This window comes from Patagioenas fasciata, chromosome 10 (genome assembly GCF_037038585.1).
Source record: "Patagioenas fasciata isolate bPatFas1 chromosome 10, bPatFas1.hap1, whole genome shotgun sequence".
NCBI lineage: Eukaryota > Metazoa > Chordata > Aves > Columbiformes > Columbidae > Patagioenas > Patagioenas fasciata.
In genome coordinates this window covers 1,563,654-1,830,569 of record NC_092529.1, presented here as the reverse complement: position 1 = coordinate 1,830,569, position 266,916 = coordinate 1,563,654, and the positions used below count along the sequence as shown (strand labels likewise).

At 42.0% G+C, this 266,916-nt stretch overlaps 9 protein-coding genes and 1 long non-coding RNA gene across 22 annotated transcripts; 7 read left to right on the top strand and 3 right to left on the bottom strand.

Moving 5' to 3' along the window:
* The first annotated feature begins 4,739 nt into the window (after nt 1-4,739).
* On the top strand, nt 4,740-23,086 carry DENND6A (DENN domain containing 6A). 2 transcript variants are annotated; one of them, XM_065845625.2, is made up of 20 exons: nt 4,741-5,137; nt 6,984-7,022; nt 7,117-7,159; nt 9,309-9,421; nt 10,411-10,491; nt 10,865-10,970; nt 11,310-11,389; nt 12,888-12,950; nt 13,594-13,649; nt 13,983-14,105; nt 14,280-14,375; nt 15,807-15,901; nt 16,542-16,607; nt 16,703-16,767; nt 17,357-17,446; nt 18,340-18,393; nt 18,474-18,583; nt 19,157-19,259; nt 20,671-20,745; nt 21,237-23,086. In XM_065845625.2, the coding sequence occupies exons 1-20, from the start codon at nt 4,955-4,957 to the stop codon at nt 21,366-21,368; spliced, it is 1,773 nt and encodes a 590-aa protein (XP_065701697.1). In that variant the 5' UTR covers nt 4,741-4,954; the 3' UTR covers nt 21,369-23,086. The 2 variants fall into 2 exon arrangements, with proteins under 2 accessions (XP_071669008.1, XP_065701697.1); XM_071812907.1 differs by lacking the exon at nt 16,542-16,607 and having other exon boundaries at nt 4,740-5,137.
* Nucleotides 23,087-24,841: 1,755 nt separating this feature from the next.
* ARF4 (ARF GTPase 4) lies at nt 24,842-33,989 on the top strand. 2 transcript variants are annotated; one of them, XM_071812906.1, is made up of 7 exons: nt 24,843-24,991; nt 25,059-25,187; nt 30,009-30,089; nt 30,549-30,658; nt 31,726-31,797; nt 32,160-32,285; nt 33,039-33,989. In XM_071812906.1, exons 2-7 carry the CDS (start codon nt 25,121-25,123, stop codon nt 33,123-33,125), a joined length of 543 nt encoding a protein of 180 aa, XP_071669007.1. In that variant the 5' UTR covers nt 24,843-24,991; nt 25,059-25,120; the 3' UTR covers nt 33,126-33,989. The 2 variants fall into 2 exon arrangements, with proteins under 2 accessions (XP_065701509.1, XP_071669007.1); XM_065845437.2 differs by having other exon boundaries at nt 24,842-25,187.
* Nucleotides 33,990-34,820: 831 nt separating this feature from the next.
* Nucleotides 34,821-39,239, bottom strand: PDE12 (phosphodiesterase 12). The gene is made up of 3 exons (XM_065845436.2): nt 37,978-39,239; nt 36,881-36,959; nt 34,821-36,164 (listed from the first exon to the last, which is right to left on the bottom strand). The coding sequence occupies exons 1-3, from the start codon at nt 39,229-39,231 to the stop codon at nt 35,722-35,724; spliced, it is 1,776 nt and encodes a 591-aa protein (XP_065701508.1). The 5' UTR covers nt 39,232-39,239; the 3' UTR covers nt 34,821-35,721.
* Nucleotides 39,240-42,120: 2,881 nt separating this feature from the next.
* On the top strand, nt 42,121-95,951 carry DNAH12 (dynein axonemal heavy chain 12). Its single transcript, XM_065845376.2, has 73 exons — nt 42,121-42,284; nt 43,254-43,344; nt 43,627-43,653; nt 43,888-44,077; nt 44,388-44,463; nt 45,353-45,511; nt 46,187-46,382; nt 47,553-47,741; nt 48,823-48,973; nt 49,088-49,179; nt 49,429-49,607; nt 50,181-50,316; nt 51,180-51,305; nt 51,753-51,887; nt 52,160-52,353; nt 53,005-53,242; nt 53,796-53,981; nt 54,938-55,138; nt 55,736-55,930; nt 56,143-56,264; nt 56,392-56,674; nt 57,286-57,405; nt 57,916-58,072; nt 58,289-58,461; nt 58,768-58,920; nt 59,338-59,577; nt 59,958-60,203; nt 60,486-60,605; nt 61,298-61,407; nt 63,181-63,364; nt 64,242-64,382; nt 64,907-64,990; nt 65,074-65,262; nt 65,564-65,683; nt 65,939-66,127; nt 66,799-66,950; nt 67,254-67,392; nt 67,480-67,646; nt 69,576-69,831; nt 70,599-70,898; nt 71,929-72,107; nt 73,619-73,811; nt 73,902-74,063; nt 74,921-75,115; nt 75,462-75,595; nt 75,921-76,083; nt 76,535-76,615; nt 77,117-77,293; nt 77,542-77,673; nt 78,871-78,960; nt 79,956-80,096; nt 80,241-80,482; nt 80,820-80,967; nt 81,317-81,462; nt 81,628-81,842; nt 82,594-82,786; nt 83,319-83,511; nt 84,452-84,624; nt 85,137-85,277; nt 86,063-86,221; nt 87,224-87,368; nt 88,076-88,226; nt 88,548-88,801; nt 89,242-89,382; nt 89,868-90,005; nt 90,820-91,053; nt 91,469-91,654; nt 92,117-92,220; nt 92,505-92,709; nt 92,902-93,039; nt 93,157-93,248; nt 93,574-93,641; nt 94,741-95,951. Exons 1-73 carry the CDS (start codon nt 42,121-42,123, stop codon nt 94,929-94,931), a joined length of 11,874 nt encoding a protein of 3,957 aa, XP_065701448.1. The 3' UTR covers nt 94,932-95,951.
* A 93-nt stretch (nt 95,952-96,044) lies between these two features.
* Nucleotides 96,045-105,337, top strand: ASB14 (ankyrin repeat and SOCS box containing 14). Of its 2 annotated transcripts, XM_065845355.2 has the most exons (11): nt 96,354-96,392; nt 96,809-96,848; nt 97,902-98,112; nt 98,628-98,683; nt 99,221-99,352; nt 99,449-99,607; nt 100,427-100,672; nt 101,046-101,217; nt 101,847-102,390; nt 103,184-103,337; nt 104,024-105,337. In XM_065845355.2, the coding sequence occupies exons 3-11, from the start codon at nt 97,985-97,987 to the stop codon at nt 104,215-104,217; spliced, it is 1,785 nt and encodes a 594-aa protein (XP_065701427.1). In that variant the 5' UTR covers nt 96,354-96,392; nt 96,809-96,848; nt 97,902-97,984; the 3' UTR covers nt 104,218-105,337. The 2 variants fall into 2 exon arrangements, with proteins under 2 accessions (XP_071669005.1, XP_065701427.1); XM_071812904.1 differs by lacking the exon at nt 96,809-96,848 and having other exon boundaries at nt 96,045-96,392.
* On the bottom strand, nt 105,113-127,813 carry APPL1 (adaptor protein, phosphotyrosine interacting with PH domain and leucine zipper 1). 3 transcript variants are annotated; one of them, XM_065845354.2, is made up of 22 exons: nt 127,660-127,813; nt 123,854-123,952; nt 123,183-123,242; nt 122,247-122,318; nt 121,394-121,481; nt 119,842-119,883; nt 118,977-119,035; nt 118,377-118,523; nt 117,496-117,578; nt 117,239-117,397; nt 115,822-116,010; nt 115,319-115,361; nt 114,660-114,716; nt 114,147-114,238; nt 113,392-113,574; nt 111,431-111,480; nt 110,916-111,090; nt 110,776-110,812; nt 110,281-110,427; nt 109,985-110,035; nt 109,546-109,635; nt 105,113-109,006 (listed from the first exon to the last, which is right to left on the bottom strand). In XM_065845354.2, exons 1-22 carry the CDS (start codon nt 127,711-127,713, stop codon nt 108,857-108,859), a joined length of 2,127 nt encoding a protein of 708 aa, XP_065701426.1. In that variant the 5' UTR covers nt 127,714-127,813; the 3' UTR covers nt 105,113-108,856. The 3 variants fall into 3 exon arrangements, with proteins under 3 accessions (XP_065701426.1, XP_071669003.1, XP_071669004.1); XM_071812902.1 differs by lacking the exon at nt 109,985-110,035; XM_071812903.1 differs by lacking the exons at nt 123,183-123,242; nt 123,854-123,952.
* Nucleotides 127,814-127,905: 92 nt separating this feature from the next.
* On the top strand, nt 127,906-134,998 carry HESX1 (HESX homeobox 1). Of its 2 annotated transcripts, XM_071812905.1 has the most exons (6): nt 127,906-128,110; nt 129,950-130,094; nt 132,962-133,044; nt 133,163-133,365; nt 133,677-133,778; nt 134,743-134,998. In XM_071812905.1, the coding sequence occupies exons 1-6, from the start codon at nt 127,915-127,917 to the stop codon at nt 134,839-134,841; spliced, it is 828 nt and encodes a 275-aa protein (XP_071669006.1). In that variant the 5' UTR covers nt 127,906-127,914; the 3' UTR covers nt 134,842-134,998. The 2 variants fall into 2 exon arrangements, with proteins under 2 accessions (XP_071669006.1, XP_065701961.1); XM_065845889.2 differs by lacking the exons at nt 127,906-128,110; nt 129,950-130,094 and having other exon boundaries at nt 130,101-133,044.
* On the top strand, nt 130,031-174,306 carry IL17RD (interleukin 17 receptor D). 2 transcript variants are annotated; one of them, XM_071812901.1, is made up of 13 exons: nt 130,031-130,094; nt 160,575-160,632; nt 161,479-161,604; nt 162,949-163,067; nt 163,570-163,690; nt 164,334-164,378; nt 164,464-164,615; nt 164,913-164,978; nt 165,512-165,566; nt 165,865-165,975; nt 167,499-167,683; nt 168,462-169,398; nt 170,854-174,306. In XM_071812901.1, the coding sequence occupies exons 4-13, from the start codon at nt 163,020-163,022 to the stop codon at nt 170,967-170,969; spliced, it is 1,836 nt and encodes a 611-aa protein (XP_071669002.1). In that variant the 5' UTR covers nt 130,031-130,094; nt 160,575-160,632; nt 161,479-161,604; nt 162,949-163,019; the 3' UTR covers nt 170,970-174,306. The 2 variants fall into 2 exon arrangements, with proteins under 2 accessions (XP_071669002.1, XP_065701959.1); XM_065845887.2 differs by lacking the exon at nt 130,031-130,094 and adding an exon at nt 144,503-144,659.
* Nucleotides 165,304-171,425, bottom strand: LOC139828748 (uncharacterized). The gene is made up of 4 exons (XR_011740646.1): nt 171,343-171,425; nt 170,534-170,682; nt 167,465-169,861; nt 165,304-166,205 (listed from the first exon to the last, which is right to left on the bottom strand). It is a non-coding gene; the product is annotated as an uncharacterized lncRNA (long non-coding RNA).
* A 5,022-nt stretch (nt 174,307-179,328) lies between the features above and the next one.
* ARHGEF3 (Rho guanine nucleotide exchange factor 3) lies at nt 179,329-263,336 on the top strand. Of its 6 annotated transcripts, XM_065845422.2 has the most exons (13): nt 179,329-179,471; nt 191,280-191,372; nt 205,578-205,644; nt 221,398-221,460; nt 250,870-250,977; nt 253,905-254,075; nt 256,285-256,347; nt 256,680-256,776; nt 256,878-256,954; nt 257,703-257,960; nt 258,928-259,098; nt 260,006-260,192; nt 261,106-263,336. In XM_065845422.2, exons 1-13 carry the CDS (start codon nt 179,437-179,439, stop codon nt 261,450-261,452), a joined length of 1,737 nt encoding a protein of 578 aa, XP_065701494.1. In that variant the 5' UTR covers nt 179,329-179,436; the 3' UTR covers nt 261,453-263,336. The 6 variants fall into 6 exon arrangements, with proteins under 6 accessions (XP_065701494.1, XP_065701496.1, XP_071669000.1 ...); XM_065845424.2 differs by lacking the exon at nt 205,578-205,644; XM_071812899.1 differs by lacking the exons at nt 179,329-179,471; nt 191,280-191,372; nt 205,578-205,644 and adding an exon at nt 208,681-208,770.
* The last annotated feature ends 3,580 nt before the right edge of the window (nt 263,337-266,916 follow it).

Below are 266,916 nucleotides of genomic sequence, written 5' to 3'. Positions count from 1 at the left end.
TCCCAGTGATCTGATGAAAAAAGTACAGCAAAGCCAGGCTGTAACATCTGTGTCGGAAGCAAAGAAATGAATTCCAAGCTGAGAGACAAGTCTGATTTTTGGAGACAAAAAAGGAAGACTAATGGGTGGAAGCTTTAGAACTATATGTCCATAATTTTCAATTCTCCTTACAGGAGAAAACCAAAAAAATGCCTGGCACACCACTTTGTGGCTTTCATCAGCTTGTTTATGAGATTATACTATATATATATATATTATAAATAGACTTATTTTTTTAATAAATGGAAATTTAGTATGGCTGTTGCTTATAGCACACAAGATGCCGTACGCAATCAAAAGTGGGAAGAAAAAGGCTGTAAAAAGAGGATGGAGAAAATGGGGAATAAATTTAAGTGCATCAGGAGAGAGTTGCAAAAGTAGAAATAATTGAGAACTCTTCGGAATCGCAAAAAGCGTAAAAAGTGTGAACAAAAGAGTACTACAGATGTTGGAATGAAAGGAATGTTTATGAGAGCATTTTTTATATTTTTGTATGCATGTTTAATGGAGAAAGTTGTTTCAAAGTAAAATTAAAGGTGAAGAAGAGCCATCACCACGTATAGAAGAACCATTACCACCAAAGAGAGTCAAGTAAAAAGAGATAAAGTGAGTGGTGGATGTATTTTTTCTGACATTCTCTAGGTATTTTTAAGTGTGATTCAAACAAATTTCATACTGTATTGTGTGGACAGTATATTTGTTCTACTGTGACCAGTAGAACGAGATAATACTCTCAGTGTCTGTGTCCTGTAAACTGTGAGCCACTGCCATAGTATGGGATCCTGAACCCTTCTCCGTCCCTGGGGAAATCCCATTTTGACAGTCCCACGGGGATGCAATGGTGTGTGCCAGCTGCCTTGCTAATTAATACTTTTTGGTGCTGCCAAATGGCTCGTGTAACAACAGAGTTCTACCAAATTTTCAGGGAGGGCATTAATCTGAGCCTGCCTTCTCTGCAGGAGTGCCAGTGTGCAGAGAAGTGAGACACTGTTAGTTATCTCTCAGGCTTTTTAACTCCTGTTTCAAATTGCTTCATGAGTTTAAAAGCTATCAGGTGCGGACTCATAGACTAAGTTAACGATAGAGAAAGAAGTTGCATTCTGAAATGAGGATACAATTATTGCATGGGTATTTTATGAGGTATCTGATGCCCACCAGGCAGTGTCCTTTTTAGAACAGGTGGATGAAGAGGGAGCAGAACAGGATGCTCAGCTGAACCAAGGAGGACATGTCTGCTCACGCTTCGTTTCTGTGAACCGCTGTTTGCCACACGCCCCGAGGCGGTGAGTTTTGGTAGCCGTGTAAGATAAGGGCAGCGAGATCCCTCTTCGGTGGCCATCCTTTTTCCAGGCAGGGAGTCGTAAAAATGGTGTTATAGCCATCATAGCTGAGGGCAGAACCAGCCACTCCATAGCCATCTTGGGTAAGGGAAATGGGAGGGAGGTGACTGTCACATTTGTCCCCTTAAGAGCTGGTGTCTATTTCAGGATGACACAGTGCAGCAGGAGTAGTTTCTGTGCATAGCTGCCCAACATCTTGATTTTGGCTCAAGTGTGTCAAAAGTGCAGGAGGGATTCTTCAGTCTTAATGACTTGATGAGAAATAAGATCTTTTGCTGAAGGAAGCCTGTTGTGAATTCTGAGTTAGCTGTCACTCACTAGAGAAGAAAAATACTGAGCATTGTTATAGGCAACTCAGTGCCAGGTTTCTGAGTATTGTGCAGTAATGATCCAAAGGGCTACCAAAACATTAATATACATCAGATTGAGATTGTCAGCGGGGAGGTGTGGTGGACCAGTTGCTTACTGAGAGATCCCAGTTCAAAGAGACTGTTATATTTGGAATGAATGAGGCACACTTTATAGCAGAACTTCAGTTTCTAGTATAAAAATTAAGATGCAAACTGATAATGAAAGCAGAATAAACAGGGAAGAAGAAAGCTGGAGATAAGTATAATGTAACGTGCATACTATTAGTACAGTAGCATACTAATATGTAACTAATTTTACATAGTGTTTCTTCATTTCTAATGAAATCAGGTAAGCTAGTATATCTGGCACTTTCCGTGCTTTATCATTTTAGTAGAACATAGTCATAATGTAACCAGCTCCTAGTTGCTTTTCTGTTAATATGAGTTTGACTTTTTGAAATGTTTGATGTTATCTGTGGCTGTTTGAAAAATAAGGAAAAGTGTTATAAAATAAATACGACATTTCTGGGTTTTGTGTGTTTGTTTTAAATAACTGTATTTATTAGACCAGGTCTAATTTTCAGATACAAATAAAGTATTGCTTTAAATTGAACTCTTGAGGCAGGGAGTAGAAAGAGGAAGGTGAGATGAGCACAGGGTATTTATCCAGTTCTTTGGTGTTATTCAGTGGTTGTGAACAGTCTGCACAGCCGCTCCCTACTGAAGCTGATGGAAATTGGCCAACCAGCAGCCAACACAACATTTGCTGCTACCTGATAGAAAACATCCTGCTGAGAGAGGCGGGATGGAACTGCAGAGATAGCAGCTGGAGGAGAGAGATAGGGGCTGGAAGAAAGCAAGATAGGCTCGAATGCTGAATGGTTTGGGCTCTTTAGAATCTGTCTGTCTCGCATAGGCCTATACTCATTTTTATTCCAGCAACTGACGTCACGGGATGCTTTTTCTGGAAGATACTCACGTCCAAACCCTGCTGCGTATTTGTATGAACAGATTGCTGTCTTTCTGCAAAATAAGACAGAGTTCATAGAGCTTTGTAAGGGCAAATTCCATATACAGAGCCCTACTATTTCCTGAGCCTGTATTGCAATTCGTAGTAGAACATTCTCAGTTAATAGATTCCCAACTTTCTAGTCTATATTTTGTCCTGATATGCTTCTTGAAGGAGGAAGCAAGCAGTCTCGGTTATTCTAAACATTACAATACTTAAAATACATGCAAAACCTTTTTCTTAAACAACTGACATCCTTTCTCAGCCAAGGAAGATCATCACATTTTACCAAATGTATTTGAATGGCTTGGTGAAAATCTTCCCGAATGAGTGCTTCCCAGTAATGAGGAAAATCTCCAGTAGATGAGAATCCTCTCTTTTTCAGTGTCTCTGTTCTCTAAACTTTCTCCTGCCAAAAGATTATTTCTGTTAAGCATCAAGTGGTATTAAGTTATTGGTTATTGTTTGTTTAACAAAATGAGCAGAGAATACCAGTCTTACTAAGTGCTTTATTGTTCTTGTTTTACTTCTATATATTTATACTTTTTATTCACATGAAAACTTACAAATAGAGGCCAGCAAAAACTAGAGGGGAATGCTTGACAATAATAGCTAACATTGTGATAGCAAGAATGTAAACAAGGGAAAGTATAGAAATATAAACAAGGAAAGGCTGCTAAGAAGCCATGTGATGATCCCTTTTGTTAAACCGAGTGATAAAAGCTTTTGGCCAGGCCCTGTTTCAGTTCTTAAATGGAAACAGCAAATTAAATACCACTGCAGAAACATTGCTCTGAGTTTAACCTAATGAAGCCAAGTGGTAGTCGTGTCTTATTTTGTACAGAACTTGTCTTTCTTGTACAGAACTCAGGAGTTAACGATTGGAAAAGTTTGAGTCTCACATGGCAAAATACCTGAATCACCAGCAGGAGCCTCCCAGTGCCGCTGCTCCCGTTGTGCTGTGTTACTCCCTACCTATCTGAGTTTATATCTAAAATGCACTTTGCCACTAGTGGGTTATGATAACCGAGGGCCGCTATATCTTATATTATTACAATGATAATTGTGTGTACTATAATTTTGTCTGTTGTATGTTTGTTCCTCCTTTGTCTAGGAAATCACTGTAAGGATCAAAGCGCACTTTAATTTCTGGCAGTTTGGTTTTGATAGACAAATGTTGTTAATGGGTCTTAGGGAACCAGTGCATCTAAGGAGTCGTAAATTTTTTATTAAATATGCATAGATGTGGCATCTTGGTTTTAATATTTGCAATTTCATTTCAGCCTGTATCTGCTGCCCTTGAAACCGGTGTGAATAAATTATAAGAATTCCAGGTTGTGGGGAGAGAAGGTGGCAATTTTTGTTTAATAAAGTAGCTATTTAGCCCTTTCAACTCCACAAAATGTTTCCTACTGAAATATAAATGGGACATTGACTGTGCTAAAACAATATTTGAAGGCTCTTGCATTATTAAATAAAGAGCTTGGCTTTTGGCTGAGGCCCTACAATGTTTTCAGAGATTTGGATGCTTTTGCTTGTATTATTCCAATTTCCTGTGCAGTGTAAAGTTGTCCAGCCAGCTGCCTGTGGGGTATTTCCATCCGACTCCTGACTGACGCTCAGTTTTGTGTAGGATGTGATATATTATTAGATATCCCTGTTAATTACCTAGCGGTAACCTTCTCCAGATGCTGCTTGCGGACCTGCCAAGCGGGGAAGGAACGCGGTGATTATTTACCGGCGGCCGCTCAACCAAGCTGCGCAAGCCCGTTGCTTGTTGGGAGCTCGGACGCGCTGCGCGCACACGCGGTTCTGGCGCGCACACGCGGTTCTGGCGCGCACACGCGGTTCTGGCGCGCACACGCGGTTCTGGCGCGCACACGCGGTTCTGGCGCGCACACGCGGTTCTTGAACAGGGGGGGCGCTCCGAGCGCGGCCCGCCCGCCCGTTCCCCTGCGGGCCGCGGGGGGGCGCTACCTGCCCCACAGCGGGGAGAGCTCCGCGCCAGCCTCTTCCCCCCCTCCCCCGGTAATGGTTTGGACTCTCCGGCTCGGGTCGCCCCCTCCGGTGCCCGCTTGGACTGTCCCGGTGCAGGCGGATCCCGGCCCCGAGGGAGCTCGGAGGAGGCGGCGCGCCGGCGGTCACGTGACTCCCCGCGGCGGGGCCGAGGCCGGAGCCGGCGCGGCGGGGCCGGGCGGTGCGGGGCCGGCAGCGCCATGTCGCTGCGGGAGCGGAGCCCGGGCGGAGCTGTCGAGGCCGGGGAGGACGCGGCGGCGGCGTTGGCGGAGCCGGATGATCCGGAGCGGTGTCTGTCGCTGCTGCCCTGGGACCGTTTCTCGGCCTGGCTGCACTGCGTGTGTGTGGTGGGCTTCGACCTGGAGCTGGGCCAGGCCGTGGAGGTGCGTGAGGCGGCGGCGGGGGCGGCGCGCACGCCTGGGTGCGCTTGCGGGCACGGTTCCCTGGGGGAGCGGGCGGTTCTGCGGCGGGGCCCCGCCGGAATCGGGCACTTCCTCTGGTGCCGGTGTTGCACAGCGGGGCGGTGTGAGGGGAGCGGGGCTGCGTGTGAGGGGAGCGGGGCTGCGTGTGAGGGGAGCGGGGCTGCGTGTGAGGGGAGCGGGGCTGCGTGTGAGGGCAGGGAGCGTGCCGGGGAGCGTGGGAGAGAGCGAGTGTGTCTGTGTGTGTGTGAGAGGGTGTGCGGTGAATCCTCCGCCAGCCCCGCTGTCGCCGAGCGTGAGGTGAGGTGAATTATTCTCGATAACTGCTCATTACATGGTTTGTCACCTCAGCGTGTCCCTGTGAACGGTTTTCATCTCGTGCCAAGATTTCTATGGAATACATCACCAGCTTGGTTTATATCCGAGTAGCGCTGATTTCCATGACATCTGCACATTAACGATCTTTAAAAGACTGTAATAGTAGTGTGAATGCAAGGAGTCTTCATAATTAACAGTGTTATACAGATCGCTCAGGTAATAGAAGTAAATTCTGAATGTCTGAAACATTTTCCTTGCACCATTAGATGAATGTGGGTCTGTGGGGATGCGCTGGTGACACTGCCCGAGTGTCAGGTGTTTAACTCAACAGGCACACAGCTGTGAAACGGCCCTGGGAACCCGCTGGGCTGAAAAATCAACTAGAAAGAACAATTATCGTTTGGATCAGTTTCACATCCTGTTTCACCATATTCACCATATGACCGTGCAGGGGAAAGTGTCTTTTTTCTTAAAGTGGTGTTAGCATCAATGTGTGGCAGACTGGCCTCAAATTTCACTAAACTAGGGATTGCAGTATTTAAAGTACATATTTGGTAGGCACTGTTGGCTGAAGCAGAAATGCAAATAAGAAACCAGCAAACTCTGCTAATTATCAAAGTTCTGTTTGCTCGATGTTACAAGGTGTTAGCAACAAAGACAATTTCTTCATAACCTGTTGACTTTAGCGTGTAATGTGCTCCGTGGCTGAAGGAAGCACGGAGTAGCCTCTGTTCTGTCTGCAAACAATTCTGTTAATGGTCCCATTAGTGTTATAGTTGAATGGATGCATGAAATGAAATTGAAAATGCCTCCATAACTAGAGCCTGTGTTAACTCAGTTATGATATGCAGGAAGAATAATTAGCTTTTGGTTTCAACTGGAACCCTAACAACAAGATTACTTAGCAGTACAGAATATTTAAAGAGAAGGAAATGCAAAGCAAGCTTTCTGTTGCTGCACACCCACACAAAAGGTGGTGGTTGATTTCCTTCTTGGAAACTCCTTGGACAGAAAGCGGCAGCTCCTTGTCCAACTCTGCGATTCCAGGAGAAAGTTCTGATACTGTATTTGAGAGGAAGAGTTCCCAACAAGTTACCCAAGTTATATTTCCTCCAATAACCACACTTGCCAAGTTAATTTTTATTCACCTAAAATTATGCTTTTGTGTTTTGTTTCCTGTTCAGCAAATTAGATAATTATTTCTGGGGGGAAATATAAAGTACATGGAGCAAACGTTTGGAAAGTAGGAAGTAGTGGTCTCTACTAATTCTACTTCTTTGTGTCTGCCTTGTAGTCTTGCCTTTTCTCTGTCAATTTTGTACTGTTAAAGGCAGCTTTAACACCTTGTGATGAGCAGAGACATAGCTCACCATTGAAAATAGCCTAAGGCTGGGCAGGTATTGGAAGGTTGTACCATAAAAATATGTACTACAAGCTTACTGCTTATACCCATCTTATTTTCAAATAAAGTAATTTTTTTTTTTTCCTGTAGGTAATATATCCTCCACATTCAAAACTCACAGATAAAGAGGTAAGTCATGGTTGCTGTGTAAGTATATAATTTGGTTTTGGTTTCGTAATTTCAGGAAGTGTAATGTCTCTCTTTTCTTCTCCCCATCCTTTAGAAAACCAATATCTGCTATTTGTCTTTTCCAGATTCTAATTCAGGTAAGTGCTTCCTTCACTCTGTACTTGTCTGTTGTTGAACAGTATAAATTAATGGGTTTAGATTAAATACATGAATTTCTTATTATTAAAATACAGAGAAGTTGCAAATAAGGTTAAATATAGAACTGTAACTGTATTGCAGTAAGGTCAGAGAACTCTATTTTATGGAAGTGAAATATCAGGAATGTGAATGTGCAGGACCTTTTAGATGACACACTTGCACATGTTTCAAAATATTTTGCAGTAAAAATGAACATCTTAATCTTGCTTTTAAACTAGACAGTGACATTGCCACTGTAGAGAGAAGTGTAGGCAAATTTGAATGGTTTAATGAAACAAATGGAAGGGATATGGGACCATCTTCTCATAGAGGAGTAAATCTATGTTTTCTAAATCCATAATAATGAAACTGACTCTTAAATTCAAAAGCATTTAGAAAGAACAGTTGTGAAGGGAAAAACCGGGCTGTCTTACATCTTTATTCCTGATGCTTTTGGTGCTGTGTGTGGTCCTGCTTACTAAATTATGTTTTAAACTAAATTTCTACTGTTCTCACGCCAAAGAGAAATTGGAGGCCTGTGGCTGGTGACTTGGATCACCTACAAAAAGATATGGCAGAAGTACAAACACTTCCTGTCACGTTTATTTCTTAATTACACAAAAGTGAAAAACTGTAGTAACAGTGTTGTCCCTGTAACTGCTCTTACTTGGTGCTTTTGATTGCAGAATAACCACTCTGGTGGGGGCGATGCAGCTATGTGCTTTTCATATGTGCATGAGCTTTCTCTGGCATAATTTTACAAAGTATCTTGGCTAATTTTTTCCTTTTGTCTTAATGTCGTGAAGGTATTTTCTCTGTTCTTGATATCCTGTATGTAAATAGAGGAAAAACTTCAGTTATTGGAAAAGGAGTTAACCGTATCTTCTTCTTATTCTCATCATTAATGGTTATAAATCTGCGCAACCTTCGAAAGGTGTATTGGAGGTACAAAATAATGCGTTAGGAACAAAGCCTGATTTTGTTTGCTTGTTTGTTTGTTTTCAAATATGACTTGGTAGTAAAAAGTTACTTTGGAGAGGATAGGTGTATGTAAGGAGGGTCTGCTTTTAGCAGGAACAAATCCCACCTTTCTCCTTTTGATAATGTCCCTCTTAAGAACCAGTAGGTTCTTGACCGTTCTTGGTGGGCTGAAGTTTCAAGTGATGTCATGGGATCACCTGCGTAAAACCTGCATTCTAGAAATTAGTATGTGATCTTCATCAGAGGCCATAATATAAAAAGAAAAGCTTTGTGTGGTGTGGCAGTGAAGGAAGCTGTTAGCTCGCTGCTGCATTTGTGGTCAGTCTTTCCTCAGATTTTGTGGCTCAAAAGATTAATTCAACTTTTTATTTTACAACTACCAGTAGGTATCATTCTGGGACTTGCAGAGAATGTAGGGGAGAACGGATTTAATCAGCTAATGGATCATGACACTTCTTGTGCTTTTACTCATACTTTTCTGCATGAATAGTTGAAGAAAGAATAGAAATTTACCAATATTTTTGAATTCTACATACCAGAAGAGCTTGTGAAATAAGAAGCCATCATATTGTGAATGATATTTCAATATATTAATGCTTAAGGGTAATTTACTTTTCGGTCTTCTGTGTATAGCTCTTACAATAGCAGCATTTATTTTTTCGTTTGGATGAAGGTAACTAGCAATGAAAACTTGGAGTGAATATTTAGTGCTGTGTCCTTGGCAGCTGCTGTGGCTTTTCTTGTTATGATTGGATCTGTATTGCTAAGCACTCACTTTAGTTACCTGTTTGAATTGGATGGTTATCCCATCATATAACATTTTGCTACTTTTGGTTTTGTCTTGGTGTGTTGTGGGTTTCCTGCTGCAATTCCAAGGGCTCTTGAGACTCAGACGTGAATGCTTTGAACACTCCGGTGTGTCTGTGGCTGAGAGAGAAGATGGAATTGAGCTTTTAAGTCTGGAGGACTTAATATATATTAATAAATGGTTGCAATAGCAGGGCACGATAGCAGTGGAAGACAAATGTACCCAAACTGTTTAACCTCTTTGGCTGTAGACAAGTCCTGATGTTGAACGAGGCACAAACTCAGCATTCTGCCTGCTGTTCCTCTCTTCCCCCTGTGTAGGTTGTCTTGGGGACACGCAGTTTTGTTTTAGATTTCGACGGTCTCCTGGGAGGAAGGTCTCATTGTGTTGTTTTCTGGACCAGCTGGACAGAGATCTGCCAGTTTACTTAAAGGTTGGAAATTAAAAAAGAAATGAAGCTAATTTGTTCTTTGGAATGTTAATTTATGGGTCTTCACTCTTAAATTTAGTGCTTGAAAAACAAAATCTCTGAAGTGGATGGCCTGAAAGACAAAGCATATGTTTTTTCTGACATGTAATTATCATCATAATTAACTAATAATTAGTTTCATTAACTATTCTTTAAGTTTTATTACTCTGGAGTTTGGACTGCATAACCAGACCTATTTTGTTACTGAATAGAAACCTGTAGATCAAATTGTAAAATCCATTACATTCCTGGAAATATGAAGTGGTTTATAACTTTAAAAAAGCCAAACCACTGTTGAGATGTCTCTGTCTGTTTCCACCCTTCATTTTTTGAAGATGGAGCAGTTTCCTGACAGAGGTAGCAGCCAAAAAGTCGTTCTCAGCGTGTCCTTATGGAACGTGGAGGCCTTGGCTGTGCTGCTGGGAGTCTGATCCTCAGACCCACTCAGATCCGTTTGTGTGGCAAATACTTGAACTCCTGGTGTTAGGAGGGATGAAGCTGATGGTTCATCTTTGGGATGTGGGAACATGCTTCCTTAATACTCCAAGAACCTTTCCTGAAATGGATACATTGAAAGAATAGGTTTTATCTTTGCAAGTCAGGACCTTAAGGTTTTTAACTGCTAAAATCTTTGTAATGCGACTTTACAAAATTATGAGTGTTGATTTATTCCTCAGGAAATTTAATTCTATTTGTGCTTTAATGGACTCTCAGGAGAATGTAGATATAAAAATAGCAAAGCCAGAAAGCACAGCTGTTTCCACACGCTGGTGTTTTCTCTTTGAAGTATTTATTAAAAAATTAATGCAATAAACAGAGTAATCCTTCTTATTTATTGTATCTAAGCAACTTTGGAGCTTGCAGGGAAATAGGCTTTTAAAATGCATATTGAATGCTTCTGAAAGAAGGGCACTATCAGGTTGTTGTATTGAATTTGCTCCTTTCTTTTGCAGAAAGATCCAGCGTATTATTACGGCTACGTGTATTTCAGACAAGTTCGAGACAAATCATTAAAAAGAGGTTATTTCCAGAAGGTAATCAGTTCTTTTAGGAAAATATTAATGAATTATTTTTCAGTGGCATCAGAGGAGCAGGAAGAGTATCTTCCTCTCTTAACTAAATAAATGGTTTATTTATAGTAAATTGGTCTGATTTTGTCTCAGCTATGCCAAGTTCCAGCTGCACTGTCAGAACAGAATTATTTTGTGTTAAAAACAGAAAATTGGGAACTCTGGGGAGCTGTTAGTTGTTTGATTACAGTTCCCTGCAGTCAAATGTGTGGTTGGCTCGCATGGGTGAGAAGAGGGAGGTGTGACTTTCTTTGAGGAGAACCAGCAGAACTGCGACAGAACACAGGGAAAGGATTCGCTTCCAATTGTGTTTTTGTTTTGTTGCTCTCTATTGCAGTCGCTGGTCCTCATCAGCAAGCTCCCTTACGTCCATCTCTTTCGCACCATGCTTAAGCAAATAGCACCAGAGTATTTTGAAAAAAGCGAAGCTTTCCTGGAAGCAGGTAGTGGTACTTTCATGTTGTTCTGGAAGAGCTCCTATAATATTGCACGCTGCTTTTGGAGAAATAACAAACAACACTGTCACATCCAGTTTGCATTTCTGTCTTCTTGTAGGGCAGAGGGTTGAAAGTTTAGCGAACTGGCTTGATTTATAGATCATTGTACAGACCTAATCTAATTCTGGATCCTCCGTGGGAGAGTTGAAGTTCCCTCCTAAAAACCCTCTCGGCATTTGCTGTGTGGTTCAGGACAAGCTGTTCAGAACAAGTTGCTGATGGCAATTTTTGGGTTAGAACATATATCAACTAGTTCTAAATTAGACTTTTTTTTTTTCGTTTTAGTTTGTAGCGATGTTGATCGTTGGCCATCACCGATTCCAGGGAAAATACTGCATTTGCCCATTATGGGTGTTATAATGAAGGTAAATACTTCGGCACTTATTTATCTCCGAGGGTGTCCTCTACTCCCTTTAGCATGTAGGTTCTCACTGCATTCTGCCTTGTTTTCAATGTGTGATGCTGTGAAGCAGGAATAGATGTGTGTTCTGCTCGGAGCGAAGGTCTGGGGAATCTTGATTAGGTTCCGTGGCTGGGGAGGATCTTTTATGGTGCAGAGGTTAATATATAATTCTTGTAGATATTAGAAAGAGGCGTTTCAGTGCAACTACTAATTGCACCGTCTGTATTACCCGTCTGGAATATGCATTGTAGGAGGCTTTAATGCTATTTATATTTGTCAAATCAAATATTAAGGTGAACACTTTAAAATACTGAGAATTAAGCTCTGGTCAAGCAAATTAAGTATATTGATTAAAATCATTCCCGTTCCTGATGTTTGACAAATAAAAATCCTTTTTGGCTCACACACCAATAATTAATTTCTTGGTCTGTTGATAATTTTCAGCAGAAAAGAAATATGTCTGAAGAATCTGTTAAACAAATTGTATCTAGGGCATGGGAGGGAGCTGCAGATGTTGAGCGGTGGCTGAGAACTGAGCCTCTGGGAGCCACAGCATCTTCAGAGGAAACGCAGCTAAATGGGTTTGGCGAATCCAGAGGTTACAGCTGGAATTCCATGCTCAGCAGATACTCTGGAGTTTATGACATAGACACGCGTGTGTCACCAGGGAGAGGAAGATGTTTCTGAAGCTGTTCCAAAAGCACGAATTTCATGAAGCAGTGTTCTGCATGACAGAGGAGAGTGATGAGTGTCAGATATGTCTTGTTTGGGTGTTGCCGCATTAATCTCATCAGGAATTCCTGTCCAGGAGAGTTGAAATTGTGTTCCTGAACTGAGTGAGGCCATAATTACCATCTGCAGTGGTATTGACCTTGTTTTTTTCACACTGTTTGGGCAGGCAGTTTTAGTTGTATATAAATCACATCAGTTTGTGCGCACCAGCTTCCAATGTGTTTAAATCTGTGGTACTGCAAGACTTACAGATGCAGACTGTGAGGCCAGAAAAGGATATTTATGTGGTTCAGTATATCTGGATTGTGCCTCGTACCCACCAGGATGTCTGATGTTTTAGGAGAGGATTTTTTCTAAAAGTAATTCTTTACGACCTTAAACCCCTGTAACCTTATTTCAGATCATTCCCTCCAACTTTTAAAGGTATTTTTATTGAAATTATTGTAATAGTTGTGACTAGTGTTATCAGCAGTCCTTTTAAACTGCAATATAACTTTCATTTTCTAATATCCAGTTTGCAGTGTGGCACTGCATAATATCACACATTGATCCCTGCAGCAATGATCTGTAATCTTCAGCTATGAATTCATTGTGATGTGTAAGTTAAGTGTCATACCGTAGTATATCCTCTTGCAATGTTACATCTTGTCTGTAAGGCAGCATTTTAAGTCTCTGCTGAATTCAATATAAGGAAAAAGAAATAAAAATGTTTCTTTTTTCTTTCAAAGTTACGGATTCCAACGTATCGTGACAAGCCTGGAACAACACCAATAGTCCAGAATATGCACCAGGTAGAGATGAGATACTTGTGTTGTATATAACCCCAAGTCAAAGCCGAATATCTGCCTTCATTCTTTTACTGTCAACTTCTTAATAAGAGATTGGTAGCAAGGCCTCATGCTTGGGTAGTAATGAAATCCACACTCTTTGAGACTGAGTGGAGGAATCTAAAGGTGGATCCTTCACAGCAAAGGTGTTTTGACCCAGTGACCCAAGCACTTGAGAAGAGGGGTTGGCTGACTAAGGTACAGAACTTGGACATCCTTTTAATGGGTGAAACTGTACCGAACTAGTTTTGGGGTGTTTTTTTGAGGATGAAGGCTGAATTAAAAATCTTTAGCCATAAAAGGTGGATATGAAAAAAAATCCTGTGCTTTGATGTGCTGGGCGGCTGTTGGTTAAAACAGCTTCAGTATTTCGTATCTGTTCTGGACTGAAAGTCACATACCCTGTAAGTGGGGCATGTGTTGGGGAAAACCCTGCTTTTAGCATTCAGAAAGAGTTACTTGTGGAGATAATGCAGAACATACTGCAGTAGTGGTAAATACTTAGGGTATATATCATCCACTGTCTGTAAGCATTTAAGGGAAACTTATTTCATTTAATACCCAGGTATTCTGATGACTAAAAACCAAGCATTGCGCTGTCTTTTAGGCAGATGCTCAGATCTCTATGGCTTTGCCGACTGTTCATGAAGTAGATCTTTTCAGGTAGGAGCTCGGACTGATTTATTCCTAGTTGTGAATTCCCACAAGTCGAAGATTTATGCCAATCCCTTAACACATATTCCATAGCTTGCAAGCTAACATTGGTGGGCATTGTTTTTAATGTTCTTTGTCTGCAAAGCTGGTTGAAAGCCAGTTCAGACAACATGCAGGCCGACATTGCAATAAATACACTGAACTATCAGTGCCATTAAGTGTGCCATTTTACAAGAGTATTTTCTATTTTTCAAATAAGTGTCCTGTTTATCCAGTTCTTAATCAAGTACGTCTTTATTCTGGTTATGTTAAGTGTATTAAAATACCTCCATGTGTTTGTAGGTGTTTCTGTCCAGTGTTCTTTCACATTCAGATGCTTTGGGAGCTGGTGCTGCTGGGAGAGCCGCTCGTCGTGATGGCACCGTCACCATCGGAATCTTCAGAGACCGTGTTGGCGCTTGTCAGGTATGCGTAGTGGGGCTTCCCAACCACCAGCCTGGTGGGTTGTTTTAGATTACAGCTGAGTGCAGCTTCATTTGATCTGAATGTAACAAAGCACAACAAATTTTAGATCAGCTTGTTTCTTCCGTGAGACTTTGCGCTGTACACATACGAGTTTACCCTCTGTTTACCTTGCAGTTGTATTTCACCATTAAAGTACTGCAGTGATTTCAGGCCGTACTTCACCATACACGACAGCGAATTCAAAGAGTACACGACTCGCACACAAGCCCCGTAAGTAAATCAGACTTTGTTGTGAAGGCGTCGCTCAAACCCGCTCGTAACCATAAATCTGTTTCGAGGTCCTGCTTAAGTATTCTGAACTTCTGTCATTAAAGAATTACATTTACACTGCTTATTTATAGGATTTATCTTACAGAGTGCAGTAATCGGCTGCTTTAAGTTTTCACTCCAGTTAGATAGGATAAAGAAGTTATGGAACAATGTCATAAATTAAACTACATTTCAGCTTCATAAGATACTTGTGTGCAGAATAAGTAAAACAGCAACTATGAAAGTAACAGTAAGTTTGGTTTTTCAGGAAGAGTTTGTATGTGCAACACCAGCTCTGTAGTAGCTCCTTGGAAGATTGTTCTTTGTTTTTCTTTTTAAGCAATTACTAAGGAAAGTGACTTCTAGAATTCAACATCCATACACCTGTTTTATAAAATGAGTCTTATCATTGTCCTAGGTGAGACAATAATGTTAAGAGTAAATATCACTGCACTAAATTTGTTAGAAAAATGTGGCAAATAATTCAGAAATTAAAACTATTTTGTGAAGAGTGTGAGCCCGCATAAACAATTCTACTTGAAGCTGCTCTAAGAACACACTTTTCTCCATTTTTTTTTTTTATTCCTACACTAATTTTGACAGCGTACACCTCTGATATTTCTTACTATATGTTATTTAAATGCAGCTTGACTTGGGAATGGAGCACATGTGTTAGATTCACTGACCTTTGTATTATTCTGAACAAATTCTTTGTAATGTCTGAACAGGCAGCGGTGGTTGCGTTGGGTTTGTTGTTTGTTTCATTGGGGTTTTTTCTGTATTTTCCCTCTCAATGGAAGTATCGCCAGAGATGGAGCAGTGGAAAAACATACAAACACAGGCACTACGTTTCAGATTGTTTTCCATGGGAATGGTAATTTAGTTTCTAAAAATAATTCCAGGAAGAATTTGATTAAACTTTAGTAACCCATGTTTGAAAGCTACATCTGCTCCTCTGTGGCAAAATAACAAGGTTGTTCAGAATGTATGTTAGCATTTGAAATAGAGCTGGAATTGCTCTATTCTCTTATAGAAAACAAACCAAGTAGATCACGGAGTCTTGCTATCGTATCACCAGTAGCAGTGAGAGAAGATTCCTGGTGTTAATACCCTGTTCTCACTGCAAACAGGCAGAATTTAGCCAACAGGCTGAGCAGGTGTCACCTTCATCTCCACTCCTGTTTGGGCTGTAAGATACATCTGTCTTGCTATTATATTTTCTAAAGCTTACAAATTTTGATAAACATACTGTGCTCTTAAGTGCAACTTAAAATGTAACTCTTAAATACAAAAGAAAGGTAATTTCAAGTTAGGAATTAAAGCTGACTTTTTGTATTCATTAAGACAGAAGCTCTTACTGTCATATTTTAATTATTGTCATTATTTTTCTAGACCATCTGTCATTCTAGGGGTGACAAATCCTTTTTTTGCTAAAACACTTCAGCACTGGCCTCACATTATCCGAATCGGAGATATTAAACTGCCAGGTAAAGTACAAATCCCTTCTACAACCCTGTGAGACAAGGTCTAACTCTGAGCTTATTTATTTAGAAATGGCTGTAATGTAGTTCAATTAATTTAGTTTAATACTAACCGAATCCTTTAGTTACCAAATCCATTTTCTTATGACACTTAATCCATGGCTGTTTATTGTATACAACTTTTATTTTGGCCGAGGTACTAAGGATTTGTTCCTGAAAGCATTTACCCTAAGGGGAACAAAGGAAGATGCAGTAACATTTGAAATTGATGACATGGTCATTCACTGCTCAGGAGTCAGTATTTTACTTTGGCTGCTTTGACTCAGAAGCTCATCCTTGTGGTGGTGGTGCTTTTGTTGTTTTGTGGTTTTCTGTTTGGTTGGGAGGGTTGTTCGTTTTTCTTTCCAACAAGGAACCCCTCGTATAAAGTGAAAAGCCTGTATGTTGTCATTCACACGTTTACTGGATGTTTCTGGATATGTACTTGGATGCTTGTTGGTGTTTCTAATGTTTCTGACAGTATTAGATATTCTTTTAAATGCAATTATCTGTTTGTGAAAATCAGTGCGATGTGTAGTAGCACATCAGCTGTGCCATCCAGTCATAGAGAAGGAGATTTCAAAGGTGGCTTTAAATGTCTCGGCAGGTGAAGTTCCAAAGCAGGTGAAAGTGAAAAAACTGAAGAACCTAAAAACTTTGGACTCCAAACCTGGTAATAAGCTGCTTCAGAGTTAAACTCCCAGTATTTCAATTTTAGAAAGCATACCCCATTTTTTCTTTTGGCTATGTGCTGCTTTTTTTCCTTAGGCGTTTACACATCTTACAAGCCATACTTGAACAAAGATGAAGAGATCGTCAAACAGTTACAGAAGGTAACACTGCAAACCTCTTCTTAAAGGAAACGTTGTGTACTGTTGTACAGTCTTTTCATTCGAGGCTGAGCTCTGTCTGCATAACTGGAATTAAACTGGATTCCAGTTCCTCTGCCCCAGTTCTGAACCAAATAGACAGGGCTGCTGCCTTGTTAGCAGTTTCGATAGCACCAGGATCGCCAGAACTCCAGAAGGTAGCATCATAATTCAGAGAATCGAAGTGATCAATCAGTTCATGTGTTTTGGGTTTTCCACCCTCTGCCATCCCCCTCCAGTCTCTTTGGTCTAGAAATCTCATGCAGGAGCAGTGTAAGAAACAGAACTTCCAAACTTGGTTTATAGAAATTTTTCTTGCCTTGAATTTCTTTACATGGAAACTAAAAAAATTGGCAATTCAAGGAGTGAGTATGTGTGCAAGAGGACTTGATACTATTGCTTTCCTTCATGGTTCGTGGCAGGGGGTGCTGTGTGTAAGCATATGGCAAATGAATACAAGAACACTGGAATAAATGTTCTTAAAAAACCCTCACAACTGCTTACATATTTTGGGGTAACAGGCCTACTGTGATAGTTTATTTCTTTTTCTAAGGGTGTCCAACAGAAGCGTCCTACAGAAGCACAGAGCGTGATTCTTCGACGGTACTTTTTGGAATTGACGGAAAGTTTCATTATTCCATTAGTGAGTTCTTTTTCTAGTGGATCTTTTACATATGTAATGTGGAGTAGCTTGTTTGGCGTTAGCCTGACCAAATAAGTGCAGTAAATCTCCAGTAACTAACAGTCTGGGCCTGGTGTCAGCACTGAGTGCAGTGCTGTTCAACATCTTCATTAGTGATCTGGCTGATGGGGCAGAGTGGATCCTGAGCAGATTTACTGATGGTACAAAACTGGGGGGAGCGGCTGACACCCCACAGGGTCATGCTGCTGTTTGGAGGGACCTCAACAGGCTGGAGAAGCGGTCTGAGAGGAACCTCACACCATCAGCAAAGTGCTGAGTCCTGCACCTGGGGAGGAATGAGCCTGAGCAGCAGAATACTACTTGAATTACTTTTTGTGGATGCCCTGAGCTATTCATCATTTTAGAGCATGCGTGACCAGATCCGGTTTCTGTCTGCAGGAACTAGGATGTCCGTAGACGCTTGTTTGTCCTGGGATGTTAATGATTACAGGAGTTTTTCCTTAAAATTTTCCTTCTCTCCTGTTCTTTTGTGACAGGGTGGGCATGTAGGGTGACTCTAAAACCCTTCCCTTCGGGCTGTCACCAAAGAGATTATTTACTAGTGGCTGGAGTTCAGGATATATGTATATTCCATGTATACGTTTGCTTCCTGTCCTCCTCCCCTCATGTCCTCCTTGAATCTTGCTGATGTAAAGTTCTGTAGTTGGGAAGTACAAATGCTATTAAATAAGCTCCTTCTAGTGCTGTCATTTGGTGAGTATGTGTGACCCCACCCTGTACCAACAGTTAGAAGAGAAAAAGCTGTGGTCACAAGTGATAAGTAAACATATACGTGGATTGTATATCTTTAATACCAGTTATGCAATCAACTCTTGTTTTTTCCCTTTCTCTAGGAGCGGTATGTGGCAAGCCTGATGCCGTTGCAAAAATGCATATCACCATGGAAGGTCAGGAAATATAGTTTTAATTAGCTGGAAACTGGTGATTAGAGAAGTTATGGTGTGCTAATGATTTTTTCCTCTCACAGAGCCCCCCCCAGCTCAGGCAGTTCAGCCAAGATGACTTCATGAAGACACTGGAAAAAGCAGGACCACAGCTCACGTCAGGTTTAAAAGGAGACTGGATAGGACTTTACAGGTCATTTCCTTCATCAGCATAGAAAACTAACTTACGTCCTTGAAGACAAATCACTAATACAAATGCTCCTTTCCTGATCAAACTTATTATTGATTTGAGTAAGACTGACTTTTAGAATATATGCTTTAATAGGCCTTGGTAGTGCTTATTATGCTTTACTCACTCAAAACTGTTCTCTGTGTGCTGTTAATGGTTTTCATAAGATACGAGTAACAGCACAGATCTCTGTATACACCAGTAGTATTTCTGGTTTTACTTCCGGTTCTAACTTGATTCCTCTTTCCTAACACAGAGATAAAAATGAGGATATTTCAAATTGAGCCTTGTTTTTTTCCTGACAAAAATCTTAACCTTTATTGTCTTTTGGACTCTCTTCTTTTGGTTGTTTTCTCAATCCTTGTCTTGTCAATAGAAGCACCTGTTATGCTTCACTTTAGAATATTACTTTTTTTTTTTTTAAAGGGTCCTAATATCTTCTCGACTGTCAAACATAGTTACTTTACATTTGATGTCGTGGAAAGCAGTGTTATCAAAGTTGGAATTAAAATGGGTTTTGCTGTGGTGTTTTGCCAGGCACTTTTTGAAATCGCCCAACTTTGATGGTTGGTTTAGGAGCCGGCAGAAGGAAATGACACAGAAGTTGGAGGCCCTTCATTTGGAAGCGCTCTGTAATGAGGTTAGAAAAACGCCTGCTTACGATTATCTTTATTATCTTGTGAATAAAACCATCTTCTCCCTCAGATCAGTTTTCCTCCTGCCGTTTTCATCGTCAAAATGTTAGGTTCAACCAATTATGTCAAGTCTGATCTAGCAAAACATGAATTTGTTAACCAAGTACAAGCTAAAACTAACATAGCAAAAGAGAACAATACGAAATGCAGTTCCCTCTTTTATAGAAACCATCATCATTTGTAAAATGTTTCCTTAGTCCTTGTTGTATATTTTGAAATTTAATTCCCCCTCGATAAAGTAGTTTTTCCTCTTATTTGGTAATGTTATTTCATTCAGTTCCAACACATTTTTAGTTGTGATACGGTTTGTAGCTTTGAAGATACAAACTCAGTACCATAGGAAATGGGCAACTCGTTAGCTGCGGATAGTAAATAAGCCTATGACTGGCCTGGAGCAATTGGAGAGGTGAAATCTGATAACAAAATGCCACAGAAATGATCTGACGTCGTAAGATCTATACTTAAGAAGCTGAAGCGGATATTGGTATAATTTGAGTTGGAACAACTGATAAAGCAAGGTGTTGCAAGAGGGGAAGAGATTGTGCAGCCGAAGAGGGAACAGGAAGAACAAAAAATAAGTCAACACCAGAGCTTTAAAAGAAACAAATTGCACCAGTTCCTTTTAAAAAGCCATGGATTTATGCCTTGTCAGTACGTTGTAGGAACCCAAACATTGTTCAAATAGAGCAGCCCAGGAACTTGCAGGGCAATAGAACAGCCAGGTCAGTTAGATCGCGTAGAATCTATTTGACTGTATTTGACATTAAGTTATTGTAAAGAAGAGCGATTGTGTCACAGATTTATTGCTGGCTCTGCTCCTTATTAGCTTTTTCTTTTGATCCAAGTGGTAACATCTTTATGTACATGAGCAAATGTCTTTAATTAGATGGATAGTAAAGGGGTAGGGGAAGAGAAGTTGCATAAGAAAATTCACATAATGAGTATATTTGACTAGTTAGCAACTCCAGGGTCTCCTTCCATGCCCCAGAAACAAGAAGTGCTGCCTGGCACTATGTTAATATTTCACTGTGCTGGCGGATCTGACCTGCCGAACACTGACTGCCGTTTTGCATTGTAGATGCTGCTTTTGAAACAAAGCCAGTTTGGGACGATTTTTCTTTGTATTGTGTTTGTGTTCTGGTCTCTTGTTTTGCTAAATCTTGGGCAAACATGCAAATAAAATACATTTTGCAGTTTGCAATAGAGACAACACATAAGTGAATGAGTTTAGTAAATGGCGTGAGAATAAGGAAAAGGAGGAGACCCATTGTGAACAGTAGGTGTAAATCAATACCACTTCTGAAGGTTATACATGTTACCATAAATTTTTCAGTGCTTAATTTTTGATTCTTTTAGAACTTGGTGTTCTGGAGTCAGAAGCATAGTGAAGTAGAAACAGTGGATCTCGTCTTAAAGTTAAAGAACAAACTGGTAAGTAACTGAGTTGTATGTGCCTCAAATTTGCTTAACTAGAAGAGTATTATAGAGTCATGTTTACAGGTACTTAAATGAACATATTCTTTATGGTCTAGGTAGCTCAGGGATGCAGTCAGTCAGGTTTTTAAAACAAAATCAGTTCATTTCAGCTGTGACGGAAGGGTTACTGAGCTGCTTCAGCGATGTTGGAAGCATTGCACTGACCTTGCTCTTTAAAACTAGTTGAAACTTTGTGACTGATGCGAGTGGGAGCAAGGCTGGATCCTCGGAGGAGCAGGAAAACAAATTCTCTTGTGATTTCTGGAAGCCCAAAGCAGCGTTAGGTCATGCTGTTGTGTGGTTGTTGAGGAAAACTGCTGTTGTCCAAACTCCTAGTCAGTTGACAAATAAGGCATTAATTTTCCAGGTTCGCTAACGTGTCACTTTGGTGTGTCGTAAGGTAAACTTGCGTTTAGCAGGACTCGTGTTCCATTGTACTATTGCAGTTGCAGGCTGACAGAGAACAGCTTCCCGTGAAAAGCGACACCCTGAAGAAGCTGCGGGCGCACATCAATGATATCATACTGGCACTTCCCGATGACTTACAGGACATCTTGCTCAAAACCGGCACAACGTGATTTCTGCTGGGCTTTTTTGTGCAGAGAACAGAAGGTAAATATCGTTTCACAGAAGACAGTGGCTATACCACCTTCAGAACGCAGCTCGGCATTGTATATCAACACTACAGGTGGACTGTCCCAATAGTATAGCCCGCTATACTATTTTCACTGTTTTTTCCACTGAAATACCAATGCAACTAAAGGAATTCCTGTGTCTAATCATGTTGGAAATAAGTGCTCTTAAAGAAAAACCTGTGGGCAGTGAAGCTGTTCCACAGCGTAGGACCACGGTGCAGTGCTGGCATTGCAGAGTTTCCCAATTGGTGCTGCTGTTCTCAATCCTGATAACTCAGGGGTAGCAATATTGATCAGTACTGGCCTGGCCGTGTAGTATCTGATTGCTTTATTTCAGTTTTTCTTTTAGCTTTCATCTAGTGATAGGCCCAACTGGCATTTTATGTGACTTGGTCAGAATACATTAGAGTCGAGGTATTTTACTGGTAAATCATTGCTTCCAAAAAACTGTTTCAGGGACAGCTGAAATAATCAGATCGGTTCTTAACTTTCTTCCTTTTGCCTTCTTAACATCTTTCCAAACCCACGTTCATTTAGCATCTCTAAAGAAGAGAAGGCAGCTGACAAAAATTTCCTCAAGTCTCCTCCATTGAATGTCAGTTGATTAGGGTGCTCTTGCTCCACATGCCTTAAATATAAAGTACTTGTGTACTAAGCGGTGGGTTTAAACTGCTGACATTCGGGATTTAAAGTGATCAGTAGTGTAAATGTAAGTATGCAGTGTTTGCCACAGGAAACACACACAGTGGTGTTCTAGTACAGCTTTTAAAATCAGTGATCTCAATAGAAGTAGCTGATAAACCATCTGTTTCAGTTGGAGATCGTCGTGGCCAGCTCCTGTTAGCAATTTTTTCTGTGTTGGAGGAGGTGATGGGGCTGGAGGGAGAAGGTGCTGCCTTCAGCTGGAAAAAAGCCTATGGAAAGGTCAAACTGCTGCAAGAAACGATTGTAGCATGAAATTATTCTCAGTATATGCATATTCTCAGACACGCAGAGAGTAATTTCCTCTTGCATATTAAGCAAGAAGAATGTGTTGTTTATCTTCTTGAACAAGTTTCGGTGGTATATATTAATAAGAACTCAGCTGCTCCATGTGCAGTGTTGTTCTGCGACCAGTTTCAAGTAGAATAAACTGACTGCTATGGTGTGCACACCGCATACACTTCTACATGACAAGCGGATCACGGTTATAAAAAAAATCCTGCTTTTAAGTGCTTGGATAGAATTTTTTAAAACTTATGACATAATCCTGCTCTAAGAATATGCTTTTGTATGATAAGTATTTCATACCCTCTTTCTAAAATCGTCTTATTTAGATATCAAGTGTCAGAACGGTATTTTTAAGAAAATATGTATTTTAATACTGTGATGGTTTGTATGCAATTACTTGTGACCAAACGTTTAATGTATCTATTATGTTACTCAAACTACACCACTTCAGCATTAATTTCTAACTTGCAAATTCTTTTGCACAGCCCGACAAATAGCATTTCTAATCCAGACATTAATAAGTGGCCATTCTTATAGTAAATTATCTTAACTATTTAACCTGGAGCACTGTGTAGTTTCTTGGAACCATGTAAACTGGTAACAACTACGATAACTATCACTTGACTGCAAATATGTATTTTTGTAAAAGAAAATAAACGGTTTGATTTTTATTTTTGTATTTGGAAGTTATTTGTCCCGGATGATGGGTGTGATTTGTTTCTGTGTTTTCCCCCCTCTCTGGCTTCTGAGCAAAATGTGTCCAGTGTTCCGTCTGCTCCTGTGCACACCCGAGAGGCCCCGCAGAAACACAGCGGTGGGAAGCAGCCTGCAAGCAGAGCTCAGTTTAATAGAGCTGGGTTTAGTTTAAATCCCTGAAAAACAACATGCTTAAGCAGAATTAGAACCTCGTTCAAAAGAAAGGCAAAAAAGCTGTAGAGTTGTTTGCTGTCTTCAGTGACTTGTAATGCTTTTAGTAATGGTTCAAAAGGACCGTCACCTACAACTCGAGATCTGGGCAGAATGTGGGCAGTGACACACAGCAGCGTTTCCCCAGGGCAGGTTTCTGCTCCTCCCGTCTCCCTGCAGTGTCTACACTGAGTGTGCAGATCTTGACCAGGGGTGCTCCAGCTGTAGTGCTGCAGCAGGGGAATTGCATCAGCTGCAGGAAGTCATTGCCAGCTTGGTGAGCTGGAATTTTCCCCCATTTTTTCGGTTTTAGTTTCATTTCTAACTCAATGTGCTTAAAATACAGATAAAGAGCTTGTACCAACCCTCATTCATCTCAGGCTGGACAGCTAAAGGGCAATGCAAAAAACTACTCGTTTCAGTAACTTTGTCTCAGTCTTCATCTAACTTGAAAAAAAATGAAATACATATATATGTAAGTACACACACGTTGTTTGGACCAGGACGGGAAAAAGTCCTGAAGGGATGGAGAGAATACCTGGATGATTGAAAGGGTCCAAGAAGAGAAGTAGCAGCTGTTCAGTAAAAACCAGCTGAAGATACAGGGCCTCAGTTGGGTGATCAGAAGTTAAGACGGGCTCAAGCAGGCGGGGGATACCTCCCTTGAAAATCTGAGGGCTTTTGGCTGAGCCAGGGGGTCCTTGGGCCAGAGAGCTTGGCCGCTTCGGTGTTCAATGCAGCTCCTCTTGCGTTGTCCCAATTTAATTATTACCCTGCTATAGGATTTTTGCAGTAGCTGAGAAAGAAGCTGTTCCAGCTGGTTATGAAATCAAACACACCTCTCAAAAAATGGCACATTTCTGATAAACCATGGATTCTTTGGGTTTTATTTCTGGGTTGTTTCCCTGTATCTGCTGCTTCCTGGCCCAGAGCCTGAGTGGGTTCTGGTGCCAAGATCCCGGGATTGGTGTCCATGGTGCAGCCCTGGGACTCTGCGGAGCGTCCAGGTCATAGAAACAGCGTTAAGAAACAGATCCAGCAGTCATCAGTGCTCAGTGACAGAGTTTTGCAGGGTTTGGTTTGGTTTTTGAATGACATGGCTCTGTTGCTACTTGGTATTTGTTTTGACCTGAACCCCCCCATTTCTCTGTCTCGTTCTCAAGCGTCCTTCGGCCCTTGGAGAGAAGAGCGTGCTGGCTGTCGCGCCTCAGCCTGCGCACCGCGGGCGGTGAGGTGAATTCCCGGGGCCGGGGCCCGGCGGTGGGGCCGCGCCGCTGGGCCCCGGCCTGAGGAGCGGCTCGGCCCGGCGGACTACACTTCCCGGCATGCCGCGCTCCGCCTCGCCCGGGGCGGCCGGAAGTCACTGCGAGGCCGGATGTCCACCCGCAACTACACCCCCCATCATGCACCAGCGGCAGCCGCCCGGCCGAGCGGGGCGCGGGGTGGGCGCGGTGCCTGCTGGGAGTTGTAGTCCCTGCCGCCGTTGGGCGCTCGGGCCGTGCGGCGGAGGGCGGTGCCGCCGCCGGGGGATGTGGCGAGCGTGACGTGATTCTGTCCGCGTTGGAGCCGGGCGGCCGGGGCGAGCGTGACGTGGCAGAGAACGAGCGAGCGAGGTTTCCCGGTCACGCAGCAGCAGCTCCGCCGTCCTTGCTGCCGCCTGCGCCTCATAAGTCGGCGCCGCCGGGCGAACGCCGCAGCTCGGCCGCCTCGTCGCTCGCGGAGGGATCCGCCGCGCAGCCCGGCGCTCGCCGCACTCCTCCCGCTGCCTGCGCCGCCGCCCAGCGCCCGCCGGAGCCGCCATGGGCCTCACCATCTCCTCGCTCTTCTCACGCCTCTTCGGCAAGAAGCAAATGCGCATCCTCATGGGTAAGGGGCGAGCGCGGCGCGCAGCCGCCGCTCCCCGGAGCTTGGCGGCCGCGGCCGTTTGGCCCAGCCCGGCCGGGCCCGCCCGCTCCCTCACGGATGCGGTGGGGGAGGGGAGGCCGCGGGCTCCGAGCAGGGGAGGTTTGTCCCGTCCTGGGGTGTGGGGGTCGGGACACCCCTGTGTCCCCTCCCTCAGGGCTTGCGGGGCCGTTGGGAAGTGAAGGAGCGGCGGGGAAGGGGTGGGATGGCGGTGTGTCCGCCCTTCCTTCTCCGCCGGCCGCTCGGTTCCTTGTCCCCCGGCCGCGCTGCTGGGGCCGCGGCCGCGCTGGGCAGTGGGGGGCAGAACCCCCGGAGCGGCCCCTTCCCCCGGCACCTGCGTTTCCGCTCGCGTTGGGCCGGAGCACAACGTAGAACAAAGATGGAACTGCGGGAGGTGCCGCCGGGGCCGAGCGGGGCGGCCACTGCTCGGGTTCGCGCCCCGGCCGCCCCGGCACCAGAGCTGTCCCCACAGAACGGGACAAAGCCGGGTGTGTTCAACACCGAGAGCTGAAGAAACTGCCCTATAATGGCCGATTTTCGGTAACTACGGTGTCTGTGTCTCTTGTGAAAGGGCGTTTCGGTATAGCGTCTGTGCACTTGAATTCTCCCGAACTTCATGCGCAAAACCATGAAACCATTTAGGCTGGTTTGTTTTTTTTTTTTTTTTCCAGTGCTTACTTAGTTTTACTATTTGTCCATAATTGTTCATTTATAATTAGGTTGCAGTTCTCTTGACATGGACTGTGTTAAAATTTGAAGCCAGTGGCTCTTGAAGATTCTCACTGCAAGATTACAGTTTGGAAGGTCAAAGCCAGTACACCCTGCATTCTGTATTTCCTCCCCCGCTTCAGCTCTTCTGCCCACCCCACAAGCTTTGTGCACAAACAGATCTTAACCCCCTAGTTTTTCTCAAATTCTATTACCAAAGTGTCTGGAACTTGATTCATGGCCATTGACTGAAGTGGTTTGTGCTAAGAAATTACATGAAGTGCTCATTTTGGTGTAGCTGGCAATGAAGCTGGGCCCTGACCATGGAACTGGGCACAATGCTGATCCTTAACGCTGCCTGGGTGTGCACAGCAGGCACAGTAATGCAGCTTTTTAAATTATAATGTTCCATGTTCTCCATACGTTTTGTGATGACAGGATTCCTTATTGTATGCACGGTGATTTTTATTGGATCTTGTCTGTTTGAAATTAGAGACGCTTTATCCATTTCAAAATAATGTGAGTAATTTTTGTCTTCGAGACAGCTTAGTACATGTGTTGGTTTCAAGGAGGTGATTTGACTGTCTCACCTACAGCCGGACTCTTCATATGACTCGAAATGAATGAAGTAAAGTCCTCAGATGAGCTTGATTGTAGGATGAGACAGTGTCTGTGTGAGAGAGATGGTATAAAGGTAAAAGTGAAGAAATACAAACCTGTAGTAAATTAGGATTTGTTAATTTTATTACTTTAAGCTGGCTTTTGATTGTAACATGAATGTCATAAATCAATCACGTACAGTAGAAGCTTCTTCCCCTCTCCTTCTCTGAATATGGGAAATATTCATTTTGGAAGCAGCAACACACTATTCTATAGTAAATCTTGGAAATCTCAATCTGACAACCAAAATCTCTTGGTGTTGGTGTGGGTTCCGTTTTAGAAGTCAGTTCGCAATTTTTCTGCATCTATGGTTTAAATGCAGCTCTGTGCTGTGATAGCTAAGGCAGCTTAATAATCAGCTGGTGAATGAGGAAGGTGATGTGGTCACAGGGTGGTGTTCCCAGGGCCAGGTGAGCTGTGATCTGGAGATCAAGAAGCACCTGACAGGCTGCAAATAAAACATTGTGAGGAGTGCAGGGCTGGGAGCCACGCTGCTTGTGACAGCAACACAAAGCCTGGGAGATGGTTTTTCTCCAGCTACAGGAAGAGGATGTTTGACTCAGTTTAAAGATAAATGGTTGCAAGTGCTTCTTATTTGTACTTTGTTACCTGAATGCTTGGTGGTACCGCTGCTGTCATACCCTACATGGGGATTCTTGCTCCTCAGCCCTGTCAGTGGGCAGTAATGCAGCGGGATCAGAGTGAAATGTGGAACTGGAAATTTACGTTATTTGGGGGTTTAAGACTTAGGTTTTAATCTTGATTGTTAAGTCAGCTTCAGCTTTCTGGCATGGAAGTAGCTCATAGATTGACATTTAGTGTTCCAGTGCAAATGTGAATGTGTGTTTACTCTTGGGCTACTAAAAGCAATAGTTACACTTCCTAACAGCTCAAAAGATTAAATCTGATTTGGTGCTCTAGAATTTCTTGTTCTAAAAAGGGCGGCACATGGCGAATTGGTGTAAGAAGAATGAATAGAGGCTGTGCTCTTGATGACTATTGCTTGTTGGGACTTCATAAGATTTACAGTTTGGCTAAAAGAGGCCGTTTTTGAAAAGAGGGTGATGTTACTTTGCAGAAATTGCCTCCCCTTGGTTAAAGCCGCTGTCCCAGGTGTGCAGCCAGCAGGAGCAAACCTGTCTGCAGAGCTCACCTGCCGCGGTGCAAAGTCCAGCAGCTCGGGTAGATCTGCGGATAAGAGCGGATTGGAGCACATGCGGTCCCCGGGCGGTGTTTGCACAGCTAACGCCGCCTCCTGCCAACCCGGCGCGGTGGCCGCGGCTCCTGGCGCGGAGCGGGGAGCTGGGCGGTCAGCGCTTCGACTGGGGAAGAGCTGACAATTCTTGAGTAGTTTGTAATTTCTTAACCCTGAGTCATATCTTCAAATGGTTCTCGATGCCATGTGTGTATTCTTTGAAATGAGATTAGGTTTTTTTTTTTGTCTTATCTATATCTTTAGTATAACCCCTAAATACACTACACTTATGTAGATGATACCGTTTCTTTTTGGTTGCTAATTTTAACAAATCCTGTCAGGGTTTGTTCTCCTGATAACTGTTTGGGGGCTTTTGGGGGTGGAAGAAGAGTTTGTATGTAGAGCTTTAATTGGTGGTTTGCTAAACGATCTTAATGTTCATTTACTGGAAAACCATCACATATAATGCACGTATGCGATACATGTTTTCCTGTGAAGATGTAGGCGTCCTACCAATGATAACTGAGCTGTGTGAGAATAGCGTTCGACTTCAAGCCTTGTGCTATGAAAAACATTGGTTTTCAGTATCGGTAGTGTATTTGAGGTTTTCAGAGTTCGCATAAAGCGTTTTCTAAGGCTTCCTGACACATTAGTGCCCTGGGGAAAGGCTCACGTTGACAGGTTTCATGGCTTGCAAGCTCTTGTGAAACTTCTGCTGCATCCTGTATATTTTTGGTTCATGCTTGTGTGTCATTCTAAGAGAGACCAACAGAATAGCAAACTCAAAACTCTGACATTTTAATTTGAGCGTTTGGGGAGTTTACCACCTCTCAAGGAGCTTCAGTTTTGATGGCAGCTTTTGTTTTTCCCCTCTGCTTCCATGTCATTAACAATTAGAAAAACTTGTTAACACGCAGTGGCAATAGCAAGGAAGCTGCGTTGGCCTGTGTAATCCTGTTCACAGCATCAGAATGTAGGACAATTACAGATAGGGGTTTTTAACTAGTTTGCTGTAACAGCAGTTTGTCTTGAGAAGGAGCGTTTTGTTAAGAGTTGGGTTTCGTTCTGAATAAGCAGGTAATTTTGAATTCCATTTCATTGCAATGCTGAGGAAACAGTTCTGTTATTAACAGTCAAGTCATCAAACCACTTGAAGCTTAATATATTGCGGTCACCAAGTACGAAATTAACTCAGAGCCTTTAAGAATGTTATCAAACAAGGATAACATCTGTTTTCTTGTGCAAGTGTTATTTAATTATTTGAGTTTTTTATTTTTGTTTGGGCAAAGTTTTATTTACTATTTTAAGTTTTGCAAATAGCAGTGCTGTTTATTTAGGGGATTATGTGCTAGCATTGGATTCTAACATAGAGAATTCTGTTCTTAGTTGCCCTTACGTGTTCTGAAATACTCACCAATAAGCAATTGCACAAGCAGGTGTAGGGAACTACGGTGTGTGCCTGTGATGTTAGTGATGCCTCTCAAAAATGTCTCTGAGGCTCCAGTTTGTGGTGGGTTGTTTTGTTTGGGTCTTTTTTTTAAGGGTTACATGTTTACCGTGTAGCTTACACTGCAAACCAGCAAGCTTGAGGTTTGTTGGAGAAACACAAGAGCAAATTTTGGTGCAGAAGGTCTGTAAAGTGGAGGCTCCTGAAGAAAGTGTCCTAGTGGAACTCCATGAATCGAGCGATATCCTGAAGAAGAGTTACAGCCCTTGGAGTATATACCTGGAGGGACAACAGGAGTGTCCTAACATCTGTGTCTATGTCAGTGCAACATAAATGTTTTGGCAAAGGGACAAGGGGCTGGAATGAGGGAGACTGAAGTGATTTCCGTGGTAAAGCCAACTCCTGTAGGTTCGGTTGCGTGTGAAACCGCCCATAGCTGAACACTGAGCGAGCGAGACCTTCCCCAGCGTGGGTGCCGCGTAACGAACTGCGTGCTGCTGTTGCTGGACATTTAAAACCATCCTGCCTGAGAAGAGACTGTCAGAGTGAATGAGGAAACTTAGGTAACACAAGTGCTAATTGCATATTCTCTCTTAAGTGCTGGGTAGAGGAGATGGGGAGAAACAAAGTAGAATATCAACAATGATTGAAGAGTGTTTGAAAAGTGTTCTGCTCAGAAAAACACCATGTATGTAAAATGGCATATTTCTGTATTTTTCAATGCAATGGTTGTAGTTCATATTGTGAACTAAATCAAGTTTTCTGTTTATTCTAGTTGGTTTGGATGCTGCTGGCAAGACAACTATTCTTTATAAACTGAAACTAGGAGAAATTGTCACCACAATTCCTACTATTGGTAAGATGACAAGTTCCGATATCTTATTTCTTGTTACTCTGAATTTGTGTTGTAGAGTCGGGCTTGTAGAGAGTGTAGGGATTTGTGTCTTTGCTGTTAGTGTAGGAATCAAGGCAAACGTGGTGTTTCTGGTTCTGCCCCAACAAAACTGCATCAGAGCAGAATCCCGTTCTGACCGTGGCCGATAGCTCGGGGTACAGGACTCATTAAGTACCAGTACTTCCCCCATGCACCACGTGGATCAAAGTCTTGCTGAACCAAAGGTGGATTTTATTGGTTAATTTATTATTTCTTTCCCTTAGTCAGTTTTCTTCTTAATCTGGCAATTCAGTTCTCGTAAGCCATTTCATATAAATATGGGAGAAATACAACTTAGGAAGTAACTGTATTTAAGATATTAGAATTACATTTTAACACTAGCGTTAACTATTTCTAACTGCCTATTTTTTTTTCTTTTAGGTTTTAATGTGGAAACAGTAGAATATAAAAACATTTGTTTCACAGTTTGGGATGTTGGTGGTCAAGATAAAATCAGACCTCTTTGGAGGCATTATTTCCAGAACACGCAGGTAAGAGCTCTGAGATGGTAACCATTGAAGGCCTGTTTTCTAGAGTCTTGTTATACGCAGAAGGTTGTTTTCTGTCCCTTCGTGTCAGAAAGGCTCCTCACTTCTGCAAGGAATACGCAGCTTTTATTGTAGGTGAAGCTGGTCTGTCACCCTGAAGGGGTCGGGTCTGGTCCTGTGCCTGGCGAGGCTGGAGGGCTGGGGATCCTGGGGGTGCTGTAACGTGCCAGAGCCCCTGCTTGGTTCGGGAGGAACTCACCGAATGTGCCCTATCTGTGCTTTGATCTGTTTGAACTGGCACTGGCTTATACGTAAGAAATGTTGTGGGCTAAGCACCCTTCTGCATATTCTTTTTTTCTAATCAGCCTCAAAATCTACAGCTTCACTGTGCTATATCAGGGTATTTAGCACGATGAGTATCTAAAAATGTCAAGATCTTGTTACTGATTGATTAGAAAGCGTTGGCTTCATATTGATGGGACCGCTGTCATTTTTGGTGACAAATGCGATTCTTTTAGTTGGCAAGTAGTGAGGTGTGTTGCTTATCAGTATCAGGAAACTTTGGGACTGGATTTTATTCTGTGTTGAGTATAGAATTGTTTCCAAGAACCTTCTGTGTAGCGTAATGGATGCGATTGGCGCAGAAAACCAGAGCTCTGGATTGACAAAAGGAGCTGGCAAAGTACGGTTGTGAACAGAGTAATACTGAATTTCAGTTCCTTTTTCAGCCCTATTACAAAATATTTTTAAAAGATGCTTCTGTTTTCCTGAATGATAAAATGTAAGGTTTTCAGACCAAAACTACTGGTGTCTTGTCTTTTTTAATTGCAAACTGAGTCATGCACTGATCTATAGACTGACATTTTTTTAAATTTAGAAGGTCTAGCTTTATTTTGCAGTTTAAACCTATTATGTAGTTGTTCAGACAAACATCTTGCATTACCTAAACAGTAATTTCTGGCAAATTTGCTTATGTAAGAGGGGGGACAGTCACAATATTCAGAGTTTATTTTTTTGAATTAATACTGTATGTTTCCATTGTTATTTTAAAACTGCTTATCTTCTTACAGGGCCTCATTTTTGTGGTAGACAGCAATGACAGAGAGAGAATCCAGGAAGCCGCAGAAGAGCTGCAGAAAATGGTAAATATCAATACCTTGTGACATGGGATTGTTACACTTGGTCGTGGTTTTGGTAATATTCTGGTAATTCTGCGTCACATAGTGCGGAGTTGTGACTGCAACTCTGTAGAGCTTTAGCTCAGAACCACAGACGTATCAGAATGTTCCGTCATAAAACATAAAGTCAAATGCAGCAGATTAAGAAAGAACATCTTACTTCAAGGAGATGTTCTGTCGGGTACTCGTTGGATTTCAGTAAGTACTTACTAATGACTTCAGGAACAAGAATGAGTGTTTATAACCCTTAAATCAGTGTTTAGCTTGTTGAAGCAACTGAAGTACTTAAGTGGGCTGATTTAATAACGTGAGGCTTTTTTCTGTAGCTCCAGGAGGATGAGCTGCGAGATGCGGTGCTGCTGCTGTTTGCCAACAAGCAGGACCTGCCCAATGCCATGGCAATCAGTGAAATGACAGATAAACTAGGGCTTCAGTCTCTGCGTAACAGAACTGTAAGTGCTAAACCTCCGGGGTCCTGAACTCTCATCTGCCTTAACTATATATCATAAACATACTACTCATCGTAAAGGGAAGTTTTCACCTCTTTCTGTAGAAAGATGCGTGGTCCTGCTATTAAACTCCATAGTATGTAGTTTAAGGTCCTTGTTCAAGGTAAGTGATTTAGAAGTATAATCCAATGTGTGCAGCTGTTGCAGATGTTTCGTCTCTGACCTTTTCCTGGAAAAATACAGATATTCCAGGCTGTCACTGGATACAGCTCTCAGACATGTTTGTCGAGCTATGTGGTGGGCTTTCCGTGGGGATGCTTCACAGAAACCGTCCGTCATTCTCTAATACTCACTTCATGTCTGTATGTCGATGCACTAAGGTTATATCTCTGCAGGGTGTTTTACAAGTACGTTAATTGAGATAGTTCCATTTCCTCAAGAGCAGTCTTTCAAAAACAAGAAGCTATTGTTCGGCTTATAAACCAAATGCAAGTTCTGTATTTGTCTCTGGATGCGTTAAACAGTGTCCTGGCATTTGTGGGCCAACACCAAGCGTTTAGGTTGTGTCTGAATCCCACCTACTGATACATACTTTCCGAAACTTGTATCATCTGTTCAATATTGACTGTACTTCCAGTGCAAAGCAGTGTTTGAAGAACACTATTAGAGTGTGTGCAGGTGTCACCTACTGTGATAACATAGCTTGCACTCTTGTCAGTTTTTAAGTGTAATGTTGTGTGTGTTCTGCGTTGACAGTGGTACGTCCAGGCTACCTGTGCTACGCAAGGAACTGGTCTGTACGAGGGACTCGACTGGCTGTCAAACGAGCTCTCGAAACGTTAACTCCAACTGGATGACTCTCACCAGGGACATGTTTGATATAAGTGGTCTAGGCTTGTTACAACAAAATTAGTTTGCATCTTGGTTATTACAGTATCTGGAACTGGTATTTGGGCAGGATCTTACAGCGTTTCAACTTATTTTGTTGCCAATTATTGTTTACCGAGCTACATGTTGCAAAGGTAGCAATATGCTTGGGTAAAAATCTCCTTAACTTGGAAAAAGTGTATCTTCTGATTTTATTCCCTCATTAGCCTAAATGCCTGAATATAGTTATTGTGACATCTTTCCGATCTGTTTTGAATACTCTTTTGAGCCCAAATAAATTAATGTTTTAAATTTTTTTCTCCCCGCTACTTTTAGTTTACTGACGCCCTGTTTCATTCCTCAGACAGTCTGCTGATCTAACAAATGTAGCATTCCGTATGTATTTATTTCTCTCCCTTGCCAAAAAGAATTCCTAGTACTGCTTGTTCCAGCCGAGGACATGCTCTAAAACACTATACAGATCTACTGCACTGAGGAACAGTTCATTAAACCTTGGGTTCTACCGGCCCAACTTGCCTTTGTGTGAATTGGATTTGATGGGTAGAATAGTTCTGTGCTGGTTGCGAAGAGCTCATGTTGAGGTTGTTTTTAATATTCAGCAGATTGTCTTCCTTTATATTGTATCTCTTTTTTATGTTGCATGTTGCTTTTTGGTATCAGCCTGACTATTTTTGCCCAGTGTATAATAGTTCTGCTGAAGTTTTACTGTTTGTTGGTGAACATATCTTCATAAAGAAATTTTGGAAAATTCATCAAACTCAATGGATTAGTTTCTTCATAACCCACTTGGAATTATTCCTAATAAAATGATAAAATGTATAGTTCTGTGTATGCTCTTCTTGATTCCTGAAGTAGTTGAACCTGCAGGTTAATCACTTATTCTTTCTCGCTCTACTGAGCTTTCCTGCAGCTCGAATGTGAACATCAATCTCAGATTTTCTCTTGTTCAGGACTATGTATTCAGGACGTGGAAGGTGGGCAACCAAGTTGTTGATGGTACAGTAGAGCAGCTGTCCCCAACACTTGGAGAGTTCTGTAGGTGTCTCTTGAAGCTGTAACTCTAGAATTCCTTTTTAAGGTGTCCAGATATGGAAAAAACAGTTACAAAAAGTGTAATAAACCAAATCCGAACTGCCTGGAAAGCATGCATGTCTGCCTCATGCTTGTATCTGCACTAGAAACCAGCCTGGGTTCTGGCAGGGGAATCACCAGTCCTGGTGGTGGCTAGAACAGGATTACAAGGGTGATAGTCACCCCAAAAATCAGTTCTATGCGACTGGTACTGTCTACTGCCATGTTTCTGCTCCTTACACCTCTGTAGTATAAAAGACTGATATTAATGTGGTTTTGAGACTGCTACTACTAGGTGTTTTAAAGTGTTTTTCTGCTGCATGGGTGCACGTATGGCTCAATCTTCCAACTGAAATGTTCTATTAATGTCTTTAGGAACCCAAAGCATGATTTCATTGCACAGTCCAGCAGGTACCACAGCAAGAGCCGCGACCAACAACCCTCAGCTAAAGAAAGTGACTCCCTGGTTTCAGTAGAAAACAGAGTGGGGTGAGTGCAGGTGAGTGGTTGTGCAGGTGTAGGGTTCACAGCTCCCATCAGCCTGGGTGGACTAGCTTTGCCATGACAGACACCAGTAACTAGAAAAGACACACCCCTGGAAAGGGAACTTTATTAGGTGAAAGAGGGAGATCTGCTGAAATGGTTTTCAAATGCTGTTTAACATGGACCAATGATGCAGTGAAAGAAGCTTGTTAAATGGCCCAAGCCTTCCAACCATTCAGTAGTGGTACAGATAAAACACATTTCCCCACACCCAAATGATCTCTTAGAAAATAAGGAAGCTGAGGCTATTTCTAGAAGGAAAAAAATGTGAGTAAAAGCAGTAGTAAAAATTTGGGCCTTTGTGTGCAGTAGAGGAACAAAATAGAACAATTGTGGTAGAGGTCTGTAAGTCACTTGAGTTTCTTTTTAAAGAGGCAGGCACAGAGAGCCAATGCGCCACACTGCTCTGGATCTCCCTGCAAACAGTCACTGACAGGTAACGAGCATCTTCTCAGAAGGCAGCAGGTACAAGTACATTGTTCAGCCCACTTACTAAAAAGTAATGGTGAACATGACCATTTCTGGACTTAATTTTAAGAATTGTCAGGACAGTAATGACAATGAGGTTGAATCAACTAAATGCATTTGTTTTCAGGTTCTGAATTGAATAGGGTTTAGTTTGTACACTCATAGAAATCAGATTAAATTAATCTCTTTTAACAAATCTTAATTCTTTAAAAACACCAATAAAAAGGTATATGATAATCCAATTTTCAAACCCCCTGTCTTAAATATATTTTTCTTATATAGGATATAAAAAGGGAAGGGAAAAGTCATGCAAATATTCTGAGCAGTGTGATAATACTCAGTAGAACCATTAAACACATGAACTTTTCAGTAGTCATTCTGACTTCCCTTTTGGTAGCATATGAGCCAGGGTGTACCCCCAGTTCAATTCCATTTGAAAAACCTCTAAAAGCACCACGCAAGACCTCATTTATTTCCACTTCAAGTCACACACTAGCGCTATATGATCAGAAGGATGTGAAACACTTGGCAAAGCCTGATGTGTTGTGACTTCTTCATGACTGGGCAGCGGAATGACCTGTTCAACCTCCAGAGCGGTTCTGTCGATGAAAATGTAGTCCAGGCACCCATGGAACCCCCCCACGTAGTTTGTGTAGGCGGGCTCCCCGCAGGCGCTGAGCAGCTGGAAGGGGTGGCGCAGGGCCATGTTGCACCGCTCGTCCTCCCCGCTGGAGACCCAGTCCTCGTGGTCCTCGGCGACGTGGCCGCTGCTGATGAAGCTGTACGTTCCCGACCATGGGGTGCTGTTGAAGTCTCCGCAGAATATGATGGGAATGCTGGGATACAAGTCGCACGCTACGTGCCTGATGTGAGACAAGGCTACAGCGATTTGGATGAGACGGATGTTCCCACCTACGAACATAAAAACCTGTTAAACGCTTCACAGTAGCACTGGAGAAACTTTCCAAGTTGCTCCTTCCCTGCATAGCTCTGAAACAGTGATCTCATTACAAGGTTTCTGTGCACTAGATTTTAGAATAGTTTTCATAAATAAAGAAGTCTTTGAAGTTTGTGACTATGTAAGTTTTAGAGCGGCAATGTTTTAATTTAAACACACGTGCAAGGACTCTGAACCGCAAACATCACAGCAGCTTTCCATTGGGGGGACCATCATAACAGTGCTCCTAAAAGGCACAGAACCAAACCAAGACTTAGTTTAAGAGAGGAGAATCTCTTCTAAAAGCTCCTGTAGCCCGATGTGGTTGCTGTTCTGGCAATACCCCAGTGTCAGTCCTTCAGATACAGCAGACGGGGAAGCCATGAGCGCACACAAAGCCAGCTCTGTTTTACCATCTGCTCTGTGTGCAAATTGTGTGTAACGTGACTTTTTTTCAGCTGTATTTTACTGATTTCCAGGCAGACCAGAACAATCTGACTCTAAAGGAAAATGAAGAAATAAACAATCGGACTCAGCAGCCTGATTTGATGCATCTAGATGAGATGCAAGGCAGGAAACCCTGTGTTCCAGAAGAGAAGGTTACAGCTGCAAAAGAATGGGGGGAAATCTGTTCTCCCCAGGAAGGACAAAAACCTTTACAAACCTGCATACAGGAACATGACAAAATTACCTTTTGGGTGCCAGTAGAGATGGGTATTGGCTACACAAATCTTCCTGGAAGGATCGGTTGTAGACTGAAGAACTGAAACCTTCAAGAGAAAAGTGACCTTTGATAAGCCTTAAAGGAAGAGGTTATATATTTTTTAAAATGCTTATGCCTTTATAACAATCCAGCTCCAGGAACTGACACTTTTAACTGATAAACAGTACAGCTCCTAATTCAAATCTATTTATCTGGTCTGAGTATCAAGCCAGTAAATATATATCTAACATTATCAATACATCCAGGTATTTGACAAACATTCTTTTTGTTAATAAGCACCTGGTTTGGCCATATTCTTTCCTTCAATCCATATTTTTTCATAGGATGTTCCTAATGCTGTACCATTCTTAACTACTTTTATTTTCTATTCTCCCACCTCTGCAACAGAATTGGAGCTGTATCTCTGGTTTCAGCAAGCAAACCAGCATTGCCTAGTCGTTACATTGAACGCAAATCCAGAGGTGATTTCAGTTATGAAGGGCAGCTCGTTAGTCCTACTCAGTCTATGAGCAGGAAACTCACCAATGAGCGTCTCTGAAATTCCTGACACACATTTAAATCTTACACATTTACACAGACCCACTGGTATCAATAAGCTCACAAACACATGCAACCTTATTTCTCTCCCTACTGTCACTTTATGAAGTGGCATCATTAAGGCAAGCGAAAATAACTTAATCTCATTTACAACTGATTTACAAGATTTAGGTTTTATCAAATACATATTCCGACACACGAGAGTAAGGAAGGAGCGAAAAGCTTGGCAGCCAACACCACCAACCATAAATCAAAATGTGGCCCAGAACCTCAACAGAGGTTCATCTTAAAGAGAATAATTTTGCCTTTTTTACCAAATTTTGCTAATTCCATACACCCAGTTCTGAAAAGTCTCAATATCTTGTTCTTGGTCCTAAACTGCTGTTCTGCTCTATTCATTACCCTGGCCAACAGAGCAGGTATCACTGTTACTTATGTTTGATGCTCAGCAAACCCAGCATGGCTGCACCTGCCCGCGGGAAGCGCGAGGGGAAGGAAAGATGCAGAATGCGCGTAGGAGCCGGTACCTGCAGCACAGATGATCTCTGCAGCACCTTCTCCTGCACCAGGGGGTACTTGGCCAGCCTGTCGCACAACTCCTTGTGCAGCGGGTCCGAGAGCAGCGCGTCGCTGAACGCTATGTCGTGCTGGCTAAGGAGGCTGAATTTGGCCCTGCGGTAGAAAGTGGCCAGGCCTTCGTGCTGCTTCTCCTTGATCCTGAACAGCCCTTCGAGACCAAAAGCATCCAGGGCCGGAGCCAAGCTGTCCACGAACACAGACTTATCCACCTCTTGCAGGCAGATGAGGTCGGCGTTGTAACCCGCCAGCTCCTTCTTGAGGAGGTTCTGCCGGTAGTCGAGCTCCAGGGCGTACGGGGCGCAGTAGGGGTAGAGCACGGTGCGGGAGAACTCGGTCTGGGCGTAGGTGTCGGCCAGGATGTTGTAAGAGACGGCGCGGACGGCGCGGTCCCCGCAGACCTTGCCGGTGTAGAGGTGTCGGGGGTCGAAGGTGCAGGCGCCGGGCCCGGCCTCCACGGGCCCGCTGCTCTCCACCTCGCAGGGCGGCCCGTAGCGCTGCGCCCCGTCCCCGGGCGTGCAGCGCAGCTTCAGCCGCAGCCCCACCAGCGCGTTGGACGGCGTGAAAACGCGCTCGGCGGCCGCCGCCTCCACCCAGCCCGGCCCGGCCTCGCTCTCCGCCGCCTCCCCGCCGGGCCCGGGCCGCCGCTCGCGGTACCAGCGGAACAGGCAGTGCTCCGGGGCGGCGAACTCGGCGCTCACCTTGGGGCACACGGGGAAGCCGGCGAGCAGAGAGCGCGGCAGCTGCAGCTCGGTGAGCGCGGGTGGGTTGCGCTCCACGCGGTACCGCGCGTCCCCGATGTGCAGCACCGAGCCGTCCTGCCAGGCCGCCGCGTTCGGCACCTCCGCGCCCACCGCCGCCCCGTCCCGGGAGAACAGCCGCACGTCCGGCAGCGCCGCGGCCTCCCCCGCCGGGCCGCCCTCCGCCCGCGCCTTCTTGCTCTTCTTGGCCGCCTTGGTAGGGCCCTTGGCGGCGTTGGTGGCGATGCGGGCCAGAGCCCGGCCCAGCGGCTCCGCCTGGTCCCGCTGCATGTGCTTGGCGCTGCCGTCGGGGAGCACGAACCGCAGGCTCAGCTTGGGCTCAGAGGGCACGCAGCGCACCACGGCCCGCTCCATAGCGCCGGCGGGCGGGCGATCCCCGCCGGCCGGGGAGGCGGCGGCCGAGCCGCGGAGCCTCCGGAGGGCGGAGCAGAGCCGCTGCCACATGGGGCCGGCGCCCGGGTCCCGCTTCCGAGAGGCGCGACCGGAAGTGACGAGACGCGCCGGCTCCTCGCGGGGGTGGGTGGAGCTACGCCCCCAACCGGCGCTGCTCGCGCGGCGCCGCCAACGGTCGCCGCTCGCGCTCGGTCCGTTGGCGGCGGCGCGCGGGAGCGTTGTCTCCTCAGCGCGGCTGAGGTGGTGCCGCCGCCGCTTTGCTCTCGCTCTCTCTCCTGTGTTTTTGACCCATTTCTCAGCGATAAACCCGCCCGCACGGGGCGAGACCGGTTGGAGAAACAGCGGGGTTTGTTCCCTCAGCAGCGAAACCCATCTCCTCAGGAAAGCTTTCACATCCCCTGGCAGACGGCTGTCGGAAGGGGGGTTGGTGCCCCACATAACGCGCGGATGGGTGCAAGCTGCTTAGGGATTAATATCTCGATACTAAACGTTTAGAGTTTGGTTTTGTTTTTCCTTTTCTGAGAAAGCGTTCTGTATTGGAACTTCAAACCGAATGGTCCTGGGCTGCTGAAATGTCTTAAGGAGGTGCCCAAAACTTCCTAAACCGTGTCTAAAACTCCCCGCAGCTGCTCTTGCAGTCTCTACTGGGAGCTCTGCCCACACAGATATAAAATTAGGATTTCAAAGTGTCTTTGTCAAATGTGGGCAAGTGGGTAGTAAATCTCAGGAATTGCTTAGAATTTCCATTTATAGTTTTACAAAGCGTAGAAGCTTAGCAACAGCAAACTGACGCGGGAGGCTGTTGTGATTTCTCCAGCATTCTTGCCGTCATCTGGAACAAGAAGGTTTTTATCCGCTGCGTGCGGGCAGAACGCTGGAGCAAAGAGACTTAGTGACCTGCTGAGGTTGTACTGAGCCCTCGGGCAGACTAGGAAAATAAAGGTAAGATTTTTCCAAGTATTTTTATCACGAGTATATTAATGATCTGGATAGTGCAAACACCCTTTCTGTATAGGCTGAGCGTTCTATTTTGGCAGGTGCACCTTGTTAACAGTCGGGGGCTCGGCCGGCACAGCTCCCTTTCAAGGGCAGTGCGGTGCTTTATCTTCAGTGGAGATGTTTGTCCTGCAGGCTGGAGAGGTGATTAAAGCTTTGCCCGTGAAATTAGTGCCTTGATGGACAAGTACCTGGGAGCCGGGAAGGGCCGTGGGGGCGCCCGCGGGTGCGAAGAGCGCTCGGGGTTGGTGGTTCGAGCCCCGCGGGTGCTGCGGTGGCCTTGGGGTGTCTGTGGCGTTTGAGACGGCGCTATGGCGGGGGAACACCGAGGAGCCCCACTTCGCCGAGCCCACTCGGCTCCGTGGCAACCGCGTTGTTGTGCGGAGCCGCCTCGGCGCCGCCGGGACCGCGGCACCGGGAGAGGTGAGGGCGGCGCGGGTCTCGGTGGGGCTGGGGCGGCCGCAGGGGCCGAGCCTGCGGTTGCCCCCACACCGGGAGGCTGTCAGACCGGCTCGGCTCTCCTTAGATAATTTTTCTTTTGATGCCTCCACCACCACCCGTTTTAATTCATTTCTAGGACATGCCGCTAATTTATGAAGTAGCTTTGCCTTCCTGTTCCTCTCTGAGAACCTGTTGAATGGCAGTTGCGAGTTTGTGCGTCGCGTTTCCAGGGCAACCCTACCGTGAACCCTTTGGGATAGCCATACATAGCCGTAGGCAAGACTTAATCTGCTGTAGAAAGATAGTGGTTTAGTGAACCTAAGTGCAGTCATATCACAGGGTTTTTTCTTTATTTTCCTTCCTTCCTTTTTGTTTGTTTGGTTTGGTTTAGTTTTTTGGATTTTGTTTTCTGTCTTTCGGTAATTTTCAAACTTTGGTTGCCAAGTATCTTTGACTATAGTTACCCAATTAGCTGCTCCACATCTCCATCCCCCCCCCCGAACCAAGATTTCTGCGTCAAACCCACACCTGTCACCACTTTCCTGTTACGCAGCCCAACTACCCACAAGCATGGTGGCAACCAAACTTCCCATCTGCTTTGCTTGAATCCCATATCCGCCCCACCAAATTACAAACCTTTTCACTGGGAATCTGCATCCGCAAGCCAAGGTTAGGCACATCCACTTAGCCACATTAAAACCTTGCTTGCCTTCATCATTTTAGTAATCTCAGGCTTTGTTCAGCTTAGCTTTGCTAAGCCTATGCAGTCCTTGGCATACAGTAAGTGAATATTATCTAGAGAACCCAGAGTTTCTGCAGCATAGAAAAGTGCTTGGTATTTACAGAGGCACGCATTCCGGTAGCTCAGATAAACACAGGCAGTTGAAGTGAAATTGTGCCCTGCACTGCATTAGGTGAATATATAAAATGCTCTCACTAGGGGCCATTGATGGAGTATATGTTTAAATACAAGACAGAGTTGTCAAGCAGCCTGCTAGGTTTGCCACAAGACTTTTAGCATCACAAAATTATTTCTGAATAGTCTGCAGTTTTACACTGAATTTTACAAGGTGATCATGCTGTTTGGTAATTTTCCATGTGTGGAATAGAACAGGAAATGTGCCTGGAACAGGACCTGTCTGCTGGGGGGGTTAATAGGCCGTTTATCTGGTGTCTTCTGTGCTGGTAGATTTGCACATAAATAGATTTGTAATGGAACTTTACTTTTATGCAATGTGCTCATCTTGAGTTAATAGAATTGTACCATCATGTTTTATTATTGTAGACTTTGTTTGTACACGCTTTCTGTTGGATTTTGACAGTTTAGCATATACAGTGTTTTTCTGTTTCCTGAAAGCTAAACTTTCATACTTAGGTTGTGGAAATCCCCGAGCTACCTCATTTTACAACTTAAGCAAATTCAACTTAATGCATGCATCTGCTAAACTGCTTTCTGGACAGGATGAATTGCATTCTGGAGTCTTGTTTTTGTCATGGTTTTAGATGGCGCACTCAAGTGGAACACCTTCCAATGAAAAGACTTTGAGAACTTTGTTTCTTCCCGTTGTTTTACCTTCATCAGTCACATCTGATCTGACACCATCACAGAAGAAACTATTGACACACCGAAGATGCAATAAAGAGCAAAAGATACTTAAGCAGTTACTGTGAGTTTCATATAATCCAATAAATGTTGAAATTTAAATGAAAAAAATTGCACATTTGACATTGAGAAATAATAATGGTGTTTGTTAAAATTAGAGAGTTTTGGCATTACTGTTGCAGTGCTGAACACCTTCCATCTAAAATCATTAATACTATAAGAACATTTGATGGAATGTCTAATGTTTTTTCTTTAACAGCGCTCAAAATTTGCTTAAGGTATGTTTGTTGTTGAGCGACACCTGCAGCAGAGTGCAGTTTTTAGACAGCAGGTGTTCAGTATGCAGATGTCAACTATGTTGTAGTGATGAGGTACTGTGTGCTAAGATGGCTGCTGACCGACCATCTGACAAACAGCGAACGTTCTGCTGGAACCTTGGTTCAGTTACATTTTTGTACAAAGTGAGCTGTCTTTTAAACAAGGTCTCATGTAGTAATGATGTGAGTGTGTACTCGAAACCGGCAGTCTAACTTCCACTTGGGAGTTTTTAGCTGAGTTACACTGAGATAAGGCTGAAATACTCTTTGCAAGGATGGACTGAAATGTTTTGATGTGTAAGGTCAGCAGGACATGCCAACATGAACTATTTAAAATGTTCCCATAGTTATGTAGCAGTTTACAACCATGGGCCATGAAAAAGAACTGGTCTTTCTTAAACAGATTTAGGACTTTTGTTCTGAACTTTTGATAGTATAGTCAGACAAGATCTGTTGTAGTTGGTTGAGGAGAAGTCAGATGAATCCTAACAGCATCACTAGGCAATTGGGTGAGGTAGATCAAGGCATGGATTTATTGTGATTGTGGTCAGGATAAGTGTGGCTCTTTGTATAAGTGAAGACAGGGTACACAAGGGCAGCCTTGCCTTTTAGTGGTCAAAGAGCTGGTAAACATGAAAAAACAGATTGCATCAATTAAAATGGTAGCATTATTTTTAGTAGATTTTCTGCACTTCTGATTCCATACTTTCCTTCAGAATCGATCGAGCTTTGAAAACGTATCACATATCCATGGAAAAAAGAGATCACAGAGATCCTGCACCCCCCATCCCAGAACTGCCTTCCACTGTGAGAAAATATTTTGTTAAAACTTCAACTGTTGCCTATTTTGTTCTTTGTTATTGGGGCATATACGCTTCTTACTACGTAGTATTTACTTAAAGATACTTACTCAATTCTTAATAACTCGTGAATGTATTTATATGCTCAAGTAGTCTGACTGAAATCAATACCTGTATATCTACGGAATAAGGTTTTTATTTAGAAAGAATATTTGTTAAATTTTATATTTCTATGGAGTTTTTTGTTTGCATGTTAATACATTGGGATTTTCTGTTCCTTTTTATACAGATGAACAGTGAGCAAAAACAACAAAGAGTGAGTCAAATTCTTTCTTCTGACTTCTTAGAGTAGAAGAGTGAATGGTGTTTATTCAAAGGGGTTGAGTATGTTATGTGGAATTAATGGCGGTTACACAGTCTTGTTGGGGGGAAAATGGAATAGGAAGCAAAACAAGAATCTTGTGGTCCAATAGAAGGAAAGTACTTTTCTTTAATTGTCAAAATATTTACATAACAAATTATTAGACTTCTGACGATATTGTCCTTCCAGGAAAGGTATCTCTTTATGAAGAAGTGTGTGCAAAGTAATCAGATGGCTCCCATTCAGCAGCAGTGGCTGATGTCCGTGCTCAAACTGGTGCCACAGTCACTTATGGAAGGCAAAGATCAGCAGCTGTTGACTGAAAAGCTTTTGGGGGAGGTAATAAGTGATTATGAAAAGAGCATGAAAAGATATATGGGTAAGTACCAGAAACTACAGAACAAAACTACATTAATATTAGTGTATTAATATATTTAAATATATTATTAGCTGTTCCATGTTCTCCCAGTGAAAATAATGACCTTATTTTATTAAGTCTTTAACATGTTTAGTTAATTTGATGGAAGACTATATTGGGAGAATGTATTTTGAAGACGTGGATGATACAGTTACCTTTGCATCCTCCTATGTATTTGGTTCAACCTGGAGAAAGACCGAGGAAGTACAGTGCCTATTGAATATGGCTTAATTTTCTTCTAATGTTCATATATTGATATATTTTTTCCTAGTGCGAAGTGTTCTTGTTAAACCAGACATAGAAGGACTTGAAGATGAAGAGGAGGCACCTTTGCCTGCATTGCCAGTGTGAGTGGATTAAGTTAGCAAATAACCCCCTGGCAAAACACACTCAGTTGCAGGAGTGAAATTCTTGTTGAGCTTCATGAAGAGAGTTATGGCACAATATTAATTCTAGAGTCCCTTAATGAGACTTTTTTTCTGTCTGTAGAGCATCTTATATTTGAGTGTCTTACATCAGATTGCTTTACAAAGTTTTAACACTGATAGTACTTTATTGGTGTAGTTACAGTTACACAGAGTAAAGCTAATGACTGCAAATGAGCATTCTGGCGCTGAGTGCCCAGACACTGAAGTTGTATTGCAGCCACCCCTGGAATGAAGTGTGTCTGTACGGGGCAGTTTGCTGGCAGACAGCAGCACTGTGCAGTACATTAATATGCTAAAACTGCAGCTAATGCCGAGCTTTCCTATGACTTGGCTGTTATGACCTGAAACCTTGAGACCCAGGGAAAGGTTATTATGCTCTGCCAAAATAGAAGAGGAATTCGAGTAGACAAAATATAGTTATCTGAATTGCACAATTTACTGAAGCATCAGAATGTGTGCCTTCTAAATAGTGATGATAAATACTTGCTGTTAGCAGTTGGTGAAGTTAGAAGTTTATGTTGAAAGAGTTTCAGGAAAAGCAAGTGATCTGAAAATACTCTGGAGTATAAAACATGGTTGATCAGACAGAGTATGGTTTCCACTCTGTCATATTGAGGATATGTGTATGGCACTTAAATAACAAGTTGTGTTAGGGAGTAAGCTTTTTAATACTGCTTTTTATATGCAAGAATGTTTTATTCAAGTATTGCTTGAGCTCTTAACTTTTGGTTTGTTTGTTTTGTTGTGGTTTGTTTGTTCATTTTTTGTTGTGTGGTGGTTTTGCTTGTTTGTATGTTTTTCTCTCCAGAGGCCTGGATTTTTCTAATCCATGGCATAACAATTTTATCCGAGCAAAAAAGCAAATCCTTTCCAAGCTGCGCATTCTCCATCCCACAATGAAAACGTTACTGGATTTTGGCTATGCAGCATTCTCTACCATTCTTATAGTGGATTTGTCAAGTGTCAGGTAAAGTCTGGTTTGGTGCATTATTAACCTATGTAGGTTTTTGAAGCTGCTAAAGAAGAGTTTGTTCAATTCTGGTTTTTATCATAATGTTTTTCATATAATAAATTTCTTCAATGTATCATTTATTGTTCTTTTAGTAGGTTACTTTGTGTTATGATGCATTTAACTTTTCTTCTCTCTGTTATGTATAAATATTTTATTGCTGCTTAAATTGCTGGTAGTATCAGCCCTTTTGACATATGTCTTGCCTTTAATTCTGTAAAGATTATTTATTTAATCTTAATGCCGTGATCCCCATAGAAGTCTGATCAAAGTAGCATTTGAAAAATTGACTTCTAGTAATATTAGTATCTGTAGGAAATTGTGCACTATCCCTGAAGATCAAATTTCTTGCTGATTTTCATCAGTTGAATTCTATTTTTTAATCTTGGAACTTTTCATTTTCATAATTTTCAAAAATATATATTTTCCCTCATTTTTTCTGGTAACTGATCTTTATTTCTTGGGTTTGTGATATTTTTTTTCCTCATTGAAGTCTACAGAAGTGACGCTTAGGTTCCCACTGTGCTTTCCGCTGAAAAACAATGGGTTTGAAATACAGTATAGGTTACTGTTACTTTACTCCTTGGCGTTTTTAATGTTGCTTATAAAGTTACTTGTGACTTTATTTTCTAGATTGAAAGGGCCAGTTGACTGTGACTCTCTGAAGACTGACGTGTCTCTATGGTGTTCGAAATCAGCAGAGAAGCTATTGAATACTTGGTATCAGAGAGTCATCAGTCTCTTTACTCAGCAGGAGGTGTTGAAGGGTGTAAAGCCGGATCAGCTAGACTCCTTTTATAAATGTGTGGATACGCTAATGTCTAATCAGGTAAAAATCTTTCCTCGTCATGATAAACCTAATGTGAAATGTAGGTGATTTTCATGGGTCAGCACACTGTATGACATGGGGCCTGTTTAGACATCTGTTGCATAAAATCCAATCAGGTAGTATAAGTGTGAAATATTTTTAACTTCCCTAATTTAAAATAAATACATAGTGTTGTCTACTTCTTCTGGTGTTTTAGGCACAGAAAATTTATTCGTTCTTCCACCTAGAATGTCATTAGTTGAAGGAAGGAAATATCTCAGTGTTCTCAGGACCCTTCCTATCACCGGTCTTTGCAATGCAATTACATGTCATATATTAGTAAAATGAATGAAACCAGGTTTCTCTCCCTTGACAGTATTAATAAATGTACTTACACAGACTGATTAAGCCCAGTTCTGCTAACGTGTATGCAGGTGGTTATAGTTCTGCAAAATTTTCAAACATACTTATTTGCTGTGGAAAATTATATCACAATGCTTTGTGAGGTGGTTTGGTTTGGTTTTTTTCTCCCTGATTATGTATATCAAGATGGAAGTTATATGAAGTGGTTCTTGGGTTGGCTTGTTTGTTTTAGGAACTTCCAATTGTTCTTTTCTCTAATAATTAAAAAAAAACTCCATTCAAATGAAATCACCGATTTCCAACTGAGACAGTTGTTTTTCAAAGTCATTAGCTTACTGAAAAGTGAAAATCTGTTAGATTCCAGTTAACTTAAAGCATCTGTTGTTTACATTGTTCTGTTTATAGTGATCAGTGGGAATATGTATGTTCAGCAGTTGGAGAAGGCAGTCAGTTTTAGAGATTAAACCTTTATTTACTCTGTAGAAAAATAATGGAGCAATAGTCTAATAAAATCATTGTCATAATAAAAGAAAAAAAGTCAGAGGAAAATGCATTCCAGACATTTCCTTTATACCTAAAGCATGTGTTAGTAATAGACTTTTTTAGCAAATATAAATGCATGGGCTTTCCTGAAATGCTTGTCTGCTTGTTCGTTAGTTTACATCCTCTAAGGGTTGGGACTCGTACCCACTGAAGTTGTGAGAAGCATTCACACTGCTTCAGTAATCCGTGAAGTACCACCAAGAACCGAAATCCTGCTTTACTGAGGGAAGGGCAAGTGGGATGGGGCTTTCTGTTCTCTAACAGGTGATGTGTGTTATTACCCAGCTGAAAGACTTATTGACGAGAACCGTTGAAGCTTTTGTGAAACTGTTTGATCCTGAAGACAGAAGTTGTCTACCTGTATTTAAGATGGAATTGACTCTTGAGGAAAAGAAAATGGAGTTTTATCCAAGCTTCCAAGACCTAGAAGAAGCAATTCTGTTCATAGTAAATCGTATAGGACAGACCTTCGAGGTGTGCTTTTATCTTTAAATATGTAACTGCTAAGTTGCTCAGTACATGAAAATATTAGTAATTCAGCACTCTGACTACCATGGTAACGGGAAGTGGAATGCGACTTTTGGTATTGATTTTCCATGATCGTTCTGCAGGTCACATAATGAATCTTGATGCCCAGCAGAACTCCAGGATCTGAAACTCATTTTGTTATTCCTTGTTCATTAAAAAATGGTACACTTGCCACTGGTTTAGTCCTCTGTTTTATTCTGCAAATCTGTGTGTATGTCTAGAAATGAACTGTCTGCTTGTTCGTTAAAGCGAATGCAGGCTGAAAGCTTACCCAGGAAAGAGAACTAGCTAGGTTATCTTAAGGTTATCTTAACCTTTTCATTTTCTTCTTTGGTATGCTTAGGAAACCTGAGAGTGCTCTAAGTAACCACATATTCTAGTTTATTTATGTATTTATTTTTAAGATTGAAAATCAAGTAGTTTTGCAGTGTCTGCTTTCTGTTGACTAACATTTTACATAGAAATATAATTAGAACCTTAGTTATAAGTGTGATGGTTTTCAATAAAGTTGCATTAATAATTAAGATCCCCAGAGAAAGACAAGGGAAAATAGAGTTGATATTCCTTTTCTTTCTAAGAAAAAGAAAAGCCTCATATCCCTAAGAACTAATACATGCAATATCTAAAGATTTATGTGTTGGGAACCAACCTGTGAGTCCAGGGACAACAGTCTTTCTGGGGGCTTTACATGTGTCCCTGTGAACTCACTCTTGGTCTTCAGCCATACGTGATGGTACTTTCAGCGCAGTGGTTTGGGTTTAGTTTGGCGTGTTAGCACATACGACAGAATTTAATTTGTGTAAGATTTGATAATTTTGTTTTGTCTGATTTACATGTTCCCTGTTAAACTTTCTGAATCAGGAAGTGTTGTTCTGGGTGTGTATGAAGCACCCAGCCTTGGTTTTTATAAGAGTCTCACACTTTCCTGGATACAGTGTCTTCTACAGGTTGCAACTTACTTTTAAAATCTATGTATTCCTGCATTGCTTTTTAAAATGTAAATAATCAGAACTTGCCCACCTTTTAGAACATCCAGACAATACGGTCTTGGCTGATGGGAGACACTGCAAGGCTGGACGCTGAGCTTCCTCATCACATCATGGAATGGGCCACATCAACACTGAAAAAATCTATCAGGGACAACCTAGAAGGTCCAAAGGAATATTTTGAAAACTATGGTGAGTGATAGATAAGTGTTTAAACAACTATGTTACTTCTTTGCAATAAGCAACTTACTGTACAGTACGGTGTATGCGTTGTAATAATATTAATGTAATATTACTGAATTGTAGTTGAAAGGTATGGCTGGCTTGTAGATGGGACTGCAGAGGCACAGATAGAAAGATTTGAAGCAGAAGAACACACTTTCGATGAATATACTGCTGTAAGTTTTAATTCTTCATTTTATATATAATTTTTACTCAACATACAGCAATAATGAATAGAGGATAATGGGTGCTTAGCCTTTAGCTAAAAATTATGTTTCTCACTTGCAAATCTACAACATAAGTGGTTTTTTCACTAGAAGTCTGTAAATAGAAAAAAAAATTATTTTCTTCAATGTGTGATGCTTGTGTATCCAAGTAGTTAAATAACAGCTCTGAAGTGTAAAATCTAATGGTTTTTTCTGAAGTTCATAGATGAATTCCTCACTCTCAAGAAGGAAATCTTGAGTTTACCAGAGATGGCTTATTTCCCTATGATCTCTTTGCACTGTGAGGATTTAAAGCAAGGGTTGGTTAGTAACGCAAACACCTTTGCAAAAATGCTAATGGACAGAGTAGCCGCGAATCACAGAGAGGAAAATAAAAAGTAAGTAGAATTTTCCACTCATGAATGCAATATGTGTTAAATGTGTGGTAGAAATGTGTAGAAGAAATACAAACATGCCATACCCTTGTTCAGTGAAGTCTCTTGGATACTATTGATCTCATGGAAATTGCACCAGCTGATCTATTTTTTTCCTATGCTTTAGACTCAAAAACTAGTAGAGAAACTTACTAATAGACTTGGATAACGAGGATCTAAAAGGCCACAGAACCACAGAATCCCAGAATGTCAGGGGTTGAAGGGACCTGGAAAGCTCATCCAGTGCAATCCCCCCATGGAGCAGGAACACCCAGCTGAGGTTCCACGGGAAGGTGTCCAGGCTCCCAAAATCTAAACAAATCAATCTAAACAAATCAATTATTGCAAGTTAACAAACAGTATTTTTCTAGGCTGACTTTGGTCCTATTCCCCATTTTGTTTCATCAAGTAATGGAGTTAGTGCTGGGATAATACTTAAAGTAGTAATTTGAACTTTTAATTCCATTAAAGCTGAGCTTCAAGCCAGTCAAACTAAAATCTTAAAATTTTGATATTTTATATTAAATAAATCTCTAGGATATGCAGGGAATTTGAAACAATTAAGAAACGTGCATTAAAAGTTCCTGAGACAACAGAGGAAATGGTTGAAACAGTAGCTTACATCAAGAAGGTCAAAACCGAAGGCATTCAGGACCTGTCGTTAAGGATCAAGGTAAATGACTATGCTTTAATTCTTAATCTTTTACCAAACACGCTGGCCTATACAAATACAGAATTCATTCTGGAGCACCAAGACTTTTGTCTGATTATTCTGCATGTATGAATAAACTGGACCCTCTGTGCTACTTGATAGAGAAGTGGGAAGTCCAGCTTTGCCATTTGACTTAGTTTCTCATTTCCCATTCTCAGGTGTTCTTCATGTCCGTGAGGAAATGCAGCTTTTAATAAATCATAGCAGGTTGTAGGGCACTCAGTTTATTATTTGTACCTGGAGACTTACATCAGGGCTGCTTAAAAAGCTACTTGGAAATGAAACAAGTGTGAAGAGAATTTCATGTCTAAGAAATCAGGACTTTGAACACACAAGAAATTATTTACTGTTTGAGCAGAATACAGAAGATGTTGCAGTAGCATTAGTGCTCGGTGTTCAATGCCCAGAGAACAAAACTGAAACCTTGTGTGGGTCAGCCAAAAATCTTACTGGAGAAGCAGCTCTTTGCTATATCTTATGATGATATGTATCAGATTTTCTGTTATGGGAATATGTCTGTGAATATAACACGTTTATTCTGCAGAATTTGGATTTTTAATGTTTTTAAAAAATATTAAGCTTTTGCATGTAAATTTACAGGCCACAGGAGTCATATTTAGAGGAAGAATCCCACAAACAGGGCAGGGACTTGAATAACTTTTTGTATGTATTTTAAATATTAATATTCGATTGGCTGAGGTAGCTCTGAATTCTGAAAAGTCTGGGAAATATGGAGTTCTATTTTATCTTTGTAGGTAATATTGTCCTGCCATGTATTTTAAACAGAGCTATGATAACTAAAATTTTTCAAAATCTCATTCTAGGAGCGCTGTCGGCAAATGAATTACTTGTTAGGTGTTTTCTTATTTGCTCCTGAAGACATTGCACTGAACACAACAGTTATACTATGGCCAAAGAACATCAACCCTGTTTTTGATGAGCATGATGATGTAAGAGCATTTTCTTAGTTCATGGTGTATTTTGACTTGTTAAACTTTTCACTTTACTTGAGCTATTTATTTCCTCATCAGGCTAAATGTATCTGCACATATAATGTGAACCATACTAATTTAGACAGGCATAAATAGTGTGTTTTCAGACCTTTTGTCTGGTTGCTGAAGGAGTCCTTTGAGGCCATCCTAACTGCCATGATTATTGAGATAAGGGTTCCATGTTAACATACTGAGGTTTCACACACTTAAATGGGATGTATAAAAAGCACCTCCTGAAGAAATTTCAGTTATTGTAAGGATAATAACTTATCTGTCTTGTTTATTTTCTGTCTGTTTGCAATAAATGTTGAATTTAGATGGTACTATGTATGTTAATAATTGAAAGAACTCAATCTCTTTTACATTGCTTTTTCACCATTAAAAAAACCACCAATTGTTTTGTAGCTGATCGAGCAGACTAAACGTAAAGGAGAGCAAGAAGTATTACAGAAATCCGAGAAACTAATGGTGGAATTAGACAAGCTGTCGCGTGCCGTGGCGGAGTTTGAAGACTACTCAGAACTGGATTGCATGCCAGAGGTCTGATTAACATTTCGTATAAATTTTAAAGCTCAAACATTTTGAAAATGGTTCTCTTAAATTCAGCAATGATAAAACCAACTTTATTTTTCTTAGTGTTAATCTGAGTTCTTCACAGTGTTTCTACTTAAGGATAAGAAGTTGAATTTTTAACTCATGTTTTCTGAAATTTTAATAAATATGAGTGCTTATTATATTGTGATACCTCATTTTGATAGCAGTTCAGAGCATAACTTGGTTATCTCTCAAGACATACAATTATTTCATTTCAGTATGTGGCCGAACTGAGGGCATTACAGAAACGCATACAGGAGGCTGATGAAACAATAGCTTTTATTAATAAAGAAGAGAGACTGTTTGAATGGAGACTGAGTGACTTCCCACTCCTCAGCAATGTAAAAGCCGAGATTGAACCATACCAGAAGCTCTTTACTCTTATGCTGAAATGGCAACGAACAGAAAAAAGGTAATTCAGCTCTTGAAGCTAATGAGGGAGAGTTGGGGAAAAATGCTCTTGCCTTTTTTCTCCATGACGTATGTATGATATGGATTTGTTGATTAGTTATGAGCCATTTTGTATAATAGAAAAGGAAGAAGTTCAGTTAGAAAGCTCACAATCTATATGTAACGAAAACCCTTTTTAGCCTAATGGCTGTCCAAAATGCCACAGAGATGTGCTCAAATGGTGACATTGCTGTCTGGTGGTTAGATCCTGTCACAAGAACTGTAGTCTGAGCCTGAATTGGTGAGATTATTTACCAATTCCTGCACTCTTTGGAAGTTATGATGTGATATGGCTAGAAAGTATGGATTTTTAAAAATATTTTTATGTCATATGTTGATCTCTATCCAGAACTTAAATACTTCTTAGTCCATGCAGTTACTTGGTTTCAGTATGTGACTGACTTGAGAGAATTATGCAAATACACAGAAGAGTGTGGTCAGGTCACCTTTAGTTGTGCATTAGAATTTTGCACAGAATGACAATAACTGGAAATAGGCACTGTGTTCTAATTTAAATAACTATTAATCTACATTTCGTTCGAGTTGCAAACAAAGCGTTAGTTAGTTGTGGACTGTTTGTCACTCTGTTTTCTGACCTTGTGGTTTTTCACAGGTGGATGGATGGTGACTTTTTGGAACTAAATGGGGAAACCATGGAGGCTGAGGTTGATGAGTTTTTTAGAGAGATTTACAGAATGTCAAAACAGTTCCAACAGAAGGAGAAGAAAATGCAACAGGAGGCAAAAAAGATACCACAACTCAGAACTAAAGAAGAAAAGAAAGAAGAAACCAAGGAAAGTCCAACTGTTTCAATGTGTTCTTCAATCCTGGTGCAGATTAAAGACTTCAAGGTAAGAAAAAGTGCAGGATATTAACATTTGATGTAAAGGGACTCAGTATAGGTAGATGATGCAGTGTCAGACTCCTATTGTTACAGAAAGAGAGTGAGCTCTGAATCACCACTTCCAGATTGTGCTGTCCTAGTTATTTTAGTAAAATTGGATTTTGGATATCTTTGTAGTTCTAGGAATGTGAATTATTAAAGAATGGACACATAGAGGTGAAAACTAGTTTGTGGATGCAGGGAAACATTTGAGGATGTAGTTGGGCATTTTGAAATGGGACAATAGGTTATGTTAATGGAAGCCCTGTTTAACAGAAGATGACTGAAAAATTGTTACTTTTTTCTGCTAAGACTGTGCTTAATAGTTCTATATTTCTTCTTCAGTAATTTACCATAATTATTTAGTGGATAACTGAATGGATCCATCTGCACTTTTCAGAAAAGATTTTCATGTCATCAACTACTGCACCAGAATTTTAAATGCTCATCAAAGAGGGTTAAAAAGTCAAGAAAAAATGCACATCACAGCTTTTACTTTATAAATGTTTTTCCTCACTTAGGAGTATGTTCCCACTGTGAGTGTGTTTTGTAACCCCGGGTTGAGACGTCGCCATTGGCAGCAGATGTCAAATATAATAGGATATGATTTAACACCGAACTCTGGAACTACCCTGAGAAAAGTTTTAAAGCAGGATCTAGCCCCTTATTTTGACCAGTTTGAAGCTATCAGTGTAGCTGCAAGCAAGGTAAGCACAGAGACCTGATAGAGACAAATACAATATCATGTTTCTTAGTGATGGCTTTTATGTCTTACTAGAATTTTTGTCTTTGCCCTTGTGCAACTGTCATGGATTTGGCTGGGATAGAGTTAGTTTTCTTCCTACTATCTGGTTTAGTGCTGTATTTTGGGTTTAGAATGAGGATAATGTCTATAACACTCCAAAGTTTTAGTCGTTACGAAGGAGTAGTCAAGGACTTTTCAGCCTCTTGCTCTGTGCCAGGTGCACAAGAAGCTGGGAGGGGACAGAGCCGAGACAGCTGACCCAAACTGGCCAAAGGGCCATTCAACACCGTGTGACGTTGTGCTCAGTGTAGATTTTGGGGAAAGAAAAAAGGAAGGGGGGATGTTTGGTGTTATGGCATTTGTCTTCCTGAGTAATGGTCATGCGTGGTGGAGCCCTGCTTTCCTGGAGACGGCTGAACACCTGCCTGCAAATGGGAAGTAGTAAATGAATTTCCTAATTTGCTTTGACTGTGTGTATGGCTTTTGCTTCACTTATTAAACTGTCTTTATCTCAATGCACACGTTTTCTCACTTTTACTCGTCTGATTCTCTTCCCCATCCCACCCTGGGGGAGTGAGTGGGTGAGTGAGTGAGTGGGTGAGTGACTGGGTGAGTGAGCTGCCGTGTTGCGCTCAGTTGCTGGATGGGGTTCAACCACAGCAGCAACACAACAGATTTGGCCCATCAGGTGATGACAGTGAGTGTGTAAACATTTGCATCTCGTGTTTTATCATCGGTTTTTCCTGAGTGTCCTGCCTTCTGTGCACTAGAAAATGATATACAAAGAAAAATAGTAAGTTAATTTATGCTATTAGAGCAAAATATCTTATTGAGCTAGACGATCTTATATATTCAATTAGCAAGCTGGAAAAAATAATGCAGTGACTAAAAAGAAACTATTTTATTTTGAAACTGTAGGAATTTTCCTTAGAGAAAACAATGAATGCCATGATGGAAACCTGGGAATCAATTTCCTTCAGTACAAATGTGCATCAAGGGACTGGTGTTCATATTCTGAGTGCGGTGGATGAGATTCAAGCTATTCTCGATGATCAGATCACAAAAACTCAGACAATAAGAGGCTCACCTTTCATTAAACCGTTTGACAAAGAAATCAGGGTACGATGAGAATTTGTTGGGTTTTTTCATCAATTTTATTTGCAGGATGACTATAATGTGAGAGTATGCCCATGGCATTATGTCTTTATTGTTAATTGTTAATGGAATACTGTCAATGATTTTTTGAGTTCATGTAAGTCCTACTTACGTTATTTCTGTGTTGGAATTCCCTCTTCCATTCAGATTCAAGTACAGCCAAGAGAATGTGATTTTTTTGTTTTTTGCATATTTTGCAAAAATGCTGTTTCTGTTAATGTCTTAAAACTTGCTGCTTAATAACTGGAAATTATGGTTTTATTATTGTTAATAGGAACATTTAGTGACCTAATCCTTGAGTTTTGGACTCCAATTTTGGACTAGAGTGGTTTTGTCTGGGCAAAGAAACTTCTTGAGGGCTGGGGGAAGGTTTTTTAAGCAGACCTCGGAGCAATGCAGGGATTGCTCTATACCTGCTTCTGTATTTTCAGGGTCTTTGTGGTGCTAACACTACTACTGACAGAAGACACCCTGGGGAAATTGCTTTGCAGTTACCCTCCCTAGTTCTTTGTTGGTTTATGTAAGAAATCTTGCGGTAACATTCTTTAAATATTTATTAAGGAATGGGAAAGCCGCTTACTTCAAATTCAGGACATTATTGATGAATGGCTGAAAGTGCAAGCACAGTGGCTTTACTTGGAACCCATTTTTTCTTCGGAGGATATTATGCAACAGATGCAAGAAGAGGGGCGTCTCTTTCAGACTGTGGACAGATTCTGGAGGGAAATCATGAAGTATTGTGCCAAAGACACAAAGGTAAGGAAAAGATACAGAACTAAAGTAAACAGCAGCTTCTCTTTTTTTGTGTGTGTGTCAATGCTTTTATTTTCAGAATATATACAATGAGCTACAACATCAGTTGCTTTGGCTTTCTAGGAACAAAGCCGTGTTGTACATTATTTGAATAACTTCTGTTGTTTGAAGTATCTTATTTATAACTTACAGATTGCATGTGTGTGTTGTTGCAGGTTCTTGTTGCAACTGCCTTTACAGGGTTGTTGGAGAAGCTTCAGAACTGTAATGAACTTCTTGACAAAATAATGAAAGGGCTTAATGCTTATCTTGAGAAAAAACGTCTCTTCTTTACCCGGTATGAGCAGTTTTGCCTATTTAAAAACCAAAGATTCTGAGTGTGGTTTTTTTGTTGGGAATAATGTCAGCCATTAAAGTAGCATGATCATACAGCTGGCTTTTTTATTTTTTCTAATTCTTTTTAGATTCTTTTTCTTGTCTAATGACGAAATGTTGGAAATCCTGTCGGAGACTAAGGATCCTCTCAGAGTTCAGCCTCACTTGAAGAAGTGCTTTGAGGGCATTGCAAAGCTACGGTTCCTTCCCAATCTCGATATTGAAGCAATGTATAGTTCTGAAGGCGAGTGTGTGGAGCTGATTTCAACCATTTCTACTTCTGAAGCTCGAGGTGCAGTGGAGAAGTGGTTAATTCAAGTAGAAGATATTATGCTGAAGAGTATACGCGATGTTATTGCTAGATCAAGAATGGTATGACATTTGCAATAATTGAATAACTGTGGCACGAATAGGTCTTTATTTTAAGGCTGTTGACTTCCTAGAGTTCTTCCTGTACACAGGAGTTGATGAAGTTATAGAACAAAGACCAAGTTAGCATGATTTGTATTTATAGGCCAGTGAGATAAGTAAGAGTTCTTAGTTTGAATAAGAATCAAGTCATTTTACTGTAACACTTCATATAAATTATTTTAAAAGCTTGGCAGCAATACTGTGTGTATAGAATATAACACCTGATGTAAATAAATTATTCAGTTGTTTTATTTAATTACAAATTAGAAATGCAATGCTTGTAAGATGGTTGATTCTTTCTGAAAGGAAATAATTATCCAGAAAATGTTTGTATGGAGTTAACAAGTTGTGAATATTTACATAAAATGGAAAGATAATTTCAAGAATCTTTGCAATAATTTGATAGCAGATCACAAATCTGAGGGGAAAAGAGCATTTAGAAGTTAGTTTGGACTTTGAAAATAGTATTTTTTAATGAAGAATATGAATAGGATCACATTATATGCTTCTGTATTGTACTATGATACATATGCACTGGCACTGTATTTAGATACTGTATTTAACTCTTTCAGGCATATCTAGAGACTGAGAGAAAAAAATGGGTTGTGGAGTGGCCTGGACAAGTAGTTCTGTGTGTGTCGCAAATGTTCTGGACAAGTGAGGTACATGAAGTTCTTCGCAATGGACCAGAGGTACTATGTAATGCATAATCTTTTCCAAAAACTCTTGATTCAGTTTTCATTTCAGCTAATGTATTTTGCTTAATTAATTTTTTCTACAATCAAAATAAAATCTGAATAGAGATCAGCATTTGAGTTTGATATACATGACTTTATGTACAGTGATTTCTACCTTTGATTCAGGTACTTCAGTGTTCTTGTTTAGAGGAAGCATAGATTAAAATGTAGCTTTGCAACTTAAATGCGTAACTGTGAATTGCGTTTAAAAAAACACTCATCTGGGTGTTCCTGCTCCATGGGGGGATTGGACTGGATGAGCTTTCCAGGTCCCTTCAACCCCTGAAATTCTGGGATTCTGTGATTCTGTGGTTCTGTGAATGAGACAAGTTGATGCAAAAACATGACTATGTAAGAGAATGGCTTAATAAGCAATCTTCATTAAGATATTTAGTCAACACGAAGAAGTCTGAAACACCTTAAACTGTCATGTAATCAGTTTAATAATTACCCTTTTGATCCTAGGGTTTGCAGGATTATTATGATAAACTTCAGCTTCAACTTAATGAGATCGTAGAGCTGGTGAGAGGAAAACTGTCAAAGCAAACAAGGACTACTCTGGGTGCCTTAGTTACTATTGATGTTCATGCTAGAGATGTCCTCATGGAAATGATTGAAAGTGGTAATTATCTTCTAAAACATTTTTCTTGATGTCTTAATACATAGCTAATTAAAAATAGTTAACCAATCTAATTTTGCTCCATTAAGATAGGTATGTGAGTATTTGGATGTGAACATTGACATCAATGATTTCAAAGCTGTTTTAAATTTAAACCTAATAGAAAATCCAGTTATCTAAAACATCTCTTATGCTTGCTTGCAATTCTGTGTTTATCAGGCGTGCAGAGAGAAACAGACTTTCAGTGGCTTGCGCAACTACGGTATTATTGGCAATTTGATAACGTTCGTGTCTGCATCATTAATTGCAATGTGAAATATGCCTACGAATACCTCGGGAACTCCCCACGTCTTGTCATCACTCCTCTTACAGACCGGTGTTACCGCACCTTGGTATGAGCTCCATCAGTGCTACTAAATACTGTATTTACTGTAGTAGAGTATTGCTTACAGCCATACCTTTAGGGTTTGCAGCTGCTGTCAGACTCTGCTACTTCTGTTAAAGTGTGGTTCTCAAAGACTGTAATTTTATAGAATATTGAACATGAAACTGACTTATAACAACAAATCTGGACAGCCCACCAACACGACTGAAACGTTAGTGGATGGTTCTGTTGTGCAATTTAATTTAGTATTTTAATTCAGAATAATTCCATACAAATGAAATACTAATAATTTCCGTAACTCTTTCTTTTTTAGATTGGAGCCTTTTATTTAAACCTTGGTGGTGCCCCAGAGGGTCCAGCAGGAACAGGTAAAACAGAGACCACCAAAGATTTGGCCAAAGCTCTTGCTGTTCAGTGTGTTGTCTTCAACTGCTCCGACGGTCTTGATTACCTGGCAATGGGAAAGGTAAACAGAAAACCAGTGTTAGGCTTTGTATTTTAATTTTTAGGATGAAAATTGTAGGATGTCTAATTTGCAGAGACACTTATTTAAGTGTGTCACCTGTGATCTGCTACTCTTGAACACTTTATACTGGTCTCTATATGTTGAATTTTCTGTGCTTTACAAAATGCTATTAAGTCACTAATTAAAACAAATAAAGAAATGAGTTCACAGAATCAGGATCTTCTGATTTAACTTTCTCTAGAACCAAACAAAGTCTTTGTTCTTCAGTATGTCACTGAGCTTTGCTCTGAACAGGCTTAGATATTATTATCATCATTGGATCTTTCATGTAATTAAAATTCCACCATGATAGTCTTAATTTCGTTTGATTCTCCTAAGATTCTGCTAGTTGATATTATTGCTGTCTTTCTCTTGCAGTTTTTCAAGGGTTTGGCTTCCTCAGGTGCATGGGCGTGCTTTGATGAATTCAATCGCATTGAACTGGAAGTCCTGTCTGTTGTGGCCCAGCAGATCCTCTGCATCCAGAGAGCCATACAGTTAAAGCTGGAAACCTTTGTTTTCGAAGGAACTGAACTGAAGCTTAACCCCAATTGTTTTGTAGCTATTACTATGAATCCAGGTTACGCAGGACGTTCTGAACTTCCAGATAATCTGAAGGTAAAATAATGAAACACATGCTTCTGTTTAAGAATGAATTTAAAGAAAAAAAATATCAAAGGACACATATATTGGTGTTATTAATTCAGACTGTACTACCCGCAATGTAAACATATACTTGTTATGTGATTTACACATACTAAGCTTCTCTTTTTTATTTTTAAATGTTCTGTAGGCCACTGCTTTCCCGTGTAACTGTTTTAAATGATCCACAGCTTACTAATCACATTAAGCAGTATTTAATTTAAAATGCTTTTACTATTTTTCAATTAGAAATACTGTGATGGGATGAATACTAATCCATCACCTGCAAAAGTTCTGAATGACTTTCCATACATCAATGAATTATTCAAAGATCTTTCTTTGGGTATGTATTTCAGGTTCTTTTCCGAACAGTAGCCATGATGGTCCCCAACTATGCTCTGATAGCAGAAATTTCACTCTATTCCTGTGGATTTTTGAACGCTAAGTCACTGTCAGTGAAGATAGTCATGACCTACAGGCTGTGTTCAGAACAGCTTTCCTCTCAGTATCACTATGACTACGGTATGCGAGCAGTTAAAGCCGTGCTGGTGGCTGCTGGGAATCTCAAACTGAAGTTTCCCATGGAAGATGAGGATATCCTGGTGAGTTTCTGAGGCAGTAACACATCGTTCTGAGTTCTGAAGGCAGTTCTACTGTGTCCTGTCACATTGCTGATCGACACTTCGGAGTTTCCCTGTTTGTGAAACGACGATAATAAAATACACGCTGCGCTTTCCAGCGCTATGCTGATGATCGCACGGTTGTGCTTAACTGCTTATCGAAGGCACTATTGAATCCTTATTGCATGTTAGGTTATTTTAATTGATAAACAGTTTATTCTGTGTTTTTAGTAAGAAAACTAAATGTATATTCATATCCTCTAGCTTCTTAGGTCAATTAAGGATGTGAATGAGCCCAAATTCTTGGCACACGATATCCCTCTGTTCATGGGTATAACTAGTGATTTATTCCCGGGAGTCACGCTCCCTGAGGCAGACTACAGTGTAAGTACACTTGGAACTTTTCCTCGGCCTTCTCATTGTGGCGTGTTTGTGGTGTTCTGTTTGTAACCGAGTGTAATGAATGCAGTAATTTGAGAGTTATTGCAAAATAAGGAAAAATACTGAATGATTGCAATGAAAACAAGTAGCAAAGAAAATTCTTTTATCTGAGTACAATCTGCGTTTGAGTTTCCTTATATCCGGAAGGGTTGTGTAAGGCATCCTAGAGGTTTGAAATTGATCTGCAGATTTACCAAATTTTAGGGTGTCTGGCTGATTACTTTCCTAATTTTTGGACATGAACAAGATTAAGCTTTGTGTTTGTATTTTCTTTAGCTCATAGCAACAATTAGAACACAGCTGCTCTGTAAGAAGAGGGCTGGGAAGGAGATGAGGATGTTGGAAAAGACAACATGGATTAGGTTTTAAAAATTTGCCAGTAAATACTAGAGCCTTGTTAAAAGCGTATTGTTCCAAAGCACACTGTTGGTTTCCTGATGGATGTCTTCTCCTCAAGATATAGGAGTTGTTTCCCCCCCCACCCCAGTGATGCTGCTGTATTCTGATTAATAATATTTCAGTTATTAAATTAATTAATTTGAAACCCTAATTGATGAGCATGAACTGTTCTACTTTCATCCAGGACAGTAATTTAAATCGTAGCAAGATCAGATTATGCTCTGTTTTGATTGTAGGATTTTCTGGAGTGTGCCAACGAATGTTGCATTCGACATAATGTCCAACCTGTGCAAGTTTTTTTAGAGAAAATGATACAGACATATGAAATGATGATTGTTAGACATGGGTAAGATCCTTATTACTGTTTCACAAGCAGTATTTGTTGTCATTTTGACTTATACCATAGTGGTTATATCAAGTATAAAAGGTCTTAAGGGTGGTAAAATGTTCCTGTTTGTATTGGAGCAGTTAATTACCAATACTATTTTTTCATGAACCAAAATTCTTGAGAACATCTGAATGAATTCTTCAGGATGTCTGGGGAATTAAACTACTCTTGATATTGGAAGTGACCTCAACTGTGTGATGGCTTAGGTGCAGGTACCAGGGTAGTGAAGAATTAGGACTGTAAATGTTTATCTATATTAAAATATCACGGAATCCCAGAATGTCAGGGGTTGGAAGGGACCTGGAAAGCTCATCCAGTGCAATCCCCCCATGGAGCAGGAACACCCAGCTGAGGTTCCACAGGAAGGTGTCCAGGCGGGTTTGAATGTCTGCAGAGAAGGAGACTCCACAACCTCCCTGGGCAGCCTGGGCCAGGCTCTGGCACCCTCACCGGGTACAAGTTTCTTCTCAAATATAAGTGGAACCTCTTGTGTTCCAATTTGAACCCCTTACCCCTTGTCCTATCACTGGTTGTCACCGAGAAGAGCCTGGCTCCATCCTCCTGACACTCACCCTTTCCATATTGATCCCCATGAATGAGTCACCCCTCAGTCTCCTCTTTTCCAGCTCCAGAGCCCCAGCTCCCTCAGCCTTTCCTCACACGGGAGATGCTCCACTCCCTTCAGCATCTTGGTGGCTGCGCTGGACTCTCTGCAGCAGTTCCCTGTCCTTCTGGAACTGAGGGGCCACAACTGGACACAATATTCCAGGGGTGGTCTCCCCAGGGCAGAGCAGAGGGGCAGGAGAACCTCTCTGACCTACTGACCACCCCCTTCTAACCCACCCCAGGTACCATTGGCTTCCTGGCCACAAGGGCCCAGTGCTGGCTCATGGTCACCCTGCTGTCCCCAGGACCCCCAGGTCCCTTTCCCCTACACTGCTCTCTAATAGGTCATTCCTCAATTTATACAGTAACCTGGGGTTGTTCCTGCCCAGATTCAAGACTCTACACTTGCCCTTGTTCTATTTCATTGAATTGTTCCCCGCCCAACTCTCCAGTCTGTCCAGGTCTCTGATGGCAGCACAGCTTCCAGTGTCAGCCACTCCTCCCAGCTTGGTGTCAGCAACAAACTTGCTGATGGTACACTCTATTCTCTCAGATCTCTGCCATTTCATTCCCAGCTTTTATTACTGAATAGCAACTGTGTGGAGAAAATACACACAATGTGACATTAGCCAGGTGATTGTTAATATCCAGCTCATTAATTAGTCTTTTCAGTGTGACATTGTTATAGTCACATCCTTCTGCAGGGTGACCAAAAAAGCTATTTTGAAATATAGGTGAAGATAGTTTGATTTTGTGTGTGTGTGTAGTTTATGGTTGTACTGTTTGTCCTCTTCAGAACTTTGTTACAAACTCTGTCTAGACTGAAAGGAAGCTAGAAAGGAATCCTCAGCTCAGCAAATAAATGAACTAGTGTGGTGGTAAATCTGTGCTTTAGAGGGCACCTTGCACACCGTAGCTGTGCGGTCCGGTTTGCACGTGTAAATAAACTGATCTTGCCTAAATGACATTTTGTATATACAAACCAGATTTACTTGCTCCTCTAATTGTCACCTAATTTTCAAAATTTTTAAGTATATGAATGATGCTCTTGCCTTCATGCGGTCTGCAAAAGTCTAAATTGCAAGAAGAATTTATTAATAGCTTGGGTTTTTGTCCATCTAACAGGTTTATGCTGGTAGGGGAATCTTTTTCTGGGAAGACCACCATTCTACGGGTGTTGGCAGACACACTGTCTCTTATGAAAGAACGTGGTTATGGCGAAGAAGAAAAAGTTGTTTTTAGAACCGTGAATCCAAAATCAATCACTATGGGTCAACTTTTTGGGCAGTTTGATTTGGTATCCCATGAGGTAATGTATGTTTAAAAATAGCGTAGCTGCCCATCTTTATCTGTTTCTTCCTCTCTCACCTGTTGTGGCTTTCAAGGGGTTTGTGCAAGTGCACCTGCGTAAGTTTGTTCTGACTTAGCGTAATTCCCAGTGGCATTCCACAGCTGCTCCCAGGGGCAGGAAAGGCAGTTTTGAGGCTCCTGAGTCCCAATTCCAGACGGCGTTTCTTATGTTCCCTGGGTCCAGACAGTGTTGATAGGGCTGTGTTAGAAATTAAATTACCGGTTTGGTTTTAAGAAAAAGGAGGCAAACATACCAGTACGGGTACAAGACTAGGAGCTAATGATCCTGGCTGTACACAGTTACGTAGGTTTAAATATGCAAAAAAAGCAATACTATTCTGATCATTCTTGTCCAAATATAGCTGCATCTATGTTAGGAAATCATACCAAACTTAACAGCATTTGTTTCTCTGGCTGTTCCTAACCAACGTGGTCACAGTAATGCAAAAGTTGTAGAGAAAAACTTATGAACTCACGGGTCCCCAAACGCGAAATGTAGTTTTGGAGAAGAAACAATATGAAGTGAATGTGGAGCAGTGAAACCTAATGTGACTCTGGCCACAGAGAAACAGATGCAAGACAGAGCAGAAGTTTCTGTAAATTGAATTGCTGGTCTTACAACATTTTTTAAAGTGAAAAAACCACTATTTTAAAACATGCTGATGTTGCATGACCCTCAGTGAAATTGCAAAGTTATGTTCTCTCTGCAGAAGAAGAGAAGAATAACTAAAAGAAAGGAATAATGAGAAGGAGGTGAAACGTTTTCCTGTTACTTGCAGTTTGAATTGAACTGTGTTTAGTGTCTGTCTTCTCATCCCTGCCCTCTCCCGCTCTAGTGGACAGACGGTGTAGTTGCCAATACTTTCCGAGAATTCGCCTTAGCTGAGACTCCGGAACGCAAGTGGGTTATCTTTGATGGCCCCATTGACACTCTGTGGATAGAAAGCATGAACACGGTTCTGGATGACAACAAAAAGGTATCAGTCAGTGGAAATAAATGCCTAAATAAAGTAGTTTGAAATCTTGAAAACATTTTTCACCATAAAAACCAACAAATGCAAACCAGTGCATATAAAATATAAAAATTAGAGCTGACATTTTAAGTTCTGGATGATAGTGTATGAAAGTACTCAGCCTGGACTTGTACTTTAATAAGCAGGATGGGTGGGCCTCCAGCTGCCAACGTTCAGTGTAACAGCAGCAGCAGTTCTCCTTTCTCCTTGCTGCTTGTTGTCTTTGTCCTGTTGTATACAAGGTTGGTGGTTCCCGGGTATGAACCTACTGGTAGGATAATGGGGAGTGCTGTGGTTTAAGTGAAGAATTCAGCTAAAGCTTGAAAAAAATAATCATTGCTTCAAGTGATTAAAGCACATTTTATGTGGTTAACCTTGCCTTTGGTTATACATGATTTGCTGATTTCCATATAGAACTGTTCTAATTTACAACTATAGATATATTTTTTTTTCTAATCTCGCTTGTGATTTTTTTTTAATTATTAAAGCTTTGTTTGATGAGTGGGGAAATCATCCAAATGTCTCCTCAGATGAGTCTTATTTTTGAAACAATGGATCTGTCCCAGGCATCAGTAAGTCTCGTATTTAATGAAAATATAAACCCAAGTCCAATATATTAAATTTACAATAAAGTGAGCTTACCATTTTTCCTTAGCCCGCTACAGTCAGTCGGTGTGGCATGATTTTTTTGGAGCCTTCTCAACTGGGCTGGAGTCCACTTGTTACCTCTTGGTTGAATAAACTGCCTGAACCTCTTAACTTAAAGGAACATCAAGATCTTCTGCAGGGACTTTTTGATTGGTTAATACCACCAGCATTATCACTCCGGCAGAAACAGTGCAAGGTATGTTTTGCTGGTTTTTGGTCGGCAACAGTTAGGTGGCCACTTGGTGGCCATTTGGTGACCATTACCCTTGGTAGGGAGGGACTGTTCTCTTGTGACAAGTACAATTAGAATGAATATGCAGCTGCTTTCTATTGTTTTGAGAAGGGCAACTGATCTTTGGAATAAAAGTCAGTGTAAACCTCACCTTCAAATACTTGTTCAGAATTAGCTAATTATCTAATTATTTTAGTGTTTTAACTCCAAAATATAAACTAACTGAACATGTAAAATGTAATAACCATCCTTTTGTATCTCTTAGGAACTGGTACCTACAAGCAATACCAATGTTGTAGTAGCTCTTACACGGCTTTTTGAAATGATCCTTTGTCCAGCTGTGCAAGGAGATCCCACCAACAGAAACATCTCCACATGGATTATGGTTGGTGTTTTTAGCATGTGACGTAAGGCTTTAGTCAGTGGCCTTGTTGTCATGTATCTGTATCCTTGAACAAGGTTTATTGTTCGCTCTGTCTTTAATCAAATTTCTAAATCTCTTTAGCCCAGGGCTATTCAAGGGTAACTTTTAACATCTATCTACTTAACAGTATTTTTCAGAATTGTTTGTTAGTCAGACTCTACAAGGTTCATATAAGATGTTAACTCTTCAGATAGTTGTTATCTTCTTGCCATGCAGGCTTGCTTTGTTTTTGCCACAATCTGGTCTGTTGGTGGAACTTCTGATGGTGACAGCAGGATCATTTTTGATAATTTCTTGAGAGAAACTTTGGCTGGGAAATCTAAAACAAATCCTGTGCCACCGAGTGTGGGCAAGTGGGAGTGTCCCTTCGAAGAGAAAGGCTTGGTCTACGACTACGTGTACGAGGTATGACCCATCGCTTCTGCGCTCCCAAAACCGATTCTTACAGGAATGGAAGGAAAAATACAACTAGATGGATAGTTTAACTTCACAAAGGTTGCTGGATGCTGGAGAGTGTTGGATTAAATCCCACAGTGCTTTTTTGCATTGATTGTTCTATTTTGAATACCAATGTGCTGACCACATTTTTTTTTTTAAACTACCAAGATGTCCACATCAGTTTTATTTCTGATGTTGCCACATTATAGTTACCCCGTAGCTAAAGCTAAACTGGCACCCCAAATGTGCTTCCTCAGAGAGGAACAGGCTTGGACTGTCTAGGAGGAAAACAGAATATTGAGCCTGTAGGCAGTTTGCTTGTGTCACGGTTTTGTTTATAGTATCCATTAGAAATGTTAGATCAGAATTACACTTCTGATTTTTTGCATATGTTCTCTGTTGGTTTTTTGTACGGTTTTGTTTTGGCTGAACAAAATGTTTAAGAAAAGGAGTCTAAGCCTGGGTATGTACTTTAACGCTCGTGAAATAAAGCAAACTAAATATATGAATTTTTGAAACATTTAAGATTAATTAATTAAAATTCACTATTTTCATTTTTCAAAAGTAGAATAGTGGACAAGACCCTCCATATATATAGAAATAACACCATTCTGTTTTACGTCTGTATTTCTTCCTAGCTGAAAGGCAAAGGATGTTGGGTTCATTGGAATAAATTTATTAAAAATATTAATTACGGTGACAAAAATGCGAAGATTCAAGATATTATAGTCCCAACTATGGATACAGTCCGATACACCTATTTGCTAGACCTGTTCGTTACACATGGAAAGTAAGTTACTTCAGTGCAAATTTCAGAAAAAATGGTTATAGGTAGAAATATCTCTTTCCATTGACTTCATCATTTTTATCAAGCCATCAAAGTTAATTTTGCCTGTTAAAAATAGGCATTCACTACACGCAATATGACTTGTCACCTTAATGTCTGCTTTTTTTTTAAAGAAGCCTTGTTGTAATGCAGTATTAGAACATTTTAGTTTGTATTTTTTTAGAGGTAGAACAAGCAGGGCAAGTTAGTAATTGCAAGTTTGTTAGATTTCTGCAGTGTGTATGCTTTACTTCTTTCTTTGTGAAGGCCGCTGCTTCTCGTGGGACCAACAGGGACGGGGAAGTCTGCGTATGTCAAGGACAAGTTAATGAACAACTTGGAAAAGGAGCGCTACTTCCCCTTCTTCATTAATTTTTCAGCTCGAACCAGTGCCAATCAGACCCAGGTTAGCAGAACAGAGAGTTTATGTCTCGAAAAATTAACATAAATAAATATTTAGTCTATGTTTTGAATATTCCTGTCTGCATTCCAGAACATTATTATGGCCAGGCTGGACAAGAGGCGCAGAGGAGTCTTTGGCCCTCCAGTGGGAAAAAAGTGCATTATCTTTGTCGATGACATGAACATGCCCGCCCTGGAGAAGTACGGGGCACAGCCTCCCATAGAGCTGTTAAGACAGTTCTTTGACTTCGGATTTTGGTAATTATTTGAAATACAATTAAATTTGTTGTTGTTGTTGCTTACATTTGCTGTTAAAATATTTATTCACATGAATCTTATTTTCAAAACTTTAAAAAGCTGCTTTCTGAAAGTTAAGATAGCTTTGGTTTATACAAAAAGTTATTATTTGAAGTTGAAGCAACTTCCGTGTTGGTATTTAAATGACTTTTCAGTTTAGGAAACTGGTCATCAGATTTGGGTTTTTTAGAAGGTTTTACTGCTGAACTTCAGCTTTATTTGTGTACATAAATCATTCTTGTACACCTGGGGTTTTTTAATGTCTATTTTTTTTCGTTGTTTTTATTTTTCCAGTGCAGTTGTTTGTTCCTTTCCTTTCTCTTCCTCCTCAGAGTGAATTGGCAGGTTTAGAATTACATACATTCATGCTATTGTATGAAACTTATTTTATTCATCGCATTGGTTTTCAGTGTCACCCAAGGTTCTGTTAGTGTCACGGTCCATTCGATGATGGACTCATGATGGTTCTTTTACCTTGATCTCACAGCGCAAAATTAAGGCGATCAAAATGCCAAGGGGTTATAATTCAATCAAGCAGTGTTACTTTATTAATTTGCCCGTAAAGTGGCACACAATAGAGAGAGTAAGAAAAGGAAAAGGGAAAAGAAATGGGGAAAAAGTAAGAGTAAAGATGAGAAATGAGGTTGCGTTTATCACCAGTCCAGTTCCAGAAGCTCCTTCTGGTCTCCGGTCCCGTGGAGTCCTGCAGGTCCTCCGTCGTGGTTCGGGATCCTCTGGTGGGAAGATCTTCAACGGTGTTCATTCTGGTGTCATTTTTTATGCTTCTTCACCCCCCTTGCTCCCATTGTGTTAGCCCGGTCTCCGCCTTGATTTCGCAACCCAAGCTCGTACTGCGCAGGCTCGAAAGATTCACACTTTCTTTTGCCAATGCTTACGTGTCCAGCATTCAGGGGTCTTTTTCTGGTCCATTGGCTGACCTCAGGACCCTTGTTGAGCTTCTGGGCGTGCTCCTTTTCATTGGCCATTGTTTGGAGGAGCAGGTGGGGGACACGTGTGACTGAGGCTGCAGGTGAGAACACATCTTCTGGATGGCAGCTCTTGTCCCTGGCTCGGAGAGACCCTCAGAACAGTAGCTCTCAGCAGGCTGGGGCTCGTTTGGCTGAAGCAGCAGGCAAAGTCCCCACAGTAGCCATTGTTAGTAGCAGCCCCCCGAATCTGAGAAACAGTGCAGCACAATGCTGCTCCTCGGGGCTCTCTCCAAGTCACTGTCCATGCGTTCTTTCTGTCAGGGCCTCAGTTCTCTAAGTTCTTGATGGTGATATTCAGGCAAATGCTGCTCCATCTTTGGACCCACTCTCACAATTAGGCATCACATTTTTTTCTTTTTTTTAAAGATTTTTTTTAAATATCAGTGCAATCAGCTCTGGTTACAGGCGTGAAGAAAATAAGCTCAAGGTCTTCCCAGCTTTTGAGGGTTTTGGCTCTGCTTAGATTGGAAGATTGGAACAGGTGGTCTGAGGTTCCTTCCAGCCTGAATGATTCTGTGATTTCAGGCACTTCTCAAATATCTCTTGTTCTTGAATAGAGACAATATATCTTGCCACTTTACAATTCTACTCACTTCAAAATCTTGCACCAAGTTTTTATGTAACCTAATTTAAAGAAATAATCTTTCCTTAATGCCAGCAGACATGTTGAGATTAACCAGTGCATGGTTAGAAGACGAGTTGTCTTGGGTTTTTGATTGGGCTTTGTTTCTTAAAAAGATAAAAGCAATATAAATAATATTATATATTACATACTATATTTATATTTTAAGTGTATATGTTATGCATGCAGAGCACATTCTGTAATATCGATGCGTGTAAGCTGTAACAAATGTGTTACATCTGTAACTGTCTAAATGTCACATTGCAATTTATTTTAAAGGTATGATTTAAAGGACACATCTAAAATTAAACTTATTGATGTACAGCTGCTCGCTGCTATGGGGCCTCCAGGCGGTGGAAGGAATCCTGTTTCTTCTCGATTTTTGCGACACTTCAACATTTGCACTATTAATTCCTTTAGCGATGAGACAATGCTTCGCATCTTCTCTACCATAGTAGCTTTCTACCTGAGGACTAATGAATTTTCTTCTGAGTACATGACAATTGGAAATCAAATTGTCACTGCTACGTTAGAGGTAAGAGGCAAATACCTTAATGGGCGTTTCCTTTAATTTGTTCATTAAAGTTCCACTGCTCTATAATAAATTAATTGGTGAAGTAGAGATTTTAGGTTTTGGTTTTTTTTCTTTATTATTTTTGACAACCTCATCTGCTTTGAAAGAGTTGTCTTAGTTTTATTGTTGCAGCAACCTTCTTACTCTAGGAAAATTGTCTTTGAATTTGCGTTAGTGGGGGACCTGTGGTACCTGTTCACATAATGTCATGGAGGCTGGAATCTCTTTGGGGCCAGACGGGCTGTCACACACAAAGACAAAATGAAAATATCAATTGCAACCCTTCCAAAATTCCTTCTCAGAGAAACTACGAGTGAAGGAATCATCCTTTCCAATTTCTTCATTCCTCTCCCAGTTTTTCTGCTACTTGTGGACACACCACAGCAGACCAAGGGAGCCAACGAAGGGAGCAGTGCAAGGGGGGTAGGAAGTCAAGAGATCTGAGGGCTATTCCTGGCCCTACAGCAGGTTTCTTTATGCTTGGCACAATTGTTTTTCCCATTTGCTAATTTAGGTTGGTAGTACACGTATATTCCAAAACTGCATGAAACACATGTGGTATATTCAGAGGACTTTGAGATCTTCAGACATTATTAAGATTTATTAAGTGTAAAATATTTGTCTTGGAGAAATAAAATTTTAGAGGACATTTAAGATTTATTATAGTAATATAAGTGTTGTTACCGTTTTGTTGATTTTTGTTCTTTTTTTGTTGTTATTGTCTTAAGGTGTATAAGGAAGCCATCAAAAATCTTTTGCCTACACCAGCCAAATCTCACTACACATTCAACCTGCGTGACTTCGCACGCGTGATCTGTGGCTGCTTGCTCATTAAGAAAGAGTCCGTTGAGAGCAAGCGCGTAATGATTCGGCTGTTTGTGCATGAGGTATTTCGTGTCTTCTATGACTGTCTAGTGGAAGACAATGACAGAGCCTGGCTATTCAAGTTGATGAAAGGTATTGTGAAAGAACATTTCAAAGAAGAGTTTGATTCCGTGTTTGAACACCTGAAGCAAGGAAACACACCTGTGAGTAGAACGTTTTGTTACAAATTGCTTTCATTATAAATTTAAGACTAGAAAGTTTCTCAACAACAGGTGAAATTTTGGATCAAATGTGCCTGAAAATTTGAGTTGAATTTGGCAAAGTAACTTATTTGAGGGAAAAAAAAGAGAAAAAAGTTTGGAAGGGTTGAACTGTTGTATGTAGACATCGTTTTCAAAAAACATTGCATTTAAAGTGTGTGTAAACTTACTACTTTTCCACAAAAGAATTTTGTGTATCTGCAAGTGAAACAAAAACCTGTGTTATTCAGTTAAAAAAAAAAAGTGCAACATTTTGTCAGATTTACCCAAAAAGCCTCAGCATTTTAATATGAAATTTAATTTACCAAGTGTAGGGTTCCTTAAGCTCCTAGAAGTCTGCACATAGATATAAAGCATCTGCTTAACCAGTAGGCAAGCAGAGCAACTTCTCAAAGAAATTCTGTCTTGTCTTGGAGATGTGGCAACACGTACTGGATCTGTGGGCAACAGGAGGTAGGATAACAGGGACATTCCCTTTGGAAATTTAGCCCGTGACTGAGTTACTGTGTGGTAAACAGCATTCTGTAATTGTTATGAAATGTTAGTATTTAAAATGTTGTATCATCATGGTAAATTCTATGCCTTGTCTTCCTTTTATCTGTTTTTCTGTTTTTCTTCCCCTGTCATTTCATTGACTTAGAGAAGAAAGAACCTTGTGGTCTAAGTTGTCCATTTCATAATATAATGAAAACTGGTAAACATCCATGTGTATCAATTTGATGTAATCTGAAGGTCACTACTATGAGACTGTTAATGACAATTTGAGCCAATTGTGTTCCAAGAACAAATTAAGAATAAGTTTAATACAGGAAATTGAGAATTTTGAGATCTGTTGTCTGAGAGTCAAAATATTTCAGTGCTTGTCCTTAAGTCTTGAGTGTCTAAATTCTCCTTCATTTTCTAAAATTCCAATGAGGAATACGTTCACTAAATATTAAACTTGACTTCATAATAATTTGAATATTTACCACAGGTAACGGAAGAAAACATGAGGAGTTTGGTTTTTGGTGACTACATGGTTCCAGAACTCGAGGGAGATGAAAGACTTTATGTTGAAGTTCCGAGCATTGAGGAGTTCGGTCGTGTTGTGGAGCAGTGTCTGGAGGAATATAACCAAATGCACAAAACAAGAATGAACCTTGTAGTTTTCAGGTGCATGTGATTTGTATTAAGAGTTTGAAGCAGTAGTTGATAATTCGGTTTATCCAGTTTTGTGGGCTGTTTTTTGTATGTCTCCCCCACGTTATGCATCTACAAAAGTACTTGTGGTATTACACCTTTTTGGGTAGAAGTGAACTGATTTTGTCTTATGCCTTTTCTTTTTCTATCCAGAAGTAAATAATGAGATTTTCTCCTAAGGGGCTTTGAATATATTCTGCACCAAACCTGGCGGGTGCTCTGCTTCTGCTAGGCCTGTTACCGTGAAATGGGTGTCAGTTCTGCCTGCAACTGCTGGACTTTGATTTCCCAAGCCGGGGGCTGGCGGGCAATGAGGTGTGGAGGGAGATGCACTGCAGGGTAGTCTGCCCGGGTTGTGTGCAGCACAGCCAGGCTGCACCTCAGGCCGTGTGTCCAGCCCGCTGCTGCAGCTCCTCCTGAGACACCTGAGACGCTGCAGGCTGCTGGTGTCACCGTCACTTGGCATCAGGCAGAGCTACATCCGAGACAGATCAGGAGGTCACGACTCCTTCCTCCTCCCTGTTGCCTCTTCCTATTTGCCAGCATAACTTGGCACATAGGTGCTTTGTGAAGGTGATTAGGATTAGTTTAAACTCTTCTAATAGCAGTTTATTTTAGTCTAGGTCATTTTGACAGGCTGGATTTGTGAGTACCTGTGTGCAACTGTGCTGGGGCTGGGAGCAGCTGGCAGCCTCTGCCCAGAGGCCAGTTCCCCAGTGCAGGAGCGATGTCCCAGTTACCTGAGCCAATAGCAGCCAGAGAGCGTCTGACCACAGCCTTAGAGTCCAACCTCATGGATAACACCTGGATTTGACTCCTTTATTTTTCTAACTTACTAAAACAAACAATAATTTATCTATTTTGAAATACTTTAACCTTTGTTGGAGATACTTTTAACTGCTGCTCAGCTCACTTTAACTGCTCCATGCCCTGTGCTTAAGCAGGGGATCTCCTGTAGACCTTGCTGCCTTTTCTGAAATAAACTGTGCTTGTGTTATAACGAGATAGAACTCCCAATAATGTGCAGATATTGCTTTCTGAAGGTGTTCCAATCTCCGTTTCTCATAGAAGCTATAAAGCACTGTCAAAGGCAGAGGGAGAGGTTTGGTGATAAAACCCATTTCCTCCCAGTTGTTCCTTTAAAAGGTTTAAACTGATAATACTATGATTACAAGTAGAGAATTTCTGTTGGTTGACACCTTTACCCATGCAGTGCTCCTGCTCTCACCACTGCCGATTCCTTTTAGTAATTTGTAGTCATTTCTAATCCAGCTAAATACTGATAATTTCATAACAGAGAAGTTGTGAGTTTTATTTTATTTTGTGGTGCATACCCACTCCCTTTCTTCTTCCTCCTCACTCCCCACCCTGCTTTAAAAAAATTGGTTTTGAGATGCTACTTCTATACTTGTTTCATGAATTTCTAGGTGCACAAATATGTATGTATTTCTGCCATTCTGGTAATCAGTACGTTTCAACTATAGGTATATGTTGGAACATTTGTCTCGTATAAGCCGCATCCTGAAGCAGGCAGGGGGCAACGCTTTGCTGGTCGGAATGGGAGGAAGCGGCCGGCAATCTTTGACTCGTCTCGCAGCGTTCATGTCAAAAATGTCTGTTTTTCAACCAGAGATTTCTAAGACCTATGGTACAAATGAGTGGAGAGAAGATCTGAAAGTGAGTATTAATAGCTGTCTGCATTTTGACTTAATTTAGGGGAAGGATGTGTTGGAACGTACAAACATTTTAACTGTCTTGCATTTTCAGAGTGTTCTGAAGAACGCAGGTGTAAAAGGCTTGAAAACTGTATTTATAATCACAGATACACAAATTAAAGAAGAAAGCTTTTTAGAAGATATTGACAGTGTTCTCAACAGTGGGGAGATACCCAATATTTTTGCAGCAGATGAAAAACAAGAAGTTTTAGAGGTATGTTTAGAAATTCTCTTTAACATCCCTGTTCAGCTATTTTGTCAGTTCTGTGCGAAGTGTGGCTTGGATATTTGCACTTAATTCTGTGACGTGTTATCAGACCTTGGATAAATCAGCCAGATATTAGTAAACACCTTATACCTACTACTAGCTTTAATTCCGATCCACATTCTGTTCACAAGCACATTAAGTTGTGCACTTAGGGAACTTTGCCAGGTCTATAATAACAATATAGAATACCAAGATTAAGATAATGTGGCTCTTCTACAGTTTCACAGTTTGTACAGACACATTTAATGGATGTATACTAGAACTTGATAGCTATCCACAATATTCCAGCTGGAGCAAAGTTGGTTTTTATTCATTTGAATCTGCTTCATCAAAATATTTCCACTTTATTGCTGCTAAACTCATTTTTGTCATTTATTTTAATTGTGCGATTACGTAAACATGCTTTTGTGGAAGAATAATTAGAGTTTTGAGGCATATAGTCAGTGTTTCATGGATCCTTAATTAATTAAGGATTATAAGACTTTTATGAAGTAGTTTTTGCTTTCAAATATAGCAGTTTCTTCTTGTTTTGAGATATTATTGGTTTTGGTAAATGAATGAATGGAATATATTTCAGTGTTCGAAACTTACATCTTCCTCTCCAAATAGGTAAATACAGCGTATTCAAGTATGACATTAAAGCTAAAGTAAGTTAATGTCTTCAAATGTTGTTTAGGGAACTTATATGCTATTTAAAGCATACATACTGAGAAAAACATTGACTTTTGTGATAGTGGCCTTTTTGTAATGAGAGTGGTAATTTGCCTGGTCTGTTTGGTTTTACCCTATGTGTTATTCTTAAGGCCATTTCTGCAGCAGTTCAGGCTGTCAATAGGAATGAAGAACTCAGTCCCTTGGCCTTGTATACGCTCTTTGTGAACAACTGCAAAGAAAATCTCCATGTTGTCGTAGCGTTCAGCCCAATTGGAGATGCTTTCCGCAATCGTCTGAGACAATTTCCCTCTCTCATCAACTGCTGTACTATTGATTGGTTCCAGGTATGTGAAAATACTGATGTTGTTTCCTCAACAAACTACTTCAGTTTTCTAACAATCTATATTTTCATGTCCCATTAGATTTGCTCTTCTGTATAGGAGTGCTTCTGGTTTTTCAAAACTTTACAATAGAGTAGGCATCTCTTGTAGCGTTTTGGAAGCGATTTGGTGTCAGTGGGCAGTGACCTTGCTGCCTGGTCTGACCCTTATACCAGTTCTTTGTTCTTGAGGCACAGCTGGGAGTAGTGTGTGTCATTCTGGTGTTTTGAATGGTAAAAATTGGTTTTAGAGTAAGGAGACTGCTAACAGCCAAATGCTACAACTGCTTCTCTCCTCCGCTCTCCCGCAGCCGTGGCCTGACGATGCCCTTGAACGTGTGGCTCATAAGTTCTTAGAGACACTGGAGCTCACAGACAGCGAGCGTCAGGAGGTTGTGCCCATCTGTAAATATTTTCATACTTCAGTTTTGTCACTCTCTGCAAGGTCAGTCTGTTTCTTTTGAAGACAACTCATTAATTTATAGAAATACTAAGAGTGAAAAGATTATACTGTTGAAAGCAGTAAAATGAGCAACAGAGAGCTTCTAAGTTAAATTTTTAGAAGAAAACACAAAACAGTAGGTGATTGAGCTTCGTTACTACCAATTTCTGTCTTCAAAGTTAATATATACTATCTGCCTGCATAAAAATATTACATAAAGTTGTCAAAGTTGTTTATTCCTGTTACTTGTCAATGTTACAATACTTTGCTAACACCAATTAAACTAAAGCAAACAAACAAAACTTAAAGGTGCTCATTTTTGTAATAGGTTCTTGCAAAGTCTGGGACGCCATAATTATGTTACTCCTACTTCTTATCTTGAGCTTATTGCTGCATTTCGGCAACTTCTTACTCAGAAAAGAGATGCGGTAATGAAAGCCAAGAAGAAATATGTGAACGGACTAGATAAACTGGCTTTTGCTGAATCACAGGTGAGTCAGGACAAAAATGGAACTGAAAATACAACGTGTTTAACAGAAGCAGGGCTTTTCCTAGAGACGTTGGTCAAAAGCATCACCTCAGGTTTGATTTAGCTCAATCTTCAACAATAAAACTGTAAGAAATGTCTTTTGGCTTTTTTTTTTCCTACAGTCAGCAGCTGTGCTGGAGGCCACAGACCTCTTAGCACGTAGTGCCTGAGCGGTATGTGAAGAGATCTTCGCTTTCCTAAACGGTTAACAGGTCACTATAAGTGAATGTAGTTTTTAAATTAGAGATTGTGCATACGACATAAAAATAAGTCTCTGAAGTGTTTTGATTTGAAACTGAGCATTATTTCCTTCTATCCATAAATTAGTCACTAGGTAAGATCTAGATCATACAGAAACTGTTGGAAATTGTACTTGGTTCATCTGAATATACATATGGCTTACATACGTATAGGTTGCCGAGATGAAACAAGAACTAGTTGAGCTGCAGCCCAAACTGGAAGAGGCCAAATTGGATAATGCAACCATCATGAAGGTAGAGTTATACAAATATAGCTTTGTGGGGTTTAGTGAAAGCAAGTGTATACTTGGGATCTGTAATTTCACCTTCGCACTAATTAGCTTTGAATGAGGAATCTCAATCATACAATGCATTGCAGTATCTCAGCTGGTTGTAGACGGGTTCTAAAGAATCTGCCTGTAAAATGTTGCTGATATGTGACTTTCAGGCAATAGGAGTTGTGCTCAGGTTTTCGAGGTCACTTCTTGTTTACTGAGGTTTGCAGTACTATGCAACTTGCCACTATTTATGCTTATGTCCTTAGAACTGGAAGAAAATCATATTATTTCTGTAAGATACAGACTCTGGATATATAATACTTGCCTAAGCTCCATGCTGAAAGAAATACATGAACATATTTAAATACTTCCATTTTCTCTTTGTATTTTACGGTATTCCATAAATGCTATACTTAGTTGTTTCAGTTTATTTGATCACTCGCTGCTCAATAGGAAGCTCACTCATGTGTTTCTTTAGACCATAGAAATAGAGTCTGCAGAAGTAGAAGAAAAAAGAAAAACTGTAAAAGTAGATGAAGAATTTGCTACAGAAAAAGCTGAAGCCGCCCAGGCATTGAAAAATGAATGTGAGAGTGACCTGGCAGAGGCGATCCCAGCCCTGGAGGCTGCACTTGAAGCTCTTGACACTTTGAAGGTGAGCTGATCTAAACTTTAAAATCAGAATTTCAATTAATCTTTAGTTTACAGTTACTAGCATTTATTTCATTTTTATTTCCCTTCAGAGGATCCATTGGTGGTGTTAATTCTTACTAATACTGTCCTTTCTAAAAGTCCTCTATAATTACGTTGATGTGTAATTGTGTTATAATTCCCCTTTTTTCTGTTAGTTCATGTGTCTCAGTGGTGAGAAAGGCATAACATTTGCCATATTTTTTTTTTTAGCCTTCTGATATATCAATTGTCAAATCAATGAAAAATCCTCCGTCTGGTGTCAAACTCGTCATGGCTGCTGTGTGTGTCATGAAAGACATCAAACCAGAAAAAGTTGCAGATCCTACAAAACTTGGCGCCAAGGTAAAATCACAGACAATAGTTTAAAATGAGTGTAACTCATGTTCTCAATGCAGAGCACTTGTTCAATAACTGAGATCACCCAAGGTCCACTCAAGTAGGCAAGTACCTCCAGTCATCATTTTACTAAAAACTTCCAGAATTCCAAATTTTCAAAATTTTGTAATGTGCTAAGAGAACACACTTAATTTGCTTGACTTGTATGTAGAAAATACGTAACTCTTCCCTGAGACACCTCAGGGGTCAGTATTGGGGCCTATATTATTCAATATATTCATCAGTGATTTGGATGGGGGAATAGAGTGACTGTCAGCAAGTTTGCTGCTGACACCAAGCTGGGAGGAGTGGCTGACGCTGGAAGCTGTGCTGCCATCCAGAGACCTGGACAGGCTGGAGAGTTGGGTGATTTAAAATTTAATGAAATATAACAAGGGCAAGTGTAGAGTCTTGAATCTGGGCAGGAACAACCCCAGGTTCCAGCATAAATTGAGGAATGACCTATTAGAGAGCAGTGTAGGGGAAAGGGACCTGGGGGTCCTGGGGACAGCAGGGTGAGCATGAGCCAGCACTGGGCCCTTGTGGCCAGGAAGCCAATGGTACCTGGGGTGGGTTAGAAGGGGGTGGTCAGTAGGTCAGAGAGGTTCTCCTGCCCCTCTGCTCTGCCCTGGGGAGACCACCCCTGGAATATTGTGTCCAGTTGTGGCCCCTCAGTTCCAGAAGGACAGGGAACTGCTGGAGAGAGTCCAGCGCAGCCACCAAGATGCTGAAGGGAGTGGAGCATCTCCCGTGTGAGGAAAGGCTGAGGGAGCTGGGGCTCTGGAGCTGGAGAAGAGGAGACTGAGGGGTGACCTCATTAATGTTTACAGATATATAAAGGGGGAGTGTCAGGAGGATGGACCCAGGGAGGTTGTGGAGTCTCCTTCTCTGCAGACATTCAAACCCGCCTGGACCCCTTCCTGTGGAACCTCAGCTGGGTGTTCCTGCTCCGGCGAGGGGATTGCACTGGATGAGCTTTTCAGGTCCCTTCCAATCCCTGACATTCTAGGATTGTGTGGTTATTGATGTCTCTAGGAGTTAGCAAATCATCAGTTCTAAATACGCATGACCTTTACTTAAAAGAGATTTGTGCTTTTTTTGTTGTTTATTTGTTTGTGTGTTTGTTTTAAAGCTTGGAAAGATATTTCTTACCGTGTTTTGTAGATTTTGGATTACTGGTCTCCAAGCAAGAAACTTCTTGGTGACATTAACTTCTTAAAGGATTTGAAGGAGTATGACAAGGACAATATTCCAGTAAGCCTCCTGTCTAATTTTTCAGTGATTTTTAGCACGTAGACACTTTTTGCAAGGGGAAAAAAAAAAGGAGAAAGAGGAAAAACAAAGACTTAATTATATCAGAGGCTCCATTTATCTCAGGTTAGTCAACTTCTGTTAAGACCAAGGATCTTTACAAGGTGAGTGGGTATCTCCACAGGATGAGTATGGTCCTGGCAAGGGAGGGTGAGCCTTGGGGCTGGCGTTTCAGAAGGTTTTAAAGTTCCCTTTCAGAATTTCTGAGGCTTCTATTCAGCCTGTCTTCTATTTGAATGAAATATCCTTCTGTGCACAAATGTTTCTAACTTCGCAATTTATAAGTACTATCTCATCAAAAGTTGAAAATAAAACGTAGAAAGTTGTATCAGAGCAAATTGTCCTGTCCATTATCTTGTGCCCAAGAATGAGCATAAGCTGGTGCCTTGGAGGGAGCAGAATCATAGAATCATTTTGATTGGAAGAGACCTTAAAGATCGAGTCCAACCGTGTGATTCTTGATGTTTGCTCAGTTCCGTGGAAAATGAACATGTTTTGACCTTCATAAAACTGGTCCCCAAAAGTAGGCACAAGCAATGTTATTAATTTAGATTTTTGTCTTACATTGGTAGAAAGACATTTCTATAACAATCCCAAGCAGTGATGTCTTCTGAAAAGATAGCAAATAATGAAATGTGCACAAGGGACAGAGTAAATTAGGGCTTCTACATGAACTGTAATGCTCTTAGCACTTAGGTGACTGCCACATGGCAGACACACCAAGTGCATGATTATAAAGGATGAGGATAGGATTAGGATGAAAACAGGAAAAGCTCACAAAATGTGACAGAAAAATCAAGAGAAACAAATGAGCAGTGGTTTCTAGCAGGATTAATAGAGTAGTTCTTTCCTATTTCATTGTGTAGAGAAACAGCAGTCAATCAGTGTCATTAAGTGTCAGCCACAAGCCTTTGCGCTATAATGCTTTTGTTATCCAGGCAGCTATCATGCAAAAGATTCGGACTGAATACTTGAATAATCCTGAGTTTGATCCACAAAAGGTGGCTAAAGCTTCCTCGGCAGCAGAGGGTTTGTGTAAATGGATTACGGCGATGGAGGTGTATGACAGGGTCGCAAAGGTGTGTTTGGTTTTGATCCTAGTTCCTCCGTCCTGTGAGATCTTCCCTTTTCCTTCGCTTGGTATATTAACCCTAAGCGTTGTATTAAAAATAAAGTTACAAAAATGTGCTTTAAACATTTCTGTATTGGTTATAATTGAATAGGTGGTCGCACCCAAAAAAGAACGTTTGAAAGAGGCACAGCAGTCCTTAGCAGAGACACTGGCGATCTTGAATCAGAAGAGAGAAGTACTCGCAGCGCTCGAAAGCAGTTTGGCTGCTTTGGAACAAACCTTCATTGAGAAAACTGAAGAAAAGGCTCGTTTAGAATTACAGGTTGTTCTGTGTGGTAAAAAACTAGAACGAGCAGAGAAGTTGATTGGAGGCCTTGGTGGAGAGAAATCCAGGTCAGGTTAAAGTTCAAATGGCAGATATAACAGCCCTTGTGGACGTAGGATTTGAACTTGAATTCTCTGAGCTGTTAACACTGTATCTGTCTGGGGGCCGTTCTGCTGAGGACTGTAACAGTCTGGGCCCTCAAAAGGTTCCTGATTGTAATGTAAAAATATGGGCAGCAACATTGGGAGAATTGTAGAGAAAGTCTTCAAAATGATAATAAAATACATAAACAGTGTCTTTTTTTTCCACCGGAAGATAACAGCAATAAAGGTTGATTTTTATCATCAATACCATTAACGTGGAGGTTTCAGCACCATCTCTTTCTGTATTTTCTGCTTGTCATAGGTGGAATGATGCTGCAAATGATCTTCAAGACACATATGATAATTTGACAGGAGATGTTCTGATATCAGCTGGTGTGATAGCGTATCTGGGAGCTTTCACTGCTGGATTTCGACAAGAGTGCACCAAGGACTGGAGCAAACTGTGCAAGGTCAGAAGGTTGTCTTAGATTTAAATGTGTTTGCTTTTTTCAACTACCGCAAAAGGCCTCAAAAATTACCTGTGGTTTATTGAATGTTTGCCTGGTAAAGCTCATGTACAAAAAACTAGACAAATCCTATTATACAAAATTCAGAGAGAGAATAAATATTCAGTGGGGAAATACAGTTAGCTATTGAAACGATGATTTTATTTTTGCGGAATTTTTACTTATACGTGACCTATTTCAAACTCTTAAAAAAATGCACGTTGTCACTTTGGCTTGAAGTGGCATTTAATAAAGGATGTAAAGAAACATGGAATAAAGATAACTGGGTTTTCCTTTTTTCTCTTTTCCCCAGGAGAAAAAAATCCCTTGTTCCGAGACTTTCTCTTTGAGCACGACTCTTGGCGACCCAATAAAAATAAGAGCCTGGAATATTGCTGGTTTGCCGACTGACATGTTTTCTATAGACAATGGGGTCATTGTTGACAATTCAAGACGTTGGTAGGTGACAAAAAGTTGTAATTTTCAAATCCAAATGAATAGTGGGTTTGGTTTTTTGTTTTGTGTTTTTTGTTATTTTTTTAAAGCAAACTAAATGTCTAGAGACAAAAATAAAATTTGGAAAAACTCCTGCAAGCCCTGAGAAAACGGTCTTGTGTGTTCTAGGCCATTAATGATTGATCCTCAAAGTCAAGCAAACAAATGGATCAAGAATTTTGAGAAGGAGAACCAGCTGAGGGTTATCAAGGTCAGTGACACAGATTATATGAGAACCCTGGAGAACTGCATTCAGTTTGGAACTCCTCTTCTGCTGGAGAACGTCGGAGAGGAGCTCGACCCATCACTTGAACCTCTGCTACTTAAACAGACTTTCAAACAAGGTACAGCAAAACGAATTTGAACATGAATGTTCATTTTATAGCTGTTTGTACTGTCTAAGGGGTTATTAATTGCTTTCCGGTACTGCTGCCTGTGGTGAGAGGAAGGTGACTTCACTACAGCCTGAAGCTTTTACTTCTTTAATAAGTATTATTCGTACATCGTGTGGTAGTGGTTTTATGTGGAAACCTTCACCCTGTCACTATAGGAGACTAAGTGAAGACACTGACTGCAAAAGGAGATTTCTCAATGAAATTGTGTTTTGCTTGTTTATTTTCATATGTTTTAGTCTAATACATTTACTCAGCTTTGTACCAATCAAGAAAAGTTGTCAAGTTATTTTACTTTTAAGGCACAATTTTTATGTTTTTCTCTGAAACTTATTAAGTAGCCATGAATTGGGTTTTCAACTTTTCTTTCTTTTCCTCCTGGAAAAAGACAGAAAAATGCGGATGAACACAAATGTGTTTTCCTTCCTTCTCACATAGCTTATCTTTTCTGCTTTTTCTGCTGTCTGTTACCATCTTCAGTATTGTATATGCAGATGTGCAGAAGTAATTGAATTAGCTCAATTTCATCTGCTAAGAGTAAAATGTGACCTCACTGAAGTCTGTGAGGAATTTTCAGAGTATGAGACTGATTTATTTCTATATTTTTACTTGTCAGGAATTGTTTCATCACAAAAGTAATTCTTGTTCTGTAAGTAACTGAAGTAGATAATGATTTTCGTAACACTTCTCACCTCTGCCTTAGGAGGCGTGGAGTGCATCAAGCTTGGCGAGAGCGTTATTGAGTATTCCAGAGACTTCAAGTTTTTTATTACCACGAAACTGAGAAATCCACATTATATGCCTGAAATTGCTACAAAAGTTTCTTTACTCAATTTTATGATAACGCCAGAGGGACTTGAAGACCAATTGCTTGGTATTGTTGTGGCAAAAGAGAGGTAAGGCTCTATGGCACATAGCCAGGGAATTTTATTATGGTGTCATTCCAGGGAAATGAGAGATGAATTTATTGTAAAGCAAAATGAATGTTACGTGGTGTAAATGTTACTCAGCAAAAGCTTAAAAAGAAAAAGATTGTTTTTCTAGTTGTCATATCTAAAAATTTTGTTAGGAAAAGCCGAATTGCCACATTTACTGTGGGGTAAGTGTCCACAAGTTCAAAAGTTAATTAAAACAGCAGATGTGAAATAATTTTTCAGGCAGCAGAGATATAATAAAGAAAAACTAGAATGCTCTGACATGCAAAAAGCCTAAGACCTTAAAGTTTAGACCATCATTTCCAAACACTGAAGATGGGCAAAGAAATCTCTGCTCAGGATTATAAACATCTGCTGAACAGTAACAACCTCTTTAAACTGAAGAGAATATTGACAAGTATTTATTGTGGTCAGAGGGGAGTCGTTGTCGTGGTGTCCTTTCCAGTCAGTGGAAGATGAACATTGACTGGATTTGTTGTGGTTTTTTAATTAGGCCGGAATTAGAAGAACAAAGGAACGCTCTCATCCTCCAATTTGCACAGAATAAAAAGCAACTAAAAGAAACTGAGAGAAAAATTTTAGAAACCTTACAGTCCTCTGAAGTGAACATTCTGGAAGATGAGTCTGCTGTTGACATCTTGGATTCTGCTAAATTAATGGCTAACGAGGTCACAAAAAAACAGCAGGTAAGGAGTGCGTATGGATCTTTTCCTTAACAATACAGAGAAATGAATGTTAACATTTGCAGCTAGCAGAAAGACGGCACTTTAGATGCAAAGCACAGAAGGAAATTCTGTGCTTGTGAAAAGTGAAGATAAATAGAATTGGATCCGCTCTCAAATCTTCACTGATGGTTTCTTCAGTCTTTAATTAAACATCTTTTAAGGAATATTCTTCTATCCATAAGACTGAGTGAAAAGTAAAAAATTCTGGAGTTAAGTTAGGAAGGAACTATTTTTTTTAAATGACAAAAATATTCAGTGTGACAATAACCTGGGTGACTGATGTAGGCATACAAGGCCAGAGATTTTTGTTATACCTAATGCATAAAATACCAGCTGAATTCAGTGAGAGCTAAATGACATTTTTGGCTTTTTTATATTACTGTAGGCTTAACAGAAATCCATTGCTAGTATTTTCTTTGAGCTGCTGTTGGCCTTCCTGCTCTTTGCTGATGCTTATCAAACGTGACCTCAGACTAAGTCTGACGGTCAGGATTGAAAAACCTTTTTATATTCAAAGTACTTTTTTGTATAAAACTGACTGACGGTAAAATAGCCAGAGCTTAAATACATAACCAGTCTGAAATTACCCATAGTTTTGAATATTGCAGAGATAAAGGTTCATGCTTTTGATACTAGCTGATGCATCGAAACTCTGCCTCCTTTGTTTCGACTATTGCGTCCTGTAGTATCAAGTCAATAAATCAGGCAGTGCTGTGTTAAGGGCAAATACTTGTTTTACCTATTGGATTTATCACCTGTGATTGTGCATTTTGAAGCAGAAAGGTTGCCTCACTCGGGCAGTGCTGTATGGAAGTATTTTAATAATGTTATTAACAAGTAATATTTTTGTACGGAAGAGGATATTGAAAGCTTTTCTTTGTCAACTACTATTGATATTTAGATTGCAGAGAAAACGGAACTGAAAATAGCTGAGTCTCGCGAAGGTTATCGCCCCATCGCAAAGCATTCCTCGGTGCTGTTCTTCAGTATCGCCGACCTGGCCAACATCGATCCCATGTACCAGTACTCCCTCAGCTGGTTTGTCAACCTCTTCATCACCTCCATTCAGGAGAGGTAAATACGGGCTTTCTGCTGTCAAATAAGGTGCTTTCATTCTCCTCTTGTGAGCAGCTCCCTCTGGCTTGAAACCATGTATCTCTTATTCCTCTTTACATGCAGGTTTTTAAAACAAAATATGATTTATTAATAAAATAAATGCTCTTTCTAATTACTCTTATAGCAAACAATGAACTGTAAGCATGTACTCTATATATGCATTTTTAAGAATGTGACTTACGGAAAGGGTGAAGTCTGATCCTGAACTGGGCTCCATTATGAACTCTGTGCATTATGAACACCACCTAACTGGCAAATTCATTTCAGCTCATTACTTTGCTGGGGACTTCTTTTAAACGAGCTGTAAAACATTGAGTATCATGGAAATTTAGGGGAGATGGGCATTTAAATCTCTTGTGGAGCCTGTGGGCCAAATAGAATTCCTCTGCAACCCTGAATAGATTTAGATTTCTTCATGGATTTGCCTACGTTATTCAATTTGAAGTCTCAGTTCCTTCTTTTCTTTTTAGTAACAAATCCAAAATGTTGGAGAAGCGACTTCGATATCTAAGAGACCACTTCACATACAATTTGTATTGCAATGTGTGTCGCTCACTGTTTGAAAAGGACAAGCTGCTCTTCTCGTTTTTGCTGTGTTGTAACCTCCTCATGTAAGCTCATTTCTCTCAAGCCTCTTAACAGAAACTAATGATTTTCTTATAGTAGAAAAAGGTATTGATAAGATAACACGTTCTTGTGCATATTGATTGCATAGCCTTCAGAGTAAGATCATGAATGGTTAGGGGCTTTCTACTACTGCTAATATTTACAATTGAAAGAATATGTGAGCGGATGTATTGCTGCTAAGTGTGGCCTTTGGACAAGCTATGAAAACGATGTTCCCATGTTTCTGAAAATCAGTGGCTTTGCTTTTCATTTTCTCTCTCCTTTCTCTTCTGTTCTTTTGCATATATCATGAGATCTCAGTTGCAATCTTTTCCAGAAAGGAAAGCTAAGTTCAAAATTGCACGAGCACAGCTATAAAGTACATACTTATTTAATTACAATGTGTACACATCTGTATATGGGCCATTCTTCCTAGGCCGATTGGTAAGGCTACTGTATTCTCAGAACCCATTATTTTCTTTAAAACCTTTAAAAATCAGGAATAATTGCATTTTTTAAAAAACAAATAAGTTAATATATACCATTTACTTTTTGAGACCCTTATTGTGGTGTTAATCAGTAATTTTTATAATACAGTTTTTTAACTATATAGACTACTGAGATCTGATCTCTGCTGTTACTGCAGTAGAAGTACTACTTAATGGCAGTGAAGTGTAGTAGTTGATTTTAAATAGCACTTTATATGATGTAAAATTGTGTCTTAATAACTGAGTACTATGCATCTTTGGCTTTTGTTTTGTTTGGTGTTGTTTGTTTGTTTTAAATATAGGGCTAAAAATGAAATAGAATATCAAGAGTTTATGTTCTTCTTAACTGGGGGTGTGGGTCTCAAAAATCAGTACAAGAATCCAGATCCATCTTGGCTACCAGAAAAGAGCTGGGATGAATTATGTCGTGCAAGTGAAATGCCAGCTTTGAAGGAACTGAGGTATGGTCAAGTGTTAATTGTTTTTCACCAATTATGTGTAACATGCTGAGAGAAATATTTCCTGTATGTTTTCCAAACCATGACAAAATGCCACCACTGTAAAACCAGCCTCTCTTTTCATCACTCTGTTTGCTCCACTTACTTAAGTCGAACATTCCGTTGATTAATTATAATATTATTTAGTTAAATTATTTTCCTAAATTATTTGAAGTCATTCCCTACAGAAACTTTCTTTTTAATGTCTCCATGGTAAAGACCCGGTGTTTCCAGGGGATCGGTGGAGGCCAAAAGAAACGTATTTGACAAAATTCCACTGCACTGCTGAGAGATGGCTTTTTCTGGTAAAAGCTCAGCTTCTGAAATCAGGAAAATTTCACCCTGGATTTCAGTAGAATTTAACCCCAAATTCTGAAGCCAGCATGGCTGCACAAGCCTTGCATGGAAATAGCTGACGGAGCCTGGATGTTTGGAGGCTTTGGATCTGACTGCGGAAGCACTGTTCTCTTAAAAGAAATTGTTTGGGGCCGTTTGTGTTTGTCCCCCTTTGGAGCTTTAATAGCAAAGTGGCTGATCCAGCCTTTATCCAGTCTGAGAGCTGTCCCCTCACAGAGCACGTACTCTGCGTGCTGCAGGAAGGAAAAGATTTTGTTTCCTTGGCTGAATGTCCTGATAGGTTTCTTCAGTCAGAGAGTGGAGTTTTCCTGGAATGTGAGAAGCAGAACATTCACGCGGAGCTGTGAAGGTCCCAGCAGCGCTGGCTGCAGGAACAGGCAGAGCCTGTTGTCACTCTGAGCCTTTCAGGTGGAGGTTTGTACGTCTGCACCAGCACGGCAGGAAAAGATCCTCTTTTCTTCACTCGTCAGCGTGGAGAAGCTCAAGTGTAGGATTATTGGCTGATGTAGATGTGGAGTGGGGTGTACGACAATACAATGCAGTTGGCTTTTGACAAACATTAAAGGACTCCAGGTGTCTACAGTAACTGTAAATACTTTTTTTCTCTAGGAGAAACGTTTCTGAAAATATAGGTGAATGGCAAAAACTTTATGACAGCAAAGAGCCACAAAGCTTTCCGTTACCAGAAGCATTTAATAATACATTACATGAATTACAAAAGATGATAATTCTTCGGTGTTTAAGACCAGACAAGGTAAACCAATCTGTTATCAAGTGTTTGTAGACTGTTCCGTGTCTTGTAGCATAGCCTGCACTGGTTGTTAAAATAACCAATCTGTTCTTCACGATATTTCATGAAGAATATGATCACTATTCTTATTTTTCAATTGAGCAAAACAAACACCACAAGCATCAGCGGAGATCTTCTGTCCGATGTGACCTGATGCATCTTTCAGAGTACACTCATTGCAAGTGCTTGTTCATGTTCAGTCCGTTTGCTGGTGCACCCAATATACTCGAGAGCGGGATTTATTGCATCAGCCGGAACAAATACTGAGTACCTGGCACCGTGTGCTTCCAGACGAGACATTCCAAGGCAAACTGAGCGAATGTGTTGATTTGAACAGCCAAGGTGAACTCGTAACACATTCTGCATTTGGGGCATGTAGCAAATGGAATTGTATGTACTTCAGGAACAATCAAAGTTAGGATTTAAAGTATATATTGAAATGGCTCCTTAGAATTAATTTAAAATTATTACATTAATATTTACAAAGGGGAGGGTGCTGATCCTTCACATCAGGTAAAGCCTTAACTGAAGTCTTAATGTAAAAAAAACCAAACCCAGAGAGTTGTCTGTAGGTCAGGAATTCAGCTAATACACGGTACATAAAAGACACTGTCAAATATGCAGTTGCGTTTAATTTCTGCTAATGGTTTGTATTTACATTTTTTTACCAGATTGTTCCAGCTATAACAACATTTGTAACTGATAAACTGGGGAAGAAATTTGTAGAGCCACCACCTTTTGATCTGACAAGAAGTTACCTGGATTCGCGTTCCACAGTCCCTTTGATATTTGTGCTTTCTCCGGGAGCAGATCCCATGTCTAGTAAGTGCACACAGCAAGAGAAAACAAAAGTGTGGCACAGCATTTCAGTTAGGGACCTGAATTTCGCCTGCAGTGCACACTGAGGGTTATTTTGCACTTTGTGCGCGCAGATTTGAGTGCATCACGTCACACTGGCAAATTCTGTGCTCCCTAAAAAATGGGAATGATATTGTAAATGGAATGAATTTTGTACTCTACATCACAGCTCTACCATCTTTTGTATGGACGATTTATCAAAATAGTAATAAACACTTCATTTTTTTTCCTGACACAGCTTCTTTGTAATGAAGAAATACTAAAATGGTATGCTTTCTGTTCAAGGTCTCTTGAAATTTGCAAATGACAAAGAGATGGTTGGAGATAAGTTTGAGTCCATCTCATTGGGTCAAGGACAAGGACCTATAGCTACAAAAATGATTGAGAAAGCAATGGAAGAAGGAACCTGGGTTTGCTTGCAAAATTGTCATTTAGCTGTCTCCTGGATGCCGATGCTGGAGAAAATATGTGAAGAGTTTAGCAACGAAAAATGTCACCCAGACTTCAGGCTTTGGCTGACCAGTTACCCCTCACCAAAGGTACCTGCACTGCCCAACGCGCTGTGTTTGGGGAAAGGAAAAGGTGGTGACACCTTTAGGAAATATTCATACCCCTGAATGAGCTGATAATACAGAACTGCTCTGAAATACAGCAAGGCTGTTGAAGAGAGAATTTAATCAAGAAAGGACATTTAAAAAATAATTATAGATATAATAATATCAAGCTTCCTTTGTAGTATTTTGATATCGTGATGTGTGACATTTTGTGTACTAGTGAACGGAACTGCACTTTGCCAGCATAAAACTAAGTCTTACTTTCTTGATGCATTTTAGATTTTTTTTTAAGCTGTTGATGTTTCAAATCTAAGTTCTTACAGATAATTGTTTAGATAACAAACAGAGGAATAATCTATTTTTATAACAATATAACATCCACTCCATACTTTCTGAATGCAGTTTGGCTATTTTTTTATTTCTAGTTTCCAGTAACCATTCTGCAGAATGGAGTGAAGATGACAAATGAGCCTCCTACTGGTCTCCGGTTAAACCTGCTTCAGTCCTATCTTTCTGATCCTATTTCTGATCCTGAATTCTTCTCTGGCTGCCCTGAAAAAGAGCTGGTGATGTATCTATCTCTTGGCAGGTTGTTTGTTCGTTTTTAATCCACAGGGATACTGATTTCTGTCCACTGACTGTTATAAGCTAAAATTTTTACTATGGTTGTGAGTTTTGCAATGATAAAGATGATTAGTTGAGGAACCACTCTGCCAGGTAACTTCACATGGCAATGTTTAAAATGGTTTCTGAGGCTTTCTTAAGTTTCATAAATATTACACACACGTATTACACAATGTACAGAAACTGAACGTTCATGGACAGGGAATACCTATCGTTATCGAGATGATGAGCACTGAGATCTTTTCTGGCTGCAGTACCCGTATGTCCTACTGCTGAGTGGTGAACCACCAAGTCAGATAACCACAGCACGCCTAATTGTTCCATCTATTTGTACCCTAATCAAATGCTGTGTCCTCTATACAAATTACAGACTAGCATGAGCATATAGGCTCATTAATAATACTTGCTTGTTTTGTTTTTCTCAAAGGTATGGGAGAAGCTGCTCTTTGGCGTTTGTTTTTTCCATGCTCTTGTTCAGGAGAGAAGAAAATTTGGGCCCCTTGGTTGGAATATACCCTATGGATTTAATGAGTCAGACTTGCGAATCAGTATCAGGCAACTGCAGGTAAAATCATCTCTTGCTACATTTAACCCCGATCTTGCGAAGTGTAGGAATGAGCTGATAGAAAGGAGTGTAGAGTTTCCTCAACTGTTCATAGATTTTCATTACTTCAGCTTCAAAGGCAAGGAATGTCAGTGGTATTATACACGTTTTCAAAATTACAAATAAAATAAAATAAAAAATTGTTCTTCATGAGGTTTAGATTCAAACAGATGTGTGGAATAGAATGAGAAAATATGAATATAGTAAGAGTTATATTTTTGTGGTTAGTAGGAACATATACTGCTAAACAGAGCCTCAGACTATTCTTCTTCCCTAAAATGAAATGCTGAATGCTGCTGGACCTGCAGTCTTCTTCAGTCTGTGTAGAAATCCAGGAGAGCTGAAACTGGATTACAGAAGTTGAGGCTGAACAGTTGGAAAATGTATCAAGAAGTTAATGAAAGAGATCAGAGGGTTCTGAAGGTTGGGAGAAAAGTCATGTGAAGTGCACATCTCTTTATGACACAGAAAAGTGACCGCTGAGAAAGTTTAGACTGGAAAAACTATCCAGCTGTAAATAATCCAAGAATGACTTGGATGACTTACTAATTTGGATGTTTATAAGAGGCTTTTACTACTAACTCCTCTTAATTTTAAACAGTAATTTTACCTAAAAAAAAAAAATTTCAGAACTTGAATTTCCAACAATTAGGGAGAAAAGTCCATAAGCTGCAGTTTTGCATGCACTGTAGCTTCCAGCCCTTTAGTCCGTAGGTCACACTGCTGTCCTGCAGATATTTAAAGTGTCTAGAATTACTTGTGTCTTCTGTTTCAGTTATTCATAAACGAATATAGCCAAGTTCCTTTTGAAGCAATATCTTACCTGACGGGTGAGTGCAACTACGGAGGTCGAGTGACAGACGACTGGGACAGACGTTTACTGCTGACAATGCTGGATGACTTCTACAATCCAGATATAATTGAAAATCCTCGTTACGTTTTTTCTCCCAGTGGCAACTATTTTGCTCCACCGAAAGGCACATATGAAGACTACATTGAGTTTATTAAGGTAAAAAGCAGCAGTTTTGAACTGTTAGAATGCTGATGCACTAAAAAGCAATCCTTAAAGGTTTCTCTGTGTTATAAAGGTGGGTTTGCGGCCCATTAAACTGTGCGTGGCTCCTTGCCTAACGTCCTTGTTTGATCCTGGCCATGGTCTAGAATGTTTCTGAGAGGGTGAGGGAATCTGTAAGCAGACAGGAGGACACAGCACAGACAGTCGAGAATTCCTTGGAGATGCCTTTCTGTGAGGTGCTGGCTCTAGCACCAGTAATACTGTCTGCAGTACCTACCATTGCGGTCCGTACCCATCTTCGGTTGAAGTCAGTACTGGTGTTTCACCTGAGTTCCTAAAGAAGACTGGGCTCTAATTCCCAGCATGCTGCTTTATCTCCTGCACACATTCATTGTTTATTTTGTCTTAGGGTCTTCCCTTTACTCAGCAACCAGAGATATTCGGTTTGCATGAAAATGTGGATATTTCAAAAGATCTTCAGCAAACTAAGATCATCTTTGAATCTCTGCTTTTAACGCAAGGGGGAGGCGCTCAGGGAACTTCTGGAGGTGGTGACAGCACTCTGTATGACATTGCAGATGATATTCTCAGCAAGGTATTGTATTATACCAATTACTCCAGTTTGTCTTTCTACAAAGCAGAAATGCTTTAACTAGAATCTTCAGTGTCAAATTGATTTCATGTTGAAAGGAAAACCTCCTGGGAGGAATTTAGTGTGATATGAAAGTAATAAATAGGTAGGAGATAGGAGACAGAAACTGGAGCAAGCCCAGCTTGGAAGAACAGTCGATTCATTCATGTGAACTAGTTCAAAATTAATAAAATTTAATTGTGTTTAGAACTTTTCCTGGTATGAAAAGATCTAGGTTGTTTTTAAAAGATTAACATCACTCTTAAAAGCCCATTTTTTTTAAGTTAAATACTATATTGATAAGATACCCTTCAGAAAGTTTAATGGTATTTATTACTCTGCCGCTTTTCACATTTGCGTACTTTGAATATAATACCAATGCATAATGATATATGGAATGATTTCCAAATGTGTTGTCACTTACAGCTTCCAAATGATTTTGACATTGAAAGCAGCCTAAGTAAATATCCCGTGAGGTATGAAGAAAGTATGAACACTGTGTTGGTGCAAGAAATGGAAAGATTTAACAAGTAAGAGTGTTGTATTTTATTAAATGTATCAGAAATAATTCCATTTGCAGAAAAAGCTTTTTTTCGAATCGTACACCGTAGGCCATATGTTGTATGAAATTGTGTTTATTTATTTTGTTCCCTTCTAATTGTCTGCAGTGATATCTGCAGTGAAGCACCATTACTCCTTGTGGAAAGTCAGAATGTAGGATAGATATTAGGAAAAATGACCTTTTTTTCCAATGGGCATGTCTTGGTTTACAAACCAAAACATATGGAAATTTAGTTTTATTTTTTATTTGTAGTTTAATCCGAACGATTCGTGTTACTCTAATTAACCTGAAGAAAGCCATTAAAGGCCTGGTGGTTATGGATGCCCAACTGGAGGCTGTGTGTGGCAGTCTGCTGGTCGGAAAAGTTCCTGAGAAGTGGGCAAAGCGTTCATACCCAAGTCTGAAACCACTGGGGAGCTACATTCTAGATCTCCTACAAAGGCTGAAGTTTTTACAGGTAATGTCCATGAGTCAGTAGTACCAATTATTTAATCTGCTACTTCATGCCATTTGTCCTTTACATTAAAAGAATATTGAGAAAGGAGTGATAGATTTCACTTAGATTTTCTGAGTACAGTTTGCTAAATGGTCAAACGATATGGGATTTGTCTTTTTCTGATTATTGAATATGTCATTTTCCTCTTTCCAGGATTGGTATGAGTTAGGGAAGCCCACGGTTTTCTGGCTGTCCGGATTCTATTTTACTCAAGCTTTCTTAACTGGAGCAATGCAAAACTACGCTAGAAAGCACAGGATCCCCATTGACCTTCTGGGATATGAATTTCAGGTAAACATCAATTATTCTAATTTTGGATTGATCTTCTGAAAATTGGCTATTGGCATAGTATCTCAAAAAGCAAACAGCTGTGAAAGTTCAACGACATGGAATCCTTCTTTCTTGTAGGTTATTCCTCAGGATACTGCTGACAGTGCACCAGAAGATGGTGTTTATGTCCACGGGTTATTTTTAGATGGAGCTCGCTGGGACAGGACCAAGTCAGTAACAAAGTGTTTTACTATGGTTCTGGAAAGCTTTCTTAGGTGCTCAGACAAGATTTGTTTAAATATTTAAAGTGATAATTTTCATATTATTGAAATAACACACCAAACAAAATACCCTTTCATGTACAGAAAATGAGGAAGAAAAATAAAGACCCCACACACTTGTGCACACACACAAAACAAACCAACCAACCACCAACAACAAAAGCCAAACCGAATGCCCAACATCAGGCAAACAACTACCAAAATACACACACCAAAACTCTCTTTGGCTTAACACCAAGCCACCAATAATGACTTTGTTGCTTTCTCTCACTAGGGGAATTTTAGCTGAGCAGCATCCCAAAGTGCTCTTTGATGCAATGCCAATCATTTGGATAAAACCAAGTGAGTATTATTTCTATGCAGTATGAGCTATTCAACAAGAAATTGCAACACTAAATTCCTTTTTTACGGAAGATCAATGCTTCTGCCCTACCGGAGTACCCAAATGTGCACAGAATTCAGCAAATATTGGGCTGCTGCCTTGACTCAGTCTCATCTCATCTGAGCAACGGGCCTGTCCCGCTCCCCGTAGATGTTTGTACTTATGGATTAGATAAAAGGACTAGTGAAATGAATTTTTTGTAAATATGTTTAGGTGCTGCCAAATCCATTTTTCAACCAAAAGTTAATTTGGGTAGGAAAACACATGGTGCTTGAACCCCTGGCTCTACTTGAGGAGAATTTTTAATTGATTTACAGGGACTCTGTCTTACCTCACATGCTTTAGTAAAGTTTGCTCGGGTTATTTTTAGCTGCTATGCTAGTTGTCTGTCATACTAGACAAATATTTTCTATAACTCTTGTTCTCTTTGATCAGGATCTGTAAATCCCTCGTTTTATTTATTCACTCAAGCAGCACTTTCTATTGCCACTGTGGCAATGTAAATGTTTTTAGGCAATAGGCGGTCTTACAGAGTTTCCACTTGTCCTGCCTGTGCTTTCTCTTGAGCTGGGATGAATCTGCTCAGACATGCAGGGTTTTAGACTCTGCAGAAGCTGCATGTGAGCAGTCCAGGCTTGCAGAGTCCCCATGGAGCTGCGTCCTCGGGTCTCCAGTGGCTTGAGTTGCAGTTGGGTTCTGTGGCTGCTGCACTGGGATTCTGGTGGAGCTCTTTAGAGCTCGTGTACAAACTGTGCTGAAATATGTAACTATTCAGATTTTTAGTGTGCTTTTGAATGATTACGAAACTGGTAGAAGCACAGAAAGGCATCCAGGCCTGAAAACAAATTGTAGTTGATCTAGTTGGGTTTAAAACCAAAACAAACCACACAAGAAAACACATCACAAGCCAGCTAATTCTATTGTGTTACTCACAAAGCAATTTTGCATTTTTATTTAGCTTCAAGGATGTTACTGTAAGTACTTAATATTTGTACATAGGTTATGTTTCCATCAATAGATTTGCTGACTGTAATTTATTATTTTGGGTTCTTTTTGAAGCTTCGAAATCGGACATAAAGAAATCTAATGCATATATTTGCCCACTCTACAAGACAAGCGAGCGCAAAGGAGTCTTATCTACCACTGGGCACTCTACTAACTTTGTCATTGCTCTGACGCTGGACACGGACAAGCCCGTGCAGCACTGGATCAAGCGAGGCGTCGCGCTGCTCTGCCAGCTGGACGACTGACCCGGGCCGGCTCACATGCAGACTGCACACCAGCCTGTTCGTTGTGCTCCTTTACAGAGGAAATGGAACTTACTTTGGTTTTTATATTAAAAGAGGGCATGCAAATATTTTCTGACCCTTAATATTTTGTCTTAAATAAGTACGTATTAGTATTAGCATTTTTACAAACTATACAAGATACAGCGAGGATTTTAGCCTTTGGTAATGTTATTAATGTGTAAGCACCGATTTTATGCATTACTTTAATATTACAAAATGTATCTTCATAGAATATTGCACTTTGAGAGAAACATTACAGTTAATGAACTTGTAGCATTAAGACTACTGAAAAGTGAATGGAAAGGTGGTAGGTAAGTTTTGGGGTTTCCATCTGGATTTATATATATAGTGTATGTTCTGTCATAGCAACAATGAAGAATGAAGTACAAGAGAAATCAGTCGCTATCTATTGCAGGTACTTCTGATGTCTTCCTCCTTCAGCAAATTTGTCTTTTCAGGATTTATTCAGATACTCTGCTTTCTGTAAGGTTTGTTCTTTTTGAAAAGAGTTTCTGTGAAGAATAAATCATAAAATCTCCCTTGTGACCCCCTGCCACAAAGTGTTGCCTGTTTCCCTGTTGCTGCACAGTGGCAGTGTTGTTTCAGTTTCTTCACTGATTCTGCACTTTCCGTCCTCCCCTTATAAAACCCCCCCAAAGCCGAACACACGCGACCGAAGCATTCTCCCTACATCTCCTCTGTTAAAGAACCCTTTCCACCTTGCATTCAGACACAGCTGCCATCATTGCTTTCTGAGGACCCCTCTGTAAAATCCAATAGGACTAAACTAAGCACCTGACAGTCTCAGTCCATCCCACCTTCCCTGTTAGAACTGGCTCCCGGGTCCCTCATTTCCCTGCTGCTGGGTGTTACACCAGCCTGAGGCTGCCTTGCTCAAACTGCTTTTCCCTTTAAAGACTCTACATGTTTATCTTTTGTTTGTTCTTCTATCAATATGCAAATTGTGATTCGGCATTCAGAAACAGATGGTAATTTTTAATAGAGTTCTTGCTTGATTTGCTTATGTTTACTTTTATTTGGTTTAGTCTTATTCTTTTAAGCAACGTCCTAACAGTATCTTCAGTTTACTCTCTCAGGAAAGCACTAAAGAATGTTCTTTCCAAAATGTAATAGTTATTACTGATAGTTCTCAGTCTAAGAACTTTTAATGAGAGTATTTTTACAAAGAAACTGGGCTTTTAATTCCTTCTTTTGCTGACCCCATTTGTCAGGCCAGATTATAACCATAACTAACCCGTCTGAAAGAAACGTGGAGAAAGTCCCAGAGGATCTTATGATCGGGTATTTATAGTCAGCTATTAATGGACGTAGGCTCTACTGAGATCATTTTCAATCCTGAAAAGATCAGTTTCAATTTAATAATCACTTCTTCAAAGTGTGAGGTCTTCCCTCCTTTGGAAGGTGAGGAAAACAGTGTATTTTCTCAATTCATAGGAAAACTGGTATTCTTTCTTTTTGAAAAAATAATCTAGATTTAAAATGTTTCTGTACTTATTGTACTATAGCTCTAACTGAATACTAACAGTCATTTGTCTGCATATTAACATGTTTCTGGTTTTTGCTACGCGTACAAATACAGATGAGGCCTTGCAATCACACGTTGGGTGGATCAGGTAACTCGTTAGCCGGTGCAGCTTTGCCGTGAATTGCTGCTGCTCAACTTTAGGTTGTTTCTAGAATTATTCCAGACTTTTCAGTGACATGTTGACAAATTCCATTTTTCTGTGCTCATTCATTTTGCTAATTTATTTATTTGCTTTGAGTTTCCTCACGCATTTTATTGTACTCTGCTCTGTATTTTTGGTTATTCTTTTCAGGGCAACTCCCTTGAAAGACAAAAGTGGAGGTTTTAATAAGGTAAAACAGACAAGAGGTTTGAGCCTAACAGAATGCCTGTGAGTTTAATCTATCATAGCATGCAGGTGAATAGACAAGATAACAGCGTGGCTGCTTATGCATATAACAGTGTACATCTACACACATTATACTATTTAATCATTGACTCGATTGTTAATATTTTTATGATTGCTTCTTAAATTTTAACATTTAGACTTAACAAATAGTGTCAATAGGATATATTTCTGTGCTCCATTGTTTGTATTACAATCTTCAAAGGGTAAAAATAATTTTTAATTGACCCCTTTTTATTTGGCTTTTTTTTTTTTTTAAATTAATTAACTGCATTGTGGTTAGACCGGCGTGTTTTATTTCTGCCTGTATTTGGATATATATTGTTGCAGTATTTTATATACATTCGTTACCAGTATTAGAAAAAAGTGGGCATGCATTGATGGAGACTGCGGAATTGTAAGTTCATGTGTTCTGCATGGCTGTAGGTTATGTACATGGAGGGCTGAAGTTGGTATTTTCTCAAGCATGGAGTCTGATATTGTTTCAGTTGGAAGGCTGATGCACATAATGGTACAAATCCACATACAAGATATGGGACTAACAATATCTTTGCTGAAACGGTTTGAACAAAAGCTATTACTAAAAAATATCATGTCCTTCACTCGCCCTTCACCACCAAGGCCCTCTGTGAATGCAGTGACAGGACATCCCAGTCTTACTGTGCACCTGGTTTCCTACTAAGGAAACATCAGAGCACAGCTGTGATGGTATTTGAGTGTTCAAAAGACTTAACAGGGAATGACTATTTATCTGAAAACTAAGTTTTACCTATTTTTGTTGCTTTCTAACAAGTAATGCCAGAACAAGTAGCTGTATGTTTGGTGTGTGAACAAGAGACATGGTGGAATAGAAAACATTAACTTGCTTCTTGTGCAGCACAAACTTAAATACTTGAGAGAAAACTGGAGCTTGAGATAGAGAAGTTCAGATTCATTTATTTTAAGCTCTGTTTCATCTCTCTTGATGCTTAAACAGTGATGGCTATTTTTGTTACTCCAGATTTAACCTGAAGATTTAACATCTGCTTCCAATCAAGAGCAGCATTTCCCTACAAAAAGTGCCCTCGGCTGTGCTGCTTTGCCATGTATAATTCTACGTATATGCTTGATGATCAGTCTGATGATGAAATCCCCACCCAACGAGCTATTGAGGAGAGCTTGCAAGACAGGCAGAAAATGGAAACAAGTAGCAGTGCAACAGAGGATGGGAGGTAAGAAGTTATTACTTCCATTTCGAGCATTTTCTTGGCATTATTATAAGCATGTAGTAACCCTATTTTCCTTTGTGACTCCATATGTTGTATTGCTCTGAGCTCATCTCATGGATACTGGAAACCACTCGCTTGTTCTGAGTTCTCCCTTAAAAATTACACCAACTTCCTTGAAAATATGGAATGTATGAAACTTTCAGGTGGCGGTTTACATCAATATCTAGATCAGTACAAGGCTTTCTGAAGAAGATAAGTATGTATTGTAAAAGTATATGGTACCGTTCCATCATTTTCATGTTTAATTCTTGGCCTGTGTGTGAAAAATCCAATGTTTATAGTGGTGGAGGAAGACCAACAAGAACTGTACGTTAGTGTGTTAAACCCTGACAAAACCTCACGTAGCTTACAGAAATCTAATGTGTAGTCTAGACTTGGGTATTTAAATTAAGGTATAATTGGATCCTGAACTTCAGATTAATTTTTACCTCTCACTTCATGTTTTCCTGTTTCTGCAGTTTCCAGTACATTGCAAGTAAAGAGCGTGGAAAGATAATGGCAGCAATTCGGACAGGTGAGTACAAATACCCTGCACTGAGCCTACACCCCACAGAATCTCTGGGGTACTGCACTATTGACGGGATAAAAACCATGAGCAGAAACCAGGCCTCTGCTTAAACGGGCTTTCCAGCCAAGGAAGTTTTGCTGTTTCTTGATGAGAAATAAAATTGGAAACATAATAATCTGTGTTGGTTAAAGTTCCAGTCAGATTGTTAGTAAAACCAGGAATAACGAGATACGTCTCATCCCTGTTAAATCAGCTTCATTTTACTTTTGCCAACCTAAATATTTTTCCTACACTTTCACTAGGACACCTGTTTACTGTACACATTAAACTTCCATGCACTATTGCTCATAAGAGAGGATTATATTTGAAATATTTAAGTCATTAATTTTAAGTAAGTTTTTTCAATGTATAATTCAAAATGCTTTGTGAGCTGATGTCAGTCGTTGATTGTTCCATTCCCATAAACCACCCTCTGAGAAAAAATTGCCTGATATATGTTTTTATGATAAGTAATGGGAGATGTGTCTGTCTAAAACATCCCAGGCCAAGAAGAGGCCTTGACAAAGCTGGTGGGGCACAGCTCCGCTTTTGAAGAAGCCGATGTGCAGGGCTGGCTTCCCCTGCATGAAGCCGCAGCACAGCCAAATAAGAACATCCTTGCAATAACTCTGAAAGGTACGGAGTCCTTCTGGTTTTCCACCAAAACGTTCTACAAAGTTGGGCCTGATGAATTGTCCAGCTTCAAATGTGTTCTGCTCTTCTGTATTTCAGCCTCCTGCGCCAGCACCTGGGAACAGACCACTCTGAAAGGGGAGACACCTCTCCTGGTGGCAGTAAGAAATTGCTTTGTGGACAATGTCCGCCTTCTCCTGCTCAATGGCTGCAACCCCAACGTTAAGAATGAAGAGGGAGACTCTCCTTTGTTTATAGGTGAATGCCTTATTTAGGGGTGGAGTGGTGAGGGAATGAAGTGAGATTATAAATTCTGGGTTCACTTCTCTTTAAATTTTTTCAATTGAAGAAGCAGGTTACGTGTGTCTCATCACTCTCAGTGTGAATGCCATTTTAATTCGATCATGCACAAGAAGGGTCATTCTTGATCTGTAAAGAACCAGTCCTAATATTTTGCCAAGATGTTTTTCAAAAATGTTCATTTCATTTGCTTCCCCAGTTGGGGCTGTGATGCTCCTGTTCATACGGAGTCCCGGCCCCTCTGTTCTACCCCGCGCAGCCTTGAAGATCAAAGAGATGAGCAGGGAAAGGTGCTGCCTGTTCATTCCATTCACTGCAGCCAAACCAAATTACTCTTTTAAGATCCTTACTGACTTAACAGGCCACGCTTATTAAGCTAAGAAGGCTTATGACACAGTCATTTTAAACTTGATTTCACATTGTGGTAACTGCTCATGAAGATGAAGCAGAGCTCTCTGAGCTCCTGAGCGCACCGAGTCCCCGCGTATCATTTCCACATGAGGAAAACTGCATTCTTTTGCATTACCAAACACAACAAAGGATTACAGAGCAAAAAAGAGATCACCGTAAAATTATTCATTTGTATAGTTAACATTATCTTGGCAACAAAGAACAGACTTAAGTGGAACCTTTTGGTGCAGTGTGACATTTCTGAGTGTGTAAATAGTGCTGCCAGGAACAGCTCAAGCTCTCCTGGGCTGCCACAGAACAGGAGCCATAGCGCCTAGAACAGTGCTGAACAAAATTCTGGCTGATACTTCACTTGCTGCCTTACAGCAATTAGACGTGATTCGTATCAGATTGCCTCCTTGTTGATAAATTCTGGCGCCAAGGTGAATCTGCGGTGTGTCCACGAGAGAACTGCTCTGCACGAGGCCGCCAGGCTGGGCAGGAAGGAGCTGGTGAAGCTGCTGCTCCGTTCCGGAGCTGACCCGGACCCTCGCAGCGGGTACGGGCTCACACCCCTGGCACTGGCTGCGCAGATCGGACACACGGAAATTATGGAGCTCTTATTGCAAAGAGGTGAGACTTTATCATGTAGGATGTTGTAGGAAGAGAAGGCTGGGTTGGGAGGGTCTATTTTGCCAGTGTTAAAAGTATCTGATTGATGGTGTGAAGAAAGCAGAGACAGATTCTTCTCAGTGGTGCCCAGGAACAGGACAATGGGCACCAACTGAAACCCAGCAAATTCTGTTTTACTGGGTGATTCTTTTCAAAGCAATTTGGACCTTCTTATTCCTAGGATCAAGAATCCAACATGAAGGTTTATACCCATAGTGGTTTTATTTGGTGAAGAATAGTATCCACAGTACAGTGTCGCTGGAGGGCTGGACATATTAATCAATGCTGGGTATTTACAGTGACTCCTGTGAAAATCCTTGATGCTTTTTCCCAGGTGCGGATGTTCTTAACCAGGCAAAGGATTGCGCTTCTGTGCTGTTCGAAGCAGCAGGAGGGGGAAATCCAGATTCCCTGAGTCTCTTACTAGAATATGGAGCTGATGCCAATGTACCAAAGCACTCGGGTCATTTGCCAATCCACAGAGCTGCATATAGAGGACACTTTCTGTGAGTTAGTATATTTTAAGGTTAAGGGTTCTCCCTGGTTTAAAGACAGGAAGGTCACTGGAAGATATTCATGCTAAGATCACAATCAATAACTAAGAAACAAGTCTTCAGTTCTAGGAATGTTGCATTGGGGTTAAGAATCTGAGAATTCTTAATTCCTATGTTCATATTTGTATATATTAATTAAATTATATTTAAATTTAAATGTATTGTATATATTACATATTACTTGTATTAATATTATAATATAGTATAGTCCATTAATTCCCTAATTCCTGTAGGTTAAGCAACAACACTGTGTTCCTGACATTCAGGAAAAGCTTTTATTGAGAAGGAATCATTACTCCTCTAGCAAGGAGTGGGGTTGTTCATGAAAAGTACTGTAATAGAACAATATTTTATGTGTAGTAGGTGTAAAGTCAGTATCCATTGCTGGCTAACAAGTGAATCGTTAGCAATTAAAAGCAATGCAGAGGTGTAGCATGCCATGGTACTGATTTGGGAGACCAAGACAATTGTAGAGAGTCATGATGGATTCTGGAGCCCAGCAACACAGAGGAATTCAGAGACTGCTCTGGGTGAACCACTATGTTTAAGATTCTGAGACGATTCTTTTTTTTATTCTTTAGAGCCCTAAAAAATTTGGTTCCAGTTACTGATTTTGATGCCATTAAAGAAAGCGGGATAAGTCCAGTTCACTCAGCAGCAGCAGGAGCACATCCTCAGTGCCTTGAGTTTCTCCTCAAATCTGGGTTTGATGCCAATTTTATGCTGGATCAAAGAGTTCGCAAAGGCTACGATGACCACCGCAAATCGGCCTTGTACTTCGCGGTGTCCAACGGGGACATCTGCTCGGCGCAGTTGTTGCTGGACGCCGGAGCCCTGCCAAACCAGGATCCCATCAACTGCCTGCAAATAGCCTTGAGAATGGGCAACTATGAGTTAATGAATCTGCTGCTGCGACACGGCGCTAACGTCAATTACTTCTGCCGGGTGAATACAACACACTTCCCATCAGCTCTGCAGTACGCGCTGAAGGATGAAGTCATGCTGAGGATGCTGATGAACTATGGGTACGATGTGCAACGCTGCTTCGACTGCCTGCGCGGAAACAGGTCACATTCCCAGTACGTGACTGATGGCTGGACTTCTACTGTCATCAAAGATACAATGGTAACTATATTGAATGGCTTCATATGGTGTTTTACTGCCAGTATCCTTCCTAAAACTAAATGAAAATGGGCTTATTGCAGTGTCAGAAAATGAAGTTTTGAGACTATAAGGCAGTTTACACATAAAGTAGGAATAGACAAGGCTTTAAAAAGAAATAGATGTTGCCACAAGGCCTGGTCTGGTTCATGACAGCAAATGACCAGAAACAATATTTTTTAATTGTGAAAACGTAGCTAATGATATGCTAATGATCAGTACGGAATTGGCTCTTGGGGCAGTCTTGTCCCCGCTGCGGATGTTGGGATTTGCAGGCTGGGTTGTCCTGTACCGTAACACCCATCCTGGCTGCGGGTGTGATAACAAACCTGGACCCAGATAACAAGGTTCCTCGTGTTCCGTAGTTTGTGACATTCACTTGAACCCAATAAACCCAACTTTGACCTGAAGACCAGGGGGTGTGGCAGGTACTGGGCTGGTGGGTCCCCCGGTCAGCAGGACACAGTCTGAATTCCACTCAGGGAGAGGTAACACTTCTTTTTAAGCACTTAGTTACCAACTAGCCTGCTGCTTAAGTTCATTTTTGGGTCTAGTACAAAATAACTGTATCTCGGATTTCAGGTTCTACTAGTGAGGCTTAACATGAACGGCAACAACCCCTGAATGTCCCAACTGCCCAAACGCTCCTTCTTCCTGGCGTTCTGCTGAAGTTACTTCACTGCTCTTGCCCTGCAGAGCTGGAAGGAATTTACAGGAGTATTGACTATTATCCTATTAAATGTTTTGTTTCTAACAGTTCTGTGAAGTGATAACCTTGTCGTGGTTGAAGCATCTGTCTGGGAAAGTCGTGCGAGTGATGTTAGATTACGTCGATCACGTCAACATCTGCGGGAAGCTGGAAGCAGTTCTCAAAGAACAGGAACTCTGGCCAGACATCAGTTCCATTTTAAGTAAGTATCTGGAGTTTACATTTGAGTTTACAAACCGTTTGGGGATTAGGACCTTTTTTGTCTATTTTAGTTTTCATTTTCCTTACCTCAGACTGGTGCTTTTTCTTCACCCTTGTTAAGTCAAAAGTTATGTTTTGACAGTAGGAGACCTCTCAAGCCCAAATCAGTCTGTGTAGGATCTCAGTGTCCCTCAGAAGCCTGACAGTAACTGCACAATGTGTGTAGAGCTCTTGGGAACTTGAATTACAAATAGACAACCCGATCCTCCCCACGGAGAGAAAAGCTTTTCACCTTCTTCAAGTTGATGGAGCAAATCTCGGGATTTACTGCTTTTCGTTGAGTGATTTAATTCTAGTCTAGGTTAATTCTATGTGCTTTTTGTTTGTACACAGATTTAGTAGTGACTCATAATTCTCCTTTTAGTGGCTTGAGTTGACAGAAAACTGGCACCAGTTATGTGGGGTTAAAGCACATTCCCCAAGCTTTACTGCTTAAACTTGCAGTAGCCTACATTCAGTCAACATGGCAGGAACTAAATCGGTTGATTTAGCTGCCAGTGATTATAGCTGAGATGTCTGGGCTGAAGTGAAAAGGCTGATCCAGATGGGTCCAGTTTTCCACGTAGGAGAGTATTGAACAAAACTTCAATGAATAACTTAGTAATACCAATCTCACCTCATTTGTAGCAAATCCTCGCTCTCTGAAGCATCTTTGTCGTCTGAAGATACGGGACTGCATGGGCCGGCTGCGTCTGCGCTGTCCTGTCTTCATGAGCTTCCTCCCGCTGCCCAACTGCCTGAAGGACTACATCCTGTACAAGGAGTACGATCTGTACGGGCAGGAGAACTTCACGGGCACCTACAACCTCAACTGCACATAATTATTAGTTCTGTATATTGAAGGGAACATTGACATGGATGAAACTGTCTTATGCGGCTGCTTTTTAGTTTTGGGATTTGATCTCCTATGTATATTAAGGAATACCAGCATTGCCCCCTGGCCCCCTGAAGAAAATGGGGAAAACTCCAAAATGTAAGTACTGGCGATCCCATTCTACGTATCTACTGGAATGTCAATTTTCTGAAAGGTTTATGGCGAGTATTTTAAACGCTTAGCGTGAACAGTTTAAGGAACTGAGAAAGGTAGGGGCTGCAAACCCTGTGTTCTCTCAGTGGCAGCCTGTTGTAACATAACGCTGCCCCCATTGCAGGGTTTAACTCCGGGTTTAGTTAAAGTGCAGAGACTCAACTAAAACCAGGAAGGGACATAGTTCTTTTTTTCTCTTGTACTTCCCTTTCTCTTGCCAAGTAGTTTTTATTTGTGAAGTTCTGCATTGAAGTTCTCAAGAGCAACCTAAGTAGATTTTTTTCCACTGCATTAAGCAATCCCACATTCTAAGCAGGGAAATGGGATTAACAGCTACAGAAACCTCTGCTTGTCACAGCAGCTGTGTGAAATACCGATGCTTCAACAAGGCAGCACTTCCGAAAGACGTGTTAGTTCTGCGTCTCATTCTCAGGTACTGATATGTCTCATCCATTATCCATTTGGATTCCTCTCTAGCAGTAGGTTTTCCTGCTACAGTGCTGTCCAAAAGCATGCTGGCAAATCTGGGAGTTTCTCTGTGTGTAGGTGGAGCTCAAGCTCTCGCAGCACTATCTGGCAGCAGTCACGGCTGCCTCGGGAAGTCGTCCACAGCCCCCCAGCCCTCCTCTTCTTTATAAGAATACTGCACATGTCCGTATCTTACAGGAAAAAAAGTTCATCAACACACGTGGCATTAGCAGTATTTATTCCTTCATTATCAAGTAAGCATAGATTTTTTTTTTCTAGTTATACATGCATCTTTATCACAGAAGTTACATAATTCAAAAGTCTGCTTTTCCTCAGAAAATTCTACAAACCTTACAAAATACAAATTGAACCATAATGTAGTTATGACCCACTGCTTTTTACATGGTGTTCATCATATAATAAACTAACGAAGCCCATGAGGATAAGTATCGGTACCCATGTGAATGGTTGTGCTGGTAGAGCCTCTGTACATGTGAGTAAGTGTGACTGTTGCCATCCCCAGCTCCGCAGAGCTGCACCTTGTCTGGGACTACACCACGTGCACTCCACAGCTACCAGGGGAGGGATTTGCTTCTTTGTTCAGTCTTTGATTGTTGCAAAAATAAATTATCAGCATTCCCAAGTACAATAATTTCCTCTGAGGTCATCTGGCTCCTATGACTAAAATTAAGAGAGCTGAGATACACTTGGACAGCAGAGGGATACAACTGTGTGTTAGAACTGTGGTTAACGGAAGGGAACGCATCCTGTCACCAATAACGATACTTCCTGGAAGTCAGTATTATGAAAAATGCAGATGGATTTTGCATCAGTACAAATCCCACTCAGAAAGTTACTCGAGTTAAGCTTTTATTTAACCTACAAAACGCTGACTGAAGCCCTGGCATAGTACATTTACTATCCATTTTCAGAGATTGAGAAAGAACAATCGGCATTGACCCAAGCGTGCCGAGGGAGGGGCTCTGTCCGGCTGCGCGGGGAAGTGTGCGACTCAGTCTCAACACCGCAAAAATCACTTACACGTCACTAGTACAGGACCAATCCAGAACGTCAGCGTAAGAATTTGACCACTCCACTGTATTACAAAAATGACCTGAAAGATTGTACAAAACCCTTGGCTTGCAACAGAAACTTCATCAGGAATACAAGTGCATTCACAAGGACACACCAACGTATTCTTGTCATGACAACCTGATACCACTGTGGCAGAAACAAACCACCAACTACTGCTTGGTTAAAATGTAAAGCCTTGGAGACTACAGACTTGCAAGAAATTTTGTAAAATAAGGTAAAAGAAAGAATATAAAATATTAGCTCTTGCTGTTAGAATTGCTCTCGCAGCTTTCGTCACTGTCCCAGATGCTTTTAGATCTTTCTGCTTATTTTACACCAGCGAAACTCTCCTAAAGAAACTGAAAAACCCCTCATTTCATCCATGCATGTCAATCCGCTTTCTTTTGACCATTCTCTTCATTCATTTCCTCTTTCTTTTAGTGTTTAAGATGAGAATCATCCAACACAAAAGAAATGCACTTCACTCCTATGCTATCTGGTTTAGGAAACTACATTTAATGGCATAGATGGAAAGCCTGATACACAAATGGAATCACTCTAATTGTGCCTTGTTACCTTTGAAAAATGCCGCATGACAGCAAATTCACCCGGCAACTTCCTCCCACTTTCTTCTTCGTCCTTGCAGATTTCTGTCTAGAACGGTAATGGTAGGTTTCAAGAAAAAGGAGTAGACTAATTCAGTTTTCTGACATTTCTTCAATAATGATACTGCAAAACAGGCTACGCGTCAGAAATGCTTTTTGATGAGGTGGCTGAGGTATTAACTGTCTTCCATATGGAAACAGAGCAGTTGCAGATAAACTGGTTACCACATTAATCAATCCCGCTGTGACAAGCTGGGGGACTAGACTAGAAACCAGAGCACTGATTTCATATTCTTCCTGTGCTGTTCAAAATTACTTCATCTTCATCATGTACTTGAGAAAGATGCAGGAAGACACAGTAACCTTGAGCTACGCTGTCATCGTATTCGATAGAAAATGAAATATCGCTGAGTACAAACAAAACATGAACTGGAACGATCTGCAGAGACCAAGTGGCTGCCGTGCAACTCTGTGAGCCCAGGCTGAGGCACGAAAAAGAAAAGATGGATTTGCTGCCCCACTGAATATTTTTGTTGGCAAGAATAAAAACAGCCTCTTAAGGATAAGAGATGAAAATAGAAGACTATGTATGAAATTAAAATGCCACTGTTTTCTAGAAAAAAGCCTCAGACTGGTGTGGTCCGCGTGCCAGGCAAAGCTGGCCGGAGCCCAGCAGCAAGAGCAGCTGTTTGCGCAGAGCCCGGCTGCTCGGGGACGGACACCGTCCTGGGACAGGGCTGCTCGGGACTCGGGAGGAGAAGCGGGAGGCTCTGCCGCTCGGCCTCCCCTGCGCTTCTCCTTGGGGCAGGAGCCCCCTGTCCCCCGCAGGCTGCGGTGCCAGTGACTGCAGCTGCGGAGCTGGCGCAGCCTCAGTCCTGCCCGGGCGCTGCTGCCCCTTCTGTACAAACCTCCGGGCTCCAGCACGCGGGCCTGAGGCTCCACTGGCTGTGCCGGCGCTGGGCCAGCGCCAGCTGACGGGACACGTCCTGAAATCCTTCCATTCCTGAGCATCAGAAATGCCCTGCACTGACCTGCCAAACACTCACAACTCTTACAATGTAACTTGAAGTATAAGCATATTCTTCTCTTTCTACATTTCCTGTCACTTTCATGCCACTATTATAGAGATATCTTCTGTTCCACTGCATTTTAGTATTTATAGTAATTAGTGCAAAAATAAATATTTCTCTTCAAACAAGTTTTCTCTTCTGGATCAAAAGGTGAATGCACATTTAGTACTATACACAATAAATATTACACAGGGTATGGAACATGGAGTTCAGATTACAGGCTGTAAACAGACACTGCTTTGAAAAATGCTCCAGGGGCTGGACGTGAGGACGAGGAGGAGCACGGGCTCGCTCCTGAGTTACCTCGTTACCACAGACTTAAAAGAGCCTCATCTCATTTTCAGTTAAAGGCATTTTCATATTCAGAGGATTTTTCAAAATGAGGGAATTCAAGATGTTCCTGCAACCCTAAGCATGTTTTATAAAAAGTGAACTCCAAGGCTTACAGCTTTTTACTACATGGACTGGGGAAAAAAACAAGAACATGGCACTTGTGCTACAAGAACACATACGTTATTCCTATCATCTGATGCGGAATGCTCTATACATTCCTCGTGCAGCAAAGTGCAACGGCATCTCATCAGCTCTTAGCTACATCTGGCAATATTTGTTCTCCCGTTAAAGAAATCTTTCGGCATTCACTAAAAAAAGAATAACAAGACAGTGTCATACAGTGCAATATGAAAAAAGATATTTCCGTCTACAACTATTGCACATCTCACTGATGTTAATAAGGATTCTTCTTTCTAAATCTAAGAAGAGTTACGTGCAACCAATCAGGTGAAGTGTAGCACTGTCTCGTTTGGACATCCGCCTTTATCTCCAGCAGGGTGTTCTCTGCGCTGCGGTGCGGGGAACACACTTCAGTGTGCTGCTGAAGGCCAAGGAGAGGCTGAAGTTTTGCTTCAAGAGCAATTGCACAGAGAGGTCAGTGGAAAAAACCCCACGGCTTTTTCCATACTGCAGAGAAGCCTTGAGAAAACATCATTTTTCCATAAACATGGTGGCATCACCATGTGTCAGCTGGCATACAGAAATTAGATGGACATGAGAATGGAAATCACTTACTTGAGAAAGAAAAATCAAGGCATAATAGGGTCTACATATAAGGTCTTTTATATAATACAACAGACCCTCCACCTACATTTCACTTCTTGTAAAACTTGTGCCATTTCACCAGGTACAGCCATCAGTCCATGTTAATAAGGAGGCAACCTCAGGCTTCAGATTCTCTCTTCTTCTTGCCGTCCTCCCCTAAGTCACTGTCCTCCGACTGGCTGCTGCTCAGGACCACGAACTGCCCGTCCCCGCTGCTCTGGTTGGCCCTGCTGGAAGCGGCGATCAGCCGGCTCTGCTCCTCTAGGTCCTGGTGCGACACAGGGAATGGGAGAAATCAGAACAAGAATATTAACTTTGAAACCATCTACAACTGAAGCAGAATCGCATTGCTGTGATTCATAAACTGTCCTTTAATACGATCACCGGACAGCCTTCTGTACCGAGGGAACGAAACCACTCCCATCTCAGTAGCTGGCGTTAGTAGAACAGCTCCCACGTGAACCCACAGAGCCCAGCGGGTCGGGACAAGCACCCGGCTGCAGCCCCTGCCCCTGGGTCACTGATCCCTCTGCAGACAATGACTTTATTGTGGGCCTGTGATGGGTGTTCCTTCAAGCCCTGCTCTTGAGTAATGCCATAAAGACGTGGTGTGGTTTATCTCCCCAGAAGAGCTCTTTGTAAAAACTACTATACAAAAATATACAAAATCCACACAGGAAATACTTCTAATAATTAACTTAATTCCATAATGTCTATGAACTTGTACTAAAGAATACGACAGCGGAGCTTGGAGTATCAAAAGAAAGTAAGTAGAAAAAAGCATTAGGAAATCATGCTGAAATGTACCTTTTCAATTTGTTTTTGTTTATTCAGTTCTTTCTGTTGTTTCTCTTTGACTCTATCCATTTCTTTTTGCTTTTCTGTTGCTTTTCGATCCTAAAGGGCAAAAAATAAAGTCAGTACCAACAGCCCGAGATGTTTGATACACCACCCGTTGATGTGAGCCTGCTCAAAACTGTTATGCCCCTGTTTTGATTATTCTTCTTGTAAAGGGCTGGTACGTTTGTTAAAGGTAGCAAACTGAATCCCATCTTGAATATTGTTCCACAGTACAAATTCTTTTTATCTTGGGTTTCAATTCTAAACAACAAATCCCTTAAAACACACCACAGCAGCACTACTGCAGCTACCAGGATCTTGCCAGATAGATCTATTCTATGCCGTGTGGCAGATCTCGTCTGTCCCTTCCGTTCCCAAGCATCCCGTGGCCCAAGGAGGCTCTTACCAGCTCTGCGTGAAGAGCTATCTGTTTTGCCAGTCCGACAGAGTCACAAATCTAAACACAAAACAGATGGAAATAATCAAAAAGACTCTCAGAAAAATGCTTTAAAATTCAGCCAGATTCCCAAATTAGACATGATGGCATCTTAAAGCACTTGAGGTACTCAGACTGTCAAGTTTAACTGTATTTCAGTACACAGACAAAATCCTCTCCCCCTAGAAATCCCCTGGAGAGCGTGAATGGGTTTAATGACTTGGAATCCACATCAGGCTCAAAAGCGACACAGCCCTCACCGATACCTTTTCCCCCTCGTTGTTTGACTCAAATATGTAGCAGATGGAAGTCTGGCGGCTCTCAGCTCTCCCTCCCGACGTTCTCAGCACAAATCCAAAGAGGCGCTTGTTCTCCTGGTGCGCAGCACACAACACTACATTGGGCAAAGGAAACTGCCAAAACCAATCAAACATGCAGATAGTAAAGCTGGTGCCAAATATACTGCACATTAATTACTTCACTATCATAAACACACAACAATATTCTGTTTTCCTAAGATTTTGCCTTATCGGGGAGGGTGACCAACTTTCAAAAGCCTGTTGACCTACTGAAATCACTCTCCTTAGCCAGAAGAACACTGGCAGATGAGGTTTATTTTTGTTTTTACTCTCCTCATTTCAGTAGAAGTTTGTTGGGAAATCTGATGCTGCCAGTGATTTTTGCCAACATCTACTAACGTTATTTTGAAAGCAGAAGAATTACATTGCTGAGTATTTTTCTTAAAATGTAAAGTTACTTACTCGTAGTCTTGTAACTTGTGTCTGTGGATCAATTAACCTAAAAATTTGATTTTAAAAACAAACCAGAAAGTAAATTTTACCAAAGTGAAAGAAGATTGTTCTGTAAATAATCGTCAGTAGAAGTCAGGAAGCAAACTTACTTCAAACAGTCACAAGTGACTAACAAATGTGATTCTGTCATCCTGAAAATGTTATGGATGGCGCGAGCTGCCAGGATCTGCCGCATCGTTTCATAAACCACGTCGGGACTTTCGTCGGACTTCACCTCCATGGAGCCAAGAAATCTTACAATGAACAACTGATGAAGAATTGAATCTAAGGCAAAGAAAAGGATTGAAAACAGTGAACCCCAGTTTGGGTTCCCCATCCAAAACCAAAGCTGGAGTGCAGGCAGGAAAGCTCCGCACTTCTCATAGCTTGGCGAGAGGCTGCTTGGATTTGGGAATTAGAGGTAAATTACTGAACAGCAAGTCACCCATCTTTTCTGTTGGTTTCATGAATAAAAAAGATGCAATTCATTGTTTTTAAAACAGGCTCTCACACAGTCGCTTGTCTAATACACTGCTAATGTGGCTACGCATTCTAAAACGGGTCTTAAATTAGGAGAAGCTCATCTAATTCTAGTCTTAATGTTGCATTGAAATAAAATCTTTACCTTCTGTCTCGGATTTTGAGCCTCCAGATTCACCAAAAGGATTTGTGCGTCTATTAAAAAATGAAAACATTAAACCAGGAATGAGATTACGAGAACCAATAATAAATCACGTAATAGTCTCATGCTGCATCAAAAAAACATGTAGTGATTTCATAGGCTTGTAATCCAGAGGAATCACGTCTGATAAATTGCAAGGACAAGCAATTTTATCAAGAGTTAGACATAAACCACTATATTTTTGAGAGCTCAATTTGTGGGAAAATACCAGATATTATTGTCCTATTGCTGCCACAGAGAGTTTGCATCACATGGCACTTTTTATATCTGAATTAAGGCCAAGTCAAAACCTTGTTAACTATTTGAAAAGGTGCGGTCTGAGGGGTTGAAAGGTCTCTGCCCAGCTCGAGGAGCTGCAGCCCCAGCTGCCCGTGTCCGGTCCCACAGCAGCGCTGAGGAGTCGCGGGCTTTGTTGGAAACGCAGCTTTCTGAGAACACCTCTGGGGTTTCACTCCTAGAGCCTCAAGAGAAATGTGGCTACTTCTGGCTCTCAAAGACAGAACTGCCATCAGTTACAGTGAAACGTGAAAATACTCTAGGCTTCCAAGTCTACATGTTTCAAAAGCAGGAAAGCAATGCTGGAAGGAGCATGGGGAACGGGGAAGTTTTATTTCAAACTTCTCTTTGGCTAACTGGTGGCTGAAAACCTGTTGTCAAGGGTTCAATAAACCTCAAATCAGGTTTTATAGGGGTGTAATGAAAGTGTCACCTCTCACTAGTTCAGTGTTCTAGGAGCAAGTTGCAGAACTGAGCAAATAGAACCTGTCCATCTCTTGTTGAGCACGGCCCACTGGCTGCCAGCTTTATTTTATCCGTGAAAGCTTTGAACTACGAGACATCCAGTCCAGATCAACAGAATTGTTCTAGACTGACCTCTGAGCTTACGATTGTGTTGCTACAAGGGTTAAAGAACAAGGACTCAATCAAGAATCGTCCCATTAAACGCATAATGTGTCAATACCCGAAGGTTCTTTCCATTAGCATCTTGTGTTGCTCAGACTTGTCAGCTAAGATCAGACTGCAAAAGTCACTGCACAATCTCACAGCATGTTTCAAACAGCAAACAGAAAACCTAAATGTCATCAGTATCAGAAACTAAGGGAAGTGGTTTTTTCAATAATTAATACTTCTAAAGTAGCATGTCGCCTGTCTGCAGTTCTGCATTAAAGTGATGGTTAATTAGAAATACCAAGCACAACTCTGCATCATTTCTGCTATGAAAAATATGATTTTCTAGAATGGAATTATAACTGATGACAGGAATTTAGCTGCAGTGTTAACCTCTCCGCTTCCTGGAATACAGTTCACATCTATTTTAAGTTTTATTATTATTTTTGAATGGGAAGTTTGCAAAAAAAACAAGGAGGAGAAAATGTCTTCCCGTTTTGGGAAGAGCTCTGAGCCATTGTAAGCTGCGTGTCCGGGTTACTCTAGAAGCCTAGACCATTTTCACTCACCTGGCGCGCTAAGAGGAGTGGCATCGAATGGCATCAGCACCTGCAGGCAGCGCTACCAAATTTCTCTTGAGTTTCCAAGAGGAAATAACCCAAGCTGCTGGGTGAGCAAGCAATAGGAAAGGAGAATACTTTGTGAAACCAAAAGATTAAAAGGAATCAATAAATAAAAGCATTAGGTGCTAAAAGTGAGAAAAGCTACTCTTCAATAGAAAACTACACCTTGAATCTAGCACATTTAATTAAGCCTTTTTTTTTTACAACTCTATTTAGCAATTTAAGAAATGGTTTTGCTTCACTGGCCACTGCAGATCTTGTGCCACGAGTGATGGCAAAGGCAACGCGTGTTTCGGAGCTGTGGCCTAACCATGGTTTTCTCACTTGTTTGTTTGTTTTTAAATCAGTAACATTAACTTTAGGAATGTTTTGCCTTCTCTCTTCATTTCCTACCTGCCCGACTGCCCTGAAGATTTTGCTTGACCAGGCAGATCTTCACTAACTGGAGATATGATGTCAAATTGTATGGGAGTGTCAGGAGCAACAAGAGAATCCAAGGAAAGTGCCGACAGAGCCGCCGATTCAGATCCCAGCGAGCCTGTGCTGCTGGTGCGAACCGCGGCCGGACGGGATTGGCTGAAACAGAACAAAACATCAGCATTAACATCTCCAGTTACAAGCTGGTTGATAATAAATTAAACCATATGGGAGACCAATACGATATTCCAAAACTTGGATGTAAAACAGAACTCAAAACCTGGAGATCAGGGTATAGTAAACAAATATGGATTCTACCTTCCTCGTCAAATTTAAGTAAGTTAACATTACTGCTTGCATTAATACTTGCATCAGCTTGTATTCTATTTTATGTCGTGATTACATATTGATGTTCAACAGCTTGTATTCTACTCCATATCATGATTATATATTGATGTTCAAACAACCTGATGTTGCTTCCAGGAGCTGGGCACGTTAAGAAAAAATCTCAGTATGAATTCATAACACAAACCAGACGTATGATGCAACCAACAAAACTCTCTTAGCTGGAGATGTGGATTACAATGGATGCTAAACAACGCTCAAAAAGGGAGTTCGGGAAGTTTTCCTCTAGCCTATCAAATATTTTCTTCTGAATCTCGGAAGTTTTGGGGTTTTTGTTTGTTTCTCCTGGCCTGTGCCTGGCCGCTCTGCACAGGTGAGGGACTCACGCCGCAGGCCGCAGGCTCTCGTGCCGCTGCTGGAACGAGGGCGACGGAGTCACAGCCTCCAGGGCCGACTGGTTCACACGGGCAGCAATTTCCTGCAGCAGAGAGATGGCAGAAAAGGGCTGAAAACACCTTCCTCAAAATGAACGTTAAGATTTTAGTTCTATTGACACCTAATTGACAGAACTTACAAACTCAATCCCATGTGAGAATATTTGTCATATTCATTTGTAGCAAAGCATCACATACAAAATACAAACATGGGACTGTGAAGATGTTAAAAAGTTATACCAAATATAAAAGTCACATATTTTTAATGCTTTCTATATAAGCATTTACAGGAAGGAGACAATGGATCGTATGTTTTCTCATCATGAAAAGCTTATCATTAAACATGTAGGAAGCACTCAGGTTAATTCTATGCTGTGCAATTAGTCCCATTGATCTCTTACATTAAACTTTGTGCATGGCTACATTTTAACATATTACTGATACTATAAATTTCAGTAAAGTTACCTCAGGGTTTTCACTGAGATAGATCTGTTTAGATATGTTGTTGATGGTGCATATCCACTGAAAAACACAGGGAAAAAAAAGAAAAAACATAATTTTTCGTAGTTTATCAACTTGATTAAATACCCGACTGGGCTGGTTTCAGCGCCTTTCCCACCTCCTTTGTAACTTCAGGGAGCCAAACCACGACTCTGCACACCCACCTCGTCGCTGAATTCACTGCTGCCTGTACACTGCACACAATGCCCAGACTTCACTTGGAAAAATGAGGCAAAACTAAAGCAAGCTTCAATCACAACTTTTAGGTATTAAAAGGGATTCTCTGTACTCCAGTGTAGTAACTAAAATCTTGTTTGTTGGAATGGTACACTCTACACCATTAAGTCTAAAGAAACCTTTTATTTTCACCTCTAGAGAAAGCTAAAAAACAGAAGTGAAAATATATCCCTGCTGGCTGACTGGGCGCTGCTTCTGGTGGGTTTTTGCATTTCCTTTCCCTGCCAATATTTGCTACCACGTGTAAGCTTCTGACCTAACACTTGAATACTGACATTTCTGAGCTGGCATCCGCCCAGTGTGCGGGCAGGGAAACCTGCATCACCAGACTGAGCAGAGGGGACAGGAACATCACTGGACCCCGTGCAAAGCTCCCATTAACTTACCTCTTCATAGTCTTTTTTACTCTCTGCCTGTAAGATTGAAGACCTGAAAGAAGAGAATGGGAAAGACAATTTTAAATGCTTCACAAGTACATTCACCCAGTAAGCTCCATTTTCATGTTGGTACATTGCACAACAACCTGAGATGGGCTTAAGATTCTGTGTACGTGCTGAGTGCAATCAACATCTAACTTTAAAAAATGTTTTCACTTCAATGAACAGAATTCTACTTGTGCTCATGTAATACTTAAGCGCTTACAAAATGCAACAATTCACTATTGTAGACCGGTTATGGTGATTTTATTCCGAAATACCACTCAGCTGCATTATAGAGCTGACACACTAAAAACCCCAGACATCACAAAGTTCAAAAGGCATCCCAGGTTTTGCTTCTAGATACCCTCCAAATCCATCCAGCTGTCACCTGGCAAAGACAGACCATCGTTCTTTTCTTAATTAGTGAGGCCTCTATTACTTACAGGTAACAGTAACCTAAGAACACTTACTTTTTACCATCAAAAGACGTGATCTGAAAACAGTACCGTCTGTCTTCACAGTCCACAGCCATGACCGAGCAGTTGTCGATGTCCATGACCAGGCCCCCGGCCACATCCCCTCTCGCCTGGCTCATCAAGTTCCCACCTTGGGTGAAGTAAAACTGTCTGTCCCAGCTGGACGACACCAGCCCTGTCTTACTAAAAGGTAAAAACAAGTTGGTAATGAGTAGCGTAGGAGTCCATCTGGGCTGTATAACTTAGAAAAACAGGAAAATCAGTTGGAACAAAGCACCTGGGCCCCATGGAAAACCTTTTTGTTCATTCAACGTTTCAGGTTCGCTTTACAGCTGAAGTTGCTTTCTAGATCATGTGAAACTTAATTTAGAATAAAGAAGCACAAGCACTTCAGTTTTGATGAGAAGTTTTTACAGTACTGCTTTACACAATACACATATTCTAATTCTGCGCATTATCAACATAACTGATAAGACCTCTAAACTCCACACTTACATTATTAAGTTTTGAAGAACTCTGTGTTAAGCATTAGCTCAGTCATATGAGACAACTCAGCTTTTCAAGTCTTTTGTACCATTTAACAGGATTTCAAAACTTTTGCTTAGAACATGGTGGGGTTTTGTTGGGGTTTTTCTTTTTTCTCCTGGATTTGCAGAAAAGGAACGACGTGAAACTACAAATCACTAACGCAGTTTAGCCTCCCTTTTTGTTCAGATACTCTTGTAGTATTAATTGCTGTGATTGCACTCTGCTACAGAAATTCACGCCTCATTGGGTGAGTATGTTACTCCAACTGTTGCTGCAAAAGTTACATTTTTTAAAAAAATTCCTTGGAGCTTATTATATAAATTACAGGGGAAAAAAATGCGTGTTACAAGTTATCTTTAATAACCATAAAAATGAGCTGCTAGACTTTACTAACTGCAGGAAGAGCTCCCTGCAGTGGCTGAAGCCGCCTCGGGAAGCGGAGAGGGCTGTTCCAAGGGTATTTCCTCAACAGAGAACGTTTTGCCTTGTATATCTCAAGCTTTGTATTTGCAACTTGGATCCCAAAGCTTTAACGGACACCTAATAATTCCGATAGCTGCAATCCTGTTGTTTTCCAATTACAGTGAAATTACACTCTCCTGAACTTCAATTTTTCATTTTGATGTGAAACTTCAGGCAAAATTAGATGAAAATCAGGATAACTATGTTTTGCACCTGAATCACACTATGTCAGTGTAACAATTAAATCAATAGTAACTGAGTGAAGGAGTCTGAAGAAAGAAAGAGAGTAACTCCTGTGTGACTGACTGACTCCACATGGAAAACTAGCGTAGCTACTCCAAAAAAACCACTGCATACTTTTGGAGCTTCCCTTTCCCAAAATTAAATATGCTGGAGTTTGTAAATACCAAGTTATTCTTACTTCCTTGCATTGAGATAGCCAGCTTTCCGAGTGAGATTCCTATGAACAGGAAATTTTGTAGTATCAGGGTCAGGCAGATAGAGCGGGTCACTGGCTACTTCCAAGTCCTCTATAGTTTGTTGCATGTTTTCTACTTCGCACTCCATTTCCCTGCGAACGCTGAGGGAAAGAATGTGTTATTAGCAAAGATAACGTATTAATAAGTAGAAAAACTACTTGGCTTTATAACAGTTCAAAATTCAACAAAACCAACTTACTTCTGTACACTTGTGCCAATATTGGTCAAAAATTCTTCCAATTGCTCAGTAAGATTTTCCGAACCCATTTTAAAAAAACTTATCTATAAAAGAACAAGAGGAGGAAAAGGGAGAATTTAGTAATTAATAAAAGTACATTAACAATTAACAGATGATACCATAGGAGGTTAAAGTTTCTCAGAGATCTGTTTTCAAGCCTCATTCGCACTAAAGCCCCTCAATAAAGCGCATGTTTGTCTGCAAGCGACGTCTGGCACTGACAGCGCAGCGCGGTTTCACTGCCAGGAGGACGCGCAGAGTCACCTGAGAAATAGAGAAATGTACAGAAACTGCCCTGGAAGTGAAACAAGGTTGGATCTCGTAGCGATGCCACGGTCTCGCTGTGGTTTTTCAAGCCCCCCAGTCTGCTCACTGCACTCCCATTGGTCCAGAAAACCCGTCAGGTCTGCGCTGGGCTCAGCCCCAGGGGACCCGGAGCAGGAACCGCGGGCCCGGCCGTCCCACGCTCAGCAAACCCCGCGCTGAGCACCAGGCTGCTCTGGGGACGTGCTTACAGAAAACAGCCACAGCTCGGCTTCAAGAGCAAGAGTTCTCGGCTTGGAAAGCTTTCTGGCAGCACGTAGAGGTTAATTTCTACTCAGGCAGTGCCGGACACTGGAAAGTCTGGCTTTTGCCTTCTTAAAAACCCCACACTTACGGCATATTTCTGAAAATATAAATTAAGACCCTCCAAATAACTTTTCCATAGTTGTATTTTCTACTGCATCCATTCTCAAATAAACCAATCGTGAATTCACTCAAACAGAAAAACGGCTTTTTGTACATCAACCTTCATGAAGTGCTTGTGCTTTCACCCCTGCAGCTCCAGACTGCGGCATTACCTGAGCCTGCATGTATCCCAGCAGGGGCTCCAGCAGAGCAATCTTCTTTTTGTACTGAAGAGTATTTAATGCACAGAAATAATGCATCATAGTCTGATGCTGTTTTTTCCTTGAAGTGTATACATCTTCTATAACTTCAGCCTTGATCTGAAGAGACGGACAAGGGGAGGGGGATGAGGAAGGTTTGACCCTTGGTATTCCAGACAGTTTCACAGCAGCACCCAAAACCAACACAGCAAGGTCCCACCCTCTGCCAGCAGCTATTGCACATTTACCCTCCAGTTCTGCTTCTCTAACTTATACACGAGAGAGACATGAGAAACAAATACAGCATTCTTTTCTCGCTGGAAAGTGTGGTTATTTCTTTACAAAACTAAATTAAATATGGTATCACAAGAGCATTTTCAGTGTTACAAGGCAGACATGTATTGGGGAAACCTTTTCTGTTTGGAAGCAAAGTGTCTAGACTGCTAAAACAAACTATCGACCTCCAGGTCCAATCTGCCATACATTACCTTCCATCATAGATACACATATTAGAAGCAAATTAGTTCTTTTCTCCTCTAAAAATCTTTATACTAAGTATTTTGGTTTACAAACCTTTTCATTTTCCCTTCTTTTTGACAGTCGACCGTATCTGGTAATGGCAGCATCATGGTCTAAGCAAGAGAGAATTTATTATCATTTTGATAAACTAATGACGTATGAAGCAGAGCAGAAAACCTCTTCTATCACTGTGTGTTGCACAGCCAGCGAATGCAAAGTTCTGTCACATTAAAACCTTTCAAGAATTGTTCTTGCCTGTTTATAATGACTTTACTGCCACAAATATTATACTTGGGTGGAAGGAAAATTCTAACCAGATACAAATATGGCCAAATTGTCACAAATTTCCCTAAACATCTAATGTTCTTCGAAGACAAAAACATTCTGTAAGCAGAGACAACTTTCCATTATGAAAACCTGTATCTAAGATTTTTTGCTTCTAAAGCAATTAAGCAATTTTAATTAAGAGAGAAGAACCTTTACTCAAAGAACATTTTCTCTATGAGAATACACTAGAGCTGGCTAAAGAATGTCACTTCTCACAATAGAGAACAGAACTATCAAACTACTTTTAGGGAGGGAAAATTCGTTTATTACTCCAGTCCTGCCTTTAAAAGTGAGCTAGCACCTTACTAGTTTTAGTAATTTTGGTAGCATAACAATATATTACTTAAGAATTATAAATACATTTTAAGTATTGTAAAAAAGATTAATACTGTCAATTTGCTTTACCACTTTGGTACACAAAGCAAGGATTTACAGGTGAACCAAGGAAAGCTGGGTGCCTAAGCATCACTGACACAATTCCAGCCTAATTACTCACTTTAAGCCTTGCTATCTTCACTAGTTTTCAGACTAAATGATCTACAACAACACTGTTGTCTTATAATATCTATAACATTAAGTATTTTACACTTACCATTGCTTGCAATTTGGAAAACTTCTTTTAGAGTTAATATCTCTACAAAACAACATATCACAATTTAAATGAGTTGTTATTAACATAACATCGGTATATGAAGGTTTCTCATGCAGCGTTTCAGTACTGAGCAGCTGTGGTTGGAGTTAGCAGCACGGGCGCTACGTGGCTTGGAACGCCGGCTCTGCCTTAGCGCCTGCGGATCAGCTGGGGGCTGCCTGGCTTACCAAAAATGACATCTCACTGTAATAACCTACAGAGGAACTTCTCAAATTACTTCCAAAGACATCGTCAATACAAATGCATCACCTACAGCTCTGGTCTGAGCTGGGGAGGCAGAAGCACAGGACATGGGGCAGTGTGGCTGGGTGAAAGGAAAGCCCCAACACACTGCGATTCCTCCTACCCCAAATCAGTCACGGTCTATATGGTTATTAATTCCTATACTCAGCACTTGTTCTGATCCCAGCTGTGGTTTGGTTTCATATTGAGGCATAAAGTGACAGAGAGCTGTATTCCACTTTATGGTAAAACAAAGACAAAAAGGCATGGAAAAGCTTTACGGAAAGTGCCTACGAAGCCTGTAAAGAGGTTCGGTGTCATTAAATACCACAGCAGCTGGTGGTTAAAAACTGCCAGTGGGAACATCTCATTCCGATTATTGCCTCGGGGATGTTTCTACAGTAAATATTGACGGGGGATTTTTCCAGGTTCTAAGAAGTAACATCAGCCTTGAGACACTCACGTTCCCTTGCCAAAAAGCAGAACCCATTTAATCCAGAACCTCACAACAAACTATTGCCAAACAAGTATATTCTGAGATTCATAAAGAGCTAGAATACTTATGCAACTCTTGGCACTTTTATTTCAACTTAGACTTTCATGCATTAGGTTTACCCGCTTTGGGATGTTCACATTAGGGATTTCAGTTATTTTGGTTTTCATTCTTATTGTTTGTATTTGAAGCCCATTTGCCACACTTTAGCATCTCAAGTAAAATCTCTCATAATCAGACTCACTATTATTTTAGACCAGGCAGAAAAAGATAGAACTGTTGCCAAAATAAGAAGTTGGAAGCATCTTATTCCTGCACAGAAGAGGCCACCAGGCCTACAGCAGGGTTCAAGAACCACCTTAGCAGATCTTAATAATACAGTAAGTACAACTTGGGTACTTTGCCTTTTGAGTTCAGTCCAGCCATTATATTTATGTCATAATATTAAATCTATACAACTATTTCTGGAACATGCAAATTAACTGAACATCATTCTTAATGTTTACAGTAACTGCAAAATTTTCATCTTGAATAGACGATAAGTGCTTCCATAATACAAATAGTATCTTTGTTGAAACAGTAACAGTGGTTAAGTTCTTCAACTGTAATACTCTCATGAAAAGAAATAACTTACATTTTTTAAATTGGGAGATGCATACTTTGAGAGCTGAAAAATAAGTGGCGTATTCTATTTAGTGAAACAAGAGCTATGGAGAGTAAATGCTACGTTTTTGTCATTGCTGCTATTGATCAAAGCAGTATTTGTTTGAGTACTACCTTTGAGATCCCTTTCTTTAAACTGGGTAATAGGGAACATCATTGCATCCGCAAGCTGAGTTGAAAGAACCGCATGGCAAGAGCTGAGCTGTGAAAGAAGCAGAAGAAGGAAATTTTAGGAAACAATTGCTGAGACTAAATCAAAGACAGGTTGGCATCAATGTCACTCAAAGATGAGACGTACAACTCAGAAGTAATTTTGTATGCATTCATTTTTTTACCTCTATTGTTTTCCAGGCTCCTGATCTCATCACTAGCTTTTTATAGATCTTTAGAGTTTAGTATTCATCCCTACGCATGGCCTCCTATATTCTGATGACTAGTCAGTTTATTTCTCCCCTTTCCTTCCAGCTACATCACAGCCCGTCTTCCACAGTTTCAGAGGCAGAACAAACCTGTTCTTCCTCCAAAATGCTGTTTAAGTAATGTTCAAAGTGAGGGAGGGATCCCGGAAAAATCCTGATTTGGATCTTAAGGGTGCTAAGCTGTCTTTCCAAAGGGTCACTCTCTGTCTCCAGTACAGACAGCAAGAGGTTCCTTCTCAGTCACGTATCTAAAACCAGGCAATCAAAACACCTTTTTACCTGCCACTCTGGAATGGGTTTGGCTGTATCTACAGTAAGTTACATTATGTTCTCTCTTGATAACGTATCCTCATTTTGCTGAATTGATTCTTTATCTTCAGGTTAAATAACTTTGAATATATCCTGCAATATACGATTAAGTGTTACCTTATTGACACATGAAAGCCATTTATGTACCTCCTATCTTTAAAAAGGCTGGAATAATTCAGCAAGTTATACTCTATACACGACAACATTAGCAAGCAAGTGAGACAAACACAAGTACTTGCCTCATCTATCACTTTTGCAAACTGCTGTAGAGTAGAAGTCATAACTTCATCATCTCCCCCTAGTGGAAAACGCTAAAAGAAAAGAAAAGGAGACAATTTCGCAGTGTTCTCTGCCGCTCACAGAACCATACGAATCATTTCTATGAATGTATTAGGCATTCCATTATTTTAAAGTATCATACAGTTAAGATATACTGAAGCACTTCTTTATTGTCCTGTGAAGACGGAATATTTGGGAGGGGCAGAAGTAACAAATAATTATCACCAAAATATATATGTTATTTAAATATAGTAATTAATTAATTTAATGGGTTTTTAAATTAATTTATTGATTTTATTTTTTAAAATCAAGCAAGACGCAGACTTGACATGCAGCTTTTTCATAAACAGAACTTTTTGCAGTTCACCTCATCGGGCGGGGAATGAGGACAGGGAGCACCAGCCTCTTTAAAAGAAGTCACTTTTCATTTTTAACATACATTTCAGCAAAGAGGTTCCAGCAGCAGAGCTGCAGATAGGAAACCCTCTTAGAACGGGCTCCCAGTGGGGAAAGGTGCGGATTCCACAATCTGGGCCGTCGGAGATGGAATTATTCTCCCAATAAGAGCAAACTATGGTTGTTAAATGGAGACTGCTATGCAATCTCTTCTCTTTGTGACTGGTAAAACTAAAGCGCGTAACAGTAAACAGGTTTATAAAACAAAAACTGAAGACCACCACCACCTTAAGCAGCCCCCAAACTTACTAATATTCATTTGGTTTTACTTGGAAGAACTAATACGAAGACAGTAGATTCTTCTGGCAAAGATTTGAGCCACCAAGTACAGCAGTTCATTTCATCTGGGCCAAACCTACATCCATTCTACACTGTGCTCTGATAAAGGACAAGAACACTTAGCGCTGACCACTCAAAACCAACAGTGATTTACGCAGTACCTGTTTCTCATATTCCTTCAGCAGCTTTGAAGTCAGATGAGTCGCTGCACTTAATTCATTCTGATTAAAAAACAAACAAACAAAACCCCCAAGCTTGTTACATTTTTATTTAAATTAATTTAAAAAAAAAATCACATTATTTGAAGAGGAAACTCTTACAGACATGGAACTTAAAATCTGAGTACAGATTTTCAGAAAGATAAGCATCCATTTCCCTAATATTATTGAGAGTTACAGGTAACCGGTGTTCACAGATACCAAGTTCGCAGCCTGTACTCTGTGCACCGATCTCTGTATTTCTGGTGATGAGTGAAACAAATGTATTGCAAGTAAAAAATAATCTCCCACTTGGTACATGCTATGAGACACACTAAGGTGGGAAACATTTCAGAAACACTTGGGAAATACAACAGAACTACTAGAAAGCCATAAAATCTTTTTACTTGTCATAAGAAATTCTGTTGCAGAAGAAATAATGAGAATTTAGTGTTTACCACTCCCTAACATAGAGCAAAACAATTATTTAGTTCTTATTTTGTTTCACTTCCACATTTAAAGAATGTGGAACCGTAAAAAAAAATATTGCTTATAATACCTTCAAAAAAAGGAAGAGACATCAAAAAAGTGGTTCAAGAGCTTTATAATGGATTCAATAATTCCATTAACACTACCTGCGCATCATATATTCTGTGCATGGCTTGAAATAACTGATTGATGTAATTGGAAATTGCAGCAGCATCTTCTTCGAACACTCCCAGCAAAGACCGGGTCTGTAGAAATGAAAGAGCCAAACACTAACATGTCAACTTCAAAGAGCAGTACTGAGGATTTCCAAGTTCAATAGCATTGTTTGAGGTTTCATTACTGAAATGTTTATCAGCTCTCCAACACTGTTTACAGGAATGCCACCTGCTGCACCAGAGGATCTGACAACGGCCCAGCTCAGGTGCAGCCCCACTGCCCGGCTCTCCACGGGAAAACTCCAACACGTCAGAACAGGAAGGACCAAGGGAGATGGGAACTGCGGGCAACTACTGGACCCACTCTGGTACATCCTAAGGACAAGGGTAAAGATGACAGGTGTCAAACACCATGCCAGGTGTCCGCACTGCTGCTGCAGTGAGATCGACCCCAGGCTGTGGCCCTGGATGCTGGCTGTGCTGCAGGAGCACAGCGCTGGCTGTGCTTGGGATTCACCTCAGCAATGACCATTCTGTCATCAAAAGGCTGAGGAACTAAAGGCCAAACAAACCGGTACAGCCTACATCTTGTTAAGATACATGTTTCTCCCCCTCACCACTCCACGGTGAAAGGGAGTGACAAGATCTGTGTCCTTTTGTCCTTGCCCCAGCTTGTCAGTCAGTCTGTTCCTCAGCTGGTGTCACCCACACGCCTGATGACTGCGCATCCTATTAATGCTTAACAGGATCCACCACAAAATCAACCTCTTTATCCCCGTCCACCCATTAGAATTCCAAATGCTGATCACTACCCTTTCAGCCCAACTCTCCAACCAGTTTTTCCACCCAGGTCACAGCCCGTACCTCTCATTTTCACCAGAGGAATGTGGGCAGAGACCGTGCCAGAGTGCTGTTCCCAAGAGGACACCCCGACTCCGGCTGCGGAGGCAATCGGGTTGCTCGGCTGGAATTTGCCCTTAAGTGAGCTGCTGACTCAGTATTCCCGCATCCTTTCCGCACTTGGAAGCAATGTTACTCCTCACCACGAGATACTGAATATCATCCTTGCACCCAGACAAAAGCCCCAAAGGGGGGAGAGCAGGGAATGTACCTATGACTCTGCATGGGCTACATCTGCTTTTCCTAATCTAAAATATTGGTTGGGATGCTTGGATGTAGAAACTGGAATATCGCCTGCAAGACCCACAAAATAAACCTTTTAAACTTTAGTCCATCTCCCCTTGAAGCACAGAGGTATTTTTGAGTTACTTTTCTGATTTTCTGCTTTTAATGAGAATCAAGGAGTACATGTTAAACCTGCATGAAGTATATTATTTGACAATTCCCTTGACATGAAATTCTTTATTTAACTTGAATTGGATCTCTGGCTGTCTCACAAATATTATCATAGCATACAACGCCTACAAAATACTTAAATATGAAAATATAATCAAACAGCATCATCAATACATTTAATCACTTTAATGGTGGTTCCAGTTTATAAAACAAGGGGAAAAGAGGGGTGGAGGAGGAAAGAGGTAGAGGAGAACTCAGATGTTTGCCAGGTGTGGCAATGTGTTGTGTCATCCAAATAGCTATGAGTTTCCCATTAAAGGAGACAGACATGAAAGAATGCAAAAGAAAAAATTACATAGTGCCATAACTACTGAATTATATACTCATGACCTTTAAACCTCAACAGTAATAAACCTGAACATGCAATTTTAAAGGAATATCATGTGAGGTTTCTGGATTATGCTTACTCTTAAAAAACAAACACTGCAGAATAAAATAACTCTTATGATTTAATGAAAGATATCAGTTACTGATGTCCAGACTTCAAACTGACATTGTGTGATACTGATGGAAAGAAAATAACCTGAAACTGTCAGCAAGTTATTTCAGACCATTGCTTAGCAAAAAAAATAGAGGAATTGCGTACTCGTATTTCTAGAAAAACTTTGCATGATTTTGCACGTTCTTTAAGATGCTTTCGTGCCATATATATGAGCAGGTAAACTAGAAACTACCAGCAACGAGCGGCACAAAGAAACCACCTAGGTAGAAGTCAAATTGTTAAGCGTTCTGTGTCTTCACTTGTACGGTACCATAAGACATGAGATAGAGCCTGTACTATCAAGTCTCTTGGCTTTTCATTGTGCAATGCTTCAGGAATGCAAATAAGTCTGAGCAATAACTCTGTCTAAATACACATACATCAACTCTGAGTATGTGTATAATAGATGGCCTTAATTAATATTTACAAGTCACTGCTTTGCATAGCTAAAGACCATGCAAACTTGGCATTTGCTTTACGTCTAGAAACACAGTGGTCAGGGGAAAGCAAGAGGTTTTGCAGGTCTAGAAAAGCCTTTCCTTCCCTCAGATGCAGAACAAGTTTCATGGGATGTTTACATACATAAAGTTTGTGCCTGAAACATGTCAAATGCCAAACTCCAGTCCACAGTTCAGCACTGAACAACGACCTGGGCTGATGACCTTTTCAATATTACAGTATGAACACATCAACCAGAAAGTCATGGCAACTCCTGAAGAAAGCGAGGTTACTTCTTTCTGAAAGCAGCATTTGTTGCTGTTTTCATTGCCCTGATTTCAAAGTAATAAATGGAAGATTCTAGAACTTTTAATTCTATTCCAATATGTAACCTTTTTGCATGTGCTCCAGTCTTAAGGGCTAGGAAAAAATCAACCCTGCATCCCACTTTTTAGGGATCCTAAGTCTATCTCACATTTGACATTTCCTATAAATACGAATGGTTCTGATTTCTGAACACTGAGCAGACACCTGCTGTACGGCCGCCTTCTGTTGGTTTTTTTAAGTTGTCCCTCCAACTGATGCAGGTTTGTTAAACTGGTTGTCATTTTAGGGCTTCCAATCCCCTATTAACGAACCTAAAGTTTCTCTACCTATGGTTGAGGAACTAAAACTACCAAGGCATATGCTATTACCATATACAAAGTCTTGCTCATCTACACAACCAATGCAGCCAAAACAAGGGCCTTAATTCAAAAGGCTGCAATAAAAGAAAATATATTCTAAACTTTTTGTTTTTCCATCTAGGAAGAGCAGTACAAAGCAGTTGCTGTTGTTGCTGCCAGCCAGAGAAACCAGTGCAACTGAATAAAGCATTTCCTGCTTAATACCAGCACGAAAGAAATGTCACCGCAGTACATGGGTCACTGACACCGGTCAAGCTGCAGAAATGCGACTGCAGACACCGGAGCAATTAAAGCCCCTTCAGCACCACGCGTGTCCCACCCACTCACGGCATCACCAAGAGAACCTCACCCAGCCACCGCTTTCCACACGGATCTATTAAACCTTCAAGCGCTTTTGGTAAAAGACAAAGATAAGAAAAAAATCGTCTTGAGAAACAGAGACGGGTTTTGCCAACACGAGGTCTTCAAAATAAATCACGAACGTAAACGTGGGGGCGGGGAACACGGGAGTCACCGCTGCGAACCCTCCCGAGCCCGGGGCTGCACCCCCGGCTCCTCGGCCCGGGACACCGGGCAATGGCAGCGGGACCGGGGCGCCGCTCGCCGGGGCCCGGCCCGAGCGGACAGCGCAGCCGCCACCCCGGGAACCAGGAGCACAGGAAGGCACCGGCCACGCCCGCCGGGCCCTGCCCTGTCCTGTCCTGTCCTGTCCTGTCCCCCGCCCCCCCGGCCGCCAGCGAGGACGCTCCGTCTCCCCAAGGGACCGCGGGGGGAAACAAGCGGAGATCAGCGCTGGGCCCGGCGCTCACGCCTGGGCCCGATCCGGCCTCCCTCACCTGCGGGCTGTCCTCCAGCGTCTCCTCGATGGGCAGCTTGTCGATGCCGGGCATGGCGGCGGCCGGGCGGACCGTGCGCCGCTGCAGCTCCGCAGCCTCAGCGGAGCGACCCGCCCCTTCTCCCCGGCCACAACACAGCCGCCCCCGCCCCGCTCCGCGCCGGATGTCCCGCCCTCCCCGCTTGGCCTTTCCATTGGTTCTTCCACCTGGCCTGCCCCGCTTGTTATTGGTGAGCAGGTCTGTCTGTTTGTCTGTATGAGCGCACGGCGCGTGGGCGGCTGCGTGGCGGGAGCGGCTGGCGCCGCGGTTCGCTGCTCTCCCCGCCGTGTCCCCTCAGGGACCCGCGTCCCCTCCCCACCCGTGACACGGGAGCGGGGAAGAGGCGCCTTCCTGGCGGTCACGTCGGCTCCCGCCCCTCGGGAGAGCGCCCCGTCACCCGCCGCGGCGGGAGGTGAGTGGGGAACCGAGACCGACAGGGACGTTTCCACTCTCTGGTGCAGCGCACAGGTGATGGTTGTCAAGCGAAGCTTCTGGAAAAAAGCAAGCAAACTCTTTTTTTTTTTTTTTGAGTAGTTACGTATATGCTCTGTGTTACAAATCAGTATGTCCTCCTAGCCCTGTTTGCCTTTATTTGGAGGCTGCTGTCTTAACAATGATCTTGGGAACAAAACCACAGTGGCACTAATGCTGTTGTGTTCCCTGTCATGATGAAACACCCTCTGCACTCTTGGTATCACCTGGAGCATCCCTTTTAAGAAGTCTCCTTTTATCCCTGTCATGTCTCTTCACCATCCACCAGGGCTTTTATCAGGAAAGTATTTCTATCCCTAATTACCCAGTGGTTTTTGTTACCAAGCGGTGGCTTCAGCTCAGGATCTGGTTTGCATTCCTGCTGGTGGCTTAAAAAAACAAACAAAGCCGAACACTGCTGAGCAGTTTTCTCCTCAGAAACAAGAGCATAACTTGGTGCTATAGGATGGCAACCAATTTTAAATGCTTGAAACTACAGTAGGGACTCTCTGGAATCGGGCCAGATCATTGTGTACTGTTTAAAAAGGAGCATATTCTTGAATTGCCCTCTGTTATGAGTATGTTTTGACGCAAGTTATTGTATTGGTTTGGGCTTTTTGGGGCCAGGTGAACTTGGTGTAAAACCAGATTAGAAAGTACACAAAGACATCTAGCAGAGCAAATGATTAACTCTTGTGCAGTCTTGCTATGGAGACCTTTCTTTACGTTGTATCAGATCGTGGTTTACCTTTAAAAGCAGATAAAGGAGAAGGCTGGTATGAAATTAACAAACATTTAAGGATTTTTGAGGGGTGTGTGGGGTTGTTTGGTTTTAGTTTTTTCGTAGGGAGTGGTGAGGAAATTTCCAAGTTCCAGCTGGGTTCGGTCAGTTCATTTACCGGCTCCGCTGGTGACCTCACTGGAGCAAGTCACACCGCTTCTCCTTCTGTCATATGAGGGACATAATACGGAGACATCTTACGGGGTTGTTTAAAGACTAAGTACTTTAAAGACAAAACGCTAGCTTTGGTTCATGATCTATATATGCATAGCTCTCTGGTTTTGAAATCAGTTAACTTGTGGCTACGTTTTACAGCAGTCTTCTGTAAGAAATGCTCTCTGGTTTGTACTATAAGATGCATTTCCCTCGCAGGTTTCAGGAAGGTAATAAGTTTCAATGGCATTGGTTTTAGTTACCTTTGTATATTTCCAACTCTATGTGGCAGAGGAAAAACAAAACATTTCTTTAGCTGCTATGAATAGAGAAAAGGTCTTTCAGAATTAAATATTTTATAGAAGAAGAAACAAAATGCAAACAAACATCTTTAATATGTAGAAATGCGCTTTGGTATCTCTGCTGGCATGTAGCATAAAAATGTGTCTTGTTGCTGTTGATCGTAACAATTCAGTTTACATGATTCCGGCTGGTTTAGCAGCAAGGGGGGCCTTTCTAATCATGTTGTAGTACCAGGGCTTCTTTGAATTAGTAGCCACCTTTTTAAATAGATCCCTTATGCTGAAACATTCTGTGAAATATTACTTGTCTTGATCTTATGTGTTTGTTTTTTACAAATATTACAAGGTATCCAAAAGTGTTATTTGAGATACAAATTTGACAGCAACAGATGAGATTCGATAGTAATGGATTGAAGAATCCCTCTGAACACTTTAGTGAGTGGTTTTAGTGTTAAACTTTTTTCAGCGTTGTAGATGTTTTGTTAGTGTGATTTTTTTTTTCATTTTTTTTTTTCATTTTCTTTTTCCCCTGCAAAATAATAAGGGTCCTTAAAAATATGTGGAACTAACACTTGGCACCATGTAAACAGGGAGAAGAGCAACCCATGGCTCTCTAGAGAATTCCAGATGCATCCCCTAATGGAGGGAATATTCTGCCTCTGCAGGAGGGTGAAAGCTATTTGGATAAGGTAGGATTTATCAGCATGTCACCCACTGTTTCACACGCTTTCTCAGACTTCTGCTAGTGCCAGCCTTGGATTTACCTTGAATTTACCTGTGTTCACTTAATCTCCCCGGGTCACAATAGTTTTTACTTCAGTGAAGAAACAGCTAACTGCTTTTAGTCGTATTTTGTGAAAAATAGTGGTAGCAGTTTTGAGGTATTCTTGCTTAAAACAACCTTTTGAGTTTTGAAGTTGGTGTTGAATACAATCTTTGTTATTCCTGTTCAAAACATGCTAGAAAGGGCACTATGGAGCAGAATAGCTGAGGTGGTGAAATACTGGTGCAGGGTGGTAAAGAAGCCGTGGGGAAGGTGTGATGAAAGGTGGTTATTTCGAGTGTGATAAGTAATCAAGGAAGCTTATATATACCATTTATACCTTTTCAAAAAGCTGAAAATATTGCACAGGCTTATTGTGAAAGGTGACCTGGCGGTGGAGTAGCAATGGGTGAGAACAGCAAAGGTGGCAACAGCAAATGTTGGGTTTTGGACCAAAGCCGTCCAGAACTCTTGCTGTGTGTCTTCAGCTGCTGTAAACAGAGTCCTGAGGGGCTTCACATCTCCGAAGAACAAGAACTTCATCTACTAAACAGATGAACTCTGCTGTTCCTGGGCAAAAAACAGTGGTGCAAAATCGGAAAGGGAGGTTAGTTTGCTGCCTCATCGAGTATGTGGTGCTGTAAGAGGATTGGATTTGCATATCCAAGGAGCAGTGATTTCTCCTATTATTGATTACTCAGGATTTTCACCTTAATGTTGTGTTGCTCTAATTACCCCTATGGTCATATTTAGTTAAAACTCTATAGGTAGTTCCCTACTGCTTGCAAGAGGAGTATTGATTATTTCTAATGGGTCAAAATAACGAAGTGTAGTTTTTAAGTGAAGGCTCAATGTCTCTTTACACTTTCAGTGGTTCTTTACTACCAGCTATTCTTGGATCTAAAACTTTTAAGTTTTCCGCACTGTTGGAAAATATATTCTAATCCTCATTTCTTATGGATAAGTTTATCTGTTTATCTTGCTAACAAATAGCTTTCTTCTACGACTAAACAAGCTTCAAAGAAATCTAGCAACCTGGACCTGGTGTGCAGCCCCAACACTCCAAATAACTGTGTGCAGTGAGGAGAAGGAGTCCTGTCGCTTTGTTACGGTCACAGGTTGCCTCGTTGGGAGCAAATGTACTGAAACATAAAGTGCTGCAAGGCCCTTGCTTAACACTGTGTCCCACTGACCTCCAGTTCACCAAATATTCCAGCAAGCAGTGGTTTCATACATCTGTCCTTACGGCTTTTGTTTTAGTGTTTGCACTTTGTGTTTGCTGAGGCTGTTAAATGATGGTTGGAGCTTAGTTTACAGGGGGTCATTGCAGTTATATTGATACGTGCTGATAAGGTGTCCTGGGTAAGATCACTTCTTGAATTGTCACTCTTTGATAGTTTGGTTTGAGAACAATCTCGTCGTGCAACACAAAGTCAGTCCAGTAAGTCAGCATTCTTCAGCTGAACGGCTTTCTGATGTGAACCCACCATGGATGGCATTTTTCTCTGTAGAATCTCAGTGCATTACTGTCAGTTCCAGACTCTGCCATTTCCTTAGCGACTTTATTGCCTCTGTCTGTTCCTAAAGATTTATCTTGGGTTGTTTAAAAATATAAGGAGAATCAAAGTGGATATGCCGTTCATGTCCCTAATATCTGTTCTTAGCCATGCGAATGACTGATGACACAGACTGAACTACTCTGAGGAAATGGCAAACCAAGAGAAAATAGAGGGCCAGATTTTTCCCATTACTCATTATTTTTGGTAATTTAAAGTGTTTGTTTTATGGGGTTTAAATAAATGTATATTGGTTATAAATCTTCGAGAAGAGAGGAACAGGTAGCAGTAAAATGATGTTTTTAAACCAGCAAACTTGAGTGTACTGCTTCTATTATTTGAAGTTTTGTTTTTATGTTGCAAAGAATGATCAGGAAATTTCACGTATGGTATGTTTCAAAAAAGCCACAACAAAGTTACTCTAATAAGAAAAATGAATGCATGAATTATTTAAAATAGTTGGTGCAACTGTTCCTGTTAACTAATCCAGGCACTTGGAAGGCAATTACACTGAGCTCTGACAACACTGCCAACCCACTGCACAGCGCCTTACGCCAGAAGCTTTTGTTGTTTTATTGACCACGTTCACCATTACATATGCATATGAAAAAACAGAGGCATTTTCATCGGGATTACCCTAATAGCATTAAGAGATTATTTTTTAAATTTCCTTGGAAGGAAATTCACTTAAATGAGATTACTTATCACTTGACTGGTTTCCTATCATGCTGCTATGTTTAGGTAAGTGGAGTCCATTAGAGTATAAAGTTTTTTAAAAACCCGATTTTATACATTAGTGATTTCAAATAAAGGAGAAGTACTGTATTTGTGCACAGCTTCTTTTGAGAAAGTTAAGTCGATGTTCTGGTTAGGAGAGATAACACTTTTTGTCCCTCTTGGTGGCCCCCCTGGTGTCACCATTAGTTGCTAATTACTTGCAAACAAATAAACAATTAACTCCTCGTGCCTCTTGGTGGGAGAGTTTTCATTGACATGCTAAAACTTTCTAATAAAAGATTTTAATTAATGACGTTGCAAATCCAGCCCCCTTGTCAACATAGCTATAAGGAGGACCTGTGGAGAAATGCAAGTACAGTATCGGCGCTGTGCTGGCTGAGGGTGACAGCATGGCAGGTACATCGCTGAGCGCGGCCACTGCAGCCGTGTCTCAGAACCTTCGCAAGGTGTCTGGTTTTGCCGAAAAGAAAACCATACAGTGCTCGTTTTCCATTGAAAGTATTTTGGGACTGGAGCAGAAGAAAGATGGCATTCCAGCTGGGAAACCTCACAGACCGTGGGTGGATGCCTGCACCAACCTGGGTAAGTCAGCAGCCTGTTCTGTAAGCTTTCGAGCTTTTACTCCTTTAAAAATGTAGTTATTTTCATGTTTCTACTAAAAACAAGTACATTGAAGCTCTTGTTTGCTTGCTTCTTCTAGTTTTAGGTGATGACAGATCTCATCTGCAGATCCCTGTTGTTTGCTATGAAAATCCGTTATTCCGTGCTAACAGTAATCCAGCGCAAGAGGAAAAAGTTTTGAGGCGTGAAAACTATTTTTCAGTCACAGAAAGGCTGTCCTTCAAACGAGAGCTGAGCTGGTACAGGGGCAGAAGACCAAGAACTGCGTTCACTAGAAACCAGGTAGGGATTTTCTCAGTGTTTAATAAATGAATAGCAATGTAGTTTAGTAAAATGTTGGTAGAAGCCTGTAACAGTTGACTAATCCAGTATGATATATGTCTGCAGAGAGAACTAGTAATCAGGAACTAGTGTAAATTAACAGTAATGTTGCTAATTTCAGCTGACCTGTGTTTATGCATGGAATCAGAATTGCGCAAACGCTGCTTGGAAGTCTCCTGTTGAACGAACTAAACTGGTTTTTGTATTTATTTTCTTTATTACTACTATGAAGGTGGTGGTAACTATTCAACAACTGTGTTCTATCTCCTCAGATTGAAGTCTTAGAAAATGTTTTCAAAATGAACTCCTACCCTGGCATTGATATTAGAGAAGAGCTAGCTCGCAAATTAGATTTAGATGAAGACAGGATACAGGTAATTAAAGATTTATTTGAACTTTTCTGTAATTCCATCCATATGTACTCTCTGATTATAGAAATAATTATTTTGACAGCAGTACCAATAATTTTAATAATCTCAATTTAAAATGGTGTGCATTTATACATGTGGTGTGCCGGCAAGGATTTGTGAAATGGAAGCGGCTGATTACCTTCTGAAACCTCCTTCCATAGCATTGATGGGGTGTTCAGCACTGCAATATTCCCACAGTACTTGCTGTTATTCTCCTGTTATCATGTGCAGAACTTGATCGTTTGCTTTCACATTTAAAAATCATGTTTATATTATGCTTGTCACTGTATTTGAAAAACAAATTTGGAACAAATATTGAAATAATTTCTATGAATGTCTTAAGTATTTTGTGAGACTGTCAGTAGAGCATATGTGTTAAACCAGTGTTTGAGCCTATGTCTTCATTTGACCCAAAGCAAAATCTACTCAGGGTTTTTAATTATTGCTTTCCGGGTAGTCCAATGCTATAAGAAGCATGCCAGAAATATTAGAATGTGGGCCTCACCTTGGTGTTTATTAAGCTATTGATGCAAGTGTTAGATTGGGGTTGACAGGAAGCTTGAGGCTGAGATTAATAAAGCAGCCGAAGTAACAACACCTTAAGACTTGTGCGTGAATCCCAGATGCTCAGAATCTCCCAGGGTCTGATTCAGTGTCAGTGAAGTTAATGTTAGTTTTTATAGCAATTTCAGTGAAGCTGGTCCTAACGTTCTAGTTAAGCTGGGGGTGTTATTTTCTTTGTCTGTAGCATTAAATTATTGCAGGTGGCTACCTGATGTTATCTGCTGATTTTAAATTTGTATTGAACTTCCAAACCACTGTCATTACATGAAATACTGCAAAGTTGTATGAATATTTCTAAGTTTGAGAGTTGATTCTGCTAACAGTGCTGTGTTGCTGAAAAGCATGCCTTTTCTTTCAATTTTAGATCTGGTTCCAGAACCGGCGTGCCAAGCTGAAAAGATCCCACCGAGAATCTCAGTTTCTAATGGTGAAAAATAATCTCACCAACAGCCTGCTAGAGTAGAAGGAAGGTTTGCTGGTACGGTGCTCCAGTACAACACGAGGAATTACTGGAATCTTCACAGCTTGTATTTAGTACTGGTGATACATTAATTATGATTTTATCCCCAGATTTGAAAGTTTATCATAACTTTCCTTCAAATAAACTGTAAATACTTGAAGTATTATTATAATCTACTTTTTTTGTGGAGAAAGTGAACTTTTCCTCTATATTTTACTAAGTACTTTCAGAAAAGTTCAGGTATTTTTGCAGTTTAAAAAAATCCAAACCCGAGGTTGCACAAGATTTTCAGCTGGTATGAATTACAGCAGCTTAACTGAGGATGACTTAAAAAGCTTCATGGTGGTTGTTTTTTTTAAGGAGTGTTTAAATTCTGAAATATACAATACGGAAGATAGATTTCGCTGCCTGAAACAGATTGTTTGTCACGTTGGAGTTTAAATAGCTTATTTATAAAGAGTATGATCTTTTTATTAAGAACATAATTTTTAGAAAAAGGTATCTCAAATGGAAGGGCTACTATTCAACTGACTGCTCAGTTTGAAGAATTGTTTGGTTAAAAGAAGCTGAAAATTATAATATTTTAATAGAATATTTTAATTTAGGATATTTGTCTATTTACTACTTCAACTTGGATATCTCGTCTCTTGTCAGTGTAAGTATTCCAGTTATGGAACTTGTGCTATTATCTTTTAATGACAGAATGCAGCATTTCACAGCATCAAATCAGTTGGGACCAGACCAGGTATCCAGATTCTTGTCATTAATTTTAGGGTGTTGAATTCATTTTTATCAAGCAGTCCACGAAAGTTAATTATCCTCCTATTTGATACTCAGTCTGAAGGGCAGCCGTATAAAAACCAACCCAAACCGCAGCTCTTGCTGGCCAGGGTGCAGGAAGGGTTGGTGAGGGTGGGTTCCGCTGTTCCCTGTTCAACAGAGCTCCGAGTGCTTGTTTGGAACGCTGGTGTCCTTCAGTGAGCCTTCAGCCCCAGGTACCCACCAGAGACACGTTCTACATGGACCCAGCTGTGCACACAAAGTATCAGTTTGTGTTAGGCTGATGGCTCTGCTGAAGCACTGACTTGAAAGGACATTTCAATCTGTAAACTAGGGAGAGGAAATTATGTGAGTGCTTATGACACTCAAATTGTTTTTATCTAATTCAGAGTACAGATCTCAGGCGAACTATCCCATGTTGAAGGAATGTTTAGCGACTGAGCTATGATGTTGGTTTCCACATTTCCTGTGGAAACAGCTTTGCTTTGTACAAATTACGTTGGTATTCACTGGAGGAGGAATTTTGAGCCCAAGTCTTCAATCTCCACACCCAAGCCAGTGGGCTTGTTCAGTCTGACACTCAGCTCCGTGAAGTCAGGACACTGACGACATGGAAGTCACTGGATCATTGTTAATACAGGCTAAATGTAAATAGCAGAAAAGGAGGGGGAAAAAACCCCATAGATTCTTGTGGGGTCTTAGTAGTGCAAATACTGTCAGGTTGTTCTTCACTTGCACTTTCTTGTTTAATAATACTAAGATGGCAACAGGTTGATTTTTGTTCTGGCATGTTACGGTCAGTGTAGCATCGTCTCCAGAAGAGGCGGGCATTAAGGTTTTCAAGAGCTGTCTCTGCTGCTTCCAGACAGTTTCTGATTCCTCTGTCTCTTCTAACTTGTGTTCTTTCTTAGGGCATGTCCAGATGGTTCAGTTGTACTTACATAATGGATGATTTAATGTATCTTTGCTGAATGGTTGCAAGGTATTGTGAAATGCAGTTAGTTTAGGATTTTCTGAGATAAGATCATACCTTTTATATCGTGAACAAACCAAGTTTGCTCTTCCTTTCTTGACACTTATATCTGTGATATCTGCTGTCCTATAGAATGAAAGGTAAGTTTGGGAAACGTGGTGATTGAAAGAACTTAATATTATGTAGTTTCATATTAGGAAAAGCTAAGGGAAGGATGATCTTCCTTCTTTGATATTTGGATGATAGGTTGAGATATAAGAGATGGTGGGTTTTGTTTGTTTGTTTTTAATCTGTATTTTCTGAAAAATACTACTGAAAAGCTACATTACTTTAGAACAAGGCTTCAGGAATTTGCCATTTTCTGTCTTTAACTTCAGGGGCTCATTGCCTTCATTTTATAGAATCCCTAACATCTAGAATTGCTTGACTTTGTCATTTTCATCCTAAGTTGGTTTTCCAGGAGCAAAGTTTTATCCAATATTGAAATGCTAATTATTCATGACTAATTAACATGACTAACTGAACTTCTTTGTATCCTGCTTTCAAAAATACTTAGGAAAATAGTCACAAATGAAGCACTTTAAATGTACTGAAATCCATGAGGAATAGTTCTTAGAGAAATCGAAATCTCAATTCAGATACCCACCTGATCTGGTAAAGGTAAAGACAATACTGGGAATGCTTGAGTTCAATTTTGTTTTTCTTCTCACCTCAAAACATACATTGCCCGTAGTTTAACCTCCTTGCAGGTAACTTGACACTATTGTCTGCTTTATGGTGGCAACAAGGTTTCCAGCAGCAACAGATTAGACTAATCTGTGCAGATTGATGCTAAGAACCTCAGTCTATTATCTGGCAAATACCTAAATACGCCTAATGTCTCAAGTGACAGAAGTCTGACAAAGCAATTTAAGAGAAGGAGTAGAATAGTTGCAGAATAATAAAGGCGCCAGCCCCAGTATCCTGCTCCCAATTAGCGGATGTTACCCTAAGGATGATGGTGTGAGGTACTAAGAGTGCAGCACGTAGTGCTGAGGACAAAGAGTTTAGCAGCATAATTGCAGTATTTGCTTTATCTTGGCTTAGCTTGCTCTTGCAAAGTAAGTGCATCAACACGTTACAGGAGAACCTGTAGCTTTACATTTATACCTGCTTTGACCAGCATGGATTCCAATTGCGGCCATCACTTTCCCGAATACAGCTGATTTTTTTCCATCTTAAAAATTAACAGTCTGGACTTCACAGGATTTTCTAATCTTGTACTTCCTGATAATGTGCAGATTTCTGGGCTACCTTGGTAATGTAATACATGTAATATGTAATGTTATATGTCTGGGCACAGCCAGCCCAAATAACAGTAGGGGATGAGTCAGAAGAGGCCTCCATGCATCCTGAAACTGCTGAAATCTGGTCCCACTCCGGTTTCGCATACTGTGCCTGGCAGTCTTTCTGTTTATCTGCCCTTCAGAACAGCGATCGGAAAATTCGCGGTCTTCTTGGTTTGTATTCTGACTTAATTGTGATTTCACACACTGTTAGTTTTTTAAATTGTATTACATCAGCCATGGTAATACTCCAGAATATCTTGGGAATCAATTTTTATGAATGATGCCGTATTAAGGAAATCAGGAGATAGCGGATCAAGTATTCTGAATTAAAGATTGTTGGCTATATATTAGCTGCATCTTAACCACTTTGTTTTTTCATGTTAAATCAGACTTCGCATTCATGAATCTTGTAGCGATGATAATGGCCTGTGGTTGAAATGCCTCTACGAATGCTGGGCTGTTTTGCCCTCTTGTGGCCGGATTTTATAACTGCAGTCCCACGCGTTAATTCACTTTGAGTGAAATCTGCAGCCCTGTGTTGAGGCTGCGAGTGGATGGGAGCGCCCGCAGGTGGCTGCCTGTTGTGGCTGCCTGTTGTGGCTGCCTGTTGTGGCTGCCTGTTGTGGCTGCCTGTTGTGGCTGCCTGTTGTGGCTGCCTGTTGTGGCTGCCTGTTGTGGCTGCCTGTTGTGGCTGCCTGTTGTGGCTGCCTGTTGTGGCTGCCTGTTGTGGCTGCCTGTTGTGGCTGCCTGTTGTGGCTGCCTGTTGTGGCTGCTGCACGAACTTTGCGACCAGATTTATATTGTACGTACATACAAACGCTTGGTGTTGGGCCTGATTTTCAAAAGTTCTGAGTGGTCAATATTGCTCTGAACCCAGTGAAAGTTGATGGGTGCTTAATATTTTTGATAATCTGAGCATTTATTAATAATTAGCTATTACCTATAAGAATTCAGTTTTGGGCAGCCAACCTTGTATCTAAATTTATTTATAGAGCTTTCTTGAGTATTTGTTTATAAGGCTGCCTGACATAGTCCATTGGTGGTAGCAGAATCGTTTTATATTCCAGAAAACATTTGACAAAGTAGCCAGTAATTCTAAAAAAAAAACCCAACAAACCCCAAAACCGAAAAACCAAAACCCCAAACTGATAGCGTAGAACTTACAATGACTTCTGGTACAATTTCTACTAATACAGCTCCTCCATGGTAATAAATAGAATGCTGACAATGCGAAGGTTTGCCATGCAGAAACACTTATTGCCACCAGACGTTTCATTTATCGTCATTTTATCACATTAGAATGATAAGAAATGACGTGGTGCTGTTTAAATACCGTGCATTTCTTAACCGTTTGTCTTGCATTTCAAAGTGGTCAGTCAGGGTAAGATATTAATAAAATACTTAGTATCCACGTTAATTTCTTTCTTAATTCAGATAACTGGAAGTTGCCAGATAGATATTTGGATAAGAGGCATTCACTGAAATGCAGTTCTCTCACTCGAGCTGGAACAGCATCTTGTTCTGGGCTCCAGGATGTGGCTATCTGACAAAATAATTGCCAACTGCTCTAATTAATCTTGACAAGGGAAGTCGTGGGGCAGCGTTGTAATGAGGCCCCAGCACTGCCCTGGGACTGCAGCGGCTGTGGCTGGAGACTTGGGAAACTTCGCTTCTGTGCAAACCTCCTGTTCTTGTAGACATTCTTGTTTAAATGAGAACACGCTGCCAGTCTTTCCATTCTTTCCTCTCTAAATGTTTGGTCCCAGGCAATAAGCTGTAACACAAATTAGAGTTTAGTAGGAGTGGTGTTTTCAGTGACTGTTACGATTATAATCTAGTTAGAAACAAATGATAATGATCTATTATAACTTATACTAACATGGCTTAACTTTCTATGTAAGTATTAACAAACCTCGTCCATTGTGTTTGATCACTCTATTAGCTGCATATTGATTTTGGTCTTTCCAGAATAAGCAGGTAACTCAATCCCAGTACCCGACTGCTTCCGATTTTTGTTTTAAAATAATTTGCCAGACTGCAGATGAAAAGAACCTCGGGTTCGTTTGAGAGGCAGAGCTGCCGGCAACCACTGTCATTGTGAACAGGGCCCTTCTTCTCTTTTATAGCCCAGTCTTGTAGAACTGCTGTGGATTCTTTTGTAAATCTACTTTAAAAGTGTTTTAAAATTCTTCTCTGAAATATTACGCGTCTAGCATAGAAATAACAATTGCAATTTCCATATGCTTCCAGCATTTGTATTTTCTTTTGTTTGTGTATTTCCCTTAGCGGGAGTAGAATCGAGATGCTATTGCCAAAGTGCTTTCCAGTCTTCTTCCATAATGGTTACACAATACAAAGATTTATTTTTTTAAATTATTCCAGTCATGTTCCTATTGTTCTGTAATGGTATCTGTTGCTAATGACTCCATGCATTTTAATTACAAAAATCTTGCAAACATTTTCTTTAGCATTAATTATCCGTAGCTTTTGGCCTCAAATGACAAACGATGTCACCCTGAAGTGCTTGAGCAAATCGCTCTCCCTGCGTGAAATGGGAAGGGGTTTAAGGCTCAGTGTGTGCTCAGTGAGGGGTCCCTTGGTGTGTGCTGGGATTAGTTTTGCAGACATTGCCACAGGATGCTCTTGAATTTCAGAACAGACTTAGGTCAGGGTTGCTCCTCCACCCCCTTCCCCATATTCCCCTGCAGAAGGAAAATGACAAATTGTGGGGATGGAAAGTGTTATGTTGTAGAAGGGAAGGGCTGAGATGAGAAGTAAAACCGAGAAACTCTTGTAAATACATTATTCCTAGCATTTATTTGAGCTGCATTGTGGGGATCTTGGTTTGCATTTTTAACAGTTGATTGAGATGAAATGCCTACATTGCAGAAAAATATAGCTTTAAAATTGACCGTTAAAAATTATTGAATTGTTGCTAAAGAACAAAAGAGATGCAGTTGTTGGTTTGGAATATTTCTAGTTCAGCAGCATTTACATTGAAAAGTGACTCCTCCGTGCAATTTTTAATTTTCGTTGCGTTACAAACCGCTTTTTCTCTGCAAGTGCAGTTTCGTGTTACAGCAAATGCAGTGGAGAGCAGCCTGCTGCCCAAAGCCGCGCTCCTGCCCTGCTCCCCCTCTCCTCCGAGCCAGTTCCGCAGCTTTGGGAGTGCATTTGGTGGCACATCAGTAAACGGAATCATCTCACAACTGAGCTGTCTGCTCCTTTACTATATTCATATGGATAAACAGATGCAAAACTGAACGGAAATACAGAGGGAGAGTTGACACGTGAGTGCAAACCTCTTCCAGCAGAACAAGTCGGCCTGTGTACAATGCAGAGGACTGTGGGGTCTGGGGAGCTGTAATACTACATGAAGATTTACAGCTGTGAATCACTGATAAATGGTTATTTTGATGGTGATCGGAGGTAATTTTTGTATAATGACTGTTTGGTTTATTTCAGTCAGTTCCTTTTCAGCCTAGCTTAGATTTGATGCTAACTTGAGCCTTTAGGAATATAGGACTGAAACTTCCTTGGTAATTAAGTGCAATTTCCTGTAGAAGACATTAAGTCATCCAGAAAGGTCACAATACCATTCACTCCCTACTCTCTGAACTCTACAAGCCTCAAAACATCCCCAAATACCTGAGGACAGACGTGAGATTTTAGGAAAAAAAGCTAAACCATGAGAATGCGACATAAAAAAGTGAGCAGGAGAGAAATATTACTGCCTGCATGCTACAAGGGATTCTGCGAGGTTTCGCTTATTCAGCGTTAGGGACAGGATGCTTCATTTCAGGACTTGTTTTAAGGCATCTGGATACAGAAGTGGCTGCCAGCGTCAAAGCAGAGTTCAGCTGTGTGATTCCACTTTCAAGTCCCATCTGGACGCAGCGGCAGCTGCTCCTGAAGTGCCGGTGGCTGTGTGGACACAGCAGGAGGAGCTGGCTCGGGACAACTGGAGCTGTTCTGGGGGCTGGACCTGCGCTCCGTGGCCCACACTGCTTTGAGCACCCACTGGTAATGTCAGGATGACCTTAGGGAGGAGAGTGTGGGTCTATAGAAAACAGCAAATTAAAAGCAAAACCCGCTACACCCAGGGGTCTCTTCCTGTCTTGCTAAGGGGCAGAGCCTTTCCTGACTCCAAATCTAATTACAGGTTTAGCCCTGGGCGTGTGTGCAAGACATAAAAGCAGGCGTCTTTATGACTCTGTGCTTAAGTTTCCCCATCTATAAAATGGGCATAGTAATGCAGATTTTCCTTTCAGAACTGAGAGTTTTTATTGAATTTTTGGCAACTTTCTCAAGGCCTAGTGATTTAAAAGTTGCCTTGAAGAAATATAACAGCTGATAGATTTGATTCAAATTTCAATGTCATGTTATGGTCTGGAGTCAGTGTCTTGTCAGCTGATAATCTTTCACTTGAGCTTAGCCAGATCTTTTGAAACTATGGCATGTTATAATATGAAGAGTCCATCTGTGTAGAATTTTTGGGACCCTTGACAGTGGTGGGAGTGTTCATGCCCTTGCTGAGAGTGTCCACATCCATTTCATACTTCCTAATTTTGTTCTTAAGCTTTGATAACGGAAGATCTTTCTTTCTCCTTTTTATGTTTCGTTGTTCATTCCACAGGTAAACCATCCGCATGTAAACAGGACACTTTAGTATAAGTGGCTATTTTCAAGAGATCTGGTTTTCCACCATCCAGTATCTGCCCAGTGAAGTTGGAGAAGACCCTCACATCGCGGCTTTTCTGTTCTGGCATCTTATTTGTGCTTCTATGGAGAACAAGGTGGCGCTTTGTGATTCCAGACCTGTCAGAGGTTTCTGAGATGCCGCATTCTGTCTGCTCATCCTCCGTCTCTAACGGTGCGCGGTGTGTAGAACAGCAGTGTGATGCTGCAATAGTCGCAATTGACTCAGCTGAACACTTTTTGGTGCTTTCTGGCTCCACAGTGAGCTGTTTTCATAACTCCTGCTGCAGTCAAGTTCAGTCTCTCTTGGGAGAGATTTCAGTGCTAGAAATATGAAGTATGGATGGAGCGTACAGCTTCCAAGTCTAAGAAGGATTTTTTGCTGAACGATATAAAAATTTGGTAGGGAATTTTTAACCATATTGTCAGAAATAGGAACTGCTGGGTTCTTACTGTTCCCTCCATCTGGGAACAGCTGCTCAGAAAGGGGAAGGAAAAAAATGCGTTCTTTAGCTTTAAGCAAGAAGGGAGAGTGGCAACCAAAACCAGCTGTACATTGCATGATACTGATACCCGTGACTTTTGGATATTATGCATTCTATACTATTTGGAAACAAGAAACTGCTGTAGAAAGGACTAAAGTGCCTACAGAAAAGCAGAGTCCTCCCAGTTGCTTTTGCCCTTGTGTTAGCTAGCAGCGGTGTGGAGATTCCAGCTAAAGATGTTAATTGATTCCCACCTCTCCCCTACCCTTTTCCACGAAAGATTTCAGTGGAAATTCTAAATGCATTCAAAGCAGTGAAATATTTCTGTGTCCGGTCAGTTCGTTTATGTTAGTAAGCTGGACATGGTGGCAGGATGAAGATATTTCTTTTCAGATGTGTCACTTTGTTATTAGCTCAAGCTGAACTATCGGGAAGAGGGCATCAACAGTGATTTTGTCAGATCGCATCTTTGCTAAGTTTGAGGTGCTGGTAAATAAGACCAAGCATTTTGCTGCTTTCTGGGTCCTACTGGTGCCCCTGGCAGCTGCCGCTGTGCCACGGTGGCTTCATGCACGTCAGTCTTGTTGGTGCAGTGGCACTTCTCTCTTACCTGTGGGAAAAGAAGCCAAAATCCACGGGTTACCGTGGGCAGCATCCAGCTCCATAGTGCAGTAACTGGATCAGTGATATACATTGGGAAGGGCGATACGGTGTTTTCCAGGAAGGCCACATGAACCCGCCACTGTCCTTGGGGAAAGGTGCCAGTGTGGGGATGCATCCCAACAACTCCCAGCGCTACCTTGGCCAAGGCTGCTGGGTTTGCTTTCTGGTTCTTCATTTGATTTAATGAAATATAACAAGGGCAAGTGTAGAGTCTCACATCTGGGCAGGAACAACCCCAGGCTCCAGTATAAGTTGGGGAATGACCTATTAGAGAGCAGCGTAGGGGAAAGGGACCTGGGGGTCCTGGGGACAGCAGGGTGACCATGAGCCAGCACTGGGCCCTTGTGGCCAGGAAGGCCAATGGTACCTGGGGTGGGTTAGAAGGGGGTGGTCAGTAGGTCAGAGAGGTTCTCCTGCCCCTCTGCTCTGCCCTGGGGAGACCACCCCTGGAATATTGTGTCCAGTTGTGGCCCCTCAGTTCCAGAAGGACAGGGAACTGCTGCAGAGAGTCCAGCGCAGCCACCAAGATGCTGAAGGGAGTGGAGCATCTCTCGTGTGGGGAAAGGCTGGGAGGAGACCGAGGGGTGACTCACTAATGGTTATCAATACACCTGTGTTCAGATGGGGCGGTCGCTTCGGGGGCGGGAGAGCGGCGGCTCCGGGGGCGGGGGTCCCCCCGCCCCCGGAGCCGCCGCTCTCCCGCCCCCGGAGCGGCCGCCCCCGGCCGCGCATGCCCCGCCGGCCCCTCCGCCCCCGGTTCCCTTCGCTCCGCTAATTCAGACCATGGCAGCGGGGCTGCGTTTCGGCTCCTTCCTCCTCCTCCTCACCGCTCCCCGGCTTTCTGGAGCAGCCGGCGGCCGGAGGGGCTCAGCATCCGATGCTTGCGGAGCGAGGGTGAGTAATGGGCGATGTTTCCCCACTTTGCATCGGTGGAGTTTTTGCAGATTGATTTTTTGGAGGGGGGTTCTGAGAGTTTTCCAACTTGGGGGCTTTTCTGCTCCGGGAGGCGTTTACCGGGAGGGGGGATTTGTTGGTTTCTCGCATGTTTGAGCAGAAAAGTGACTCGGTCGCTCAGCGGGTCCGGTGGCACCAGCGCTCTGCCCTTCCCCGAGCAGACCTGGGGGAGAAAAACCATCACTTGGGCTTTGTTATTTTAATGATTCGAGGCCGGCTTGGGCTCTGAGCTCCAGGCCTGATCGTTACATAGAGGATGTAGGAAATTTGGGGGAGGGGGGAGGAAGGTGATAAACATTTTGTTACGAGTCTTTGCCTTTTGTTCCTGTTTCTGGCGTGTTTTGCTGTCAGGCTTTTCTTGATCGCTTTTCCTTCTTTTTTGGATAGTTTCAAACAACTTTCGCGTTGTGTGTTTTGTTATTTCCTCTCTCCTGATGTCTGGTTACCAATGGAGTTGAAGCGTGGGGATCCAGGACACCGGGGGGAACACAACTGACTTTGATTGCTTTTCCTTTTTGTTAGACTGTCACTAAGGATTTGCCTGGTTTCACATCAGCTCTTTTGAGAATGTTCCTGCAACACACAGTTCAGAAGTTTGTGGGGCATAGTTTAGCAAGGTGAAAGCATTGGAAAATGTGTAAAAGAAGAGTGTGGAAAAACAAACTTCAATCTGTTGAAGGTTTAGACTCCCATATCAGGTCTTTTTAACTGAGAATTAGGAATAAAATGTGTTGGCTCAGTGTGTCTGTTGTGTTTCACCAGGAGCAGGCAGGATAGTCCACATGCTCATAATGACCACTGCACATATTTCTGTCAAGTTTTCTATCAGCTGTTAAGCAAATGATTGCTATTAAAAATCATAACACTGGATGGGTGTATTTTGACGTTTACAGAGATATGCAGAAGCAGTTTGTATTGGTTTGACTTTTGCTTACGTAATTGAGGTCGTTGTGTTTATTAAACCTGCATGTACCATAACATCCAGTTAGTAACACAATTATTTTGACTGGCTTTTGGATCAGTAAGTTACACTCTTTCCAATTAGCATAAACCCCTCTTTGTCTTTATTGCTCACAACGTGTAACACTTTAGCTGGTTAAATATTTGTACTACTTTCTGCTTTTATTATATTTTCAGCTGCAAGTTCAACCTTCCCTAGCCAATGTATGAGATATCTTGTCTGATTGTTCAGTTATAATTTCATAGTGTGATTTTCTAATACCAGTTCTGCGTATGATTGCCTGTGTAATCCGGGCAGGGCAGCATTTATCGGAGTCCTGGCTGCAGGATGGGACCTATTGTCCCAGTTATGCGCTATTTATCTTGGTCTGCATGTAAGTTCTGAGTAGACTTGACACACGATTAAATGAGCGATGGCCCCTCTAACACATTGTCTGCTGTGGAGCGGGGTTCCCTTTGAAGTCGGACCGTGTAGGAAGTAAAAAGACTATTTGCTCTATTAAAATTCCTTGGTATTTCCTCTGTTTAACCACAGGCCACTTCCCCTCTGCCACTCTGAGCCCTGCAGGGACACTGACTGATTGAAAAGACACAAGCCCTGCAGGGATTGTATCCTATTCAAACAGATATTCTTACTGCAGTGGTGTCTAATTAATGTGTGTTAAGGGCATGAATGAATCTTAACGTTCTACATAAAGTAAAAATGTCTAGCAAACGTTAAATGAAGCAGTTGAATTGAGGTAATTCTCAGTGGCGTAAATACGCAGTCTAGACAAATGTGAATTAACTTTTAATAGTTGTTTAAGGAGAAATAAGATGTGGAGAGCTGGCTGTCTGTATGTGTATTTAGATACACCCAAGTTGGATATTTCCTCTGCTAAACGTGTGGTACACTTCCCATCCCCATGAATCTTTTATTATTCTCTGGGTGTTGTTTTTGAACTCCGTTTTCCATCTTGCTCCGTTTATACAAGCAAGGATCATTTTCCTTTCACTCCACAAAATACAGTTTCAAGTTTCCTCATTATTTGGTAGCAGTAAAAGCTTGACTTGATGAGCATATTCCTGGACTACGGGTGAAAGAATGGGATGAGGAGGTATTTGAAGCTCCTGAAATGATTCTTAGTAGCTGACATTTTTAAAACTAAAGTATTTGGATTTGATTATTTATTTCCTTATTTTACAGCTTCCAGCACAAAATATATGCCAAAAGAATCACCTTCTTTATGAATACTTTGTCTTACAAGCTCAACATAAGACTGCAGCAGGAAGACAGTTAATATCAGGACAAATAACGACTTTACTGTTGCGAAGAATTATCAGTGATTTCAACGGATCCAGGATTTTAGGGTTTGGGTTGACTTTGAAGTCTAGGGTTTCTTTCACTGATGTTTAACAGAAATGTTAATGTATTCCTACACTTAATGTTTAAGGTAGAATATTTCCTTAAAGCAGAATAGCGTTGCAAAGTAGCTTTCCGTATGGATGGCCTTGCTGCATGGTATGCATACCTGTATCCAGAAAGAATCCACCAGGGAAGGGCCTCTTCCCATCCAGGATACGTTTGTCCACATGGGGAGCTGTTCTGGAAAAGCAGTCTCTGAATGGTTTCCTCCCGTAAACAAGCCATGAGGGGCACAGGGAAGACAGAGCTGGGCTCTGGTGGTGATTTGAATGTATTTCAGATTCATTTATTCGGTGTTAAACACATGAGCAACTTTACTCTCCAGTTGTTTTGTAGATTCTAATGGGACTGCACACATGAGTAATTTTTTTCATATACTTAATTCCTCTGCAGTTCCTGGGACTGAACCGCGTTCAGTAGAAAGCTTGAATTTAATGAGACTGCATGATGAGAAAGAATAAATAACACAGCATTGTAGCAAACATCTTTCCCAAACATCTTTGCTATGCAAAGCTCATCAGACATACCAGGGGCTCTGTTCCTTGAAGCTCTCCCAGCGTCATCTTCTACGCTCTTTATTTAAGGAGCTTTCGAAATGATTTCCTTTTCCCTTTGTCAGCAGGACTCTGGAGGTGAAGGTGCCCGTTTCCTGCTGTCTCGTTTTCCTTTAGGCTCATCCTGCTGTGTCCCCACATTTATCTCCTCGAGCATCCTTCCCAACACACACTCATTCTCTACAGCCAGGGTTTTTCGAAGCACAGAGCTAAATCATGCTGAAATAATTTTCCCAGCTCAATGTATGTTTTAGGAACTTTATTTAGGAGGATGAATACCTTGTGAAACTGTAAGAAATAATTTACTGGAGTTTAAATTCCTCCTTTGATTTCTTACTCTTCCTACAGGTAAAAAAAAAAACCCAAATTTTCTCTTGCAGAGTATTTAAAATTTGTGAAGGAATTGGGCAGAACCAGCTGAGCTGAAGCCCAGGGGAGGTGTCGGTGTCTGCCAGTGGGGCTGCATTAACCCGGGTCGGCTCCGGACCCGCATTAACCCGGGACGGCTCCGGACCCGCATTAACCCGGGTCGGCTCCGGCGCTGCTTGAAGCTCTGCACACCAGCTGCCAGTGGTTCTGTAGCCTCCACTTTTTCTTAATGTTTAGAATCACTGGATTTCTCTCCACCTGCACGTAGAACAAGGTGACAGCGTTTGAGCATCAATGAGATGTCACCTGCAGCTCAGTGTGTTTCCCTGTGACGCCGGCAGCGCGTTGGGCAGGGGCAGCCGTGCTTGGAGGTGTCTGCGGTGCTTGGCGTCGCTCAGAATTTGGCTTCAACATCACTCCAGGATTGGGATTTTCTCGTTTGATTTATCAAGTAATGTAGCAAAGAACGTGACCCCGTTTTCACTCTGATGTCCGAAAGCGTTGGTGTCAGTCTGCCTATCCGAGTTTGTGTAAAAATGCACAAAGCAGCCCCAGAATGTGAGTGTTTAAATAAGCAGACGAGTGTTTCTTCAAGAAGTACCAGGCCACAGGGTTTAAATGCTGTGTTTTCAGAATGAGCATCCAACGCACAGTGGGACTGTGATGCTGATTTACAAGCTGTTGACCTAACAAGGTTTCTGCATCTGAAATCTCTCCAAACTGTCCCAGCTTTGATGAATTTCCCCTCTAGACCATGTCCTACTTTAGATCACGTCAGACTCCAGTCCCTGCCTCCCCCAAATGTGCTGGTGTGTGAGCAGAGGCGCAGGAACTACTGAACAGGCTTGGGAATTCAAAGTCTCGAGACATTTATTTAAGAACAAGTTCCGCTTTAATAGATTAATACTGGTGAAAAGATGTTAGGCAGTCATGATTAGACAATACCAGCTTTTCTTCAGTTTATTATTTGGTAATGTTAATGTAACATGGATGTAACTTAATTAAAAGTGCAACATTTAAAGGGTGTTTAATAAGGACCAGCTGTCCTTCCCAACAGATCAGTCTGAAGATGATGAATCAAGGCTTTGATGTGAACTTGCCTGCTAAATTCTGCTCAAAGGCTTCATTTTATCCATAAATTTAGCATGTTTTTGGGAAGCAAACAAGGGGACTGCGAGGCATTACTGGAGCTTTAATGCCATTTCCGATTTCAAGGGGTTTTAAGTGTATAGCTTTGGTTTTATATATACTACTGCCAGTATCATGAAGTGTATTTTAAATACATTTTTTTCCGAAATGTTGGGTTAATGCTGATGTTTCTATACCATGTGTTGTCCTTAATTTAAAAAATACCATCATGCATAGATACATCAGGCTTAGAAACAAAGTTTTCTCAAATACATGAATGTGTATTTGTTATACCCTTCTCCCTATAATAATTATGAAAGATTATTTTATGGAAATGCAACTTACAGTAACTTAAAAAGGGGACTGTGTCTAGATCAATGCCTATTAAGTACTTAATTTTAGGTTATGTGAGGCTCTAAGGATCAAAATTTAAGTGCAAGCTTGGAAAATGATTTTATCCTTTCACTCATGTAGCATTTTATAGTTGTGCGTGAGCACCCTTTATTGTCCTTATCCTTATGGATCTGATCCTGGGCCGTTACTCAGCAAGGCACTAAACCTGGTTTGGGGCACATCCCTTGTGCTGCTTATCCTGTGTGCCCAAATAAACGGGAGAGGTGGCTTTGTCCAGGTGTTGTCCCCCTCCCCGTGGGCCTGGAGGTGCGAACTCGGAGCTGTGTGTGCTGGTTGTTAATTGTTAATTGCGTTCTGTTTTCTGTAACCCTGGTGTTACGACCTGGCACCCTCTGTGCTGGAACCCTGGGCTGGCAGGAGCCATAAGGGACAAAGGAGCGTGTGGGGTTCAAAGGGCTCCAGCTCAGTGTGTGTCAGGTCGCAAGTTGCTACGCACCGTGGATATTACTCCGTGCAGCTACATTTTAAGGCTGTGATGTAGAGGAGATGATAGACACATAGTTCTGTGTGCAGCCCCGTGTTCTGCGGTTAAATGTTTCCAAATAATTGATGTCTGTCTATCTATAGGATTCTCTTACCTCACAAAATAGGATGTAACGACCATTTCTATACTTGCCGTAATACGGAAATGCCGGATTTTCCTCGTGGTTGGTGGGCGGACTTGGATTTTAATTTCTGACCTTCCCTGTGTTCTTCCCTGTCCTGTGAGTGGGGGGACTGGGTATTTCTGATTGCGCCTCTGGCCACATTCAGCTCCAGCCAAGCAATCAGTGACTCCGCTGACTTGTTTTGTATGCGGCTGTGGGAAAATTCCTGGTTGGCTGGCTATGAATTAATGAAAATCCTCCGAATGCTTCGCTAATGATAGCTCCTGTGGCTTTAAAAATGCTATTCCCTTTTTTTAATTTGAGGGAGGTCACAGAGGTTTCCAAAAAGTAAGAAAAGGAACGCAAACATCTGGTTGTGCTCTGCTGATGGCTGCTTTTGTGTGGAGAAACCTGACGGCGTCTCCTCAGCATCAAACGCGGCCAAGGGGATCCCTTCTGAGGACTCTTTGCAAGAATACGTCCCCCTCAAACTGGGCTCCCTAATTAATTTTGCCTTGTATTGTCAAATGGAGGATTTTAGTCCCCCAAACTCATAATGTGTCGCTTAAAATACACCCTGCCTTTATAAGATGAACTTATTTTTTTGAGTTTTGTATTTCTAACATAAAAATATTGATGTATGTTTCTCATATTTTCCTTTAAAGTTGTAGATCTCCAAGATGAAAACAAGGTATTAAGCTAGATTCTGGGATTCACAAAAGGGAATTTGTTTGCATGTCCATGGTGAAGTTCAGTGTCGTCTGCTTGCCTATGAATTTCCAACAAGTCATCTGATTTGTAGAAGTCATCTTCTTATAATTTCAATTGTACAGGCTAAAATACAAATATCATTGAAATAATGCAGGTTAAATTGGGGCTGAATTTAGCTTAACTAGCAGGGAGGTGAAAGATGAGGATGTTTAGGCCAAACCAGTAAATCTTCTCAGCTGTTCGAACTGGAAGCTCGGGCTGCACGGGTGAACTTGTGTGTTCCAGGGGTGAGTGGCCTGGGACCGGGAAACATTAGAAATGCAGCTTTAGACACTATCACACTATCTTTGTATTTTATACAACATTCAAACTATATGCAGGCCTCGTGGAAACAGCACCCGTGGAATATTAAAAGTTTCGTTGAGTGATTTTTGTTTCTGTTGGTTTTGGGTTTTTTGTTTTGTTTCAAGAGCTAAAACCCTACCTGTTAAATGTGCGGCAAAGCTCTGCTTTCTATGTTTTCAGAGTTCTCTCTTAGTCTGGTCTTGCCCCTGATTACAGGCAATGAACTGGGGGTGGAAGTTTAGGCAGTAAGTTGTGCGGTTACTGTGAGCGATCGGACTGGCCGGGGTTCGGATCCAGCCCAGGACGGGGGTGTCACTGCATCCCAAACCTCGGCAGCAAAGCTGTTGGTTTTGTGCTGGGCTCCCCCTTGCAGCCTGGGAGCTGTGGGTACAAACGGTTTAAGCTTCGCCCTGGAAGTGTGAGCAGATCCTCCTTGGGGTGCGATTCAGAAATAGAATGGAGTGCCTTAATTCCCATTAACTCCCAAGGGGATTTGCTCTCCTTTGTGGCCCAGCGTGTAGCTCCATTTTACATTGACCCAGCAGTGAAGCTGGTTAGTGAAGAAATGTCACTCCCATCTGCTTTTCCTCCCGCTTTGGTGTTGCTGTTGGCCCTTCGCTCCCTGCCTGGTTTAATGCACCTGTTTGTAAATCCCATTATTCAAACAGTCTGAATGGAAGGGATCCCCCTGTAGATATGTATTTAATGTAATTTTATTGAATTTTCTCAACGGGGTCATTTGAAGGACACGGATAAGTGGGGTTCCCGGCAGTTGTGTTAAGCGCATGTTGTGAACTGAACTGCAGAACGAAGGGCTCAGGGCTGCCGGGGTGAGTAGCTCAGTGCTCTGTGAGACTGTTCAGATGGCTTTAAAACCCCCACCCTTGACGTGTGTTCATTTAAACACCTTCAAAACAAGTATCTCACCAAAAGAGCTTGAAGTTAGTATGCTGAGCATATAGGAATATTATAAAAGAATGCCTAATGTGTTATTCTTTTCTGTTCTATAATACAAAATATTTAGCTAAGATACTTTTCAAAGAATCAGTAACGCAATTCTTTCCAAGATAGTTACAGCTTTTTTCCCCCCAAAATTATGTTGGTGATGTTGAATAATTACCTTGGTTTACCTTCTGACGGCAGCAATAGGTTGACCACAAAAGAGGTTAAAATAAGAATCAAAGAGACAAAACAAACACCTGACTGACCCACAACAGGTGAAAAGTTGTTATTCCGTGCTTCCTCAGGACATCCATGGAAACAAAACCTTGATCTTTTATTCATTAGCTGGGAAGAATGCAGGTTGGGCTTGCTTAGGTTGCTCCATATAGTGGCATTTCTGAGAGTAATTCACTAATCGTGCCATTCACTTTTGGGTTCTTTTTCAATAAGGACCACTGGCCGTGAAATGTCATGCGGAGGTTTGGAAATGGGACATTCAGCTCAGTAAAGAATGAGCTGCAAGGCAGAGCTTTCTTTTTATTACATCCTGGCAGTAAATGTAGGAACCGAAGCCACAAATAAGCGACAGAATGAGGCCTGGTGCCGTGAACAGCGCCTGTTCTGTGTAGCCACGTTACGTGTGGTATATATGGTTTAATTATCATTTATGGTGTTCCGTTCAACCACAGAAGTTGGCAATGTGTCCACTCCATAGTGGGGAAAGTTGATCTGTAGTTGTCGGTGTGATCTGTAGTTCCAGGTGTGATTCCACCTCCCCGTGTCCCCTCTGGTGCAACAAACAGAAGAATTGTTTCCACGTTGATGTTTCACAATCGCATCCAAGTGGTGTTCCTGTTGTAAGTTATAATTTGTATGACAAGCGCAACTTGCTGTAGATTTACTTCTCACTTACTACAACAACGAAGGTTTAAACTGAAAAGGTTTTACGTTCTGTGTTGTATTTGTCTTCCTGTGCCATGTTTTAGGATGAGCTATTTATACGTTCAGTTTAACTTAGATAATGGGAAGTCAAATAGAAGTTTGCGAGATACAGGTTCTCTATTGAAATAGTTCTGCAAACACACGTGGCAGTTCTGGCTTCTTCAATGAGATGATGGCCAGAAGGAAACTTCTTCATGGTGTGGACTTTCTGTATAGAGACTTTTGTTAGAATTTATTGTTTCCTAAAGAAAAAAGATCAGTTAGAGTGTGTGTCTCTTTAAACATAACGGGTTAAAAATGATTGTAAATGCTCTTTCAAATATTCTTGAATTCAAAAGTTCTTTTGTTTTTCATAGTTTGATGAAAGTGGCGTAACCTGTGGCTCTGTTCTTGTTCCACACGCTGGCGTTCTGTGGATAACATTAGATTTTTTCAGCATGAAACTGAACGCTTCAAATCCCTGAAGCAGTCTCAAGTTTATGGCTAATAAAGGGATTTATTGTGCTGGATGTCATCTGTTCCATCACTCTGGGAGCAGAAACTGGCGGTGAGTGGGCAGGAAGTATTTCCATTTCAAATGGCTTCGGTCTTACGGTGAAAGTGTCTGATTGCAGAGAAATCACTGAATATCGACGTAGTAGAAATATTGAAGTAGAGTATAATCTTTTCCAAATACTTCTTTTTGCTTTATAGGATTTTACGTGAAGACACTACTTACATTATTAGTGTTGATCAGTATTGATCCCGTAGCGTTTTCAGGGCAGAAGGAGTAGTGGTTATGTATTTTCAGGTAAATATCTATACATGGAAAGTCAACAGATAGCGTGTGGTGGCCAAACTGCTTCAAAGCCTCAACCTTTGTCTGTGTAGTTGGTTGGACTGTTGGGCTGTGAACTCCTGTGTGATGATGAGGTTCTTCCAGCTTCATGGAGTCCTCCAAGCTGTCTCCTTTTCAAATGCATTTTAAAGTGTGAGATCTGTAGGTTGTCATTCAGTGTCTTGAACATCCCCTTGTGGAAAGCTCAGCGTATTACTACTGCAAATGTGACCTTTGTTCATCCTTAAATGTTTTATATATTGACTTTGTAAGTGGTTTGGTTTTGTTTTGTTTTCCCTAAGCCTCAGTAGATTATCATGGAGGTTTCCAATTGCTCGTCAAATTTGTATCAGCACTTATTACCAGTTATGCTGATCATACTATTATAATAACTTAACCTCACACCTTATTGCTAATCAACTCAAGGAAATCATCCACAAAATATAATGTGAAAAACTCTGTCTTTTTTCTTTTCCAGTCAAGCCTTTGCTTCTACAGTTGCAGCAAGTGGGGTGCTGAGGTGTGCGGGGCTCCAGGGGCCGCATCCAGCAGCTCAGGAATGTGCTGCTCCGTGACTGGGATTATAAAATCCGCCTGTGCACACTGGTGCCTGGCTGGACCTTCTGGGCATTACTGCAATAGAAGTGCCATGCAAGAAAATACATATTCGGGGAGCTTTTATTTCACTTGAGCAGCTTGTGTCTTCAATACAGTGTTTTATTTCTGTTTCTGGCAGTTGTAGTGAGTGCAGTGACAGCATGGGATACCCTCTCTTGGGTTTGCTTGAGTTTTGAAGGACTTAGGAACGAGTCTGGGTCTTATTGGTGCTGCTTGTGCAGAACCCAGCGAGGTTTCTTGGGAGCAGCACAGCGATGGGGTTTTGGCTTTGTCCCTTTCCTGGACAGCAAGCATTTGCTTTTGGGGTCCTGTTATTTACCCCAAGAAGTGATTTCCTATTAGTATTTATTAGTAAGTATGGAAATTTATCGTTTAAAAGAAAGCTGCTTTGACTGCAAAATGTTACCAAGATTTAGATTTTCTTTGCCATAGTTCTTTTTAAATTGGATAATCCAGTTTGAATCATAATTACAAGAACAAAAAGTGCTCGAGGTTCCCTTGTGAAAAAGATTTGGAATGAAAATCCTGCAAGAGGTCAAACAGTAGTTAAGCAAGCGGCAGCAGTGCAGTGACTGAGAGCGGCCGCAGGCTGTGGCACGGGCCGTGTGGGTGTTTCAGCAGCCAGCGCCTTTCCTCTCAATCGTGTTAATTAGTATGAAAATGGCAGCTCTGAACCAGCCGCATGTGCTGCGGGTAGGACGTGTAACCTTTGCTTTGGCCGGCTCTCAGGAGCACTTAACGTGAGATACGGAGGAAAAACGCATCTCGTAAGCCGCTGTACTTGTTCGAGTGTGTAATAAAGTGTGATATATCCATAGGGTGTGACTTTCATTAGTGGAAACTGAATGAGGTCAGACTGGAATGTCAACACCGCTGCAAACATTAGATCTCTATTTAAAAATTGTATTTAGATTCCCTTTTTTAGTAGTAAAAAGCCTCACTGGACTTGATAACACATAATGCCCAAAGGGTTTCCCAAATAGGAATACTTAACGCACACACATTTCCTTGTGTGGTTTTTTTTCCGACAGTAGGATTTAGCAATACTTAATGCTTCGAAATCCAGGTGCTGAAGAGACACAAGCACACGGGAATATTTGAATGTGTTCTGTCTTCATCCTTCTTTTCCCTGGGAAAAGCCCCGATCTTGCCCGCAGAAGCTGTTGTGTGTAAAGAGGTGCTCAACAGCATAAATAGGGACAACAGACGTGGATTTGCAGGGCGTGAAAATCAAAACTCGAGGAGAAGAAAGTCGGGTGAATTCTGAGCCAAACTTTATCCAGGACGGGCAGTTCTCAGAAATGGTCTCAGGAACATCTCCTCAGAAAGCTGTTTTGGGTGGGTTTATTGCGCTGTGTTATTTGCTGGTTGACCGCGCTCTGCTGGTGCTGGTGATGTTTGTGGGTTTATTGCGTTGTTTGAGAATATTCAGTCTGTTGAGTTTTGGGGAGGCCTTTTTTTTAATTTCCCGAACATTCACACAAGAAAGTTCTCAAAATATTTAGCGCGACAAGGCAAACTATAGAAAACTTTTTAGGCAAACTCGCAAATTGCGGGAAAGAAACAGGAGCTGGGATCCCCTGGGCTGGGCTCGGAGATCTCAGGTTGTCAGGGTAGGTGCTAAACGGTGTGGATTAAACTTGCTTCTGGTGGTGTTAAACTGTGGCTTTAGCAGCTGCTGAGTTCCATATCCTTTCAGGAGGAGGAACTTGAGAAAACCGTATCTGCTTGAAATGGCAGGAGAACTTGTTCAAACCAAATGTAATTACCCGCATGGGAAGTCAACCGTAAAACCATGGGTAATGTCAAAACTTTGTGAAAAATGAGATATTTAACGATCACAAAATGTCAGGACAATTCTTACACAAATGAAGTAGCAGTTCCTTACGTTTGGTTGAGGAAAATAAGAATTACACTGCATTTTCAGGGAAGAGAAATGGGGGTGTTTGAAGAGCACAGGCTGGTTTTGACCGGGATGTGTTGGGGAGGAACCCATTGACCAACCTGGGAACAAGAGGACCAGCAGGGCTCGGATGGAGCGTGAGGTTCCTTCATGCTCAAAAATGATGTTTTCTTCCCCCTCATACACTTTGTAACTGAAGCAAAAACGTTTTGCCTTTATATCTCAGGCCAAATTCAAGATGCAAACACTGTGAGGACACATTCAGCTCCTCTGGGGCTGAGCCTGTGTGCAGTGGCTGTAGAGATGAAACAGTGAATAACGAACAGCGGAGAACCAGCCGAAATCTGGTCATTTCTTGTAAATTATGTTGCTTACAAAAGAAGAAACGCAAAAAAATGACAACTTATTAAAAGAAGTTAAAAAAATGTGTTGAAGAATCCAGGTTTCAAATGGTTCAGTTATGAAATAAAACACTGAGAAGCCTCTTGCTCCTTGAGTTCAGTTTTATTAAAGCTTATTTCTCCAGCATCACTGAGATGGTTTTAAAAATGTTATTCCCGTAATTTGTTCATGCAGTGCGGTAACATACGTTTATAAAGGGAAATCTGAACAAGATTTAACATTGGAATCATCAGTTACACCGAAGAGATGATAATAACAGTACGAACCCATCCGGCACGGGTTTAGCACTGATTGTGCAGTAATGGAGTGCACACGGGTTGTGTGGGGTGCATCAGCATGGGTTATGTATTGTGTTATATGCTGGTGGAAGCAATCCAGAATGCAGGTGTAGAAACAGGACAGATAACTCATCTCTTTACTGATGACTGGGAAAACAGAAGATGTTTTAACTTGGTTGAAAGCATCGAGAAAGCTTTCGGATGAGGAGAGCAGATGTCGGATAGAAAGCCTGGAGTTCACTGAGTATGAGAAACGTTGACTGTTCATCTGTCAGAGCCCAGAAACAATTGTCCCTTCAGTTTGCCTCGTGGGAGCGTGAAATGGGGCCCACGTGTGCGGGATGAACAACACGTGGCAGGTGAATGGCGTTTGGGGCTGGGCAGTGATTTCCACCCAAACCCCATCTCTGACATTCACATCTTGCTCCATTTCCCCATCTCGCTCCGTTTCCCGGCGCTGGTGTTCAAGTGCCCGTTCACATGCGGAAATTGCATTTATGGAATGAAAGAGTGTTTGCCCACCAGAAGTTGGATGCTGGAGCGTGTTTCAGTATCATTTGTAAATAATCGCCAATGCCATCTCTGGCAGGAATTGTCCAGCATGGAAAAATAGACACTGCTTTCAAATATGAAACACGGTATGTTCTGCATTAAAAGGAAGAGGGAAAAAGCTTAAAAATTAAGCAGATTTTAAAATTTGTTTCCGTTGTATTCAATTTATGCCTCTGATGACAGGCGTTAGTTAAATTTAGCTTTACTTGGAGGCACAATTAGTTCCTGTGGTTAAAATTTCATTGAAGCTTTATTTCTGGCGATGTGATCCTAACTTTGCTCCCCTCTGCCATCGCAGTGGGTAGGAAGAGTTGTTGTACGTGCATTTTGGTAATTGAATTGTTACCATAAATGAAGGGTAGGTATTAGAAAAACATTAACAAACAGAATGAGAGGTTAAATTAATGTGATGGTCTTTGACTCTTATTAACACTTGTGCTCTTTCATGTTGAAAAATGAATATTTAAATAAAATGAAGTGTCTGTGCATGCTGCGAACGTCCCCGCTGGTTCTTTGGGAACTGGTGTGTGTTGGTTTTATGCAGAAATGGGCTGATTCCAGAGGTCTTGGCATCTTAACCTGGACCGGCCAAGTTGTTCTGTGATTGAGGAGCAGACCTGACCTGGATCTCTGTGATTTGAGCCGATTCTTTGTGCCTCGCGTGTCCGATGCAGGATTTGGATCTCAGTTTCTCGAGTGGAGTTCTGTGCTTTTTGCTCACACAACGTGGGGTTTAATGATAGGGTGACCCCCCCCCCCTCGCCTTTTCACAAACGAGGCTTTTTGTGATATAATCTGTGTGCATTTCAAGTTTGATTATCTGCCTAACGATCAGTGCTCTGTAGTTCTTGATGAAGGGTGTTTTAGGGGTGTTTTGGCTGTTTTTGTTCCCCGTGTGTTCCTCCTCAGTCAGTGTGTGCACCAAAGGGATTTTATAGACGCAGCTCCAGGCAACGGAGATTTGCTTTCTAGTAAATTAGAAGCTGCATGTAAATTCAACAAACGTTAGTGGTTAATTAACTAAGAATGTGGAGCCCTGAGGCCATAGCAATAGTATTTATAAAGTAAGATACTTTAACCGAGTTGTCTTATCTACAAGCCATTTAAATAGCACGGTTTCTTTATGGTTTGCATACAAGGGAATGCTTCCTGGAATCACAGATGATCTTTCTAAACTCACAGCAGTAACTGCTTGGAGGATTAATATCAAAGTTTAGCACCATCCAATTGTCCGCCTTGCTTACGTGGTTTTACCTGGAAATCGTATGGCAATGATCTATTTCTATTTGCTCTCTCTCTCTCTCTCTATGTTTAATATAGGATATAAAAGATCCTATGTGAAGAATTAAAATACTCGTGCAAATTTTCCGTGGGTTTTGGTAAAATTTGTCTCTCAAATCTTCAACTCTAGGACACAAAATGGAAAATGGGTAACAATTACTTCGGTCTGTCTGCCTTTATTTCTAAATATAAAACCTCAGTAGTTTCTTTTGTCGTTTCTTTGCATATTTTTCATCAAACATAATGTCTTTGTTTTGCTGTGGCAGTAAGTGAAATGAGATTTTTATAGAACTGAAGACAAACAGAAAATGAGTCAGAATAGAACAGGTATTAATAGAAAAGCTAAGATGGAAAAAACGGGCACCTTCCTGTGTCAGGAAACCCTTTCCCAGAACAACTTCTTTAATGCCAGGCCAGATAAAAGTTAAACACATGAAAAGCTCCCTAAGAGCAAAGCGAGATTACAAATTTCCCTTCTGCCAGCACTATCAAGATCTGCTTCGCTTTCATTCCTTATGGGGTGTTCTACAGGTTGGTGTTTTTACAGGTAACTTGACTCATACCTTGTTTTTCCAACCACCCGAATCTATTGAGAGCAGTGACCTGTGACCACAACACCCGATTCCTGTCGCAGTCCTTTTATAGCGTGATCTTTTGTCCTTCACATTGTAGCTCTAAATGATGTGATTCCATGTAAATGGGTAGTGGTTTTTTAGAAGGGGATGGTAAATCTGGTGGTATTTGCCTTTCAGGGAATGGTTTTGCTCTGTAAGAGTCAGAGTTACAGTTCTGGATTTCTCTCTCTGGTAAGGGTGGGGTGATGCTACGTGGGTTTGTTTCCAACCCAATTTCAGTGCTTTTGGAAGGTGTCGCTGTCTCTCAGGTCCCGAGTTCCTTTGTAGAGGTGTGGAAGAGACACGGTGATTTTAGCCAAAAATCAACAGGGGCATTGAAATGTAAATTCCCCATCTGTGGTTTTGGCTAATGAAGCTCTTCTCAGCCAGTTTCTGTAAAATATTTACAATACATGGTAAAGTGGTCGGGGCCTGTGTAGGGGGGCGTCTCACATAACCAAATACAACAGATGGGAGATCCAGTGCATCAGCCACATCAACCTCAGTGCACGTGGAGGTAGAAATTCCACAAGAATATCAGGAACAGAAAACAGAAATTACATATCATTATAGCTGTATAAAATAATTTAATGAAGGATAGATGTGGGATAAATCAAATATGATTTATCATTAACCCTTGATTAACAGTGTGGTTCTTGTATGGGCATGATTATCGTAGATGGTGGAAGTTGAGAACATCACGTAACTTCCAAACCCGGGATTCTGTGATTCACATCTGCTGAGCACGTTGTGCTGCGTAGGTCACGGTTTCATGTCTTCGTGCACATATTCCATCCAGACTTTCAAATCTCCTTCTTTTCACTTCTTTGAGCGTTATATTTGGAAAGTGGATGGCAGGTGAGTGTACGCAGCGTGTTCTGTCCCAGCCCGTGTGGGGACTGATGGGCGCTGTGCTAAAGGGGAGGAAGAAAAGAATGAATTCTGTCATTTTCCAGCAAACTACTTATGAAATAAGAATCTCTGTGGTTCCAAGTAGCTTTATTCAAATAATGTTCTTGATCTCTCTCTACAGGGGCTGTCATCAGTCACCAGGAGCAATGGGCTGCTCAATGTCACCTTTAAATATGACAGTAAGTTGACAATTTGCACTGTGTTCACAAAAGTCAGGGACTCCAACGCAGTTGTCAATAAATAGCAACTTGTCTCGAAGAATAGCATGAGCTCTTTGGTATTGACCTGGTTTTACAGTCTAGGTTTGTTTCTGCTGGATCTGGTGATTGTCTCCTTCTGCATTTCACTGAGAGTCAAATTCTTTAATAACTTGTAGTAGTTTCACTTTCGGATCGGCTCACATCACCTGCCCGGCGTTTGGCTGCGAAAGAACAGAAAATGGTTTTATTCTGTGCAAGAACGTAGTCATTGAAAGGTCCTCTGCACGCAAACTCACAGGAAAGGATTATTTCCAACTTGATACATCTCTCCCCAAATTAATGTCAGTTCTCATCTTCTTTGGGGCAATTAGTGAGGAAAAATGTTCTCTTTTAGAGTCCCGACACGTGTCATTTTACTCTGAGTGTGGTACAGGCTGCACCGTTATTGCAGACGGGTGTCTCCTTTGGAGTCCCGTGAACTGGGGTCTGAACTGGTGACGCTGGTTGCGCTCAATCGTTTGTGATGTCTTCTGGTTTGCAGCGTCCTGAGACCAAGGCTCCATCTAGATTTACTACACAGTACTTATTTTGATAGCATAAACAGTACACGTGTACTTTTACTGTGCTCAGTCTTGAAGAGACGTTAGGAAATGAACCGGATTCTTTATTTACATGGGAAGATGCGGGGCGCGTTGGAAACAGGTTGCTGGAACACATCTTGAAGCTTCGGTGCTGTTAGCAGGCGGTGATTTACTTGCCCCGGTGTGGCACGAGAGCATTGGCTGGAACGGTTTTCTTGAAAGCGTTTGTTTCTCCGTGTTTCAGACTGCACGCCGTTCCTGAGCTGGGCGGGCAGACACGCCATCGGGGACGTGCAGAACATCACGCTCAGCCAGTACGCCTGTTACCAGCAGGTCGCGGTGACGATCCTTTGGACAGCAAACGCCGTCGGTAAGTACTGGAAACTAAAGAATTTAAGCTGCAAAGGTGCTTTTCCAAGTCAATGAAATAACTGTGGTTAGAGTTCAGGACAATGCAGTGTTCAAAGTTAAAACATAAATCTGTTATTTTAATGTTCTTTTTCTCATACAGCAAAGTCTCAAGGTGATATTTCATGGCTCATACTTACTTAAAAAGCTTTTAAATCAGGTTTTTATTACCATGCAGTAAGAGCTGGAAGTTGCCATATATGTGGTAGGATTGCATCCTAAGAGATGAGATATGGCTAATTATACAAATGCCTGTTTATTACACTTGAGGTATTTTTTTTAGCCCGGACCAGCATTTACTAAATCAAACATTTTAGGTTGAAAAAAAAAGAGTCATCTTTTTGGTGGCCTTCCAGTGTTAAGTCAAAACCAATGATGAATTTCTGAGGGTCGAAGGAGTATATGGAGGTGACACTTGAAATTCTGCAATTTTAATTTAACAAACACAGCGTAAACTCAAATTAATCCATTTTGATTTATGTAGCATTTAGCTTACAAAGGCTGTGGCTGTGTCTTTGATAAATACGTATGCTGCCGTATGTAATGTTGAAAATAGGTACTCAGATGGAGTAGGGGTAGATTGTCTTGCAGTGACTTTGACACCTGAGCCACAAAACCATCCCAGGGTGACACTCCGACGTTGTCCTGGGGCGTTGGTGTCACCGTCCCTCAGCTCAGCCGTGTAACGAGTCCTGAGAACATACACAGAAATGTAAAGGCACTGTGCTGAGAGGAAGGTGTGCTAGGGCGACTTGAGTCTGGCATCAGTTATAAATAACTGGGAGTATTCACGCACTGGGATAAATTCCATTCCATATAAGTCAAGTTTTCTCGTATCCCACACTATAGTAGAGCTGAAGACGTTGTAACATCCACTGTCACTTTAATCTGGGAGTCTCAGGAGTGATAGGAAGGTGTTATAAAGGGGTATTTCTATACTTTGCTAGCAAAGTGTTACGTTTCGTTGCTAATAGTGGAAACGTGAAGTTACTCTAAAGCGTTGTGAGGGTGCTGAAGTGGCGATGGCTTGTATTGCGGTGATAATTCGGAAGCCCCCGCTGAGCTGCGGGCCCCTCTGCTCTAAGCGTTACACAAGTGTGCGGTAACTGCAGCCTTTGCCAAAGGTTGAATTCTAAATAGGCAAGGTAAACTGACATAAAACAACAGGTATTAAAACACAAACGTATGAAATAAGAATGGTAAGTTTTATTTTTAAAGACAAATGAAATATATTCAAATTACATAGAATACCACGTTATGCGTTTTGAAGTGTTCATCTTCTGTTTAAACACACTGTTGTTTGCAGGGATTGAGTACCTGAAAGGATTTCGAGTGATACTCGAGGAGTTAAAATCGGAGGGCAGACAGTGCCAGCAGATGGTTTTAAAAGATCCAAAGCAGCTCAGCCCCAGTTTTAAACGAACAGTAAGTGCTTTGTTTCAAGGAAGGTTTCATTCTTGCTCGATTGTGTGAATAGTCCTGGAAGTGATTAGATGCTGCATATACATCTAAATATATCTGTATTTAAATATACACACAATGTGCTGTTCACTAGGATGCTGGTTGTTTCCTGAAAGCATCATTGTGTAAACTAATGATAGTTGCTGCTCTACAGACAGGTCTAGTCCCCTTCTAGAAAAGCTTTCCTGAAGCTGGAAACTGTCATTTGGGTGACTGTGGAGCCCCCTGTCCGCATCTGTCAGAGCCCCCTGTCCACATCTGTCAGAGCCCCCTGTCCACATCTGTCAGAGCCTACGGCCACATCTGTGTTGAGATTCCTCATGTCGATGTGTCATGGGGGGATAGATAAAGGATTCTTAATGTATTCGTTTCTGCTTATGTTTGCAAAACCGTGGCCTTGTCTTGAGAGATACTTTCGGTTATTATCGTTGGTTTTAAAATATGTTGCATTCTTGTCTTTTTGTAGGGAATGGAATCCCAGCCCTTTGTAAATCTGAAGTTTGAAACAGATTACTTTGTAAAGATTGTTCCTTTTCCTTCCATTAAAAATGAAAGTAATTATCACCCATTCTTCTTCCGAACCAGACGTGAGTATTGCACACTTACCCCTCCACCCCTGCTGCTTAGTTTTCCCAACAAAGGAACGTGGTGGATGGTGTCAGAGAGCCCGGGTTGGGATGGTCACTGACTCACTCTTTGGAGGAAGAGCTGGGTGTTGAGGGGAAAGACTTTGGAAGCCACAGATAAACCTGTGCTCTATGATGAACTGCGAGTACCCTTTGGGGTGAAATCTTCGTATTTGTCCTGCTTAAGTTTCTTTGCCCTGCAAAACTTTCTGAAAGTATTTCGCAGTCTGTTGATGCAGCCTGCAGTAACATTTGTCTTTTTAGTAATGTTCAGCATACCCGCTTACCCCGAGTAAATGTATTTAAGGCTGGTTTCAGCTTCCTCTCCTGCTGTGTGCTCTGCCCCTTCTGTCTCCCTTAGGAAGGCTGTTTTCACATTAATGAACCTGTGTTTCTCATATAAAGATGAGAAGGGATTTGAAATCGTAATGAAGAAGCTAAGTTTACAAAATATATTTACTTCAGGCATGTTAGAGACTGGGAAAGAAACAAGAATATTATCTTCAAATTTATGAACTCCATTGCTTTCACCTTTGTTCTTTTTCTATTGAAACAGCTTAGCGTTTTCATACTGCATCATTAATATTTTTGTGTGTTTTCACAGCATGTGAATTATTGCTACAGCCGGAAAATCTTGTCTGCAAACCTTGTAAGTAAAACGTAATACGCTCTGTATATTCACCTGCGCTTGGAGGTCTCCTGTCCTCCCAGCTGATGAGTTTCTCCTCTGACAGACTGGAAGCCGCGGAACCTGAACGTCACCCAGCAGGGCTTCAACATGCACGTGTCCTTCGATCACGCGCCTCACAGCTTTGGCTTCAGATATTACTTTCTTCACTACAAACTTAAACACGAAGGGCCGTTCAAGCAGAAGACCTGCAAACAGGTACGTCGCTGAGTTTTGCAGCTCTTAAAAGCGCGAAACCTATTTATTTATTAGGCCAATTAGAGTTTATTTATTAGACCCCACTTTTAAGATTTTTTTATATAATTAACGGTGGTTTAGTTCTGCAGAGGGAGGATTGTAGCCCTTGCATATTTAAATAGAGCGGATTAGCTTTGCTGCTTTAAGGTGTCTCGATACAGCAGGGCACTGTGTATTTCTAAATCAATGCAAATGCAGTTTTTTATTAGGTTTTAAAATATGTGAGTGGCTTGCAAATGATCTCTTTGTTTGATGTAGGAGCAAAACACGGATACTACAAGCTGTGTTCTTCAGAATGTGGCTCCAGGGGATTATATAATTGAGGTAATATTTATAAACAGTCATTTGTACACCAGCTAAATGAGCATGTTAATGGGGAAATTAACTGAAATTAAAGTATTTCAAGGCACACGCTGGTGAAATTTGACTTCAGGCACTGAAGTACCTTGGGCAAGGAGAGGATTTAGGCAGATTGTTCTAGGCCTTCTGTAGCTTTGCTTCCCTGAGTGAGCAGTTTCATCTGGGCCTTCAGGTAAAGGTCTGCACCTTCGTAATTCTTCAGCTTTTTAATTGGAATCATGAAGGTGGGCCAGTTTTTACTGTTCTTAAAAGCTGCGTATTTCTCTTGATGACAGTGTGTGAACTCTGAAAAGTTAATATTACAACATTGACATATGTACCAAAAAAAGACAAATGATTTCACTAATTACCAGTTTGTGGTGCTCTTTAATTTTAGCTTTTTGAACAGTAGGTTTCTTCCCCTTTGGCCACGAAAGCTGTTGTAGTTGTTCACATGTTACAGAAAACAGAGAAAATTACATTTCCACAAAATAAAATTCAACCTTTACTTTTCTAAGCTGGTCGACGACACTAATACAACAAGGAAGACAATGCACTATGCGCTAAAACCAGGTATGAATTTTGGTTCTTTAAGCGGTGTATTTACCTTATTAATTTAGATTCAGTTTTTATTATGTTGGAAATGATTGATTTGATCTGTGTCTGTTTGCCACAATCAAGACTACTCAGGCAATGATACAGGAGTGGGTGTGCACACTTGTACATACACTTCTGCATCTCTGTACACTGATATTCAGTACAGTTTAGATCGATGTATCATTGGAAACCTTTGTGGGAAGCTCACTTTTCTTGTATATATGGATATGAAGAATCATATGTGCATGTGGCTAATTGTTCTTTATTTTCCCAGTGCATTCTCCGTGGGCTGGACCCATCAGAGCTATTGCCATTACAGTCCCTTTAGTTGTCATTTCAGCGTTTGCGACGCTTTTCACAGTGATGTGCCGCAAGAAACAGCAAGGTAAGAGGGCTTGTTCAATGCAGAGTCCAGTTAAACGTGCACCTTTGCAACAAATAAAAGCCTTAACTGGTAGGTTTATTGCAGAAATACCTTCATCTGAAGGTGTTACTTTCCTTCTTCTCTCTCTTTCTCCTCACAGCTCAGGTATTGAGACTTGTAGCAAATTATTAATCAGTGCCTGGTGGTCATTTGTCGCCACAGAAAGTATTGGGTCACAAATCGAGACTCCGCTGTACAAAGGAGAGAACAAATTTGCTGTTGAGGAATATTTTTGGAGTTTCTTTTTATTTGTGAAACTGCTACACGACTATGTGGAACAGACAGTGACCTGAAAATCGATCTGTTTTAAACATTCCCTTATTTCGTTCAGAAATGTCTCATTTAGGCTTATTTTGAACCAGAAGTAAAGTAGAGCCCTGTGATATCAACACTGTCTGGGATGCTCCCCGGATCCGTTATTCCAGATGTGCTCCCTCTCCTGGAAGCTGCCTTTACACTTCATCCTAAGCCGCCTTCCTAAATTTACTCTTTCTAGGGCTGACTTGCACGTGTTTCTCTGAATTAAATTCCATCCCTCTTTGCTGACTTCTCTCTCCTCTGTGTCCAGGAGCTGGCAAAGCACATTTGTTGCATTGAGATGTTAAAAATCTATGCGGTTCCATGAATATGGAAAAAGAGATGACTTCCCCAAACCTCACTTATCTGTGTTATCCATCTCAGTTTTGGCATGGAGGTTCTGAAGTGCTCTGTGCCGTCTGGGTTAAATGCCTTTACCTTCTGGTTCTCTGCAGCTCTCCCTTTGCTCACAGCCAGCGCAGTTCAACCAAAAACCCAGACAAATCACAAAGGATTTGTCTGTGCAGAGAGCTGCTCCAGAATAGTTATTCCTCGTGAATTGTGCTAAATTAAATCCATAGATGGATATTTGTGGTTTGAAATACTCATGCTTTATTCCAAATTAGCTGAATCAACTGTAGAACTAGATTGAATTAGTCTGGTGTCAGACCAGACTTCTGTGTTCCAGCAGAAAAGCATCTCTACAAGGGAAGAAACACTAATAGCTATTTTGATTTGAATCGATCATATCTTAATTCAAATTAATGTCCATGTGTGTGTGTGCATAGCAGGGAGATACGGTATGGTATTCTGGAAGGATCTGTGTTCCCAGAGTTCAGTATTCTTACCTGGCTTGTGATGTGGATTTTATATGTTAAACAAATGACTTTTAGAATGCAGGATGCTCGTGATGATGCATCTCTAAAACTTACAGTATTTGAACAGGGAGGTGAAGACTGTTGAAGCTGAATAGAGGTGAAACAACCTCAATTTTATTTCTAAACCAAATCTTTCTTAAGTTTTCCAAGTTGTACACTGGATGCATAGAGCGTGTGCAACTGGAAAGGGAAGAAATGTCTCTTGATAAGAGTCATTACTTTGTGCATTAGTGCTGAGCCTACAAAGGCTATTAAAGCAAGCCAATAAAACCAACCTTTAGAGTGTGAACTCTCTCTCTTCCAATGCAGAAAATATATATTCCCATCTAGATGAAGAGAGCTCGGAATCTTCAGCGTACGCTGCAGCTCTCCATGTGGAAAGGCTCCGGCCCCGGCCAAAAGTGTTCATCTGCTATTCCAGCAGGGACGGTCAGAAACACATCAACGTCATCCAGTGCTTTGCCTATTTTCTTCAGGACTTCTGTGGCTGTGAGGTAAACTCAGCATTTCTGCTGCGAGCAGAGCTGCCTTCCTCGAAACAGCACCCCCAAAACTCCTGCAAAATGAGGTGTTTCAGTCTCCCTTTCCACAGAGAGAACTTTTCACTGTTTTTCTAAATAATATTCTAAATATGCCTCGGCTTAGAATCTCAGACTGCTCTCTAAAATATAATCAATATATGGCCAGTCTTTCACATCTAAACTGTAAAAATGCAAGACAATTGTTAGTCTATTTTTGCAGTATTTTAATCCTGCCGCTGTCATTTGAAATCTATTCATTTGGAACTGGTTTTTCAATTCTACAGCAAGTCTGGCCTCTAGTGGCCACACACAGTCAGATAATCGATGCCTCACGCATTTGGGCATGTTCAGTTTATTCCTGTATTTAAAATGGCTCAGGTAAGGTGTCACTTATTGCAGTCCCCTTTTCAGAGGCGTCCTTAGCTCTGCTACACCAAACCTCTTTAGAACGGCGTTAAGTTGAGCTGTTACTGCTCTATGTACAGTGGAACATATGGTATCAGGCAGCATTTAAGATTTATGTAACGAGATATCGATAGCATCCACACCCAGAAGCAATGTGTAGTTATTTAAGCTGTAGGCTTCAATATAAAAAGTGATGCTCAATGCATAACAGAACAGTCGTAGTTAAATTCATCATTCTCAATTGTTGGATAAACACAAGCTGACTGACTGAGTATAACTCATTTAAATTTTGTTAGCAGATATATCTAATAATGAATATCAACCAGAATGTCCTTTTCTTTTCCAGGTGGCTCTAGATTTGTGGGAAGATGTAAAAATCTGTAAAGAAGGTCAGAAAGAATGGCTCATTAAAAAAATAAACGAGTCGCAGTTTGTCATCATTGTGTGTTCCAAGGGAATGAAATACTTTGTTGAAAAGAAGGACTGGAAGCACAGAGGGGTGACCAGAGAGCCCGGGAAAGGAGAGCTCTTTGTGTTCGCGGTGCTGAGCGTTGCAGAGAAGCTTCGCCAGGCAAAGCAGAATCCAGGCGACCTCTGCAAGTTCATCGCAGTTTACTTCGATTATTCCTGCGAAGGAGACGTCCCTGGGATCCTGGATCTGAGCACCAAATACAAACTCATGGACAATCTCCCTCAGCTGTACTCACATCTACACTCCAGGAACCTGGGTGTGCAGGACTCAGAGGCGTTTCCTGCTAACATTAGTAAAAGGAATTATTTCAGGAGCAAATCTGGGAGGTCCCTTTATGTGGCCATTTGCAATATGCATCAGTTCATTGATCAGGAACCAGACTGGTTTGAGAAACAATTTATTCCCTTCCCTCCACCTTCTTTACATTACACGGAGCCTGTCACGGAAAAGTTTGATTTGGGCTTGGTTTTGAACGACTTAGTGAATAAACAGGTGATGGATGGTGATTTTTACCTGAAAACAGATGTAAATATTGTTTCAGCTGGGAATTCAGACTCTCACTGTGTAATTCAGCGCTTAAACCTTGGAGAAGATGCAGAAACTCAGGACGTTCAAGGTGGTGGCAGCGCTGTTCTTCAGCCGTTGTTGCATGTTAAAGCTTCGAATCTTAAAGATATGCCTCGGGATTCTGGAATCTATGACTCCTCTGTTCCTTCGTCTGAATTGTCTTTACCTTTAATGGAAGGACTATTGACAGACCAAATTGAAACATCTTCCATTACAGAAAGTGTTTCTTCATCGTCAGGCTTAGGTAAGATACAGCGGTGTTTTAAAAAGTGTTTTCAGTTATTGTGAGCATATTTCTGCCATCTCAAAATACTTAAAATACTATGTGAGGAGCCATATACGAGGCTGCAGAGGAAGATAAGTGTTAAGTAAGGATGGTAAAAAATGATAGGTTTTAGTAACTTTAGCAAAGTGAATCTTTTCCATAACTTACGGGGAGGAGATCCTTAGCTAAGAAAGATTTCACTAGAATTGTATTAATAAGACGTTGTCAGTTAATGAGAAGTGACTTTGTTGCAGGGACTCAGCCGACAGCTGGGTGGTTGAGTCGGGAGGGTGATATGGTGAAGCGTTCCTATAGAACAGACGTAAATCTCAAACTGACAGCCCATTTTGCTCCGGCACGCGCTAGAACCGTCAGGGATATCGTCTGTACTGTGCTTAACTCGGGTTTCAGAACGACATGGCGCTTCTCGTTGGATATGGGCCTGGGAGGAATGAAGAAACAGGTTTCAGTGGAGGGATTTGAACGCTTGCAAGGCACCCGCCAAAATAGATCCCCAGCTAGAAAGTGTAAATGCTGCCTTGGGCTACATAGAAAAGCTCATCTGAGCTGCTCTGCTGCTGGAGCGAGTGCTGACACTGAGCTCAGCGGTTACACTTTTCTCTTGGCTAAATGGGTTTTTAGAAACTGTTCAGATAATTCATAACTAATGTTTGATGCCGGAATTATCTTTGAGGGAGAGAATATACATGCTGATTTACAGATATAGCATCTATAGCTATAGTCTAGGTAACCCATAGGACAGAATAACTAAAACCTGAAAACTTTTCAGTTGAAAAAAAAAATACAGATTTCCTGATTTAATTGCATAAGCTGCAAATACTCTGTTATTGTTTCAAAATTATTATTATTGTAATGATGATGATGATCTTCTTTAATATCCTGCCATCTTCTAACAGCCTTTTTTTCACATTTGTGGGAGAAATTACAGACGATCCCCATAAAGGTTCTAGTGCTGGATGGCAGCGGGATGCCAGCTTGAAAGGCTGGAATGCTCTTCAGTGTTCCCTCCGAGTCAGCCCCAGAGCTGTCAGCTGCTGTCCCAGCTGCCGAGAAAGCGGCTGTGTGCCCAGTAATTAATTCTCAAGTCACGTACCTCCTCGTTAACGTGTTCCAGCTATAGAGGGGCAATGTTATAGCCTGGCTGGTGGAGCTGGATCTGAACGCTGATGTTCCAGCATCTTAAGGAAACACAAAAGCTTCTGCCATTATTCCATTCGCTGCCCCCATCTGATAAAGTCCTGCCTGGGGAGAAAGTTTGTATTAATTCTGTAGAGCATTCAGCCCCATGAATGTACAGCATTGGGATCCAGAGGGTTTTCTTAAGGTTTTTTTTGCATTGTTTCTAAAATATCAACAAAATACAAAATCAGCATTTCGATTAATGAACTTACTTCTTTTTTTTTCCTTTTCTAGGGGAGGAAGAACCTCCTGTAATCACTGCTACAAAATTCTTAGTGCCTGGGATATGCAAAGCAGAACTTCACTGCCACATCCGCCCTGAGGAACTGCAGGCGATCGCTCCTTTATAACACCTTGCAAGTTGTTCTGCATTGCCACTTTATCAGCTGCCTCTGCCTGTGCTCCAGCTGCCAGCCGTCTCAGCACTAAACCTGCCTGAAGGAGCAAATACTCCCTGAAGAAAATCTGGTATTCCAATGGGACATTTTATGGCCAGTAAACTTGCATCCGTTGGTCTTCGTGTACAGTCGTTCGTGATTTGAAAAACGCAGCATGGAAAAATATATGAGAATTCATTTCAAAATGATTCCTCTTACTGATTTAAACGTTAAGATACTACACTGTTTACAGATGCTACAATGAAAATTGACTTTGGGGTTTTTTTGCTAGGAATAATTTTGCAACTGGACCTATTATAAAATAGCTTGGAATGTTAAGTCTTACCCAGTTTCGTAGTCCAGCCTCCAGCTGTAGGTGCTGACACACCTGATGGCAGGAGTGTTGTAGTGAATGAGAGCAGGGTTTCTTCAAAGCAAGATAAACGCCAAAGGTGAGATCAAGCAGTTCTTCGTCAGAAGAAATCATTTTCTTTTAGAAAGGTTTGAGCTCCTTTCCTCACAGTTTCCTCTTCCCAAATGTTCGTGCGTCTCAGTATTTAATTTCAGATGAGTGCGTCTCCCCCTTCTGTCTGATTCTCCTTTCTGTTCCCCACGGTCTGTCTGTGATGACTCACGGATCGTTACCACACTGAGTCTGAAGCATCGTTTTTATAACAGACAGAACCGAGATCCTGCGTGTGCTGAGGGATGCCATGGAAACCAAGGGGCCTGTTTTCCTCCCGGAAGGGCTAATAGAAAGAATGCTTTAAAGAGATGGGGGAAGGACAACCAAGTTTTGTATTTAAGACATTGTTCTGCATTTGTTCAGCCATGAGGTACAAGTATGCTTTATGGGGTCCAGACTGTCCTCCAAGGACAAAATCACCTGGGGTAAAACAAGCGAAGAGGAGCAGTTAACAGGCACCAATACTTTGTTTTGAGCCAACCAGTCAACAGAAGCCCACAAGTTATTTTGCAGTTATTTTTCACACTACTTATCATTACTTAGTGATTAAGGTAGTTTAATATTACTAGTGTTATATTAACAAAAGCTACAACGGGACGTGTTTGCCTGAACGTGTGTGTCCTTCCCTCCGCAGGGACGGGGTGGGTGGAGGATTATCCAGAATATCCCCCGCTGTTCCCAAAGAGCAGCTCAACAGAAGTAAAACCCATTTGAGTAACTGCAGCTCTAGGCAGGATTATAATCAGCATGATAACAGCGAACAGCCAAGGGCACCTGATCAATGTACCTTGGCTGATTTTGCTCCTGGAGTCAGATTCTGTCGTAACTTCACCTTCTGCTAACAGGAGGTGACTTCAGGAACACATCAAGGGAGAACTCGCACACCTCAAATACTCTCTCCCTTTGGATAGATGAGAGTTAGGCATTGCTGTTACATTGTATTGTGCGTTTGAATAGCATGGGATAGAACTATTAAACCAGTGATGATTTTGTTAACTTGAGTAGGTTTGAAACTCTTGGGTTGATTTTTGTTTACATCAGTTTGTGTTTAATCCTTTTAATTTCCCAACAAAAGACTGAAAATGATTATCACAGGTGGACTAAGGAAGTGCTGTAACAATTATCTGACAGTAGCCATGGCCAGCGGACCTCTGGATGCTTTGCAGTTGTAATATGGAATTGTGATCCACTAGGTGTATGTGTTGGATTTGGGGGCCCTTGTCCATTAATGGAATGTTCCTCACTCTTCCTGTTTTCTGAACTGGAAAGAACGCTAACTGGAAACTTGCAATACCTGAGGAAGTTTTAGGTAGCTGTAGGTATATAGCGAATCATCTGAACCTTCAGTGATGTTTTAGTTTTTTATGCTGTGCCTTGGGCTGTACCGAAAGCAAAATTCTTCATGTTTTCTACGTCTTTGAAGTTGAAAAATACCTGGGTCAAACTCAGCAGAATAATTTCGAGGTGAACGCTCCTGCAGTAAATCCAGCTGTGGAGGATCTGGACTCGGTGCAGTTCTGACCGTCTGGCTGGAGGAAGAGTTTGGATTGACGGTGCGGGCAGGGAGGTTCAGACTCCGGGTGAAGGGCTGCGGTGCGAGAGGCGCCAGAGCTGCGGAACACGAGGAGAAGCTGATTTCTGAGCAGGCAGTTAAATGACCTGGGGAGGCAGCGGTGCTGCCCCCGCCCAGCCGCAGCACATCGGGGAAGATCTCCCGGTGCCCTTAAATTCAGCAGCGGAACTGCTGGTACTTAACAGAACTGGGTTTTCATGCTGAGCTCTAAGAAAACTCCGTTTTCAAAATGGACGAAGGTGGTTGCACAAAGAATCATTAATGTCGTTAATGTTTTTATTCTTATTTCTTCAGAAGTTGCTGTACAATCCTGCAGTTTTTATTTTTTAATTATAAAAGGTCTATGCAGATGCCGGTCAAATCTGTTGGAGGGGAAGCAAAGAAGAATTACTTCATTCCTTCTTAGTGTAAGGTGGAAACAGCATATTGTGTGTTCTCAGAAGGAAGAGAATACAATTAATTGAAAATATAGAGCAGGACAAGCCCACACTTTAAAAATATACATAACTGAGAAAAGTAATGCTTAATCTGACTTAGTGCTTTGGGGTTTTTTTTTTTCCCAAAACCACAGTGCTTTAAAATATTAGAAGAATATTGTGGCTATTGAGATGCTGGAAGAACATAGTACAGAATTTACTATTTCAATGAGAATAGCAGCAAAAATCTATTTTAAACAAAGATGTTAATGCAGACATTATAGGTTAACTTCCTGCTGTTTTCAAGCATTAGTAAACAGAATGTTGACAGCAAAAGGATCCCTTTAATTTCTACTGGGCTCAAGTGTGTGGACGGTATTTTGATGGTTAAAATGTGTTTTCTGGGAGGGAAGAAAAAGTTGGAAAGTTAAAGATTCGAGGTATGGCCGTGTGTTCAGCATTTTTCATGTAAATCCATTTGTTGCCGTGATTTGTACCTGTACGTAAACACAGCAGCTGTTGAAAACAGAACGCAGCTGACATCTGCAGAAACACATTGTTGATGACGCTGTAATGTAGAAGTTAAATATCAAAATAAAAAATGTCTGTTTAGTTTCTTTCATTGGGCTTTTCTGATAGTGAATACTTGGCTTGAGAGTCCAGTTGTTTTATCCAACACACACCATGCAAATAACCAGACTCTATAAGTGATTCATGCTACAGCTGGAAGTGAAACAGATATTTTGAGGGGTGTATAATATAGTTAAGCAACTGTAAGAAACTTTAATTTTCTAAAATGTCAGTATTGGACAGATTGGATCTGATGGCTTTTTTAATAAAACCGCCTTAATACAATTTGATGTGGTAATTTTTCCTATGTCCTCTTTGAAGGTCTCCTAGCAGTACAGGGGTCTGCATGTCAAGTGAAACGCATCCACACCAACTACAGAACTAGAATAACCTGGACTGCATTAATTTTGTCAAAGATGTGATAATTACTTAAGATTTGTATGTTTTTTGTTTTCCTCCAAGTGGATTTGAAAGCACAGTTCCAGTCAGTGGACCCTGCAAACTGTAATTTCAGGGATAAGCCCTGAAACCGCTCATGTTCCTTACGTTGCTCAGGTAAACGAAGGGTTTTATAATGGACTTTTGGTCTGTCATGATCAAACTTAGAACACTATAGAAAAATCTGTAATGAGTCTGTAAAATGTGCTGTTATTGAAGACTTGAACTGCAGAATATCAGATAGTTTGCATACCCATTAGTGATGTTGAGTTTACAGGCTGGTGGTTAAAATGTTTATACCTGTTGTCTGCTTTGGGCCCCTGTCCCACAATTCCTAATTCTGCTCCTGTCGCCAGGTAAACCAGAGACACTCTGAAGGGTCACTAAGGATGTGAGTATTTGCATTAGTAATTCAAAAGGGAATTTGATAAGTTACTTCTCTGTATCTGAACTGGGTGCATGACCCATGTGTGTATATTCTGCAGTGCTAAGCTCTCTGTCCTCTGCCTTGGAGCCCTGTACGTGAGGGACCTGGTGGTTGAAAGAACATGGGAGAAGGTGTTGCTCTGGTTTTTATACCTTTGGTTTAAAACACGAGAACCCTCAGGTTGTGTTTGTGATGTCTGGGAACTGTTGGCCAAAATGATTCCACCTTGAGAATGCATGTGCATTCAAACCATAGCTGGCCAGACTCGGGTTATTTGTAAGAGGTCAGAAGTTAAAGGCTGTGCTATAGATCAGCTGAAGGAATTTCCCCATAATCTGCTGTGAGTTATTTTATTTTACTTATTGTTGTCTATTGCTCTTTCTCAGACTCATGAAAGCCAGAACAATGGTCAATTTATATCTTTTATAACAGGATACAATTTCATTTTTCTCTTAGAACTGGTGTAATAAAGACAGATTTACCTGTGATGTTCATATTTATGAGCAGCTGCGCTGTTGACCGTGATTTTGTGTTCACAGCAGCCCATGGCAAAAGCAGAGATTGGTTGTATCGTCGTGTTCCCAGAAAGCAGAGGGGAAGGGAATGTGCTTTCCTCGGTGTCACGTGTCACCTGGATGGCCAGAAATTGAGGTGCTTGCCCATCTCTACCTCGTGGCTAAAAGCTCAGTTCTGAGTGATTTGGGTATTTTGCTCCAATGCGGATACTGCGGGAAGGCTGGGTGTTTAAAAACATTAATGTGCAAATACAAAGGATGCTGGAAGGGTGGGGGGAAGTTCAGTTATATGTAGCTAGATATAACAGCCTATATAATCTGTAATAAATTACTAATAAGCATAAGTTATATCAGTGCAAGAAGAAATTAACATCTGGAGAATGTTCTTAATAAATAAATTCATTTTTAGTGGATGGGGAGCTGTAACATTCAAGGCAGGTTTACCAGGGAAGTCAAAGTGCCTTTTTTGCAGGCTCCGCTGGTGGGTTTGGCCTTGGTCACAGACGGAGGATGGGACGAGCGCGAGTGTGCGGAATGCGGGAATTCCAACTGCTCAGGTGCTGCTGCTGGGCAAAATACCTGCTTGGAGACAGGCCGTCGTGGGGATTAGACAAGTCAGGTAAATTTATTGCATAATAGCCTATAGAATGGGTATTTTTTCCTCCACAGGGGATGTAACTGTAAATGCTATAACACGTGTGCTCCCTGTGCAAATTCTGTGTTAACCCTTTGACTGTAAACCAATAGCAAATGGTTTATGTCACTTGCTCTGAATTTCTGTAGCAGCCAGCCATGTTTAGGATGAGATTTTACTCAAAAATCTGCAGCTATTGATAATCATAATGTAATTTCCTAGGGAATATAACATTTCTTGCTAGTGGACATGGAACCCAAGATTTTCCAGAGAGCCTAGGAGACTGATAGGAGTGTTTTTCCCATATGAGGGTAAAGCTGCCTTTGGAGGCTCTGCCTTTACTGGAATATTGACTATTGCCAACAACTGCACACCGAGAGTTCTTTATTACCTTTGACAGGACACTAAAAATACAGATCAAAACTAAAAATAGAAGTCATCTCTTCCACAGTTAAAAAAAAATGTTATTTCTAACCCAATTACCGAGGAATAAACTTGTCAAAAAACTGGATGCGTAGCAAAGCAAAAGGAAAAGTAAACACTTAGGGAACAGACTTGGTTTATTTATTTCTTACATAGTTACCAAACTAAGCTGTGTTTCAAAGAAAAACGTTTACAGAAGGATTTTATGTCAAGGAAATAAGTGCTAAGAATATTTTCACTGCAGCTAGCAACTGCCCAGTGAAAGTCATGTACAGCGCAAGCTGCAGAACAATCACGATATTAAAGTATTTTTCAGCAGCATTTTCTAAGCCTTTTATGAATGCTGTGGCCCCACCCTTTTTAGTAATGCTTTATTTCTCAGATGATTCATCCAATTTCAGTGGGTCTGATTATGAAATCAGATGCAAACAATGTGAGTGGGACATACAACAGAGGAGTTGTCTGGTGTGTCACAGGGCAGATGGTTTTCCTTGCAAGTGCACAACTGGGGTTATACGGGCCGGGAGCAAGTGGGGTTATCCTCATTTTCCAGGTGAAATGGATCGGAACTAGGTGGGAAATAGATGTGGTTGAGAGGGCAGCTGAGGTTGGCGTCAGCTCAAATGGAACGTGGGGATTCACGTCGCAGCCTTGAGCCATCATGGGGCTTTTCAGCAGCCTGGAACCAGGCGCTGGTTTGGCTGGAGATCCCATCGTTGCAGCTTGTGCTGTGTTGCAATAACCAGTAGGATTTCCCAGGGCGCAGTTTTATGCCCCAGCCGGGTTCCGTGGCGTCCCTGCAGCAAGTCATCTGCATGGTGGGAAACAGAGTGCACGGCGAGAAGGACGAGGGAGATCTGGGACAGGTGTTAAGCAATGTGGTTTATTTCCAAGGCACTTCTTGGTACTTCTGCTCCTCTACAAGTTCATCATTTGATGTGAACCTGGTTTGCAAGAATGACTCCTTTGCAACTGTGATGGAAGTCAGGAGTGATTTCATTGCTGTCAGTTGCATCATATTTCTTTCTAAATAATTGAGAATATAATGAGACCTGCTTGTCTTTAGCAACATCTGATCTAGGGGATGTACCCGTAAAAGTGATGTGTCATCAACAGAGAGGAAACTGTCTCCTCATGTTTGTAGCTTTTGCAAACATGCCAAGGTGTGATTTAGGTGTTAGGAAGGAAACCACCATCTCTGCGGAATAGTTGGACAATGCTCAGCGACTGAGGCTGGAGGGAGAATAATACTATTAACAGTTACAGTGAATCAGGAAAGCAGGACAGGATTCCTATTCCTATTCGTTTCACTAGCCCTTACCCTTGAATTGGCTTCTTAAAACACACTTTTTAAAAAGTGTAACTGCCAAATATCACTGTGTTTTGAGATGTTTTGGACTGAAGTAATAACACATTTAATGCTTGCATTCTATATTTTGCATACTAAAGAAAATTTCATGCCTGGTAAGATTTTAAAATATTGAACAAACAACAATTGCAAGTTGTGTTACAAAGTTTATAATCCTAAAACCCAGGAGTTACAAATTAGTAATTACTAAAAAGTGCTCATCTCCCTGAACAACATTTTTACTGATGTGGTTGAGCAGATTCCATGTATGTTATGTAATTATAGAATTTACATCAGCTAATCCTTCATTCCCCATGTCCATAAGTCAATGGAAATTTTGAGGACACACAGACTAAAAGTCAAAGGTCTCTAAACAAGCATCTCTCCCCATTTCCAGATGATCAATACCACATTGGGCTGTAAGTGGCACTGCCCAACAGGGCCAGGGGGGCTGTGCCAGTTTTATTGGCAGCAGCTGTGGTGAAGGCTCAGTGTTCTGGGAATCCCTCAGAAATAACCGGACCTGAGCAGCCTCAAGGATTTCTCTGTTCTACTAATGACAACAATACTGCTGGGAGTTGAGCTTTTGCCCATAACAGTGTTGATTAAAACATAAATTTCTATGTAGCAAACTTTGCCATAGGGCTAGAAAAGTGCCAGGTCCCCGTATACCTGTCTGGTTTACGTTAATTGTTGCTTTAGGAGCAGAAAAAAGTAGTTGCAAAACTATTATGGCGTCCTGATGGCTGTTTTCCAGTTGAATTGTCCCTACTTTGAAAAGAGTTCTTCTGTCTATACTGCATTTTAGCCTCAGCAGATTGAAACAACTGACAGATTAAATCTCATTGCAAGATCCTAGGTTTGAAATGGAAAGTTTAACCATGGTTGAGAAACACAATTAATTATTCAAATAAGCTTATGTTTCCCGACACGGTACAAATGGACACCAGCAACGCAGTCCCTCATCTCAAGAGCTCATAATCTATTTGTTTCCATGTTGACAGCCCTGTTTGTTTATTTGATTGTTTTTCTGAGCAGTAGGATTTCCAGGTCTATTTCCATACTCCTTTCCTCTGAAACAGACATGCCTGTAACAATCTGTAAATGATTCGTCACTACTTTCCCCGGGTTGCTGACCTAATAATAACTTTTGGTCACAGAATCACAGAATCTCACTTGTTATTAATCTCCCTTGAGATTCTCAGCCTGGAACTGCTGCCATTTGCCCTTTTTGGGCCGGTCCCCTCGGCTGTTTCTCGCCTCGGTAGGACCCCAGCTCCCCGGGCAGCGCGGGCTGTGCATGGGGACCGGTGTCCCCTCCTCAGCGCCGTGGGGACCGCTGTCCCCTCGGCACCGTCGGTGGTTCGCAGGTCCCGGAGGGCTCAGGGGAGGCCGGGGGGGGGAAGGGGGGCTGGTTCCGAAGGGACCCGGCGCGGAGGAGCGGGAGGGCAGGGCCTCTGGGAAGGCACGGACCGGCGGGCGGGCCGCGGGGGGCGGAGCGGGGCCGGCGGGCGCGCGTCTCCTCCCTCCGCCGCCCCTGACAGCGGCCGGGCCACCCCTGGAACCCCCCGCGTCTGCTCCGCTCCCGCCGCCGGCGGGTCCTCTCCGGGCCGGCAGCTCCGCCAGCCTGATGCCGGGAGCTGAGGAGGAGCAGCGGGGTGCGAGGTGAGGTGCTGTCCCGTGGGGCTGGGCGGGGAGGCGGCTCCTGTCAGAGCTGGACGGCGCAGCTCCTCCGGGGCGGCCGCGGCGGGGCTGTCCGCACTGCGCCTCCGGGGGAGCCCGCCGCCCCTTGCGGGACTCCCCACGGGCGGTTCGGTGAGGAACTCCCGCCAGCTGCTGCTGGGGGACGGGCGCACCCTCCTCCTTCTCCATCCCCTCACGCCATCACCGCCCTCCTCGCCCCTCTCTGGCGGTTCCCCGGGGAGGGGGAGGCCAGGGGCTCCTCACCGGCTGAGCTCGGTGTCCCGGGGCTCGGTGTCCCGGGGCTCGGTGTCCCGGGTCGGGCGGAGCCGCCGCCTCAGGGCCGCCCGCGCGCTCGTGCCCCGTGAGGGGCCCTGCGGAGGCACGAGGCGGCGGTTGGAGCCGGCGCGAGCTCGAGCCGCGTCCCCTCAGCGCCCGGCGCCGCTCGGCTTCTGCTGTTTGTTTTTTTTTTAAAAACGTTAAAAACGCCCTAATGGTGAACTCGTACACAAGCGTCGATTCAGAGGGAAAGCCTCGCGAAGGAAGGGCCGGACTCCCAGGTGCCTGTTGCCTCTGCAAACCGCAGTTGTTACAGACGAGCGATTCCCAGCGGCGGGCGGGCTGGGTCGAGCCCCTCAGCAGAGGCCTCCACCTCGGGGATCGAGCTGGCGGAGGTTTGGTGCTGGAAGTGGAAAAAAAACAAACACCAAGCGTAATTATTTACACTTGCGGAGTCGGTCACAGCAGACTCTGAATAGGCTAGAGAGACAGCGTTAATTAGCGTGGCACGGATCATTGCGTGAATTTAACTCCTGAACGGTGGTGGGTGCAGTGGCTGTGAGGTCGGTGGTGTCACAGGCCATGCAGCAGTTGAGGGTTTTACCAGGTCTCTTCGCAGGACCAGAATTTGTCATTTACTAAGGAGCCATTTACGTTAATGCAAGAAATCCAACTTTGGTAGTTGATATATTTATTTTTCTCTATAGTTCTTGTGAATATATAAATGTTCACACGTGTGTGCATTCATACATTAATCTATAGTTAAATGTTATCCTTTAGTATGTTGTGTGCTGCATTTTCATAGTGAAAGGGCAGAGGAAATTCCTTCATCCTCAAACGCTTGTTAATAGTATTAATTTTGTTACATACCCAGTTCTGTAGCGTGTACAGAGATCTGCCAAGTGCAACGAGCTATGAGGTGGATGCTGAATCTGTACAGAGTTTGAATTCAGAATAGGAGAAGCCGTGGCATTTGGAATCGAATGGAGTTAAAATATTTGTTGCAGAATAATGGGGTTCACAGCAGGTAAGTAGGGGAGTGTGTGCAGTGCAGCTGCCCCAGTGCACTTGGAGCACGGGAATGCACAGGGTTATCTTTGGGTTGTCACTTAGTGGATTTAACCCTTCTATTGAAAGTTTTTATACATACCACTTGCTATCTGTTCTCGGTAAATATTTATTCCCAAGTTTTAGTGAACAAAACACCATATTGTTTTGCCCAGAAATCCATTTTAACTTCCAGTCGAACCGTGTGCACACAGGGTAGCAATGCGACAAGGCCTCGTGACCCGCGCGGACACTGGGACATTCAGTGTCGGTCTCTCGCGTTTGCTCAGCGCCCCGTGCGGTTCTGAATCGGGCACTTCATCCCGGGGCTGCTTTTGTGCAGACAGTTGTTCTGGCACAAGTCCGGGCCGGGGGAGGCTGCTGTGTGCGATCTGGAGGTGCATTATGTGGAGCTGCTTCCAGCGAGACCACGTGTTCCCAAATACAAATCTGGTTTGTTTTGCTGTTCGTGGGTTGCAGTGGGTGATACCTGATTCTGCTGGGAGGTTTATCTGGAATATCTTCATATGGACTCAGGAGTTCGTTTTTCTCGTGTTGAATCTTTAGATGCTAAAGAAAATGAACCCGACCTCCTAAATTCTGTTTATCAGAATTTTACTTGAATGTTTTCAGTATTTTAGGTTTTTGAGTAATCTTTTTTGATGAACCATAATTTTTCTTAGTATTCTTTTGTGGAAGCATCTGTGCACTGCTACAAATACTGTTAAAAATGCATTTAGATTCCTTTTGGAGTGCTCTGTGTGTATTATATTGTAGACACCTTATACTTGAGTGTGATTGTGCATTTTGAGAAGTACTTTGTTAAGAGTTGCCAGTTTCTTCCTGTATAATGTGTAGGGAAACTGGCAAATTATATGCTTGTTGGAAGACTAAAAGACTTGAGGCACTATAAATCATATTTTTGATTTATTGTGTTTAACTTAATTAGTCTCTTAATGTTTAATTTAACCAGCCCCTTCATGTTATTTATTTGTTTATTAAATTTTCGGGATACAAGCATTGTAAGATCACGTAGGTTTAACAGATAAATTCTAGTATTTATAGTAAATAGATGAATCTAGTACTTTATAGATAAATTCTAATCTGTGACTTAGAAAAAGCTGGAGCACGGCCGCACTGCATTGGAATAGAAGGTGGAAACAGAGGAAAATACTTGCTGGTCAAAGAAAAGTCTTGAAATGTTCATGTTTGCATCTCTACTTATTGGCTGAAAGGAATGTTTTCTCCACCCATCTAACATTTCCTGGGTCCTATTAAAGTCCCCTTGATTTTTTACTACACCGTGCCTCTCAGCTTGTGAGGGCACGTTGTGGATTTCAGTTGCCCGAGTCATATGAAATCGGGAATAAACAAATGGCTGTGGTCTTGTACAAGTCTTTAAGAACATGTAGAACTAGTGTAGTGTAGTATAGCGGGGAAATAATTGGAAAATAAAGGACTCGGTAAATACTCTTAAGTAATCTGTCATTAACAAACATCTCGTACTTTGCTTTTGACTGTAATATCTGCAAAGTAACTATTCTGAAATTAATAGTTATGTAGCATGTAACCGTGGTGGCCTCCATCCCCAAATGTAACACGTACAACCGACCAAAAAATGTTGTCGCGTCTAGCGCCAGCCAGGGTTGAACATGAAGCGATACGCTGCCCATCAGGGACATGTAAATAATGATTAACTCGCAGGTGCCCAGCACTGCACAGAATCCAGCATGCCAACGGCTTGGGCTGTTAATACCTAAACACAAGGGCGTATGTACATGCATATTTATTTACTTCTTCCTAATCACGTGCTGATGAGTAGCCTGAGGATTTCAGATCTGCGCGCACACGCTGCCCTGCGTATGGCAGTTCCTTCACAGGCTTGTACAGACCTGAGGGTGGGACTTGAAAGCGTGGCCAGTTGTGAAATCCAGCAATCCCCTCCCCAAAAGCTGTTTCAACTGGACAAGAAACAGAAGCTTTATACTTTTTACAATAAAAGAGCAGATTTTTGCTTTTTGTCTTAAATTGTTGTATGTACAAACAGAAACAGTAACATCCTGTGACGAGAAAGGTGCTCGATACTGTTATTGGTATTTTTTTTCCTTTCTGTAGTGGCTTAATTACTCTTGCAGTCATGCGTTTCCCCTCATGACTCTTCAGGTGTAATCACTGTGTGGTACGACTTGTATTCAGAAAGGTTTACTGGCTTTTATACCGCTGAAGCCTGCATAAACTTGGAAAGTTGGCAGGAGTTATATGGGCTTGTGTGGTTTCTGTAGAGCAAGAACAGCTGCTCTGCTGGTATCATCTCTCAAACATTTTAGTTGTTAAATAGAAGTACAGCTTTCGCTAATTTATTTTAAACACTTCAGCATTTTTCCAAAGTAAATTCTCAGAATGATAACTGGGAGAAGAGTACGTCCACTATGCTGTCTGTCCTGTATCAGGTGTCCTGACTTTATTTTAAATATTACAGTATTCCCTCAGGAGGTTCTGTCTGGACCATCACCTTTGTCTTGAAGACAACCACCAGCTATCTGCACAGTGCGTGTTTTGGGGGTGGCCGATGGCTTCTGCTCGAGAATGGCCCGAGCTGAGGCATCCAGGGAGCAGGTGGCTGGGAGGGGTTAGAGACACGTATGGATTATGTATTATTAATATATCACAGTACAGCGCTCAAAGCCACGCATCTGCTTTGACTCAGGCTGTGATGAGTGTATCCCAAACCTGGTATCCCTCTGGAGATAATCAGGTTCTAATGTGAGCATGAGCCTTAAAATACTTTGCCTACAGAAATAGATGCTGTCAAAATTAGCATTTGTTGATGCTCCACAGATAAGTAATTAATATCTTAGAAAACGTTTCTCAGGTCGGTTACTGCGTGGAGCGGTGATCCTGCAAACTTTCCCGTGTAGGTTTGAGTTCTGACTGTGCTGGGCAATTGCAGCTGAAAATCACAAAGTCACAGTTTATTTGTTTAGCTTTGTATAGCCCTTCTAATACCCTTTACACAAACAGCACAGTTATTTCTGGAAATAGTTTTCTTTTAGATAAAATCCAGATTTAAAAAAATCATAGATAAAATCTTTGTGTTTGCCATTGTTACAGCTTTTGAATAGCAACCTAGTACTTGCTTTCAAATTCAGAAGTTTGAGGAGGATAGAGTTAAATTAATCTCAGAAATTGTTAGCTGTATGAGTCACTAAATTGGGAACATAAATACTCATAATCTTTGGAAGGAACCTCTCAACATTGTTTTGCTGCATAGTGTCAACTGCAAAATACAATACAGTATGTTTAGCTTAAAAGTAGTTGTATTTGCATTTAAAATAATCACTTATGAAAAAAATCGTAAATTCCTGCTTGTCAAACTGAGTCAAGGCTAGCAGAGCTAGATGATTGTACGGGGGTGATTTGTTTGCTTGCTTTGTTGAAAAGAAACAAAACTTGGAGAGGGGGAGAAGTGTAAAGAAATGGGCAGCGCTGGAGGATTCTTCTTGCAGGCCCACAGAACGGACAGGTTGGTTTGTTTGCTGTCTGGTGCCGAAGCCAGATAGTTGAGATAGGAACATCTGGTCTCTTAGTCCAGAGAGAAACAGATTTGTCTCGGAATGACATATGTAATTATAACATCAGTGACACAAAAATTTCTTGATATCTCTTTACATTGAATAGAATGTAGTACTTTGCATTCTCTGTATTCTGCTTAAGCAGTGTACTTAATCTTATATGTGCACCTTGTACATTTTAAACCTCTGTTGAAAATGTTCTGTTGAAGTCTTACTCGTGTTTCATAATGTTAGATTTTTTCCTGATCAGATAAGAGAGATTTAGTTGTGTGTTATTACCAAGACACAGAGCACTGAAACATTAAATATTTTTCTTTTTTTTTTTTAATTGATACAGCAATCAACTACCATCCCTAAAAGTGACAATGAAACTCACAACCATTTCCTATTACCCCTGCTTTGCTAAGGTTTCTGAGGTGAAGCCACTCAAGGACTCAAAGCTCCTGATAACTTTGCAGGTTGGACAGTGCAGACGAGTCCTCGCTCTTCTGTTCTCGATGGCAGTGATGTACAGTGGTACATGAGGTGCAGGACAGACTAAACCAGCAGTCTGAATTCTTTCACAACTCTTATTTTTCACAGCGATAACCAGCTCAGGAAAATCTGTGTAATTTGGGAATAAAACATGTGCACATTGTTGTTTCCCTGTTGCTGGTGTCTTACTATACAGATTTGAATGGTTCTGAAAGACGTCCCAGGGGTAACCACATCCTCTCTTTGCTGCTGGTAAACTTCTCCATCTGCTTTCATGAAGGTGATATGAGATGAATTGTAATGTAATTGGTTGTCTTGCTTTTCTTTTGGTATCTTTTAGGGAACAGAGCTAAGTCTTAGTAAACTAAAGGACCGGGCCTGTTGAGAAGTGTCTGAGAGCAGCTGGATCTCTCCAGCATGGAACACTGCTCCATGTCAGTGCTGTGGCTTCAGCCTGCCACCGAGTTTGATTTGTGTATTTAACTGTTGTCTTTTAGCTTTTAATCTACTTTGTGCTGAGAATAAATATAACGTTCATGCTATTTCAGAAATAAACTTTGTCTTTTATATATGGCTGATAGGCTGGCTGGCTGTCTACAGCGAGTGTGTGGCTATGAGAGAGGGAGCCAAGCTCGATACTTGCAGGGAGACAGAATCATTATATCATTTTAAAGCCTCTTCTGTGTCATCTTGAAGAGGTCTGATGGCATCACCAAATATAGAGTGAACACTTACGTGCAGTGCCTGTGGTTCTCTGAACTACCTGCTCTAAATATCTTTGTATATACACTTGTGTAAATTACCTGTATAAATCTTACCTGAGCTTCTTAAGAGGTCAGAAGGTGACTGTTTTTAATGGGGTGCCTCAAGGACAGGAATAAAAACCCTTTCAAAAATACGTATTTAAAAAGATCTTCCAAAACTCCATTTTTTAGTGCATCAGGTGTGTTTTTTTAAAGACTTCAAGAAGATGAGTAATGGCATCCCACATGTGCTCACAGACGTTCAAACTGGAAGTGACCACAGTGTGTGTGAAACCAAGTTCACGGTGTGCTGGGCCTGACCCGAAGGGATTGATTATGCACTGGGAAACTTCTCAGCACTGCCCGCTGCTTGGGCTTGTGCTCAGGAGAAATGTTCTTCAAGAGCTCCTTGAGCTTCCCTCTGGTTTTACTGCAGTGTGCTTCAGTGCGGTAACGATGTTTGGCCACTGCAGGGTCTGAAAACCTCAGTAAAATAGGATGGATAAAAGATTGGGTTTGGTATTTGTTGTTATGCAGTTCAATAATGAAGTTTGTTTTAAAGCTCTTTGCCTAAGGCAATGCTGGCTGGGAGCTGAGTGCTATCGAGATGTGAGATAACTATGGGTTTGCTGACTGTGTGTGTGGAAATGTCTTTCAGAAAACAATATAACAGTAGATGTGTTTGTTCACTAGACATTTCAGACTTTTTCAGCTAGTAAGGAGAAACCGGCTATTTGAAGGTATTACAATGCTTGCTAATTAGTAATCTGTTGTTCAGGTTTTGTGAGCGTAAAGACTTCTACTTGTGAGCATGATGGTCTGAAACACTCATTTTTTTATCTGCAGTGGATGCACGTAACTATAGTGACACTGCTGCCTTCTTTTTCATTAAAAGGATAAGAGTTTCTGCGTTGAGGGGTCCTAGGGTTCAGTAAAGCTCTTTTCACAGTTCTCTTATCAGCCAAGTATAACAAGATGCTATTTCAACAATGCAAAGCATTTTGGTGAAGGTAAGGAGCTGTGGGAACACGTTTTATCAGAAGATATTGGTTATTTTTACTTGCACTGTAGTGAACAGCTGTTGAATGATATGTTATTTTTTAACTACTGCTACTGTGAATATCTTATGTGTACAGAGATACAAAGAGGGAGTAGAGGGAAAGACAAAAAAGGTTTTTAGACTGAGGATCAAAGGGTAGCTATACTTCGTAACACAAGAGAAAAAATAGAGAAAGTGGGCTTTGTGTAGGGAATCACAGTTTTAAAAAGAGCAGCTGATAGTTTCCCCATTCTGACAGGTAGAACTCACAGGCTGGGTTGAGCCCATGGGGCGTTGTGGCTTCAACACTTTCCTTGAACCTCCTCATTTTTTTCTGTTCAGATGATCCGGTATCGCTGTTCTGGGCTGGTGTTCCGGGCTATCCACTGCTAGGCTTTTCCTTGCCATTATGGGGTGTAAGAATCTAAAGCAGATGGACTGATAATATATCAGATAATCAAAGTTAATGATTTTAACAACAACGTAAAAGTGCGTTTCTTTGTGGAGATAAGGGAATTTTGAGGTGACAGTCATGTTAGACATAGCTGCTGTAAATAAATCTTTGACATTGTTTTCCCGTGTTTGTGTTCTGGAATTGCGTTTTGCCCACTTCCTCCTTTACAGCACAGCACAGTCTTTAGGACAACACCTCATTAAAGTACATGTTCCTTAACGAGAACAGTCATGGTTCAGTGTACAGAGGGTGAGGAACAGAACCCGTCTGGAGCACAGTCTCTTACATTAATATTCATTGACTTGGCATCTGGCTTCAAGTTATTAAGAGGGAAGATGACAGATTTATTTTCCTCCTTCGAATTTCATCACGTAGAGTGCCTATGCCAGAAAGTTCAAGTCCAAACAAGAGCTGGATGGTGATATTGAAAGAGGCACCTGTGAACAGCATATTTTTTTCTGAACATTGTTCCTTTGCTTCTTGAATTGCATTTAATTTTCTAAGATGTTATTATTACTGGAGGCTGATTTCTGAGGATAGCATTAGTATTCTGGTTGAATAAGTGCTAAAGCAGTATATTCCAACCAAAATTTTACTTTGCCAGTTTTAGCTTTCATTTTGCGTGGTTCACTTTGAATAGAAATGGTATTTTTGGGGAGTATAAGCCTTACAATAACTTCTCTTTCCAAAAGAGAACAATACAGTTTTATTTTAGACCTATTGAAGCAGTTTGCATTCCCTAGAAAAACTTCCACTAAATATTCTTAATGCTTGAAAAAATATATCCCCTTTTATATCTCAAAATGAAATTTTTATTTAAAAACAAAAGTTATTTATTCTGAAGAAGAGCAACCTGGCACAACAGTGAGTCAGGATAAAATCTACAGCCTGAGAACTTTGCATTGAAATGGTTTTCAAGGAAGAGAAGTCGTGGTAATGTTTGGTATCCATGGCTTTGGAAAGCGTAGATGGATACCAATTTAGCATTTGTCATTTGGAAACTAAAGAACTCCTAATATTTTGACAAGGCCATAAAACTTGCCAGCGATGAGGGGATCAGCTGTTTAATTACCTGTTGCTCCTGGTAAGGAGCGAGCTCGGACCTGTGCAGACCTGTTGGCGGGACTGGGAAGACAAGAGCATCCCTGGTGATTTCCCAGCAGCTTTCCTGACTCATGGCTGCCCAGCCGCCGACGTGGGAGTGAGAATTGCTGCTGGATGGACAATCCACCTCCAAGCTTTAAAATCTCCAGCTCAAAAGACAGTGAGGACGGAGCAGTATGATGTGAAAGCAACTGGCTGATGTGGACAAAAGCCATTGAGATGCCAGGAGTTGATGCTCCAGCAGCCCGGGGTTCATGGCGGTGTTGCTGGAGCGTTGGTCACTATTTGGCGCGGGTGGCAGGTGGGAGGGACGCTCTGCACCAGCTCTCCCATCTGCAGCCCTGTGCTCCTGGCTCTGTGTGCTGTCCCGTGCGGGGAGGCTGAGGAAGGGTGTGTGGTCAGGGTACCAATCGCTCTCACGCCTCTCTGCTCCACGGGTGCGTGGAGAGGGGCTGCGTTCAGTCGGGGTGACTTGGCCGATCTCTCCTGTTATTGGAAACAGAGCATTGGAGGCTGCAAGAACATGACTGTGTGTCTTGAAGGAGCATGACTCTGGGTATCCAAGAAGCTTGCTGTCTCATCCAGCATCTCAATATCTTTCTGAAGATGTGGTGGGTGGGATCGTGCTATCAGAATGAATAAATGCTGCCCTCTCAGTGCCCTCTTTTTATGGTACAGAAAACAGCAGAAGGAGATTTCTGGTTGTGGAGGGGAAGGAGTACAACATGTTACTCACATTTTCAGATATTAGACTGGGAATGTGAGGGAGTTGAGAAGTTTGACAAGATATATTCCTCCCTGTATTACTTTACATGTTTTTCTTTGTGGGACATGTGAGAACATAAATTGGGTTTATGCAATTTTTCATTTATTTTGTGTTAGATATATGTCAACCTTTATTATCAATTGTTCATGGAAGAGTTCATAACACAGAAGCTTCTATCACTTCTGCCCTCTGCGTTTACTCTGGTTTCAGTGTGGAAGTCTCAATGCAGAGATGCTTAGATGTTTCCAAGGGTGAGGGGAGGAGTGCCGACGATTTTTAAAGTCATACATTGAGCACTTGTGCTACCGTGGCACTAGTTCACAAGTGAACAGTAGAAAATGGAAACCTTGTGGTTTTGTAATTTGAATCTTTCAGCTTCCAACTTTGAGAATTCATGGACTGCTTTTAGGCTTCCCTTGAACCTTTGACCTGAGTGGTGCGAGTGACTGTCAGAGGAGGTGAAACTCTTGTTGGCACGATGTGCGTGATCGCTGGAACATACGGGCTTTCCCAATGTAGAGCAGAAATTTATTACCAAAAGAAAAGTTTTAATTTGCCCTGTCAGGAAATTGCTTCCTGAGAGAAGGGAACTTTGCAGAAGAGTACGAAATCTGCATTATTGCTTCAAGATACCTTTAAGAACAACTCTCCCTTCCTGTGCTGTTTGTAGATTAGAGAGGCAAGTAATAATTTAACTTTCGATACCCGCTGCTGCTGAGCCACTTCTAGAGTTACTTTTTTTTGGGTTGGTTTGTCGTTTTGTTTTGGTTTACTTCTGATTTTTTCCAAAGTGCCCCACGCCAGAAGCAGGAGTTAATTTGAGGTCAGGCACCGATCCAGAAAGAGCTGAGGTGGCTGACAGCCTCTGCTCCTGCCCGCACACAGCTCAGCCTGCTGTCTTTCTCCCTTCCAGAATAGTTTTCTGGATCTTTAGAACAAGATCTCAAGACACAAATCTGCTCAGAAACAGACTGTGCAGAATTTTTATCCCTTTGTATTAGGAGGGATGTAAAAGAATTGCAAAATTAAGGACCTGTTCTCGTAGGTCCGTTCTGTTCTCTCTGGCGCGCAGTGCGGTGAGCTCTGGTCACAGCGAAGGGCAGGCAGGGAGAGCACATCAGTTCCATTCAGGACCAAATTTCGGTTGCCGATTTTGGGAGTTCTGCCTGACAAACATGCTTGCGAGGGCTGTTTATCTGCTCCTGCATGGACAGGATTTTGAAACAAATATCGTCATTCCTTTCACAGTACTTGTTTTGTGAAGATCAGCCCAATCTGCCTGTCACTGATGGGACACGGGCATTGTGCTCACATTTTCCTTCGTCCATGACTGGCAAGTCAGATTTTTACCCAGGTTTCACACAGGATGAACCAGCTTTTTAATGGTCCTTTATATCTTCTTGCAAAAAGTAAGGGATTACTATCTTGACAAGCACAGCCTATTTTCTCGTTATGTTCTAGGAGATATTAATTAAATGCAGTTTAACCTGTTCTCCATGAATCAGGTGTTTGTGCTGATCATACTAGAAACCAGGTGTCAAATCAAGTCAAAAATATGTATATATGTATATATTTCTCTCTGTTTTAAAAGGAAGAGAAAAAGCTATCAGTGTAACAAGTTCCATGTTAGCATTCTGGATGCTGTTACCAAAACCAGTAGTGTTTCATGGTGGGATTAACTGGCTTTATCCGGAGACTTTAGTTGTTCTTACTATGCAAGTTGTTTACTTAAAGCACCTTTGGCCACAGAGACCTTTTGGAAGCGCTGTAACTTGGGCATTACTACTGCCAGCATTTTCATACATCTGTGCTGCTTTTGGGCATGACGTTGGCCATGAATAAATGGTTCTTTTCTGCAAATCAACAAAATGTGATCTTAAGTTATTAAAATACGGATCTTACCTCATTAAAATATGCTAAAAAGCGTCTGTAAATCTTGTACATTGAAATTTCCTCCCCAGTGTGGTGTGGGTCATTCCATGGCAGCACTGAGGGCGATTGCTGCTCTGAATGAACACACTGGCACTACGCATGGCCCTGGACCCAGACTTGCTGACATCAGCTCTCTTGGCATCTGTTCAGCAAAGTGAACAAAAGACAATCAGTGTTGGGTTTGGCACAAAACTGCCACATCCTCAATGTATTCATCCAATTAATCCCATTGATCTAGGACATTTACTTAAGTGAGTAAAACACACACTGTATTTGGTCTTCAGAGTTCTTGTCTTACAGTTTTGGTTTTCTAGGGAATTAGTAAACGCATTGTTCACTTATATTGCATTTTTCATGTTTTTTAATATTTTGTTCCTTTGCAGAAAAATGAATTCCGAAAGCTCAGCGCTCACCATGAGTAGCCCTGCAGTAATAAACCCATGTGCCACGGGAGGGATGGAAGAAGAAAAAGTCTGGTAAGCTTTAGTTCTCGTTCTCTAAGAGTCAGCAGTATTGGGAGATGTAGTTTTAAAATTAAGTAAAATAATTATTAGTTATAAATGTTTGCATTAATTTTGCGTTATTTAACAACAGAGAAGGAAAGAGGCAAATACTTTTTAATTTTGGTTTTCAGTTTGCAGCAGGTGACTGTGGGGACGGGGTGTCAGGGGGGATGGGCAGTGGAAACACTGCTCACACCAGTTGTACTCATGGAATCTCTCACATATGGCAAATGTCTTAATCTCCCAGCACCATTGCTGTGCTTGTGCGATGCTATTACTGGTACCCTTCAGTATGTGCAGCCTCATGCTCTCAGATTTGTGCCCCGGGAGACGTCACAAAATCAATAGTTTCTACTTTTTATTAAAAAAACCCCCAAACAAAACAAACAACAAACTATTACTCTTTACTGGAGGGGAAACAAATACTCCATCAGTGGTAGATATGGACGAAATGCTTGCACTTCAGGACAGTGTTTTTGTGAAAACTGCCACTGACCATGCAATTTTTAGGACCTTCTAGGTGTTTCAGAAGGGAACAGGGTGTTGAGAGGCATTGGGACTATTTCAGCTGCATTAGCGAGAGCCTTTTACTGAGAGCCTGCTGCTTCTCACTTGCTGTTGTTCACTAGGGTTTTGTTACTACACATTGTGTAGTTACCATGTAGAAAACAAGCAAATAAACTCATGGCAGGAAGCATGGCACCCATGTGGACAAAAACTGGATCTTTAGATCTATGTGGAGTATATTTGAAATACTCTATTTTTTTATGGCATTGTGGGGGTTTGTGAGTACTAGAGCTGAATAAACATTATTTTTCTCAGCCTAAGAAAGTTCGATGCTGCACTGCATTACTTCAGCATGCATTGTTTTTTCATTGTCTGATTCTTGAAACATGTTTTTGTTCTGTTGGGTTCTCAGTCGTTTTATTTTCATGAAAACGTGACTCTTAGTCATAGCAAGATTAGCAATGTATGCTATTGAAGGTATGGAGTAACAGCGTAAATTATTCAATCCAGTCATAAGTCTTACAGAGCAGAAGCCTCGAGCAAGAGCTTATCTGGCATTTAAACATCGCTTCTGTTGTGTGCAAAAGGCTTTGATGTTGGGTACGGCCTCGTGCTCAGGCCCCAGAAACAGAGGCAGGAGAAAATAATCGGCTGGTGCTGAGTTTTACTCACAGACAGAAGATGAAGTTCTTCATTTTGTTCCTTAAATAAAGTATTACTAAAATGTGGACAATGAATAGGTACACTTAATATCAAGGATGTTAATATTATGCAGCAAATTTGTGGGGGAATTATCCACAGAAACTCAGTATATTGTGAAGTTTTCACAAGTGCTGTAACTAAACTCACATGCGTTGCACGAATGTTGTGCATTTGCTCAGTAACAGCGTGGTGCGTTTGTTCAGGTGACAAGTGTGAATTGTGTTGGCTTGTCCCATTCCTTCACGCTGAGATCTTTTATATATGTATACTTTGTGTATAAATCCTTAGTGATGTTTAATGGCTGCCAGCAAGGATGATTTCTCATTAATTACCTCTGGCATGGTGTACTGTTTTAAAGACAGCTGCCATGAATGCTTTCGACATGATATATTTTTATATTGGGGGTAGATTAGAGGATAAAATATAAAATGGAAAGAAATGATAATTCACTGAATTACTTTCTCCGCTTTTACAGAAGGTGATAGAATAAGTTGATAGGAGACAAAGTGCACTAACTAGCTAGTACTCTGGAGTTCATGGAGAGTAGTGCAAGAGGGAAGAGCTCTTAATGTCAATCTCCCAAAAATGCTGATGGGGGTTGGGAATTCTATGGTATAACTACTTTCCTGACTACAGAGGAGATCTAAAACCTTATCTGTTTTCTTTCTCTAGAGCTAATACCACAAAAGGACGTAGTCTAATAAGATATGAAAAAGCTTCTGAAAAAAAACACCAAAAATACAAAAAAAAGTAGTTACTATTGGAAGTTTGAATTTCAGAAGTACCTGCTCCGTTACCCTTTACATTGTGCAGCCATTTACAAGTTCTGCCATTCCATTTGGTACCTCTACAAGATAAAGTTAATTGAATTCTCAAACTTGCAATGCTTCGCTTGCTTCTATTGCTTTTTTTTCCCCCAACATACAAGATGAAGATTACAGCAGCAAGAAAATGCTCCTAGCAGTGGTAGCGTGAGTGCTGCGAGTGGCTGGGAACCAGAGGCCACCACGGCAGAGCTCACGGGGAGCAGAATGAAGCTGTTCTTGATGAGCAGGAGTACTGAGAAACTTGGCTGGTACTAATTGATGTTGTGACCGTTCGCTGTCTGAGCGAGTCTGGAACTGCGCGTGAACAAATAGAGGCTTGAGAGCCTTGAAATTCTAGAGGCTACCGATTTGGCACATTCTCAGTTTCTTAATGTTAAAAGTTGCAAGAGAGGAACTAAAGATAAGGGAGCAAGTGGGAACCATCTCAGTTCCTCTACATTTATTACGAAAGTAGCTGTCTGGCATGTTGTTTTTCAAAACAAATGTGCCGGGGATTTGGAAATGTTCCAGTTTTTGTTACTGTGTGTGGATTTATAATGTGCTTCCTCTAGGCTGGAAGAAATCTTGCCAGTCACCTCTTTATCTTTTTATGTAAGATTAAGTCAGGAAGTATTTCATTTTTTTGAACTAGGGACTGAAGTTTGGGGTTCTGGATCTCTTCGTGAGCAGGCTTGTGGTGCCCTGGCTTTCCATTTCAGTCTCCAAACACTGTCATGTTGCTTTCTCAGCATGCAACGTTTTCCTATTTCTGTGACAGTCACCGCCACTTTTAGAGCAGGTCTCTCCGAAAACTGCCTCTGTCATGAGGGTCTGAAGAAACAAATTGTACATTTTAAAACCAACCAAACAAGCACTGTTAAATGTGGACTCCTGTGCATTCTGACTGTCTTTGTATTTATGACTTAAACAGGGTTTGGGGACAGAAATGTCTTCAAATCTTTCTGTTTGGTCTCTGTTCCGCCGTAGCAGCTCGGTTGTTTTTGTTTCAGCTTTCCTTTCCAATCGGAGCTGGAAGTGTTTGTGTAATCTCTAACGGCATGTGGGTACTGGTGCTAATCTTGGCCGGGGAGCTCTGGCGTGCAAGTAACACTGCTCAGTATCTCGGGAAAGCTTTCATTTGGAATCTCTCTGGTTTTTTAAGTTATGTGTTTAATTGGAGACTGGAATTGCTGTCATGTTTCTGCACTAAACTTTAATTTGCTTTCTGATAAACTTACTATAGAGAAGCAGACAACTTGTAGCTATTATATTTTTAAAAATTCATCTGCTATTTAAAACCCAAATAGAAATAATGATCAACCGAGATTAAAAAGATGCTTGAACTGACATACTCATGACTGCAACGAGAGCGGAAGACAGGAAAGCAGTGGAGAACAGCTGAAAATCTGCGTTTTCATGATGAGATACTATGTGGATTGCACATGGTAGATACTTACCTTAATGCATGTGGTTTTAATCACACAACTCTTCTTCCTCCGTGAGGATCAGAATGGGGCAGCTCACAGGCAGACAAGTGCTTCAACTGGCTCCTGGCGTTTGTGGGAACTCAGGTTTCGCGACTTAAATCATGGTCCTTGCTGCAGCTTTTGCCAGCTGCTAACTGATGAAAGAAGAATTATGTGTCTGGAATTACAGTGAGAAGAGAAACAAGTTTAACAACTTTCCGCAATTCTCCTGTATCCTTGTTCAATCAGCAGAAATGAGTCATCCCGAAGAGCTGAATTAAAATGGCTCTAGTCAAGTGCAGTTGAACTGCAGATGGTTGTGATTACAAAAGGCACATACATGTTTGGAGAACACAAGCTTACAGTGTTTGCAAAGAAGAAGTCCCACAAATTGCAGATTAACACTTTAGATAGCTAGGTAAAATTAATCTCATTTGCAAGAGGCCTTGAATTAACTGTTTTCTAGTAATGTCTTATTGCAGACAGGAAATTCTTTTCTTGGAAAGCTGAAGAATATTCAGGATAGTTAGCATAACCTAGCAATTATGGCAGACTGTTTTAATAAAGCAGATAAATATTTACAAAATCGATTGAAAAAAGTCACGTCTATCTTACCTAACTTTCCTAGTTTATTTAATGTACTTCTCTGCCCATAAAAGGAGTAGTAGAAGTGGAAACAGTGCGGAGGGAATCCTTTGCATTGGGCCTTGCAGCCTGAGAGCCAGTGCTGTAAAGGAGCGGGGGAAGATCCAGCGGAGCAGGACATGGGGAGGGGACTCAGCCCAGCTCTGCAGCCCCAGAGACAGCCAGGGAGGACTTGCTGAAACAGTTAAAGCAAGAGCCCCCGCACACTGCTGGCTGAAGGCTCCTGCACACACGAGATGAGCTTTGTAACCCAAGAAAATATGCCCCAGGGGCAAGTACAAGTTTAAACATATGTTTAATCATCATGTCTTAAAAAACTTGGTATGGGTTGCATTTCCTCATCCTGGATGGGATAAAAACAATCTGCCTTAAGAGTGAGAGGAAAGCGTTCAGCTTGTGCGCTGGCCCGAGCCTGAATCCCAGCAGATGGTGGGATTGGTCGGGAATTGGGACAGGCTGTTTTCTCAGCTGGCTGAGGAACAAGTTGCTGTTGGTGCTGAACCCACTGGTGTCCCTCTGGTTCTGGCTCTTCTCTTTCCCCCGTCCCCGTCCCCACCATCTCCCTGCCCTTCCTGTCCTTCTGGGGCTGCATAACCAGGTACAAGCAGAGGTGAGAGTTACTGGTGCTTGTTTCAAAAGCCATTTTACTGGGTGAAGGCTGCTGCTTGGAGGCAATATTTAGTGGTGGCTTTTCGTTGTTTGTGCTGTTTGTTGGCGGTTTTCTTTATTTCATCTTTTTTGGTGGAAGAAGGTCACTCCCGAGGTTCCTGGATGAAGCTGTCATCTGCCTTTTGTACTTGTGATTATATTGTCTCTAGGTCACACTTCAAACAACGTCTGTTGTTCTTACATCTTTTGAGACATTTGCTGCATGCTTGGTTATGACTCTATTGTATTCCACCTGCTTTTTCACTGTAGTCTCTTTTTGTTATGGCTGTTAGCCTAGGAACAAACATTTCTGAAATACCTAATTTGTTCCAAATCACTGTCAAGACCTTTTTATCCCAGTAAAAAGGCAACAGCATCCTTAGGCTGCCCTCAGTGGTATTTTGTTTATAAATGCGTGTTAGCAAACAGGCGAGTGACTTGGCTTTTATTCTCTGGCATACAGGTAAATGGAATGTTCACAAAGTGTATACATACAGAGATAAGTAACTAATACACTGTGGGAGGGGGGCTCAGCATCCCTAACTCAGGCTTCGGTCATTTGCAGGTTGAAGTTATGGTTATAGCGGGTGAGAACTTCTCCTTCAGTGCAATCTCACAAACAGGAATAAAGGAATTTGCAAAGTTCAGAACAGAAATGAGATTTTTCATCTGTCTCAGTTGTTTTCATGCTGTGAAGCCTCATCTCCTTATTCCGACGTACTGCATCTTGCCACGTTTTCTTTTCCTTCTCTATTACTTTATGAAAAAACAGAAAAATTGCATAAATAGTAAAAATTCTATTTGCAACGGATGAAGCATTTTAACAAACTAAGGTATTTCCTTCCCTCCTTCCTAGTCTATTCCAATAATGGTAAAAATAACTTCTGGCAACAGCAAATTAACAGTGATAAGAGAGTTGTAATCTTTTTAGGTTGTCTTAATTCCCTTAATTTCCATTTCTCTATGAAAAATGTTTAACTCTGGCTAAATGAAATATACAATGATGTGATACTTGAATCATAAACAATAAGCACTTACTATATACAGAAGATCTTACATGTTGTAGTAGAAGAGCTTTTAACTATGCGAGTCAGTGAGTTATTCAGTATCCCCCAAAGCTGCTTTAGCACATCACCAAAATGTGATGAACATACGGTGCATTTTGTAGGGAAGCTGCTGTTATTTCAAGATCTCCCTCAGGTGAGTTTGATCTCTAAATACAATGTCATTCTCTCGCGCAAGCTGCCGCAGCAGCGGGCCAGGTTTGCTGGCTGTGTTTGGAGCGGCTGCCACGTGTGCCGTTGGACAGGTGAGGCGCGTTGTGCCGTTGGACAGGTGATCTGCGTTGTGCCGTTGGACAGGTGATCCGCGTGTGCCGTTGGACAGGTGAGCCGCGTTGTGCCATTGGACAGGTGATCCGCGTGTGCCGTTGGGCAGGTGAGCCGCGTTGTGCCGTTGGACAGGTGAGCCGCGTTGTGCCGTTGGACAGGTGAGCCGCGTGTGCCGTTGGACGGGTGAGCCGCGTTGTGCCGTTGGACGGGTGAGGCACGGTGTGCCGTTGGACGGGTGAGGCATGGTGTGCCGTTGGACGGGTGAGGCACGTTGTACCGTTGGACGGGTGAGGCGCGTGTGCCGTTGGACGGGTGAGGCGCGTGTGCCGTTGGACGGGTGAGGCGCGTGTGCCGTTGGAGAGGTGAGCCGCGTTGTGCCGTTGGACAGGTGAGCCGCGTTGTGCCGTTGGACAGGTGAGCCGCGTTGTGCCGTTGGACGGGTGAGGCACGGTGTGCCGTTGGACGGGTGAGGCACGGTGTGCCGTTGGACGGGTGAGGCACGGTGTGCCGTTGGACGGGTGAGGCACGTTGTACCGTTGGACGGGTGAGGCGCGTTGTGCCGTTGGACGGGTGAGGCGCGTGTGCCGTTGGACAGGTGAGGCGCGTGTGCCGTTGGAGAGGTGAGCCGCGTTGTGCCGTTGGACAGGTGAGCCGCGTTGTGCCGTTGGACAGGTGAGCCGCGTGTGCCGTTGGAGAGGTGAGCCGCGTTGTGCCGTTGGACAGGTGAGCCGCGTGTGCCGTTGGACAGGTGAGCCGCGTGTGCCGTTGGAGAGGTGAGCCGTGTGTGCTGTTGGGCAGGTGATTGTGTGGTCCATGCGGAGGATTTCAGCAGGCACACGGGAGGTTTGTTCTTTGCGAGTCCCTCTGGCCGTACCTTGGGTAAATCACCCCCCAGGGACCCTTGTTCATCCTGGGCAGCTGCTTTTACCACTCACTGCGGTTACGTCTGCCAGTGTGTTTCAAAACGCATCGTTTCTGTGATAATTAACATCTTCCAGGCCTTTGTAGCAATTATGTGTCCTATGGGCATCATTAGAGCTGTGTTACCACTGTCACCTTTTTGACCATGGTGGGGTTGGACTAGAGACCTGTGAAGGCCCCTTTCGACCCAAGCTACTCAATGATTCTACAATTTTCTCTTGCTTCTTTAACTGGGGTGCAAAAAGTTGTCCATAAAGGCAGAAGTCGATATTTGATTTAAATCCAGTTGCCACAATCCCATCATCTCTCAGGTGGGGGCTGGTGTTTGATTTGTGGCACTATGTTATTTTTTCAATTCTCCTGATTGGTTTTGGTGGTGTTGTTAGCAGTGTGTGGCTGATGAGCGCTGACAGCCGCTCTGCCCGGTGCCCGGGGTTACGTTCCTCCCGCGGCCGGTACCCTTCTGTGCTCACCAACGGCGCCGTGCTCGGCGGAGCACACCAGGTTGTGCTGCATTCCTTGGAGGTGGAGTATGTTCTGATTCAGAAAAAGCAAGAACTCTTAACTTAAACCCTCTAAACAACTTAAAAACTAAACAAACAAAAACGCCCTCAGAATAAATTTCTATAAAGTACATAAGTAAATACTTATAAAATGTAGATTAGTGTGAATTTCTGCAACCACTTTGAAACGTCTCCGTTCTCTGGGTGGGTGTACATGCATATGCTATTTGAAGTGTGTCTGTGACTCATTTTGAAATGTAAAAAGAAAATCCCAGTGATCCAGCATTGCCCACTGTCTGTTTCCTGGATCCTTACCCTGCTGCTCTTGCACGTATTCTTGTCCTGGTTCGTGATTCCTTTTCACTAAGACTCCGCTACCTGTTCTTATAGACAGTCTGGTATTATTTTATACACTTGTTCAACACGTAATACAGTTGAGCTTCTGGTTAATAACCTAATACTAATAATAAGGCATTTAAACTTTTTTTCCCCGAATAATATTATATGTTTTTAGTTAATTCTCTGACTGTAGAGGGAGCAGGTGACAAAGTTTTCCAGGAAAACAAACATGCAGTTTCTATGGGAACACCTAAACATTGTAGTATTCGGAAACAAACGGGTTTGAAATGAATCATGAACTTTTCCTTGTTCTGATTTGTATTTCATTATATTTGGAGCATGCTTTGAATACGCGTATAATGTGCTGCTACTCAGCATTTACAGCTTGATTCGAAAAAGAAAAGGATTAAGCAGAGGAAGAGGGGAATTCAAAGGGCATGTTCTCTGTGTCGTACAATGGACAGACTGATGAATGCCTTTCCATTCTGAATCTTTCATATTCTGTTTGCTGGAGTAGGAGAGTTGTTAGGAAATTGAATTTCTTCTGTTATCACTCGCCATGAGGATTTGTGTGTAAATGTGGGATACGCAGTGATTTCCGGTGCCAGGGGTGACTGCGGTACAGGGCTGTGTTCTGTGCAGCAGGGGGCTGTATTTACCAACACGACGTGAACAGAGCTTGGGGTTGTTTTGCTGTGAAGACTATGAGTGATGACATAGGATATTTAATGAAAAAATGTTTAACGTTTTATTCCATTTAAGGCTTAGCCAAACTTCTCTCGCTTACTGGTGTCTGTCCTTTGCTTTGGAGGACTTGATATTGCAATACTTGGTTTCATGGTAGTTCTTTAGTATCTATCAAGATATTGAAAATCTGAGTTCTTCTAGTACCTGAAGCATTTCTTCTTTTCCTTTTTCGAAGGTTATCCCTGTATGGTTTTGCTCACAGTGTGTATGTAAGACTGGAACTTTTGGACCAGCAGCGTCCTTCGGCTCTGTGTGCTTTGCAGTTTTCTGCTGTCAGCCGGAGGTCTCTTTCCCAGCTCCAAAACTGTGGAATGTCCCCTTAGTCTGCACACTGCAGTTCACAAAAACTGTGTACAGTAACTGTGTGCTCATAAACAGAACAGGGATTTCTTATGTTCCACTGTTAATGTGGCAGCTTCGTACACCTGGGGCAGCTGTCCCTGCGTCCCCGAGGCCACTGTCCGTCCATGCTCACCCTGCTCATGGTTGCAGTGAACAGGACAGGTGGGATGGGATCATGTTCTTCTCCCACCGCGCTCCTTTCAGCCACTGAGCTCTCCCTGCAGAAACACAGAATTGTCACCAAGGGCAGGGAGGGAGGTTGACAAAGGGCTTTACAACCACCAAAAACTGGTTTTGGATTCTGAATCTCTGGCATCCTTATTTAAAGGAAATGGTTTTGTGTTATCAAGTTCCACTGAAGATCTTGAGTATTATTTCCTTGCCCATTTCAACTCAAGCTTTTTCCATCAGTGATCCAAATAATACTTTTTGTTTGGCAAGGAATCTGTGGCTGTCTCTTTTACCAAGGTGTTGCTAGGTCCCAGAACTGCGTCATCCATAGCAGGCACATCAGGGTTGATGGAGGATTTTGCGTCAGCCGGGTGAATGGATGAGGGCAGCTGGTAGGCTGGTGAAGCAACAAGCTGTGTCTCCTCTGCGGAAACTGCCGAGCCTTTTCCTCAGCCCGAGCTGGCAGGTTAGGAATTGCTCAGGTAAGCAAAGCATTGGTGCCCAGAGCACAGTTTGGGATCACTGTGCATGCTGTGTCTGCCATGGTTACAAACTTCATGGAGATTTGAACAAAGCACATACATTTCCTTGGTTGCCAGTGCTAACTTGTGTAGGAAAATAAGTTCAGCTATCCAACGTTCCTATATTTATTTGAAAGTCCAATGTCTGGAATTTCAGGTTCTTTACACAGTGACTCATACGCTTTGAGATTTCTATAAGAATGGAAAGGTTTTTGTGTGGAGCTGTTGTACAGGTGTCACAACACCCACTTTTTATTATGTGTTATTGTCTGTTAGATGTAATCTGGTGTGCAAAGATTTACACTCGTGATATCAGAGCATGCCTACAATAATACAGTAATTTAGTGCCTTAACATCACCTCAGCAATCAGTTCAATCTCAAATGCACTATAGGGCAAATTTTTGTTTGCTGAGGCTTTTATCTCAGTAGAACTCGTTCATTACAAGTGTTCTGCAGCTCTGCCCACAGTCTTGTAGAGCAAAGATGGGACTTTTGGTCGAGTTTCAACCTTCAAATACTGTAGTTTTTCTTTTCTGCAGTTTCTTCTCACAGTGCAGTTGAGTTTAGAATTACCATCGTAAAACTCTTTCTTTACATATCAGACACAGTGTCAATATATATTTCTTTGTGGTTTAGGTTTAACATTAACTATTTTTAATTTGATAGTAATTTTATTTTTTTTCTCGTGAGAACAGCCACCTGATTTTTATAAACTACGGGAAAATTATTGCATTTCATTTTTGCAGAGTAGGGTGGTTGATTCTTAGCACAATTTGAAGAACAGACTTTTTCCCCTTTCCATAGATTTACTTGAAGAAAAAAGTTCTGACACATTTTGAGTTTAAAAAACCAACCAACCCCCCAGCTTTTCTCTTTCTCAGTGGGACATCAGGGGGAGTGGGAGCTGGAAGTAATGAAACCATTTACTTTGCGTTTCGAGGGGCCCAGGCAGGTCAGCGTTGCAGCGAGACGCGTGTGGTTTGAAGATGGGCTGGTTTCCTCAGGAAACGGCAAATGACTCTGCTGGCTGTCTCCTGCCAAGAACTTTTCAACCCATCGCCCAGTTTCGTTTTTAAAAAGATACAAAAATATCAGAGCAAATAAATTGGAGTTTTAACTTAGCTGTGTACAAGGGGAGATGGGAGACCCCAGTGAGTGCCAGCGTTGTGAGGAGGTTGGTGTTTGATGTCCTTCTGGCAGAGCCTGGTGGCAGCTGTGCTGCTCTGAGCCACCCACAGCCTCTTCTTGGCCAGGGTGTCACGGCGTGACAAGGGACAGGGAGTGCTGAGGTGTGGGACACACATGGGTCTGCGCCCACGGAACACCCACCGGCAGCAGCTCTGCCCCGAGCTGGGGCTGGTCAGGGGTGTATGTGGGTAGAAATGGGTCTGCTGTGGGGCTGAGAGACGGGACCTGCTGGGGCTGAGAGACGGGACCTGCTGGGGCCGAGATGGGACCTGCTGTGGGGCTGAGACAGGATCTGATAGAGCTGAGAGATGGGACCTGCTGGGGCTGAGACGGGTCTGCTGGGGCTGAGACGGGTCTGCTGGCAGCAAGGTGACACCTCTGCAGTGATGGTGGGTGCTCAGTGCCGTATCTCTGTTCTTTACGCTCTGACTGAGATCAGGAGGTCACAGGCCGTGCGCAAGATGTGGCCACTGCTTTGCCTCATTCCGCTGTCACCTTGCTTGCAGGAGTGAGAGAGCAGCTTTTCCCAGAGATCGTCCCCCTGCACACAGGGCTGGGACCTCTGCCTGTTAGACAAATCATGCTGCCAATGGATCTCGCAGCATCTTTCCATCATTAATGTGTTTAATGCAAAAGACCCCGTTTCAGTTGGACCGACAATCTTACCTTGAAAGAGATGAGAAAATTTCCTCACCTGGTGAATCAAGCTGTCACTGGTCTGCAGCAAAATCCCGTTTCCTGCCTGATCCACTGGTCTCACTTGACATGTTAATGCCTTCCCCCCCAGGAATTGTATTGATTTGGAAAGAAAAAAAAAGCACGAAGGGTGTGTTATCATCCATATAAATACATTTTATTTTTTATATGTATTTCTGAAAAAACTGCCTTGAATCTCTCCTACCCATAAATGCACTTTTTAATGAATGTACTTTGGTCTGGGACAAAACAACATGCACTTTCAGAGTCATCACGGGTATAATGTTATGTTTAAATTGTAGGATTCTGTACTTGTAACTAAGTTATTTGATCCAAGGTTTCTGTATGCTCTTGTAACATAGTCTTGTGCTGAAATGACTGTGATGTAGTTAGTGTATTTATATTGAAGAGACTAGAAAGCATAACTTGTTGCTGGCAGAAGTAAAGATAAGTGGGCACTTTCTGTCCTGAGATGATATTTTGGATGGAGCTTTCATGGGCTGATAGTTTCAGCAGCTTTTATTCCATCCCGCTCAGGGGTTTCTATAGTAATTCCTATGGCAACACTGATGCGGAAAATGTTCCAGGGATCCAGCTGTGAGTAATAATGAACAACTGAGAACATTTTGCTTTTGCATCTCAGGTTAAATATCCCTTCAGAAATTATGGAAATAGCGAAGTGTGGGTTTTATGCTTAATAGGAAGTAATTCTACTACATAAAAATGAGGTATGATGAAAGGAGGGTTTGGTTTCAGGGCACGTACACCTTTGAATATATTGCTGAAGTATCATCCTCAGACCAATGAAGAATAGTAGAAACATCAGGTGGAAAATTTGACACCGGCTTCATGTGTTTCATGTTGTAAAGAAACTTCAAATGCCAAATATGTAATACAAAATCTGCTCAGAAACCATAGCTTAGCTTTTATTAACAGTATTATTCATCATGTAAGCGGGTTTACAGAACTCTTGAAGCTAAAGCAGTCTCCGTGGCCTCCTGCCCTCGCAGTGTGAGGATCCGGATCACAGGACTCAGATGGCAGCCTTTGTTGACTTCCGTGCCTATTTTTAAATTGCCTTCCAAAACTTCCGATTTTTGCAGAAATAAATTTGCCAGTGTTTGTATTAAACAGCATATCCTGATGTCAGAGGATGCAATATTTATTGAAACTGGTTGTTGTCAAATGTAGCTCTCCGTGTACTCTAAACTGGCCTTTGTGCATAGAGTTGCCTGGTTTGTATTTATTTCACTTTATTTCAGAACAAAGGGGAAACTGGCCCGGTGTTTATGATACGAATAAACTTAAACTTGAAAGCATTTTAGGGCTTGATTTGGTAGCGTGGAGTAAGACAGAATGCTTATGGAGCTCAGGGGATTTGTGGCCACGATAAAGAGTCCTAATGAGTTATGTTGAACAAGGGAAACTCACGTAATATTGAAAGGACACTGCTCTTCCTTTTCAAGATCTTAAAAAAATGTTGTTAAAGCTTAATAAGAAAATTGTGAAGATCCCTAAGATCCCTTTCTAAGCTCAGGGGGCTGATAGTTCCTCTTACGGTTGTCATCTGTCTATTGTGATCACAACTCGACGACGTGTGTTAGTGCGTGTAGTAAGAAAAATGCCTGTATACCAAATATTTTACACCAAAATAGAGAAGACAGAAGAAAGGCAGAACTGTTGCTGTCCTGACTCCACAAAACCAGGTGGGACATGGTGTGTTGGGTCTCTCAGGAGCTGTAAGATCTTTCATGTGTTAGTCGAGGGCTTTAGCTGCAAACCATCCCTCCTGTTGTTGTGGATGGGGAGGTTTGACAGGGAGCCATGTCATTTGCTCTTTTTAACCAAGTTTTTGTATTCCTGTTATTATTTGTGATGCCTTCTGTAATCTATATAATTGCATGGTTGGAGTTGAAGTGTGTTCAGCACTTAGGTCACACCGCCAAACTATTTGTTGGTCTGGTCAACTTCACCAGGTCAGTCAGGCTTTGATCTGACTGGATGTGTCAAATCTCAGCCATGTTTGCCTACCTTTGTAGGGTGGTTTGAGATCTTACTGGTGAAAAACACTCATTAGAGTGAAGTGGAGAATGTTATGGTTGCTTTTCAGAAATAATTGTGCAGTGATAATTATAGGGTAGGAGAAAGGGTTTGGAATGAGTAAAAACTGGAGTCAGCTGCTTTGGTTTTTAGCGTCACTCAGCGGCATGGCCAGCTTGCTTCACGCTGGGCCTTTCGTAGCTTCGCCGTTGGGATGAAAGGCTCCCGCGTGTCCCCGTGTAGTCCTGGCAGGCGGCCCCGTCCTGCGTCACCCCACGGAACGACAGCCCCACGGACCCGCGCTGGCCGGGCAGGGCTGTCTCTGCGCCTTCACAGTCAGCACAAGGAGTACGCTGCTGTGAGACGCCGGGTCCGTGCGTCTCTGCAGGCTGGCGAGGCTGCCATGGCCCTTGGCTCTCAATCCGAATTAAAGCGCTTCTCTCAGCTGAAGAGAGACGCCTGTCAGAAGTGCTGCCAGCGAGGCCCAAGGTGTGTTAGTACTTTGCGCCTGTGTTTTAATTTCCTCACTCCATTGTCACTCCATTATTGATACAGAAGATACGACAGTTGAAATGTAAACGCTTTTCCTTGTCTCGTCTTGCAGGCCGAAACAGCAGCAGCAGAACAATTTCTCCTTGTTTCCTTCAACCAAGGGCTGGAATTTCAGAGGGGTAAGTTTGGTGGTGTTTTGTTTATGCTCTGTAACATTCCCTCCTGCTTCATTTTGCTGCAGTGTGACTGTCATTAAAACATGATCCGCGAGTACTAAAATTATGGCAACACTATGATAAAAGTGAACTTTTGATTTTGTGACCTCCTAAAAGGCTTTCTAAAAAACCAGCTTTTGTTTATGAGATTGGCTGATTTATTCTGAGGGGTACAGGAGATAATTTAATGTAAGTAGATTCATGTGCAGTGTGATTTAAAAAGAAAAAAAACCCATGTTTTTGTATCTGAAAATAAATCAGCAAACCTGAACTGATATGTACTGGTTTTTAAGTGCTCATTTAATATAGATATTTGGAAAGTTACATGAAAAAGCCAAGCAAGTGAGACTGAGAACCTTCATATTCGCTGGTGGTATCAGAAGCATTTTGTGTCTGCTTCACGTTCCAGAGGTGGACTTCTTACACTAATTAATTCTTTCAAGAGCTGTGTTGTCCCCTATGACCCGCGGAGCCATCGATGCTCTTTGTTGAAGAATGTGACGTGGTGCTGGTGTTCAAAAGGCACCGGGGTGTGTGGCATGGGCTACAGTCTAGGAGGAGGTGTCACTGTGTCACAGTGTCACTGACTCATGGTGTCACTGCAGCTTGTAGGTCAAAGAAAGGTCTTTCCTGCCTTACAAACTTCGTTTGGTATAATGAACAGTAGCTTTCCATTACCCATAGCGCAGACTGACTTTCACTGAATCCAAAGAGTTCATTTTTGTATTCAGGAGGGTGTGTAAATGTGTTTCCTCTGAGCTTTTTCTAACACAAGGTGGGAGTTAAAAGACATTTCAGTAAATGTTTTGCTGAAGGGGTAAATGGCATTGATGGGTTCACTGGTCTGTGTTGGTCATAATATTGTAAACTTCATTAAAATGAAGAATACTTTTCACAATAGCTGATACTGACTCTTGCATTCTAGTTTGATATTATAAATAGAGCATCCACTGTTGTTTACTGTGAGCTCTTATTTTCACCATCTGTTTCTTAAATTGCACCACAAAGCTGTAGGGCTGAAGCTGTCAGCATTGCTGAGGATGCAAGGAAAATACCAACAGCCTCTGGTCTGCAGATGAGCTCTACATTTCAGAGCCAGTTTAAAAGTATGATTGACTCTAGTATTTCTCCAAATTCTCAACTATGCTGGAAAAGAAACTGAGGAAGAATGTTGTAGGTATGAAAATAGTAGGAAGAGTGTTGCAGGTTTGAGTTGTTGAGAGCAGTAGCCCGGTGGAGAGCAGGTCTGTGGCGACACCAAGTCAGCGGTGCAGGTTGCACGGGGCTAATGCCCGATAACGGAGAACCTGGGGAGTAAGAGACTTTGGAATCAAGAGGAGAAATCTAGAACCTGAAAGGAGGTAGGAATAGGTTGTGTTTATAGCCTGATCAGAGAAAACAGGCAGTGGATGGAGGATATTCAGAGTGTACCTGTGGAAATTCCCATCTGTGGGAGTTGTCTGCCAACTTATTTTTAAGGAACTTATGGGACACTAGCACAGGTGTTAAGTTCTATAATTGTAATATTTCATAGAGAGCATAGTGCCAGGCTTGAGTATAACAAAGCAAGCTCTGGAGCTGACTTATTCATAGCATAGATGTTTAAAAACACATAGCTATTTGTATATTACAGACTATAATACAGGATCATTTCAACAGTTGCAAAAAATGAGAACGTGGTTAAGCACCAAATTGTAACGTGTTCGTCTGTCTGTTCTCACTTTGCAGCCAGTTTGCTGCTGTTAAATGTCTCTGTGTGATGCTGAAGTGGGTGAGTTGGAGCATCCTCAAACATGCACCCACGGAAACCTCCCAGTGAGATCAGGTCACTTGGGTGCCAACCATTTACCACAACCTTGCTGCTCTTCCTTTTCCCCTCCTTGCTTCAACTGATTTTATCAGAAGATTTTTTCCATGTTGAGCAGCTATTTTGAGCCCCATGGTTAGAGACTGTATTTCATTTCTCAATGGGGATTTCCATGTCAAGATGATCTGATTTGTGTTTTTTTACCAATGCTGTCACTTTTAGATAATAGTAGCAGTTAGTTCTAGAACTTTGGGCAGTGTTTAGGTATCGGTAGGGAGAAGGGAGTTTATTTTGATCTAAAATACTAAAATAAATAGTGGAAATAATGTGTTATGTTACCATGTAGGGCGGGTGGGAATTAGCTTTATTTAATGAAGCGTCCCGTTAAATGAAGTTTACATTCATACAGTCATGCACATGTAGTTAGAAGATGTCAGGATTAAAGCTTCTGTGATGGTTTAATAGTTATGATACAGTCCTGAGTTACACGCTTGTGTGCTGTTTTTTCCATAGTAAGAGTGGTCAGGTTCTGAAGGGAAGTTCAGAATTCAAGGAGGCTCAGAATGTCTCCCGAGGAATTTCAGATTTCAGCTTCTTGGTCTGTCTCCTTGCTGAAGATCACCCACTTTGTGGTTTTGCCAGCAGGATGATTTTCTAGACCACCTTAAATATGCGAATGGTGGACCCGTGTTACCGAAATTCTTTAATTTTTTGTTTTTTCCTAATCATGCATCGACACAGGTTTGCAAAAGCAGTGCCCCATGGCAGTCCTGCTCTTCATGTGATGCCACTTCAGGTGGCTCTGAAGAAACTGCCAGACAATCAGAAGAAAAGCAATTACCTGGTTAATGAAGAATACTGGGGTGTAGGCGTAACCGAAGAGGATGCTGGTTTTATCTCTGCTTGTCACTGGTGTTTCTCTCTACTGTTCCACCAAGAGCATCATTTCCTGCACACTTTAAACAGCATCTGAAATATGATGATGGTTTCTCTACTTTCCTTTCCCCTACACACCAAATTTGGCTGAAGAACCTCAGGGCTAAAAGCAAAATAGTGAAATCTAACCCAACATTGAAATATTGTGAGGGTGTGTGTCTTGTGTGCAGTTGCCTGAGCACTGAAAATAATTTACTGCAACTGGGCTTCTTTCTATTTCCTCCTTTTTGTTTCCTTTTTAGTTTTGCAGAAGCGTTTACCGATGAGGTGGCCTGGGAGGAAGGCTGATCTCGTCTATGAGAAACCTCACAGCAAAATGTGCAAAACCTGCGGCAGGGCAGTGTGAGGTGTGTAGGTGGTTTCTCTGCCAGTGCGCTGCAGGTGGGTTTGTGGGACAAGCTGTGCTTCGTGCCAGGCGGGAAGAGCTCCGTGCTTTTCAGGCAGTATTTACAAAGCGGTGTTTGTTTTGTGCAGGCTGGCAGATTGTGGTTATTCCCTTTGGGGTGCATAAATCCAAACAAGAGAGAAGCTGCTAAGAGAGAAGTGCTTTCCTAGCTTTAACTTGATGATTAGTTACATCAATTCCATCATGACGTGGTGCCACAGGAAGCCCCTCTTTCCCTCTTCTGGATCCTGGCTGGTTTTACTTTATGTCTGTACCACTGATACTCATTTGCTTAAGCAATGATGCTGCCTGGAACAGACACTCATTACAAGTGGTGTCAGGTCTTTATTCATACTTGTTGAAGCAAAATTGTGCACCGATGTCTCTAGATCAAATGTGCTTAAATATTATGATCTCACAGTACAATGAATATGATTTAAAAACACAAGTTATTGTATGCATCAAAAAGCGCATGTGGTGTTCTGTTAATGTATTTGCATTTTGTAGGCACAATTTAAACAGCTTCCTCTGTAGACAGAAAAAAAAGGGCATTACTTTTCTTAATTGAATGTGTAGCTGTGAGTGGATTAATTATGCCTATTACGACTTAAATGTCAGAAAGGAGTTTGTTGGTGTGTCATAGAGAGATTCCTCCCCAGGAGGGATCCCCTGCCCCCCTGCCCTCTGCTTCATCTGTGGGTGGGGTTTGAAATGCTTCAGCATATTATTGGTTTTGGTTTTGAACAAACCAGGGGAACTGTTGTTGATGAATCACAAGACTAATTTCTCCTGGAACAGCAAGGTTTATGTTGGCAAACAAACAGAGATGCTATCAGAAATTCATTGTGTGGCATTTGCGTAACTGGAGAGCAGGCAGTTCCATCCGCACTTCCAAAACACGCACCAAAATGGTTGGAGCCCCGATGTATACACTGAGTTTTAAAAGAACTCAGTGCGGCCAGTTAGGCAGTTTTGAAGAATTCAGGGGTGTATTATTCCAAAGCGATGTGCTGACTCAGCACGGTCTGATTACCATGATAATTTCTGTGCACCATGTGTGATGTCAGGATGGTTTATCTGAAATTCCAGCGAAGCAGGACTTGTTGATCTGTTAGTTCTCAGGTCTGTGACAAATGCCTGTATCTTTCTGTAGGGCCAGCAGATAGTGTAAATTATGAGGTTGTTCACGTACAGCAGTACTTGAACGTGTGCTGGAGAGACGTCTATGAGTGATTTCTAAAAGAGTTATTTATAAATGAGTTCTTTATAAATGAGCTATTTTTACAGGCTGGCCTTCAGACTTTGGGAGGTTTCTTGGCGTTTGGGAGTCAGGTAGGAAAACCCGTGAACGTTTCATGAGCTGTTGCCGCTCGTGCTGTCTGAGGGTGCCGTCAGGCCTGGGAGTTTGCAATGTGTTCATTAATTCAGTAGCTGTTTTGTTAAACTTTCACAGCTTTTATGTCTAAAATCATCTATGAGTTGAGTACATAGCTATTAAACCTGCCAAATTAACCTAGTTTGAAGGGCTACTTTCCAGTTAATGACATGCTAGTTATATCAAACACACTTCAGTTCATATGTTTCTTGGGACAGGAATTTTGAGGCATGTGTGTAGAGCACTCGGCTGTTGCACTCTTGAATTGAAGAAACTGTCCTACGCTTTTACCTCTGCAAGACTTTTCCGTCATTATTTGTATTGCAAAGGGTAGTTTTTCTGTTTAGTAAATCTCAGTCATTCATTAAATATTCTGAGTATTTCTGATGATGAAAATACTGTGATATCCCCTATTTGGAAGGATTTCTTATAATTTCATGTTATCTTTTCACATAATATATATTTTCTTGAAACATGCTTTATGCGGTCATTCTGTTAACATTGTAGGGCTTTATTTTATGGATCTTTTTAAGCGCTTTGTACCAAGTTTATTTTTGTTCCGGGTGGGGTTTGTTATTTATAGCAGAATATTCAGCATATGCTCTAAGCCCATTCTGCACACACACACAGTCTGAGCTGGAAGCGCCATGTGATGGGTCCAACTGTGCTTCTCTGAGCCTGTTTGATGTTCTGTTCTATCGCAGGTTTCCTGTCTTTAATCACAGATTGGGTGGTACCTTGTACTCCCGCTGTCATTTACTGTTCTTTGCTTTGTTCGACAGCACATGAACTTGACCCCCGTCAATTCAACTCCAACCAAACTCTTTGTATTTGTTTGCCCGCACCAGCGGCTGCTCTTTGGGAACATGTGATGTGAACTTACTATGTCCTAGGGCTTTGTTTCAGAAACCTGTAACGGTGGGCAGGGTGGTGCTGTTGTCCAGCTGAACCTGATGCCACTTGGACTGAGAAACCAACATTTAGGAGATAATTGTGAACCACGTAGTGGTATTTTATTAATGCTACACTATATGAGATTAGCAATTTTATTTTAAAATGACTGGTGGACGTGAATGGTCGTACTCATGGACTTTATTGCTTTTTTGTTTGTTTGTGCTAGTCACGATGCTTGCAGTAGAACTGGCTGTTATTACAACCTGGTACAAAGAGATTTTATGAACATCACTCTCTACTTTTTTTACCAATTTTTGCGATGGTCTGTTGTCTAATTTCTTAGTGCTCATACTGTAAAAACTCACTGATCAGCCAAAGTTGCTCATAGAAGTTTCCAATTTGGCAGCGCTATTTTCGACGGTACTATTTAAAACTGCAAAGTTTTACATAAGGAGTAAATAAAAGGGCTACACATTTGGACAAGGTTGCAAAAGCATCATGTGCAGAACCAGTTGGGAAATGCTCCTGGAGGGTTTATCCCCACAGCTGCCTCTGCATCCCCAGCTCCACGGTTCTGGTGGAGGGAGTCAGGTTGTGCTTGTGACAGAAAGCTGAACAAAATCCGTGAAAGCCCAAGAGGGAAGGAAAGGCTGCGGAAAGAGCTTCTGAACAGTCCGCAAGAGCTACTGGAGAAAGAACAGGGAATTCGAATTCCCTCCGACGTTTTCAATTGGAAAAATCATTTGGAATGGTTTGGTGCCCTGAATGAGGACGGCTCTTCATGCCAGCCGTCACAGTGCTTCCACAGCCCGCTTCATCTTGGAACGACTCCGAATTATTTTAAACTAAAAACAAGGACAAGATTCTTCTTGAAAGCTAAAGCTCTTCTCTGTGGTTAGAAAAGCACTTGGCAACTAAAAATTATGGCCATCTTTTAGTATCTGATACAAAGGCATAATAACAGCAATATGATGGTGTCTTACTGATAGCAGCCTGAAACCGAATCTTGTTATTACAGTAGCAATGGAAAAACAAGGTCTCCACTTTGCTAACTTTTTGCACAATTATTCCTTAAGTCTTAAATGAATAAATCTCTTTGGAATAGTACTAGAAACATATTTAGTCTCCTGATATAACTGTCTAAACCCAAGAATGTATACAAATATATGAAAATATGTTAAAAGGTGAGCACTCAAGACTTTTCACTTTGTATTTGCGGTGTGCATACACAGCATCCGAAAAGTTCCAAGAGTTTACTTTTCCCAGTATTTGCACTGGCTCTTTACATTGGAGTCCACATGTGCTTTAAAAAGGAACCAAATCCCATCTATCTCTCAACAGTTCCTTTTACTGGTTTCTAAGAAAAAGTTTCATTGCCCAAAATAGTGAATTCGGTTTGTGATGCAGGGCAGAGGGAGGAAAGCCATTCGAGGTCACTCTGACTTGCCATACAAAGCCCTGTGTTTCAAACACTTGTGCTGATAATGGATTCCATTTCTCAGCATCGATATCCTGCGTTGTTTTCCAGCTCCCTTTGGCTACGGGCAGTCGAGATCTATGTATGTGTAGGTTTTGAAGAGGGCAGCTCAAATGCACATTGCCACTGGTATATATGAATCGTATGCAAATACAAATTTTCATATTGTGTGTGGGAAGTTATGTATTTTGAGAACTTGCAGATGAGCAGCTCATGAAACTGAGTTTCTCTTACCTTGAAATAATAGAACTTGATCTGGTGGCCAAGTGAGGCAATTCACGGAGTGTATATTAAGGTCAGTCTCTGTCAATCATTCTTGTCCAAAGAATGATTTGCAAATGCAAATAAAGAGCTCTCAAGGCAGTGTTACCTTTTCCAGTCTGAATTAGGAGTCAGGAACCTGATCCTGGGGGTTTATCAGCTTCAGGTGATGGCTGGTGCGTGTGTGTGGGGAGTCCTTGCGGGAGCGGATCCATGGTTGTGAAATTGTCAGTGGGCTGGGGAATTTTATGTCATTGAGGCAGCAACAGTGGTTTATCTTTTTAAGGCAGCAATAACTTGAATGCTTTCTTGATGCTTAAAGTGCAAAATTTGCCAGACTCCACTGGAATGAAGATTCACCAGGTTTCACAGGACGCAGTTGATCAAGGCTGGCTTATCTAGATTGGTGAAGAATCAGCAAAACTGGAGTTTATTTCTTCAGTTACATTGAACTACCAGGGATAAAATCAAACTTTGCCCTTCCTTGACGTGTCTTCACATGCAAAACGTGGATGCTCTGCCAAGCTTATCTTTGGGCCGTTCTAAAACGTTCTGTGCCGAGTCTTTGCTCTTATGCCTCTGTTGATTTAAGAACTCTTGCTTAGCAGATCCCTCAACTTCTGAAATATTGAAAATTTAATAGTGTCTGGCAGCTGTTTTGTTTTCTGGGGCATCTCCATGTGGTAATAGTTGTCAAACAGCAGCAATGGGCTTTAAAGCCTGAGAAGTGCCCAGGCAAGAGATGGACTGTGCTTCAGTTACCGAGTGTCAAAGCCCCCAAAGACCTACTCAATTGCTTTAAAAACGCATGAATGATATCTTTACCGTACCGGTGCTGTTCTCTTGTTAGCAATTTTAAAAAGCACTTTTGTCTGCTTCAACTATTATTGGAAGCAGTCTGAGGAAAAAACCCAGCAGAGATAGAGACAACAATCCCTGTCGCTCAGCTTGTGGCACTTGCAGCAGCCGGCGTGACAGGAAGCGAGAGCAGCGGGGAGGAGGAGTCCTGCCCCAAACTGGGGAGACTGGGCCGCGCTGGAGTGGAGACCCGGCACTGTCACCACAAGGGTGAAGGAACCTCCGAAAAGCTGAGTACAATTCAAAGTACCTCATGGTGTGGTGTTGCCTTTTTGTGCACCATCAGGTAAGTGTGAATTGGAGGCTGTTGGGCTGTGTGACATGGTATGAAGCTGAAGCCGCACAGATAGTGCTTCCAAGCATCATGGGATTTAAAACTGAGTATTAATGAAACCACAGTGTTGCTTAGCAGGAATGCTTCATTCTGTAGGGAAAAAAAAAATATGAAAAGTTTAGATAATATATGCTGATATTCTCAATAAGATGGATGACAGTTTATTTTTCTCTATGTATCCGTAGTTCATTGCTGCAGCACAGTGGTTTTATGGTTTTGGTTTTGCCTTTTTATCATATATGCGTGAACATCTCTGCCTCCTAGTGTGAAAATGAGGGTTTGGGCTGGCGCTGGGGTTTGTATGGCAGCATTTCCAGCTATGTGTGTAAGTCTCTCCACTGTCAGAGTGAGAGCTGTACCGGTCCTGTTCGCAGCGGAGTATCAGCACACCACGATTCTGCTCTGCAGCAAACGCCTGGGTGTCACCTGGAAAACGGGGGCAGTTTTAGACATTAAACTTCAGAAGGATGTGGACAGAAAAGATTTAGCACATGTGTGTAGAAAAGTAAGGCTTGGTATGAAGTGCAAGTGCACATTTGTCTCTGGGTGTGTGGGAACAATGATGAAGTTGGTTCTTGTTCTATTTGCCACGGGTAGCACAGCGAGTGGGTTTATTTCATAGCAAGGGAGAGTTGGGTTAAATCTTTCTGGGTGAAACACTTCCTGATCATAATTAAGCAGTAGAAAAGAGTATACAGTTATAATATAAAATCTGTCACTTCAGACTTTTCAGCTTAATTTAGATAGAGCTGCATTGTACACATGGACCTGTTCTACGTGTTGCAATGGTTACCATTTAATACCTGATGGTTCTTAAAGCTGTGTGTGAGATGTTGGTTTGGGGCACATCTGGGCCACAGATGCAGAAATCTGGTGTCTGACTGTGCAGATCTGGTCCCAGTTTCCAGCTTCCTTCCATGAGGTGGGAAACTAAAGAGCGTCCTCTTATTTAAGAAGCAACGTTACTTCAAAATATCTGTGTATATGTTGAATAAAACCGTACTTTGAAATTCTCAGAAACACATGACAAAGGTGGGGCCTGTGGTGTGAGGCAGGCAAGTCAGGGATGTGCTCAGGGGCCTGGATGCTCTTCCATTTGCCGTGGCTTAAATATACTGAAGCTTAAGACTGCATTGTTAATTGGGAGAGCTGTTCAGCTGGTGAAAGTTTGTTTAACAGATGTTATGCGTTCGAATGATGAGTTTTTATGAAATATCTTAAGAAGACCGGTGGTTACTAACTGCCATACTGTTAAATTGATGCAGTCTTTTTGGATGCACTTGAGATGCGTATTTGCTGTGGGTATATATTTTAGATATAATTCACTAGAAAATAATGTAATTTTAGTAAAAGTGTTGGTTTTATCTGCAGAAAAAATCCATTTTGGGTGCAGCCATTTTATCTATTGTAGGTGATGCTGAAGAGCACTTGAGGCTTTAGATCAACAGGCGTAGGCAGGAACCTGTCTGTGGTTTTAAAGGTAAAACAGCACAATGATGCTGAATGCAGGAGCCTGGGGCAAAGCCGACTAACAGAGTATGGGAACAGTAAGGGACGACTGCAGTTATGTGAACATAAGCTAATTGAATGCCATGGCGAACCCTGGTTTGTGGAAATGGTTTCATTCTGCTGTGTGTGGTTCTGGTGCTGTGTGCAGCATCAGCAATCCAGGCTCTCTTTGACTGTAAGCAGCTCTCTTGGGTTCATAGGGTGGTTTGGGTTGGAAGGGACTGTGAAAATCACCCAGTGCCACCCCTGCCATGACAGGGACATCTTCAGCAGCTCAGGTTGCTCAGAACCCCATCCAGCCTGGCCTGGGATGTCTCCAGGGATGGTTCATCCACCACCTCTCTGGCCAACCTGGGCCAGGCTCCCACCACCCTCATTGCAAAGAATTTCTTCCTTATATTTAATCTAAATCTCCCCTCTTTCAGTTTAAAGCCATCACCCCTTGTCCTATCCCTACGTACCCTTGTAAAAAGTCGCTCTCCAGCTTTCACAGAATCCAGACCGGCTGTGGTTGAAGTGACCTCTGTAGATCATCCAGCCCAAGCCCTGCTAGTGCAGGGCCACCAGAGCAGATCACACAGGCGGGTTTGAATGTCTCCAGAGAAGGAGACTCCACAACCTCGGTGGGCAGCCTGGGCCAGGCTCTGGCACCTCAAAGGAAAGGATAATTCTTATGTAATAGGTCCCCTTTGGGTACTTCAGGCTGTGAGGTCTCCTGGAGCCTTCTCCAGGTGAACACCCCAGCTCTCTCAGCCTGACATTCTTAAAAAAAAAACGCAAACAATAAAACCCAAAAACCTTAAAAAGAAAAATAAAATGTCATTTGACTAAATCTCCTTTTCAAGTGAGGAAATTTCATTGTGGTTTTTGTTCCAAGAAAAGAAGTTATACCTCTTACATATGCAGATGTAGCAGTTCTGGACCCAGGACGGTGGTCACAGCTGAGACGGAATGGCCAGCTGCAGCCGTACAGGTTGTCACTGCCCGGCAGAGGAATTCCCCAGGCCTACAGTGCAGAAAACCTTTAACGGTAGAGTTAGCGCATTAAAATAGCCTAACTTGAATTATTCTTGCTTTTACAACTAGGCCTATAATAAACTCGCTCAACACAAACAGAGAAGGCTGGGAACTGCCACTTCGTCACGTCAGCCCAAGGCAGAGGAACCGGGGAGCGTTTGCACACTCAGTGATTGTATTACTCACGGCCACAAAGAACTGGATCTGACAGACCCCAGCTGAGAAGTGTTTGTGGGAAGAACAGAAAATGCATCTAAATAGCGTATAGACTCTTTTAAATTGCGTCTTAGGTTTTATTTATATGGTCAGTGAATTTAGAATTCTTAGATATTGGCTGTAAGTGTTAATTAAAAGCATAATATGTATAGCAGTCTTCAAGTTCTGACTGAGAAAGGATCATATAATAAAGATTGCTGTTCATTTATGTATAAAAGAGCTCCTATGGAGAAACAAATAAAAGTATCTAACTTATTTGTCTGAATTTGATTCAGGCTTTATAGTAAACTGTGAAAAAGTTTGAGCATGTTTAATGCTAGATTACTCTCCCCTGTCTTCTGAAAAGGGGAAGGAAGAAGGTTAAATAAAGACAGAATAAATACCAGTCCTCAAACAAAGCTCTGCCGATCCTTGTCCGTACAGCATCCCGTCCATGCACACCCATTTCCTGTTGTTCCTGTTAAACACGTCGAATATAACTTTAATTTCATTGTTCACTTCAGTATTCATTTTATATTAACGTTGACCGGAAAATCTCCAATCCATCACAATAAGCACTGTAGAAATAAAGCTTGTTCCCTGTGCTCGGAGGAGAGTAAAAGGAGCTCTGTGTCTGGTGGAGCTGGGGGCGACTCCTCCCGAGTGCCGATACCCGTGTGTCAGTGACAGAGCCACCAGTGCCACCCGTGACCTCTCCCCATCGCAGACTTGGCTGCTGCGCTGGAACAGACTCAAGGCAGAAACGGGTTTTTCATTTGTTTGGTTTGCTTGGCACATCAAGAACAACCAAGTTCTTTTACTGCCACCAAGACACAACGGACCCGCCGGCCAAACCGAGCGGGAAGCAGGAGCCACAAACTTGGTGCCAGAGTCGGTCTTGAGAAAAAGAAACCAGTAACGTCTTTGATATTCTGAACAGTAGAGGGCAGCGGAAATATATACAGAAATGGGTTGTATTGCAACACTAAGGAATTTTTGGTTCTCTTTAGAGCTTAAGCAAATTCTTTTTTTTGCCAACATAAAGAACTGCGATATTAGAATGCAGGGTAACAACTTCTGTTCTCTTCAAGAGTTTTGTGTTAGAATTCAGTATTCTGCGGTTCCGGTCCCAAAAAGCATGTATGTTGCATCTTTCAGCTGGAAAGAGGCGCCATGCCCTGGGAAGGGTTGCTCTGAGATGCTGTTGTCTGCCCATGGCTGGTTAGTGCAGGCAGAGACGCTTATGTGGTTCATGTGCCCTGGACTGAGCCGTATACCAGCCAGGCCAAAGGCTTTTGGGTGTTTTTGGATCTGTACCTTCATTTCATCTCAGATGCTTGAATGTCAGCGCAACAGCAGTGTGGTGAGGTGGAAAATGGGTAATTCTGTGTGAGGTTTCGCCTGCTTGGGGCTGGGGAATGGGGAATGGAGAATGGGGAATGGGACACCACTGCTGCCTCTTCTTGCCCCCCCTGCCGGCTGCTTGCTCGGTTTATATCAGGTTCTATCCCACCATCCACGGCAGGAAATGTTACATCAGTGATTATTCAACTAATCTAAAGATAGAAGGTTATTAATCCTTTACCTAGTAATTTTATGCCCGATTTAAGCTGGATCCAAGGCATATTTTGTTAACTGAGTGATAACAGCCAGTGAGAAAAATGTTGAAGCGTTTAGTAAAAATTTCCCCCTGTTGTACTAGGAAGACAAAAATGCCTACTTTCTATTCTGAAATATTTTAGCTTTTTTGCATTTTCATATGAAAAGAATTTGAAATAACAATTAAATGGTTTTTAATTTTTCTTTAGTTTGGACTTGTTTTGAGGGGGTGAGAAAGTCTGTTGTAGTAGAATGAATTGATCCTCATTCGTTAAATAGATATCTGTATGAAAAAAGGGCTTAGAAAGTAAGTTGTTTTGTGTTGTGTTGTGAAATGGGTCTGTCTGTGACTTGGAAGGTTTAAGGACTCCGTGTGCCCGTGCACACACATTGTCTGGGACTGCTCTTCACTTCGATGCCAGTCTGTGCAGACACATTTCTGAGCAATTAGGATGGATGGATGATACAGCAAAACGCAGCACTTCTTCTGAAAACCATTTCCTTCCCCATCACAGGATGGGGTTTTTTTATCAAGCTATTTTTGTGCATCTTTGCATTTCATCTCCCAGGTGGTAAAACAGAAATCTCTGGTATTGATAACTAAAAGCCTGTGATGGAGAGAGGATGTTAATCCAGCCTTCCTATAACAATGTCTTACCGCTCTAATTCCTTTAATTAAATCAGTGCTTTAATACATAATTGGATATCTTACTTTCTCATCTCCTGTGAGATGATTATTGAGCACAGCTCTTTCCTGCTGTGGTAGGGCCAGGAAATGTTCTGTCTCTATAAGCACAGATGTCATCGCAGCCTTCAGGGCAACACCAGCACAAACACGGACCAGGATTCCAGCTTGCTGTCCACCCAGGCCTCGTGCTCTGGGGATTCCGCTGGGCTTGGGGGGGTTAAGTATTTATTTTTATCTTATTTTATTCCCAAACAGTTTTCAGTCTAGAGGTACATATTCCATGCATCCGTGTGGTCAGTCAGAAACCACATCCCTGTTCGGAGCAGCTGTTAACACGTGCAGCTGGTGAACGGTTTTCACGCAGACACGTGCACCTTTTGTAAGGTCTCCAAGTATTGTGATTTTCTGGAATGCGAGAGATTCCGAGGTCGGTTGTGTTGTGCTATGGCAACCGAGACAGGACTTGTAATTCCTTTGGGCAAAAGATCCTCGCCAAGAGCAGAGATTAATTTAACGAGCACCTTATGCTGCCTGCACTATCTGCTGCAATCTTCTGCTTCTAATCCACTTATTAGGGGCAAAGAAATATATTTGGTAGCTAAATTATTGGAATTCTTTTTTGCCATGGTGTCTCCCCTTCCCTCTCTACCCCCCCCCCCCCCCCGCCAGTACAATGATTATAACCCTTGAAACTCTTAGAAAGTTGCAGTGGCTGATGATATTTAACAATTTTAGTGAAATGACTTGTCTTGGATAGCTGCTGAGGCAAAATGACAGAGAATGTAAGTAGTGTAATACTTGCAAACTTCCAGATAGCAATAGTAGTGAGAAAGTGAGAAGTCATCCTTTGGTTAGCACAGTAAAGTATAAGGTATCTCCTTTGTGGAGGCTGTCCCAGGCATTCAGTATGGAATTGCTTTTCCTACCGTTTACCCGTCTTTTCCTCCCTTTTGGTTTGTACATCGCGGTCGATGTTGATTTGTGCCCCGTGAGTGTGTTGAGATTTAGTTATATAACTGCAGAGGTTGTCTCTAAATAAGACCACGTTAGTGTTTATTCCTAACTGCATTTTGTGCTGTGCTTTGTCCCCATGGCCTTGCCTTGGACACTGTCCCTTGGCCGCTGCTTTGTCCCCGACACCTCGGTGTTCAGGCCCGTGTGCCTGTTGTGAGTGCTGCAGGCAAAGCCCCCGGGGTTGTTGTATAACGTTCCTTGTCCAGCGACAGGACGTCCCGGCTCCTTCCCGTTCCCGTTAATCCCGCGGCCTGGCCGGCTGGTCCTTCACATGATGTAATTTCTACTCTCAAACCCCTTCATTAGCGTTGGCCGGTGTTGGAAATGCCACATTCCTTGTTAGATCTGTAGCCGCATGACCACCAGTAAGAGTATTTTAATCAGTTATTTAACAAAGCAGCTACCTATTTGTTGTGTGTGGTCATTTGCCACACTGTTAACAATGAAATTGCTTCTATTCCGTTATAGAAAACTTTTTTAATAGTTCCAAAATTCATAGTATTTCAAGACTCTTTTTTTTTCCATTTTGACCTGTGTATTGAGTATAATACCTTTTATTTTGTTACTATATTGACTGTTTTGGAATTTACTTTTAAGCTCCTACCTGTCAACCAGAATGACCGTCCGTACAGATTGCAGTGTAGCTGGTCCATACCCGCTTCAATTGACCCTTCTCCGGTAGAGATCTGAACCCAAATCTGAACATCTTTGTCCTGTCTGACCTGTGTCCGGCGGCCGGGCGGACGGTACCTCTTAGTTTTGTCATTTCTTGTGTGCAAAGTCAGGACTCAGTGGTGATTTAATAGAATCAATATATAGTTTTTTGAGGAAAGCTAAAGGACACGTGTGTTTGTATCTACAGAAGTCTCATTAGGTTTGAAAAATAGAAATATAAGTTAATGAGTACTGCGGTACATTTCACCTGTTAGCCTTGCTGTGTAATACTGACTGTCTGGGAACTGCACTTGGTTGCTGAATGTGTGCTTTGAAAACCCTGTGTACAGGCTTTCGACACAAAACACAAGCTTCTGCTTCTGGCAGTTTCGTTGGTTATAAAAATGAATGGCAAGTGCCAAAGTACATTTTACAGTCTGCAGTAATTACTCGTTTCTTAATTGAAGTGAACCTAACTCTCTGTGAGCAAAACAAGAGAAACATTAATTTCCTGATGTGCTAATAATTACCTTTTGAACTTGTGAGAATCAGCTGATCTTCACATGCATGGTGATTATAATGCTGATGAGAGAAAGTAGTTATGTATATACAGATATATATGTATGTGTATGTATGACCTTATACGCGTTTCAGGATCAGACCAGTGGTAGTTGGTACTCAAACCTGACCTTTTCTTTTCATTTTGTTTTCTAGAAGAAGCGAAAGCAGAGCACTCGAGATGAAGACACGATCAGTATCTGCAGCCTGGATACGAGCGTGAGTCATTTTCTATTCCTCTGAAACAAACCCATTCATCTTTTCAGCTGTTTTCATCCCTAACATGAATAACTTGTTCTGCTTATTACTAAAAAAATAAATTTGAAATATTACTGCTTTTCATTTCTCTGTGGTAAAACCTTTAATGATAAAAACAAGCAGTCAGGATGACAGTTGATTGTAGAGCAGTGAATTTCTTCTTAGTAAATAATTATCAGGATGAAAGGGCATTGTGAGTGCAGGATTTAAAACCAGGCCTTTTATCCCATTGCACAGCCGTATGAGAGATCTTGTTTCAGTGATGTTGGTGGTTAATGCTCGTGTGAAGCTGTGTAATGCGATATTAATACAGTTGTGTGACCTGCGTGTGCTACGTTACCTCCAGCCATGCTGTTCTGTCACACGTCAGATGTGAAGAAACCATCAGCAAATACGTTTTATAGAAATAGTGCAGGTTTTGTGTGTACTTTTCCCTACAAACAGACTGTTTCTATCATATGCCGTAAAGCCGACCAGAATATACGTCTTGTGTCTTTGAAACGTACTTTACCCTGCCCTCTCCTGCATTCCAACGCTGCAGTTTCCTGTTCAGCGCGCGAAGCTTTGCTTCCTCAGTGATAATAATGGGTGTTAAGGCGAGTTGGCCTCCGGCTGTGAGAGATTTAAACTGTCAGGGTGAGTTCCTTCAAGAGGGAAAGCGCCTTTGGTTTGGAAAATCAGCCCGGCATGTGACCTCAGAACAACACCCTTGGTTCTGTTGGCTTCAGGTGATGGTTCAGGTGTGCCCGGCAAACCCGGGAGCTGTTGACATTAAAACAAGTGGGCAGGAAGAATTACGCATTTTCCAATCGGTCGTGTTCCTGCCAATTAGATTATAATCATCCTGGTAAAGGAGGACTGTCACCTTTGGGAGCCTTCTGCACATGGCAAATAAACATTTGTTCTTCTTTCCGCATCGTATTTTGCTGACAGATAATGATAAAGACAGTGCTGAGGATGCACGAGGTGGAATACCTGCTCCTGAAGTTCTCAGTATCTCGTATCAGTAGGAAATATTAGAGCCTTGTAGCTGCACCGTGGGATGTTGCAGCGTGGAGGGGACAGTTGGAATCCAGCAGTCCGTGGCTGAATATTTATCTGTAGAAGCATTTTGTTCTGTGTGTGATTAAAAAGGACAAGAAAAGGGAGATGCGCTACAAGATGCTGTTTGTACTGGAGAGAGTGATGTCTTTTGTTGGCTTGGGTCTGCTCTTAGAGAGCCATTCATTGACATTCCAAACAATTAGACTGTGTGAAACCATTCCTTTGAAGAAATCCTTTGGCTGGCGTACTTCTGGAGTCCGGGAGAGTAAACTGTGTGTGTATCGCTGGGTGTGTGCTCTGCTCTCACACGCTTCCTGCAGCATCCTTAGCCTGAGTCACAGCCGCTCACAGATGACTTTAATTAGCCCAACACAGTATCTTTTTGTCTTCCAAGCAATGACAGTTTTGAAATGACATAGCGAGGGCACTACGCTTAGTTGGAGCCTTTGGGTTTTAGCATAATGTAAATAAATGTTCGGGTTCCTTTGCCTAGCAAGTCTCTTATGTCTTGGAAAAGACAGGCCAAATTGCTTATCTGTAATATCCTCCACAAAGCCTTCGTCTTCCAGGGCAGTGCCTAAGAATAGAAAAATTTGAATGCATGTGTTCCCTATTATGAATTCAGCTCCTAACTGGGATAATTATATGTTATTAAATTTTTACAGATAATAAATCTCTCAGGCTCTGCAATAAAATAGGTTATTTTTTATTAAACGGCATGCGTATTTAACAAATAAGCACGTTAGACTTCCCTGTGCAGCGGATGTCCTGGTGTCTGTAATTAGGTGAACGACTCCTGCCCGGCTCCCTCTGCTGCTGTGGGGAGGAGGCGCTGCCATCACCTGGCTGCTGCTGTCACCTGGCTGCTGCTGTCACCTGGCTGCTGGTGTCACCTGGCTGTCCCGGTGCTGGCCATCACCTGGCTGCTGCTGGCTGTCACCTGGCTGTCACCATGCTGGCCATCACCTGTCTGCTGGTGTCACCTGGCCGTCACTGTGCTGGCCATCACCTGGCTGCTGGTGTCACCTGGCTGTCCTTGTGCTGGCCATCACCTGGCTGCTGGTGTCACCTGGCTGTCACCATGCTGGCCATCACCTGGCTGCTGCTGTCACCTGGCGGTCACTGTGCTGGCCATCACCACATTGGCTGTTGCTGCGCTGGCCATCACCTGGCTGCTAGTGTTACCTGGTTGTCCCTGTGCTGGTGTCACCCAGCTGTCCCTGTGCTGGTGGTCACCCTCTGTGGTCACCGCTGTGCACACAGGTGTGCTGCTGCTTCCTGCTCAGCGGTGGAAAGCTCTGCCAGTCTCTTACCATGCCTGAAGTTCCCAATGTGTGCGAATGCATCCGTCCATCACCTTTTCCAGGGGACAGTGGGGATGGGAAAGAGAGGGTTAACTACCTAAAGACTGGAGCTGCTTCATACCTTGGAAAGCAACGTACATATGGGTCTCCTGCCAGTTTCATAATCTGTCTACAATGGTTTTATAAAAATAGATTGTACTTTTTATTACGCCTGCCCGTTGCCAGGCACACCTGTCTTTTCCAGGGGAGTCCGTCATACAGACAGAATTTCCTTTCTCAGGAAATGCCGGTTGGAGAATTGCTGACTCAGGACAAGGACTGGTAACCTGAGCATGTTAAATGCTCTTTGTGTTTGTTTAGCGGTCTGCACTGGTATTGATGCTTCAGGAGTTGATAAACTGGCTTATTAAACTGGCTGGTTGGTCTTGGCTCATTTTATTGCCAAGAAGTGGATTTGTAAATCCCCTCAATGTCAAATAGTTTGTGATAACTTGTGACAGATGTGGCCAGCAGACTGTGAAGGCTGAGTGCGTGAATACGTGAGGCCACTGCACTCTGAAGTCTGTATTTAAGTGAGAATATGCGTATTACCCAACACGCTTTTGTTCATATTGCCTTCACCAGAACGTTTGCCTTGTGTTCAGTCTATACACTTAACTCAGGCTGTGGCACGTTTCACTCTTGTGCTCTTAAAGTGGTGATATGTTCTAGAGGGATTTGCATATGCGTGTCAGTTTACAGACAGGAGGTAATTAACATGACTTACACAAAGTTCAGATTTCATAGATGCCCTTTTATAGCTCGGAGACTTGGGACAGAGAAACAGAGACAGCAAAGTACTTTTTTGCATTTGGAACACCTTCCTGGAGCTCTACAGTTCTCCGTTGCTCCTTGTGCAGACACTACATCTCTCCTTAAATACTGAGCTGTTTCCAGATTTTTCTGCCCGTGTTTTCCCTCTTTGTTGCTGCTGCCACTTCGGTTCTTTTCTGATATTTGAACTGTGAAACGTGGGTGTTCAGTCTGTGCCCCATGGGAGACGTGCAGGGGTTTGTGCTGCTCAGCCTGGCTCGGGCCTTTGCATTTCAATTTGAAGCCACTTCTCTCCCTGCCTTTCTTGGAAACAGCGTGTATCCGCTATAGTCTGTATGCCGAGTGCTCTTTGGGAATGTGGACTGTTCCACATAGTCAGTATATCACACCAAGCAAAGCGGTGATGGACAGGGTTATCGGGAGAGTTTTCTGTACCCAGCAGGGTAGTTAAAAGAAGGTCTGTTGAGTGGCTACTGCAAAGGGCAACTGCAAAGGACTTGGAGTCACTGTGATAGATGAGACCATGAGCCTCATGAGTCTCCATTAAATCATAAGTAACACGGGAGGTGTTCACAGTAAAAAGCTGGTAAAACCTAATATAAAACTTACACTTTTCAGAATAAAATAATACTTATTTAAGCAAAATCCTGTTTGGAAGAAGAAACAGGCCCATGGCGTGCCGTTCTCTGCAGTCAGCTGTGTGCAAAATTACTCCTACAAGTTGCTTTTGTTTCCTTGTTATATTGAGAAGGAACATACAACAAATACATGATGAACTAGACAAGTAAAACACTTCCATAAAGAAGGTAAAATTCCATATGCAAAACCTCAGAAGCCTTATTTATTTTAGTTACATAGAGCAGTTATCACTACTGAAAATAAAATCCTTCCAAATGGTCACTGATGAGTGTGTTTTGAACTGGAGAACTCTTGCTGCTCATCTGTCGACTTGCAAGTTAATAAAATACACCCCAATATAAAATACAAACAAAATGTTACCTACATTTGCATACACTAGATCAGAGTTCATTAATTTTGATTGCTTTTAGTGCTTAGTGAACATTTGCTGTGTATTCGAGAGTCAGTGTAACTGAAACATTCTTTGACCTAATTAAACTTAATTATAAACTCAATAATAGTTGATTGCTAAGGTATAGCGAGCTAGCTTTGAAAAGCTTAGAGAGGATTACTTCTACACCAGCTTATCAGTGGTGAGATAATTAAAATATATATTGTATCTGGGTCTTTTTATTTCTATAAACTCTGGTCCCTTGCATGTTCGTAGTGGAAAGGCCTCCAGTAAGATGTAGACAATGTTTGAATTATTCATGACTCTTTAATATTGCTCTGCCATGTAGACGGTCAGTGCTCCATCTGGATTCAGGCTTTATTATAAAGTGACTCTTCTTAATCCATTATTAATCCATCATATGATTGTTATGGACTAGACACTGTCTGCTGTTGGCTATTATTTCGAGTAATGTCATTTATTTTAAGGCCATGTTTTGTTATTTTCTTCTCTCGCAATTTCTCATTGAACAAGCCCTACAAGTGCTCTATTGGAAAAATGTATAAACCACTGCATTCTTTTTTCTTCCGGCGTTCTGGGGCGATCTCAGACTTTCTCTGTAGTGTTGCAATACAGTTACTCCTCATTTACCTGAACAGCTTCTCAGAATTGGTCTCATTGTTCCAGCAAGTCTCTTGATTATTCTGTGGAGATGGCAAACGTGATGAAGTTGGACACCTTCAGTACAAATCTGTCTATACAAATATGCCAAAATAGGAGTTTGGCAAATTGAATGTTACTTTCTTGATGCCATGATGCCATTTTTCTTTATGATATTCCTCCATAAGAGAAAACGACAACTGAAGTTTAAATTCAGTTTCAATGGGTTACAGAATCAGGCCTGATGTATGCTTATTTCCAACAGGGCAAAATCAGCAGTGTTTGTGAACAGAAATTAGCCAGACGTTAATGACAGCTCTAAGTTGGATATCCATTAAGAAACGTGTGTGGTGAGTGGCTCGATGAAGATTTGCAGAGATGTAGTTACATTTTCATAATGAAAATGGATCAAGAAACAAAAGTTATTGGAGTTTGGCTGGTTTATTCGGAGGTCAAAAGAAAAACTGACATTAGCTCTATAGTGATAAATATTATATAATTCAATACAGTTCCTAAAATTAAATTTTATACTTCATCACTGGTAACTGTATTTTATGTTGAATCTATAATATGGACTATGCAGGCAGAATTTGTAAGAAAAATGAAGGCTCTGTGTGAGCCACTGAGTCAGTGTCGAGGTTTTCCAAGTTACGTTAAACTCTCGATGCAAATCTGTAATGATTCCTTCGAATAGGGAAGGATGGCCCGTTCGTCTTCCAGTAATAACTGCTGGGAGAGTTTGACGTAGTCCAGGGTTTACTGAGGACTCGAGTGGAACTCAGGTCAGGCTTTCATTGAATTAGCAGGGCTGGATATTTTAAGTCCCCATAAATCTCTGTAATGCCAGATACATTTGGCTTTACCTCCAGAAGCGACCGATTGTAAGAGGAAATTAACTTTGTACATAAATACTATACCCTGGTGCGTCTCTGTAACATCGCCGGGTTTAGGACAGGCCTTGGGAGGGCGTTTGTCCCATCCATCAGTCTCAGTGCTTGAATTCAATAATAAAGACATTTCTCATCACAATATTTCGACATATTTTCTAGAAGCCTCTGCTGCTTCTACAGGAGCTTCTCTGCGGCTGTCACCACTCAGATTTTCCCACTCAAACCACTCTCGGACATTGCCTTACACCGCACATGGCAGTCGAGGCTTAAATATATAACCTTGGTAAAGAGTTTTGGTGCTCTTTGCATTGCTTGTAAACATCAGTGAAGAGCTTTGGAAGTAAATTAGATCAATTGTAGTGCAATAATTAATGAAACAAATGCAAGCCCTTCGCTGGAGGGGGAGAAGCTGGCAGTACATTTCTTCTTCCTTTGACGTTGGTGGGATTTCTTCCAGAAACCTTTGATTTCAGCCAGAGAACAGGATCCCTGATGGTGCGAAAATATTAACAAAGGCAAGTTGCAAGTTTTTGTAGCCATGTGCTCTTATTTATTACTCTCTGGATCTCTTTGTGTGAGATCTGTCAGTATCCAAATCAGCTCTTTTTGTCTAATGTGTCTATTGTTGGGTCTAGAAGGTGGTCGTGAGTGGACATGATGGGATGTCAACAGGCTGGGACTTGAGAAGGGGCAAAGTGTGCTCCTTGGGGAGCCTGCTCCTTGTGTTTGCTGTACCCCTTCACTCTTTACTAATTACTCGTTAAGTGCTGAAGGTATTTATGGGTAGTGCGGAGTAGATGGATGAAGTTTTTCTTATCTTTGTTATGAAAGCTTCATAGTTGCTTCTTAATTAAGCCAAATGAGTCAATTCTGGGGGCACAAAGATGAGATTTATCTGAGTGTTGTACTGGAATACATGTTGTGTATGCCTTGTGTTACCCATTGCGTGCATTGTGCGATTTCTGGGAGAGTGAGTTCATGTTCTGGTGTTTCTTGCTTACACCTGAAGCAGTTAATTTCTGACTTTGTTCTTTTGTACCATCACTTCTGAGAACAGCAGAGACTTCCTGCGCGCTGCGGGAGGTTCGCTCCGAACCCACGCACCTTGGCCATTGTGCTGTCCCAAGACGTGTTTGCTACGGGATTACAAACTCTGGCCAGTTAAAGCAGCTTTTTTGCTCCCATGAAGTTTTTAACAGTTTATAGATAATGGATTTGCCCCCGTGTCTCTGTGGAGGCTGTTTGTGCCTGTCTGGAGTTACAAGACTATTTGTGGTCACGACACACATTTCTCATGTGAACTTCGCACATCACCCATTCTGTGGCTTGTTTTCCCTGGTTGTAAAATGCTGATGAGCTTATTTTTCCTCGGTGAAACTAAGTCATTTGTCAAATTTAAGGGAGTACACAAAATATTATTAAAATGGAAACTATTATTCCGTTACTCTTTTATGCTGTGGCAGACTGAGCTTGCTTTGCCTGCAGAACGTCAGAACCTGCTGTAGTTGAGGTGATCGTTCAATGTAGGATGTGTAGCTGAGAAAGAAGCAAATTAAAAGCAGACCCAGGAAGTAATTCTATATGGATTTGTGAAAATCAGTTTACTGTGTGAAGTCAATGCCATGGTGTTCCACATTATATAGTAAGAAGAAGGAAAAATAAATCTGAGAGCCATTAGAGCGTGGCTGAGGTAACAGTGAGCACTGATCTCTGTCTATCAGGACATTTCCTAGCCGGGACCTGTCACTTGCTTTTTCTGCACCCAGCGTTTAAAATGTCATGGTCAACCAGCACTTTATTTTACATTTACCGAAGTTCCAAAATAAACTAGTGGGCCAAAGAGGCAGCTGAGGATAATGTGACCCCTTTGTTACCATGGTAGGCCATCATTCCTCTACCTTGCATTTTGAATTTAGTAATTATTATTGTTTTTATGGGGCAGGGGAAGGGCAGGAAAGACCAATAGAATCGGGCACCACCTGCACCTTCAGTCCTCAGGAAGTGAAGATGCTGTGGTGCCTCGGGAAAAAGAATTTGCCCCATGGCTTCCAGGGAGGGAGAGGAGACTTCCTCCTTTCTTTTCTATGTCTGTGAATAGGAAGAACAAGTGTTCCTTTCTATTAAATGAGATGCCTTCTTTCCAAAATAGTTTCTTTAGTAGCAATAGTATATCTACACTGTGATCCTTGCAGTTGTCATCTGTCTTATAGTGGTCTTTGTTGACATTAGCAGAAAACATAAGTAGTTTCAATGGAGTAATTATTTTTCATGCATGAGTTAAGCAATGATGAATCTCTTGCTCAATAAATTTGCTCACATTTGCCACTTGTAGTGCTCTTCAAAATATCTTCCTCTTGTGGCGTTTGCTGTTCTAAGTAGGCTAATAAACCTCTACAAGTGAGAGATACGGATGAGGGCAACTCGAAAAGCAGCTCTTAACATTAAACAGACCACAATGTTTTCAATACACAAGTACTGGGTGGATTTACTGGTAGACCTCTCATCCTCTGGTTTCTCCTTAGCGACCTGAGTTAAGAGGCAAAGAATTGGTGCATTCAGCAGCTTTTGGGTTTGTTTTTTCTTTTCATCGGTTGTGTGCGGTCGCTCCAAAATGCAGACGGTGCAAGTGAGGAAGGAAGGGCTGGCGGGGCCTGGTGCCACCGCTCCTGCGTGCGCAGGGACTGCCAACAGGTAATGCAGCCGGGCCGTGCTTCGCTGGGGACTGCACAACTTCCCCTTCTTAAACATAATGCCAAAGAAGGGAGTTAAAATTTCCCATCGGGTAAAGAAATAGGAAATGGAAGTGGGAAGAAATCATTAATGACAACATTCATCTTTCTTCTGTTAAAGGATCGTCAGCAAAGCGAAAATGTTATAGCTCTGCCATACGGGAGCTTCTGTATGGAAAGAGTAGGTCTTGTCCGTGGGGATTCCAGGAGCTGATAAGGAACTGTTCATTGTTCTCAGTTATTGTCGGTTCCTGGTATGGAAAAGGTTGCTTTTATTGAACTGTACAATCTGTTTAGAAGCAAACATCAGGGCTCCCGTGCAGAGCGGCTGAGGGACCCGCGTCAGAGGAGAACAAGTGCTGGTAGGAGCCGTTCCTGATGGACATCCCATCAAACTGCTGCCGGGGGAAATCCACTGAGATCTTTAGGAAGAAAAGAACCACTTAAAGGTCTGAAACAGAAGCTACAAATTTAGAACAAATTTGCCAGGTACGACTCCCATCCTGCACCGTGTCATTTTTCACCTGGTTTGAGTTCTCCTTGCTGAAGTAGGAGGCATGCTTCCCTGCTTTACAGCAAGAGTATGAGAAACCTGTAGGGTATTTGGAAGAGGAAAACCATTTTGGTAGAGCGGTTTACTTAACACTTTAGGAGGAAGACTTCATTCAAGAGAAACAATCCGGAACATACAGCAGAAATTCTCTAACATTCGACATTAAAGGAAAAAAAAAGACTTGCACTGAAACTGTTTCAGGGTACTAGAGATATTCTATAAGATCTGCTCTTACTTAACAACAAAAAGAAATGGAAGGAAAAGCTCCAAAAATAACAGGCTGTTTTTCAGTCTATACCCCTCCCAAGATTGTTCTTTCCAATGCAGCAGTTGAATATCTGGCCTCACGTCTGGGAAGGCAGCTTGTGCTGAACACCACGAGCTGGCGGAGAAGGGGCAGGAACGCCGCTCCTGTCGCGGGGCGGTGAGCCCGGCTTCCCAGCCGAGTTAGCAGCCGAAATGGTGATTCCGAGAGGCTCCAGCTGGCACGGGTTGTAACAACCACACCAATCTTACAGCTTCAGACAGATTGGTTGAAATAAGACGAAAAAGACTAAAAATGTCAAAGGTGGTTGTTTATTAGGGATAACTCATTACTGTACCTGTGTGTTCAGGTAGTGACTCAGCAGCCGAGAGACCCCCGTGGTACAACGACCGCGAGAGGCGCTGGCGTCTGCTCCATCACTGGCGTTCACCTTTACTCCATCCCTTCCCGCATTTTCTAGCAGTAAGAGTATTAAAGAAAGCAGCAATGTTTTCCGATGCTGCTTGCCCTGTTTGCTTTTCTGCTGCATTCAAGCGTGTACTGGTTCCACTTCATTAATTAATTGCAGGCTGCCAATTAGAGGAGACAGTTCCCCCCCAGGTGTGAGGTGCTGGGGCTGCGGCACAGGAACAAGTAACCCTGAGACATTTAATTAAGCCAAGGTGGCTTTAAAGTTTCTTTCCCCACCCCCTTCATCCTCCACTTATTTCCTGGTACATTTTTGGGCCAACTTTAGCAAGTTTAGGAAGGAACAAGTTTAAAAACCAGATGCACGCTTCCTGAAAAGGACCGTTACAAACTTCCACCCGGCTTCACAAACAAGATGTGATCCTTGTCCTATCGGAACTGAATACAGTAGGAAAGAAACTGTGGGCTTTGATATTGGGGTGTGTTCACATATGGGAAAATAATGAACAAAATGATCATACCAGAATCTTAAAAACTGTAAGCAGATATGTTATCTCTTAGGAGTATTTCTTTAGTATTGTTGCCTTTTTTCACTGGTGGATACTAGGGGGGATATTGAGTTTCATTCACCTTTTCTTGTGTGATGTGGACTGTTGAATGAGGTGCTAGTGTTGGTCACCCCAAGCCCAGCTGCTGTTAATTACTGGAGGAGAAAGGTCTAGAACAGTGGAGCTGAGGTTATGGTGGCAGACAGAGCTGTCTCTGAGATCACCTTCATGTTCCATGTGGCCATACGAAAATCAGAAAAGAATTCCCAATTAGGAGTCTGAAGCTGTCAATAAACACACTGCTGGCTTATTATTTTTGTCCACGATCCTTAAAGCTCAGGGATTACCAGGATAAAACCTGAGTAACTTTTCTTTCCGAACACTGTCCGACTCTTGAGCCCATTTGCTGACAAAATGTACGTACAATGAAATCTGTACGTGGATGTATCATGGTCAGAAGGCAAAACCGGATTGGTACGGTGTGTTTCTGTGGGGTTAGGCAGGGGATGAGAGCCATGGTACGATATTTCTGATGTCATTTTACAGCTTGCTGTTTGGTGACATTTTCCTGCTGAGTTGGACAAGTCCTGATGAGAGCTGCTCATCTCATCTCTAAGCACCAGGAATGGAATCAGGACAGATTCATCAGGGCCAAAGATTCTTCCTCCTTTCTGTTTTCTCTTTTTGCAAGAAATATGTCTCTTTGTATTAATTTCTTATGTGGGTTCCTCTCTGTTACCATTATTTTTGAAAACTGGCGATATCTCACTTGAAACTGCTTTCTGATAGTCTGGATGCAAACGTAAAAACTGGCTAATGTGATTTTTTGATTGGACCTTACAGAGGGTGTGTGGATATTGCGATTCTGACAAATGTCAGATCAGAAGCTGATTAATTCAGACAATTTTGCAGCTCAAATGTTGCCGATGGTGCGAAAACATGGGGGCAGGCAATGATTAAAAACACCCAATCTCCAACCCCACCGCCAAACCAAACTTTCTTCCACCGCCCAAGCTGCTGCATCTTGGGGAAATAACATCTGAATCATAATTATATTGTAGATGTAGCGTAGCTGTCTGTGTAACTCAGGGGAAGAAAAGGTGCTCGTAGGGTGGGTAGCAGTGAACCAAGTGGAGAGCTGCAGGGCACGGCCTGCGCTTTGCAAAGCACCTGTTGCTTTGTTATGGTTATGGTGTCTGTCGGGATGTGCGAGGACAGCACGTATGATGGGCTCTCCCAGCCAGCAGGGACGCTGCACCACTGCCAAAAGGGCTCTGGAGCTTCTTAGTTCAGCCGTTTGGCTCCTTGGTGCGCTGTGGTTAATATATCCTGCGGCGACGCGTTTTAGCGCACATCTGCTGTGAGATAGCGTGGCTGAAAATAAATGTAACTTCCTGAACTCACTAAACACATAGATTCTTATTGTGGTAAAGCTGTGATCACTTTGAGAGGGTAGATATCCTTTATTTTAACGCAGAGGAAGCAGTTATGAGCAGAAGCAACAGAAGCAGGTAGTCTGTAAATGTACAAACACAAACCCACCGAATTCCAGAGAACGGTATGTAATAACATACCTGCTCTTCTGTTCCAGATACAAAGTGCATTCCGATCTTTATTAGACAGCTCTGCTTTCATGAAGCTGTCCCGTCAGCCGTGCCAGTTTGATTCGCACCACCATGGCCGCACATTTCATTGGATTTAAACATTTATCTCCAACATGAGGCCGTCACCGGATCGTGCTGTGCTGCTCTTTACGTTGCTCTAACAGCTTCTAGTTTGCATCAAACAGAAGCTACAAAGGCTTTTGAAAGGACAGATGAATTATTGATCCCACTCCCACAAATCCCTGTGAGTTCTCTCTCGTTCCTTCTTGCTCTGGAAAGGTCTGTGTGGTTTTTCCCCATCCTGTATAGCCCCATGTCTTCCAAAGAGCCTCCCCAGAACTTACATGGTGACCACAACAAACCTGAGAGCTGTTGATCATCTTGACCCTGCTATTAGAAGTTTACATCCTCTCTATTTTTTTTCTATATTTCCTGTTTAACATGCAACACGAGAACAAAATAATTATGGCTATGACTTCATATTTAAGTCTCCTCACGTTCTAAAGTCTCTTAGGCTGGCACTTCGCAGTTCAGTAGTCGTAGGAGGACGGTTTGTTCGTGTGTTTGCAGGGATTTGAAGATACAATATTTGACATCCGTGTACTTTTAAGACCAAACCAAATTACATAATAAAATCAGAATGTTTGCTAAAGCATATGAATATAGCATCTTGCCCTTGTGGTCAGTCAGTCACTGTGTTTTCAACATTAACAGATGCAAAAATTACATTGTGATGCAATTTTGACTTGTTTCTTAGCTTTGAAAATCATAACCAGTGTTTGCCTGTGGTGGCTGGAATTATTTTCATTTTTGCATTTTCAGTTATTGACTATCTCTGCTGCTTTGGGAACAAAGATAACCGTGGTCGTTAGGGACCTGTCCAAAACTCGTAGCTTTGGAAATGGAACACTTGGGATGCATCGTGGTTGCAGATTTGAGATCACGGAAAAGGAGGATGTACTTGGTATTTTTTTCCAGATAGCAGTTTCTGGGTTACAACTTGAGCAGAGAGGAGAGAGCCCTCAGCAAGGACAGCTAGCGTTCTTGGACCCAGAGACAAGTGTTCAGGAAAACTGTTTCTTATTTATGTTTTTATGTTTTGATTGAAACCTGCTATAGCAACTTTTGGACCATATGGCATTACTTCATTCTATTTACACTTGGGAAGAGAGATAGTTATTTTGTAACTTGAAATAAAACCTTTTTGCAAGCTGAAGTAAAACACCCCAGGGAATGGCTTCTGGATTCCCTGGCTCTCGGTCGAGGGCCATGAACAAAGAAGGTCTGTCCTGTGGGACTCAGGTCTGTCTGAAGATGTTTTATCCCATTTCAGCTGTCTCTGAAGAATCAGTCACATTGTTGCTAATGCCACATGATCTCATCCAACTACAAACCCATTGGTTCCAGTTCCATCGTTAGTTGGTGCGTTATCAGTTTTTGCAAGGACACTTCTTTTTGAACTCGGTTTGCACGCGGTTTTCCTCCCCCCTCCTAGGGAGACGGTGTAGGTAAGAGAAAGATGATTTCATTTTTATTTTCGATTGACTTTTTGTCTGATTTTTTTTTGTACATGATGTCATAGCACATGAGAATGTAACAACATTTCTGAAAAGATTAATGAACCACAATAGTAGAACCTTGCGATTCGGATAATCACTGGGATAATTTGGATTCTAAGACATTGTATGGCGTGCAAAATTATATTCAGGATCAAACATGGGGTTTTTGGCATCTCCAGTTCAAGATTGCTCTGCTGTAGCTGGGTAGTAGACTGTTCTTACTGTTTATAAAGCATTTATAGTCTTAGTGTCTCTGTTTTACTAACCTGCCCTCACTCCTTCCCATGGATGTCTCTTAATCTGTGTCAGGTTCTAAGCTGCTGAACTCGGGGTCCGTAACCGCCGCCGGCATCTCCTTGGCCATGGCCTAGAAAGGGCACATCCTGCTCAGCAGAACGTGAAATCAGTCGCAAGGCTTGGGTTCTAAATATTTAGTCAAGAAGCACAGATGTTATCTTAGTGTCAAGATATTCAAACTGGCAGAAATAACTGACTGGGAGATGAGTACAGAGCACACAGTTGTTATGGAAATTAATAGGTGGGTCTGTTTTTAAAAAGAAATAAATAAAGCTTCTGATCCAAAACTTCTGTCCAAGAAAACTGAAATGCTGACAGTATTCCTTGGGTGTGACTTCATGAAACAGCTTCATCTGACCTAACAGTTTGTAGCTATTAGGAGGAGGAAAATCAGCCTTTTCCCTGTTCTGTCCCTGTTGGTACCCGTGCGCTTCCCAAGAGAACTCAAAAGGCCCAGGTCTGTCTCTTGCTGCTTTTATTTGTGACCCCAAGAAGGATCCATGGACCTGGAAGCTCTGCTGCTGTTGTTTGGTTTTCTTCCCCCCCATCAGTTACGTAATTTGGTCTAATAAACCATAATTATTAACCCCAAACTTTGCTTTACATGTTGCGGTTGGAGAGAGTGGTTGGAAGAACAAAGTGGCATTTGGCCATTACATGGGAGATGAGCTACAGAGACAAAATTGCTGTTACTTTTTAATAGAATAGAATTGTCTTCTTGCCCTTATCTAAACTTCTATAGGTATCAAAGCACACAGCAAAAGTTTACAAAATACTGTCCTCTCTGAGGATAAATATTATGGAGTTACTCATGCAATATGAATGTTATTATAATAAAATCTAATCCAAACAGAAAACAGAGCACCACTGCGACACCTTGGTAAACACTTTGCTTAGAGACAATCATTTCTTACAAAGACGTTTGTTACTTCGTTCTCCGGTCAGCAGGAGTGCTCGGGAGAGAAATTCCTGCTCCCACCCTGCCTGGGACTTAAACAGAAGTGTTATAATTACATGAAATGATGCTGTCCCCATGCAAATGTGGTTGTTAGGGGGCGTCCGTTGAGGGCACAGCGCTTTCTGTGGTCATCAAAAGTTAAATGGATTAGCAAAATGAAGACAACCAACCAAAAGATCTTGGCAGATTGTTTCATCCGTTTGTCTCCCAGTGCAGAATTGTTCCACAGCCTGTGTTTGTATGAGGAAGCGTCAAGAACGTACGCACGTCTCTGAAGGGCTCAGACTGCTTTGCAGCTTGGATGTGCTCATACAGTAAAATGTTCCTGATGATCTGGATGAGCATCATGTGTCTCCATCAGTTCCACAGGCGTGTACTTCAGTGTAAAGGCGGAACTGTGAAATAGCCAGCGCTCCTGCTATGGATCCATTGCATTTGACAAAACTTGGGAGCATCTTGGCTGCACATCCAAAGCACAGCCCGTGCTAACAGTGAGGAGACAAAACTTGGTCCTGCCCTCGTTACTCCGTCAGCTGCACCAGTAAGGGCCACGTGAAAGGTAATCTTCAAACGGAGAATTGAAACAAAAGAGGAATTTGGGGCTGAGGTTTGTAATGTCAGACGTTCCCCAGAGATGGGTTTCTTTGTTCTGCGCTGACCTTTCCAGGATTAGGACTCTACCTGGAAAAATTACAGCTGTGGTTTTTGAGAGGACATTGTTAATGGTAATCATTTATCCTGTAATCGTATTTTTATTGGAATTTCTTGGCACCAATGTGCTTAATCCGACTGGTCTTTTTCTAATATTTATTGTACCTCTCATTACCACGTGTTCAATCCAGTGTTTGCAGTGAGGAAATTGCGGTTCCAGGAGCAGCTGGGTAACTGCCTGGGAAATACCTTATCTAGCAGCTCCTGTGCTTTCCGGCTGCTCGCTCGCCGCTCGGTGTCTGTGCAGGCAGATCCAAACGTGCAGTGTCAGCTTGGAATGACCGCCTCAAAAGTTTGCTTGCTGTTGGTCGCATGTGTTCTCGGGGTTGATGCTTGAGGTGGGTTTGGTTGGTTGGTTTGGTTTGGTTTTGGTTCTGCAATGAAACCTTCCTAATGATGACCCTGAGGAGATGCTGGCTTATGGTGAGGAGAGGCTGCGGGGGTTGCTATGGTGGGTAAAAGTACTTTTTGCACACTTTTAGCTGGAATTGTACAGGAGATTCTGGTCTTCTGCAACACAATTTACGTTAAATCCTTTACCCCTCCATAAAGCTGGAGTAACTTGGACAGCAGAGCTGCCCTGCTCAGGATAACTCAGACACATAACTTGATATTCTTACAGCAACTCATCTGTTTTGAAAACAAAGCAATGGACTGTTTATTGTTCTTCATGCGATTTTCTTGAAATCAGCTGAGAATATGACATATCTGAAGATGATAGTGATAACATACTTGGGTTTGTTGGCTTTTTCTGTTTTTTAAGCATTACACCTACTCTAAAAATGTTGTTTTGTTACTGGAAACTTGTCACATATTTCACCGAGAAGGTATCTGCGTGCATAAGAGTACATTCCTAAGTGATCAGAATGGACAGAACAAAAGGAAAAGCTCCCATAAATACGAATCACAGGAGAACTACAGTCAGTGTTTCTCCTTTAGCTTTGCTAGTTGTAATTAAGAATATAAAAAATTAAGCTTGAGTTGTTGCAGCTAAGGCCGAGCTGCTTCTGAGGACGCCCAGTCAACACCGAGGCAAGGGCCGCTGTACCCTGGCCGAGGGCAGAAAGGCAGAGCAGACACGTGTTCAGAGTCCTGTCTTTGTCAAGAAAGCTTAGTAAAGCTGAGGTTCACTGGCCTGACTAATGGAGAAGTGACAGAACCCCTCTCTCTGCATATTCTTTAAGTGTCTAAAGCAAAGCTCGTTATTTCGATCTCCAGAGCGGTGCACTCCCGTCCCGGGTGAAGTGCTCTTGGTGCTGTGGAGCGTGTGACAGGATTAGAAAGCCTGCAGGATGAGCCCCGGGGGCATCTGTCCACCTGATTTCAGTGATTATTTAAAACGGTGTTAGCGTACACCTTCGTGAACAAACATACCCTGATGGCATTTGAGATCAACGCTTCTTGGGCTTAAATGGTTACACAGCAGCTGCAGCATTTTATACAACCCGTGTATTGGTGTTTTGATGTGCTCGAGATGCGAGGAGAAACGGTCCGACGTTGCCAGGTGGTGCTCAGAGCTTTGTCCTCTGAACGTCACACTGCGGGCCTGCAAACGTGCATGCACGTTCGTGTGAATGACGTAGTTGTTCGTAGCTTCAGAAATCCTCAGGTACGGCAGGTAGTCTTCAGATAAAATGCTGTGTTCTTTGCATATTTTTTGAAATATGGGCAGGAAGGGGGCTGCAGTAAAAGTGGATCTGTCCTAATAGGCATCTCCAGTGCTGGGGAGCAGTAGGTGCTGGGGGAAGCGGTACCACACATGACACTCAAAACAATCAAATGTTTTGTTTTCTTCTGGAATTATTGAGCATCCAGAAGTACTGATAACTCCGTTCTAGGGGTTTTCCAGGAATTGCAGGCTTAGGAAACTAGTGATTTTTGTTTTGTTTTGTTTTATGAGCAGACCGCTACAGAAACCCGAGAGGCCTGTGTAACTGCATCTCTGGCTCTGCTGCGCTTGCTCCTGCAAATGCCCAGGAGAATAAGTGAGACACCTTATGATGTTTGGGATGTTGGTGAAGTTACCAGATAGGACTATGTCTGCCATTGGACTCAGCTTATTCTAAAGACATCAGTATCTGATGAACAACCTTTATCAAAAGAGATGCTTGTAAAGCAACATCCATCATCCAATCTGCCTTTGAAAGCAGTTCATTCTTTTGAACTCTGTGAAGTTATTCTTGGTTGTGCTGCTTCCCTTTGGCTGAAAATACCCTTCCCTCCTCCTCCTGTCCAGCTTCCTCCTGGGTTTCCTTTTCCTCATCTCCCATATACTGTTTTTCTCAGATGGCCCCCATGTTGCAGACAGGGCCCCCCATGCTTCCTCTCTCTTTTCAGGAACTTTTCCCCACCGTTGTCCAAAGGTGGACATCAAACAGAATCCGTCTGCCTGCACAGACCCTGAAATGCCCTGGGAGACCTTAGGCAGAGGGTTTTTCCACTTCCTCAGCTTGGTACAATGAGGGGTGCGGGCAGGGGACCTCCTTGACTAAACAATAGCAAAAAATGTAGAACTTTACAAACACGAGAAACAAACTGCTGCTTGCCAGGCAGGAAAAGCAACAATAGGGGTGGAGAAAAGGAAAGAAAAAAAATAAGCAATGCTGTATGTTGTGGCAGCATAACGTAACATGGTCGTAGAACCACTAAGATCATCGAGTCCAGCCATAGTGATTCCTGATATGGATGTGTGATCATGATGCATGATGCAGCGTTCCTCCCCTGATGAGCAGGAGCGTGGCACAGACTGCAGGTACCACCCGTGGGGCTGTGTGTGGGACACGGCTGCTGTGCCTTCGCGTCTGCTGCTGTTTGCCCTGAGCTCCTGCGCTTGCCTGCCTGAAAACGCCCGCAGCACCTGAGCTGCAGTTCCCCGCTGCGGAACGGCCACAAGCGCCGCGTTACCTTTTCCGTTTGTCATCTATGGGTTTCACGATAAAGCAGCAAAGCCCCCCTTGTTCCGCGCTGCGGGCGGGGGAGCGGAGCCCAGAGCCCCAGAGCCCCGGCCCCGCCCGGGGGCGGCTCCGGCGGGGGCGGTGCGGCCGCGGGAAGCGCTGGCAGGACCGGGGGGCAGGACCGGGGGGCAGGACCGGGGGGCAGGACCGGGGGCAGGACGGCGCCGTCCCAGCGCTGCCCAGGGCCGGGGAGGGGCGGCTCAGCTTTGTGTTCGCGTCGTGCGCTGGGTCAGAGGCAGCTGTGAGCCCGAAACGGCCGGTCCTGCTCCGCGATGGTGGCCAAGGACTACCCGTTCTACCTGTCCGTCAAGAGGGCGAACTGCGCCTTGGACGTGCAGGCGGTGAGCAGCCCCGCCAAGGAGACGGAGGTACTCGATCTACTTGTGATATTTTGCTTTATAGTGTGATCCGTATTGCTTTGAAAATAGGCTCATGCGTGTGGATACCCGGTTTGCTCAGACATCCCTTGCTGCCATCGCTACATGGTGAACACTCAGCTGGCACAAGGCACGGAACAAAGAATCTCGATTAAAATTAATCTTTTAAGTAGCTAATAGAGAAATATGTGATCTAGATATGTAGTTTAAAGTTATTTATATGTATTGTATTCCAGGGCTAACCATTACTTACAAATTGTTAAACTTAGGCAGGAGCTGGTTATGTGCTTTGTTGAGGGGAGGAAATGTGGGGAACGGTGTCTTGAAGCATAATCTCTTTTCCTCATCGGTAATAAACCAATGAATTAATATGATCACACAGTTAACTGAAAACTCTGCACTATCAGCAGGCTGACTGTTTCTTAAAAGGTATGAAATGCTTTAAAGTGACATTACAAACCTTACTCATTCACCCAAATTCGACACATTAATTTGCAAAATTCTCATACATGGTGAAACTCTGCAGGAGTGATAGTTATGGAAGACTTAAATGTTTGATGCTTTAGGTTGGTGTTGCTTTGTGCGCTTGTTTGGAAACAGTGACCTTAAGGATTCTGTCTGGCTGCCCCGCAGGAAGGAGAAATTCTCTGGTTCTATGAAGGAGAATGTTTCTCTCTGCAGGTTTTTATCTCTTAAATATATACAGGTTCTTCATTAGTCTTGTTTGCTGAGTAACTTGAAGGCAACTTTAAATTGAGTCCATTTAATAGAGCTACATCAAAGATTCATTAGCTCCAGCAGTTGAATAGATCTAAAGTAAAAGGAACATAATCTAAGTTACTATTTAATCATGATGCTTAAGCTAAGAACTAACAAGGTGCTGCCCTCCTGCTTTTCAGTGTACTTTTACATAAGGGGATTGAATTATTGCAGTTACCAAAAGTGGAATTTGTTTCAACGGTGTGTTTTTGAAAACTAACACCCCGAGTGTGTGTGTGCATACGCGTCTGTGGAAAACACGAGTTACTGAGCATCAAATGGTTTTCTCATTTTACTAACTCTGTTATTAAAGAAATACGGTTTTAACCTTTACTCCATGAAGGGTTTCTTGTGAATGAATAGAATTGTGGAGTCTGAAGAGCTGAGTGTTGCTCTTACAGTTGGGAAGTGCAGCTTAATTGTAGTCAAATTTCAAAGAAAGAGCCTCAATGAAAGCTTAGAGCAGGAGGAAGTATCTAATAGCAGAGGTGATCAATCAAAATTACAATGTGCAAACAGTTGCTTTGGATTTATAATCCTTCGGTTGGTGTTTTGTACGTGTAAGAAGGTGCCCCCTCTGCTTTCAGGCTGTTTCCTGAGGGTCTGCTGGACCAGCATTCTGAAAAAGGAGCCTTTAAACCTTCTCCTGTCTGTCGTAGGGGGGTATGAAAAGACCACCTGCCACTCCAAGCGTTTGGTTAAGAAGCAGAAATCAAAAGCAGTCTTTGGGAAAGCCATTGTAAAATAGACGTCTGTGGGCTGGTTCTCTGAAGTCTGTCAAGGTGGTGAGGGGAAAATCCACGTTTCTTCTCAAACTCTCACATTAAGCTGTTCTTCCACCCTTTAGTTTTGCAAATCTAAATAAAGCTCTTGGGCGCCTTCTACCCGCAATTTGTGTTACTCCAGCAGAAAGCAAGCTGGGTGGATGGGGTTGTGAATGTGGGGCTTTGAAAGCCCAAGTTTCATTGTATTGTGAAGTGGGTTGGCTTATTTAATAACTAGTTCATAAATGTTGATATGTGCGGAGTATAGATGGTGTATTTTGGTTTGGAATTAGAGCTCATGATCATAAAATACTCCCTCCGACCTTACTAAACAATAATCTCTTAGAGGTTTTTATTTTGAACAAAGTATAGTCTGGAAGATCAAGTACAGTAGGACTCACATGGGATGAAATTCAGCCAAAAACTTGAGCACGTACTGAACTGTTGAGATTTCCCCCGATTTCCAGCTGGGTCTCTGGATAACAAGCTGAAGCTTATGGGCAGCAGGTTAGTTCTTCCCTGTTCTTGGGCTTCACCTGGAGCCTGCAGAGCAGCACTGGAAAACCAGGAGTGGTTTTAGGAACAGGTGAGTGGCACAAAAGAGAACGGAGGTTTCTGCTCACAGTTCTTTTTTTAGGCCACAGTATCGCAGTCACAACACAATGACAAATAAAACGTCTGAAATGTACATGAACAATGGAAATCTGCGTTCTGAGGAAAGGCCAGCGTACCTCTAATCCAAGTACTATTTACATAGTTCTTTCTAAATGCAGCTCAAACGAAACAAAACAATGTCTGGGGAATGAGTTAATATAGGAAATACTACAAGGCTCCACATAAAATAAAGTAAAAAAAATGTTAGTTGTAAATAGTACAGAGGTCTTGGGCTCTTTCCAGTTTTTTCATAACACAAAAATAGAGGCAGTTCAACTTGAAATTTCCTTGCTCTGAGGTATAAAAACCCCCCATCTTTCCCAATACTATATATATATCTATATATATATATATATATAGACCACTTGCTATGTTCCACTGGTTAAAGCAGCTCCCTTGTCACCCCCTATAAACAACATGGAGTGCGGCAGAGCCAGCGGGTGGGCAGCAGGTGAGAAGAGCTCACACGGTCACAGAGGGCGGTTTAGAGGTTGAGAGGTCTGGAGTCCTGGGAAGACGCGGATTCCTCAGACAGAGGAGGTTCTGTCCCGCTCTACAGGATCTAATACAGAGTTCAGGCTCTGAAAACGACAACAGCAGCACAGAATTGCTTTGAGTCTCCAGCACGGTGTGTGACAGCTCAACATCTTTTATGCTGCAGAAAGCTTAGACCTCAGAATCGGGGCTCTTGCCAGCCTTGTCTCATTTGGTCTCCTGACCCCCTCACTGTTTGGATGTGCAGGAGGTCTGGGCTGCCTTGTGCTCAGGACCGTGTTTAATTCAGCAGGAAAACCAACCTGCAGACCCCTCAGGCCTCTGGGTCGTGGCGCATCATCCACATGAGAACAAGGCCTGGCAGAGGGAGAGATAAACTGCAAGTCATGAGTTTTCTTTGATCTTCCTAAATGCGTGTATTTCGTTTTTAAAGCAATAGCAGCAAGCTGCAGTTTTGCTGTATTTCAGGTAAGTTCAGTGTAGCTGTGGTGAGCTAAACATGGGAACATCAAACCCCCACGCTTGGAACTGCTGGTCTGTTCTGCTTAATGGCAGTTTGAAACAAACAGCTCGTCTTTGGTTTTCCATTCAGTAACTCGCCGTACCATGGCTGTGGTTAATTGGCCGCTCAGCCTTATATCAGGTTTGTTCCAGAATGGAAAAGGTCTTTCTTAGGTAGACTCTACAAGCAGCTTCTCGTGAGAGGAAATGCAGAATTTAATCAACTCTCCATCAGTTGTCTGCGTTGATCACAGTTTCTGTTACTTGCGTTAATAATTCACCTCAGCGTGAGGTTTTTCTGTTAATTGGTGTTCATTTCCTAGCTGCCGCTAGACATATTGATTTCTGGGTGTCGCAGACGATCGGTCGAGGTGGCTGGATGGCACTTGTCCTTGTGCTGCTGACGCTTGGTGGGTCTGTCCTGCCCAGGGCAAGTGGCACCTGGGTCCCCACGGCAGGGACCGGCCTGTCTGGGCGAGGAGCCCGACTTTGGTGGACACGCGTTGCACACCTCAGCCCACCTTCCGCTGAGGACACTGCGCCGCTTCTCTATGCGGCTTTTCACTGTGCCCCCGCTGGTTTCAGGTCCTCTTCTTCATACCCCTGTGATTAAACCAAAATATCTCTGGATTTTGCTTTATTTACTTGCAGAGTCTGGCAGAGGAGGGATAACAAACCTGCTCCCATCAGAGAGCGCAGCAGGTGGATGGAGCTTTGTGGATTTGAAGCGAGGTGGTATCATTGATACACATAATTTATTGGCTGATCAAGTTGTCTTTATGTATCAATTTACTTAATAAATTCTTCTTGTGATGCTGGCAGTGTCACTGGTGGGATGTCTACAGGTTTTAGGCTGGATTTTGTGGATGGTTCCAGGTACCTTTGTGCAACGCCAAACTAGAGGTAGAACTGCTTTAGAGTCACTCGCGCTGTTCTTCCCGACCATCAGCCCCAGCTCGAGGAGAACGAGTGTTCTAGAGTTTCCCAGGTGGAATATTTCTACAATACTATGAAGCAAATGCAGATTCAAGACTTTATAAAAATACAGCCTCTATTAACACCAGTACCAACCGAGAATGTGGTTCTCATGTTGGATTTGCTTCCCTCTGAAGGTGCAAAAAGCCTGGGCTTCCCAGCTCCGTTTATTTTTAGGTTGTTTGCTGCATTAAGAGAATCCATTGTGACATAGGTTGTTTGGTCTATTTTAACTTTTTTTCCCCTCTATCCTGCTGAAGGTCAAATGCTGATAAAATGCTGATAAAATCCTGTGGAACAGCACTTGAATGTGTATTTTATTTTTTTTATTAAACTCCAGGTTTTGGGGGCATTTTTTAGAACTGTTTAATCTTGGGCCAATTTAACTAGTAGCAGACTAATAAAAATAATAATGTTGGGCTTCCTGCCATGACAAATGTTGACTTACCCTTATAAAGCTGACTAAAAACTAATAACCTTCCCAGTATAGGAGCATGGAAATTCAGCCAGGTACATGAAATCTGGAGCAGAGTGGTTCTGGTTTAGTTTGCTGGCATTGCTTGTGGATTATATTGAAACAAAGGTCACGGTACTGCTTCACTTTATAGTATCTTCCATTTATTACATTGCTAACAGTTTTGAGACTAATTTTAATTAAAACATTTGGCACTAACGAATGCTCCCATAGCACAGATGAATGCTTTGGGTGTCTATTTGTCTTTGCTCACAAATAGGAAGTAGAGCAAACAGGGTAATAAAATAACCAGCATCTTTTTTATAAAATGTCAAGAAACTCCAAATCCAGAACGGCTACAGAACTTGAACTTCAGCAAGTGAGGCTGTTTTTAAGAAGCATTGCCAGTTTCAGCCATTTTGCGTGTGGATCTGGTTAGTTTGCTTTTGAAGGTAAACAGGGTAAGTTCTAATAATCAAAAATGCTTCTTTCCTGGACTAGTTTTCACATAGCACGTATTCCTGGGTTGCCTTGAAAATCTCTGTAAGTTCCTTCTGTAGAGTTTGTTTTTAAATACAGTCAGAAAGCTCACCCAATGTGCTCGCGGTGGTGCTGCCCCTGGGCCGGAGGCACAAGCCTAACGACCCCTCAGGGAAAGATTTTTCCCTTGTTTTCGAATTGCGCACCAGGGACGGTGGTTGGAGTCGCTGATAAGAGGTGGGAGAGTCACACGGAAAAACAATCATCGCAGCGGCGACCACGCGTTGGCTTTTGCTGTTCAGTGGGAGGAAATCGGCGGCTGAGCCGGTCAGGAGCCCCAAGTGCAAGAATTTAGGAGTGAGGAACTGAAGCAGATGGAGACGTTTTCTATGGTGCCGTCATTGCTGCTCAGGGCTCTTTGGTCTGTGTTATCCAGGTCACTGGTTCTGCTGGGCTGCGGGCAATACACAGGGAGCCTGGCCTCCTTCTTTTTGTTTCCTTTCCTTCTCTTCATTAGAAAATTAAAACCGATCTTTTGGTTGAGTGATTTATCCATCAAAGTGCAATAATTAAGCTGTGGGTGGCCTTGTTGGATGACAATGTATAGAAAACTCATCGATACTATTAAATGGATTTAACTCACTCTGACACTGCTTTCAACTTTGGGAAAATTCCGTTCTTTACATCTAGTAGTAAAATAATTATTTTGTGGATGAACAGTTTGCTTCTTATGTGTGTAGTGTGATGGTGGATGCAATATATCCAATTATTAGGTGTCAGTTTCACTAATGCAGAAATAAAAATAGCATCAATTTAGCTGTCGGTACATTGGAATTAATGTAAGTGTGTAGTTCTTCAGAGGATCTTTGGCTTTAACGTGTGTCCGTGGCTGTGGAGCACTCAGCGTGGCCCAGCAGTGGGTGCTGGGTGCTGAGATTCAGGCTTTTCAATGGCAATCCGTGTGTGATGCAGAAGTGCTCTCTTCGCCAAGCTGTTGTCATTTTGAAGTGACTGTATCACAGCTTTAAAACCAGCAGCTCGTTCAGCTGTGTAAGGCAGAGAGACTTAAATTGTAGGCAAGATTTCCAGTGAAGAAGCGATCTGGAGCACTGTGTCCTTCATGCTGAATTACAAGAATGCTGAGGCAAAGCACCTTCAAGGCTTTGTATCTATAGTTTCCTGTCTGAACTCGGTGATCATCAGTGGTTGTGCCATTGTGATTAATCTTTCTTGCTATGGATTTCCCAGACAAGTACATGATAAATAAGCACTCAGAAGGGCACAGGAGTTGCTTGAAACATCCACTCTGTGGTTTCCAGAACCATCCGGATTTCGGACCCAGATTTGCTTGTTTTATGAGTTTGTTACAGCTTCTGGAGTTCTCCTGGAGGCTGTATATATACACAGTATTTCTAGCTTTGAATTTGCTCTCTGAGTTCAAATGTTACCCAAGTCATCTTGAGTTCAGCTATGCAGCTCCCTCCAAAAGCCATCTGCTCTTTGTTCCAGCCCAGCCAGGTATTAATTTGACTTCACTTGACTGTTCAGCCTTTGAAGTTCCTGTACTCATGTTTCCCTCAGCTTTATTTAGCCTTATATCAAGTTTAAATCCCTGTCAGATTAACATTACTTGTTCACATATACCAGCTCCACATTTTGGAAACTCTGCCAAAGTGCAATCTGGATATTTTGGATGGTTTTTGACTTGCCGTGTTGTTTCACCGAGCCTTCGTGACTCCGAAATGCAGCCCTAACGTTTTGTTTTATTTCAAAACTCTGAAATTATTTTTTAATACCAACAATACCAACTTTAAAAAGTCTGGCAAAACACTGTAACTCTTGAATTTTGCGTGTGGTGACTCGGCCCGGTTCCCGGGCTGCACAGGTTGTTGCGAGTGGATCCAGCCGCTAAATCCCATCCCTGAATCCCATCTGCCTTTAAATTCCCCGGATCGGGAGGGGAGCAGGAGGAGCGGTGCCCTGGGGCAGCCCTGGGTGTTCTGAGCACAGGATGAACAGGGACCTGCTGCTCCTTGTCCTGCATGGATGTCCGAACCGGAGCCTTTCGTGCTGCGCGGACCCAGGTCTGTCCCGTGTGCTTACAGCCGTATCCCCAAAGATTCTGTGATCGCAGGACCCCTGGTTAACTGCAAAACCAGAGGTTATTTTCAGAGACAAATGAGTGAAATGATGAACAGGTGCTAGGAATTCCTCACTGCAGGCAGTTTGTTCTTATAAAAAAAAGGAAGAGGCTTGGGAAGCAGCATCTGGAATGCAGCTCCCTGCTGGTACTGGACGGGTGTGCAAGCGCAGGTTCTGGTTGTATTAACATCTCTGGATAAAGCAGAGCAGTTCACACACTCTCCTCTATGCGTTTGAGCTGTTGGTTGTGAAGAGCAGAGCCCTTGGTGAGAAGAACAGTCATGTGTTTAAAACTCAGGTTTTTATGCGCTCGGCTGTGGAATTTTTCCCTGTGCAGCTGCTTGGCCTCACCCATTTCTCGGCCTCTGTGGTGCTGGTGTGGGAGGCGACACAGCTGGAGGAGGAGGATGTTGGTGAGAGGAGAGCTGGGGGCAGATCCACGGAGACCACGCAATAGGAACCTGTGAGCGAATGTCTCCGTTTCAGTATTACCGGCTCACAGCGGTGGAATTGCTGTGTTTTCAGGGCACAGTCGAAGCCTCACCTGGATCAACTCCATTGCTGTGACTCGGGCCGGTTGCTGGTGCTGGCAGACGGCTCTGGGGAGATGCCCCAGGCTGGGCCGGGTTTGCAGCTCCAGCTGGCCCAGAACCCAGCAGCCCGTTTCCACGAGGGGTGAAAATCACATTAGAAGCATTCAGAAAGCTTTCACTGTAATTAAGAACTTACGATTAACAAGATTTACTTTCAATCCTAATTGCTAAAGGTGTAAAGCCTTAGACTTCTGAAATGATTCATTACGGTAAATAATTCTGTTGGAGAGAATCCTGTAATAATGCTTATCTCTTAATAAGATCAAATTCCTAACTTTAGCGACATGTTTTAGCTGTTTTGAATTCCGATCAGGTTTTTCAGTGCGAGATCAGAATATAAAGCGCTGTATGAGGCAGACAGAAGGGGGCTGAGGCAGCAGCGGGACCCGCAGTCCCAGCCCCTGCCGGCCCCTTCGCTGCTGCCTCACAGAACAAGCTCTATGAGAAATCAGTGTTTCCCAATGACAGCAGAAACTCTGCTGTGTCCCCGTGGGCCGGCAGCATCCCTGGCCAGGGTGGCAGAGCCCTTGGCCCGTCTCATGTGGACAAGGGGAAATCCTATTGCTTTTTTTCCCTGCTTTCACTCCCCAAGAGAAAGAAGGTGATTTCCGTTCTTTCTACTCAGGTTATTTGGTGCTGTGCATCGATTTTCACAGCTGCCTGAGGTTTATGTGCCCCACAAGGCAGAGCAAACGAGGTCGTGGTGGGAGGGCTTTGCCTGCTGGCTTTGAGGAGTAATTAATGAACCTCAGCTGCAGTAACATGGGACTTGCAAGTGTTCAAGTATGGATAGACTGGTCCTTCCTTAGTTTTATGTGCTGCTTGGGAAGTTTAATTCAAGTTTTTTGCAACACACTGGAAGGAAATGCTGCAGCAGTGAAGTACAGATTTACTTCTTTTGTGATTTCATTTGCTGTCAGTAGAATCCTCAGAAAATGATCCAACGGCTTCTGGACTTAGTTTGGTTACAAGGTAAGACTGAAAACTGCGTAAAATTGTGAATAGATCACAGTGTGTGTGGAAAAGGTCTGTAAGATGCTGGGGAGCATTTAACTTTCAAGCAGGATTTGGCTATGACATTGTGTGGATCGAATTTGTGCTTTTTCGCGGGAGTTTTGTCTTTTGACCAAAGATCATCCACGTGGCAGCAAAGCTGTAAAATAATAGAACGGACACAGCAGTAAAGGAGAAGTCTGTCAATCCTAATCCGCCCCTTCCCTGTCTTCTGGAAGGTCCAGACGGTCTTGATTTCCAGATTTTGCTTGCGGGGGTGAGATTTCTCCCTGTGCCGCCTTCGTGCTGTGGTGCAGCTGCTGGTAGAGCCTGGAATTCGGAATAATCAGAGAAGAGAAAGAGCCGATGGCTGAGCCAGCACTTAGAGAAGAACTGCAGTGGCACCTCACAGATTCCTCTCTTTTGGAGGGAGGGATGGTGGTGCTGTAGATAATGATTCCGGTGGCGCTGCAGTGACGTCAAAAACCTCCTTCAAGAACCCGTGTCAAAGACATAGTTGCTGGAAAGGGAGGAATATGAATAGCAGTGCAACGGTGACGCTGGTGACAGCGCTTTAATGCCGGGTTTCGTGTGTGATGGAATACATTATTTTTGCTAGAGGGTTAAACGCTTTGTCCCTCATCTCAGCCGGCATTTATGGATTTCCAGGTCTGCCTGCTGAGAAGTAAATTAAATATGCAGCAGCCTCTCACCTTTCCTCTGGTGCTGCTCTGATGGGAGAGAATTGGTGCTGCCAGGACTACAGATGATGGTCATCTCTGCTGAGATTTATCATGTTTTGGTATCGGGAAGGATGACAAATCTGCATTATTTCCAGAAGGATTTGAATTTCTGAACAAAAGGATAATAGGCATTCTTCATGTTCTTAGAGCTGTGTCTGGGAAATGGGAGGCATAGCAAGCCTGCACCAACTTTGTGGCATGGCTGAGGGAGAAGGATGAGCTGCTTTAGGATGTCCTTGAAATGCGATGTGGGATTTGTTTTTTAGCTCCACGTGGAAGGTTTGGCTCTTTTTCTGTCAAAAGTTGCCTTTTGCATGTGCTGTTCAAGCTCCATTAAATGTCAGATGGAGGTTAGGAAGCCAAGGGTAACTGTTCTATTTTTATGTATTTACAATCACTTTTCTCGTGTTACAATTTCTGTTAACTTCTTTAAATCTGCAGGACAATCTGCATTTTATATTGAAGTGGTTATGTATTACTATAAGCGCTGTTAAAAGTATATATGAAAAGACAAACATTTAAGTTAGTGCTTTATGTTTCTTCCATTTTCCTTTCTATTTTATGCGAAAAATAAATATATCTAAACATGTTGTTAGTGTCTTTTGCCTGTATAGATAAGTATCTCCCTAGGAACACGCACTCAAAGGACAATTGCAGTTAGAGATTTCTGTCTAAATGATATTTTCTGGAATTCAATACATTTAGGTGAATGGAGTCACACGGTGATAGTGGCAGAGGCAAAGAAACAAACGGAGTCAGTTCTATTTGGCAGTGTTCCTTTCAGTGACAGCCTCTGATAACCTGGTAGCTGCAGAGCACTGCTGAGATTTCTCCTTTGAGTTAATATCATACAATGACTTTGTCTTTCTTTACCTTTCCCCCTTACCTGCTCCCACCATGTCAGCTTCTCCATTGTTGCATTTTTCAGCTGTTTTCAGGTTCTGTGTAACCTGTCAATGTCACCGCGTGAAACTGCTGCTGTTTATCTCCTGCCCTAATTATAAACCAGGCTTACAAACTCCCTTTTACAAATACTTTCTTAGGACAATCAGCAGAACTGGCAGCGATGTTTATGTGCTGATGCTCACGCTCCCCCTGGTTTTTTCTTCCATTCCCTTGTGCTCCCCCCTCCAGGAACCCAGCACCAAACGGATCAAGCCGCTCTCCAGAGTCACCTCCCTGGCAAGTCTCATCCCCCCGGTCCGGGCCACCCCGCTGAAGCGCTTCAGCCAGACACTCCAGGTAATGTCAGTAAACGTGCCGCTGCGTCCAGCTGTGCCGCTGCGTCCAGCTGTGCCGCTGCGTCCAGCTGTGCCGCTGCGTCCAGCTGTGCCGCTGCGTCCAGCTGTGCCGCTGCCCGGGGAACACATACACATTGCCAACCTCTCCTCAGGCCAGCATGGGAGTGCCAGCTGCACATCTGCACACACCCCCCGTGACAGGGCCAGGCAACTTCCCACTGCAGAACCATTCGACTCAGGACTCTCCGCTCAAAACCCACTCCTCTGGCCAGATAGCTGATGGGTTTTCATAGCCAGTAAAAAACTATTGCACCTATAGCTTATAAAAGTTGTTATACTAAAGGATTACGATTGCTTGTGGATGAACAGAATTTTCCGTGACACTTTCTATTAGTTTTGGTTGGTTTCTTTGAAAATGTTATTTTTGGTATCGTTAGTCATATAGGACTGCTGAATTTCCTTCTGTAGAGAGAACTTTGACCCTGCCTAAACAAAAGAGTTTGCGAACAATTGGAAACAAAGCGAAAGTCATTTTCCAAAGCCAATGATGAAAATCAACACAGGTCAAGCAGATTTGAAATGCAGTTTAGAAGTTAAATAATTTTGTAATTGCAATTTCTATATTATAGAGGAGGTGCACAACATTTAGCATACTTAGAGACTAATGGAGCCTGAATTTATGAAGGATTTGTGCGTCCCACTCCTAATGGTCAGCACGAGTGTGACCAGCTGGGAGCTGCGGTGCTGCTGGGGCTGGCCTGGAAAGCCAGACTGATTCCTCTTTAAAACGGTTCTTGGAAGGAGGCATGTATAACATCGAAAGAAAATTGTTTAACAAGCCTAATTTCTTTGAGAAGAGGAAATATAAAAATACCTTGAATGTATTAAAAATGTTGCTTGATCAAAATTAACTTAACTGGAGCATTATTACTGAATCTTAAGGAAGCAAGAAATACCACCTTAGAGCTTGGGAGTCTTACGACAAATAAAGTTGTGGGAAAGAACTCTGTTATTCTGTGGTGGTGGTTTTCTAGAAAGCAGGAAGGCCTTACGTTAGTTCCAGTTGTGAGGGGTGTGCAAAGTGAATTCATTTTTGGCTGAACTCCTTGTGAGCACGGCGCTTCATCTCCGTACCCGCGCTGTCCCGCGGGAGCCGCTGCCCTGAGACGGGGTTGTCCAGCACAACAGTGTATTTAATAAAGTTTGATTTACACCATCCAAAACAAACTGTCCTTTCATGGATTAGTAGCAGCTTCCCAAGGTGAGCACTACATAAATGTGTTTCAGGGCGAATTTTGACAAAAATAGGAGAGCAAACCGTGGCTTTGCTGCAAGTGCTGCTGTTGCAAGCATTTCTGTCTTGCTCTGTTCGTATATTGTACTCTGTATATTTGGCTTTCCACCTGGAAATGAAGAGAATTTGTTTTGCTTTAAATATTCTTCCCCAAGGCAATTGAAAGATGATTGTGTTATGTAAGGCATGTTTTAAATGACAACAAAAATGTGGAGTATTTTGACAATGTGAAATGCTTGAGGCATTTCAGAGGTAAGACCTCAAAAAGAAGCCTCTAATTTTACGGAAGCAAGAAGGGAATATTTTCAAAATAAAACAACGAGAGCGTAAAGTGTCCATCTGTAGCCTGAGCTCTTTCAAAGAGTCTCCAGGCAAATAGAACTCTCAAGTCTTACTTAAAATTGGCCTTGTTTTTAGTGAAGTTTAGGAGCAGAGCACATGATAGATGCAGAGATGCTTGTACACGTCACCAGAGCTCAGATGCAGAGATGCTGGTACACGTCACCAGAGCTCAGATGCAGAGATGCTGGTACATGTCACCAGAGCTCAGATGCAGAGATGCTGGTACACGTCACCAGAGCTCAGATGCAGAGATGCTGGTACACGTCACCAGAGCTCAGATGCAGAGATGCTGGTACACGTCACCAGAGCTCAGATGCAGAGATGCTGGTACACGTCACCAGAGCATATCTTTTCCTGAAAAGTAATGTGGTCATTCCTCTGTTTTCAGCCAGATACCCATTCACACCTTTCTATGTGGATGAGTTTCTTGATCTCATCGCACATCTGACGGGGCAGGATGGTGCCAGTTGAAATGGTTTCTCCTTGTATCAAAACCAGTTTGTCAGAGCATTCTAGCACTAGTTACTTGATCCTGCTTATGGACAGATCTGGACTGATTCTACCCATCAAATCTTTCGTGATTCTGACAGTTTACCAAAAAACCCCAGTATTGCCATCAGGTAGCAAGACACTTGTTAAGGAATGAGGAAAGGTGCTGAAGGGCGATCTCGCTTCATGAACCCTCTTTCTGACCGAGAAAACACTTATTTCTTAAACCATTAATACGGTTTTGATGTAATGCACCTTTTCGTCTGATACCCTTGAGGTAGAACCTGTTGCTTCTCAGTACAGACATCTTGGAACAATCCCACCCCAAAAATAAACCAGCCCCAGCAATTCTGTTGGCTTGAGCTGATAGACGCGGTGAGTTCAGCTGCCAGGTTGTGCAGAGTTCCTGTGTAACAACTGAATCTTGCTTCCAAAATGAACCAAAAAAATCATTCGTACTAGTTTGATCTCTAAAATTTGCATGAATTCTAAATTGGTAAGTATTAGAGGTCTAATGAGGCAGATGCATGTAATGCATGAATAATTCCTGTCTTTTTACTGAACTGAAACTTTGTGTTTGCTCAGCCCTGTTGGTGTGTTGTACCGTTCTGCCCTTACCCCTGTAGTTCATTGTTGTTGTATGGCATATGGATGCATTGGATCGTGTTTTAAACGTGTTGAACAGGCCATGGCAATGGTTTGCTGCAGGAATGGAAACACTGCCCTTCCATAAAGATGTATTAAAAACCCGTGTACTGCCAAACTGTTGCACCACTGAAGCCCGTTGTTGTCTGGCTTTGCAGCGTTCCATCAGTTTCCGCAGCGACAGCCGCCCCGACCTGTTCAGCCCGCGGCCGTGGGCCCGGAACGTGGCCCCCGCTCACACCAAGCGCAGAGACAGCAAACTGTGGAGCGAGACCTTCGATGTCTGCGTCAATCCCATGCTGACCTCCAAAGAAATCAAGCGGCAAGAGGTATCTTTTTATTTTTTGCTAGAAATGTCATGTTCAAAAGTTATCTTTCCAGCCTGGAGTTGAAGAATGCTGCTGGGCATTGGGGTAGCACGTGAAGCTCTCCTCAAGTTAAACAGAACATCACCACCTCCACTAGAAGCAGAATTTCACCCCTAGTCTTTATAATTCAAGTGATATTAGATGAATATATTATTTTTAAAAATCAGCTTATCATAGTTCCTTAATAAATGTGAAGTTCCTAAGATGTGTTGTGATTTGCTGCACGTGTGTACTTGTTCTGTATGACCGTTTCTGTAGAGCTGGCTGATACTTTGCTGGTTCGTTTTGCTGTTTTACTAAGGACAGAAGAGCATGCTATTTCAGGAACAGTGTTCATCGAGGGATGCGCAGAACTGCACAATCATTTCCCTTCCCTTTGAGGAAGTTTTCAGTGCTAGAAAGATGAAATATTGATCAAAAGATGTATCTTGCAAAGCACAAAAGAGTACATCTGTTGTTTTACTGTGTTGTACATGACAAATTCTGAATAGTTCATGTTAGAGCCAGTGGCAGAGCTCCCGTGGAATCAAGGGGTTTGGTTTTTCCTCTACAGAAATTTCTAGCAGTATCAACAAGCTTTGTAACAATCTCCCTGAGAATGCTTCAGGGGCTGAGTCGTAAATCAAACAACGGGAACATCAAGCATTTCTCGTGCAGCTTTTGACATTGTGCAAGAATTCTTAGGAAATAACTTTTAAAATTGAGAACTTCAAAGGCAGCTTATTGGAAAATGAACTGTAGAAGCTGTTTGCATGGCCTGACAGTCATTGCTGCCTCAGGGCAGGACTCAGGACCATTCTAGAGCCCAGGGAAATGAGCTGTATTCCAGGAAAATTTGCCTGGGAGTTGTGCTTTATATTGGTTCTCATTCTGCAGCCCCCAACAGAATATCTGCCAGGTAAGGAGAGCTCAGCCTTCATAACAAAAGCATGAACTGGTACCAGACTAAAAGTGCTCAGTACTAAAGATATGTTTTAAAGATCTGTCCTTCACTCATTAGACCGTGTAGAGCTTCTACCACTGCATGGCTGAAAACGGAACACGGTAAACTCCTATGCAAATGATGATATAAATGGTTAAGATATAGTTGAGTCAAAATATCACAGCAAATAGAACTCCCCCATCTGGAAACACATCTGTTTGAAATAAATTAATTCTGTGGCTTTTTTCAGATAAGCATTTTATGAACAATTTGATATAGCTGTCTTTTAAAATACACTACATGTGATTCTGCATGGAATAAAGCCTTTATTTAGAATCAGAGAATGGGTTGGGTTGGGTTGGGTTGGGTTGGAAACAATCTTAAAGCTCCCCCAGTGCCACCCCTGCCATGACAGGGACATCTTCACCAGCTCAGGTTGCTCAGAGCCCCGTCCAGCCTGGCCTGGGATGTCTCCAGGGATGGTTCAGCCACCACCTCTCTGGCCAACCCTGGCTAGGCTCTCACCATGCTCCTAGGGAAGAATTTCTTCCTTATATGAAGTTCAAATCTCCCCTCTTTCCGTTCAAAGCCATTGCTCCTTGTCCTCTCACTACATGCCCTTGTGAAAACTCCCTCTCCAGCTTTCCTGTAGGTTCCTTTAGGTACTGGAGGCTGTGAGGTCTCCCGGAGCTTCTGTTCTCCAGCTGAACACCCCAATCCTCAGCCCATTCTACCAGCAGAGCTGCTCCAGCAGCTCCGTGTTCTTCTTACCTTGTGGGTCCTGGAGCTGGGCGCAGAATCACCTCTCTGGACCTGCCGGCCTCACTCCTGGTGCACTCAGGACACGGCTGGTTTCTGGCTGCAGGTGCCCATTGCTGGATCACGTTGAGCTTCTCGTCAGCCAGCACCCCCAGGTCCTTCTCTTCAGGGCTGCTGTCACTCCATCCTCCGCCCACTTCTCATTTGTCCTTGGGATTGCCCTGACCCACATGCAGGACCTTGCGCTCGGCCTGGTTGAGCTTCATGGGCTCGCATGGGCCCAGCACGGCAGCCTTGGGATGCAGCACCAGCCCCTGGTTGACCATCGGTTGACCTACCAGATTCAACCGGCCTCTTCCTGCCGTTAGATTGAGCAGAGAAACTCTGCTCCATGGGGTAAAAACAGCTGTTCAGAATGTGACATCAACTCAGCAAGCTGAGGAGAGATTAAATAAAGGTATTTTAGAATATTTGTGTCTCTTTTTCCAGGCTATCTTTGAACTTGCCCAGGGAGAAGAAGACTTGATAGAAGATCTGAAGTTAGCAAAGAAGGTATGTTTTCTTTCTAAAGAAAACAAATCACAACAGAGAGGTTGCATTGGTTCGTGTCACTTTTAAAATAATCCTTGCTTTTTATAATTCCCAAGACAGTAAGAGGGAAAAAACCCATAACATTTCTATTTTCCCATTCTTTCTGAAACACTCGAATATGCTGTTTTCATTTTTTTTTAATATTAAATGGATAGTTTAAGATATGATTATGAACTTTAAAATATTCTCAGCAATTATTCAGTTTTTACTTAGAGGGAGCTTTAAATGCTCTCACTAATTTATCAGCTATCAGTGCTATAGTAACTACAGAGCTCCCTTTTTTTTCATTTCAGGCTTATCATGACCCAATGCTTAAACTTTCCATAATGACAGAGCAAGAGTTGAACCAAATTTTTGGAACGCTGGACTCTCTAATTCCTCTACATGAAGGTAAAACTCAAATAATCTTTGCCTGCGTTACTATCACACAGAGATTTATCGTCATCTGCTTCAGTAAGTGAAGTTTCTCTTCTTTTTTAATCGGCATCCAGATCTTCTAAGGCGACTTCAAGAAGTCAGGAAGCCTGATGGATCAACAGAACATGTTGGCCATATCCTTGTGGGCTGGGTAAGTCAGAGATTTTAATTCATTTGGGGACTTTACTTTGGAGCTGCAAATATAGTTTTTATCAGACAATTTCCATGTCAAAAATATATTATTGAGGTATTTTTAAAAGGTAAGGCAACTACTAGTATCTCCGTGGTTTTTTACCTAAAGTGATGTTAAATGTGTTTGTTTTCTGGTGGGTTTGAACACCAGTGAACTTCTCTTGATCCAAATATGCGTGAGTCTAATTTCTTTTGTTGAAGACTTGACACATGTTGTGTGTTAGCACAGCAGGCTTTATAAATGGATGTGTTGTTCTAATCTACATATAAGCTAGGGTTTTTTTTCAGATTTAAGGCACAGTTCTGTCAGTTTGGTCGTGGTTCTTGAGGTCAATATAGAAGTTTGACTACAGAAGTTTGCTTACCTAAGAAAGCCAGATCGGGGATTGCTCATTCCTCAGCTTTTATTTCCATTCATAACTAAAATCAGACTTCTGTGTTCAACTGTTGTCCGCACTGAGTAGCGCTCAGGCTTCTCAGGGGTACTTTTAATGCTTTGGAATAATATTGGTGATCTCTAGAAACTGAGGGATAAGCTTGTGCTTCCTGATGGTTTAAGTGATGAACAAGGTGCTCAGAGGACCCTTGTAAACCTTATCAATGTTGGAAACATCATCAAGAAATTGTGGATAAACCTCCAGCCAAAAGATTCCCGGCATGAGTTCTGACATCTCGAATGACTTCCAATAATTTCTTCCTTTCCTCAGCTCCCGTGCCTGAACTCCTACGACAGCTACTGCAGCAACCAAGTGGCAGCCAAAGCTTTGTTGGATCACAAGAAGCAGGACCACCGAGTGCAGGATTTCCTGCAGCGCTGCTTGGAGTCGCCTTTCAGTCGCAAACTGGACCTTTGGAATTTCCTTGACATCCCGAGAAGCCGTTTGGTTAAGTACCCGTTACTGCTCCGAGAGATTTTGAGACACACACCAAACGATCACCTGGATCAGCAGCACCTGGAAGAAGCTGTGAGTTACTCTTGGCTTTGGGATTTTTTTGGAGATTATAGCACTTGCAGCTTAATAATGAATCAAGGGGCACTGCATAAAATATGGAAATGCTAATACTGATACTAACAGCCCAAACTAATACATGAAATACCTAGCCCAAATTTAATCTCCAATTAAATCTGATTTTGATAGCAAAATAACAAGAAAAAAAGGGGAGGATGGGAGGTGTTTTCCACAGCCAATGTCTGATCCTTGTCCGTTTTATATGTACCTTTCAGTGTAATTTTACTTTCTAACCTAAGTTGGGTAATGTGGAGGTTCCTGTTCAGGTTTCAGATCACTTAGATGAGATTTAATCCCTGGCGTAACCTCTGAACCTGGATTCATTCTCACCGTGGGAATGGTGCTGGTTTGCCATCATTCTGGTTTCTGTTCAGAATAGTATTGCATGTTTTGAGGTAAAACCAGAGGGATAAATCCAAAGCTTTAAACTTCCTTATTAATAGAAAGGGACCTGAGTCAGATATTCTGAAGGGCTTCTAAGTTTTCTGTTCTTTTCCATGTACGTACATATATAATCCAGTAATATTTGCACACATGCAAATGTGTATCTGTGAGTAAATGAGTTCATTGTAGTTGTTTGAAACAGACTTCCAAATGAATAAATCAATAAAGACCATCAGTATCCTTCTGCTTTTAAATATCGTAATTCTGTCTATTGGGGCTTGATATAAAGAGGTAAATACCAGATTTTTAAGCCATTGCCAGAGACAATGATAAAGACAAACCAAGTGTCTTTGTACGCTGTAGTCTGCTTAATTCTGTTGCTAGTATTAATACTCTAACAGACTGGTCTGCAAAACATTAATGAAAAATATACTGTGAATGAAAATGTATTTTCTTGTAGATACAGTTCAGATTATTGGGCGATAGCTGTGAATATTGGTCTAATTAAAGTTTATGTGTTTTCCTTATTTTTCTGTAGATCAATATAATTCAGGGCATAGTGGCTGAGATCAACGTAAAGACAGGTGAATCCGAGTGCCAGTATTACAAGGAGAGGCTGATTTATCTGGAAGACGGACAGAGAGATGCACTGATTGACAATTCACGAGTGTTGTGCTGTCACGGTGAACTGAAGAACAACCGAGGAGTGGTAAGAAATGAATATTTAGTCATAAATATGTTTTAAAGATACCTTCATTTTGCATGAGGGCTGAAAGAGCTGTGGGTATGCACACCCTCCCATAAATAGGGAGTTGATCAATATTAACTGTTATATATAACATGCATCTTTTTTGTTGGCAGTTGGAGATAATAAATGTATATGTGTCTCTGTCTCTTAAGGAGACCTCACAATATCCTGGCCAGGTTGTAAATCTGATAGATTTCAATAAAACTTGCAGGAAAATCTAAAAAAAAAGAAAAAATGTAATGTTTATAATGACCCACAAAATGTAGTAACCAATTTGAAGTCTGTCAAAGGCTCTGGTTATTACGAATGTTTCACTTGATTAGTTGTTGGAGTCAAAGTTAATTTATTGACCGGAGAAGTTCGGTGTTTGATGCTGTGAATTCCAGAGTCTGCGCTGTTGGTGTCACAAACCGAGCTTTCTGTTGCCAAAAACACCCCAAACCGTGTGGGTTAGTAGATGGTAACAGAAGAGAAACCAGGCGTTCTTAGATTTCTTTTTCTCCTGAGATTAAATAGAAACAACATGAAATTTTGAGTGGACAAACAATGAAAAAAGATCTTCTTCTCATTAACTGACCTTAAAGAAGTTTTGGTAAAAAACAAAGTAAGTAATCAGGATTTGAAATGCATCTTTCAGCGTTGGGAGCACTTTTCTGTAGCATGTTCTTGCGGGCAGTAGAAGGATAGATATTAAGACATACTCATTTGCTGTTGAGCCATAGGACTTTGAAACAGAGGGAAGAGAGAAATCCTTATTTATTCCAGCTGTTGAAAACAGAAGGATGTACAGTACTAGAGTTTAAATAACGTCTGTTTAATGGTGTTGTACCAAAGGAGTAACGCATTGTTCTTGCTGGCCCTTTCGCAGAAGCTGCACGTGTTCCTGTTCGAGGAGGTGCTGGTGCTGACGCGGGCGGTGGCGCAGGGCGAGCAGCTCTGCTTCCAGCTGTACCGCCCGCCGCTGCCCCTGCGGGACCTGCTGCTGGAGGAGCTGCAGGACGGGGAGGTGCGGCTGGGCGGCTCCCTCCGCGGCGCCTTCAGCAACAACGAGAGAAGTACGGCTGCGCTTTGCTGCTTACCTGCTGCCGTAGGCTCACTAGAACCTTCACGCGCCCGCCAGCGAGGCGTCGGTGTTCTCTCTAAACTCCAACATCTTCGTTTTTATTGCACACTGCTTTATTAGATTGTAACTTGCTTAATTTAGATCTTTCCTCAAAGTTCACTATATTGATAAAGGGATTTCTCTGTACTGAATTGAGGAGAATATGTAGAATATAGTGGCAAAAGCAGAAAATGATAAGCAAGTGTATTTTGAAATCTGAAGAAAAGCTTTAGCTGGTATGGCTTTTCTCATATTAGGGAACTATTGCTTGCTGTTCCATAACTGAGTCTTTCAGCTGACAGATAATTACCGTAGCGCTCAGTGGTAAGACTGCAGCTATTCCTGTTAATATCAAGACTTAAGAGTTAATGTCCTGCTCTTAAAGCATATTATAAAGATGCTTGTTTCTATTACAAGGGTGTTTGAATCTCACCTGTCTTGTGAAAACGTTGAGGGGTTTTTGTATGTGTTCGCTTCTTTGTGAAGTGAATGCCAGAGACAACACAAGAATTCAGTGAAGGTTCTGGAAATGTGCTTTGCAGAGGAGCAGGAGCAGAGGTGCTGATATGTGGGGGCAGCCTTGATCCTGCTCGTTCACTGGGAGCTTTATGGGGAGTTCATGCATGGCAGAACCAACACTGTTTAATTCAGCCATCAGAAATTATGAGAAGTGTTTGTGGTGTTCTGTGTTCCTGCCCCACAAAGCAAGGAAACACCTTGACTCTTCCCCCTGGTCTGACATGCTATTGGCAGGAAGACACCAGAAGTCAGAGATTTTGCAGATTCTGTTATTTTTATACACTCATTTGTTATAAAAACCATTCAGCCAAAGCATTCAGTGTTTTGATGTGTATTGTTTCTTTCAGTCAAAAACTTCTTCAGAGTCAGCCTCAAGAGCGGGTCTCAAAGCCAGTCGCACTCCCTCCAAGCCAATGACTCCTTCAGCAAACAGCAGTGGCTCAACTGTATCCGGCAGGCCAAGGAGAAGGCTCTGTGTGCGGGCACAGCTGGCGTGCCGAGCTTGGAAACGCGTTTTCTTGTGTCGGCAGACGGCAGCAGAGCTGCCCCGGCAGAAACGGCGCTGGAGCAGATGGAGCACTCGGACTGCGAGTCCGACTGGAGCATGGACACCAGCGAGGTCAGCGCCGACTGCGAGCGCATGGAGCAGACAAACTCTTGTGGAAACGGGAAACAAATAGAAACCAACGTTTGACAAAAACTCAGCAGTTCGTGGAAGAAAATCTGTCTCTTGCCTGTGCAGTATTTGCATTCCAGACACGGACCCAGTTGGAGAAGCACTTTTGAGATATTGTTTGTGACGGTGTCAGTGCAGCCTCCTTGTGTTCGTACCCATGAGCGTAGAACTGTAACTGCCCATCTGTATAAGCTGGAATCTCTTGCAGCTCGTGTCCTGTGATTATGTTCCATAAACATCTAAGGTGGATGAACGAGGTACTTGACCAGTTATTCTCAATGTCCTGCTGTAAAAAGAATCTCTAAACTACTGTTTATATGTGCATTACATAAAGAATCTCTTCATCATTTTTAAAGTACTTTATTTGCTCTTTAATGGGGCAGCTGAAGATGTGGACTTAAAATGGAGTTTCAGGGTGGGTATCAAGATCCTAATTTTTCATAAAGGCATGGAAGGAAATAATAGTTTTGTGGAAAAAAGAAAATCGTATTGCAAAAACGTGTCTGAACTCCTGGGGTATTAAATCAAGGAGAACTAGGAACAGCGGGCCCTGTAACCAGCGACCCTTTAGGGATTCATTTTTCAAAATGAAGCATTGTGCTAAGATTCAGCAACCAAACTTCTTGCAATCCGGTCAGTTCAGGTGGGCAGCATAGTGCTATGGATTATTTATCAGAGTATGGAATGCTAAAAATAATCACCTGAAAAAAGCCAACCTCCACAGCCAGCACTGAATTCAATGAAATGCCGAGAATACTGGGTATTGTAAATAAGCTGGTAGTTTGCTTTCAGTGCCATATATATATATATACACATATATATATATTTTTTAATCCCAAACAGGATAAGAATGGAAAAAGCTTCTGCTTGTGAATAGGCCCTCTTCAGCATTTTGCACTCCACTGACCTCCACTGTTGGTTTTAAACACCACTAAACTAATGTTAAAACATTGAATTTTCTGTAAATGTCTGTTTACAATTACATGTAGTTGGTTTTTAAACTGACACTTTTGTATAAATGGTGCTCTACAAATACCCTATGGGATTATGTAGAGAAAGTTTAAACGAAAAGGGAATTGCTTTTCCTTTAGGATGTGTTACGTCCTTTATCTTTTTCTCGAGTTTTGTTTTAAAAGGTTTTATTGCATTTTATCTCCTGCTGTAATTGGAAATGTTACTGTGTTTGCGAGTGGCTGGTTTAATCTCATGATGATGAGGAGCAATGGGTCACTGAAATGCAGTCTAAACCACTCCACATCCTGGTACTTTTCAGGAACCCCTGGGTAATATTTGATTTCTTACTATAAGAAATAATGGCAGTGCCGTATGGCGAGCTATGAAAATGATAAATTATTGAGTTGAAATGATCCTTGATAACCCGTGCAAAGTTCTCGTACCAACAGAAGTACAAAAACTGCTGTTATTGCCAAAAACATTTTCTTGTGTTCTACAAGTTTACAGAGAACAGTAGATGTCAAGTATCGTACATATATACGTATGTGCTGATGCGCGTTACAGAGATCAGTGTGACAAGGTGATAAACAATAGAAAACCAAGCTATTTTTATTTTTTAAAGAAATGCCATTTTTACCCTCTAGAACGTATTTCTGTATTTATAGTTTTTCAAAAAACTCAATTTTCTCTTCTGTTTCAGGCTTTGTAATTTATTTCAACTGCTTCATTTTTAGAGCTGGGCGAGTCTGGCAGTGAAGGTGGGAGAAGGGGAAATTGTGCACAACAGAAGGAACAGGAAGGCAGATTAGGTGATGAACCGTGGTCAGCAAAATGAGCAGGTCAAGTGTTCAGGTAGAGAAGAAAGAATGAATGTGTGTGTTGGCCTTTTTTTTTAATAATAGCCTTAAAACATTTCTGGAAGCATTTCAAATAAATTACATTAAACCATTTTGGTTTGGTTTGGTGGTTTGTGCAAGGAGATTACAAAGTGAGGCTTCACATATGTGACCAACGCTCTCGTTTTGGTTCTCATGGAAGCGCCACAAATTGGATTAGATAGAAAATAATAATGAACAAACAAGTCACTGCACTCGATTCAGCACCACCCCTGAAGTTTTATATAGAACCAATTTACCAAGTAGGTGGAACAAAAAAATTAACATGCTGTCATCAGCTTCTCTTTCCTGGTTCCTTGTGGGTCTCACCTCTACCCAATCTATATTATTCCAAAACGCTGAGAACATTAATTTTGGGGCATGTAAAAAGCCACCAAGCAGCCAGTGAATCTCATCAGAATAATTTACATTTGTTTACTATCATTTAGCATCTCATTCAGCATCACGTTCAACATGCTGCAGGGCACCTTTCGGCTTTGCTTTGTAGTTCACACGCACTTAGCTACTGATTTGATCTAATAAAGCTTAATCATGGTTTTTATTTTCAAGTCATCTTAAGGAATAAGCCTTCCAGTTTAAGAATACTAAGATAATTCTGGATTTGGTTAGGTTGTTTTGGTTCTAGCACTTTTAAAATGCCGCTCCTTATGGAAGATTGACTTTGGATTGCAGCAGCATGGGGGTGGATGATGAAATGTACCACGAATGGTGGGTAAAATGTGAAATTATGAATGCGAAGTTAAGAGGAGAAGTAATAGAAGTAAATATGTGCGAGTGATCACCACAGTGAGTAACACTGGTGTCCACAGAAGGGAGTGGAGCCCCCTCGGCATGGGCCTTGCTGAAAATTCTCATTTCCCAGCCCATGGGGCGCTGCGAGTGCGGTGCCTGCGCTCACCACGCCGCACAGCCGGGTCACCGTGGGGCTGAGGGCTCTCCCATCGCTGCCCTCTCACAGGTGGTCTCAGCGCCCTGGCAAGAAGGAGAATGAGAACAGGTGGGGGGTGTAAAAACCTCCCGCAAATCAGGTGTGAGTGCCCTGGGTCTTGTAGTGCGGGAGAGTGACAAGTGACAAGTCAGCAGGCTCTTGGGGCACTTCTGTACCTTTTTGGCAAATTTTAGCAACCTGTTCGCACTTTTATTCCTGTAAGGCCAGTCACTGAAGTCTCGACTTGTGGAAAAATCTGATGAAGCAGAAGTAATAAAGGTAAAAACACAGATTGTCTTGACTGAGAAAGGTAAGCAAAGAGAAAGCCCTTGGAAGTCTGAACTGGTCTGAGATCACCAAGGGAAATGTAACTCTCTGCGGTCTTTGGTTCCCTAGATCTGCTGTGCAGCACGAGGCGCGGATGGAGACCTCCCCTCCACGCCAAGGTCTGCTCCGAGACACGGCCGCGCTCGCGTTAACGTCTGGGCAGCTCGTACCGGGGAAGCGATGGCCAGAATCTGGGCAAAGGGTCAGCTCAAAGTTGGATTTTAAGGCATAGAAAGTATTCTCAGCGGTGAGTCCTATTTGGCACAGCTCACCCGAACTGGGGTGCGCATAGGCACCGGTGTTCTGGAGGGGTCACAGACATTTCTGGAGTTTGAAGGATCCATCAGAACTGTCAAACAGCCATTTAATGGGTTGCTGTTACTGAAAAAGTTGCTGGTTTATGGTGACACCAAAGAAGAAGATGTATTTCCTTTAAATAGGGGGTTCCAGTTCCAGAATGGACAGTTCTTCCATGGTTAATGCCCACTCATGAGTATTTTAAATATATTTTAAACACTGCAATCTGTTCTACAGCTTGATGCTGCCATCTACTGGAAACAATTATTTATGGAGCCGATTCAATTACATGAAAATTTAAAATATTTTAAGATATTAAATTTATTTAAAAATATAAAATGAAAGGGTTTTTTTTACATACAAGTAGATGTTTTCAGACTTTCACCTAAGGATCACGACGTTGTGAATTTCTGCTACTCATCCTTGGCTTTATGGAGCCAAGTTGAGACTCCTTCCCCAGTTTCACCTTTTGCTGTCAAGGCATATTTTCTCCATAGCTGGTAAATGATAGTAAAGCTCTTTCCAAGTGTGTAAATTAGGTTTGGTCCCTGAATTTTCCAAAGGTGCCTCTCATGGTCTATGAAGGAATTTTCATGATACAGTTCTGCTGTCTTTGTTTTCCTGGCACCTAAAATTTAGTCAGCACAAAATTAGCACTTAAGCATTTGAAGAAATGAGATGTGGTTTGCATCCCTAGAGTTATTCCTGGAAAGTAAAGCAGTAATTTGTCGTTATTTGAATGAAACCGTAACAATATGCTCGGACTAAATATTTTGCATTTCTAAATTTGCTTTCATAAAAGAACACGGAGGAAATGCCTGGAGCAAGCACCCGAGTTCATTCCTTGAGCATGGAGCCTTGTGCAACCCTCCCTTATGAATGTCTTGATTGTGTGGCTGTGAGTCTGATCTAAATCTGTATTACTGATGTATTAAATATCATCTGATTTCAGAATCAAGGGGATGAGCAGCTGCTTTGTGCTTGGGTGAGAAACCAGCGGGTGCAGCCAGGGAGCCGCGGTTGAGCGCTCGGCGAGGTCAGAAACCACGGAAACCAGGAGCACAATGAGGTGACTGATTTAATAACGCTGCTGTTTTGTTTTTCAGACTATACAACTAATCTCTTCCTATGGCGATTCTTCACTGAACCTTTATTTTGTGGAATAGGATTCTTGCTACCGATTTTTTAATCGATCAGGATGTACATTCATAGCGGTGCAGTGATCCAGGATTGTTACGTCATTCATCAAGTAGTATTTAGTAATTTTTCTGATTACCTTTCCCAGGCGTATGTTAATTAATACCTATTTTTTAAAACTGCAAACAATGTTTTAAAGTAAGTGGAAAATGAGGTAAGCTTTTTATGTTGTTTGGTAAATAAGCAAGACTTGTATTTGTTGTGATATGCGCTTGTATTTCTCGTTATTGAGCACATTGAAAGCCATTTTAAGCACACACTTTAGTGTATTTTCCAGAATTCACTGAGCCAGGCCAAGGCCTTCTTTATTAGCCATTGCCAGTTCATAGGATTTACAGATACGGGCCTGCACTTAAGATGTTACCTAAGATGTTTTTTTCCAATAATTGTTATTAAAAACACACCACACTGATGTTATGTGTGTTTCAGTTACATTCCCACTCATTCACAGACCAGGCCCAAGGACCTTCACATGTCCCATGGGCTTTGGGATGGTGATCCGGCCCGAGATACCATTCTCATGAGACTCTTTACAATTATGAGAAACGTACTTCAACGCAGTCTGTCCAAGGCCCTTTATGTTTTGCTACGATCTAATTATGTTAGTATTCTTTCTTTGACCGCTCAGATGGTCACGTTGGTATTGGAGGATACTGAGGGGGGACTCATTCCTGGGGATCAATATGCAAAGGGTGAGTGTCAGGAGGATGGAGCCAGGCTCTTCTCGGTGACAACCAGTGACAGGACAAGGGGCAATGGGTGCAAACTGGAACACAGGAGGTTCCAGTTAAATTTGAGAAGAAATTTCTTCTCAGTGAGGGTGTCAGAGCCTGGCCCAGGCTGCCCAGGGGGGTTGTGGAGTCTCCTTCTCTGCAGACATTCA

Bases quoted from the DNA above. Each gene is read 5' to 3' on its own strand.
- DENND6A (XM_065845625.2), top strand. From the start codon at position 4,955: ATGTCGCTGCGGGAGCGGAGCCCGGGCGGAGCTGTCGAGGCCGGGGAG. The intron at 9,422-10,410 runs GTTGGAAATTAA...TTTCTTTTGCAG, and splicing joins ATCTGCCAGTTTACTTAAAG to AAAGATCCAGCGTATTATTA. The intron at 16,768-17,356 runs GTAACACTGCAA...TCTTTTTCTAAG, and splicing joins TCGTCAAACAGTTACAGAAG to GGTGTCCAACAGAAGCGTCC.
- ARHGEF3 (XM_065845422.2), top strand. From the start codon at position 179,437: ATGCCGGGAGCTGAGGAGGAGCAGCGGGGTGCGAG. The intron at 257,961-258,927 runs GTGAGTTACTCT...ATTTTTCTGTAG, and splicing joins AGCAGCACCTGGAAGAAGCT to ATCAATATAATTCAGGGCAT. The intron at 259,099-260,005 runs GTAAGAAATGAA...GCCCTTTCGCAG, and splicing joins TGAAGAACAACCGAGGAGTG to AAGCTGCACGTGTTCCTGTT.
- IL17RD (XM_065845887.2), top strand. From the start codon at position 144,549: ATGGCAGCGGGGCTGCGTTTCGGCTCCTTCCTCCTCCTCCTCACCGCT. The intron at 164,979-165,511 runs GTAATATTTATA...TACTTTTCTAAG, and splicing joins CAGGGGATTATATAATTGAG to CTGGTCGACGACACTAATAC. The intron at 167,684-168,461 runs GTAAACTCAGCA...TTTCTTTTCCAG, and splicing joins AGGACTTCTGTGGCTGTGAG to GTGGCTCTAGATTTGTGGGA.
- DNAH12 (XM_065845376.2), top strand. From the start codon at position 42,121: ATGGCGCACTCAAGTGGAACACCTTCCAATGAAAAGACTTTGAGAACT. The intron at 67,393-67,479 runs GTTAGCAGAACA...TCTGCATTCCAG, and splicing joins CCAGTGCCAATCAGACCCAG to AACATTATTATGGCCAGGCT. The intron at 88,227-88,547 runs GTAAGTGCACAC...TTTCTGTTCAAG, and splicing joins GGGAGCAGATCCCATGTCTA to GTCTCTTGAAATTTGCAAAT.
- ASB14 (XM_071812904.1), top strand. From the start codon at position 97,985: ATGTATAATTCTACGTATATGCTTGATGATCAGTCTGATGATGAAATC. The intron at 98,684-99,220 runs GTGAGTACAAAT...AAAACATCCCAG, and splicing joins AATGGCAGCAATTCGGACAG to GCCAAGAAGAGGCCTTGACA. The intron at 99,608-100,426 runs GTGAATGCCTTA...GCTGCCTTACAG, and splicing joins AGACTCTCCTTTGTTTATAG to CAATTAGACGTGATTCGTAT.
- APPL1 (XM_065845354.2), bottom strand. From the start codon at position 127,713: ATGCCCGGCATCGACAAGCTGCCCATCGAGGAGACGCTGGAGGACAGC. The intron at 117,579-118,376 runs GTAATGCCGCAG...GTTCTTTTATAG, and splicing joins TGGGATACATGCAGGCTCAG to ATAAGTTTTTTTAAAATGGG. The intron at 109,007-109,545 runs GTACATTTCAGC...GTGTCGCACCAG, and splicing joins AACAAAAACAAATTGAAAAG to GACCTAGAGGAGCAGAGCCG.
- PDE12 (XM_065845436.2), bottom strand. From the start codon at position 39,231: ATGTGGCAGCGGCTCTGCTCCGCCCTCCGGAGGCTCCGCGGCTCGGCC. The intron at 36,960-37,977 runs GTACCGGCTCCT...TTTCTCTTGAAG, and splicing joins AGAGATCATCTGTGCTGCAG to GTTTCAGTTCTTCAGTCTAC. The intron at 36,165-36,880 runs GTAATTTTGTCA...TTATGTTCGTAG, and splicing joins TCTCTACTGGCACCCAAAAG to GTGGGAACATCCGTCTCATC.
- HESX1 (XM_071812905.1), top strand. From the start codon at position 127,915: ATGAGCGCACGGCGCGTGGGCGGCTGCGTGGCGGGAGCGGCTGGCGCC. The intron at 128,111-129,949 runs GTGAGTGGGGAA...CAAAATAATAAG, and splicing joins GTCACCCGCCGCGGCGGGAG to GGTCCTTAAAAATATGTGGA. The intron at 133,366-133,676 runs GTAGGGATTTTC...CTATCTCCTCAG, and splicing joins CTGCGTTCACTAGAAACCAG to ATTGAAGTCTTAGAAAATGT.
- ARF4 (XM_065845437.2), top strand. From the start codon at position 25,121: ATGGGCCTCACCATCTCCTCGCTCTTCTCACGCCTCTTCGGCAAGAAG. The intron at 25,188-30,008 runs GTAAGGGGCGAG...TGTTTATTCTAG, and splicing joins GCAAATGCGCATCCTCATGG to TTGGTTTGGATGCTGCTGGC. The intron at 30,659-31,725 runs GTAAGAGCTCTG...ATCTTCTTACAG, and splicing joins ATTATTTCCAGAACACGCAG to GGCCTCATTTTTGTGGTAGA.